Raw genomic sequence first — 219,281 nt, forward strand, 5'->3', positions numbered from 1 at the left:
TACCCATGCAGTACCCACAATGTAATTAACACAACCGTCACCAGGCTTTGACCAGGAGTTCTTTGGCATCTTTGCAATTATACAGCTCTAGTCTGTTCACTGTTCACATGCATGCGTGGTCAAGTCTATGTGGGCGGTAATGATAGACATTCTCAAGGTTTTTGTTCTTTGGATGCAAATGGTGGACTTAAAAAATATAGGCGACAACATATCATCCGAAAGCCCTTTTCTGTCCGGATGAGTGTGAAACTAACGCACGAAATATCGTAGCAAAAACACGCATTCACTGGAAACTGTTTCATTTGTGCATTTGTACTCCAAATCAGATAAGGAAGAGATCAGAAACGTTTTTGTCAAACTTTACAATAAACAGATCGTCAAAGCTCTACAAAGCATTAAGATGCAGTTAAAAAAAGCTGGAATTCTGGAAAATAGCATCATGCATGCGCACTTCGCCTCCATTTTCCAGCAAGTCTTTCGTGGGCAAAGATCAATATCAATTAATCGTGATTTTGATTTTCAAACACTGTTAACGACTTGTCAGAATTGACGTCACTATAACATTAATTACGTCCTCAGATATGACGTGATATGAGAAAACAACGAAACTGCAAACTTTTTAAATTATTTTTATACCATTAAAAAAATTCATTCTCGTCAAATGTGGCATAATAAATGCTTAAAAATAGACGGAAAACGTCTCGAACTTTCCTCTTAAGGGTTTTTTTTGTCAGAGAGTTGTATGGTATCACATTGTGCCTACATCCTTGGTTATATTTTATTAAAGTTAAAGTATGCAACATATAATTGCTCATGACGCAGTCTTGTCAACAACTCATGTAGTTATAAATTTACACTCGCGATGAAAACCTCCAATTACTGACCTTCAAACTCAATGCAATTTCACATTTGTTAATCAGGTATTGGCACTTGGCACTTATGTCTATTTTTAATACTCATGCTTACGAAAAAATTCCCATCTACGAATAATCTACCTCCGTCGGTCCTTTCCCCCTTTGAACTAACAGAAAAACTCGTGGTAAAAATGACCTAAAATCCTCGCAAAATCAAGCTTTAGAACGAATATAAGATGATTTTCAGTTCACTCAAACTCAAAGATTTCTCATGTTACTTTGCTCCTGCAATTACGTATTCGACTTGACGACGATTACATCCACAATATTGTTTACACAGGAAACCTGACCGCCTAAAAGAAGGCCAACAACAAGTCTGAGGCTGTGCAAAGTGTGCTTTTTAGCTGCTATATTCATTATACCTCCTAGGATACATGCAAGGCTAGCAGATAATGCCTGTTTTCATTAAGTCGTAAGTGTCGTGAACATGTCAAGGTGGCTGATGTGATAGAATATTTCTTTTTGTGTGCAGTAAGCAATGACCGATTTGAATAAAGAAATAAAGACAAATTTACAACTGGACTATTTCGCATCGGTGAAAATGACTCGTTCACCACGACAATTACGAATAAATGGAAACCAGGTTTAACATGAAGAATATCTTCTGACGAATATACGCAAAGTTTTTATTACAATGCATCATTGTTCTCGCACAAAAAAAATGTGTCGAGTTAGTCGATAACGCGCAATCCTGATTGCCGATTACGTTCAAAGTACTTGTTTGACCAAGATATTTGCTAATTTGTTTTGCTAATCTTACGTTTCAAAGTTCAAGTTGATTGCGTCACAAGGTTGTGTGTGCGTCAGATTTTATTCATGTTGAGCTTCGTTTTGATTGTTCTGTTTACAAATCTAATGCAATATGCATATCATGAATTTGCAAAATCCAAAAGTCTGAAACCGCAAGATATTGCGGTGAAATAGTCTTGCAATCGGTAAAGAAGAAATTGAGGTAAAGGAACATTTGGTAGCTATTAGCATGGATAGTTAAAAGACATGATTTTCAGTTATTATTATCCATGCTACTAGCTAGGAAAGTGGGTTTCAAATTTTTCAGGAATCACGAATCTCGTTCCCAGGTTACGAGATCGAATGAGCAACACTGCTTTTTTTCAGCCAGCTTGTTCAAGAACAGACAGGAATGATAAAAATATCACTACAATTACAAAAAAATGAGTCATTTCAGTTTGTTTTCAGTAAACACTAGTCGGAATATATCCGATTTACATGGCAACGAAGAAAACACTTTGCTATATCTTTAGCACTTTTCCTGACCTTTTTCATTAATTGTTATTCCACGGTTTAAAATTACTTTTAAACTTAAAGAGCTTAATTTAGTTTTTTATACGGTCCACTGCAAGCTAACGCACGCACCTGTACTGTTTGCATTTTCTTTTCGTGTCAAAGAAACGGCTTGTATCTACTGAGTTCGGGCAATTTGACATGCATTTTCGTGTTATCATATGAAAATAGAAATTGACCTGGCACTGCAAACAACGCGAATATCCCCGTATTAAATATTGCGAGTCAACTTAAATAAACGTAAGTACGTGAATTTACTGCATTAGGCCAGTGAATTAGGGGTGCAGTCGGTCTGAAATTGTCAATTCAAGCGTGTCAATTTAATGTAGTTTGGTCAGGCATATAATATGCGATTAAGGTCACGAGAATGAAATGCGAGGTCGTGTGATCAAGCCCCAACATGGTCATGCTAAATACTCGAGAAGGTTTAACAACTAAACCTTATGACTGCCCTTGGTTGAAAAGCTACAAGTTCGATCTAAAACCATATTCGCTTGGGTGTAAAATACTAAATGCAGTTTGCACAACTAGGCCATTAAATCATTATGCAAAATTACGAAATACAAGTGTTGCACAATTTGCACTGAATTTGTGATGGAGTTACCGAATTCTTAAGCATTCTTTTAATTCCCACACCGTAAACAAGATTCAGCCAACCTGTTCTCATCCAGTGTGAATCGATTGCGACAGAGAGGTTATAGATGTGAAGAGCCTCAAATCGAGGGTCGAGGAAATGGTACTGCTTAGTTCATCAACCTTTCGTTACAGTTTTGTCTTAGAGCCACAAATGTCAGAAATATCTCTGGTCAAACACGCGTTGTACTATATCCTCACAACCTCAAGACAGGAAACTATATGCCTTGGGTGGATCTTAAGGTTTTTGATCCCAACATTTTTCAAACCCTCGTCGAAGTATTTCATATAAATCAAAATGTCATTAACTTAAACATATGAATGCTTGACAATTGACTAGACGGTCTCATAGAACAAATTACTCAAAATTGCTCTATCTAAGGAGAGGCCGTGAGATTATTTTGCCATACAATGAGAAATACCCAATTTCTTAGGACTCTTTCAAAGCATAATTAGAAAGTACTTCTTACGAATACTTAAAAAACACATTCCTTAAAAAAAACCCAGAAATGCCAGAGATCTTACTGTGAAAATGGCCTGTATTATCATATCAACTTTCATTTCTAAAACGTCTATCATCCTCCTTTCTTTACTTGAAAATAGTAAGGTGTTTTTGAACTGGATTATTCCAAGAGATTTCAGTAAAATGAAAAGCATATGGTAATCTACTAGACCTCCTGCCCGCTTCTTATAAATAGTTCTTTTTCAATTTGAAACTTTATCCATATGGGCGAGATATATAATTAGCAGGAAGAGGATGGGTTGCTGGCTGGAATGACCACCTTGCTTTGCGGTGACCGACAGGAAGTGAAAACAGGTTCCACCCTGTACAAAAAATCATCCGCCACTACCCTCGAGCAGCCTCGAAACACGACGGTTGGCGTTGACGTGTACGCGCTGGAACGGTTGGAATTTGTCGACAATTCATCACCATGTGGTCATGAGTATACACGGTGTACAATTGCGTCTTTTTACCAGAAGGCAAGACAGATCCGATGAGGACAGACGTGTCTTGCATTAAGACAAAAACCACACGACGACACAATCGCTGAAACGGCGGCTCTTGATTTTCACAAACAGAAGGTATCCTGCACGAGGAAATTGAATGTTTATCATCACGAGATCTGAATTATATTAAACGATTTTGGCATGTTTGCGAACAGAGTTGGGCACGAATAGCAATCGGATTTTTGACCATAAATAAAATTTCATCACACGGCGCTTTTACGTATAAACAAACACTAAGTTTTGTACGAGCGTGTTCGTTACAACATGACAAAGGGGAGCACAATGGAAGTGGACTTCGAGAGCGCTTGCCCCGATCATTCACGTCAAAGACGCAATGAATTGAACATGAACGAAACTTGTGTGAATACCAGACTTGGGAGCTTCAAAGACGCTAACGACAGTTGTAGTATTGAGCGCGAAAAGGAAGATGAGGATTTTTACATAATTTGTGAGGGGCACTCGATACCGAAGGAACAAGACACAACAAACTATGCCGAAATCCGTACAAAAATACCTTGTTTACCTGTCGATACAACTACAAAACCGTCTTCTAGCGAAGCCAGACGAACGCGGGAGTCAGACAACCCTATTTTACGCCTTGATAAACCTGATACTTCGAGCGTTGTAGATTGTGAGAAAGATTACGGTCAGAGAAGGAAGATTGTCACGAAAGACGATTTTGCTCTGTACGAAAATACGCACCCGGCAAAACACGTACGGCAACACGGACGACAAAAAAACGATGAAAAACGCTGTTGCACTTGCTCGGACTCAGAGATTGGGTATCATAATACAGACTCTGAAATCGTTTATCAAAATACTTCGGATAGCTTTAACAGCTCACACGTTTATGAGAATTTCGAGAGAAAGACTGGTTGGTGTGCTCAAAGGATGAATAGCGAGCGGTCCACAGCATCGAACGAAACCTCAGAAACTGAGTCACTCTATGAAGATTTAGACGACGTATACGAAGCCATGTCTCCGCCAAAATGTGCCTCAAAGCCCATAGACATTGTTTACACCTCCATTGCGTTCGAACAACGTGTAAAAGCATCGCCAACTTCTGTTGGGTCTTACAGTAATTCCAGCTCGTTGGGAAGCTTGGATAGACCAGTTCTTCATAGAAGCGTCTCGTATAGTTACGGTGGAGCGCCCCTTGGCGTGGGGAAGCCGCCAGAGTTACCCCCGCAGAGGATTAGAGGGAGTAGAAGCTATACTGGCAACTCCAGGAGGCCCAGGCCCCAGAGCTTACACATGGAGTGCCAACATCCAACAACCGATTTCGGGCTGGGCTTATACACCGGGACATTGGTCGGCTGTTGTATCGTGACGAAAACGAGCCCGAAGTCTGTGCAAAAAGTCATCGGGGACTACTTAGCCCGCGAGAAAAAGGACCAATCGAAACCGGTCAGTTTTCAGGTAACCAGCGAATCACTACGTCTGGGGCTCAACTGTGCACCGTGGAGAATATTAGCTGAAAACAGCGTAGACGACATCGGATGCATAACAACCTACAGTTCTAGCAATAAAACAGCTCTAGGATACACCATCAGTAAACCTGGTGAGGACACGAAACTCTTTGTAATTCATTGCTCTGATGCTGATCAAATCAAAGACGCCATTGTGAGGAACTTCAAACGACCACCCGCTACAAATTTGGTAAGTGGTACATCATTAATTATATATTTCGCAATATACGCGTAGACGCTTATTTCGTCTGCATTCGTTTTCAAACCGGATCTCAACACGTATCGTGAATGTCGTTTTTAACACAAAAAAACACGCCGTTTCTGACGTGGCTGTCGTCTCTGTACTTGAGCAGTGTTCAGTTGAAATCTGAAACGGGCTCGAAAAATAGACTTCCTTTGCAAAACTCTAAATCAATGACATGTTTCAACTGTACTACAATGTGCCCTGAATATATTACGATATTTTTACTGAATATTATGGCGATATGTTATCAGCAATCACCGCACGGGTAATTCGCACATATTAACCTAAGCTTTTTTAACGGGCTCTATAAAAAAGCTTCACATAGCTATATACTGTGATAGTTATACTATACGACTGTTGAAATTAATGCGAGTTTTTCGTTACTTCGTGTTTATGAAAACGGATATGTTTAGACTAATAAGGTTTGGGGGGATAAAACTGCAGCGTAGTCCAAACACCGAATAAGAAAATAAATAATGAATCAAACGAAATTGAAGAAGGGTCCTGTGTATGCATGTTTACATATATTGACATTTCATCACATGGATGGCTGACTGTTTTTCGTGAAATGTCACTGAAGAAAATAAATTTAATCTAAACTTGAACGTAATGGTATTTTGAAAACCAGCAACCAACAATTGTATCTATACTAGTTTCGCGGGGTTAGACAAAATGTCTGTAGATAGTACACACTTTGGAAAAGAACTGTCAAATGCATAGGAAAGATATACTAATAGAAATCTTACGTATTCCAATGGTCGCAGTACATAATGGCGACTATAAAATTAACCTTGCTCGGGCAGTCCTATTTGTTTACGATTTAAAAGATTAGCTTTTTCGTCACTTAACTTGTTAATCAAGAAGAAAGTAAACATGTTTTAAAATGCTATCACAAAATTGGCCATCAAATCGTCGTTCACTAATGGGTTTGGATGGAAGAAACAGCAATTAGTTTTGTTTGAAAGAAATTTTTGTCAACATGCAAGATTAGGTATACAAGTGTTTGGTCTATATGCGATAAAACGGATTGATAGACAGTCGATTAAGAATTGGCAAATACACAAACCACACACGATCACAACAACTATAAATTCTGTAAAATATTACTTACTACGGTCTATGGCACTGAAAACGTTTGTCAACGATTTTTACAGGAACATAATCATCTATAACCAGTACCTATTCAGTACCGTAGCACTGCACCATAAAATCATAGTGCAAGCAATGCTGTAATAGAGCCCGATATAATAGAACAGCACCATTCTACCATACCAACAGAATACTATAGTATTATGATGGTACTTTGATATTTATCATTTATGTATGTATAATACCACCACAATGCCATGGTACGATACTGTAAAAGTGCAATAGGTATAATGGTACCGTATTAACATAGTACTATTATGTATTAACATAGTACTATATACTGATCTGCCATAAAACAGTAGCAGAGCAGAACTCTCGGTGTATATATCATCGCAAAAACGTCCTACCCCATATGATAGTAATACGCTACCATATACCACCATTGTGTCAGTGACGCAAAGTTAAACACAAAGAGTAATCATAGGCTAGCCTCGTTTCATTCACTAATTTTGTTGACTAATCTTAATAATATCCTGCTTGGCAAGGAAATGACAGCCATATATAGCGAGGGCTTTACGGAAAAGATTAGCTGAAATGATTAGCCATTCAGACGTTTCAAAGAAGATAGTCTTATAATCATGTACGTTTATAGCATACCGCACTAGGCTATAGCAGTATTCTATAGAAAATGACCTAGCTTATAATCCCTATTTTAGAAACTAGAAACTTGTGTTAGGGAAGTCGTTATCGTTCATAGAGGTATATATAGTAAGTTTTCTGTGATAAAAATACCGTCTTATGTATTAGTACGAAATAGGCCAACGTGAGATATCGTTTAGTGAAAAAACGTTTTCATCGAATTCTACTTTTGTATTATGATGCACCTTGGCACAGTCCCGAGGATAATACGTGTCAAATTGGTTTACGTAACATAATATGTTTCGGATTAGGCTCGGTTTGACCAGGAAATTTGGTCAAACATGCCTATATTATAAAAAATAAACCATCTCCGCACGTCTGAGTCATACAAGATTGCGAAACTCTCATTTCCATCCCATTTTCATTTTTCAACGGAAACGCAGTTTTTCGATTTGTTATTTTTTGACAACGTTTCCTCATTCCCTTGTTATTTCAACGACACGTATTTGTCGTCATTTTCCCCAAGCGAAGTTCAAACATTTACTCATTTGCTGTCCGGTGACATTAAAATAACATAAGTATGGATGGTCGTATAAGCCACTGACCTTTTGAACGAACCTGCTACCAAAACCAAGGTCAGCCACCAAACGCACTCTAGAGAATTAAACATGATAAGATGTATCATTTTCATTCCATAATTAATCGATACTATATAATCGCATGCACAGATGACTAACCAGGTTGATTTCTTTTTATAAGGTTCATAGGATTGGTAAAGTTAGGTATATACAAAGTTAATGAACCTGTAGTTAATACTATTCATGCAGTGTCAGTATATATACAGGACAATACGGTGTGGTACATATGCTATTTTCACATTTCCAGTTGACATGCACGATGTAAGGGCCGCCGTGCGAAGTATTTTAGGGCGAATAACGATGGATTTAGTGATTTTAAGAGGAGAAAAATGCCTTCACTCAGGGATATGTCATCTGCATTTTTGTGCAATGTCTGACCTAAAATGGTGGTCTTAAACTGCCTCAAAACACATAACACCGAAAACTAGCAAGTTTTTGACATTTTGCCAGAGCATTTTGTTGTTGATTGTTGTTGTTTAAAAGCAGGGACTAGCTGTAAGCAAATTATAACCAGAACCACGTGAGAATATTGGCAACTTTAATAATACCACATCCGGCGGTAATGCTCCATGGACGCAAAAAGGCGCATTGTTTATGAAAAAATAAAGTTGAGTTTACATGCGTTGTTTTTGTACCATCATGCAAGTAATCTTTTAATACACAACGTATTATGACTTTTACGATTAGCCTCGCCAAGATTTTTAATAGCAAAGCGTGTTTCGGTCGAGTACAACTTCAAATACGATGCGATTTCGGAAATTGATAATAGATTTACTATGTTTCCGAATCACCTAAGGCCACATTGAGTTCTTCTGGCCCTCCGTCACATTGCGTACAATCTGTGCAGTTTCACAAACGCAAGCCTTATTCTTGTATATTAGTAAGATATCAAGTTTAGCCATAATCTTTATAGTAAATGCAGCTATAGGAAAAGCATGCCATTGCAAAAGTAAATTATGCGTGCAATTCTTTTTCCTCGGAGTCACATATAAAAATTATGGGTAAAAGAAGTGTTGAAAAGCTGTGTCATTAAATAATTTCCTTGCAAATTTAGTAATAATTACTGGCTTATTTTGCCGTGAGAAAATGAAGGGTGTCTCTGTGGTTTGCGGTTTTTGGATTTTTGGGAAAGACGTTTCGTAATCTTATTAAAAACAATGAAACCATTCAACGGGGGTATAAATTTAATCTTCTTTTTTTAAAATGATCAATTTCATTCTCTCAAACAAACCTATTGAGCTTTTATATGTATATTTCAGTACTAGAATCGACAAAAACTAATTTGTGCAGGCAATTTGTGCCTGCTCTTTCATTCCATCCATATCTAGAGTTCCTCGAATTAAGGCGACCTTTCAGGGGGCATGTTGAAATAAATTGAATTTACGAGTTGTCATGAAATAGTCGCTAAATATAAATCCTTTAATGCACCCTTTCCCGAGGCAAGAATTATAAGTCAACTATGATTAAGATTATGTGTGATTTTGACGATACCCTGTATGAATACATCGCTTCCTTTCGGCGGAAACCTGCCAAGTTTGTCTGAGGTATCTTTCGAATTCGTCACGATATCATAATTGAATAGCACCTTTAATTTGCTATGGAATATTAGCTCGACGGTTGATATTGGTACATAATATAGGTTCATAACACAGGTTCATAACATAGGTACATATATAACATAGGTACATAACATAGGTACATAACATATATACATCAATACAACTTTATCACGTCAATTGCACGTATTTAACCTAATCAGGACTGCTTTCCTGCTTAAAATCTGGTTTGTCTTGCATGGGCAATGAATTAAGGGGGGGAAAATGACCGGTCTTGTGGATTAAACGATGAGAATTTGTTATGCACCCTTTTTTTTACGTTTTCATGCAATAAAATCTTTTGCACTTGAATGAACTTCGGATTATAATCCACTTCCTTGCAAATATACATGGAATTAATCGGGTTTAGTTATCCATTGCATGCAATCGTACTTTTAGACACCATTCGAACTAACTTAAATAATTCCTACAAGTTTAATGCCTGAATTAACGGGTGAATCGTGCAGGTTGTGTAAGCGACTGCTTGTTTTAAGGTTTGAAGATTTCGAGCCAGAGGAGACTGCACTTCATTGCGCACGTCTTTACTGCTCACCTCGGATGCCCAACTTCTCGAAACCGGATGTTTTATAGAAGATAGCTAGTCCGTTGACTATTTTCTTTAGTAATAGCAGGTCACGTATAGCATGCGCAAATATGAGAGGTCAAACACTCAAATCGATCAACCCAACAGAATGAAAATAAGATTAAAATGAGCCCAGACATGCACATTCGAAATCAATTTACTTTTTTATAAAAATAGTTGCACATTCGAAAAAGTATTTTACACCTTCACCTGCGAAGTGATTATAGGAGATTAAGATAACTTCATTTCTACAAGAAAGCAATCTTAAATTGCTCGATTTACGACTGAAGAAAATCGCGTGTTCTACGATGGTTGTTACGAAAAACCTAACCATTAATCCTTTCAAGTATAGTATGAGGCATCCGGCATTGTGGATGATATTCCTGTAATCAAATTACAATAAATATAGCAGTGCGTCACTCCAGCTAATATCGACCTTGACTTCGTTTGTTTGACAAAATAGGGAGTTTCTACCGCTAAGCATCTGTAAACGTTTAAAATCGAATTGAAAATGAAAAAAAAGAAGAATTCCTGCCGGGATATAGCCCTGAATATCCGTCTACCCACCACACCACTCAAACTCGATAAACTCGTCTATGGAATTATCGGCGTTTAGATTAGCTAGCTGTTCATTGCAGTTAACCTTGACTGGCATTACATAATTTTGATTATAATATGATTAATAAATCCGTTTACCCGTCTTCTTCATTATTACGCAACAAAACCTCGCGTATAATTCCTGCAGATACACATTTGGTGTTTACAATACCTTTTTTAAACGTTAATCCTTTGAATATACACTCAAAATAAAAGCCATGTAAAAAATATAGGTTCTTAAATTCCTACCAGATGTTGATGATTTTCTCTGCCTTTAAAACCGAACAATATTTTGCTGTGAAAAATAGAACTACGTTTTTATAATCAATTGTACCTTGCTTTGAACAAATAATTTGAGTTGCTATCTTTTGATTAGTCAACTTTAAAATTTGGCTATATTAGAAAAGATTTTGATAATTGCATGCATGCAAAATAAACCAAATATTGATCGAAGATTTAAGTTGTCCTTGAGATTTAAATCCTCTTTAAACATAGCAAGCGAGCAAGTCCGCTTCTGAGAGGAGAGCCAAGCCTTTGCATTATCGTGATTTGATCAATAGTCATTAATAATGTATTTATAAAAGGTGTTTGGTAGTTTTTCACGAGACTGTGCTAGCTACGTAGCACCAAATTGCAATATGTAACTGCTTTTGAGCCGAAATCAAGTTATAGTTGTCTTCAGGCGATTCAAAATATTTCAAAAGCAGCCGAATTCTTGTACGTTAAACGCATCTCAATTTCACTCATCTAATTTCATTTTCAGCTTTCGAAATGGTCCTCCATGGGGGTGCTTGCTACGCCAAGGTCGAGCAAGGCAAGGTCACTTCCGCGCATGTGCACACCGAGGAGCAGGCGGAACAACGAAGTCGCGAACTTCGACGAACTTGTCTACCTCGGGTCACACAAGGTGAAAAAATCCTTCCTGGTCGTGAACGACAACATTAGCTCGGTTCTAGATCATAGGGACTCCAAGGAGTATACAGTGGCAAAGATTGAACTCTATAAAGATGCTATTCACCTCAAGAACAGTGGGCAGGACAGAATACTCGATATACATCAACTCGAATGGATCCTTTCAATGGGGCTCTTCGACGAGGATCGGCGCTACTTCGGCTACATCTCGTCCAAGGCGTTTCAGGGAAGCAAGACGAGGACATCGTGTCACGTGTTTCGCTGTAACCGCGTCGGATTGGCTAGCCAGATCTTGGAAACTATCAGACAGGCTTGCCAAGCGACCTACCTAGCCCGCACGTCAGATTACCCGCCAGAATGTCGTTCCAGGACCAACTCGGGGGGCTCAACCAGTTCAGAGGGATCCGTCAGTTCCAATTCAGAGACAGTCAGTCTTGGCTCGACGGTAAGTTTATAGAAATTACAGATTATAAAAAAGACAAACATAGGAAGTACGATTGAGATAAGCACGAACCGAAACGCTACCTTTTAATTGCACTGTCGAATTTGTACACCATTGACCTTCAACCGTTTGACCTTCCCGATAACTTTTTAACATTACACTATTCAATATTTTAGAGTTCCAGCCCAACGGACGTGGACTGGAATCGAGCCCGCTCACCACGGCTGCGTAAAAAAGCGAGCCGCTTTCTTCCGAAACGACTGAGTAGGAACCGCATGACCACCATTCAGTCTTTTACGGAAGAAGACACGGGAATTGACACTCTCGGTGAAGAGACCACGGACACTTGTTCACCGGAAGAAAAACCCGAAACAAAAAGCGTGCCGAAAGAAGTTACCCAACCAGCGGAGAAAATTAACCAGCCTCAGGAAAAAGTTACCCAGACGCAGGAGAAAGTTACCCAGCTACAGGAGAAAGTTACCCAGCAGCCGGAGAAAGTTACCCAGCCACAGGAGGAAGTTACCAAACCACCGGGGAAAGTCCCCGAAGAGAGGCTTCCTCAACCACCGGTCGAAAAGCCCTGTATCGAGAAACGCACACCAGAAGAAAAATCCCGGTCGGAAAACAGCAAAGAAAGTTCAGAAAAACGGTTCAGCATATTGTACCTTATTTCTACGATAGTTAGTCCGCCTCTAAAACCAAAACACGTCAAGGAGTGCCTTAAACAGTTCCAGAAAAGTGTGGACAAGGCGATGAAAAAGTCCACGAATAACGGCCAACACTACAGGAAGGCACAACTGGTGTTTAGTCCCAATGGCGTGATGATAGTGGATAATCAAACCCAGGCCGCTCAAGCGTTTTATGAACGCGCGACCATTTCCGGTGTTCAAAGCCATCCCGACGGCAAGTGCGCCTTCGCTTTCACAACGGTGGTCAGTGGTAACACAAAACACAAGTGTCATCTGTTTCTACAGGATACGGATCCAATCGACGCGATAGTTAGGGAAATACAAACATACGTTAGATAAACTGCATTGATTATTTTAACATTCGTGCTAGAAATCTACAAACGCGCAAATATGAATCAAATGAAATCACAAAGTAACTTATGCAGGGGAATAATTTATTAATCTAATAGAGAGGACGGATTTTTTCCAGTAGTAATAATTTAATCTTTCACACTTTTTATACAGAAGTAATATAATTTCATTACATTATTTTATATTTTTTTGGCGACAAAGTGAAAATCAATTTGGGTGTAAAAAAGGTTGTTGATTTTTCACGCATAGACATTGGGAAATGGACAAGATACGAACACAAACTATAAATATGTTCTTTTGTATATAATGTATTTCTAAATTAATTCAGTTACATGTAATATATCGACGATGGTAAAATTAGATTTTCTAGAGCTTATTTAAAAACAATAATTGTCAAAAGATTTTGTAATGTAATGCCGTAGGGAATTCCATTAAATCTAAATTATGTGAACAATCAACTACGTTTTGAATGAACAAATATCAGTATTTTCAATTACATCGTCCTAAATTGAGTTAGCTTGTTTTTCCAATATTATATTTGATCGCGAGGATCTCAACGGGGGCAACCCCCTCCCCTCTCCCCCTTCGCCCCTGAGGATGGCAACGTGAACATTGAACAATCAAGGCAAAAGCGAACAACTTTACATGAACGATTAGGAAACGTTTTGCTTTCAGTAAAAACACAGCTGTGTCAGATACCACTTCTCCCGACTTGGAATGGCAGACGTTGAAATCAGGCCACAAAACGACGTCTTTCAACGCCTGACTTTCATTTCTTTTTCCACTGTTGTAAATTTCATTGTGTTAACTGCCGTCGTTCACGGTTTCTGTTGTAACGTTCACTCTGATGTTGGAAAGGGAAGGAAAGGGAAGGGAAGGGGAGGGAAGGGAGGACTGAAAAAGTGCAGCTTGACATTCGAGCCGTCACGTCTTGTTGCACAAGGCATTTAGGATAACATTAGACACAGCATTCTCCACTGCTCCTGCACAAACTCCATCGGTGAACAGTTTAGCGAAATGCGTGCCATCATGGACGGCATCCAAACGCGGGTTGGATATCTGAAAGGCGTCCAAAACCTGGATACCCGCGTCTTTCATAGCTCGATCCAAGAGAGCATTTAAGTAGCCAATCGTCGAAGGAGCTGGAGTCATCGTCCAATCATGAACAGCCTGATCTTCGCGCCATTTTAGACTCATCGAATTCACCCACAAAAATCTCCTTGGCCTTTTAAGTTTTGAGTTTGAACCTATTATCTCACGTTTTGACCCTGCAAGACCTCTTGTGCGATTGAAATGCTCAATTCCTTGTAAAAATGCAGCAATTTTTTCCGACATGAATTTCGTAAACGTCATCTCACGCAGAAGCCAGTGGCCGAAATTCATAAGGTAAAGATCACCTTCAAGTGTGGAATTTGGAAATGGGTAGGAGAAATGCGAACGTAAAGTTGCCGGATTGATGTAAATCTCGTTTGGCTGCTTGATGAACTTCGAAAAGGTAGCCGGCCACCGGGTCCCACGTGCGTCGAACACCCATTCCATCTTGGGCACGTGATCAAAAGCCGTTTTCACGTGGTTTTTGTAGCAATTCGGGCATGTGCCGTAGAGTCGGGTCGCCCAATGATAGGCCCTGAAGCGAGAATGTGAATCGCCTGTGAACACGATTTTTTCCCAACCGTTTTTCGCCAGACACATTTTCATCTCGTCGTCTTGATAATGGTGAAGTTGACAATTGTAAGGTAACCAAAAGTAACCATGGTTTTCGTCAAAGTCGAATTTAGTTTTAAGCTGCCAAAAACTGCATCTAGGCGTATAAAAAAAGTTCAAAAATAAATCTCAACATTGAAAAGTTCTACTGTACTTTTGATCTTCATGATCCGCACGGATTTCCATTAGTTCTACAGACCATGATTCATTAATCCTCGAGGACATTCACTACCACTACCACCACCCTTCGTTCACCTTTTGCGCCGGCTTGTGATTGGTTAATGTGATAAACCTATCGCATTTGATTGGTTCATCTTTGCTCAAAGGTAGCGGTGGTGATAGTGAAAAACTTAAAACTGAATCTCGGTAATGTTGAACGATTGCTTACCTCTCGATACCCCACAGGGCTCCACATTTCACCCATCTACCCTGCGCTGTACCGCTCTCGGTCTGTGTACAATATCGCGTAATATTTCCAGGGGGAGTTCGCCCTTGAACAACTAGAAAAAATGGCGATCCCGTTACGTTCACCATTCTTGCCTTCACATGACGAGAGTATTCAAGTTGCTCTGCGTTAATGTAAGTTAGATAAATATCGACCTTATATAAACCTCCGATGCTTGGAAGAAATACGGCTCTGTAAACATCGTCTTTAATATGCTCTACCTTCAGTGAAATAATTTCAAGGTCGCTCTTTGCTCTTCCCCAAAATGTACTTCGGCCCACTTTGAAATTGTTCGAGGATTTTGGTGAAAGGTGTAAAACTACAGGTTTCCAAGCGAATGCAGGGTTTACTGTTTCCACGATACTGTACGAAGCAACCAAATCTTCTTCCGTTATTGCTGTGTCGTTGGCTTGAGGTTTCGATGATTTAAAAAAATTGCTTCTTCTAGTAAGTACGCGGACTTGTTCAAATTTCCATATCAAGATCAGAAGGAGAACGAGCAAAGCGACAATGCATTGCAGAGATTTAATCCAGTTGCTTTTCGGAAGCTTAAAACTCCGACATAATTGAGGCATCTCAGAGAGGATAACATGTCATATGCGAACTGCTGAGGTTAGCCACTTTGATTATATTTTTTGACTCGACATGAGGATTGTTTCATGGACGAATCTTATCATTACAAACGATTTTGATAGCTGGATGTAAATATGGCTTACGAGATATGCCTTAGTGCGTGAAGTTTTCATTACGACTAAACAAAAGAGGGTATACGTAAAAAATGTTAATCTCATTTCTTTTCTAAACGACTACAATTACACTTGCTTATTCCATAAAACACTGGATACAGCAACTATACAGGGTGTATCAAAAAAAGGTAATCCAACTTCAACACGCTATTGTACGTGAACTACACAGTCTATGAACGAATTTTTTTCACTTTTGGAAATATCAGGCTTTTAACTATCGGATGACATGTTTTTAATACGAAATGGTGAAAAAGTGAGCACATACGAGGCTGATAAAAAATGTTAGTCGCAATCGCATATTTTCACCTTTGAGCCTAATTAAAGCAGTGCATGACAAAAGAAAAAAGCAATTAATCACGAACATGTCACAGTTTGCACTGGTTTTATGCCGCATTGCTTGGAATGTTCTCCTGATGTGATTTATTCCTACTTAATATGCATATGCGGGTAGTTTATTCAAAAGCAAAATTCTTCAATTAATCCCAAAGAGAGTTAATTTTCAATGGTTTTAGTCCCAATTGTCAGAGGTGAAAATATGCGATTTTGACTAACACTTTTTATCAGCCTCCTATTTGCTCATTTTTTCACCATTTGGTATCAAAAACATGTCATTCGATAGTTAAAAGCCTAACCTTTCGAAATGTGAAAAAAATTCGTTAATAGAATGAGTGGTTCACGTACAACAGCGCACCAAAGTTGGATTACCTTTTTTTTATACACCCTGTATGTCTATACCTATCTGTATCCAGTGTAATAGAAGATCAGTGGTGAAACTAACGTCGCTACGGACGATCCTGGTAATGGTTGACCAGTCAAGCATTTGTCTGGTTAAACATTTACTATTAGCTGCGTGTAAACTCACTTTAGATGAGTTTGCCGTCTGGCGGATGAAAACGAGTAATGACTCTGCATTTTTGCCCATTCGCTGAACATCAAAGCATGAAATAACCGGTCTCTTTACGCGTGTGGAATCGATCACATACGCCAGGGTAACAACGATGACTCAACTCAAGACAATGCAGGAGGGTTTTTAAACAGCTGTGTCTGAAGTCAGGAGATGTAATGTAATGAGTGTAATGAATCGTAACGGACATTATAAACATTTCTTTTCCATGTACATTAATAAAAGACACATTGTGTACGTAAATTGTTAAACTCTAGGACTATCTATGGTGCTAAGATCAATCTAACGTTTTACTATCCCCATTGCAGGGAAATTGTATAAAAAACTGACTGATTCGAGCGTATAAAATCTGATCACTAACCTTGTTTATGTTTGAATTCAATTTACCTCCGAGGGAACAATTACTGTTCAACAACGATAGCACATTGTAACACATGATCAAAATAAGCTTTGTTGTTAAGCAAGTCAATTGAGCAGGTTGCGCGAAAAACCCAAACAAAAACCCCGGAACGGGTGGCTTCATGCATGCACTTCTAGTCGTTTGAAGTAAAAAGAACACACGCGAATAATTGCTTGTCAAAAGAGGATTTCAAGGAGCCTTTGTTGTAAATGAAAAGTATAGTTTAAGAATTGGGACAATTTATGCAGTGTCAGTGTGTCACTCTTTTCTCATATATATATATATATATACCTATATATATATACATATCTAGTTTTTTGTAGGTTATGCATCAGGGAACGTGTATAGTGCGACTGGTCAGCAGCATAATGCGGCTGCACCGCTGCATATAAATACTTGGCTATAACTGAAAGCTAGAATAACCATTTTCAACTAGGTTAAGAATCGACTGCTTCCTGGTGTAGATCATATTAACTGTGTGTAGATATAAAACTATCTTGAACTAACCAAAGATTTTGCATGTGGTAATGTGATTTAATTTAGACGCAGAATAATAATGTTAAAACACAGATGTTCTTACATCCAGACACTGGAAGCATTTTTAAAAGCCGTTAGTTTGAAAATATATACATTAGGAGAATGATTTTAGTTCAATATACAGCTAGCCTGGTTTACTATAGTATATTCATGATCGGGTATATCAGAATGAAAAAATTCTAGAAGATTTCAATGTTTACTTGATATACAAAAGAAAAAAACGTAATACCAGTTTAAATTTCAAAATCCATGTCACTGTGCGTTCTCAGAATCTGTTCATATCCTGCACGCAATAGATACTGGAACGTGGAGTTCTCGGGCAGTCCAACCGCTTTGAGATCCTCGGAATTTAAAAAACTTTCGAGGGACGGCAAGTATGAGGCTAAATCAAACCCTAAAATCAGGCAGATGTTGGTCATTCACAGGACAATTCGTACAATTTTCTCGTAAACACGTTGCGAAGCCAAATATATGGGCGCTTTCCTTTACTAGTATATACGGTAAAAACGGCCAGGCCGGTCCTGTTGTATTTCTGAACAGACTGATTACTGCTATTTTAGAGTGTTTCAACAACTCTGCATTCAAGTATATCGTTATTCACATTTGCCTAGCACGGAAAATGCAGTTTCCCCGCTATATTCTTACGGAAATACTGTATTTCAATTCAAAATATGACCGGTTTACCATTTTAGGCGCTTCAAGGAAAGCGCCCTATATGGCTAAATACTGCATGCATTTCTACGGGTTAAAATACTCATAATAGTATATGCTTCAATTATAATAATTTGTGAAGCATTATGGCAACATAAATACGTTTTTTGAACGAGGAAAGGGCGGTTTATAGTCAAAATGAGCTCTAGCATGGCTGAATATTTCACCGAGGAAAGTCATTTGCCTGATGATTTGGCCAAACGAATTTTGGAGATATTTTAATTTAATGGATCATCTCCTGTTTATATATAGACTGACAGATTATCTTTTCTTCACCATAATCCGTTCAGACGAACGATCAGTCTTGTTAATTAAGGCTGATTTTCATGACACAATTCGTCGTAATTTGTTGTTATTCGGTTTTAATATGTCGGATTTCGCACAACGAATTACAACTTGTGAATTATGTCGCATGAAACGCACCTTTAGGTATAAAATAGACCATACAACGGCAAGACCAAACCATTGCTTACATGCAATGTTATATAGTTAGATTAGTGAGAAGCCCGACCTCTACAGTAGCTACATTTCTATAACGAATTAACAAGCATCCATACACATACCTTCGTGCAAAGCTACTTCGACCGTTTTAAAGAATACCGTATTCCTTGCGGCCAATATGGGATCGTCCGCTTCCATATTTGCCCAGCTAAAAACATTCAACGAAAGCACGAGGTTTGAAAATACCGCTTGTAATCTTGGGAAGGACATAAGGAATAAATATATCAGCTAATGCCGTAGAGGAAACAAAGAAAACAAAAGGACAAAACAAATAAAACAAAGGGTTAATATGCATGACGCAGTGCATGCAGTCTATGATAAATAAGCATAAGCATGCACAAACATAAACACAATTAAATTCACGTCAGTGCACGTCAGTGTGAATTTATACTTTTGCAATGTCTCAGGTTATCATTTAGAAAAATGATAAAACTCAAATCTTTTTGGATCAGCCCTGGACCACTTTCCTTTGTAAACGATGAATTGGAAAAACAGATATAAAGACGAAAAAGGGGAATTTTAAAATAACAAGAAAAGGTTCTTTTTGTTTTCTGAATTTTTTCTTATAAGAAAACCTGTTTCCTTTAAAGCGGTCCTATAAGAAGTATAAGGACAAACTAGATGTATCTAAGCGCCATCTTTGTAAAAATTTCATTTTATGGAATAGAACTATCGTATACTATACTTCATAAGTCACTCACTCGTCTACGAGAATGGCCTGGCACCAAATTCTCAACCGCAGTGTTTCGTATTCATCGCGTTGATCTTCGTCCTGAAAAATTGAAGTAAAATCGCGGTTGTTGTATGCATGTCGGTTGAATTGCTAGAACATGCTGACCGGTCCATTTTTTGGACTGAGATCAGGTAAAATTGACGAATCGCATATACCGTATATGCAATGTGCAAAACATCCAAAGCTTTTTTGAAATCAGATTCATCACGATTTCTGTTCACGTCGCTTATATAAAGCTAGAAAAAGGAAGGGATTCTCAGTTGAGAATGAACGTTTAACAATACGAGTTTCTTGAACACTTTAAGTGGCTGTTTACATGAACCCGGTTACCCGAGATTCAAAGAAGCGTGAGATGATTTTAAGGTATTGAAATGAGCAGATAACATAATCCTGGCAGTCGTATAATCACCACAACAATAGCATGTCCTTATTTGGTGTCATAAAGACTTATTTCAATACCTCAAAGTCCTCTCACACTTCGATGAATCTCGGGTAACCGGGCTCATGTAAACAGCCCCTAAAGCTACAAATCATATAAAGATGAACTGTACCGACCTCTATTAGTTGATCTGGTGTGAGAGGTGGCATGTCCACCGGGTCTACAGAAACACTCTAAAAATGAGGAGATGAAGTATTAGGCCTATATTTGACCAGGGTAATAAAAAATTATACCTGTATATATGCATGGGAACTCGACCAGGTTATAAAAAAATTATGATGGTCAAATATACCGGAATATGGTATACTCGACCTTGGTAATAAAATTAGTGAAAGTCGAATATACTGGTACAGTATATGCTATACTCAACATCTTTGAATTTAAGATTAAAATTGGCTTCAAGCAATGCAGTAACTAAATTCTAAACAAATGAACACACCTGTAGTATCTCAGAAGGAATGGTTTCTTGATGTGTAATCAGAGTTTCTTGATTTGTTATATCTGTACGAGGAAGCAAAATAAATAAATCATCATCAAGTTTGCATGATTGGTCCCTCGCGAGCCAGCGAAACCTCGTGCAATATCTGGCTAATGAAAAAGGTCTATTCATCTCACCTAGATCAAAATTTAGACTATATATACAGCTGGAATCGACAGTTGTGTAAAGATACTGCATGTATACATTACCATCTAAAATTTGTACAACATTTTCATCTTCACTTTCATCTGAGGCAAGCAACGCCAACTTGGCGAGACTAAGTAAGGTCTATGAGAACATGAAAAGGCAGAATTATAGTCAAAATTCGTTTCAAAAATATGATTCATAGCCTCGATGTAATGTTACCTTTTTCCGTCCCAAATACATCTCTTCTTTTTCAGATAAGTCTTTCAGTGTATCGAAAGCCTAAGTCATAACAATGCAAGAAAGCTATAGACTACTCAAGGTTTCGGAACGACATCAAAGGCTAGTGTACATTGTGGAATTTAAGTGATAGCTCTCGAAAGATTTGTTTATGTTCGGACACCATCTTGTTCCACTTCATTTCACGTTTCAAGCAAACGTCACAACAAAACCTTTAAAATACCTGGTAGAATGAATGTCTCTCGATGTCGTGAAGCCACTTCAGGTGGTCGTGAGATGACAAAAACTTCGAGAGATTCTCATGTTGTGTTGTTGGCTGACTCATGAGTTTGCTTCGCTTGCCTGCAACATTCGTTGGAAAGACTTTCTAGTCAAAAGACGCCTTCCTTCACATAGCAAAAAGCAGTCCTTGGTACATAGTCAAAGCAGTCCTTGGTGCATTTTATTTGAGTCCAATAACTGACAAGGTCCAAGTATCAAGAACTTTATGTTTAAATATATTGGTATTTCACATATATGTTTAGCTGCACGGAAAAGTGCATGCAAGGCATCTAAATCCAAAATCGTAGATTTCAAAATACATAAAAGGAAATGAAAACATACCTCTGTCCATATACCATTTGAAAGCAAAATCTGAGAAATTCTACAAACCAAACCAATTGCAGAGAACAATGCCGTTAACCATATCTTATAAGCTCTCTATTATAAGCAGCGAAATCCCGCATAACAATATATACACATGCAACAGATATTGCTGTTTCTTTCAACCATTTTTACCTCAGTGCTGAACAGATTCATGTAGTGCTGTAGTTTATCTTGGTCTTGGAGTTCTTCACAAATTTCGATCAAAATGTCAAAATCTCGATATTTCTCGGCAAGTGAAAGCGCCTCTTCGAGGTAGCCACGAGAAACTGAAGAATATGAAGCTGGTTAGCTGATGTTTACAACGTTACCCATTGTTGTTGTTTTGTTGTCGTTTTGCTGTCGTTTTGCTGTCGTTTTGTTGTCGTTTTGCTGTCGTTTTGTTGCCGTTTTGTTGTCGTTTTGCTGTCGTTTTGTTGTCGTTTGAAAAGTGTATTTATGAATCTCTTCAAAACATATCGTCTCTTACCTAACGGGGAGATAACTCGACGGCGATCAAGCTCGTATTTTTGAGTGGTTTCCTCAAATTTGGATTGATCGTCAAGATTTCTAGAACCGAGGTGAAACAATTAAGGATTATCCTCCGCTATACATCAAAATCTTCAATCCAGTTAGCAGGTGGTATCACAGCATGCTAACGAGAGACACTGTGGATGCAAACCAGCGAGTCGACAGAGGTTTTTCACGAGCACAAGATGTACCTTAGAGAGTTCAATTGTGTCACATAACCGTCAAGTAAGATATCCGAGAGATGGACAAGTTGTTGAACTAACACGGCTTTTGTCTGAATCAAAACAAAACGAAAAATAAACTCGACTTTCAACTTCTCCATGTAGCATCACATAACTGTACAGCAATGCATGTTATCATACCTATAGATGTATCTATCATTTAGCCTAAGTATTCCTTACCGTACCAAACGGTACCGTACCGTATTTGAATGGATATTTAACTTCCGTTTTCCCTGTATATCTACAACTATACCTACATAACTATACATTCATTCATCTAACTGTACATTTTTGTTCCTAAATGCACATCACTATACATCTATACACACAACCATACATCAACCTAACAATACATCACTGTACCTTCTGGTCCTCAGCTAAGGGAAACGCTCTGTCGCGAGTGATGTCAAGCTGAAAGAGAGATTCGAGATGTTTTGGAATTTGGACTCTAATAAACAGACTAAAAACCTCTTAATGGGTGTCGAACGATCCACCGCGAACCTGTTCAAGAAGAAGAGTCCTAGTTCCATCAGGACCGGTTGATGCTGTCAAGAAAACAAAATGAATGGGTTTCGTTAGGAAACCATCGTTCACGAGGCGGTAGGCATATTAAGATAATCAGGCTGGTAAAGAAGGTGCTTGAATCTCAGAAATTGTAATACCTGTCCAAGGTAAGAATTCGACGAATATTTCATCATCGCGAGATGAAGTGTAGTGTTGTTCGTTTGCTTGACGATACTGCCAGGCTTCTTGAAGAGTATTCTAAAGTAGAAAGGTGCAGAAATTGGGATTGATGGCATTGGTAACTTACTGTCGTTTATCTGTTGCAGAAAAAATATTTGTGCGCATCATAACACAAGTACCAAACACAAGGACAAAATACTAGAGAAATTTGTCAAACAAAACCGCACTCGTTTGGCGAGGCTTCATTACCACATTTACTATCGCTACAATAAAATCAATCTTTAGCAAATATTGATAAATACATTCGTTCCTGTGTTTTTGAATCAACCAATTGCTGTTCGTTTCAGTGATTGTTGACCAATTAGAAACAAGCATACAGATGACTTTATAGGTAAGGATTTGATGCATGCAAACATTTCAACTTACTTCCAATATACTATTTACAGCCATAATGATCTCCTGATAATCTTGCTTTGTTGGTTGTTGGGATAACTTATACTTCTCAAATTCCAGTAGCCCAGAAATAACGTCTGAAATTCGGCTAACCTAGAAAAAGATGTACGCATCAAATTTGAAGTAAAATATTTATACAATATCATCTTCACACAATAATAAAACTAAAAAAACGATGGTGTGCGTGGTGTTGATGTGGATAAAGAAGATTTCCAATCATAAAAAAGGTTTCTGTTTTTTTATATTTTTATAAAAAGAATTGAAGACGAAAATACGATCACAGATCTCTCAAAGTTCATATAATAAGATCAAGTCAAAATTGATTAGGCTACCTCACGGTAAAACAAATCTTGTTGTGTAAGACCTTTAGGAGCCGAGTCTTGATCTCTGCGTTTCATAACCAGCTCGATTGCACCGTCCATTAACTCCTGATGTCTACAAATATGAAAATAACTTCATAACTGCGGACATATAGCAATATTAGATAAAAGGCCACTCAGATTCTGTTATATAAACAAATATAGAGTTCCATTGCATCGTTTGTGCGAACAGCAACCTCCCTTGCGGAACGCCATTGCATATTTGAACTTACTTGTTGTGCTGCCTTCTCAGAGCTATTGCAAACTTGAGCTTCTCAGCATGACCACACAATGAATGCCTTGTATTAACGATCCTTCCAAACTGTTGAAACGTGGACAGCTGGAACAAAAAGAAGACGAAATAGATGACACATGATGATCTCTTCAAGACAATTTGGATAAAGTGCCCTGTTTTCCAATTTTCAATCGAGATAAGCGAAAGCATGCTGGGAATAAGCCGTTAAACGAGACATAATGATACCTAAATCCACACAAATGTAAAGAAATCTATGCGGAAACCTTTTGAGACAGAAAAACCTCCTTCAAGAATTGTACAAAGTAATCGTGAGCTTTAAGTTTGTCCTCTAGTTGATGGATAATGATAAGAGAAGCCGATGATGAACCAGAATCTACAGCGAACAAAAGATTTCACTAGAAAAGAGATTCCTAACCATGGTGTTTCCACAGGCTTGGGTTGGGGACAGGTTTTCGATTACAATTTGAAGGTATAGTATATTCATTAGGCATTGGGTCTTGTTTTTTGGTAAACAGACAGAGTTGAAATCCAGTTAGTTGCTCACCGGCTGGAACAGCCTCAGCCCATCTGGGATCAGAGGCCGGGTAATCATCGATAATTTCTTGACTAACATTCACAACAGCATTGTCAAAACTTGATACCCCTTCGAACAGTGAGATATCTTCAAATTGTTCCTCACACATTGTTTGTGCCTGGTCCTAAAGGGAAACACAACAGGACGAATTGTATTTTGTATTGTGAGCCTTGTGAACTGAACGTGTTCCTCTTCCAGTGAATGTTCATGTTTCCATTCCTTTGCACTGTGTACTTCACTGTCCTGCGTGTGTCCTGTCCTGTCCTTTGTACTGCTCTGTGTATTGTACTCTACTATCCTGCATATGCACTATCTGTCCTTTCCACTGTGCTATTTATTGTGCTCTTCACTGTCCTGCATGTGTACCGTCATGTTCTTTGTACTGCACTGTGTATTGTACTCTACAATCCTACACGTGTACTGTGCTGTCCTCTGTACTATCTGAACTATCTGTACTGATCTCGAGATCATATTCAAGACTCTGTTCTATTAAGCGTTTCCAATGTCTACACTCAAGTAAGAATACTGTATTCCATCACCCAGTAAAGTACAATAATGTCCTTCACTTTTCTCTAATCGACTATAAAGGTTTTTTCTCGAACCATCCATCAGTCGTCGTGCAAGGCCGTTAGGCTATATAAGTACAAATACTGAATAAACATTTATTTTATACCTTATTTCCTTGACAAAACTGTAAAAATGCTGTCCTCAACGTCCCCATGTTATCGCCTGCGCCAACGTTATCTTCTTGCGCTGGTATTTCAGAGGCGAGCTAAATAACAAGTACTCTGGTGTTATTCCATTAAAAACAATGGAATCTGTTTGATTGATTACTGATCTTTCCTCCCACCGGCGGATTCGTACCTGATGTGGCGAGGCCAGGTGTTCGGTCTCACTATGAAAGAAATGTTGGAAACTTTATCATGATTCATGAGCTACAGTAAATGAGCACCGAGTAACCCACTGGATCACCCAACGTAAGTATTAATAGCCTATTCCTGACTCCTTTAACTCAATGTGGAATAACCGTCATGCTCTAAACAAAGATAAGAGAAATCATCTATTCTTAGGCCATGCAAAACAAACCTCTCAGATTCATTTTCTGTCGTAGCTGTGATGTTGATAATGCCGTGTCTTCTCACGAAAAACAACGCTAAGTTTTCCGAGAAACCTGGGTGCAAAGTACTTACATTGTTGCAAAAATACTCACAAATGAATGAGATTACTTTGATGATACAAATAACATGTACTCAAGGGAATGATTATGAAAATTTGACGACGAAAGAAATCATTGTCTATGACTAACCAGATCCCCATAATCCTTCATCTTCGGCAAGAAATTCAACCTTATTCAAAACTTCATCGGTATTTTTGACTTGAAATATGAAATATATAAAAATATAACCGTCTTCTGTTTCCTTAATAATACATTCAATGCATAGTCGAGTACTCACTTGAAAAAGGAACAATGATATTCTCGCTGTACAAAAACGCATGTTTACTTGAAGCAGGAATAAGCAATTGAAAATCCACCAGTTTTTGATGCAATTCCTCCTATAAGAGTACAATACAAACCAAAATTGTCGCTTAGTTTTCTTTGTGGATTTCGACTTTACCAGGGTGAAGGTAAGACGTGCAGCGGCAAAAGGGTGCTTTTTGTGCTGAGAATACAGTCAACTTAAACCCTTGCCGTGTTTGATCAGCTGCTTTTTATACCTTGTATTCCTCGGCAAATCTGAGTTGAACAAAGGAAACAAATCGACCAAATGTATCACTTTCATCGTCGACATCGAGAGTTCCTTTTCAAAGAGAAACACGGATATAGTATTATTATAATGTTCAAGAATGTACAAATATATAATATTTTATTTTCAACAAGAACAAAATCCATGTAGCGCCATAGCAAAATGAGTAGAAATACAAAGCTTCGTTAAAAAGAATAACAAATTTCGACTAAGAAATGATTAACTTTGCAGCGCTTCATACAACATTCTGCAAGCAAACTTTGCAGTCATTACATGGTCGAAGCTTATAACAATTATTTCATCTAATAATTTTATGTGTAAATAAATTTACCTAGAAAATAATACATTCGCGCCTCGTCAAGTTCTGGATTTTGAACAAGCATCGCTGATAAGACTGAAATTCCAGAACTGAAAGAACATCCAAAAAACCCAATCAAATTTAGGTCACTCAGTTTCTACATTGGAATTTTCTAAGAACAGCCACGAGTCACGAGTGGGGTATTTCAAATAATTTCTTCAACAGACTAAGGTACCTGGATTCTTGAGCGTCAATACAAAATGACTTCACTTTATCTAAGCCAATCTGTGGCAAAATAAATGAAAGAATTATACAAGAAACGAGGTACGAATTAACACGACACAGCAAAGTGTTTAACTTTGTTTGAAAACCTGAAATCGTTGAGACGTTTGTTGCTCAAAAAGAGCGCAGATATTCCACTCCACTTCGGTCTGAAAGCAAACAAGGTATACAATATTACTAAGACATTACAGTATTTAAACCATTGCACTGAATTGCACCACACTTAATTGTTATGCGTGCCGAAGTTACATATGGATTCACCTTTTCGCTAATTCCTCTGCCTCCATGATTTTCAGCAGTCCACTTGCGAAGAGAGTTTTCAGAGAGAGCATAAAAGTTTCTGAGAAATTAAAACGATATATTTAAATAGCCATGCTCCAGACAACCAATTGGTTCTGGCAGAAAGAAATTCAATGATCCCACCTTAAGGAACCTTGGCAATCCTTTTCCACAATTATTTTACGTAAAAGCTAAAAAACCAAACATAAAAAGATTAAATACATTTCGTAAATACAGGTAGTAAGACGAATGATGGCAAAATTACGGTTGACCCACCGAAGAGCTGGATTCATTCGCGCCAAAAATGAAAGACGACATTCGGCGACCAAAACCGGAAAGCACTCCGCCAGGTTGACGAAAACGATGAAATGAAATGGTTTTCTAGCGGAGATTAATTAATACAGACTCCGTGTTAAAGTTTTAAAAAAGAACAATGCAAAAAATGAATGAAATTCTACATAGCGAGCATGAATCGAGACACATATAACAAATATTTCAACAAATCAATTATATAGATTCAAGTCATTCAACCAAACCAAAATATGTGAAAATAATATTGCATATATGCATATAATATTGCATAATAATCAATATTGCATAAATCAGGCTCTTATTCAAAATCTTCAAAGCAAACACAGAATATGTAATCATTTGATTATGTACATATATACAGTACCTTCTGTATTTGTAACAATAAGATATCATTTGTTGTAGTAGACAGTAAATAACCATGAGGCTAAAAATATAAAACAACTGTAAGCCATTTTGTAAACTAATGCAGATTCCATCTGTACACTAGAGTTGTATACCCTCCAGCTGCATAATTTCATGAGAGTGGACAAAAAAAATTAGCATGAAATTACTTGAAACTCAATCAATGAATGAAATTCTTGTCCAACCAGCTCTGTTTCGGTTTCAATCGGACTGCTCTCGTACATCATACTCGGCCAATAACAAACCAGACCTTCAGGCGAGACCGCAAGCACTCCATACTGCCTGGAGTCGATGTTTGGAGCCCCAACCAGACACACAAGTTTAGCACTATTGTAGAGTTCCGTTGGTGGGAGAACAAACTCTTTGCAAAATGTTGCCTTAAAAAACAAAGTACTAACGTTTCCTTGTGTTTTTAGGCAGTTGCTGGATTAGTTTATTGAGATTATTGTTAATAATATAGCAGTGAAACTGCAATTCTGTTTTAGGCAGATGTAAATAATCATATGAATGCAATGTAACATGCTTCTCCAGGAAGGATTTACAATTGAAACATGTTCAATGCTTGCTAGAGTCAAATTAATGAGATAAATTGATAACAAAACCTTTGATTTTTCTGTGGATTTGTATCTCCAAACTAACAACCTTCTTTCGAAAACCAGCCATGCCCAGCCAGAAGGATCTAAATGCACACTGACAGGAGAGGATCCTACGTAATAGTAAAATAAATGATTAAATATTTTGTTATTTTGGCCTAATAGCAACAAACTAAACATTTCAAATGAAACCATACTTTCATGAGCTGCAGCAACTTCATTCACTTGAACCGGCAAAGGTAGTCCGTAGGTTTCAACAAGATGTAAAGGTGTCTCTTCTATAACTCTTGCCGGAATTGAAGGTTTCTGTGAGTGGGTACCTGACCTATAGCATAAAAAAGTCAAAGGGAATGAGACTGACACTAATCACTGAATCAACAGGTATACCAAGAGAGTTGTGTATAGGGGAGCAATGGCAATCGAATGCCATCCTGCAATTTTAAAGGATGGAGGTGATAGAGGTAGGCATCATAATCAAATTGAAACCAAATTCATATCATAATATGATTCGAATAGCCAAAGCCATGATCTTGATAATTTAAATTCATTGGAAGAAAATGCTTTTACGATGCTTTCGTTTTTATCATTTAAATATTCAATCAAATTTGATGTCATACTTTTAGAACTAGGGTAACTTTACATTACTATTTAAATAGTCTGGCTGATTGTTAAGTTTCTCAGCTATGTTGAGAGATCATTATATACATACAGTACTGTCACATTATTAAATACAGTTTTGTTACATATAACACACTATAAACTACCACGGTATCTCACCTGTTTGAACGAGGAAATAATCTACTTGACTGCCCGGGAGAACTAAGACTTCTCCTTGACGTGTTTCTTGGTGTAAAAGGCGACAAAGTAGAGCGAGAAAGCTCGGAGGTATTAAACATTTTGCTAACTTTCACCCACCATAGCAAGGAACTCTGACAACGTGCAGATTATGCTAAAGTCGAGATATTTTGAATTTCTAATTTCCGGTTGTTGGAATATTACAAGTCAGTGTTCAACTGGAGCACAGAGGTTGACCAACTGGTTGACCCAGATAGTTAGGCCTCAATTTCCGCGAAAATATAATATTCCGAAATTCTGAACTTCAAAGGGTGAGACAGACATAGTAGACATTTTTATGTCACTTATTTCTTTGGGGTGAGACCATAGAAAATACTAAGTTTATACAATATACTGTATGATAAATTTCATGTTTATCTTTTTACCCATTCGTTCATTTCGTCTGACCATTCATTTATTAAGATACATATTATATACACATGCATGACGATTGAACTGTGTTATCCTGATATGAATATATACTAAAAGTAGAACATGGAAATCTCTTTTATATGAGAAGGACATTGCTTTCCAATACCATCAAATATCCGTTTCAAAACCATTCACGAAGGTTATTACTCGGCTGAAAATGTGGTTACAAGAACGACTTTGAACTATACTCCGTTTTGTCCAAAACATCATGCACAAACCAGTTCCGTCTTTTTTTTTCCGTCTCTGTGTTGATTTCGTAGCATCTAAAAAAATACAACTCTTTTAGTTGTTTTTCATTTGCCACATTTTACAATCACAAATGCTTAGAAATCATTCGCATACATTTTCAGTTAATAAAAATATTAATTGAGGGAAAACCTGGCAATAATTGCGGGTACTGTTGCACTTACCAGCTCCTTTTGTCGCTGTTCAGCCTTTCGGTCGTGTTTGTTCGGCATTTTGGTGACAGATTTGATGTAAAATTTTGCACGAAACCTTGCAATAACCATCTTAGCTCTGGCTTGAAGGATCTCGTTAACCTAACGAGATAAAATTCACGCAGAATTTTACGACAATTGTAGCATAATCGTTATATGAAGCATACATGTCGCCAATGAATCCAGATAAAAGGCCATTCACAGTTATGAATATAAGCCGTAAAAGATGCTGTCATTGAAAACTATAGGTTTTCTATATTGACTTTGTGTCAATTCATCCATGCAATTTTTTTTAAGGTTCTCCACGACCACAGGCACAGACTTGGGATGTAGTTGTCGACGACTATTCGTGATCGACAACTAAATAAGTCCGATAAAGGATTCCACACACTGGCGCTCAAGTACTGATTTAGCAACCGAAATAGCGCGGAGATTAAAAGTAGTCGACAACTGAAACAAAAGTTTTCACACACTAGAAAAAACGCCAAAAAATGAGGCTTTCGACAACTATTAGTTGTCGAAACTAAGCAGTTTCCCTTTTCGAAAAGGGAAACTGCTTAGCTGTTAACAACTAATAATTTAAAGTTTAGTTGCCGACAACTTGCGCGACAGACTACGTTTTTTAGTTGTGAATCCTTACCTGCAATGAGAGCAGTTTGATTTCGGCATTCTTGCGAACCGCTTCGATGTCACCAACAGCCAGACCAATCTAAAGTAAATATTTGCTGATTAATTTGATTTGGCGATATATCATATCGAGAATCATATGAATAAACTGCTAACTTTGGTATAGCGGCTTAAAAACGCTGCAAGTTTATGAAAACAGGGAGCCGGTTGTACGAAAGCTTGACAGCGCTCTCCGGCATTGGAATGATTGGATGATGATTTTTTCAGCAATTAATTAAATTACAGAATTTGAGCTAACATTTATGAAAGAGAACCTACAATTTAAGATAACTAAGGTTAAAAGCAAGTTATACTAAATAACAGGCAATTTTGGAGCGAATGAAAACCCACCATTCGGTGGAGAGCGCTATATCAGTAGGTTTCGTACAACCGACCCCAGGGGCCAGTTGTATAAAAACAGCTCCTTAATTCTGCCACTAGCCACAGTAAAAACTCGAACAGTCAGCCCCCTTCCCGGTATAAAATGTCCTTCACTGATTGACAAATATTTAAACGAACTTACAAGGAGATTGTTGACAACAAGAGACATGGTAATGCAGAATATAACAAAGACAATAATAGCGATGTCTTGCATATCCTGGGTTAAAGAACAACTTTTCTGACGAAGACCCGAATAATCAAGTTCACCCATCACCATGGCGATTACTTTCAAAACCGCATCAAAAAAATCCGAGAACTCCTCGGTTTCCTGTTTTACAAATAAAAGAATTCACCATCAAATAAATTCCTGAAGAATTTAGTAGCAACCTATGAACACGTGCATGTGTGCCTATCCTTCATTACTTTAGGCGAGGTAAAGGCGGTGTTACACTATATGCAACTTTCCTTGCAACAAGCAATGCAATTCTACTCCTGAGGCATCTGAAGTTGTCAAATACGAACATTTCTTGCGATCTGCAATCGTTTTCTCAGCATTTCGAACACACAAATTAACATCCCTTGACTATAAACCGAAATTGTGCAAATGTTTTTCATTGATTAAAACTGTTCATGCAATTTTAAATCTCAATTCTTTGACCACTTTGATATCTCTGTACCCAGTACACATATAGAGGAGCCTTGTGTAACACTGTAGTATACTTTACCTTCGTAGTAAAAACCATGTAGAACGTGACAGAAAAGCACACAAATAGCAACACAAACGCAGACACGACCTGTAAGTTAAAATCTCCATTTATAAAGAGGACAACGTCAAGGAGCAGTCAGTTGTTTCAGTATCTTCGTAGATCATAATTGCAGAACCAGGTCAGTACCTTCACCAGTGTCTCAAGTACTTCCAAAAACATTGTTATGTAAATGCCGCATCGTGTAAGTCTTAAGATAAAAACACATATATTTCATTCTAGGATTTTTGTCTTGGTCACCCTATTTTGATGTCCCATAGCCGCTTTCCTCCCCAATAAAAATCTTACAAATTGCGATCGACTTACAACTAAACTGAAGACAAATAGATACATACCCTCTTGTCCATAAGAACACCAGGAAATAATAGGCAAAAATACCAACGATGCCAAACTTTAGTCGGCAGAACGGGATAGGTTTACCTCCAGGCCATTCGACGAAATTCAAGAACAATAAAGACACAGCCAAATCCAAGTAATTTGTGAGTTCCAGAAAGTACTCCCAACGCTGTGAAATGTTAATTTACTTATTTAGTATTGTTAACGATAGATGTCACTTGCTTGCGATGTGTAATAATAACAGTTGATGGAATAACAAGTTGGCTGCAAGAATAGGATGAAAAATATAATTCTGCCTAAAAACTGCCAGCTAAGGGGCTGTTTACATTTCAGAGATTCAACAACACACGAGATGACTTTGAGGTTTCGAAATGAATATATAACATAAACCTGGCTTTCGTGTAGTTATATCAAAACAATAGCAAGTGCTTTTTGTGTCTTAAAGACTTGTTTTAATACCTCAAAATCATCTTATGAGAACGTATACGCTTCCCTGAATCTCGGGTAACCGGGCTCATGTAAACAGCCCCCAAAGAGATAGTTCAGTTAGCCATCCGTTTGGGAGCTGGATGATAGTTTGTTTAGAGTGTAAACGTCAACCATTAAGTAGAAAATATTACCTCCTGCTTAAGTTGCTTCAGTTCCTTTCCAAGATAACACAGAAAGTACACGAAGACAAAATATCGAAGGAATGTCATTCTGTTTTCATCAAACGTATATCCCTCATATCCCTCAAAAAAAGTATAACTCGAATTCAAAAAGAACAATTTGTGCGAGCGAACCTAAGGCCCATTTCAGACGTCGAACTTTTCATGTGCCGAAACTAATGTTAATCAACTAAAGTCTTTGTTTAAGTTCATTTGCATTCGATTCGGCACATGAAAAGTTCGACGTTTGAAACGGACCGGCCTAAGCCCAATTTGACGTTGGAGTTAAGCAAAGCGAACAGCAACGCAAGAAGCCCCTGGGATCTGTGCTTAACCATAATTTTGTGTATGCGACAAGTAAAACGAATTGTATTATTTTACGATTCTTACCAGACCTATGATGCCATTATATTTCTTAAGGCCCGTTTACACGATTTTTGCTGCGATTAATTTTATGTGCGATTTCCTTCTTTTGATAGATGTGAATGAGTAATTAGTTACGGATGTTTCAAAAGAGCTCTTACACGCCAGAGCATGCGTAAGGTTTGTTTATTGGGTTTGTTTCATTTTTGTAATGACATATATATTACCTACAAAATGCTTTGCTCTACAGAAATAGGGCCTATAGGTTGACAGGACTATATTTAGCGTGGACATGCATGCAAATAAAATCTCAATCCATATCTGTTATATCTATTTACCTTTGCTTGAAATACTTGGAGACAGAAATCTTCATCGTTTTTATAAAAGGACGAGTTTTTGTCGACTTGATCATATTCATCCTTAATTGCATCATAACATTCTTCGATTACGGTTTTCGTCCAAAGAAGAAATATTGTCAGAGACACCAAGGCTAGTGCCAAAAAAAACATTTGGGCGTAGTAAATGTAACGGACGCCACTCTTCCTAAACAGAAAATGCATGGTTATCATTGGTTATCATTACACTTGCGATTTTCTTCTTTTGATAGATGTGAACGAGTAATAAGTTACGAATGCTCTGATGTGTACGAGCTCTTATTTGAACATCTGTAACTACTTCACTCGTTCACATCTATCAAAAGACGAAAATCGCAAATAAAATCGTAGATAAAATTGCAAGTGTAAACGGATCTTTAGGTTATCCTTGGCCTATTTTCCGGCGCAAGAAATGCAATAGAAATTGGGAAAGAATAACTTGTTGCTAAAATGTTGCTAAATAAATCCCGAAAAACTCGATAAACAGCAAATTTGGAATAAGCAGCGACTTATTCAGGTCTATAGTTTTCAACTTATTTCTGTTCTAAAACATATCAGTTGCACAATGCAGGCAGACATACCAGTTTGTTTCGATAAGTTGCTTGGTCAAAGGATGAGTTAACAATTCATAGCGTCTTGCCACTTTCATTGTCTGCAATGGCAAAAAAAGTGTCAGAAATATGTAAACTCTATCTATATGCATGAAAATTTATCAAAAAATAGAAAATTAATATTCTATCTATACAAATGGCTATTTTAATTAAAATTGTCGAATGTACAATTTGTGCAGCGCTTAATGAATTGTAGGGATAATCGTAGTTTCAATAAACTTTAGCATATCAGTGGCCTTGTGGGGCCATTTCAGCCAAAACTCGCAATGCAAATGATTCAAACTGTTATTCAAAGCCAAGACTACTGAGATATGTTTATAGCTTATTTAAAACTATGATTAACCCCCCCCCCCAGGATAACCTAACTTAAATGAAATCCCTATTCAAATCTCAATTTAATGAATGACACCCATTCTGGCTTACCAACGGACCGTAATAGTCTTCGTGCAATTCTGGATGAGAATCCAGCAGCTCGAAATTATACGTCACCTAATCAAGAGAAAGATCGGACAGGTTTGGGTCCATTTTTCTGGCAGTAAAACACGATTATACCATTGACATAAAAATGTACATTACTTTGTAGTCCTTGTCAACTTCCCTGCCGCTGTATTCGATGCATCTGTCAAGAATAACCTGGAAAAATGAATTCCAATGTCCACGATTATTATCATAGGGCATGTCCTGGTGCATTGCCAACAATTGTGCAGTGAGATCTTGTGTATTGCCCAAGAATTGTGCAAATCGACAGGAAAGGAAAGGGAGAAATTTGCCCTGGGCTGAAGGCTAGATAGATAGTTTGGACAACAGGATGAATGGGTGAATGTGCACCAAAAAAATTTGCAGAGGAGTTGCTTTTTTGGAGCACTCCGGTAGCGCCATGATGTCAATCTTATTTTTAATCGGGGGGGGGAGGGGTTGTGGGAAACCCCACCAAAACCCCCCTCAGCTACGGGGCTGATGCACACCTTGGCTACGTCCGGAGATATTTCCAAACAACTTTCCATCGTGGTTGTCGAAACTAAGGCCTCCCTCCATCTGGAAAAAAATACGTATTACACATCTAAAGAGACTGCAAAGATGAATAAATAAAGTCGAATAGGTGGAGTTAGCGTCAAATATATTACGCCATACCCTGTCATACTTTTTGATATTCATGCACGACAAATTGAATCTGAATCAAGTAACACGAAATTTCAGTGGAAATCTATGGCAATACTTAATGGCTGTTCAAAAAGGCTGATACTATAGTCCCTTGTAGTGAGGAAGTAATCTCCTTTTTTTTCCAATTTTGGACAAACAATTTTGAAAATCAATTACCTTAGACAAAAGAAACCGCCTATTCCTCAGGGACCGCGGAGCGTTTTTCGTATTGCTGGGGCTCGGAACCCCGCTCCTGCCAGGAGAGTCCGGGGAAATTTTGAAATATAGGTCTCTGAAATCGCCGCAAATGCCTCTCAATTTAAGGATTAATGGAAAATAATAGATAGTATGTAAAGTTTCCAGCACGTTTGGCGCTCATAACAAACATTAAACAATATAACCTTGCTTTGGTTATGATGTCAAATATTTTGATATGGATAACCACGCTGTTCTAATGGTCAAATGCTTGTCCTATGCAAAGTTTCCAGCATGTTTGGCGCTCATATACAAACATTAAACAATATAACCATGCTTTGGTTATGATGTCAAATTTTTTGAAATGGATAACCACGCTGTTTTAATGGTCAAATGCTTGTCCTATGTAAACTTTCCAGCATGTTTGGCGCTCATATATACAAACATTAAACAATATAACCATGCATGCTTTGGTTATGATGTCAAATATTTTGAAATGGATAACCACGCTGTTTTAATGGTCAAATGCTTGCCCTATGTAAAGTTTCCAGCATTTTGGCGCTTGTATTGCTTGTAAATTTGAGCGAACTAAAAAATATTCGAAATTAAAGACTAATTACGGAAAAATTATTGGTGGGGCTAAAGCCCAGCGAGCCACCCTGCTCCGCGGTCCCTGATTCCTGCATGGGAATGACTTAGCCGAGCATGAAGACCATACTCAAGTAGAACATGCATGATTTTGTTCTGTAATCATTCTTCGGGTGAAACAAAATAGCAACAAAATAAAGTAGTGGCATGGTCATACTTGTCGCTTTTGGCGATGACCATGCACACATCGTGAAAACGATTGTTAAGAGCAATATCCATACAGTTGAGGCCGTCACATGTTAAAATAGAAGGATCGGCGCCAATTTCCAACAGTTTCTCCACTGCAAAATGCTGATTGGATTTCGCAGCCACACTGAGCGCTGTCATCTGACAAAAAGAGGGGAGGGAATACAGTTGATCGAGCAGAACTCATCAAAAACTATTCTTGTACGTTTGCATGGTGACATGAGATAAGTAAATTAGCTTGTAGGTACACCACGTAAGTATTTAATACTGCAAAGCTTTCGGTCCGTTAACCCGGGCCTTCATCAGTGCAATTACAAAAATACATTATTGCATCTAATAAAGCTTTGCAGTATTAAATACCTACGTGGTGTACCTACAAGCTAATTTACTCATCAGAAACTGTTCATGCAGGGAAGACGATTTTAAAGCTATTATGCCGTTGGAAACTTGATTCTGGCTCACTCTGTTTTTATCCCATTCGTTTATTTTCGCGCCAAACTGAACCAAGAGCGAAGTGCAGCAAGGACAACCTTTTGCTGCGACGTACAAAAGTGGAGTCCATCTTCGATCGTCTCTGTATGGAAACAACCGATATTACCACACAGTATTAATAAACTCAGAGAAATACTAATAAGAAAGTCCAATGAATCTCGCCCTTTCAAAAAATCAGACCTTCAACTCCAAGTGCGTGAAGTATGACGGCTAACTGCATGCATATTCAGTCTCGTTAACTTGGGGAATCTGAGTTTGTAAGAATACCTTAGAGAAAACAGATGACTCACAACAGAAAATCTACACGCTTTGTAGACAGTTTACGGATCAAATTGAGCATATTTTACGACTCTCGGAGTTATCTCTCTTACGTGACCTAGAGTTAAAGGTTACAGTTTTAAAAGGGCAAAGTGGCATGCACTGGTGATGAAAACGTGCCCGATTTCGTACCTAGCGTTAGGGTCTGCGCCACTCTCCAACAAAAACTTTACTATATCCAAGTCATTACCAGATAAACACGCCAAGTGCAGCGGCGTACGCCACATAAAATCAGTCACGTGAACACTGCATTTGTCCGATTGGACAAGAAGCTTAACGCATTCTGTCTGACCATTCCTACAGAAGAAAAGTTCAAATTTAGTCAAGGCATTTCAGCAGGCGGCAAATTTCTTGGGGGCACCCTATCCATATTGAAGAAGTTTGAAGTAAACATATTCGATTTGCAGAACAGTCAGTAAAAGAAGCGACATGCAGTGTCTAATAGGTGGGAAATTATCTGGTTAGAAAAGACAAAACTAATACTAAAAAATAATTTCATTTTCAGGCTTACTCTGCAGCGATATGAATGGGACATTTGCCACGGTCATCAATTGCTCTCATGTTAGGGTTGAAAGACAACAATATTTTAAGAACCTAAGCAGAATATGAAAATTACAACCGATTCTGTTCTTAAAACAAAGTACAGTCATCACACATGCAATGCAGATTATGCAATGCGAGAATGAATCACCCAGTTCGAAACAGTGGACAAAGAAGAGCAAGTGCGTTTTGTTCAGTTAAGCTTTCACCTCTTCGTTGCCTGTTCTTGCAGCCAAATGTAACGTCGTGTTTTCAAATTTATCCTTCAAGTTCAGCAATTGACATCCACAGTTCTACCAGGAAAAGATAAATCTCTGTTTAGTGACTTTGCGAAGACTCTCTATGTTCAGGCTCCGTTTTTTGGACTGGAAACATATGGGGATTTATACTAGCTACTAGGATTAATCTCTAGAGAGGAAGGAGGGTTATTAGATCTAACAGGCCGTTGAACCTATAGGTTTGGTCAGAATGACCGATCCTATGCTAGGATGATTCTATCAAGTACTTGTGATCGATTGAAAGAAACCTCCCGAAAAAGTCATGACCAGAAATCCCAGCTTTATATGTCATATATGTTCCTCCAGTTTCATAACGAGATCAACTTACTTCCACGATAACCTTCACCGTCTCAACATCGCCGTTTTTCACGGCGACATGAAGGCACGTGTCCAACATTCGATTTCGCATCGTTGGCGTGGCACCTTTCTCCAGCAGAAACTTGACCACCGCGTGTTGCCTGTTAAAGCTAGCGTGCAATAGTGCGCTACCACAGACATTATAGGCATCTATATCAGCACCCTATAGGAAAGAGAAAATACTGATTCAGGTGGGCTGCGCTCATGTTTTTGCCAATCAGTAGTGCTCCGAAGGGTCGTCAAAATGAAATCCATTCTACAACATCTTCCGCTTTGATTCCTTTAGTTTCTTAAATATCTTTTTTAATTGCTCGAGAGTATGAAACTAAAGAATAAGAAACACACCTTTTCGAGAAGTAAAGCGCAGGTTGAAATACTTCCTCTGATGGCGGCCCTAGAGGTGAGAGAGATATTAATATTCTTGGTTATTCAAATCTGATCTTTCCTTCACCTTTGTTATACGCAGGTAAGAAATCATCAACAGAAATTGGACGGTAGCCTTGTATGCCAGAAAGACTGAACAAAAATACTGACACGTAAGAATGCATATCACTTCAGAAAACAAGACAATACGCAACACATAACCAACACTTGAAGCAGAGTAGTTTATATTTGTTCAGAGTATATCTTTGGCTATAGTCTATATGCGTTTTTAACTGCGCATGCGTTTTTGGTGGCTGTTGCTCTTTGACTGAACGACTGGAAAGTGAAAGGAAGGAAACTTTACCTGTGAAGGAAGACACGATCCTCGCTGTCCTTAATGCTTATATTCGCGCCGTTCTCCAACAAAATATTTACAGCATTTGTACTGTCTCTGCAGCACGCAATGTGCAATGGAGTATCCCCATGTGTCTAAATAAATGGTAACAAGTCTCTGCATGTAAAGCAGCAGTGGCGTAGCCAGCCTTACGATTTTGTCCCGCTATGTAAATTTTGCGTAAGTTTCGTCATTTCTTTAGAAATTCATGGTTTTCAAACAGCAAAATATTAGCATAGCGGGACAAATCATCAGGCTGGCTACGCTAATGTAAGTAAAGCACCAAACTTGGCTGATTTGACCCCCACCCCACCCTGTAAACGGCCCTGCATGGTGAATTTAACCCCCACCCCACCCCTGCGTGGTGAACACCCTGTGGTATATTAAAGCAGAAGGTATAGGGCCATGTCTGTATTCTGAATTTTCCTGTCAGACGTCAACTTTACACTACTATACTGATCAAATTCAGTCCAGGCTTCATTGACACTACATTATGCACATACCGATTTACGATCAATATCAGCCTTGTGATCAATGCACAGTCGAATAACCTACGCATAAAAACAAAGATGTGGTCAATTTGTGTTCAGTGACGACATATAGCTAGTGCACAAATGAAATGACTAGCCATGCATATTAATTTAGTTTTATTTCATTACTTTTAGCCAAAATTAAAACTGGCGCTGTCAAAATTATACTCATGTCAAACCTATGGCTATGTTCAAACGTTTCAAATGATTTTTCGAATCACAGAGCCAGCTGTGTCAACAGTCAATTACACATCGGAAATATCTCAACAGTGATATAAATTGCTTCCTCAATTTCATAACGATACACATTTACATCTAAACAGCCTGTATACTAGTTATAAGTTCAAAATAAAACGCAGTCATCATGTATTTGCACAACTGTGTGTACTGATATGAAATTTCAATTACCGTACAATCATGCAATGAATGACTAGTCGATCAAATGGCTAATGCTGTTTACAAGTATTTTAAAAAGAGTAGTCCACTATAGCAACGATGACCGAAATCAGAACGTGTGTTAAAAGTTTTGAAAGCTGGTTGAAACTAACATTTCGACTTATTGTTGGCGACCATTGGGCAGAAATATCAGAGCAGGTACTCAACGGAGACCTGACGTATCGTTGGTGCAGAGAAATGATAAAAAACTCGCTCTTCAATTGGGAACATTCTGCCGAGCCGTTTTTGAGTGGCTCTGTCACAAACATCAAGAACGAAATCTGGGCCCTTCGCTACGCAAGCTTCGAGAAATCAGAGCATGCTTTTAGTGGTTTCTCTGTTTGGGAAACAACTTTCACAATGGCTTGCGATTTGATCAAAAGTCTTTCCAAAGTTGAGGACAAGCTGTGTGCTTTAAAGATAGCCATCGTAGCGGGTACATTTTGTAACGATGAAGAGTGGAATAACTCGGACTTGAAAGAGAATATTTTTCAAATTTTCTTCTCACTCAAAGACGAAAGTGGAGGCACAGAAACGTCGGAAGATGTGAACGAAGCATTCTATATTTTTGTTGATTTTCTCAACGAGTTTAAAGTGAATTCAGATGACGAGAAGGCAAGGATGGACGAACGGATCGTAGGACGAAGAATGGAATGGAAAAAGCCAGAATCTTGGTGTTTTGGTGACTTCGGAAAGAAGGATGGACAAATGGAATATCCTTCAGGTGTATTGGTGAACAAACAAGGTGAAAATACCAAGGATGAATAACCAAGTCCTAAACTCATCTCTCTAGAGCTGCAGCACTTGAAGTTATTCTGTACCTATTCACTATATATTACAATATTCTCAAACCAAACCAACATGTCACAATAGACAGTTCTGTCATTCAAAACTACATGAGAATCATCTCTCTACATGAGAATCAGCAAGACCGCCCTTAAAGTGATGAACTGAGGCCAGATACTCAAGTTTGTTGCATATATATATATATATATATATATATATATATAATTATATATATATATATATATATTGGTTTTTATCCAATAAGGGCTTCTTGCTTCGAGTTAAATGAGCAGGTTCACATTTTCCTAATGCCGTTGTTTTACATTTTAGGTGATTTCTTGGTTCTAGAACAGGACTCAAAAGGCAAAGACACGATACAACGACTTCAACTTTTCAACAAGAAAGCCGGCCTCTACCAGAAAACTCTAATACGACGAGACGGTGATGACGTGGCAAGCATGATAGGCATGGCACTAGACAACACCGGTAATGTCGTTGTGACTTTGAAAGATGCCGAAGGAATTGGCCGCGTGAACGTGTACGACATGCAAGGGGAGTTGGTACTAGCTGTCAGGGTCCTGAACCTGAGCCTAAGATTCCCGTCATTTTTCACGTACGTCGCTGTCGACAGCGAAGGGAGGATACTCGTTGTAGAATTCCATGAAATGGCTGTTCACATTTACGACAAAAATGGCGAGTTTGTTTCGAAATTTGGCGAAGGAGGTCGAGCAGCACAACCTGGAGTTTTTGAGAATATTTCATGCTTGAGTGTTGCGAAAAACAACGAAATCTTCATATGCGATCCGGTTAGAAGCGTACAGGTACAACATATTGATACCTTGATCTAACGCCAGGCGACTTTACCCGCTAGTTTACGTATCTAGGGAACAGATGCCGGTGTATGAAAGCCGGATAGTGCTATCCACCGGATTATGATTTTTTTAATCGTTTTAAAATCGCCCGTTGTTGGTCAACTTTGATCAAATCTTTGTATTCCTAAATTGAGGATCCTCTTTAATAATCGTTGGTTCCAAAGCTGAAATTTTATTGCTCTTAAAGCATTTCTAGAACGATTAAAAAATCACTACCCGGCTTTAATACAACCGGCTCCAGTCGTTTAATAAATAAACTTTCTCAAAACCTTTCAGTTTTCAATACTACGGCTAGTTTTTCTACTCTAGGTTTTCAGCAGCGAAGGAAAATTTCTGAGGTATTTTAAGTCAAGCGGAAACATCCCTACTCACGTGGTGGTCGGCGAGACCGAAGTTTACTGCCTAAATCGGGATGCGCATGCGCTCGAGGTGTATTCCTTAGACGGTGCTGCGATGCTTCGCAAGGCCGGGGGTTTCGGTTGGGATCTGGGACGGCTGTGGACGCCTTTGGATATAGCAAGGACATCCGAGGGTTCAATTGCTGTGGCAGAGAAGGAATCACACAGAATTCAAGTACTTAAAATATAAATGATTTGTAAAGAAGCTTTTATGAAAAAAAAGAGTTGCCCCTTCAAAGTTAGTATGCTGCAGCTAACACGAAGTATTATATATACTATAGATATTTCATACTGACAATACCTTTTCATGGTCGTATTTTACGGCAAGATGTAGGCAATTGAATCCATCTTTTCGTGGTTTGTTTAATACATCTGCTATACTTGAGCAACAACCGCTATCGTAATCTAGTCAATTTCAATATTTAAACAAACTGTTATTACAGAAACTAAACTCTTCCTCATTGGAAAGAAGATGAAATGCCCTTCTGAGGCTGGCGGCCCATAAAATGATAGGTACTTTTAAGTTTTAACAATGAGTTGGTGATAGGATTAACCAAACCGCGTGTATTTTGAAATTAAGAACGATATAACTGTGCAAAATGTGATTAGGAGTTTTATGCAACCGGCTTCTGATATTCAAGTTCCGGGGTTTTCAGTGAAGTTTACTAAGTAACTTACTGAACTTACTTTTACAAGTTCCCATCCCTGGTGAAAAGATTTCAGTTCTTTGTACTACCGGTAATATTACCCTTCCCTCTGTCGTTCTGTCGCTAATCGAACTTATTCTGTGTCATACTAGCCTTTAAAGCTTTAAAACGTTCAGTTACCTTTGTACTCGCAAAAAATTTCGAGGACATCATCAACGCCATTCTCAGCAGCCTCGTGAAATGCCGTATTCCCCTCGTTATCTTCGCTGAACGGATTTGCACCATTTACTAGCTGTGTATTTAAAACGAAAAAAGGGCGTTTTAACTCAGGAACTTTCGTGATTTGTGCGGGAATTTGATGGGAGAAAAACCAATTGAACTTTGGAAAAATCTAGTTTCAATTACATCAACAAAACAAGGTCTTACCAGTGTGTTAACAACCGCCGCTCTTTCACCGTCGTTTCCTGGGGTAGCAGCCATATGCAATGCTGTCACCATGTCATGATCAGCGTGATTCACATTTGCTTTGCCTTGCTTGATAAGAATCTATCGGACAGAACAACGTATATTTGAACATGCCAGGGTTTGTCGAATTAAAATAGGGACCTCAGGCTCTTCTAGCTATCATTAGGTCAGCTTCTACCCTTGGCCTTGAAAGGGTACCTGCAGAAAGGTTAGCGGTCAGGTGGAGAGCATCGTTAACAATATGAATATTATACCTTGACCTAGCATCAAATATGGTTTAACAATTGCCTGAAACAGATAAAACACTTCTCGACGTTTCGACCCGAGGGCCTTCGTCAGGAGAGTTAGTATGGGAGTTAGTATTATACCTTGACCATTTCATTGAGCTTCCGTCTTGCAGCATTATGCAATGCTGTTTGCCCGAACGAATTTCCAATGTTAGCATCGGCGCCGTTTTCCAGGAGGATTTTCAAACACTCGCATCTGTTGTATTTGGCTGCGATATGCACTGGAGTGACCATTATTCCTTCTTCCAAGGTTGCCATCTTGTTCACATCTGAAAGTAAAAATGAGGAATGTAATCTTGAAGTACTGAATATACTTCACCAAATTCGTTTCGTAGGCTAAAATGCGGTTTAGTTGGATTGTCGATAAAACTGTTGAGCCTTTTGGCACACGAAATACTCATCTAGACAAGTATCTTTCAAACTTGATTGTTCGACCGTCTATCCAATATTTCCATAATCTCACACATAGACATGGATATTTCTTTGTTAAAGTTAAACTTCATCTTGATTTGATCAGAACTGCCGCTAACAAGTAATTTCCACCGAAATGAAATAGACAAGACACATATTTTTCTTTAATCTATATATTCAAAACATTCTTGGTTGGTAAACTCACCAACTCCAGCGTTCACGAGATCTTTGACCAGCACCACGTTATTCTTCTGGATGGTGTAAAACAACGCTGTACAACCATTTGTGTCGGGCTGGTTGACATCTTTGTGTCCGACATTAATGTACCATCTCACAGCATCCACGTCACCGATAATGCACGCCTAATGTAATAGAAAACACGATCAAGAAACATTTTGAACAAGTCTGTAAGCTCCGGCAATTGGTCAAAGGGAATATTGGGACTATATAAAGGAATATTGGGAATATAGGGGTATGTTGTGACTATACGTCACAATATATATGATAGTCTGTTTGTCTGAATATATAAAGACGAAATAATGAACTCTTACTTGCCTTTAAAAGTATAAGCAGATTATATCACAATATAGCATAGCATTTATATAACTATGTCTATGATAGATACGCATCTGCGTGGTAAATTAAATAAGATGCACGAAGTTTGCAATCGTTTATTTTCGAAATTTGACAGTTGGATGACATATGCTGGATTGATTTTCATTACACGAAATAGTAATTACACAGTATAGTTGCCGATGTACAATAACAGGATTTATCAATAATTTATTATAACAATTTGCCGTATCACATACATATATATTATTACATATATGTAAAAATCTGTACTTTATATGTGCAAAATTAATATTGCAAAATAAAAGTATATGCATGCATGGTCCAAAATTAATTGCAGGAAATGAGAAATGATATTAAATTTATATTTACATGCAAAGTTATAGCACACACGAGGGGATAATATGGCGCAGTTATATACGATCTCAAACGGTTATCTGCGTCAGAAAAACCGATTTTTATAGAGGAACTTGAACGTGCATATATAGTTCTCTAGCCTGTAGTATTTCTGCTTGGTCGTTTAGTTTTACACTAGAACTGAAATAAATCCCCCCCATGAAGAGTAAAAAATAGTGCCCGCCAGCACTAACCCAAGTTTTAACAAGACTTGGCTCAAACAGAATTGGTCAATATTTTACCACCGAAGGAAAGCACACGGAGGTATTTGGAACCATTTTGTGCAAATCATTTAAGAATTTGTTCAAAACGACACAAGCCTTAGGCTTAGTATATGTGCAGGACAGGGTTTTGAAAAGCCTTCCACACCAATATAGGCTTTCAAATAAATACATGCTACTGTGCGCTGAGAACTTCAACCATGCATTTTTCATTAAATGATGAATAAATGAAGTGTACATTAAGCTTCTATTTGATTCGAGTATACTGCATGTATACACGACGTATCACGTTTGTTACGAATATAAAATCGGTTATGGTGTCATGAAATCACTTTCGCTAATTTTATCAGAAATCAAGAGGAAAGAATAGGTGAACAACGATTCGTAAAACTTTCAAACGTACCTGATACAAGTTAAAACAAGAACTCGACCATTTATTACAAGTTTCATGCAACGGATGCAACTCGCCATTCTCGTCGCCTTTCCTCTTGTAAACACGCGAAGCAGTTTTACGAACAAATTGGACAAAAGAACCCATGTTTTAGCCTCGATCATTCCATAATAATGAAAAAAATTCTTGCAAGACACGAAGACTATTACTAGATGTTCAATAATTCATTTCTGTTCGGTAATGAAACGGCAGCGTGATTAATTAACATGGACAACAAAGCCTTTTTAATAAACTGTTTGACTGCATTTTAATTGCAAAATCATTTCACACACAATTTTTTAGTGTCATTATGTTTGTGTGAATTTTGCAGGTTTGGGGTAAATTGACGAGTGTTTTTGTAATGACATCAAAGTAGAGTCGTTCTTTGCAAATTGGAAAATTTTCAATTGCGTCGAGAACTGTAGTCAAGATTATTTTGGTGATCTCTACCACCCCCCCTCGGTTCATTTATTTGTTCGCCCCGTGGGCGAGATCGCGCGCTGTTTTTCCGATTGTCAAAGCCCAAATTGCATATCTATTTTTGAATGAAGCCCAAATAAGGCTCAGCCAGGCATCTCTAGTAATAAACGCTCAAAATGTGAAAACAAAGCCTTTACTGGTTGATTACATAGATAGTGATCTATAACCTTATCTATGCAGTGCCTATAGAGGTCAGTTAAAGCACTACATTTGTGTCAATATTGATGATTATTTAATAAATTATTGATTCAGTGGACTCTGAACAGTCCGCATCGACTTGATTTCTCCGTTATCGCATCTTGACTTCATCCACACTCAGGGGAGGGACCCCCCTGCCAGGCCAAGGGCGATATGGAGGACCAGAGTGCAAGGGGCCTTCACAGCGTAGATCTTGAACATGGGAGGGGAAGGTGCTTTAACATCCTTCTATACTTCACCCTCTTCGCAAATCCGGGCCAACTAAACCCACTCTGTGCGAGAGTTGACTGCCACTGCATGGTTGGCACAATCACTCGATTCGAAAAACACCCAGAGCTACCTTAATAACATCCTTCGCAGAGTGCCACTTGCTCCTTCCGATAACCACGACAAGGGCAAAGCCGTTGTAAAGTTCGTTGCTTGGCAACGCAGGAAAACAACATGACGTTTTCCTGAAGATAGCATACAGAATTCTTGCCGTTAAACGACGGTGCGTGAAGCACGCTTTCAGATTCAAACGTTTCACATTTCCGTAACCTATGCAAAGATAAGCAATATACACAATAAAACTATCATAAATACATCTGTTAAAAGGTTTCCCAAAGCGACCAGGCTGATATTGTTGCCTTTCCGGATCCCATACCAAAATATTCTTTGAAAATCATCACTAACTTCTGAACATAACTCAAAAGATTAAACAGAGAATACTTACTTTTTTAAAAAAGCCTTTTGGTTTATCACTTCCCAATAAGCTGGTTCGCAAACACGCCCTAAAAATCGACAGGGAAAAGTATATATTTAAGAATAAACAAGTAAGAGAAAATTAAGAAAGACACTTTCATCTCCGGATTCTTTGATCTGAAACATACCATGTTTGACACAAGCCTCTTTGCAAGAATCACCACGTTGCCCCAAAACAATTTTCAACCTGTCCAATGGAGGCCACAGTTTTCCATCACAAAAATCCTGTAAGGTACAGAAATTGTTAACGTCGGTTCATAGAAGGATTTGCTGAATGCTCAGTTTAGAAACATCAGGGGCCAGTTGTACAAAAGACTAGTTAACTTTGTATTTCGGAGTTAACTAGGATTTAACTATGCAAAATGTGGTTAAAGAGTTTTACAGCCAGCTTCTGGAATAAAAAACATAACGTATCTTAACTACCTGGTTTGCAATCAAGGCATCAACTCGTTCAAGCATTCCTTTACACGTATACTCCAATGGTAGAAATGGCGGAACCTAGGTGAAATATATTGCCGTTACTGCAGTAACGAGTCTGTGTGGTAATTAGGTCTTGCGTTATGTGGTTTGCTTCAATCGTTAAATTCGTACCTTCTTCTTTAAAATAACTTTCAATGTTTCATTGATCTCAGTCAGGTTCTTGATATCGACAGTGTAAACATATGGCTTACCAACGAACTCTTCCAGATAAGGACTCTGAGATGTCAACTATAAAAAATGAGACAGAGCTAGGAAACAGGCCAGGAAACGATGTACTGTTAGCCAAATTAGCTCAGCTATCTTTCTCACCGATCTAGAAGTAGGTTTTCCTCTGAAAAACTTGGAGTTCGTACGATTCTTGGGAACTTTAAACTACGAAACAAAATTATTCACAGCGAACAATGAATAGATGTTTAAAGGAAAGAAGAAACATTTGGTGTAGGAATTTAAGTGGGTAGGTAGGTAGGTTGGTGAGTGCTGAAGAGGGCATTCAGCGTATCCTCATCTTGGGGAAATTTTGAATTGATAGAGAACTATATACAGCAGTAAACTTAGTCTTGCACGTTTTTTTTATACCTTTGGATTTAAGAAGACAGCACCGTTGGCAATGGCCTCCAATGGAGCAGGTCCTTCGTAGGGGAATCCCAAACCGACAAATATCTAGAATATTCAAACAAAAAATTGATCAATTTCCGGCTGAGATGAAGACACAATCTCCCTCGATGTGGATCACGAATTCCATTATATTTTTTCAATTTAAATTCACCTTCGACTGCTGTAACAAGTGCATCAAAGCATCGCGTCCAACAATCCCATGGTTCTTCACATAACCCGGCATCTTGACGCGTTCTGTTTCCTTCTAGTGAAAAATATAAATACATTTATTTCAGGCAATGTAATCTCACTGGTTATACGTTGTAGTTCAGTACGCATAAAAGACTGATTCAAGAACTATATACATTACGGACAATATTTTGCAAAGATTGTGTTTTTGAAGTTTGAAAATAAATCTCAATAAAACCAGAAGAATTTCTGGAAACATATATATTTAGTCGACTTAATCCTTCATAAAGATCTAGGAAGATTTCATTTGCATGTATAGATCTGCGATAAGCTTTTTGCCTTGACAACAGACCCTACATCTTCAATATTGTAAAAAACTTACCCCGGCGCTGTTAACTCGAATTGTTGTAGCATGAACACTGACATATTGCTTCAAAAGTTGAAGATACTTTGAATGACCCTGTGGAGAAAGTTTTATTACCTATAATTGCCACTAGCTGTATGAAAATAGGGATCCTAGATCATGACTGCACATGATGGTCTTAAAACGAATTCTTTAACCTATACGTACCCGCCAGTATTCCAAAACTCTGCCATACACAAGACATTGGTCACGTTTCTTAGCGAGGATGCGTTTACTCTCAGTCGCGTTCACTTTCACGCCAGACACAAAGCCCAAGAAAGTATTGTCAGGACTATGAGCTGGAGTAAAATTGAATGAAACAATCAAATCATGGCAACAGAATCAATGAAAACAGACGAGCAGAAGATGGTGTTCTTGTATATCAAATCAGGCATAGGTATAACTTACGGAACATTGTCATAAATTGCCTCAAATCAAGATCCAGTTTTCCCCAATAAGATCCACCACCTGGAATATGCTTTCGATAACCACGATGGTTGAACTCTGCATCAGTACCGAACGAATCAACGACCCGCAAACGACATCTGGAATATAAAATTATACCAGTTTTAATTAAGGCGAAATTTATGCCTCCTTTATACTAAAGTGCATCAGGTTTAGCACATTGCACTGTTGCCGAGGTATTTTCTTCCAAAAAAAGTTTTCTGGAGATCTTGTAAATTCAACATTTTAAACATATATACGCTCTTTTGGTACTTGCTATGAAATAAAAATGGCAACGAAAGTTGTGATGTCAAGCGACAAATTTTGGTGCATATTATCTAAGTGTATATATCACTTTATATGAATGAAGTAATATTTACTTGTATTTTGAAAAAAGTGGTCGAGTCAAGTTCTTAATCAGGCCAACACCAACGATATCGGTAAATATGATGTCAAATTTCGAGGCAGCGCGAGCATTCTCTTCTGGTATACAATCTTCGCTATCTGGTTGACCAAGTAAACTAAAGAGAAGCAAGATATATTTATTCGTGAATCGTTTTTCATGTTTTGACTTTTCAAACAAGTTTGAGGATGCATACCGTGGTAGGTTTTTCGTAGCGGCAGACACAGTCAGATCATGTCCCAGTAGATAAATGCTTGCAATGAGATCAGTCCATTGAACCAGTTCACCGAGCGGGCCCCCGGATGTGGCAGCGTAGAAGAAGGTCGGGACGTCAGCAAACGAACCAAGAAAAACTAATATCTAAACGAAATACATCAAAGAATCACTTAGCCTGAGTTGTCTAATTTACATTGTTCTCGTCATCAATAAATTGTCAGACCAAAGTAACCCATTTGAATATTTACCAAACACATAATGCATCATGTCCATGCAGTTTGGCTGAACAAAAGCCACGCATGTAGTGAGTAAGATACCTTTTTCTTCATCCGTTTCGTTTGTTTATGTCGTTTCGTAATAGCCTGAACAGCCGCCGTCCATTCCCTCCACCAACTTGACAATCGATTTCTCGTCCATTTATAGTAGGAATATTTGAGGATTTTAAAAAGTCCCTTTATATCTTTCCGCAGCTTGGCCTAAGATTTTGATTAAGAAATATATTCTTTAATGGTGTCTGTCTATGAAGTAATGGACAAGTTCCTGGCGAATTTCAGCACTCCTAACTTGTAGCTAAAGTTGAAAGGAGTTAGATCAAAATTGCAGAGTCTAACCATGGTCGTTTTAAGCACTGTTTTTCATTATATCTTGCAATAAACACAAACAATACGAACACACAGTTGGAAAATCTAACCTTGACGGGCTTCGATTGGTTGCGAGAGGTGATATTTCTTCCTGGAAGTAACGGGCACCAGCGCTCTACCTAAAAAAAGGTGATAATGATAACTTTACTCAATGATGCTTGACAGAGGCGTAGCCAGCCTGACGATTTAGTCATGCTATGGTATAATTTTATGTTATTATCATTATTCATTTCTTTAGAAATTCATTGTTTTCACAGTCAACGAACACCAAAATATTAGCACAGCATGGGCTGGCTACGCCCCTGACGCTAGTGCTTGATCGGTTAGAATAATTTTACTGCTAGAATGAAATATTCAGGTCAAAAGCGGTCATAAGAACGATGCACCTATTGTTCCCTACCTCACTTAGGTAACTAAGAACAGAGCAGTCATCTGATTTATCCACACCAAACCTCTTATAACAATGTTGATCCCCGTGGTCCCAGAGTTCCTGCACAAAAAATATAAAATTATCACAAGATGGCCTGTAGCGGACTTATATAAAAACTTGCCATAAACTTTATTTTTATACCATTAGCATTTCATATGATCAAAGTCCCATTTCCACAAATCAAAGATAACTTCCTATGGCCGTGGAGCATGACAGGTTTTTAAATTTTGAAGCAGTTTAATCTCATTTAAACATACCACGACGTGTTCTTGACAGAATGGGTAGGCACGGCTTGGTTCTGGTAATGGACATTGTAGAGTTTCTAGAGGGAGTTCCTCCGAACTTGTGACCTCATCAGAATTTGTCTTGACTTCATTAGCGGTTCTCTCTATAGTCTGGTTACCTGACAGGAATGAGAAAATTGTTAATCAGGGTTAAATGGAGAAAAAAATTCTAAGAACGGCGAAAATGTAGAAAATCCTTTCATGTTTCAGTATGGAGCATTTTCGTTAAGATCTCGTCATAAGTCTTTGACATAATCCAGTCAATCATGGATTTCTGTGATCTTAGGATTCGGATGATTTCACAGAAATACTATATATTTACATTCATTTTCAGGAATATTTTTTTCGCAAACTATATCTTTGTTTAGAATTTCGGATAATTATGAACGTACTGAAATCATAAATCGGTCCATAAAGATTCTGATCAACGTCTTCTGTTGTAATCGCTATTGGTTCAGGGTAACCTAAAAGATGAACACGTTTGTAGAAATTATAATTTAATAGATAGACATTACGTTAATCAATTTATCACCCAACGAGTTTTGATTTGAGGTAGATATTTTAAAGGGACTTTTCACATGATCCAATGTCGTTTAATCTAATTCTCTTCTGATAGATGTTTGAATCCTGTGCACTTTTGTAATGTGTTGTGTTTCTATTCCACACTTAGGATTGATAGTGATTTCTAAAGTATATTTTACTATGAAAACTCTATGGAGATACGAAGATACAGGTCAGGCACAGCGCCCACTGTTCTTATAACTCACCATAATTTAGGCATGCTTTTGTAGCAAGTCAACTAAGGTAAATTCAGCAACTGCAATGGAAGTAAAGACAAGGCCTACCTAACTCAGTGATATGCGAAAAAATGAATATGAGGGATCCAAACCAGACAACAAGAATCAGTTGATATATAAGACGTAAAGATACCATCACCCAAAATACGTCTTACATCCTCCGTCATTGTCGTATGATAGCGTGCAGTTGCTTGTTGGTAAAAATGCCATCTGAAACAAAATAAATCATTTTGAAATAGGACCGCCATCAAACAGTTTGACAAATTTTGGGGCGAGTAACTTTTGAGGTCAATGTACGAGATTGTCTCATTCACGGGTCAGGGTGCAATGTGACATTATTTCAGACGCCCAGGGGGGAGTAGGCGAGAAGGAAATGGGGGGGGTGAATGTCTGACTTTTAGCCTTTTACTAAGGGCTTTCAAAACAAAGATCTTACATTCCCAAATGTAACGACGTGATTTACAGTCCAATTGTACTTATTCAATAAGTATGTAATATTGGAATTCACTGCATGGTATGGTTTACCTTTGAAAATAACGATGCTGCTTTATCACGTAAAATTACAGTCGAACTCAAAATTACTCAATTTTCAAAAGAATTCGTGAGTTTTGCAAGCATAATTCCACGCATCTCAATTTTATCACAACTCCGGACGAGTCGGATGCGCTTACAAATTTACAATTGTGTGCTCTGCATAAACAAGACTAAGAAATACATAGTCCAATCTTGATCTTTGTTGACCAGTTATTACGCTGTAACAGTAGGGATGTTTATACGAGATCATGTGAAAGTATAATTTCATATTCGTACAAACATCGTTTCGATCAATTAATCAGTATATGAGCCACGATAGTCACGCAGATGTACGTACTGAATGACCGCCAATTTATCGGAACTTCACTCTTCATTTCATTGAATTGAGAAAGCTTTATACGAATGACAAGTTGTGTAAAAGCGCCCTTGAGAATAAGAATAAGCAGAAACTGACAATTCTTCGCAGAATATCTAGCTTAAATAAACCGCGAATTGATATTTGCCTCAGGAACAGTTAAACCTATTATGGTAGAGTCTCAGTTCGGACAGTTCCGTCAACCAGGCTATTTTATCACTGCCACTGATGAAGGTTCGCATTGGACGGAAGTTTTGAGGAAATTTACTGTGTATAAACCTCGACTGACAAAATTGGGAATTGTTATCGAAGTGCAAAACTATCGACTTTACAACTACAGGAAATGTATTAAAATAAACTAGTTTGTTACATTATTTACGGCGAGAGCACGGTTAAAATCTCCTGCTATATTTCAACATCAGTGATCCTAAAATCATTATACTGGAAGATGATTGTTCGTCGTCAACAAGTTACATAACATGGCGAGACCAACTGAAGTTATGATATTCGAATGCAGGTATATCTACGTTGTGATAGCTTTGTAGAACAAAGACGACTCACCGTGAACTGTTATCGCTGCGAGGATATTAATCGCATTGGCAAGAATTAGACCAAGGATATTATTTATTTATCGACGTTCTTGAGCTGCTACAGTACTCGTAAGTTTGTAGTCGACGCCGTGAGTCGAAGGGAACTACGAACGATTAAACTAGATGACTAAATTTGAAGTGAATCGTATAAAGCTTGTACGGATATTGTCTACGTATGTAAATTAGTTCTTTGTGAATTGTGAAAGTAATTTGCATATATATTGAGGAAACCAGAAACGACTGATATAGTTTCTCAACTCGTGAGGAGTCGCTGAAGAACGGAAAAGCCAGAATGCGGAAATGAAATTATTTGCTTTCGGGGAAAACATTACCAAATTGTCATAACTATGTTTGGATATAAATGAGATACTTTTCAAAATAATAGAAATTTTCGATTGAGAAAACAAATCTTTTTGACCCCATCCTATAGTGTATTTTTTCCACTTATTTGATTGTTAGATTTTTCAAATTTTCGAATATATATTTTATAACCATTTGCATTGGTGAAATTAATCTTTTGTAGTGGGTTCAGGCCATTGCCACTAAACGTTTTAATCATTACGCCAGCGCGGTAAATTAATAATCGCGGGAAAACGCAAAATGTAATTATCTCAAAATGCGTCAACACGTCGACAAATATATATCAGGCACGTCATTCGAGACCAACCACAATATCAACACTAAACATTGTTCTCAACACAATATCAACACAAAAGCAACAGAAATATCATTCAGGTAATGATATATTTCAGGGAAACATTATATTATAATTGCGCCATATTTTGTTTGTACCAAATGGCTCAGTTCCGTCGCTCTCTCAGACTCAAATATCATTTTTAAAACATCAAAAATTAAACTTGATGACCTTGGCTTGAATCTGAGATTTCAAAGGGGGAAACAACGGGGTTTCTCGGCTTTTTTTTATAAAAAGACAAACATGCTTCCAATTCTCGTGCGAGTGATAAGTTTAATTGATAAATAATGTAGCTACTTTGCGTTCGGTTTATGATTTGTACACATTAAAAAACATTTTCCAAAGTGTTTGAAGGCCAATTTCCATAGTTTCTCTACTATAGGAACTATATAGAAAAACCATTAACTTCATTCCCAATTGCTGGGAAGTGAAACAAAACAACGATTTTTTTAGGTTAAACCAATAACATTGGCGAATTTTCCCCGTAATTTCATTAACCTTTGACTCTAGACTTGTTTTCTGCATGGCTGTCTGGCAATAGTTATTACTGTACGACAATTTAAGCGCCAAGAAGGAGGGAGTTTAAACGAAAAATCGAAATTAAATACAAAATGCTCGCATTACAAAAAACTGTATTTGAGTAGGATGGTTTAGTTTAAACGTTTTACTTATTCTGCTATGAATACGTTGCTTAAAAAACTCTTAAATGAAAGTGGAATAATGGGGTATGTCCATCTTCACCGCACTTTACGCGATGTAAATATTCATGAAACTTAATAGCCAGTCTATTTTTATTCGTTTTCGATGGCATAAAAGCATAGAATATAATGGGAAGGCAAGAGAGAGCAAACAAATTCACCATACTTTAGAATATACTGCATAAAATTGAGGTACATAATGTTTAAAAGCCTTGGAATGCAAAGTAATTCTCAATACAATACGCTAAGGAATTTCGGGCAATGTTATACAAGACATATATTTGCAAATACACTGAGCCGCGAGCCTCGTTTTATTTTGGTAATATTCTCCTTTGTTAACATGTCCAGAAAGATAAAATTATATCCGGTACAGGTTAGGTACGGCTATGTTAATTTTCGTTGTACACTTGTACATGATTACACGCACAACTCTATTCCCAGGAAGTCAGATTGAGAATTTTAGCAGAGATCACCCATACCCCATACATATATAGCTGCGAAGGGAAGGCGCTGAATTATTGTGAAACCGTGTGCGAATAAAGATGGTGCCTTCGAATGACACAATTCCTAAAGCAACTTTCGCATTTATTTTAATACTCACCGGAATGTTCCAGTAATCCACTTCAATAAATCTCTTTCAACGATTGACGCATAATTATACCATGCTACACATCTGTATATCAAGTTAGACAAGAAGTGTGTTGTAAATACACCCACAAACCTAGATTACTAAAACCTTCGAACAATAAACAGGACCATTTTACCACCTGGCTTTTGTGATGTTGAAAGTAAGCTTTAAAATATCAAATGACAGATATATTTCAACTCGATGTTTCAGTATATTTCAACTCAATGTTTCAGTTGGACCGTACTCCATTCCTATCGCATTTATCGAACAGCTAAGGTTTTCCACCGGCACATACAGCGTTACACTGCAAGCTAAAATACCATTGTCCTAATTTGGATAATACATTTTGCATGGAATTAGCGAACTTGCAGATTATGTACTTAGACATGGTTGCATCGGCATTGGGAACCGTATTACCAACAATATCGAAATAAAGTATATTCAAGGGCATGAAATATGTCACAAAACCTTTGCTTTTCTATAAGACTATAACGGTTACAATATTAGGTAAACAGAAATCACTTCATTTCATATATAAAGATATGCCATTCGTTGGAATTTCAATCATTCTTCATACCTTCTCATATTTTGAGGACTGTGGACCGTTTGGATACCGAAGCTTTGAGAAAAAGAATCACTTTGCCTGAATCACGCTTCAAACGTTTTCCCACTACGCCATTTATACACCTGACATGTATATACGAAAACAAAGTTTTAACACTCTGACGCGCAAGTTATGTTAATGATGTTTTAATTGGAAACGCAGAATAAGTAATTAAATCGCGTCAAATTCCGCAATGGCGTCTCTGGGAAATATTATACCGCACTTAGATATTCCGATATTCCCATTTAGATATTTGACACATGTTATTGAAATTCGCGAACTACAACTGATTTTACGGATTACATTTTATCCTGGAAAATTCGTTGGCAATAAGTTAGACTCTTTGAAAATTATATGTAAAGTGACAGTACGAAACATGTTAAAAAAACGCGACTATTCAGACAATCGGTATTTTTACTTAATGAGATAATCTTGAAAGGTCGACAAAACTTCGTTTGGCATTAAAACCTATTATAAACTGGCTGAAAACGCAATCAATTAAAAAGGTTTATAAGATAACTATGGTCTAGGTTTAGCATTAACTTGACTTTTTGAGTGGGAAATGATTATTAACGTTTGTCTAACATTGGAAACAACAATTGGTACAATTTTAAATTTTGTTTTTAGCCGAGAAATGGTACGTCCTTTGAAGAAAATCCTGGGAGTCTTTTATTGTTTGTCGGCTCAACTATTTTCTCGCGGTTCAATTTTTAACGTTGTCGTTGATTATATTCAGTGAGGTAAACAGGTGAACAGCACTAAGTCACTTGTTAAATTGATTTAGAGTGTTATACACAATGATTCGACAGTTCATATGATGCAAATAAAATGATTCTTCTCAGTGTACGGACATTAAACATTCTCTTGCATATCAGCAAAACGATTTTAATCAGGCTAAGGGTTAGTTCTGCCCTTGATTAGAAACGTGAAATAGGTTTTCAATGTCATCTTTGGACAGTGTCCACTTCACCAACCACCCCCCTCATCCCCTAAAGTTTGGTCCCCTGCACCAATGGTCAACTTTAGTTACAGTGTATGCATGTCTGAGCATTTAGCTCATATTAAGTTGTTTGCTGTTAGAAAATCTTTAATTATTTTCTTTGCCTCATCACCTTGATAGTCTTTGACAACCATTTGTTTCCCATCCTCTGCTCCACGAATCATGGCCGATAGAACTAAACAACACAAATGTTTTCAACCAGTCAGGCAGTGGTTATGCAACAAATTTCAGCAAATATTTTTCCTTCTTTTGAACACACAAGTCAAGACATAGTTTAATTAATCTCCAGAGAAAAATGCACATCACTGGTACTGACTAACCTTTTCCTGAATCAGGTCTGAACAGGCACAAAATCTTTTTTTCTTGTTCAAGTGCTCTGCCAATTTCATACCCGACACCCAGAGATGGTTGCGTCACTTCGGCAATCATAGCTGGCAGTAAATGAAACATATATTATTTTCAAATATGGAGCTTCCCCCATTTCAGATTTAAGTGAAATTATATAGAATTGAATGGCAATAACATTAATAACATATAAAATATATTTTACCATCACTTTCGTCCAACCATGCCATGTCTCTGTCATGAATGAATTTATCATTTTTGTTTCTTTCTCCTGTGAAAAATTTTTCCAAATTTTAGAGAAATACTTTTACCTTTGGAGATGTATGGATCAGCCTCGATAATGGTGGGTACTAGCTTGCATTTATTGGTAATGATGAAATGCATGTTGTTAGACAGAGTACAAGCTAAAACACCTTGTACATCAGTGTTTTATTCTGTCAAAAGACTGACAATTTTACTCATCAATGGAGTTCAACTGATTCATGGTTAACCCAAAAGTTATATACCCTGATCAACCTCTGGATCTTGCTGCTCACTCTCGGACATAACCTGACCATGCACCTTGATATAATCAATCAATTCATGATAAATCTCGGCGTCATTACGCCCCGCACGAATACTCGCTGCAAAGTAAATCTTTGGCACACCCTTTTGCCCACAAGCCACTGGGAAAAATCGTACTGCAACCTTTGAGAGACTGCTCAGATTAGGAGAACACTTTGAAAATGTTGCTAATGTTGCCATGTTTCCTCTTCAAAGTGGAAGTTGAAGAAATGTTGTAGTAGCATTAGTGGAAACATGCTACATTATCATTACAGAATTCCAGCAAATACTAATTTGTTTATCCGTGATATTTGAAATATGCACCAATGAGTATGGTATCACAGTACTGACCTGAATCCACCAGGCTTTCATACCCAATATGTTCAGTCAAAACTTTGCCAAAAGTTTGCATGTAACTGATCAATTCACGATATAATTCCACATCATCTCTGCCTCCTCGAATACTCGCTGCAAAGTAAAATTTTGACTTTTCCATGTTGCAAATTTGACTTCGGTAATATACAACCAAGACCAAGATTTAATTCTAACCCCCCCCGGTATTCGAATCCATCTGCCCATACTTTATTGACATAATATATAAAGTCATCAAGAACACCAGCTATATTACTAAAGCTTATTATATTTAGCTAAATTTAAGCTAAATCCATCGCAGGCCTGCATCCATCGTAAACTAAATACTTCGGAAATTTTGCTTTAATGACTTTGGTAGCTATTGCAGTACGGGGGGAGGAGAACAAAACATTTGGCGACCACGTGCTGCAAAATTAGAATCTACAGCGTATACAACGGCAATACGTCATTTTACCCCGCAGTATTGTGGTTCGAGTATCTAACTATACAAGTTATCAGAAATTTAAAAATTTATCATCTTAATTAATATTACTTTTACACTGAGTATAAAAGAAAATCATTTAGAGTCTGTGACCTGTTAAAATCAAAGGTGACTCATCCTGTTCACCTATCAAAGTTTATACTAGTTTCTCTCCATACAATTTTTACTCTTTTGAAAAGTTTTTAACCACTTACAAAAAAGTACCACACACACACACACCACTAAACACAGTCCCACAGACACACACAAACACAGTTTTAAACTGGATTGGTTATCGGCGTCTACCAACATTATGGTCAAACGAATTTATGAACAATATAAACACTATGTACAGATTGCTAAGCCGAAGCTAACTGCTGTTTAACGAATGTTTAAGATTAATAATGTGACAGTTTAATTTCATGGCTGGTCCAAGTTTTAACTTCATCCATTGGATAAGGAAGTCTTGATTCAATAATGTCAGGGCTTTACCATCGATTTCCTAAGAAATTGTGAACAAAAATCAATAGGCTGGCAGGTAAGTAAAAAATATCATGACTAGTACTGTAGACTGTGTATCGCGCAATTTGATTGGTCAATAACCGAGGAAAAGGGATTGGCCGACACTTACTTGGTCAACAAACACGTGAGCATATTCGGAACAATCCGTTGCTCGTACGAACTTCGCCACATCTTCGGCGGTCCATTTCGTGAGTTCTTTATCGCAGATATCCTTAACATTGATGCAGTCTTCGAGTCTCAATTCAATTGCCCCCAAATTTATTTCTCTTGGGACAAACACACAACGAGCAACAGAACTTTCGGTCTTCGAAGCAGAGTTTGGTAGGCAAACGGCCATTTTGGAGTTGGTTTCCGGTCTAACTGACGAAGAACTCATTTCGGGTCGAACTGAAGCGTACGGGGCCATAGCCAGTGGTTTATATGTTGTCTTTTTAACCGGAGGCTTGTCTAGAGTACCCTTCGTAGGCTCTATTCGTGCTCTCTCCGAGGGAAGGCTGTTTAGCAAAGAGGTTCTGGGTCGGGGTACAGTTGTTGTTGTTGTGGGTGCTTCGTGCCTTGCAAGTTGGTTTTGCACGGGCGGAGTGGAGAGGGCAGTGGTAGCAACCGCTGACGACACGCCGGATGCACTTGTGCTTTTGGCGGGAAAATTCGAGGTAGTGAAAGTGGAGGCAGTGGAGTTGGAGGTTGACGACAAACTGGTCTCGCCGGTTTCTGGATGTGCCGCAGTACTACCCACCTTGCCGAGACGTTGGAGTTGACAGGGTTTGGAAACACGCGATAGTGGAGCTGAGCTTGCTGAGAGATCTCTCGTTGTATTCACTAAAAATTGGAAACGACAGGAATTGAGAAATAATATGACAGAGCGTAAAATGTGATTGTCAGTAGGCCTTAAGAACATTGACACATAAACATAATATACAGCATTTTCTCTTGCTGAAAAATGCAACTGATTTTGAATACCATTGAAATTTTAACGTCGTTTAATCCAATATACACTCACACAAAGGGCGATGCATTTTGGATGCATGGGGTAGTGTCGCAGCTCCTCGGAAGAATGATTTTCATTGGCTGAACGTTACAATACATTTCTGTTTCAACCAATAGCGTAGATTCGTTCTTTAGAAAGCATAGAAAAGCATTATCCAATTGGATGAAAGCTTCCGAGAGCTGCGACATGTCCCTTTTACATCTCCAGGCTTACCTGTCGTTGTGGAGTCGGTTGCCTGTGGTGGCGACGTTGAACTGTTGTTGCTGTTCTTTCTAAGATGATCTCGAGCAATTACTTGTTTTGTTTTCGTGTCTACCAAATTCATGAACAAGAGTATATTACACTCATAGGAATACATGTCGGCCAATTTAACTAGAAATATAGCGCACTGTACTAAATCAGATAATTCAGATTATGTTCTTACCAATTAGGGCAATTTTTGCGTTACTGCACCAAATAGTTTCTTCAAATAGGATCGGTTCATCAGCCGTCATCAGGGCCGCCTGAAAGATGAGGAAATACTGTTAGTTTATCACCAAAGTCTTACTATAAATGTCCTAGGGTAAAATATTATCAAAAAAACTTTATCAGACGAATTATTACGGTGCATTTCACAGGGTATATAAAAACATATTTATGCCCGCGGTCATTAGCGATGGCATTGGCGTGGAATTCGAAATATGGTAGGCCAAGCATTTGAATTGAGTAGACAGAAATAAAAAATGTAATTAATGGGATAGAGGGTGATGAAATCAAGAAGGCTACAGCCAGGGAGAATGAACCTACAAGGACGGATGCACTTGAAGACAAACGTGATTAAAACTGCTTTATAATCCTCTTTTTAACCGGCTGTTTAAACAAAGACCGGTTCAAATCAAGCGAAAATGTTATTCAGCATTATAAAACACTGTTTAAGAGGCTAGTATGGATGGAGTTAGATCGAAATTGAGGTTTTGTTTAAAACTTTTATGGAAATCGTCCAGCAGTCGTCGACACGCATTGTTGAACAAACAAAGCTGTACAATGTCTCGTCTGAGCGGGCATTCGGAAAGCATGCTAGTCAGCTAAATAAATGCTTATATACAGTGCATGGATCATCCGGCAACTGACCTGCGCGAGAGCCTGAACAGTCTTCCGTTTTTGAGCCATCTTACCGACGGTCGTATAGACTGGTGTCCTGGGCACCACCACAGCTTGCGACGGATAATAGTACGAGCCGGTGTTTTTGTCGGCAGAGAAAGGAACAGTTGATATACAAGGGATGTCTGTCTCGCTGTTCTCGCACGAGTCATCGTCATCTTCGTCTCTCTCGATCTTGATTCGTCTGTCTGCCATAGTTGGAGGCTCATAATGACAGACTTGTGTTTCCATATTCCAAACCAACGAATCCTGCATGGAATTTCAAAAGAAACGAAGACGGTTTTGAGCTTGACTATCATCAGCTGACTAATTTTTATCACGAAATCTTCTTTTTAACACAATAGAATGTTGTAATGATATCTATCAGGGAAAAAACTTTGAAAGGAAGAATTTAGTCCCGAGGGTAATAATTCTCAGCAAAAAGTCAGTGGGGGGACAAAGCCGATTCCAGATCCCGTTATGTTGCAAACTACGTGTGTTGGGGATCCCTCTCCCCTTCCCCCGGATAGACTTGCCCCTTCCCCCGGATAGATTTGCTCCTCCCCCGGGATAAAAGTCCTTGCCGTCAGCTCCTTATTAAACGCGAAAGCGTATTGTGGAATAATTTGCTTTCATCTTGGAAAACAGATTGTCTTTATGTCTCAAAGGTTATCCGCTGCTAAATCTGTGAAAACTCCAACCAGATTTAGCTTAGAACTAATAAACGCCACGCTCATTGTGGTTCTGTTACGTGTTATTCAAAAGCAACCGTATTTAACTAGGCTAATCCTCATGTCTTCACCGTTTCTCGTTTTCGACACATATGCACGGGCTGTACACACACACGAGAGCTATCAGCTGAGCTAACGACCTCGCGAGGCAGTTAGCTCAGCCCGAAAATAATCCGTACAAGAGAGAAACTTACCTCTCGAGGCGAATTCCTTACGAAAACTATCCGCACACGAGAGAGTATTGCGAGAGAGAGTTAACAGCCTCACGAAATGTATATCTTTAGCTCAGCAGTCTCAGCAAATAGTTCTCGTGTGTGGCAGGCTGACGAAAAGCATTGGTACATTGGTGGTCTGCGCATGCGACTTTCTTTCATTTCTGTTTTCAGTTCACACACAAAAAATTGAAAACGATTTTAATCGACGGAAAAAAAGTGACAGGAATCCGAATGCAGTGGAGGTGTTTTCCTGGCGACCGTGTGAAAACGACGCTGGTAAAATAAAGAAACGACAGGCCTAAAAATCCCCACGAGCAGTGTAAATCTAGTCGATGACGATCAATTTCGGAAAATATCGAAGATCTTAAGGCAACGTTCAGAGCGCTAGGGGCTCCCAGTCTCAAATTCCCGTTTAATTCAGAATTTTACGCACTGAAGTGGATGAAAATTTGACCGAGCTTCGAGTTTACATCAATAAACTGCACGAATTCGAGTTAAATCATGAATTCCCCAGGTTTCGAGTAAACGGAGAGAAAAAAAAGTATGGTCGAAATCGAAACAATTTTTTACCCTTAGACTTCGTAACTGGCAAGTTGAATCAATATGCCCATCGCTAAAGGCGAAGCAGTTTGTGGACATGCGAAGTCGTGTCGCTCTCTCATTATGATAAAGCTATATTTTGGAACTCTACTCGAAATTATAGTCTGTTATATTCCGAGCAGTTCATGTTATGAATTACGGCTGTGTGGCACTCGAACGATATGCGTGCTCTACCCGACGGTAACCCAAACAAGTCAAGTGGCAACTACAAACGTGTCACGACAATCCCGCGTTTCTCGACGCGGGGGCTAATAAAGTCAGCTGTCGAATGGCTGGCTTTCACATGAAATCAATTTAACCCCATTGCCTTAATTTAACACAAATGCTATTTTACGCAACAATCCTTAGCTTTCCTTCGAGTCTAGTACGTTGGGTTTAGAGCGAACTATGCTGAAATAATCTCTGCTATTAAGTGTCGAGAATAGCCGAGAAACTATCAGATATTAAAATATATATTATATTTTGTTTTTCCCCCTAATTAATCGGGTAACACAACATTGTTGCTTCCTTAAACAAGCAAATTATTTTCACCGATACAGTACATAAATCTAATTTTCGCTAAATTTCTACCCTAAACAAGTGTATTTGACTTTACTCTTTACCTATTCACGAGAAATCGTAATCTGGCTTCATTAAATTCAAACGACTATTAAATTACACGCGGACTTCTGTTTCAGACACGGAATTTCTTAATTTCACAACGAATAAACTTCGTTAAAATTACATCGTAAACAAGCTACGCACAAAACAGCAAAGTGTATGGTAGTTCTGGAGCGAAACGAACCATGTTTTGACAAGCAATTTTTACCGCAACACAAACAACGAGAGTTCACACAATGAATATGCGAACGAATAAACATTGTAAGCTCGCTTGATTAATGCATCATTAGGAGGGACTTTGTCTTCAAATTTCCTGTCTGAACGTGCTTGGTTTACGAAACTCACCTTTGAACAACACCGTGAATGTTTAGCGGCCACAACACGACTTCTTCTAGAGCTTTGGAGCGGCAAACGTCGAAATTTGTTCAAATCAACGGGTCTGTTCTTTAACGAGACACACTGATTAAACTAGAATCATAAATTAAACAAATTTGCATATGCACTAAGTCGGTTCGTTTGTAGACAAATGCCAAACTCCCATGTGTCTACTCTCGTCAACGTGTAGACGAACTTCGAAATTCGTAGAACAGGCCTTTTCCTAGCTTTTCTGGAACATTAAAAGCTCGAATTATGCAAACGAAGGTATTAATTTGCGATAGTTTCGCTTCGCCACAAGCCAAAATAATTATTCATATTCGTGGCGAGATATAATTAGTGATTGGAACGGTTGCCTCGGCGACGCGGCTTATAATGATGTCGCAGCCAATCAGGGGCCGTATGTAATTAGGCAGATAAGACCTTATTAAGAATAATTGTAAACAGCAAGACATCCGGTTTTGCCAAAAATGGAATGCGTCCCCACGCAAAAATATCGTTCTTTGCCACAAGCGCGCGGCTAACGAGAATATTTCGAGAGATAAATGTAATTAAGCGGTATTAAAGTGTCCGAGATTAGTAAACAAAAAAGACCTGATTCCTATTTCCGGTATTTTTCGGCGTACGAGGAATGCAGGAATGATGGCCAGGTAGTTATGATAACATCATGAAACACAAAAGGCTTTTTTTCCATTAAACGTTTAAGTTCTTAGTTGAAAGTTGAATGAAAGTTATAGGTTAATGACATATTTAATAATGTGTCTAATGCAATCGTAGGAATTCACAGATCAACAGGGTGCTTAAAAAACGTAACCTTGGAATTTTTCACGGAGTAATCCGTTTTGTTCTCAAAATACAAGAGAGTTTAGTTCCTTTGGAATTTGAACAGCTTCTAATTGCATTAAAGGAGCTATCGAATAACTGCATTAGCAATTTGACATGCATTTATGCCCTTGAATACAATTAGAAGCTATTTGAAAATTGAAATTCCAAGAAGACAAAAAATCTTTTGTGCTTTGGAAATAAAGTGGTTTGTTGGGAAATTCCGAGGATTCGTTTTGTTATTACGTACTAAATCATTAGAGATTAATCATATGAGTAAAGTAATGGAGACATGTGAACTCATTTCCTTTAGGCGATTAGAAAGAAATCCGACAAAAAGTATTTCAATTACTGTATTAAATGCCATCCAAAGAGCTCCCATACATTGCAAAGAATTCCGATAAGCACTGAACTCGAAAATTAGGTTATTTTTCGAAAGAGGTTATCAACACCGTTTAAGACTCTAATGTAAGGGAAGCGTAAAATAATCATAAAAAGGCATAAAATAATCGAGGGGGGTTAGTAAGGGTTCTTGTGAAACCCCACTGCCCTTCCCCGACTAGGAATTTGATCTTTCAAAGCCGTGTAGTTATAATCACGGGCGCTTTCCTTTATACGGTAAAAACGACCAGACCGTTCCTGTTTAATTTCAGCACAGACAGATTACTGGTATTTTAGAGTGTTTTAAGAAATCTGCATTCAAGTATATCGTTATTCATATCTGCCTAGCATGGGAAATGCAGTTTCACCGCTATATATTCTTAACGGAATACTCTATTTCATTTCAAAATACGACCGGTCTGACCATTTTCGCCGCCTAAAGGAGAGCGCCCATAGGTACCTCGCTGTGACGATAGGTTCTGCCGCTTATGCAGTTAAGATTTCATCCCTGCTCATTGTTCAAGAAGGATAAAAGGATTCAGGCCTGAAAAACTAAAGATATGCACTTATTAGAAATCGGTTTGCCATTCTGACCAGTCACGCGTCATCACTAGACCATCAAAACCACCCACCTTTCAAACTCATTGCTTTTAAATGTGTTCAACTAACTTCAATACCTTTCAAAATACCAGCATAAAATCTGTCGTTGAGCATTGAATTACGCTTAGCAATATTAGACACTGGGTATTGGTGATAGAGGAATCTTTGATGGGGTTTATGATTGACTGATAAATCTAGAACGCCGACTGTAATGGTGGGCTTAAAAAATTACAAATACAAATCCTCGCCTTTTAAAGACTTGCCTGACATTACTTTTCCAAAGGTAATACAAGATTTTTGATACTGTTCGAAAAATTCTAAAAAAATCTTTGTAATTCATTCCGCTTTAGATAATTCACAGTGTTAGTCCTTTCAAATTAGTTCACAAAACATAATAGGCTAGGCATAATGTGGTTTATGTAAATAAATTGCTATAAAGTACTGGATTCCTTATAGGATCTCGTTTGAATTAGGCCTATCTATTGTAGCTTTGAAGCTACTCGCACAAAAAACTCACAAGATGTTTCCATGCTGAAATTATGGAGGTTTTACAAAAGTTCCATAAATTAGCTGATATCACTTTCAGGCGGTGTTCTCGCTGTCTGACCCAGTCTATTTACCTCCGCCGGTTTGACTTAGTCCACCCTCCTAACCTGTTGCGTAGAAATTGACAAGACAACAGAATTTGACTAAACATGAGGCTTATCAAGAATCACTGAAATCATTTTGAAACGAAGATCGAGTCATTTTGAAACGAAAATGAAGTCGAAAGACCATTTGCAATTTTTTGTGAGGGATAACTTGGATCAAACAGTAAGAACACAATTAGTTGACGTGATGTGTGATATACTCGTTCTCCGTGCCCACGTGTTCATCACGTGGTACTCCCTTCATTCCTTTTATGGTTCTTAGAACTGTTAGTCTCAACTCGAGTCACGTTTATTTGCTCTCCGTCTGGAGGTGTGTTTGCGCTGCCCTCGTGTCTTGAAACATGGGACGGCAGGGCGACCCCTGTGTTCTGTTGTTTATATCCCCCACCCGAGGAGGGCGAGGGGCCAGCTCCGAAGGCCACTGGGCTAACACGGTTGGAGGGTGGAGTGGGGGCACTTGCTTGGTAGCTGAAGCCATAGGCAGCGTATGCGGCCGCTGACCCGGCTGCAGCGCCTGCCATTGCAGCTGCAGCCGCTGCCAACGCCCCAGACGCACCACGGGCTCGCCCACGTCCGCGACCACGCCCAGACGTACGACCTGATAAAGTGAATAAGGGACACATAGAATGCAAAGTCTAATATTTAGCCGGTCATATTGGAAAGGGTTCTATGTCAAATATGAATCTACAAATGTGTGCAACAGGGTGAACAAATCTATATGTGTCAATCTTGTCTTGCATTTAACATTAATTCGCACTCATTGGAGCTAACCCTTACTTTGTCGGCACAATGGGAATGTAAAGGAACTTACCTCGACCCCTCCCTCGGCCACGTGCCCGACCGCGGGTTTTCGATCCCGAGTGGGAACTGGGACTATCACGACTTGTTTCTGCATCACTTTTGGAAGGCGTAATTTGGATACTTGAGGTAAGATCAATCGTGAGACCATCTCCAGATGCAACAGAAACTAAGAATACATTGGAAGATAATTATGACTTCGTTTTGCTCACTATTCACGGTACATAATGCACACCTTTCCAACACAATTTGTTTACAAGATGCTGGCTACAATGACCACAAATAGTTCTATAATCTCCTATGGTAACATCAGTATCATCACATACATATTCAACCAACTTACCATCATCCAAACTCTGAATGCTGACGTCATCAGCGACGGAAACATCCACGTCAGCGGTTTCCATTTTCATGTTGATAATCTCACCATTGGTGGAACCAATCTCGGAGGGACCTCGACTGTCGCTCGTTTCAGACAACGGAGGGGGTTCTGCCTGAACTTTCTTTTTACGACCGCGTTTCTTTGCCTGCCCCCCGTCGACGTCGCTACCTGTCGTATTTTTCTCCCCCTAAAAACCGTCGAAAAGGTTGGTCTAGTCAGGTTGTTACGATATGCGGATAAAGGGACACGTAGTAGTAGTTTGATGGACAATTATAGATATATAGGTAGGTATGGATATATAGGTGGGTATAGTTCACCTTCTTTACAGACAAAATGAAAAGCAAGTTGTTCATGGGTGCCGAAAACAGTATTGAACAATGCCGCTACAGTATGTCATGGTATACTTATTGCCACAGCATTTTCTAGTTTTTATCAAATGGGACAAACTTGAGCGTTTCTAACCTGCGGTGGAAGATCAGGCTGTTTCCTTTTTCTTTCCCTGCGTTTCTTCTGGTCGTCCGCTTTCTTCTCAGCTTGTTTTTGAATGAACTTACACTCCATCTCTTCGTCATCGAGAAGCAATGAAACCACTTCTTTTGGCTTCAGAGCATCCGGTTTGAACTGTCCACCAGATATGACCATCTTTTGAATCTAAATACATCAGAACAGGAGCTATTTATATTGCATTTTTCCATCCTCTGCCATAATCAACCTTCGTAGCATCGTCCACTCTTGACATATCAACCAACCTACCTCGCTTTCCCGTGTGCTCTCATATAGCCTACCTTCGTACCCCCTCCCCACTTAACATATCAACCAACCTACCTCGCTTTCCCCTCTAGTTCTTCCATATAACCCAATAAGTACCCACCTCAGCACTTGACATAACAACCAAACTATCTCGCTTTCTCTCTGTCTCCCATTTAGCCTACCTTTGTACCCCTCTCCCCAATCGACATATCAACTAACCTACTCCACTTTCCCCAGTTGTCCCACATAACCTACTTCGTACCATCTTCCCCACCCGACATATCAACCAACCAACATACCTCGCTTTTCTCTTGCGCTCTCTGTAAAATTCTTTCCTCAATTGTGCCCCTGGCAATCAATCTATACACGGTAACTTGTCTGGTCTGCCCCAGGCGATGCGCACGATCCATGGCCTGTTGATCTACGGTGGGATTCCAATCGCTGTCATAAAATATCACGGTATCTGCCGCGGTGAGATTGATACCCAATCCACCGGCTCGAGTACTCAGGAGAAAAGCGAAGATATCGGATCTGAAAGAATTTGGAAATTGTAAATAGTTTGTTTGTTGGTTTGCGGGTCGTTTGTATGTTCTGTTTGTAGGTTCAAATGTTTACTGTGCGATTTTTTAATCAGTAGTTTTTTTTACAGCAAACGAACATGTATGGAAACATAAAGTATGGTCAGTTTTATGGTTAATCCTTTGTTTATTAGAGTGAAATGAAATGAAATTGTTCACTCAACTGTTTGCTGATTTCTTAGCATGAAATGAAAAGGTTCACACAACTGTTTGTTAATTTCTTAGCATGAAATAAAATGGTTCGCTTAACCGTTTGCTGATTTCTTATGACAATAACATGCAAATTTTCTCAGCTTACTTGGTCTGAAAGTTTGCAACCATATCGCGTCTTTCGGAGATCTTTGATGAGCCATCCAGTCTCATGTATTTGTGTTTACGGAATGCCATGTACTCCTCCAACAAGTCGATCATTTTTGTCATTTGAGAATATATCAGCACACGATGCCCTTGGAACTTCAATCTTGTCAATAATCGATCTAGTTCCTTCATCTTTCCACTGTCCGTAATGAGAATTTCACGATCTGAAAAGAACCCATCTCTTTAGCTGATGCATGTACATATAGTGTTTAAAGAATGTCTGACTTTTATGATCTAAGATTTAATCCAAACCCTAACCTCATCTTGAGGTTTAAGTTCGCGTATTTAGGATTTTCTAAACACGGAATTATTACCAACATAATATAGAGAAACGGATTTATAAGCAATCTTTATTGCAGTTGATGGATTGAGGCACAGTGGCACGGCATCACTCTGTAGGTAAAGCTAGAGCATTTACAACTATAGTACCTGGGATTTGTATGTGAGACCATCCACCCTTAGGATCCATGCCAACAAAACCGCCCAAGGGTTGTGGAAAAAACTCGTGTTTTCTCTGTTCCAGGTACTCGTGATCCAAAGCACCGTACAACAGAAGATTGTTGTTGAAATGTGATGTAGATCTCTTCATTTCGCTCGCTTTGTACGCCCCGCTTCGATCACATGTGTAGAAACCTGCCGGTTGAGCCACAACCTGAAAATCAAGATGTCAGTGAATACGGGAAATTCTTGTGTGATGACCTCTAAAGGCCATGTTACACGCTGCAGTTTTCTACTTTTGAGAGATGTAAATTTCGCCATCACGAAAAAATATTTATTACATTCCATGTACGTTTCTTATTACACTTACTTTTTGAATACTCTGTACTAAATTACATCTCTTCAGGGTAGGATTGCATTGCAAGTTGCAAGAAAAATTGCACCGTGTAAAAACAGGGCCTTAAGTTTCCCCCTTAAATGTCCGTACCTTTGGAATGTAAGCCAATAGAAACTTAGGCGGAGACGTGGGCTGCAATAATCTAACAATCGTCGTGCTTTTCCCCGATGAGGAATCGTCTTTTTTAATTTCGATTTTATCCGGCTGCGATTTGTCAAGTTCTGGTGGGACGATGGTATCATTCGTAGCTTGTTCTGGCTTGGGTGCTTCTATTTCCACATCACCATCGCCTTTGCCGTGGTGTTTGTGATGGTGATGATGGCGTTGGTGCGTGTGGTGGTGGGGATGTGACCGATGGTGACCTCCACCAGGGGGATGGTGCTTAGTGGGGGACTTCACCTTCGGCGGTGGATGCAAGTTGGACGCTTCTTCAACAGGCAAATGAAGGTGTTTGGTGGGTGAATGTGCTTTTTTCGTGGGTGATGTCGGATGTTTGGTTGGCGAATGCGGATCCTTCGAGGGTGAATGGGCGAGTTTAGTGGGTGAACTAGGGTCCTTAACGCGACGTGGGCTGTTCTTCTTAACCACGTGATGTCGCTTGTGATCATCGTCGGATACCACGGGAACGATCTTATGGGTCATGTGACAGTTTGTGGTCATGGTAGGACCCGTGAATACCAGCTTCTTTGTGATTGGTCCAAAACGAATTTCTGGGTACGAGAGGCGAAATGATGGCCAAAGTAGAAGATCCTGACAACTAAGATACCTGAGCACAAAGCAAAATAGTTAAATTACGAGGAATTTTTGCAATCAAAACCGATGTTTTCTTTGCCCAACAACATGGCAAATTTAGCGCATGCAGTGTTATTATTTTGATTGCAAAATTGCTGTAAGAATATTATAGTTGTGGCTACCTAGTGCTTTGAGTTCTAACATTCCATAATCTTCGATGATAAATTCGATATGCATCTTCCAATAACAGCAATAAAAACATAAATCTAAACAAGATAACATTGATTAATGTTGATGAAAATTATACCCATGTTATCACCTTAATTCGGGGAGGACGTTTTTCTAAGGTATCGAATATTGGATGAAAAAAGAAACATTTTGAAGAGAGCACATCTTGGGTTTGTAGAGCAGGTTAAATAGGTTTTTATTGATCGTGTAGATCGATATTTTACAAACCTAAATGCAACATCTTTGGTCATGATAGAGCACGCTTCTGACGGCGCCAAGTTAATAAAACGAAGAAATGAGAAACACGAAAAACTGTCGCCTGTAAAAGAGAAAGATCACACGAGTTTTGTATGTGATAAGATATTTATACAGCGAGTCACTTCTTGCTCTTGTATACTTGAAACTTGTCAAAAAAAATCGCAGGGATGATAAACATGGGATGATTGAAGCACAAATAAGCTTACGTTCTGATATGTTCCTCGGGAACAATGAATTATGAATGTACTTTTCAGATCCAATATTCATCATATTGAATAAGATCCTAAACAGAATGGTAAAATAAATTACATCCTTATAAACGGGCAGATACACGCAAAGCAATGGCTTTTTTATAACTTCAGATGATCCACAACCCAAATGCGATTCTCAGGCCCAGAATGTCAAATTCAATGAACAACTTACTTTGATTTCCCCGGAGAGTTGAAGCAAAGCAAGCCTAAAACAGACGTATTTTGAAAGGTCAGTCGTCTTGTAATGGCTAGTTTCAAATTAACCATTTTACAGTAGCTTCCTGCTTCTTAAGATCGCCGTGAATGAATGTACGACATTGTTGTAAAACAACTAATTCTTTACCTTCTCGAAATATAAGTTTTGGCAGCGAAAATGGTTTCACAGATAAGTTAAGAGGAGACGTGACTTCGTGTCGTTCAAACAACTCAGGATGGTTGCAGACCTGCCAAAAAAACCAACAAAATCCTGAATATCTACAAGGGCGCTGTTAAACTATGCAACTTTTCTTGCAACTTGCAATGCAATTTTACTCCTGAGGCATCTAAAGTTGTCAAATACGAACATTTCTCACGATCTGCTAACATTTCCTTAGCATTTCGAACACTCTTTACAAATTAACATCCCTCAAAGTGTCCCTATTTCTACCTTCTTATAGAAGTAAAAGTGAAAATCACAAGTATAGTTCGTGATATACTTTGTATTTCACGATTATAACTATATTTATCAAACTTTAAGATCGGATCGATAAGCGTATGATACAATGTTATGCTTCTGTCTGGAAGGGATCTTTTGGTAATGCAAGAGCTGTGGAACTTGTAGAATCTCTTAATTTAATCATCCTCACCTTTCTAAATTGCATGACAATATTCATCAGGTTGTTGGTAGCAGACGAGGACGCCGAAGTTGAGGTGGAAGTTTGTACGAGGTCCTCTATGGAGATCTTATTTCGTATGGCGCGATACAACCACTTTTGACGGGACGTCAACTCGCATATCACCTTGATCTCAATCTGTAAAAGAGTTCATAGACGATGTTTAGGTTTCACGGTGTCAAAACTTTGAAACATCTGTATGGAAACATAGAAATGGAGAGAGAGAGAGTAACTTTCGACGGGCGATATGTCTATACTATGGCCTATATTCATTAACCAATGGCTTTGTGTCGTAAGACTGGAAAATATTTCACCTTATCGGATAGCTCGTTTTCAACATCCCGTTTGATTCGTCTTAACATGAAAGGCTTCAGTATCATGTGAAGTCTGGACAGTTGATCTGACAAAAAATGCATAACTTGTCAGAACGATTGCTTGTGAGGGTAATGATATAGAGCATCAATGAGCTTGGGGCTGGAGCTATCCTCTCCCTAATCAAAACTCCTTCAGCAAATGTAAATGAAAGAACGACGTATCATCGAACACGGCTATACTTCACCCAGCCACCCCAGTATACTGTTGTAGTTCATTCAATCCCATAGTTTCCCTTGATGTTCCTCCCCGTAACTTAAACATATAAAACATACTTTGATCCATGGTCGATCCTTTCTCAGCCGAACTTTCGATGTCCTTGGAGAACCATTCGTTGAACTCGTCGTGGGAATCGAATAAGGTTGGCATGATGAAATGCAGTAACGCCCAAAGCTGGAAGAGAAGCGCAGGTACGAATAGTCAACCCCATGGGAGTAAGTTTTGAAGGGGGGAAAGGACAAGAAACTGAAAAAAATGCACATCATGAAGCAAAAATTAAAACAAACCTCTGCCATACTGTTCTGTATTGGAGTACCCGTGAGAAGAAGTCGATTTCGACAAGTAAAACCAAGCAAAATTTTCCATCGCACGCTAAAAAAAATCATTAAACAATATTGCTTTGAATAAGAGCCAAAAACCCAAATCTAAACAATCTAAATTGCCTATTGTGCCGTAGCTACCCATTCAACATTCCTATACTGTACAGGTACCAATTTCATTTTGGTGTGATTCAGGCGGATGTGATTGTAGAAGATAACAAGATTGTTCCTTGAGAAACATGTAAACATTTCGCACTTCTTACCTGGAACTGCTTTTGATTGCTTGAGCCTCGTCCAAGACCAAATTCTGCCACTTGACTCGTTGAAAATAACGCACATCTTGAACAACCTGGAAACGAATATGAAACCAACAAATGAAATGCTGCCAACTTTGAACTGTCATTACCTTAAGGCCGGTTTACACGAGCAATTTTTCCGTGGCAATTTTTCTGTGACAAATGTATTTGATCGTGTAGATGAGATAACAAATAATTGTCGATCGCTGTTTGCGATGCATATGTTGTGGCCGCTATCTTTGCCTTATTTCGAGTTCATAGCAGAGGCCTGGAAAGTCGAAATCATGTGGCTTGACATGCGGCGACCGAATGGACCGACGCCACATTTTCTGTGACGAGTAATCTACACGAGCAATTTTTCGTATGTGACAACTTTTATTTGTCATATAAAAGCTAACACTCCAGCTTTTCAGCAAATGTATTTGCCACACAAAAATTGTCCAATTTCGCTTGTCTACACGAGCAAAAAAATCGTCACATATATTTTGTAATTGACAAATAAAAGTTGCTCGTGTAAACCGGCCTTTAAAATTGATAATCTTGAAATGATAACACGACTTGTTTAAACACTCTTCTTATATACGCACCAATTGATAGCTTGTAATTAAAACGTGAAATGGAGCATTTTCTCTGTCGTGTATATCGCTCTGTTTCTGAAAACACAAAGTAAACAACGAATATTTTAGGCATCAACAAATAAGCCACTTAACGGACAATGAATGGACAAAATTGAGTCTACACAGTTCTTGACAACAACAATTACCCTGTTCCAGTATTTCCTTAAGGATTTTCTGTCACTTTGGTTTCCCCAGTATGGCAAAACCTAAATACAGAAACGTCAAAAGGGGGAAAAGTAAAAAAAAAAATAACTCAACACACAGACAATATAGTGAAGTAAACTCCAATTGCATCATCTTGCAGACAAAAGATTTGAGCTATCAAAACACACAAGGTGAAAAAATCAATGGATATAGAAATGAATTGATTTACTACAATTACTTTGCAATGAAGACAAAATTGTTTTTATATAGCCAAAGAGTTAGCATGCATGATGATGTTATTTAGAGTTTGTTTTCTTCTGTTGATAAAACTTACGTACCTTAAAGGCAGGTACGAATCTTGTCACTTCCTGTTGCCAGTTATGTAAGGTCGAGGCAGGCGCAACGACGAGAAACGGACCCCAGATATTGTGCGCCTACGATTCCGCAAGAGAGAAAAAAAAAGTTATAACGAATTCTGATATGAACCGTAAATACGAGTTTAAGCACACGATAACTGTATGATTTATATACCTCAGCAAGATACGAGAGAAAGGCGATAGACTGAACCGTCTTTCCTAAGCCCATTTCGTCTGCTAAGATCCCGTTGATTCCCTTGAAGAAAATTCAAAACAATTTGCTACCATTTTGAGTCAAAAATATCTGGTAGAGTGGGTATATTCAATGCCAAAATAGTTACAGAAAGTCAAGATAAAAAGATTGAAACAAATTTGGCAATGTTTTGGATTTAAAATACATTTTATATTGTAAAATATATTTCGTAATTTTCTGTTTCGAAAATCCTATAAAATTGCAGCAGAAAATTTCTTATGTCAACACCATTACCTGTTCGTACAAATTCACCAACCAATTCATGCCCTACAAGTATGAAATTTCATCAGCATTTTGTAAAGGTAAATTTAGCAAACAAAGCAGTCTTCAGCATCACGAACGCATGCACACAGCCTACCTTGAGTTGATAAGACTTCAGTTTACCATCAAATATGTCAGGCTGTGGAACATCCTGACCCTTGATCGATGGATTGGCAAGACTGAAAGCTTGGTCGACTAAAAAACAAATAAGAAAGTCTGCAAAACACTGTAAAAATGAAGAGATATACAGGCACCTAAATTGAGCCGATGGTGTTTCCAGTTCCTGGACGGCTGGTTTCACGTATTCATATCGACTGGGAAAATGCATTTCGTATAACTCTGAGGTCAAGTACGAACCAGGAATGTCTTGGAAACAAGCTTAAAATCTCTGGACTAATGGTGTTTACTTTATTTATGTAAAATTATGCGGAATAAAACGAAATACGTACAGTTTTGTTGATTCATTGGTTTCTTTGCTCCATCATCAAACGCCTTTGTCTATTATGATGGGGGAAAAATCAATCATGATTTAGCTGGAGGTCGCCGATGATGATATGAACAAACCTGTTACTTACCCAGTTCTCGTGAGCATTGAACGCCTGCTGAGCGTTCTGCAGCGCCTGGTTCTTCATCTGCTCGCTATCTGTGGAATAGAGAAAGACTTTTACACTTGTTCAACTTCAGTAACACGCGTTTACCATTGTCAACACGCTTATAAGATTGTTAACACGCGTTAATGACTGTCAACACGCGTTTAACATTGTCAACACGCGTTCTAAATCGTTATGTACTAATACCAACACTAAATAGTAACTATGTCATTTTAACTAGTCATTTAAGCCATGGAGCGGTAAAGGTAATGTGATCAATAATAGTGTAAATCATTGAACAAAACACGAGAAACTAGCAGCGATTCCAATGCTTTAATGGCACAACAAAGTAAACAAACTAACAAACTCTGCATGTAATTTAGGTTTTCTTTAATGAACTACCTCGGGCTGGAAACCTTTGTTTTGCGCAAATGCCAACCTTACCATAGTCATCGTTGTGTTCAAGATCAATCACGACACCACCGCCCATATTCTTGACCTTAGATCCAGGAAGATTAAACTCGAGTTTTTTAAGAATTCCATCAACCTGAGCCTGGGCAGCATCGGATGACCCAGGACCTTGGAGCGGAAAATATTGACCAGTTAGAGTGCCTGCAAACATTCTTCACATACACCAAGACTATACTGTAGCTTTACACAGTATAAAAAGTAGATCTTGAAACGCAAGACTATGAGATGAAACAAAACAAAAAGCTGTTCGTTTCAATCTTTTTGCATTACAAGCCACGCATGAATCGCCTGCGTGAGTTTATTAGAGGGTAAGTGCTGAGAAACCCAGTCAAAATAGAAAGGTATAAAGAGGTCGATAATGTACACGCAGCCCGGGGGGAAGGGTGTCTGTACAGTACACAACGCCGATAATCACGTAGAATACCTTTCAGTTTTCTGCTCATAAAGTGAGCGTATAGCTCAGTTTGCGTGATCAAGAAATTCAACTTTCTTTGCTGTCTTTTGGCCTAAACAAACATTGCAAGAAAACACGAGATGAAATGATGAAAAGACCGGAAATCTAGAATATCCTATCTGGAATCTGGAATCACCGAAAATCTGGAATGATTTTTGTTGTTCCAAGTCTAAATGTTCTTGTTCATGCTATTTTATCTGTCTATTGGACGCAATCACATGCATGCAATACTTCATGTTACCTCGTTCATTTCAAAATCAATTTTCCGTTGTTCGATGGCTTCTTTCTCAGCCTTTTTTCTGTGTTCTTTCTCGACCTTCTCATATTTCTTCCAATAAACCAACATCTACGGGTGAAGTAATAAAAACTGAAGCCATGCTGAACAGACCACAAGGCAGCCTCATCTTACATGGTACATGGTACTTTCAAAAACACATTACCTCCTTGGCAAGACGTCTCGCTCTAGGGACGGTTTGAGCTCCAACCTTTTGCGATCTCAACGCTTCTCTTTTCATCTCCTTCTGACACAACTGAGCCAACTAAAATGGCAGAATTACTGCATGAGCTGCCGAAAGTTTCACTGATGAAACAATTTTCACTAAAATACATCCCAAACGTTTACCTTTTTGGCATTTTGTAAGCTTGTGTTTCTTGCCGTATTCTTTTGCCTTTGTGTCTAAAATAGACGCGAAAAATATTTCCAGCAAAAATACTTCAAAGTGTATTCACCTTGCAGAATTCCCGCCCCAATAAAATTCCCGTAGTGATCACAGCCTGACAGCATAGACCAGCCCTTACCCTCGGTATTTCCTTGCGGGCTATGTACGCCCAAATCTTCCGTCGTCTGACGTCGGCATCTTTCGTCCTGGATTGACGCTTTTTCGCGGGCTTTTCATCAACACTTTTTTTCGCACCGTCCTACAAAACACAGCCTCGTTTAAAACTCGAGTAAGAAATGCATATTAACGCCCTCAAATCAACGTTACTTTACTCTGTCCACAGTATTGGTAGACTATCTTTACTCATTAGTAGCAAAACACTTCATATTAACCACTTAACAAAGCGTAACTGTGATGTACTTAAAACTCTTCTACACTTGCAATTTATGTTGCGGTTTTATTTGCGAATTTCTTTTTTTGATAGATGTGAACGAATACTTAGTTACGAATTCTCTGATGTATAAGAGATCTTATTTGAACATCAGTAACTAATTCACTCGTTCACATCTATCAAAAGCAGAAAATCGTGTAAACGGGCCTTTATACATGCAACTAAAGCTTTGTAAAAGAACTCCCAACCTCATCCGTCGCCTTTTTCTTTTTCTTTCCTTTCAACTTCTCCTTTTTCAGTTTGGCCTTTTCTTGAAGACAAATAAAAGGAATATACATTGTTTGGGCTTTGGAGAGAGTTATTTCACAGAAACATCTTCATTTAGGGTTTTTGTTTGAGATGTGCTGCAATGGGTAAAGAAAACTAAGAAAACAAGTTTCATTTGAATACCTGCTGCATCAGGTTTCTCTTTCAGTTTTTTGGTAACACGAGGTCTCTGGGTCTCGTGGAACCTGTCTTGACCAGACAACAAGCCAATGCTGTAGTGCTTGTATCGATCAAGCTGAAAAGTGAATTGGAGTAAAAAACAATGCTTGTTATTCTGACCTTAAAAGCACCTCATCATATTTTAATTTTTATACTGAAACATTTCTGGGACAATATGTAGACTATACTGGAAGTCTGGCACAACATACCTTACGTACATTGTTTATCAACCCCTTTGAGTTGTACTATGTCTACAGGCAAATAATTTTACTCATCTGTTCTATATGCCCATGAGTCTATCTGCCTGAATACGGCATCTCACAATCCAACAGATTTTTTATGAAGAAACAGTTATTTACAGTTTATTATCTCTCTTTATTCTTTTCCAAGTTCCCAGAGTTTACTTATCTCCATTACTCTGTATCAAAACTACTATATCCCCACAGCATTGTTCCATTCTATTACTAGATATACTGTCACAATACTAGTAATTAGTATGTAGTTGTCCTTACATTCTTGTCCAGCATATACTTTCTTCTGCAAAGTTTCTGCTCTTTATGAAGTCTAAGCATTTGCTTAAAATCGTCTTCAGTGATTGGATGTTCATCATCGTCAGAGCTTTCTGAACTATCACTTAACAGAATCTCCTAATGATAAAAAAGTAAAACATTTCAACAGCATGCAAAAATGCAAAAGCAAAGCCAAAAGATCCACTACCACCAACCACACAAGTGCAACATAACACATACAACTTCCTAAATAGAATTACACACCTTCAGCCACTGTCTGTTCTTTTTGATTTTGGAAAAATTGTAAAGGTTTGACTTATCCCACGAACATTCTGAAAGAATCAATGAAAAGCATTGAATCATTTCACAGTGCTGGAGAGTTTAGATTCGACTGGTCTATTATCACAAAAGAGCACATTAACTGACAGTTTAAGATGCGCAAGGAAAGACTAATAAAATAAAGGAGGATATGACGAACAGCCTTTCCGCAGACACAGGCGAATTTACGTCTGCGCCGAGTCTATATCTTGGAAGAATTCCAAGTTAATGAGTTGACCGCTATATTGAATTGTTTTATCAATAAATGTGATACCTTCGTGTCCTTCTTCATTTCCCATTTGTCTTTGTTGATATTGTGGACTCATATCCAGATCATAATCCTTGTCAAAGTCACTTAATCCACTTTCCTCTGTTTCACTACATAATGTTACATCACATAATATATTTCATGCATAAATTACTGAGAGGTATGTACATAACAGTATGTGTCAAAATTTGCCAGGTGAGCCGACTAGAAGTGATTCAATTATTGGTGCAGCCACAGGGCAAACTGCAAATAAGTTTTATTCGAACACACAAAAACCCACAACCACAAGTCATACATGTTTATGAAGGCAAAAAGTTAAAAGAAAATCTCACCTCAAATCCTCAGTGAAGACTTTCCCAGCTTCCCTAAGCAGAACATCCAACTGCAGGGCTTTGTTAAGTCGTTGGATATGCAGCGGTGCTGCTGGAGTGAACTCTTGGCCCATTGAAGACAATTCCATTTTCTAGTTTTTATATTTGACAACCTACAGTTGTGTTTACCAAGTAAATATAATAAATCAATTGCACAAGAACCTTTTTCATAATGACAAATAATCACATGCACTTTTAACTTTCGAAATGGGTGTATAACAAGAAACAAACTGGATGGTATTTGGTACAGAAGGGTAAAGTCACTTATGTACACCATATCTGGGTGCATAGACTGTACCAACACACATTCCATTAGCTCTTTCATACTTTCATTCTAGGTTAGAAAGTCAGTCTGACTTTGATTGCATATGAACATTGAACAGGGCTATACAGCATAATCTAACTGGCTGAAATGATACTCTTTGGCTCATTGTACAAGAATACCAACTACTTGATCGAGTCACTTATAGACTTTTAGTGTAATTCAAACGAAAATTCATCAAGACCTTTTCTTCCAATATTTACAGCTTAAACACATCTGCAAGCAGACGGATAATCTGCGTGCTTTTCCATAACAATATGCAAAAACCTTGCCTGTTTTGAAACAAACTTAAAGTAATATTAAAAACCTCACGAAGAAATCGTTTTGAACTCCCATGCTAAGCTATTATAAAATAAATACAGGATTTACGCTACAAACTAGCCATAACTAGGACCTTGTTAGCGTTCACAATTCACTGAGAAAAGATCAGATCACCGTGGCGTCGAGGAAAGATAACGAAATCAACTTTCACTTTTCTCAACAGCAAAGCGTGTTCACCCGATCTCGAGACAAAATTTCGCCTTGGTGTGAGAATGTTGGCCAAAAAGCGTTCGACGAGATGCTAAGACCGGCGAAGGAGGCGATGTTGAATGTAGTTTATACATACCTAAAAGATTTCGGCCAACGCCAAAGCCATAGTTCCTTAAAAGGCGCTCGTGTGCGGCAATATGAGCTGCACACAACTGGCTGTAATAATATGGCGGAACAATGTTTGAGTGAAAAGATGCTTTTCATGACCGAGTTGGCCGTCATCTTCCTTCGCAGGGGGTCCCCGAACGCCATTTGCAACGGACGCACTGAGCATGCGTGCGCGCCCGAAGCTTATCTGTTTCCACGCAATTCGCGAGCATTTTCATCGCAGAAAATTTCTAAGGAACATAATGAAGAAAAAAGTACGAGTTCTATTGAGTGGTGGTGGTGCCCCATCACGCATGGCGCGCATATCATCGGGCCGTAATTACAGATAAAATGTTTAATAACTGATTTAAACTGAAAACAAACAAACTGTCTTTCAAAATATATATTAATATGTACATTCTGTTCAACTAATCTCGAAAATACGAAGCCTATTAGACATCTGTTCTCGTTCTTCTAACAACTCTCTGTTTTCTACGTGACAAGCAAATAATCACCAGTATTTTACACCTCGTACTTCGTTTTCTTTCATTCTTACGCAGTTTGGTCCGATGCTAAATTCACAGTGCCATTTGTCCTCTCTCTTTTTATCTTTTCTAGATTTCGCATTTTCTGCAATGGAAAAGGGCAAATTCGATTCATTCAGGAAGATGCGTGACAGGGCGCTTATATCTAGGGAGGTGCAACGCTAGCACTTTTGTTGATCGACGTGTGATGGGGGATTGGTGCCTAAAAGTAGTTTTGCTTGATCAGCGGTGTTGCTCATCTATTTCTAATGTTAAAACATCACTTGTTTCCCGATTGAACCAAAGTACTGGCATTGCACCGCCCTATATATAAGCGCCCTGATGCGTGCATGACATGTGCGTAACCCATGCCATTTACCAGGGTCACCAGAAGTAAGCTGTAATGTCAGCAACTGTTCTCAACCTTTACAAATGCTTTTCGTTTCTGACACATTTGAAAAAGCTTTAGAAAGCGACTGAGCTAAGCGATAAAATCATCCAGAAACTAAAAAAAAAGGTTGATTTTCATACGTATGCCTGTTCCCGAATCTCAGCTTCGCAATCATTTCTGTTCGGCAGCTCGGTGCATTCTGAGACGTAACATTTTCGCCGTAAAAAGCCAGTAAACATCTTCGCTCTGGCGTCGAGTATCTGGGTCACCTGAAAAGAAACACGTCAAGAGTGTTTTCTAGATCTTCGGCTTTAAAGGTTGGTTCAATTTCAGAAAACCATCCAAAAAGGTTATTTCCAAAGCAAGAATCCCTATGAGGTTGGTTATGGTTATATACACTACCTGCAATGACAGAAGTTTTATTTCTGCATTCTTTTGAACTGCCTCAATATCACCAACCGCTAAACCAATCTGAATTCAAACAGAGTTGAAGTAAGTAAGTTCTTTGAAAGAATTTGAAACAGTCCAAATAATCATAGAAACAATATGATGTTTGGATCAAGTCATCAAGTCTCCCCCCCCCCTCAAAATCATCAAGATAATTACGGAAATCGATTAATTGAAACAATAACAGAAAGTTATTTTCCTTACGAGCAAATTATTGACGACTAGTGCCATCGTTAAGCAGAATACGATGAAGATGCCAATCGCGATGTACTCCATATCCGAAGGTAGTTCACTTGCGTGTTGTCGCAGACCTGAGTAATCTAGTTCACCCATCACCATTGACAACACTTTGAGAAACGAATTTTCAGGAGTATTAAATTCTTCGTCTTTCTGAAAATTAAGATGATCGAAATGTTAAAGGTGCTCGCAGACGTACCAGACGGTGGAAGACGGTGAACGCTGGGTGTTGGGTTGTGGGGGAATGTCGGCCAAATGTAGGATTGTGGAGGTCATTTGATACGCACAGAGCCTTTTGATATGTAGTTTTTGAATTGCTAAAGATATCATAACATATATTAGGCTTACAGACTCCGTGAATACGATAAAGAATGACATCGTGAAGCAAATGAATAGCAAAGCGAATCCAGAAACGACCTATACAACAATTAATAGGAAGATTAGCACAAAAAGGCAGCCGATCTTAAGACTCGTCCTGAAAACTAACAAAGCGGAATACCTGAAGGAGCGTTGACAAGACTTCCAAGAACATGGTAATGTATATTCCAAAACGAGATAACCTTTAAAAGGGATCGATATGAAGATAGAGAATTTGAGTAATAGACTGCTGTAATTCATGGACGGCAAGGTGACGGGACGTCTCTAGCGCAGATTGAAGGCCGGAATATACTGTACGTTTGTAGATCAGTAGATGTAGGTTTCTTTGGAAATTCTTGCAGTTAAAACCTACCCTCTAGTCCAAAGGAACATCAAGAAATAGTACGCAAAGAGTCCGACTGTTCCGAATTTCAGCCGTTCAAATGGAATCGGATCGCAGCTTGGTATATCAAGGAACAACAAGAACAATATGGATACCGCCAAGTCCAAGTAGTTAGTAATTTCACGAAAATATTCAAAACGCTAAGAAAAAAGGAATACATTTTCCATCTACACTATATTTCAGGGTACAGAAATGGCCAGGTAAAGATGAGACATATACTCTCATTAATTAAAACCGTGAAGTTTAATTTCATTTAAAGAATACGATGTGTGCATGTTTATTTCATTTTTGTCATTTTGCATGTGTTGTGCTCTTTAAATAATTGTTGGAAGATAGAGAGTAAAAGAAGCAATAAAATTAGTCTCTGAATCCTAGTTTTTGTCGTCACAGCCTCATCTAAAGCTCGTGAAAATGTGTAGCGAAAAATTCACTACTCAGCATCCCTTATATAATAATAATGAATATGGATCCTTCAAAATTCACCTCTAAACGAAGCTGATTTAGTTCTTTGAGCAAGCAGAACACAAAGTAGAAGGAGAATACCGAACGGGAAGCGAACATAAAAATTGGATGATAGTCGTCGATCTATATTTCAAAAAGAAAACTATTCAATATGGTAATCTTAATTAGGAGTTAGGCCTGATTATTCTTTGTGAGTGACCTGAAAAATTAACTGAATTAACGAAATTAACTAAAACACAAGCGGTGGTCAAGGTTTTAAGGCCGGCTAATAGAATATCAGTTCTCAAGCCGGGCTAGATCGTGAACACAAGAAGAAACACTGTAAAAACTTGTAAAGCAGACATGTTTTTTTTATATGTTCCATACCTTTTCAGCACAAAAACTTCCATTAGTAAAATACGCTTGAGGAAGATCTGATGGCGTAAACGAAGTGTCGTTCGCCTGAGCTTTTATCTTTTCGTAGCATTCCCCAATCAGCTTTCGCACCCAAAACATGAATAGAGTCAAAAACACCAGAGCCAAGGCAAGCAGAAACATTTCAGTGTAGTAAATATATCGTACACCATTCTTCCTGAAAGACCAAAACGTATGTTATATTAAGGCGTATATTAAGGCCCTGTCCCACGGTGCAATTTCCCTTGCAACTTGCAATGCAATTCTTCTTGAGTGATGTAAATTTGGGAACTACCGAACTTTTGTCTTTATTACAATCCATGGCTTTTCTTACACTTACATTTTAAAGCCTCTTCACTAATTTACATCTCTTACAACTAGAATTGCATTACAAAAGTTGCAAGAAAAATTGCACCGTGTAACAGGGCCTTTAGTCTTGGTGATGGTAGATTTCTTGGCGAGAGATTTGCGGAGATTCATCCCGGCACCGCTTACAAAATTTCTTTACCGCAAATTTAACCGGGAAGTTTGTGAAATTCCTCTTTAAAATGATCCAAACGATATCTGAACTTCAATGTATGAACACTTACCAGTTTACGTGGAGTAATTTCTTGGTCAAAGGATGTATTAGAAGTTCGTTTCGTCTCGACTTTTTCATCACCTGTACAACGATTTATAAGAATTGCAGTCGTGAACAGAATGACAAGAAGGAAGGCTAAAATTGATATAATACGTTTCCATACAATAGGACATACCAATGGGCCGTAGTAAGTTAGTTTTTCATCTGGATCAGGGTCAAGCAAATCAAAGCGATAAGTGACCTAAAATAAGAGTACAAAAAAGCTTCTCAAATATATATGCAAGTGAACAAGGACTGCACGTATAGCTGTGTTTGAAGTTTTAGCAAACAACCTGTTGACAATGCAAAGCTGCATGCTCATATTATTTATGTTTCGGATTGCAATTTGAAAAGCATCTGACAAATATACTGTGAATGCCATGTACTTTATAATCCTTGTCAATTTCTCTTCCACTGGTCTCGATACACCTGTCGAGGATTACCTGAAATGGATGAAGACTTTTAACACACTAAAAAATCATTTCACTCTGTGTTTAATCTCGAGTAAGCGCAGTCATGTCACCAGTCCTTAAAAGTACCACAGTTTTGAACTTCGGTCAAGGCGAGAAACCGGAGATCAGATAAAGGTCGTTAAATTAACGTTGTGATTACAAACCTTTGCGACTTCCGGAGAAACGTCAAGGCAATTTTCAACCGTTGCGCACGAAACTAGTGCTTCTTTCCATCTGCAAACAGAAAACATTTACTCCAGTTTCTCGTAGAAAGATTTCCTGCAATTTGTAAGTTAAACGTTCATGCTGTAATCTCGTACTGGTCAATGCAAGTTGCGAACATATACAAGCTTCCATCTGAAACCTGATCTCTGATTTCGTATACTGAAAAAAAGATGCAACTTTTCGAAATGGGCCAGGCAGAAGTATACCATGAAGATATGCAGGCCAGCCTTAGGCTGGCAATTGTTGTTTGAATACGGCCAAAGAAACGTGGTAAGATATAACATAGCAAACTTACTTATCGCTTGTCGCAATGACCATGCAAACATCATGGAAGCGATTATTTAGAGCAATGTCCATACAGCTGAGTCCGTCGCCATTAAGGATTGTCACGTCAGCTCCATGATCCAACAGGGCCTTCACAGCATTAACCTTATTCCTGCTAGCAGCTAAGCTCAACGGTGTCATCTAGGACGATAATCGTGGACCTATGTCTTATAATAGTATGTACAACCAAAGAGTTTCTAGTTATGAGGCAGATGAAGGCCCTATATTATCAGTTCCAGGTAACATATAAAAATATCTGACATGATGAATCTTTGTTTGTTACCCTGTTTTTGTCCCATTCATTCAACTTTGCTCCATTCTCGACAAGTATTTTGGTACAACATGGGCAGCCTGCCGCAGCCACGTAAAGCAAAGGAGTCCAACGTCTATCGTCCCTGAAATGATCAAATTTTAAAATTTTTCCTCAGGAAATCGTGGACGGAGGGCGAGAAGACAGGGGAAGGCAAGAGGGAGGCTGAAAAGTGTCACCCTGCACTTCACGAAATTTTCCTCCCTCCCTCAACAGTCTGCTCCGGGGGCCGAAACTTGAAGAACGCACCTTGCATTGACATCGGCCCCATTTTCTAACAGAAGCTGTATTAATTTCTTATCGCGAGAATAAACGCTTGCCAAATGTAGTGGTGTGCGCCACATAAAGTCCGTGTAGTTTACGCAGTCCTTGTCTGCTTCTATCAGAATCCGCGCACAATCCAGGTTGTTGTTTCTGTAAAATTTATTGTTCAGGTAATTTGTATTAAAATTTTGGACTGTGTTGTTAGTGAATCTTGCCAAACGCCCAGGCAACAATGAAAACAACAACAACAACAGTAACAAAAAACTAGAACGACAGCGACAATAACAAAAACAAGAACGACAATAACAAAAACAAAAACAACAACAACAACAACAACAAAAACTAGAATTACAACAACAGCAACGTCAACAACAAAAATAACAAAAACGAGAACGACAGCAGCAGCAACGTAAACAACAACAATAACAAGAACGAGAACGACAGCAGCAGCAACGTAAACAACAACAACAGACTTACTCTGCAGCGATATGCAGCGGGCATTTTCCTCTGTCATCAATCGCCACAACATCTGGTTTGTAAGACAACAGAATGTTCATTACCTAGGAACATGAATAACACACTGTCAGGGCCACACTGCTCTTTTGGTTGCATGGGTTGGATGAGAGGAAACGATGAAAACGAAAGTGTCGGAGTTACATTCTCAGACATCATTTGGATTCATACGTTTTCTTCATTTTTACCAACCTCGACGTTGCCATTTGCCGCGGCGATGTGTAGCGCGGTTCTTTCGTTTTTGTCCCTCAGTTCCATGAGAGAATCACTGCATTTCTAAAGAAATTAATTACAACGTTTCAACGACGCCATCATAATGTCCTTAGCATTAGCATCAGGTACGTACGGCTCATGACAAGCGTGATGTAAAATTCAAAGTCTATAAAGAATATATCCTAATAAATAACGGAACTCTTCTTTGAAATGTACGAAGCTACACTGGATGAACAAATTTTAGTAGGAGCTCTTCTAATTCAGAATTAGCTGAGAAAAATTGCTGTATCTGCTCTCAACCCCCCCCTGTTACTCCTGGTTCGCTTTGGTGATACCAACCACGGCGGAACGTATGATTTACCTCCATGATTACTTTCACGGTGCGAATATCGCCTTTCCCTACCGCTACATGTAGACAGGTATCCATCATCTGATTCCTCTCCGTCACAGATGCCCCGGCGTCGAGCAGGTACTTAACCGCCTCGTGCTGCATGCAACGGCTCGCCGCCAACAAAGCTGAACCGCAGTAATGAGAAGCATCGATATTCCGACCCTGAAACAGAGACAATGTGTTCAGCCTGGTTGCTAATCTATTAGAAACGAATAATGATAGTTTGGCTTGGGGGTATGTTGGTGAGAAAACTGTGCTCCTCTTGTCCACCGCACTTCAACGAAGTATTTCAAACTATGTTTTCAATCAATTGTGAAACCATATTATTTTAAGCTTTATACCTTGTTTATAAGGTACTCCAGACATTCAACATGCCCCTTCGATGCAGCCCTATAGAATGTGAAACGAAGACCAATTTTAAAATGTGAAAACTAACTATTAAACCAAGTGCGGCTATATTCATTAGTCCTCATCTAAACACCACCCAGTTTCAGGTCACTAAGTCAGTCCCAAGCAACCAACCCGATTGCCCTAAAAAACACGGACTTATTGTGTACTGGACACTGGAAGAAACGCATACAATAAATTGAAAAGAATTGCGAGTAATAAGAACAACGGGAATTATTTAGGGGCTGTTTACATGAGCCCGGTTACCCGAAATTCAACGAAGCGTGAGAGGACTTTGAGGTATTGAAATAAGTCTTTCTGACACCAAACAAGCACATGCTATTGTTGTGATGATTATACGACTGCCAGGATCATGTTATCTGCTCATTTCAATTCCTCAAAATCATCTCATGCTTCGTTGAATCTCGGGTAACCGGGCTCATCTAAACAGCCCCTTAAGGAATATCAAGAAATGGTTTTCTTAGAACTTACGTATTTAAACTTCTATCATACATAAGAATCCATTTTTATAGGTATCAAATTTTATTAATTAAATAGTTGTCACAATTTCAAACGAACAATATCTTAAACTACTTATTAAAGTAATCCTACTAATAAACCCATGATATACAACGTTATAATGAATATAAAGAAATTATAAAGTTACAATGAATATATAATGTCGTCTGCAATCCGAGTCAAGTTATGCTTATAGTGGGCATCATTTTCGTACACTGGTATCCAGGATGAGCCGCGGACAGCACCTAAAGAAGTGGTATATTTGTTCTTTTTCATCGCATTATTTTTACATATTATTATTGGTTGAAAGCCTACACATAAATTTTCGTATTTTGGTGCGGACAAAATAAATCTTTTATTTGCGTGTGCGTTAAGCCCTAAAGGCAGATTTCCACTTACAGCGAAATCGTTCGCTGGCGAAATATTTGCATATTTTCTTTTGAATTGAGAACACTCAAGTCGCACTAATCTGTTTATACTGTTTAAATTCAAAAGGAAATATGCTAATATTTTAATATGCTAATATATACTATCAATATAAACACGCCGTCTGCTATATTACTTGTTTAAAATAGCGCAGATACGCATGTCCTACGTGGCTGTAATATGCTCTCTATACCAAAAGTCAGAAGCACAAAATACGGTCTAAAATCATTTAAATATTATGCAGCTAAGCAGTGGAACGCACTTCCAGAACAGATAAGAGAATTGGCTGGGTCTAAGCAATTTGATTCGGCAGTCAAGACAATAGATTTTTGACTTGTTTTGGAGGGAGGGGATATTTTATAATTAGTACTAATTTTACCATATACAGCATATTATTATATAGAACCTTGTATTTCATAACATATAGAATATTTTAACCTAGATAGTATATATCATTAATTATTTATTAGTGGACATCCTGTAAAGTAGCCTTGAGGCTAAGTGTTGAAACCACTTTGAATAAAGTTATTATTATTATTATTTATATTATTATTATTATTATTATTATTATTATTATTATTATTATTTTATTAGATGTCAAGGCACAGAATACAATAATCAAGCAAGATTAACCAATACTTTATTCACTGATAAAATTACATGTAAATTAATTAAGGTAAAAGTGAGGTAAAGCTAATATTGTAAACCAACATTTTTGGTTAGTTATGGTTTGGTCAGTTATCATATTGAAAATACTTTAACTACAATAGAGAAATAATTATTGTCCTTTGCATTTCATAATGATCTCAACTACAAGTTCGTTTCATATAAGACTGCATGCGTAATTTTCAATCTTATATGTTTCGTTTGGTTCTTTTAAAATCCACACCAAGACGGTTTGGGGCCACCGCTATGTCCTGAGCACTGACATTGCCAAGCCTTATCCGAAAATGGACAGGTGGAAGGCGTCAATACACATGTTCCAGTTGCATAACCAAGACAAAAACAACGCTGTTGACAACTCAGCCAAAGTTTTCCTGTGAAAAACCGGCTCCACTCAGTACAGCGGCTCCATGTTGCCCAACAATCGCCAATGCCTGCCTCCGACTGCGGAAGCCACATTACCAATACCATCGTCATCATCACTGCTAGAGATAGTTTCACGCCAAACGACATCTGGAAAAAAAGGGTCTTTCATCAAATGCTATGGCCGAATCGAAAGTAACTTAATTCAAGGGACTGAACTAAATTTGGGGTAACCATCACGTATATCTCTATATCCTGACTCGATTTGCACTTGTGTCTCGTGATCTCCTGACTCGATTACAGAAGATTCACTTAACTGTGGGGTTCAAAGACTAACTAAATTAGACTAATTGGCTGTCATGACCATTGACCATATATATATATAACAAGTTTTTCGACTAGATTCGTCAATAGGTAATTGATTTAAGAATACAAAAATTAAATAGATTTTGTCGCTAAGTAGCTCCCAGCTATACGGAAGTAAAATTAAATATATCGGTATGCTTAGTTCACGAAAATATTTTTTGTGTTTCTTTGAGCATTTAAACTAACTACGCCCTGTCGGCAGAGACAACCGTCACAACACTAAAGATTATAAACTTACCTTAGAAGTTTCAATGCAGTTTCCTTTTCGATTTAAACTGACGAAAGAAGGTTATCTGCCCAGAGACAAAACTAGAATGTCGTAGCCAACCGGATTACCGCCTTTTATGACGAATTTGCTAATTTGCATATGACAATATACCACATTGGCACATTTACTCTTAATTTCACACACTATATCGCCGATGATTGGTTAGTTAGGAAAGGATAGGCGTACTAGGGTAACAGGGACTCCTGGGAATATTATTTGGATGACATACTGAAATTAGATTTCCGTTTTCAAATGTATTTTTATGATATGTTTGAGGTTAGGTTAAGTATTAGGATTAGAGTTTAGTTTTGCGTTAGCTTCAGGTAGTAATATTGTCTGCGTTTTACAAGCGATTCGTATGTTGAAGAAAACGAAATGAAGTATTAGGTAATCACTAATCACGCGCTCGTGATCAACGATCAGCACTCGTGACAATCGCATGATTTACAAAAAAGGGTCTCCTCCTGTTCGTTTCCGCGATTTAGTGCTTATTTTATGACGTAGCGATAGGTCAAAGTGCAAAAGGTCAAGAGATTTGCCAAATTTGGCAGAAAATACTTCAACACAAATTTTTCGTGTTCGTTTTTCTCTACTTTTTTACTTGCGTCTGTCCTTATAGGTTATCATCAATTTCAAAAATGCACCTCAAATAACCATATTTCTGAGCTTCACGCCATTCTTAACGGAATTACGTCTGTGGAATTACTCAGTTTTGTTTTTTACTAATGAAGGCCCTCAGGTCGAAACGTCAAGGTTCTAAGTTGCTTGAAGACGCTGCCACGCTGCTCCCTGCATGTTATATTGTCCTTAAAGCCTGGTTCACACCAGTGAACTCAAATAAGACTGGAACATATATATATATATATATATATATATATATAATTATATATATATTATATATATATATATATATATATATATATATATATATATATATATGTAAGGTGTGTTTGTTCTTCTACACAAGCATGACCAACCGGGCAAGCAGAAAATTCTACTTGACCGCGGTGGGAATCGAACCCGCGAAGGTCGCGGGTTCGATTCCCACCGCGGTCAAGTAGAATTTTCTGCTTGCCCGGTTGGTCATGCTTGTGTAGAAGAACAAACACACCTTACATATATATATCCACAAGTGAACACATGACTCAATTAAAGCAAAAAGTACAAATATATATATAATATAAATTATATATATATATATATATATATATATATATATATATATTTTATAAATCTCGCGCGGACCGCTCGCGTATCATTGAAAGGAAACGATTGCAGGAAACGCCAAATATGAATTCGGACCGCAAGAAAAGAAAAAGTTCTGTTACGTACCCTCACTGTTCTTCCTCAACGACATAACTTCTTTCACAAGAACTTCCAGCTGCTTTTGCAACTGAAGTAACTTCTTTGTTTGGAGACAACCATCACACGGTATAAGGATTGGCTATTACCATGCCAAGAAACTAGGGCAATCGCGAACAACAACGACCACATAGTTTGATGCAATATTGTTAACAAGCACTTCGAACCATGCTCTTCGGCGCTGGTGACAAACAGAACTAAAAATCTCAATTGTTCTCATGCAACTCGATATACCACGTCAAAAACGATGTGCAGAAGTCAGTCCGTTTTCGAAGTTCCGCTGACGCATTACTCGTCAATTAATTTTGTCCGACTACCAGCGAAAAACATGAAAAGCTAAGAGATTCGACCAGTGACAACTAGGTATCTAGCAGTTGCGTGGCCAACCTGATGATTTAGTTTTGCGATATGCAAAAAGTTATTACCATTATTATCTTATTTATCTTTCTTTAGAAATAGCAGAACATCAAAATGTTCGACATAGCAGAACTAAATGGCCAGGCTGGCTACGCTACTGAACTTGCAATACAATCCTCAGTGATGAAACCAACGTACTCCGTACCTGTGAATTGGCAGCATGTTTGAAGAATCTGTAGAGCAGATGTCCGCGCCGTTTTCCAGTAAGATTTTACACGTGTTCAAATGACCTCGGGCACATGCAATGTGCAGCGGAGTGTCGCCATTGCCCTATTTGAAAAAGAAAATTATAAAAAGTGTAAGTTGCTAAAGTTGGGACAATGTTAACGATTATCATTGCAGGGCTGATTACCCTCGAATGAACTTTGAGCGATTTTCCTCTTTCAATAGATGTGAACGAGTGAATTAGTTACTGAAGTTCAAATAAGAGCTCTGTTAAAGTATGTGCTCATATATCCAATTAAACAAAAATAGACTAGTGATGATTAACGTAATAAAGACTAACCATATAGACTAACCAAAAATAAGACCCCAGTAATCGAAAATAGATTCAGATATAAATACATATATATAAATAAGTATAGAGAAAACTATGTAACCAAAAAGGGATATTCAGACTGAACAGTCACATACCATACCATAAAAGTATATTCATTCTCTTATCAAAACTGTATTCCATTTATAGTAAAATAACTGTGTAAAGATAGATTAATCCAAATTGCTGTAACCATATAAATACGAGTGATTCTGTAACAAATACATTAGATGAAAAAGCTTCCAAACGTTGTATGTTGTGCTTCTGACTCAAGATAGAGAGATGGCAACATTACGAAACTTAACAAGCTCTTATATTCAGAACATTCGTAACTAATTACTCGTTCACATCTAACGAAAGGAGAAAATCGCACATTAAATCGAAGCAAAAATCGCAAGTGTAAACGAGCCTTAAGACCTGCAAGTGAAAGCTTTATTTCACTTATCGAAAAGACGAACCTGCTAGCTTACTATGATCATATTATCATGAAAAGTGTGAAGAATTAAGAGATAGTGAAATAAAGATTCCAATTTACCGATTTTTGATTCACGTTAGCCTTGTTATCAATGAACATTTGCACCACCTAAATGGGAAAAGATTGTCAGATTGTGAACCGACTTGTTGGATTATCAACGGTTGCCAGAAAACACAACAAGATCTAGACAAGAATTACTACGAAAAAAATAAAAAAATCGCTGTTTACATCGACTCGAATATGTTCTGCGTCAAAATCAAAGCTTGCACTTTGCATGCTCTAGGTTTGTTTACAATTAGAATAAACATCTATTGTTACTAATGCCAATGGGATTCGTCAGAAATACGTTTACAATTGTAGTCTACCTTTTCGTGACCATTTTTCACAGCAAGATGTAGACAATTGCAGCCATCGTTTCGCGGTTTATTCAAGACGTCCGCCACGCCAAGATACGAGCCCTTGTGGAAACCTGAATGCAAGGAGAGTTGGATTAAAGGGTTGAAACGCACTATTGAAACTATAAGGTCTTGCATGTTCGTCACATCGAGTAACTGTATTAAAGCTGTGACCTAATAAACTGAAGCTATAAAGAAGAACTGGATTGTATCGAAATGTTTCCGATTTAGAGAGGTGCTTTTATAAGAGGTGTCAACACCTAAGCAAATGGAAAAAGTGAAGAGAAGCTATTGGTTTTAGACAGCAAGATCTTGCATTATTCTGAGAGATATATACCCATGTTATAGATACACTATAGATTGATAAAGCTATCAGCGGTTCCCAAGCAAATATTTGACTCAAGCAGCGAATTTTATGAAGTGAATTCGATTGAATAGCTTTCGTATGATCTACCTCCATATTCAAATAATATTTCCAAGACATCATCAACGCCATTTTCGGCAGCCTCGTGAAATACGCTGCTTCCCTCGTTGTCTTGACAAAACGGATTCGCACCGCAATCAAGCTAAATGAAGAGTAATTAACGATAATTACTCGGCTATATATGGATATTTTCCTGGAGTTCACACTGTTATATTGCTCTGTACACATGCATGCTCTGTCGGGACGAATCTTATTGAGTCTATAATGTCTAATGTAGAAAAACCTGTGAATTTGATTGCATTTTTAGGGGCTTAATATTCCAACAACAAATATTTGGTTTGCACTGTTTCTAGCCTCAGACTGCATGAGTGAGACAGTCACGAAGTGAGAAATAGATCTATAAGGCTATACGAGATTCAGAATGGCTTTAGAAACTATAACTATCTTCTATTATGAGTTAATTCACAATAGAGATTGCTTCGTTTTAGACTCACGTTTTGACCGCAAAATGCGATCAAACATATAATTTTCCTTCCAAGTTATAGCTTGATATGTATAGATTTAATTTACTTCATACCAGTGTTTTCACAACCGTCGGTCTCTCGCAGTCATTTCCCGGGGTAGCAGTCAGATGTAACGACGTTACCATGTCATGATCAGCACTGTTCACGTTTGCCTTGCCATCCACGATTAGAATCTATATCATACACGAGAGATTTCTACTCACAATGACCTGTGTTAAAGGGAAAGGTTTGTGCTACAACCAAAAATCGTTAGCTGCATGGAATTCTAGCTTGTCTGAAAAAGATCATTGACGAATTGCACTCGCAATCTTTTCAATTGAAGATGCGCCCTTTCTCTCTCTTATACTTCTGCTGAAAAGAGCTTAACATCATGCAAATGTGGTATAACAACTGCCTGAAATAGACGAAACACTTCTCGACGTTTCGACCTGAGGGCCTTCGTCTGGAGAGTTAGTATGATACTAACAGTATGATTATCATACTAACTCTCCTGACGAAGGCCCTCAGGTCGAAACGTCGAGAAGTGTTTTGTCTATTTTAGGCAGTTGTTATACCACATTGGATGCTAAATTGTTTGAAGACGCTGCCACGCTGCCCCCTGGTTATATTGGAACTTTTATGCTGAGAAGTTTGCAGTGTAGTACCACTGTTCCCTTTAGTTCCGGATCGAGTTCCTGCCATGTTATGATTGGTTAAATTTGGCTGTGAATTTGATCGAGCAACGTACGCCTGTCCTCTGCCTTACCTTGACCATTTCATTGAGTTTCCGTCTTGCGGCGGTATGCAACGGCGTTTGTCCAAAGGAATCTCCGATGTTGGCATCAGCGCCGTTTTCCAAGAGGATTTTCAAACACTCGCATCTGTTGTATTTGGCTGCGATGTGCACTGGAGTGACCATTATTCCTTCTTCTAAACTTGCCACCAAGTTCACGTCTGAAAAAAGAATGTCATATTTTCATGTTGGAAGTAGTATATATAGTTGCTTTTTTAGCTAAATGGTTTAAATTGTGCCTATAAATGATTTGATAAAGGCTTTCTGGAAAAATCAAATCTGTGACTTTACACTTTATTCAGCTACAATTGAGAGCTAGTTTTTCTATCGAGTTATTCCCAAGAAAAAGCGATATCATTTTAACATTCCCGAGATATTTGTGTTCTTTTCTGCGCACCAATAACCACATTCGATGGGAATCAACTGCCTGACTGTTTTTTGTGATATTTAACTATAGCTAAGCTCATACCCGCTCCAGCTTTTATGAGATCCTTCACCAGCACCACGTGGTTTTTCTGAATGCTGTAAAACAAAGCTGTGCTACCATTTTTGTCCGGTTCGTTGACATCTTTGAGCCTAACGCTGATGTAATAATTCACCGCACCAATGTCTCCAACGATGCACGCCTTGAACAAGTATAATCAATTTTTCTTTATTAAAACCAAAAATTGAACAGATTGTCGCATCGGGAGTGAACAATGTTGTGCTGCACCCTCATGCATGAACGACGATATTGTTTTAATAATGGTTGGACCATCAAAGTTGTTCGACATGATGACATGATGGTAAACACGTTGCAACGGCATTTGTGGCTGCAACAACCATTGGTAACAATCCTATTCACATGCAGGATTCATGCAACACACATTATTGATTATTCACTTTTGTTTTAAACAACTATCTTGCTAACTTTTTTTTCATGGCAAACGATTTTGTTCATTTGCAAATGCGAGAAAATTATTAATTGTTTTGGAGTCGTGAGGTAGGAGCTCTGTAAAGGACGGCGCGCACTAGAGCTATGTGCTTACCAAAAAGTCATTCGTGGCCATTGGTGTAAGCCAATTGCTCTTGTGTGCGGGCGACTTTTCCAGTGACTTTCGTCGTTCGTGCCAAAAGTCGCCGGAAAAGTCGCCCGCACACGAGAGCAACTGGCTTACGCCGATGGCCACGAATGACTTTTTGCTAAGCACATAACTCTAGTGTGCGCCGGCCTTAATGCTTTTTTATCAATCTAATTTCAAATATACGAATGTTCGCAAATGTTTCATGCTTGTCATCTTGAAGATAAATCATTCCCAAATTGAAAATTCTAAAGCGAGACATAACAGCTGAGAGTTATGAATCAAAGAGACAGGTTTAAATATGGATGATTACCAAGTGCACTGCTCATGTATAAAATTACGAAAGATAATGAATAACCATGCATTTGAAATATCAATTCTTCAACTCATAAACCATGTATTTGTCATGAACTTTGCTGCGCTAAATTAATCATCTATATGCATGCAAATGCAATTATCTATATCCATCTGATGAAGCATGTATTTTGACTTTATATGAATTCATAAACATTTAATTGATTTTTCACCAGATAACACATTTGTCATCATTGTACATTCATGTCAACAACTGCATGTCACCGGATTTTCGTCTGTCGAGCCAGGCAGTGGAATTGAGTAAATTGCGATCCGAACATGGTTCCCTATATGCGATAGTTGTCAATTTTAAGTACGTTTTAGCAAGTACGCGTTTTACATCTTTTTGAAGCAGGCAGCAGCGTTCCGTGCAGTCCGGCAGGCGTTTTTCACATGCACGCGCATGCTAAAGTGGAAATCTATAGTTTGTATAGTATACCTGCGAAAAACACAAGCGAATATAAAATGGATCGCCAGTACATTACAGATACAGTTGAATTTTAAGAAATTAGGAGCGTTGAAAATGTAATAAATTTTCCGTGCGTGTACACGTGGATGAGGGGGAGGGGGGGAGCATGCAACTGAAGGCAGCCTATTGCAATGCCAACAGCTCAGTGACTTCAGCAGTCAGGCACTATTACTGAGGTCTGTTTTAAATGCCATGTTTCTCATTCGCTGATAGCGAACACATCGAACACAATATAGGTAATGATTTGAGTTGTCTCATAACCTCCCCTATATATCTGCACCTAACAACATTTATCTAACGTTTTATCCTTTCCACACAGGTGGGGCATTTTAATTGTAATTCTTAAGAATAGAAGATAAAGTGTTGTTATTAAAAACAAATCCTGCATTGCAACAGATAACGCATTGTTTTGCCGCGGGGTCACTGCAACGATCGATAAATTACAGGAAAACTGTGCGTATTCTTCGGTTATACGTATTCCTATAAAGTTACAGGCTTCTGGTAAAAATCAGTCGCTGTAATTTCACAGTATTGGTTGTAGCGTGCGGTACTCAATCCACTGTAGAAGAACAGAAAATGTTTGATTGTGCACAGCACTGTGGACTGTGCACATATGAGTATTAAGGCTAGTTTCCATTCAGGAAAATTCTCCTTTGGATCGGACACGGCACAGGAAAGTTTCCTTTTTATACATGCCGCCTGGGAACTAACCGACAAAGGAAATTTTCCTGTCCGTTCCGATCCAAAGGAGATTTTTCATAAGTGGAAACTAGCCTTTATCCACTGTCCGAGGTAGATTCGCAACAAACTTTCATCAATTTTCTTGGCCTTAAACCGAGACTTTTCGGTTCGCTGGCATAGCAGCTGTTTCATGTGTAATTACGATTGCTAATCCTCATAACTTTTTTATGACATGCATGCGGTAAAATACAGAATTAAACACGTCATTTGCAACACGCTGGCAAAAACTAATCAAAATCAAATAATTTTTATTCATCGACTGTCCGTCTGATATCAATTTCATTCTGTGGCTTACAGTAAACAGAAATCAGATTTGAAAAAAAAAACTGTCACCGCGAGTCCTTATACAAACCGCTATATCTGAAAAATGGTTTCGTTTCGACGATTTCATTTTCATTCTAATCAAGCAGGTCTCGATATGCGGAGTGGGGGAGGGAGTAGGCAAGGCTGGGTGGTGGAGGTAGATACGGCATATCCCTCTCTAAACCTTCAAGGATGGAAAATTTTTCTGATAATTTACAGCGATGTCCACACTTCTCGTTTTTTAAACGTTCATAATTACTAAAATTTGTTATTTCCTCGAGACCGATTTATGCAAAATAGCTAGAGCGGCGTCAGTGAAAACCCGTTCGGTTCTTAAATTGAAATCTGTCAAAATATGGTTTTGGAAAAGCAAGCTTTCTGTATGCTTAAACATCTATCCGAAGAAAGTCTTCTCAAATCCCAACACTTTCTTGACACGCGACTTCGGAATTAAATGAAGTCTACAATGTGTATTGTGGGCAATTCTGCTCAAGATCGCTACCCACTAAGATTTGCCCACTGGAAATTAAGATTTTTGCACATCGATTTTACTCCGTAGGAACCAATTACCACATACTGCATGCGAGTAAATATGATCACTTTAAAAACACGGGGGTTTTTTTTTCGCCTTGCTGCCCGATGATCAATAAAACCGCAAATTTAGTGGGGGGTTTGCTATATGAATACGGAATACGAGAACAACAGCGAACTGCGAAAATTTTTGTTTCGAAATATTCAACTGATCAGCAGAAACTACAGGCAGCTATATTCGCCCAGCCTGAACTGTTGAGTATGCCTTATACTACCGAGAGAAGAGAATATTCGATCTGTACATGGTAAATCTAGAGCCATTTATTTCAGGGAAAGCCGTACGCAAATACCTGGGCTGCGAGCCTGCGACGGCGGTTCATAGGTTAATGAGAAAACAATGGACGCTAAAATACCATTAATACGAACGGTTTAGATAGATCGTGCAGATCCGCTTTGAGAGAGGTTCGTTTTAGCCAAAAAACCTAAGCAATTTCCTTCATCGAAAACACAGAAATCATTGTCTGAAAGATGCATATATTTTGCGCTCTTTCAGAAAATATGTCTATCAAAAGTCGCGTAGCTGATGTCGGTTTCTTGTCAAACTTATTTCGGTTTCAATCTCCGGCTATCTTTTGAGGATATTTGAACTAGGTGTTCCAGCACAAATTGACAGAGTAAATTTAGTTTATGTCTGCCTGCGTGAAAGATTAAAAACTTTACTGTAGCGACAGCGTATAGACTTTAAGTAGAAAAACAAAATAAAAATGATTGATTTAAAAAGTTTACAATGCGTGTTCAGTATGAGACGCCAACATTAAATTAGTGACTTCTGATAGGCGCAAAGTGAACTCATGATACAATCTTAAATTCAATGATGAATACTTTTGCAAACAACGTCGGAGAGAGAGCCGACGAATGCATGCACAAATTGACAAATACGAGTAACTGAATCCGCTCAAAATTTTCAGTAAACAAACAATGGGCGCTAGTAAGTGCATAAACCTTCAGCATACAATTCATCGTGATATTCGGCACACAATTTTAGAAATTAGAAAATATCTACATTGCGAGCAAGTAAAAGTAACAATCTACCTGGTACAAGTTGTAACACGAGGATGAATATTTTACGATTTCCTGGTCTTCAAGTTGATGAGATTCCTCGGCCTCATATTTTCGCGATCTGTAAACACGGGAAGCCGTTTTTCTTACTAATTCAAAAACCTTGCTCATTTTGTCGCAATGCTTTGCCCATAAACGGAAGGCTATAATGAGGCCATCGTGTCGTACAGAACTTTTATCATCTGCATTCCGCTGACTCAACGTTGAATTATTAAAAATGCGGGGTATTAATCACATGCCGTGTCAATTTTTTTAATAAACCATTTGTTTGCTCACTTAATGGGGCACAATCTTTGACAGGCTACGACCTGCAAAAATTCTGCCTTAATAAGGTAGATTTGCATTTTACCCGAAAAACACAGTGTTATTTTCTGCATGGTCACCTAAGCTGGCTGAGCAAGATCTGATCACTTTGAGACAAAGAAATAAGGCCGTGTGTTGCAGAACATTAGTAAAGTTAAAAAGCAGGCTGTACGACTGATATATCAGTAGAATAACTAAAAACCGAGCTATTTTCGTGTGAGATAGAGTTAAAGAAAGAAATAAAGAAAAATATATTTTGAATTTTGAATTTTGAAAATGAACCACACTACACATTAATTGCGTTTTACTTACAAACCTACTAGCTCAGAAGTATGCTTGCTCCATTGGTAAAGGTTTTTTGCTAAAAACTCCTTCATCAGCAATGATTTTGATAGCTCTTTATCTACGCACCTTATCATAGATCTTTATCTGACTGACGGAATCAATGATTTCAATTTTCAATGAGTCACGAAAATCGTTCTTTTGTCTCAACTGACTATTTTAATCTACTCAATCAACAAAAAATTTAACTTATCCTTAAATAACTTCCCTTTTCAGACAAAGCGCGTTTATGACCCTTACATTAAATGGTTTTTCTAAACAGTTTTTATAAAACAAGACGCCTGTTCTGGCGTTAACTCCGGCGCACGTGCCAGTTTTCAATATAGAGCTTCTGAACATAAACAATACAGTTCATATTCGCATTTAGATGCCTTGCGAACCTAAATGTTCGATCGCGAAATTCAGAAGCACATCGTACTTTAAAAAGTATAAAAGTTAAATCGTTCAAGAATGTAAATAAATGGTATAATACATTCGCTTTGTCTTACACTTTGCCTTTGGAATTCGCGCTTATATAGTTATATTAAATCTTCAATCCTGTGCAAACTACGACGAGTCAAAGCGCCCATACACGACCACATCATCTTGTTAAACGGCGAAATAGCAGCGATATTACTAAAATAGGACCAGAATCTACACGTATTAAATATATTCTTACCCCAATTCAGTCTAAACTTAATCGAAAAGCATGAAAAGAACGGTTTATTTGTTCCTCTTGGAGGAATTGCCGTATCATGCGAGCGAAATCGAATCGCGCATCGGAAAATTAGCCAAAGCTGTACACCACAACTCTTGGGAGATAAGACTGGGACATAGATAAATCCAATCACATACACATTTAAATACTAGAATGTTTCGCGCCATTACACACTTGCGACGACGAAAAATAATAAAAAAAAAAATAAAAAAAAAAAAACAAAAACAAAACAAAACCGAGGCGAATTTTCAACTCCGTCGCTGACGCCGGAGTAAAAATGCAAGAATGCTTACCCAGAAACGTACGTACGCTAGCGTACCTATTCGTTTAGTTTCGATTTCATCCTCCAGTAATATAAAGGAGATCAGTGTCTATAGTATTGCCTGTTCGCAGGTTGTACGTTGTTGTTTTCAAATTTTGAAATTTGAATGTTTTGTTGATAGTAAAAACTATTGAATTCTTTTCAAATATATTTTACATGTAATCATGACGGCTGGGATGGTTAGAGTTCCTACGATTGTGCCGCTGCGGCCTCCATCAAGCAGCAGGAAAAATATGATCGATACAAGAACTCCGATCGAAATACATTCAGGTAGGTGAAAATCCTGAAATTTTTTAGCGAGAATTTCAGAGCTGTCTGTTTTGTTTATAACTACGAGATAACGGTTCAACTATTGCGATAAAATGGTGATGGTTAATGGATAAAAACTGTAAAAGCTTTAACCGTCTACTTGTAATCCAACGATGTATAGTAATCGATTGATGCAAGTTCAGTGTCCGGAAACTAGGCTACACACTGTTTTAGATGTTTATAATGTTTGCAAATGCTTTTAAAGATCGTCGTTAATGTACAGCTATTCGCGATACGAGAGTTGAATGTTTGTGGGTTAAGTAGTATTGTACTTGTTAATTTGTGCTTCATATAATGATCAATGCATTTGTTTACATTACCATGACAACTGCTGAAATTATTTATAGATTTAGTCTTTCTCAGTAGTCAGTATATGAACATATATCATAAGCATATCAATATATCAGAAGCATATAAACCAAAACAGCCAAGTAAAATTTAGCCCAGGGTTAGTGCTAACCTAGCTTTGAACAACCGGCCCCTATTGTTATTAGGGACAGTTCGATCTTTTAAACTAAGTTCTTACTTAATAATATATAGAAACTCCTGGTTCGTTGATCTACTATACCGTCAATGGAACGAAGCCAGATCCATTTCAAAAGATTGGGGAAAAGTATACATATAAATATTACAAGCCGTTTGTTCTTGGGCCAGGGAAGAGAACGGTCAAAGCTATGGCAACATCAAGGTTTGATTGAAAAATGTAGCTTGTAACAGCTAGTGATGTCTTCTCTGACTATCAGCTATGATCACAAGAAAATGGCATTAATTGAATAGAAAATTGCACATGACTTTTGACAATTGCACATGAAAATTGCACAGGACTTAATAGGCTTGTTTCTGTGTTTGTTTGTTTCAACATCTGATGGGTCCCAACCCATAGACATTTGTAGAAATCTCAACTCTAGCTGGTTTGTTAATCTTCGAAACCAAACTGAAATTTTTTAGTGATGGAACAAGGGAGAGTCCTATTGTGACAAAGATGTTTCTGGTGGAAGAGGCAATTCAAGATCAACATGATGAAGCAGAAATGTCCGAAGAATTCCACCAAGGCAAACAGGTTGTATTAGATATTTTCCTAGCTTCAACTCCCAGATTGCGAGATCCCTGCAGATGAACTTATCAGTTGCTGGATGGACATATTCAGAATAGTTGGAACTGTGAATTGTAACTGTGGTTGTCTGTCTAGGAAAAAATAACTGTCAACCTTTTCTTGCAGCGAACTGGCAATCTATCAAATTCTTTGAAAAATCTTTCCCTGAGCAAACAATCTCAAAATGGCTGGACAAATTACGACGAGGAAAGACGATCAACAAACAGTGGACAGAGGAAGTTAAAAAGCGACAGGTAAATAAATGATTATAATAAATAGCTTTATCTGCAAAACAGCTTTATCTGGACTCTGTGCGCGCAAATTAAAATGAGGTGCGCAAATTAAAATGAGGTGCGCAAATTAAAATGATGTGCGCAAACGCGCGTCGAAACCTGGAGAAAATCCCTAACAATCGAAAAATGATGTGGTAATGTCATGTTTAAATGCTTTTAGATTCGGCCAACGCGAAGACGTTCGTTCTCCCGAGGTATAAAGCCATTGTAATGCTAAGCGTTTCTCTATCTTTCAATGTTCTACAAAACTGTGTAAATTCGAATTATTTACTCGAGTTTATTTCTATATTTGCTTCTATTTTTTTAGTATTTGAGTTTACTGTTGGACCGCTCTCACGGAGGTTCGTTCCAGAATACCCGCGATAGGACGCCACCCGACGCTGAATTTAGCAAGTGAGTTAAAGGGATTTCTGGTTTTTAACTGAGCAAACCCAGGACGACCTATACCTGTAGCCCTGAATCAATAGTGGGGGGTTAATAGTCAAGATAGATCTTTTCGATCGATTCATTAGTAATTCTCGCTTACTTCTAGATGTATTTACTGTTTTGCTCCACGACCCTCGGATCCGTACTCGACATATTGTAACGACTGTGGCTCGTTACTTCCTCAACCATCGTCCTCACGACTGCCTCCCCCACACTCTGAAAAGGTAAATTTAAGGAAAATACGACTAAATATGACTAAAAAATTCATCCTCATTCTGAAAACGCACTAGAAGATTTGTCATAGCGAGGTTGCCAGTGCATGCACTTGGGACAATATTTAAAACAAATTTTTTTTATTAAATTCATAAAAAGCAATCACACAAGAGATTTTTTTGCAAGTTAGTTTTGTTAGGTTTGCACTGTTTTACGACATGCAGGAAGAAACCGGACCTTTTTAATTGAAGTTTTCGTATGAAACACAAATTAAACTGGACTAATTAAGCCTTCATATTTTATATCGATAGTGTGTGATTAAATTTAGCTTGCGTTGTGCAAAATCTGTCATTCCATGGTGCCTCTTAATGCTCCAACGTGTGTGGTCTGCGAGGCCGCAATGTCGCCACAACGGATACCAAAAGGGTCGCCCAGGTCACCTGTAAGTATTGATTTCGTAGTTCTTTAGACTGTAGTCTGTATAATTAGCGTCGAATGAACAACTTTAACCAGTGGAATTATTGCACTATCCCCCCTATGATCACCACAGCATTCATAATATAAACCAATATAAAAAGAAGGAAACAAATATTCTTCATATGAAAAGCGAAACGTTATTGTGAAGTCAGTTCCGTCCTTCAAGTCTATCGTGATAGATTTTTGCCGGCAAACTGAAAACAAATTATTCTTCTTTTCCGTCTTAGGATAAGCTAGTTTGTGAAGTCTGTGATACGGTGAATCCTGTCGACATGACAAGATGTATTGCATGCGACAGTCAACTGCCACTAAAATCTAAGGTAAAATGTATTTTTATATTTCTCCTATTGCCTCTTGGAACCTTACAAATAGGAGAAAACCTATTCCTCTTTTGCCTGCCCATTTGTAAAGCGAAAGAAATAGGCGCTATCTTCTCCCCCTGACATGCAGAACAGATTTCGGGGTGTTTATTTCAATCATACTAAAAGCAATGTTTGCAAAATTTAATTTCTAGCAACAACCGTCTAGAGTTTCAGCTCCACCGCTGCCCAAAGAGAACGAGGCTCTGATCACGTGTTCAAATTGTTTTCGTGTTAACAGTGGCGAGGCTCGCTTCTGTGATTGGTGCGGATCAAAGGTTCAACTTTTAATGTGTTTGTTGGCGAAGCCTGAGATTCATAGCTTGATATCGACTAGCACCCTTCTCTCCTCTCCCGTCCCCCCAATTTGTAAGAAATTAAGTCCCCCCAATTTGTAAGAATTTAAGTATGGAATTACGATATATATCTTTATTATTAAAAGATAACACTGGGCAAAGGACAGGATATAGTAAGGATATACTGCGAATATAAGGCTCACACGCATTTGTTTTTTAGCCCGTTCCATATACCAGTTATCTGACATGTTCAAGATGTAATGGTAATAATCAACCTTACTCCAAGTTCTGTGCTTCGTGTGCCTGCCACATTGACCCCCCACCTCGTGCAAGGTATATTGAACTAGTTTCACCGAAGTTTAACATCGTCAGTTTGTTGCATTCCTAATCTTGTTGCCCTTTACTGCAGCAAATTAGACTCGGTGCTTGGTACTTGGGTTGAAAAAGGCAGAGTTCAAGAGGTGAGCTTTTCACGAGAGTTAAGAGTATTTCGGGTTTTTAAGTAGACCCAGGACGACCTACACCTGTAGCCCTGAATCAATAGTCAAGATAGATCTTACAGATCGATTCATTAGTAATTCCCGCACTAATTCTTTCACGAGAGTTAAGAATATAGACCGCGTTTCATACATGTCAATCAGATTAAAGCTTTCCTTTGAACTATGTTTCCTGATTGACCTTTGCAAGAGAAAGGTTGCTTCAAAGCAGATAACTTTCAGCGATAATGTTCCCTGTTTTACCCTTGGGAAAGCCTTATTTGTTAAACAGAAAAGCTAACCACCGCATTCTCATTCTAAACTGTTGTTGACATGCACCTAGAAACTAAGTTCAAGCAAGCTGACAACATGGATTCCAGTGGACGTCCCGCGATTGTCTTGCGAGACTGCGAATCAAGCTACTCAGACCGGCGGTTTGTTCTATCCTTCAAGTACTTCACTTAACAAGCAACAAAAGATGGAGGCTGATGAGAGGGCCAGGGTAGAACACCTGCGTGACAGGAAGCCATTGTTGGGCGCCGTGAGCCCTGGAAGAGGTAGGGGGCCATCTGAATGAGAGTTAGGACGCTAGACATTGAAGCAGAATTTCTACACCTAAAGTCTCTCTTCCAGTACACACCTTTAAAAGGTGCAGGGTAGGATCACTAGGATGCCCTCTCCTCTAGGATTCACCACCCAAATTCGATGTTGAGCTTCTCGAATGAACCCAGATCAGTTCTTTCTGAGATGGCCGAATTTATTCTACCCAAAGCAATCGCATCGTAATTACTTCATGTAACTTTGTTTTGCGATCAATCCAGGCTATTGGCGGCAACAGATGGATCATATATGTTCTCATTTGAGAGCGCATGCTCAGAATAACCCTGAGTTCCGAGCTATGATTGGAGAACCAAGAATTGGCAAGGTAGCTAACATGCAACTATCGCTTAATTTGCTATTCTGCAATAATTTTAAACTAAATACGCGTTGTATATTTTCTAGCTTGTTGCTACAACGGTTCATGAGGATTTTGATGGAGAGGAACTTACGTTAACGGTCACTTTTACTCGACGCGAAGCTGTAAGCTTGTATACATTTTGAAGTCTGAGGAAGCATAGAATAGATTCGAGATTGCATCGCTTCCTTTTTAATTTAGGACAACGTTCAAAGCAAATTGAAGCTTACAAGCAAAGGTACGTTATATATAACTTGCTTCCACTGATAATAATACACTGATGATTAATTCTGATTTCGTTTCCGTGACAAGACCCTTCAAGGGAGTAAAAAAGCTCATTACGTTAAATACCAGAATCTATAGAGCTCACTGGGCACTGGCGCGTTGACGCGACTCCGACTTAGTGGCGGGTCTGTGATACTCGGAAAACAGAGCTCGGACAGGTCAATTTTTCTGATGCAATCATCTTGGTGATGATGTTGTTTTGTTTGCTGAGTGTAAATATAGCATACAGCTGATTCAATTAGTTTAATTTATCTAAATCTTGAACTTTGAGCGCGCTGTCGCTTATTCGCTTCATATACGTCAGAAAGAGCTGGCTTAAAGGCCAATGTCTAATTTCTCACTTCCAGTCTCAAAACGTGCATTTTTAAATGCATTTCCTTCAAGTGTCTACCGAACGAGGCTCGAGTTGGAAGTTACGAACTGAGTAGTGTTAGACCGAATAGATTGCTCTTCGGCTCACTCCTGTTATAATATAAAGCTCACTAAAGAAATCGAAGTACTCACAACCAGTTCACCACACAATTACAGATGATTTAATTATTTTTTCCCATTTGCTAAACACTAACACAGATAATACTGATAATCAGAATGAGTCAGAAACAACAGAATTACCGTTATAAGTACACTATGCGTTTCTTAGGCTACTACTACTATTTAATGTTAACGTTCGTTACGTAATAATCAACTATATATTTTTGAATTAAAAGTTTTTGACTTTTTGAATTACACGACAACATGAATCCTTGCCTTCGTTTCCTAACCTCTGGCGGGATTTTCTCTCTCTTTTTTGTTGTTGTCTTTATCGACTCGCCAGTTTTCTTTCGTTAACCAAGCCTTTGCGTGACGCTCAAAAAAGCCTTCACCTTTCTTTTTACGATTGGCCAAGTCATCTCGCATTTTTGGCAGTTCGTCTCCGGTGGCTGTCGCGACCCACCTCTCCACCGGGCTGTTCGGGTAGTTCTTCTCGGCTTTGTCTCTGTTGCTCTGTGAACTTCTAAAAGGATATCCAGGTCTGGTGCCACCACCGTTATTGCCACCGCCACCACCACCACCTCCTCCGCCACATGCAATCGAGTGCTGTATCAATACACACAACACTAGCGCAAGGAGGATGTTAATCACAAATGATCTGACCATTTTAACTTCTGCCGTCGGTCGATTCTTTTCGTCTTGAACGTCAAAATCACCGTATCGCTCTAACCCGTGCTTGCAAATGGTTGACGATAAGCGTCTCTTTTTATACCATCTGTTCGCTGTTCGCTTCAGAACTCATGCTGTTATAGGTACAAATATGGAATAAGCATTCAGCAATACTAGAAACACGTTTCATCTCTCAAGTTCCTGTCTCAGATTTTACATAGAACCTCATCCCCCATTTCATCAAGAACCCATGCTGTAGATCCAAATATGGAATCGACTGTCGAATGTTTCAGCATTCGCCCAATTCATATAGCTGAAACGCCCCTAGTGCATGGCCTAAAACTTCCTGTCTTAGATTTCACAAAGACTAAAAAAAACATCGAATCTCATCCTTTTGCTGGATTATTTATCAATAAATCCCATGCATGCATGCATCCCGTGCATTCGAAGCTGGTATCAAGTGTTTTAGCATTCACTTCGTTTCACTAATACTGAAAAGGCTCTTATCGCTGAATTTTCTGTCTTAGATTTCACAAAGACTGAAAAAAAACATCGAATTTCATCCTTTTGCTGGATATCAATAAATCCCATGCATGCATGCCATCCATTAAAAGCTGGTATCAAGTGTTTCAGCAGTAATTCACTTCGTTTTAGCGATAATGAAACGGCCCTTATCGCTGAATTTTCTGTCTTAGATTTCACAAAGATTAAAAAAACATCGAGAATCTCATCCGTTTGCTGGATATCAATAAATCCCATGCATGCATGTCGTGCATTCAAAGTTCGTATCAAGTGTTTCAGCAATACTGAAACGGCTCTTATCGCTGAATTTTCTGTCTTAGATTTCACAAAGATTGAAAAAACATCGAATCTCATCTTTTTGCTGGATATCAATAAATCCCATGCATGCATACTGTGCATTCAAAGCTGGTATCAAGTGCTTCAGCATTCACTTCATTTCAGAAATACTGAAACGACTCTTATCGCTGAATTTCCTGTCTTAGATTTCACAAAGACTGGAAAAAAAACATCGAATCTCATCCGTTTGCTGCATGGATATTAATAAATCCCATGCATGCATACTGTGCATTCAAAACTGGTATCAAGTGTTTCAACATTCACTTCGTTTCAGCAATACTGAAACGGCCCTTATCGCTGAATTTCTTGTCGCTGAATTTCCTGTCTTGGGAATTGAATAGGATTTGAAGATCATTATATGCACCGCGCGCGCGATGTGGGAGAAATTATGCGTCACTCTTCAGCTACCTTTGCGGAGCCAGAAATTTCAACTAATTTCCGCATTAATTCGTGTTTCAGCATTAATTCACTTCGTTTCAGCAATACTGAAACGGCTCTTATCGCTGAATTTTCCGTCTTAGATTTCACGAAGACGGAAAAAAACATCGAATCTCATCCATTTGCTGGATATTAATAAATCTCATTAATGCATGCTGTGCATTAAAAGCTGGTATCAAGTGTTTCAGCAGTAATTCACTTCGTTTCAGAAATTCTGAAACGGCTCTTATGAGTCTTATCGCTGAATTTCCTGTCTTGGAAATTGAATAGGATTTGGAGATCATTATGTTCACCGCGCGCGCGATGTGGAAGAAATTATTCGTCACTCTTTAGCTAAATTTAGCTACCTTTGCAGAGCCAGAAATTTCAACTAATTTCCGGTGACCCGAGAACAGAGAAGAACACAACCGTACGGACGTCGCAAAACAAATCACAACTTTCTAATACAAAGTGGAGCCTTACAGTAATTACTAACTTAAAATACAAGTTACTCAGAAACACCTTTCCTGCATGACGTTCGACGCATGGATGTATTCATTCTTTCGACTGGGACTGCGGAAGTCCATTTAATTTGACCTCGTTTTTCACAGGTTTAAGAAGTCAATAATAAACTGTATATTACATTTATATAAAGAGCAAGGCATTGTAATGCATTAGTTTTATCTGACAGTAGGTGTTTATCACAAACCCCACGAAGTAACCGTGAAGTTGTCTCAGCTTGCTCGTAGCTCAGCCGTCCGATGCATGCGCCCATCTTCTCTCTTTCCCGTAGATCTCGCTAGATCCGCAGTTCCGCATTCCAAAATCAGGAAGGATTAGAAACCAGCAATTTTGGAAATTTTCATTTTGGTCAAATTGCACTGCGATAAAACAGGAAGAAACTGGAGCTTTCCAATTGAAATTTTCATATGAAACACGATTTTTTTTTCAATCACATCACAGCATTCCCACGTACGTGGCTGGATTAACCTTCTCATGCAGTATGTTTGACATACAGCCAAACGTTTGGGTCAAGTATTTCAGCTATTAATAAAACCCGGAAAACATTGCACATCAAGAAATTATGGCATATTTATCAATAGTTATATTCCTGTTGCTATCTCAAATTTATCTTCCTGTTTGTCATTCGCACACAGGATTGACAGGAAGAATTTACAGGCGTAATAACAGAACTCGTATTTTAAAAGGCTGATAAAGTTTACAGGTCGAATTCTGAAACAGAAACGCGGAGTCATATAACCACATAACATAGAAATAGTTTGATTGGCTCGATAGTTTTGTGGAGCCAATCAAATTTCGTGTAACATCAGACTATCCGCGTTTGACGTCATTATAAGAAAGATCTATTGTATTAAGTTAGTCGTTCATTGTGCATGTGTCTTGGCTTTTCCGCAGTTTTCGCTTTGTTGAAAATGTGTGCAATTTCGTATTATTTGTAGACTCTTGTGTAGCATAATCGTCGAAACAAAACCGAACATTTCAGAATGACCCCCACTCAAATGTATGATTAAAATAAGCTTCAATTGTATTCAATTTGCGTTGAAACCACCAATATATATATATTTGCGTTCTGATTACCCTGCATGATCTCGTTTAGAAAGTGCGGTAATATCGCTTTAGTAATTAAGGATTATTTAGTGATTAAACAAATCTCTTGAGCGAGATCGCGATATCCAAAAAACAGATCTAACCGAGCTCTATAGATTTTGATATCTTACGAAATAGGCAACATTTTCTTGAAGGGCACGGATACGAGTCCACGAGACTACATGCATCAGGTTATTCTATTTGATAGATTCGTCTACAACACGAATTGGAAAGAAACTTGATGTCGAGGGAAGCTCGAACAGTTTCGGTTGGTATTTGAACTTATTTTAGTTTCACTGATTGGTTGCTGTCGCTTGCCGTTATACTCCGCAACTGGACTATTCTGTACTGCAAAAAGGTCGCTGTTAGAATATATTTCAAAACATTCTCTACGCTACAGTGGAACTGTATAAGTGTAACCTTGTTTAACCCCGTACGTTATAGCTAAGAGAAATTGTTCGATCTTGTCCGAATATAGGCAGCTCGGACGCTCAAGGCAAAAAGACGAAAACTCCAAAACGAAATGTGAAAAAGAAAGTCACTACAACAAAGTCAAAAGAAAGTGTATTATCGGTAATTTAGCCACCCCCCGGTGTTGCGTTCTTCACCGGCATTAAACGCATACAGATTACGATGAATACCGGGGAGGGGGCTAACTCAGAAATGCAAACTCAGACTGTCAGAAAATGAGAGCATGGCTAATGGAAGCTAATGTTGCAGTTGAATACATAAATAATGTTTTATGTAACTCGTGAGATTACTAGAGCGTCAGGAATGACCGTTATTATATTTGCTTATCCAAATCGCATTGCAATCCGTTTGCACTTTCTCTCCTTGCAGAACGAAACAAGATCGTTGTTTAAAGAGCTCAGCAAATCCGGGGAGGGAAGTCCTGAGGAGATTGAACGACTGATAAGCGAGGTAGGTTATGTCTTACCAAGTTTATATTGCGCGAATTCTTCTTTTGATAGATGAAAACGAGTGAAAGGTTATAAATCTATTACAGGCACAGCCTTCATTTGAGCGATTTGAGTATCTGTAACTCATACACTTGTTCTCATCTATCAAAAGTCGCCTCTCAAATCGAAGCAAAAATGCATGAACACCATTCTCACTGTATACTTTGAGTGACAAGAAACTTCCACTAACCTTCAGATGAACAACATCCGACCAATGCCATAGCCTGTTTAACGTCACGTGATCTTCATCTTATCTTCGCAGGGTGCCGACGTGAACGCGGAAAACGGCGACGGCGTCGCGGTTCTCACGATGGCGGTCTTACATAATCACATCGATTGTATTCCGTTATTGGTCAACGAAGGTGCTGAAGTGAATCATCAATCGGCGAGGTGCGATATGATATATATCTGGAATGAATTGATCGATGATCAGCAAAATACCGTTTTATATATTGTATTTTATAAAAATTGAAATGTCCAAAATGGTGATTATTCAGGGACCGCGGAGCGTTTTTCGTATTGCTGAGGCTCGGAACCGCGCACCTGTCAGAGAAAATTTTGAAATTTACATAGGCCTCTGAAATGGCCGCAAATGCCTCTCAATTTAAGGATTATTGGGAAATAGTAGATACTTTATAAATTTTCCAGCATGTTTGGTGCTCATATACAAGCATTAAACAATGTAACCATGCTTTGGTTATGATGTCAAATATTTTGACATGGATAACCACGCTGTTTTAATGGTCAAATGCTTGTCCTATGTAAAGTTGCAAGCATGTTTCATGCTCATATACAAGCATTAAACAATGTAACCATGCTTTGGTTATGATGTCAAAAATTTTGACATGGATAACCACGCTGTTTTAATGGTCAAACGCTTGTCCTATGTAAAGTTTCCAGCATGTTTGGCGCTCATATACAAACATTAAACAATATAACCATGCTTTGGTTATGATGTCAAATATTTTGACATGGATAACCACGCTGTTTTAATGGTCAAATGCTTGTCCTATGTAAAGTTTCTATAGTAATGTTAACAAGCATAAACTAAAGGACACGCCCTCATGGAATTTAGATTAGTCTAAATATAGCGATGATAGCGAAAGGAGCGAATAATATATATATCTAGAACACGATGTATAAAAGAACATTATAGTTTCCAGCATGTTTGGCGTTCATAACAAACATTAAACAATATAACCATGCTTTGGTTATGATGTCAAATTTTTTGAAATAGATAACCACGCTGTTTTAATGATCAAATGCTTGTCCTATGTAAAGTTTCCAGCATGTTTGGCGCTCATATACAAACATTAAACAATATAACCATGCTTTGGTTATGATGTCAAATTTTTTGAAATGGATAACCACGCTGTTTTAATGATCAAATGCTTGTCCTATGTAAAGTTTCCAGCATGTTTGGCGCTCATATACAAACATTAAACAATATAACCATGCTTTGGTTATGATGTCAAATTTTTTGAAATGGATAACCACGCTGTTTTAATGGTCAAATGCTTGTCCTATGTAAAGTTTCCAGCATGTTTGGCGCTCATATACAAACATTAAACAATGTAACCATGCATGCTTTGGTTATGATGTCAAATATTTTGACATGGATAGCCACGCTGTTTTAATGGTCAAGTGCTTGTCGTTTCTGTCTCTGTTTTTTTTTATTTTGGCCAAACATATGTACTGAACATAACTAATTTCAATCCATTTGTAAACATGACGGATTTATTACGACAGATATCGTTGGAAATTAGAATACTCATTTCTTTGAATTGGTTATTAAAATATACGTTGAAGAAGTACAAGTTACAATAGCATTTAAGATAAGATACACTGCATATACTTGTAAGCAAAAAATGCAAATTGCTAAAAATATGGCTTGTAAATTTGAGCGAACTAAAAAATATTCGAAATTAAAGACTAATTACGGAAAAATTATTGGTGGGGCTAAAGCCCAGCGAGCCACCCTGCTCCGCGGTCCCTGTTATTATATTCAAAATGTATTTGCTAATTCATTTTCTTTTTTATTTTAGCAAAGGCAACACAGCCCTGCACGAGGCGGTCCTGCAAGGGTCAAATGCCCGGCAATGTATCGATGTTCTCCTGGGGTAAGAATATCGTAGACTATCCGAGAATTTTCGTACCATGCATCATTAATTACAACTGAAACCTTCAGTTTAAAATAGAAAATTTATTAACATTCTTTTAGCATGCCGGAAAGAACGCAAAGTTCCAACTTCGCACTACTCTGAGACAAAGCCATATGTTTTAGGATCCGAAATTCGAGCGACTGGCATTAGCTATACCAAAAAAAGCCATTAAAGCACGTTCAAAATGTTTATTTTTCAAATTGACAGCTCAACTCTTACGAATTCAAGGATTTCATGACTTTAAAGGGCAAGGTCCTAATTATTTACTCAATTCAAGGACTTTTAGGACTTTCGGGGGGACTTTTTAGGCGAATCCTGATTCTATTCTTGTCGCAGGATTTCCCATTTGGCAATTTGCATTTCATTTTTTTTTCCAGATGTGGCGCGGACACGAAGATAACAAACAAGGCGGGTGAATCTGCGTATGACTTGGCTGTCAAGTCTGGGAACGAGAGCATTATCGAGAAGTTTACGACAAACCTTGGGCACGAATTACTTCAGAAATTAACAAAAACCTAATGATTTGACATGCAATCATAACTAGATTTTACGTAAATAACTGGGAGATGTAACATGGTCGTTATAAATAATAAACAATAAATTTTGCTCCTCAATGAACGTGTTTCAATAATTAATCGAATACGGTTTACCAAAACTTAAAAAGCAATTATATCCCAGCAGGAGAGTCGACCATATGTGGCGGCAAAATATTCAACGTCAATGTTGTGTTGTTTGTACCTTTTTGAACTGATATGTTTTATAGCTCATGCTGGCCATGCATAGTTTGAAAAAGTATGGTTCCCAACTACGACCCAGGGCCTCCCGTAGGGGAAGGAGAAGGCCCTGGATAAGGCTGCCCACGTTTGCCCAAGTGATTTTTTGGAGTATTCGGATTCGAGGTTTTTATTGTCCATGTATATCTCACGTTGTGCGACCAGGCCTTAACTCGCGTCCGCCATATTTAATTTTAAAGAAGAAATTCGGTTGAATTTGATCCTGTTTTGATGTACTGTTTTTAGTTTTCATATCAGCTAAAGGTTGTTCTTTTCAGTCTTGCTAAAAGGAGCCGATGTTTGGTTCAAATAAGAGATAATAACTTTCTGTGATGGCCTTATGGGAGATTGATTACATTTACCAGAACTCTTTGCGGAGATGTGAATTACGACGAATTATATGTTAAATGAAAACCCGCCTTAAAAATATTTGGTATATCAGTACTAGACTTCAATGAAAACCGGCTTACTTTTCATAATATCAACCACACGCCACGTGCTCCAAATATCATTTTGCTATTGCCATTGGTCCGGACACGTGTGGCTCAATGGTCAATATTCGCATTACATAACAAACCGCAGTCCACAGTTTATTAAATTCTCAGGGATGAATTCAGAAAACACTTCAACTGATGTTCAATATTCTCACTTCTATATCTAAGCATAAGCATTACTTTGAATTTGATATTGCTAGCGTGTGGTTTTCAAGTATATATAACGCACCTTCTATATATATTTAGTTCCAATACAAACAAGTCGTCTCATCCTAAGTGTGGTTTGGCGCCATTCTTCGGCAAATATTCCTCCTGGAACTGCCACCCACTTATAGTATAGTGTTGTACGGTTTATTATTACCGTTTCACCGCTCAATATCGCATCATTGATACGTTGTTTGGCTTTCTTTTGCCTTCTAAGATGCCGTACTTTCATCCTCCCACAAAAAATGGCGACGGCCAAGGGGAGTCACATTTTCCTGTTCCAAGGCTGCCAGATTAGATGAATAAATTAGCCAAACACTTAGCCATTGTTTTGAGCTTTTGTTTTCTTGATGGCGGCATTTTAGCGAAGTTAATTTTCATCCACTCAGCTCAGCACGCCCGCAAAATTCACATGAAAACTACTCAATTAGTTTTGTTTGTTTGGTTATAAGATAATAACCCGGCATCAATTAATCACGATGTTTATTCAATTTTCTAAAGAACGTACTAAAAAGGAGCTTGTCTTTGTCTTCGAAATTTTAGCGAACACAATAGCTTGCCATATTGATTTCATAAAAATAGTGCCGAATTTGAATTTCAAAAGCCAGGTTAGTTAGCACTTAGCATATTGTCCTGAAGTCGTTTCAAAGTTTAAATTTTTGTGGTACTCATCCTATGAACTTAACAGTAGTTGATAGGGCATCTCATTTGACTATTTTTCAGCACATAAGAGGCACCCTTGGTATTAGTTGCTGGGTTAGGGTCAGGATAGGATTAAACTGAGGATTATATTCATGTATTCTCGTATTTCCGACGAAAACAAAAAGCTCGAAGTCCTTCAATGTTTTAACATTTTTATGTTCCAAACATTCGATATCTTATTTTCAAATGTGCATAATTTAATTTTAACTAGTCAGTTACCACCAAAGAAAGTTTTGACCACAACAAACTCGCTACGACAAGGCAATGAATTTATTTTCTGTAAACAGGCTAGCGAGAGATATATTAGCAGCGTAGTTTGGTATAAATAATTTCTACAATTTTTACCAGAAAAATAGCGATGTAATATGGCACACGAACAACAAGTTCTACAAACGAAACTCCCCCGGCATAAAAACGTTAACTGCCCCATGTTTCTTGCGAAGTCCTGTCACTCCTGTGTTACTCTACTATACGCTACATCGTGCGTAACATGACGTATTGCTAGGTTTGTTGAAATTTGCAAAGTGCGTTGTTGAAGCACTAAAAAGAACATGTTAGAATGATAAGGACTACAAAAAAACTTATACACCAGTTGTGTAAATAGTGCTGTGGCAACTACTGAGCAATTTAATTTCAGTAATAAGTGTTCTTAAAAAATCAAATGTGTTTCAAATTATATGCGACAGCAAAAAAATTTTAGCAAATGTTTTAGGATAGTTTTCTGCCGAATCACAAATCATTTTCTCAACTAAATCATGACGGAATTAAATTGTGTCTTATCTAAATATTGATGTAACCATGAATGCTGATGTCACCATAATGCTGACATCAGCAAGACTGCTACAAATAATGCTGACATCAGCCCCAATCCTGGGGCACAGATTACCTATATTTGGGTATATTGATGGGCTCCATATCTCAATAATGACCACATGTGCTTTGTAAGTTTGTAGCAGAGTACTTGGGAAAAAGACTTGGGAGAGTAATTCTAGGAATTCCCTTGTTGTACGCATGACATACTGCTCGCTATATCTCCTTGTTGTAATTAGAAAGGATGCAAGATGCTAATGTACTGCTCGCCAACAGATTCAAACCATCATCAACAGCTAATACAAATCAACACTAACGAATAATGTTTCTTTTGATTTTCACCAGGGTTTCAAAACATGCCATTCCTGTCTTTAGTGGGGTGAAAATCTGCAACAAAAAGGACAGATGTTCGGTTTAGGGATGGAAACACATACATTCGTTTTTTTTTATGTTTGGATATAAATATAATATAGCAACTCACAAAATTGGGAGGAAATGTTCATGTTTCACTTTTTAAACCTTGTTCTCCTTTCACTTGGTTTAATGTTTCTTCTATTAAGTTTTTCCTGGAAAAATTCCAAGAAAAACACATTAATCACATCATTTTGCAAACTACTTTTAAACATGATGTATGCAAGTTATCTCATGCAAGTAATTGAATATATAAACATATAGTTCTTATAATCACAAGATAATGTCTGATTGGCATCTCAATAATAGTAATGGACAGTTACCTCTTGATTTTAAATGCATAATATCATGGTAACTTATTAAGATTTTAAGGAACTGTATACTTTTATAGAAATGCATATTGACTTATTCATGTGAACTAATACAGGATTGAAAGAGTTGATAATAAATTATGACATGTATGAATGTATGATGTATGAATGTATGATGTATGAATGTATGATGTATGAATGTATGATGCATGCATAATTGATGTTAAGACATCCTTACAACAAGTATACAAATTTTTTTGTGTTTCACACAAACAATCAAAGAAACACTTGTTTCTAGGCTTTTCAAACACATACTTTGACGAAAGACCTCCGCCAGGAGGGAGTCCTTCGATCGTCTCATTTGCCAGGGTCTGCATGACATGTGTTAGGTCAAGTTCATCTGGATCACATTTTGAGGAAATGTCTGTTCAAAACAAAGTGATATTATAGGAAAAATTACATCATGTAAAATAACCAATAAGTCACAAAATGCACTAAATATGCTTTTCAAACATCTTGCCACCCCATGATGATTAACTAGTTTCAAAAGTTTTGTGTAGTTCACATTTACCTTTTACACGCTCTTCTAAGTGTTTGTTTAATTGCTTTTCCTACAACCACACAATTTGCACATAAATAATTATGGACTTTGACCATGTCATGGTGAGGAATATCAGGGAAGAAATTAAAGTATTTCAAAACTCACCTTTTCAATGGCTGTCGGACAAGGCGTTGGTGCACTGGGAAACGCAACAAGTATGACACTCATGTTATCGCGACTGCCCTGAAATAATAAAAAATTCACATTGAACTGTCTTGCATGATGAAGTAAGATGTTCTAATGCAACACAGTGTAGATCAGTCATTGGCAGGTAATTACATGGAACCTAAACCCAAAAACATTTTCTTCCAAACCACCTGCTTCTAAAATTGTAGAGTAGGGCAAAAATTGCACCTGGTATTATTATACAAAACAGTAATCTCAGCACACTCACTGCATTTTTTATGTTTTTAGTATGTATTTAAATAACTACTTTAGTTCCTTGCAAAGTTTGCTCATGCATTTTGTTGATCAGAAGTGCATTCCACACCCGCATTTGAGCTAGCTGACTTCTCAGCAAACCTGATCTTGTCAAGTAGTTGTCAAAATGCAAGCATTTTGAGTTAAAACTGATTTGACAATAGAAGAAATTGAAAACCCAAACAAAGCTATATCAAAGACAAAACTGCCTTTAGTCTGAATTCATCAAACTGCATGTATAATGCCTAAGTTAATTGTGGGGAATTTACAGTAAGAACGCGTTTTTATTAACCAAGAAATCCCCAACAGAATTTGATAAAGCCATTTCCCTATGAATGGAATATAAAAGATGCTTTTTGACAACAAGGTCAACATAGGAAATTACAAATGCCTATAAATAGCATGGAACAGGTGAAACTGCAAGTGCTTAATATGCAAGCAATGCAGCATATTTATACAAATTTAATGAATTGCTTTACTTCCTTCGTATGATAAGGATAGAACTTTTAAGAAAACACCGAGAAATAAGTGGAACACAATTACAGCGAACCCCGAGACATTTCATGCGGGTCACATGAGCTGAACAAATTGACATAATAACCCACTTCGAGGAAACGCGTGCTGGTTTCTGCGAAATCGTACACCGCGAATCCGAAATTGACATATTTTATAGAAATGGACAGAATTTTTGCGGCAAATCGTCTCGCTGTGTCGGAGCAAAAAGCCATACACGATTAGATCATTCGGATTATTAAATCACTTCCTATTATCTTGCAAAAGATACAAGCTTTACATATTTTTCAAGCAAGGCAATTGGCGCTTTCTAATACTAAAATATCAAAACTTGCCGCCAAAATATCGCATGAAATCGATGACTTTTTAAATAACACATTTTGAAATTCGTGAAATGGATCTCCAGATCGTAATATTCAAAGCGTAAACTAGCCACATATCGAGCGGACTACGGTGAAGTTTGATTTTACAATGCAAATATACTTACTTTAGCGAGGCACGTATCCATGAGTTCGTTGCAAACAAAAACTAGATCATCGGAAATCATCATTTTCGCTCGGATAAAACCAATAACTTCGTCGTTGGTCATAACATCCCAGACTCCATCACAAGCCAACAGCAAGAACTCGTCGCCGTTTTCGCGTCTTAAGCAAGAAACCTCCGGCTCGGGGGAAACAAGCTGTTCCGTGGCGGATAAATTCGACTCCATTTTGTATTCAAAATCGCCAAGTGCTCGCGAAACGGCGAGCGAGCCATTTATTCGTTGAATCATAACACTTCCTCCCGCCTTTTCGATTCGGCTCTTCTCCTCGGGATTTACAGGCTTGTGATCGGCAGTTGCAAACGCCTGCTTTCCATCTCGGCAGTAAATTGCTCGCGAGTCGCCACAATTGCCAAAGTACACATGCGATTGTGAGACGAGAACGACAACAGCGGTCGAACCACTTTTCTCCCCTTCGTCTATAATGTTTCGTATGTTCTTGTCCAACTCGATAAACGACGTCCGCACAGCCTCTCTGGCGAGTTCCGTGTGGTCGTCGGACGGCTGTTTGCCGTTCGCTTGTGATTTTTCGGCCGCCTTTCTAAAAATCTCGCTCCCAACGATAGCATCGAGAAGATGCTCTGAACAGTATTTGCTGACATAAGCTCCAGCATGCCCATCAAAAACTCCGAAAAACGACCATGAGTCAAACCCGTTCGGCAGTCCTATTCTTGCAGTGTCGGCGTCCTCCATCTCAACACGCCAACCCTGCATTGCCGAGGTAGCATATCGCAATCCATTACCTCTGCCAGAGTTTGTACGTTTTTCTATCTTCGGTTTGTCAAGGAATGCACCCATTCAAGTCATCAATCGGTACTCAATATTAGCAAAATGTTTCGGGTCAAAACTCGTATCTATAGCGCCAAAAACGTCGCTAAAACATGAACCGATAGGCAAACTTTCATAGGATATACAGTAAACTGTCGAGTCATGAACTTTGGTGAGGTTAACCTGCTTTAAAATCGTGATTCGGTTGGGTAATAACTCAAAAGGAAGCCATTTTACTTCTCTCAAAGTACGCAATAATCTCACTGAGCGGTTTATCAAGCTTGGTAACCTCGCCCACCCGTTACCAGGAACAGGTACGCGCAACTTATGACGTAATTTTACATTAAACAATTAAATTCCACTGTTAAATTCACTGCTATCAGTGATTATCAGTTGTTTAAATCAATTCAATTCATTTCATCGATATATGTGACATTAACGGCTTATTTTTGCAAGTCACGACGATTGCTCTATTCGTCGAAGCATTCTGCTTGTTCCGTTTTAATCAGCTACTAATATTAATTTAAGGCTTTACGAGTTTTTGCAAGTACCAAGAAATGATAAATTTCAATCAAGCCCCAGCAAATTAATCTCTGCTTACTATAACATCCATATTACGCAACGGTTAATAATAAACAGGAGTGACAGGATAATGCAACTTCTTTGCTGGGCGGAACTTTTTCTCACAAGGAAAAGTTTTTGATTTTCCTGTGTTTGTAAGCTCCCACACAGAACTAGTTGGAAAGACAAGGTCAAGGAACAATACCTGTGGTAATGTAACTTCAATTTAGAGCAACTTTAAATACAAATATTTGCATAAACCATTTCAGTTTTTCACTGAGCAACTATACTTTAAAAGTCAATATTAAAAAGTATTTCAGGAAGACGTGATATTTTCAGTTGCAGAAAAAATGACGACATCCCTCATTATATTCGGTCGATTTTCAATCAGTCTCACAAACTTCACTAGGTGACCGGGGGTCGATGCGAGTGCTCGTGCGATTTCACGGCAGGGGGGTTCGTCCGCATCGTGTACGTCATTGCGCTTCCGGTTCGACTCCAGTCCTCTTTAAACACTTGCACGGTTAAATCAGTGACATGACCAGCAAGTTTATTGGTCACATGGGCAAGCACCAACTGTGAAGAAATAGAATGATGTACAGAGCGCTATTGGCGCAGTCGATTTCCCTAATAGTATCATATTGAAGTTTGTCTACACTTGCAACTTTCTACTTCTGATCGATAGGAACGAGCTGAGATATCATCAAAGTTGAGACTAAGGGAACTAAGGGGCCAATAGATCGCATCATTCTCAGCTAAATCACTTTATCGCATTCATCAAAAGAAGAGCTTTTATACTGCGGAACTGACCTGTTCATCGGCGTCTCTTCTAACACGAACATGTAACGAACCAACCTATAAATGCTTATACCGATAATTACTGGTTCTCTAGTAGCTAATATGAGTAGTAAAAACTTATAATCAATATTTTCCGATGGCTGCAAAGCAAGCCTGTAAAAAATGCGATATTTTACCAGCGTTCCAAACGACAGTGTCCAAAAATGCTCGTTCCTAAACTCCAAAACCCCATCGAGTGTTAAAGCCTACAAAGAGATAAAAATTGAATATCCTGTCAGTTCTTTTATCATTCAAATGATTTTGCAACTTCTCTCGTTGCAATTTCTTCTCAATTTCGCACGAGAACGTGTTGAAAGGAGAACCACTTTCTCTAAACAAGCCTTACAGCTGTAGAGATTCATGTAGAGAATCATGCATTTGTGGACAAAAATTCGACGACTAGCGAAGAACAAAACTCGCTTAAGAGAACCCCGCACTCATTAAACTGACGTGACAGTTTTCTGGAAAACTTTAATTTTGTTTAATAATACCTAATAAAGTTGTTTTCTCGACTGATATAAATTAAATTCGCAGGAAATTGTGTTCAGAATCGACATGCCGCCATCTTTTTCATTATGGTAAGTTATATTGCATTCCCGGTGCTAAAAAAGCGAGTCACTAATGAATATTATAAATATTTTAATGACAGACTCTTCAAGGGAGAGATATAAGATGAAGTTGACACGAAAACAACGTCTCGAAATATTGGACCTTTGTTGATAGTGCTAAGATATGTTTGCTGAAAGATATAACGGTTCTGCTCGACTTTTTTTAACTAGAAACGAAGGTTGACTTTTTTCAAGTGAAAAGACACGCTCAATCTGGTAAGTTTGATCACGGCGCAGTAAAATACGTTTAATATAACATGTATAAAGTAAAATATATTTCTATACACGAGAGATGTTGAATTAATTATGATTACATGCACTACTTCATGCAACATACAGTACCTCTCTCATGCATTTATCAACTTGATTCATTACGACTTGAGGACATGTCTAAAAGATAGAGGCATATGTCATATTGCTTTATTGGGTTCGTATACACGACAAAAAACGCTCAAGTTGTTCCCGGTTGATGAGAACAGGTCTCAACAATGTTGTGCTGCACCCCATGAACAACGTTGTGAACATTGTTCTACCTTGTTACGCTTAACAATATTGCAACATGTTGTTGACATTGTTCATGGGGTGCAGCACAACATTGTTGAGACCTGTTCTCATCAATCGGGAACAACTTGAGCGTTTTTTGTCGTGTACCAAGCAATCCAAAGCCCCTGATTCGCTTAGTTCATACTTCATACTCGATGGGGGTTCCGTCGCACATGGACGGGAAGGAATAAGCGTGGGGGTTGGGGACCCCCTGTACCCAACCGCCCCTCCTATAAATATTGAATATATTCTATTTTCCAACCTGTAGTAATACATGACCACTGTATATCGCGAGAGGAAGCATCGTCGCCCACGTCAACAAAGCGATGGCAATAGCTGCTAATGTATCGGCCAAATAATAATTTCTGTTAAGAAATAATGAAAAAAACCCACAAATTTTATGTAACTGTCATTCATACAGAAGATACAATATGCATCATTTCATTTTGACTTTGTGATTGAATTCAATAGCACTAGCCTGAATCATAACCCCTCCCCACAAAAAAAACAACAAACAATGATAACTGTAGGATTTCACATACAGACTATTTCAAATACAGTATTTGAAAAATTGTAGTCGCTTTTTTTACGTTTTTAGTCCTTGCACAAAACAAAGAACTTACTTGTAATCGATACAGAAAGTTGTAACAACAACAGCAATGGCACCGACTAGAGCAACCAAAGCAAACGGATTGACCCTTGCAATCAGGAAATTTCCCAAAGGTGGGAAAACTCCACAAATGCTGAAAGAGACCCACAATAATTCTGGTGTTTGTGAATAAAATGACAGAAAACAATGGAATTGAACAACCAGCCCTATTAGTTCTTATTCTGTTTGCAATAATTTAAGATTGATACTTTGTCACTTCTATAATGAATTGCTTTAACTATGGCTATATGGCAGGTGGTTGGTGAAAAGTAGAGAAACACTTTTCAAGCTGTAGCAGATCCAAATATCAGTGGATTAGGCACAGTGGAAAAACAAGTGATCACTAACCTGTGACCTACATCCATCAGGGCATCTTGAAGCCAATTTGATGTTGAGGCTGTTCAAATAATTGTATCATAAATAAAATAATTATATTATGTATAAAGCATTTTTTAAATCTAGAAGTGACTGCAAAATTTCCCATGTTGTGCCTATATATGCTTCAGTATTATTACATTTAACAAACCTTTGAGAACTTGGTTGAATGGTTTATTGGTCGTTCCATATGTTACGACTAAGTGAACCATCAAGCCTACACATGTCACCACCATTAACTGATCACTACAAAGCCAAAACAGGTTTTTCAAGCTGGTTATCAAACAAATGAAGAGGGTATACTGAGAGAGGGATTAGGAAAATGCCACACTATCACCGATTGTTGCTCCTTTAATCCAATAGGAAGCCCAAGTAAGTGCTGCCAACAGCTAAAGAGTCAGTTTATAGTCACTGCTATACTACTTACGTGTTGACCTCTGGTGGTATTAATATTCTCTCCATACTAAAAGATTATTGAAAACAGATTAAGGTTAAACAGATTAAGATTAAACAGATTGAACTAAACAATTGAAAAGCCATATTATCACACCAACTATTCAAGGAATAACTACATACCTTTCCTTAATAACAAATAAAGCTCCAAAAATTGCCAACATGGTTGAGGCAAAGACAGCTAAAACCTCAACCCTTGCAAACCTTTAAGAATAATTATGCTACAGTTAGAAACATTGCACTTTACATACAGTACATAATCTATAAAATAGTATCTTACCCAAAAGTAAAATTTGAGCTGGGATTTTGCAAGGAAATCCATACAGAAAGAAAGCAAGTCAGCAAACTACAGAAAAAATGAAAAATATAATATCTTACTTTACAAGTAGAGAAGGGTACATATTAATTTTCATTTTATGTTTGGCAAAACAAAATGAAGTACCTGAGGAAATCAAACACTGTCAGATAGGTAAAAGCTGTCAATGCTAAAGATATACAGTTATACAAACATTTTCAATCATTAGATTAACAAAATTTATCACATAGCTTAAAACAATGTAAGAAACCTTGCATTTAATATATAGTTGCAGGCAGTTTTGGGGAGGAGAACATTTATATGTTTGTATACTCTTGCATGTATATATAATAGCTCAGGAATAAACCGTACCCATGCTATTGGAAATTCTACAATATGAAAACAAGAAGATTGTACATAGAAGATTTAAACACCCCAGGTAAATGATTCTCCAACTCTGCAATAAAAATGTTACAAAACAGTAAAACATCAGGTGTTTTCATCTGAAAGTTCATTTCATACTGGTCAGTCATCACACCTGTTTTTCGGAGAGTACAGACTTGAGGAACTCATTGATAAGTTTCTTGACTTTAGATGATTTTCTATTGAAGGGTTGGATCACACTCTAAGTAATAAAAAAGGGTATCTGCTGTAATGATTCTAATATTTAGAGAGGGTTGTTTACATAAAAAAATATAGAATCAATTGTCCAAAGTACAGTTAAGGTGTTTTCTTCACACTTTAACATCAAATAAACTGAAACTGTATGTCTAGTATCAACAAGGTAACCATGTTCTATTGTGTTTACCATCATTTATATATCATGATAAGTTCAGAATTAATGAATAATGAACAATGTACATTGTACAATGTACACTGACAATTTGAAAGGATATAGGAATTAAACACCCTACATGGCCTACAATATGTCTTGCACCTAATTTCACACAATCTAGAAATGCTATATTCTTACCAACAAGTTATGTTGATGCTCACTTTGAGAGGAAACGGCACCACCTAAATTGCAAAATTTACTAAATGACCCCTTTGTTTTATATACCATAAAAATTCTGTTTATATTTATAAAAAATGACCGTCGTTTTTAATCGCTCACATACATAAATTATCGCTTACTCTATAAAACCCATGCAACACCTCTCAAGACACATCATCAATGAAATTTAATCAGATTTTTTGAAAACATACCTCTTGTATCAACTTGTACTCGTTGTCTGAACATTTGAACTCCTTCACTGTTCTCCGGCATTTCAACGACAAACGAATCCTTTTCACCACTGATCCTTCCCTTTGAACCCTTTAATTCGTTAATGCTGATGGCGGTCGCCTTTTCCATCATTAAATTCACATCAAATTCGCCCAAAGAAGGGCTCAAATATCGTCGATAGTTGCCCATGGCTGGTGTTGTGTAATCCGCCATTTTGTGGAAATATTTTTGTTTTTTACTTTTGTGAGCATGCGTATTTTGTAATTCTACGTGTCTATAGAAGATATAGGGGGGTTGTCCATTGTTCGTAGATTCTGCACTCCCCCCCCTCTTTGATTAAAACCCAGCTTACTCAAGCTCAAATCTAACTAATTAAGGTACCTTTTTCTGTTGTCCACTTATTTCTGGCAGACAAATGAGATGATTACCAGAGTTTAAGGTGTATTTATTGAGGATTGAAGTATTGAAGCATGCACTTTACTGGGTTGGCAAATATTTGTGACAAATAGGTGCTAGTTATATCAACTAAATTGAAATTACTTTGCCAAACAGGTTCTGTAGTAGTATTTAGCCAAATTATCATGCCCTGGTTCATCAGGACAAACAACAGAGTTCAACTCAGTACCTAGATACACCTGTTTCTGTGTTTCAGCTTTCACTCCTGATTTTTTTATTTATAAGATATGACAGTTACCCACTGACCCACTCCATCATTCTAATTATAATATGTGTTTCCCAGAAATATAGTCAGCTATTGTTGATCAATAGGAAAATGACTGTGTTTTCATTAGCAATCATTCTGGTACAGCTACAGGGAGAGAGCATTACCTAAGGCCTAACTTCTCTTTTCCAGCTAAAAAAATAGACTGAATAGTGTACCTTTGCACTCCTTGCATCACCTGTACTGGCCATCTCAGTTCATTAACGAAAAATAATTGGTACTCAGGTGCGAGGACAACCCAGAACCTAATATTTAAGTACAACCTAGCTGCTATGTAAAGTCATTTTATCAATGCTCTCCAAAGAAGCGAGAAGGTTTTTGACGAGATTCGTGATTGCTGTGGAACTTGGGTGTTTTGTCGGCGCGTACAGAGTTTGGCATAAGATGAACACAAGCCAAGGTAAAGGACAATTAAGATGACTAAAGAGGATTACTAAACTTCTATCAATCAGGAAATGATTATTTTAAAAATTCAACATATTCGCTGTGTGTTTTCATTGCTTTGATCGTTTGACATGAAAACGGCAACAATTTCATTTTGACGAATACTTTGTCTTCTAGATTATCGGAAATCAATGCACAAAGATTACCCGTCCGTATTGGAAAGTGAGTGTATTGGAAAAATTTTTAACCCAAAGACTGAGCATACGCAAATCCAAGGACATCAGCGTTTTACAGAATTATTTCCACATGCTTTTTCAGTGTTCTACCAAAGTGCGGAGAAATTTGCTGGGAATATGGATGTTCGAAAAGACGATTACAAATCATGGGGTGTCTCAACTGAATAAAAGGTCTTCAAATGAACTCACAGAGTGTGTAAAAACTGAAAAGGAAAGGAAAATGAATGAATACAACTAAGGAGATAATTGCCTGGAGATTTTTTTTGGTCACAACTACAATTTCTGTGAATAACAATGGAACAAGTGTTTATTACAGGGAAGAATTTTCTGGGAAACAAAATTGAAATTAACAACGCTTGCAAATGACTTTAAACATCTAAAGCAGTCAACAGAATGTTATACATAATTACATATAAAATATAGTGACCTAAAACTGAAAATTTCTTATTATTGAAAGGCAGGTTCTAAATTTGGGGAAACTTATCAAGTTGAGACATAATACTATGATATAATCTTCTATGTTTTATCTGATTTTTAGGCATAAACTATAAATACCACTATGTCTATGAACAATAATTGAATATGTTTATCATCTGCAGTAATGTGGAATGTTTCCAGAGTCTTTTTTCTTTTTGTCTTGAAGTTTTTGAAAGAAGCTTTGGATGTCTTCTTTTGTGACAGTCTAAAAAACAAGAAACAAGACTTGTAAATATATTACAACAGAAGATACTGCTGACAACAAATTTGAGCTGGTTATATGCAGAAAGTTTTAATTGGCTTATGCGTAATGGTACAGGTTGAGGCTTGAAATAGCTTACACTACCAATAGTTGCATTCAGGAAATTTATAAATATATATCTGTGGTAAGAGCGAGTGCCAAATTGGTTGGAGAGGATGCGATGAAGAATACCAGCCCTGGCATCCCTACATGTTCCATGTAATAACTGATCTCTGAGGCTGAATGTCATAGGTTTGTCTCCTGAAGTTTCATACATACCTTCCCCTCCTTAGCAAAGTCTGCCAAGTAACTTGTCAGCTGTGTCTTCATATCATTGTAACCTAAACACAGGGAGAAAACAAAAATAATAGCAAAAATGAGGCCAATAGCTCTTTGCACATTGGGCACACTTCCCTTCAGCAAAAAGCTGGATTCATGGATCTACAAAAATCTTACCATGAAGAATCTCAATTTGCTGTACCCTGCCAAGACTGTTTAATGCATTCAAACTGGAATCATATGAAGTGGATTGCTGATCTCTTCGAGACTGACCACGATCCTCATACGCTATTATCGTATCTGAGTCATCCATTAGAAACTCAACACCTTGCTCTTTGTACATATCCTGAAAAATTGTTGCTACAATTTTTGAGATGCATAACATGCACTGTACATTAAAGTCTTAATAATTCCACTTTCAATTAAATATTGATATGTAAATACTTGATACTCGTCATATCATACCTTGCATGACTGGCAATCGCACAACTTTGACCTCCACCCATTTTTCCAGTAAGTGCATTCAGCTTTCTTTTGTAAATTTTCAAGAAGCTTCTGATAGACACAACTGTCAGAGTCGTTGCTTTTCTCAGCACTCTCCTTGCTGTCATTTTCATCTTGGCATATTTTTTTGGATGATGTTTCACCGAGAATGTCAGCCTGCTTTCCATTAGCATTTTCGCTCAATTTTCTCTTTGGCGCTTTTTCGGGTGATGTCTAGATGTTTTAGTGTGAAAATTTGAGGATTTCAAGGTTTTACTGTTATATTTAAGGGAATTTAGCGAACGTAACATAGCTATGAATATCTGTTCAAAATTTCCTGAAACACTTCACAGTACTAACTATAATCATACTGCTATTTGCAATAAAACGCGCCGCATGCAGAATTTTTACCCTATGTAACTGTGAGTAGAGGTTAAAGTAACGTTGACTGCTAATAAACAACGGTAAAAATTCGGCTCGCGGTGCGTTTGATTGCAAATAGCAGTAAATAGTAAATACCGGTACCTTTTTTCCAGGACTGGCTTTAACAATATTGGCTGTGGAGGACATGCTATCTGCAGTCTTTTCTGTCACATCTTTGATACCCTCAATATCCACATTTTCATTGGTATCACTTTTCTTAATGGTGCAAATCTGTTGGTTTGGTACCGAATGTGGTAGATACGCTTGCAGAAAGCTGCTTTTCTTCATACATTGGTCACATATCATCTCACTGAAGTCACCATCGAATGGTGGTAGACTACCAAGATGCTATTGTGGTAAAACACCATTTAAAAACCAATTTTATAGATCTGTTTCTTCTTTGTAAATCATTAAAGAAAGCACCATACCCTTGAGTGGTACCAATCTTCACATGAGATACACTGTATCATTTCATCTTCAATCTAAAGTCATAATGAGAAAAATTTCAAAATGTTTTTGTCCATGGTAATGTAGATAAGATTCCTCATTTTGACATTCAAAACAATTCATTTTGTAGGTGTAGGTTAGGAATATTTGAAAAGGGTTGTGGAACTATTTCAGGAAGATAGAAGATGGGTATAGTGCCATATGTACCTCATCATCAGGGTCTGGGTAAGGTCGATGACATGAACAATAAAGACCTTTGAAGTTCTGATTGTATCTATTTTGTACATTTACAGCATCCTTGTTCTAAAAAAGAGAATTATAATTTTGATTCAACTGTCAAGGTATTAAACAGAATTACAAAGTGTTTTACTGTATAAGGCAATACCTTCTGCAATTTGCATTCAAAGTTGGAAAATTTCTCGTTGCCACAGTCACAACGAAAATTCCTGGATAAAGAAACTTTAAAATGAGCAAACATCTGCAATTTCAAACAACTTTTTTCTGAGTGGACACTATCTTGTTCAGATATAATACTAAACTACCAAAATTTTATATTACCTTTTGGTATAAAGCTCCACCAGTTCATGACCATCATGACAGGAAAGGCTGCAGGCCAGGCAGACGCCTGCTGAATCATTTTCAGGTGTAGCTGGTGTGCAGGTTAGGCACGCATAGAGTGCTTGTCGTCTTACATAACCCTATATTGGTATATTCACATTTAATGTCACTAAGAGAGAGGTCTATTCACCATGATTTATATTTGCTATGAACTCACGAGAAGTAACCCAGCCCCCCCCCCGAACATATGTAATCTTTCAATGTTTCCAGGGGGGTTAATCACTCTGATGAGCATACTAGTTACAAACAGACTTCTGCATGACAGACGTCTATGCCTAAAGCATGAACATCATGAAAAAAGACGTCCATGAGTTCTGATCGATTCAAACGACCGAAATCGTACGTATACCTTGTCATAAGTACAATTTTGATCATCGCTGTCGCCAAATACTGCATTAGCTTCTTCTTCTAACTCGTTGTCTTCCGCCAACACATCGACCATAGACACCTCGTCATTTTCAAACTGACCCGAGGACATTATCTGTCTGGATTTTTACACGAAAAATGACCGAAATTTCTGAAATGTTTTGTTATTGAAGAAGTATTCAAAATGGCGCCAGCGCGCCAAAAATAGTGCATCCACTTTCAAATTGACATTTCCATCAAGTAAGGCTGGAATTTCCATAAATTGAACAAAAATTGGTCCAGAAAATCACGATTTATTGTAATTGATCCTGAATATTTTCTCTGAAAAAAATATATAAAGAACGCGAGAATTAATTAAACAAAAAGTTTAATTAATTAGGTTTTACCCCAAGCAAACAAAAGGAGTCGATTGGCTGATTCTATTGTTACATTGTTCTATTGTATTGTTCTCCATAGTCCATAACTTATGAATAAATGAAAACTTCGTCGCTTTTCTTACCAAACTAAAATTCTCATTCCCCTTACTTCCGTGCACGATGGTTGAGTTTAAAGATAATTTCGGTAAATTCGACCATGGTCGAATACGCCGTTTTCCGGTACACTTGACCATGGTCGAATACGCCATTTTCTACACGAGTAGAACTTGATCAAACTTTATTACAATGTTTACAAAAAGGAGTTTTTCCAACACAATCCGCTTATTACATCTATACATCACTTCCTGCCCTATTGAATCTAATTCCAGTGCCATTACCAAACGGTCCTAAACTGGCAGTCTGCACTTTCGTTCCAATTACTACAGTTTCAGCTTGTAAATCACATTTCGGCTCTGGCGGTTTCGGAAAGCTTGAAGCCAAAAGAACTGTTGCCAACGCTGTCGCCATTTTATTTGAAGCTGATTCGGTCTCCATGGATTTTTCGTATCTGTCTAAAGCTTTCAAGCAAGCCTTCCTTTCGCTTTTCAACAGGGCAATCTGCTTCTCCAGCAGCCCTACGCGAGCTTCTTTGAAACAAAACTCGTTTTCCTTTCGCTTATTTTCCAGTTCAATGTCTGCTTTCTTGCATTCACTAAAACATTTGCTTTCGAGTACGTCCATAAATTCGCGAAACGATTCGCCCAGCTTATCCAACTTTTCCTCAAGTTCAACAGATTCCTCTACGCCAAGAAGAAGTTGCTCTTTGCACTGCACCAAATTGACTACGACAGCGAGCAGTTCGTCGCTAAGAATGGTGGACACATTTGATCCAAAAGCATTATCAAAATCTTTGCCGTTTTCACTCACCCGACTGTTGCAACCCGCATGCAACGATCCTTTTTCTTTCTCCTTTGCCAGAGACTCAGCAGAAAGACTTTCTTCTCTTCCGAAGAGAACCACATCGATTCGAATGCCAATTTCATCTGCCTCTTTCCGTTTCTTCGCCAACGTGTTCTTAAGCAGGCTTAAGCGGTACTCTTCGTACGCAAGCTTTTCCTTCATATACTTGTTCATTTCTTCGGTAGATTTCATAGGCACGGGCTCGCTTGAGGGGACACTACAAATCAAAGATAATGAGGAAGTAGATGAGATGGGACGGTTGTTCAAAAGCCGGTTAGCTTCACCCTGGGTTAACTCAAATTTTCACATCAATTTTTTTAATCGAAGAGAGCTGTGGAAGAGCTGTGGGGTGCATTAATTTTCAACTTTTCATTGGTGACATATTATGCTCCCAGAGGGGACTGGTGCGGTGCAGTAATTAAGTTCCTAGGGGAGAGTAGTGGGTGCAGTAATCAATTAAAATTTGTATTGGTATCATTTACCTCGTGTTGACATTAAACGGATTTCCCGCGAAACTTTTCAGTCGTTGAAACATCGCGTGGATTAAGTTGATTCCCATGTGAACTCCCAATCTGATCTGGAAATCCGGGAAGTCTTTACGTTGTTTGAGCAAGATGCTGTACTTATCGAGCACACTGTTTATGTACCTCATCTCACGGGCGCCGGCAACACGGTCCTCCAGATCTTGAACGATGTGAGAATAGCCACGGACCAATTCCTTATAATTCTCCAAGGACGTCTCTAGCTTGGTCTGTTCTAACTTGAGCGAGCGATTCTCAGCTTTTAACTTCTCGATATTGTCAATAAAATTTTCTGTCGCGATCGTCATATCATCTGCTTCCGAATTTAAATCATTCGTCTTTTCACCCATTGTTTCCTTCTTCGAGATTTTCTCCTTTCCAAAAAAGCCAATAGAGCGAACAAACAGAGGAAAGTTCTCCGAAACGTTTTTCACCATCACCCGATCTTCATAGCAACCGCATTCGCAATACAACGACTGAAAAAGCATCTCAAAGTTCCTCGAATAGCTTTTCAACTCTGAGATCTCTTTCAAGCAGAGACCATGCTTGGTTATTCTTGCAAAAATATCATTCAACATACACGTTTGCTCCCCACGGACACCGTTTGTTGTAGCGTCGAGTCCCTTCACGTCCTTGACTACGTCCGTGTTTACAACTACTCTTTGCAACTTCTCTACAACTTTCGCCGCTGCATTATCGAAATTACTTCCAGGATTTTCTTGCTTGTTTTTGTCCATATCACTCTTTCGGTTTAACATCAAACTCTTGTAATCAACGCCAAGGTTTTTCAGCACGGCCACAATGTTCTGTTTCTCGCGTTGAGCAATCTCGTTTTCCCTCTTCGCTGAGCGAGAACTCGCTTTGAGTTCCTCCACACGAGCTTTAAACGTCTGCGTCGCGCTCTTCGCTCTCACACCTTCAGCTTTCAATGTTTGTTTTTCTCGCTCGAGTTTCGCCCTTTCCTTCACGAGTTCTTTGTTCTGATTGCTCAACTGAACGACCTCGCCTTTTAAAAGCTTTTTATCGTTCGTTAATTTCGACATCATCCTGGTTTGCCCATCAATTTCTTTCCGAAGTAGTTTAACGTTGACTTCCAAAGCATTGGATTTGTCCGAGAGAGTTAAAACATCCTCGTTTAGTTGTTTTAACAGCTGAAGCACGTTTCTGGTCTTGTGGATTTCCGGCTTCGTCTCACCAGAATTTAAAGCCGTGTACAATGTCATGTTTATTTCCTGTGCTTCGGTGAGGATATCTGCTAAATATGAACCGTGATTTTTTGCCAATTCCATACACTCGTTTTGGTGTTTCATTTTGGCGTATTCAAGCTCATCTTCTTTGTATATAAGCTTGCTTTTCAGATGATCCAATTCGATATACGGTGCTTTTTCTTCGCTCTCATTTTTCCATATCCAAAGCTCATCGCAAATCACCTTCAAAGATAACGCTTGTTCCTTCAGAGAAGCTATTTCACCCTCCTTTTCAATAATATCACCCAACAGACCAGCCTTTTCTTGTTCCAAGAGTTTGTTGTTAGTTTTGAGATCCTGTAAAGACTGCTCCATGGCTTCTGACTTTTCCACTTGGGCGTTAAGTTCGAGTTCAAACCTCGAAACTTCCTTCGCCAGTTTCTACGCCAACGAAAGGTAAAGTTAACATCTATTTTTGAATCATCAGGGAGCTATTTTGGGTAACTTTTATGCGTAGGGAATTCCTCAACTATGAAGGTATTATACGTTTATTAGTACTAGAGAAAATTACAATAATCGATCATGCATTAAAACTAAGTATAATTGCTTAAATTACCTCATGCTCAATAAACAGATTCTCTTTGATCATTCGTTGTTCATGATCCAGAAGAAAATCCTGGGTGATGAAATCTTGATATGTTTCATCCTGCGAGATAGCCGAATCGGTTCCCTTCATCAATTCGACGCTCAACTGATCTCTTCCAACGTTTTTCTGGTTCGGCTCCGCACACTCGAAGCTGGAGGAACATGTTGTACTGGACGGCGAATCTGGGACGCTGGCTGTCGACTGAACTTCGATGTCCGTTGTCGAGAGCTCATTGGTATCTGTACCTTTAACTAATTAGTTAATAAACGGATTGACGAGATGATGAAGCTAATGTTCGCACACGTTTTAATAATCCATATTTTCAGTTCAACCAAGAGTACAACGGATATTCATAAAGACAAACAAGCCGATCAGCTTCAAGCTAGCTTCTTCATGAATGAAGTGAATGGATCTATCTAACTGTACCTTTACGTTTGCGGATTCTTCGCCGTCTTCTTCGCCTTTTCCTGTTGCCATCCACAACTGATGAAGAGCTTGCAGCGTCTTCGGAATTTGATCCGTCACCTTTCTCCACAGGATCAGAAGAAACGCTGGTTTCCGAAGCTGGAACGGAAGGAACCGAGGCATTCTCTTCTATCGGCTCACGGTCGTCCTGAACTTCATCACAAATTGACAACAAGGCTTTGATCACTTTTTCTGCTTTTAAACACTCTTCGTCTTGATTTCCTGCGACTTCTGTATCTGAAAGATGCTAACAAAAGTCAGTCCCAGACTAGAAGCTAGTTTAGAAATATTTGACAATAACTCTCTTGGCACTCTTCATCGGCATGTTGAAAAGTTTTTGACCTGTATGTTGGTAGAGTCATAGCCTTTCATCTTCATAACAATTCGTGTAAAGCAAGACATGCATGAATAATGAATTGTTTTAATTTCTATCTCATATTTAAATAACTAGTGTACTTTCTGTTACGTCCATTAGCAATCTTGAATACCATTAATTACTCTTGCCGAAATTGCATCCAATTCTTTATATATTTCTTTTTTATTTATTCTTTTATAATTATATAAACAGTTTTAAACGAAAGCAATTTGAGCTCACCTCTTTCTACTTCCGTGTTCGTCAAAGACTTTTCCTGGAGAATTTCCGATGGTTTCTCGTCGGGACAACCTGTCATCGAATACGATTCATTTTCAGTCGGAACGTTCTTCCGATTGCTTTGGGATATTTCCAAGTTTCTTGAAATGCTTAACAATGAAGTGTTATCCGCCATTATATTGAGGTCTATAAACTATAGATTCTATAGAATCGATTTGAATTCTTTTAAAAATCTCAATACAATGCTGCGTGAAAATGTTTTAACTTTAAAGTCCGTTTATTCAGTTTCCAAGACAACACCGTTATAATTGATGTCGCAATTAGTGAGCTGGTAATGGCTGGTAATTGCTGGCAGTAAAGGATTGCGTCAGCAACCGTTGCTATTCGTCAGTGAGCATTTGAGAGAATATATATAACACGATAAACCAGCGAGGTTTGAGATATATTTTCCTCTGTTACTAATACTATAACAAAATAATAGAAAACTGCCGGTTTGCGTCTATTGCGAGCCAAAAATTATTTGAATCTAATGCGTGCGCACGCGCGCGGTTCATTTTGGAGCCTGAGTCGAGGTAGGGAAAATCCAATATGGCGGACGCACGAACTATTAAATATCACACATTTTTACTGATTTTAGCCCAAAATCACTGCCTATCCGATCAACATTGACAATGAAACGAGGGTACAACGAAATATATCAACCTTCTGTGCGCCCTCGCGTTCCTGTAGGACACAGAAACGCTTCTTTTCCGCGAAGTCAGTTTCGATATGATCGAAGCGAAAGTGTCAACAAAGCAATAATACGTAACAATTCGCAATTATCATTTGGCACGGATCAAATTAATCCCGAAAGTCAGTCATTTGAGGCCCGCGGAGGCCAGTATCGGCCACATTTAGGCGGTCGGAACCACCATCAAGGCTTTCTGCCTTCAGCAATGAGCCGTTTTGCGTTTGGCGCCCGGCAAATCAGGCCAATTGCTTCGTATCCAATGTTTTTCCAATCTGGTTTTCGAAGTGCATTTAATCATTACCCAAGATCCACTCCTCAGGGAATTCCGAGTAATACGCTGCAATTCCAGGAAGCGCAACGACATTGGAATGCAAGATTCACGCAAAGTCAAAATGGTATGCGTACAAACAACTCCTCGCTCAGGACGAGAGAGAGAGGCCAGTCAGGCCACAGAGACGAGAGAGGGAAGGCCTTTTCGCATAGAAACAAATTCTCCATGCGTCGCGAATGGCAAGCCTTAATACCCGAGGCTGGGCAATGCCGTCCGGATGAGTTCAGTTTTTCCATCGTGACCTATAATATCCTTTCCGATTCTCTCTTGTACGAAAACATGTTTCTTTACGAGGAATGTTATCATGAAGATTTAGGTTGGGAATTCCGCAAGGAAAAATTGCTGTCAGAGCTGCTTGGTTATGATGCAGAAGTAAGTTGTTTGCGGGTTTTTTGAGGTTGTATTTGCAAGGTGTGCGAGGTAACGGTGTGGAAAAATCAAAAGTTCAACTTTGGGACTGAGATGATCAGGGTCAATTTAGAACTTGAAAACTCCCCATGGGAATACGTGACAGTGGCAAAACTGTGTCAATTGTTGTGTCGCACGAGCTGAGCCTAAAATAACTGCCGGTAATAAGCCCAAGTTGTAGGACGCCGGCTGTTGATCAAACCAAATTTTTGGCCTAGTTTTGTTTGATTTTAGTTAAGTCGATTGCTCAGCTATTATAATTTAATTGGAAGCGGACTGTTCATCCTGACTGACATAAAATAAAACTTGTAGAATTATCCCCCAAACATCTCAATTTGGACAGATTCTGTAATACCTTCAGTGTTTATGCATCTAATTAAATGGACATTTATTGTTCATAATCGCTATAGTAAGGGGGAAAATATTCCATACAATGTTTTATTTACTATAACAATTCTGGCAATGCATCCTTAAGAAATTTTCCTCTGTTTTCAAACGATTTTACTTATTTTTAATACGCCTTGGGAAGAACTCAAAATTCCTGGTAAATCCTGGTAAATTCTTCGAAATAGAGACTCGATCGATCTCCGCTTTCGCTTTCCACTTCAATTGTGTAACTGGGCAAATTCTCAGCATTCCCTAAACGCCATGCACACGGGATCAAGAGACCATAGATTTCAAACAATCTCAGATATATGAATATTCTTTTCAATGTTGACAGATTTTGTGTTTACAAGAAGTCGACGCTTGTCATTACGAAAATTGGTTTCGGCCTAAACTGCACGAAGCAGGTATTTAATTTGTTGAACGTATTAAAACAATAATTACTTATTCCGTGCTCACGATGGTCTTGTATCGTCTTTTGAGTCTGCATGCAATTTAGTTGAAGAACATTTAACTTTTGCTAGTGTTAAGACTTGAAATTAATTATAGCGTCCATGTCTGGCGTGTTTATCATCTTATTGACTTGCGTTATATACATTTTGCCAGGTTATACGGGATTGTTCGTCCAGAGGACCGGGGGAAAGCCTGATGGATGTGCGATATTCTTTCGAAACGCGAAGTTCTCTTTGGTAAAGTATAAACTGGTCGAATACAACACACCTAAAGTGTCCGTTTTGGATAAAGACAACGTGGGCATTGTTTTACTCTTGAAAGCCAACACTTCCAGAACGGAGAATTCGTTCCTTTGCATCGCAAACACGCATTTACTTTTCAACAAAAAACGAGGCGACATAAAACTCGCACAGCTTGCGTATCTTTTTGCCGAGATAAACGAGCTTGCCGTATTGTCGAAAAACGGGAAAGCAAAAACGAGCTGCCCGATCATACTATGTGGGGATATGAACAGTATGCCCTACAGTCCGCTTTATCATTTCCTGATCTCGGGACAACTGGAGTACTCTGCCAGAAGCCCGGCGGTCATATCTGGACAGCTCGGGTCATCCGAGGCCAGGAGTGGGCCGAGCTCGAAGCGCATACGAACGCCATTGCTCCCGTGGGAGTTTGGCGTAACCGCGGGCTGCCAATGGCGGGAAAAACAAAGAGAGAAATCCGAGGACAGGTGCGCATGTGCCAGAGACAGGGAGACGTCGGTAAGCGAATCGGAGGTTTTTGACTTGCGAACAAACACTCATTCATCTCGCCATAAAACGGCCGAATCAAACAGCCTCGATTTCAACGATTTCAACCCCCAGACTAATAATTCAGAGAGGCAGCACCACGACACTCCAGTGTCTACCACATCCTCCGGAGACAAAGGCTGTGAGAGTGAGAAATTAAAATACAACAAAAACGGGAGCCTTTCGATTCCCTGGCAGTTCACAAGTGTTTACATGCATCGGTTTCCTGACGGGACGCCCGAGGTTACAACATGTCATTCGAAAGCTTGCTGTAATGTTGATTATATATTCTACACGGCTACAGGGGGGAGAGGAGCGCAAACTACGGAACACAAGAAACACGTGCAAAAGGGAGAACTCACTTTGCTGGGAAGACTGAGGCTCATGAAGAAATCGGACTTTGATACGATGAGATTGCTGCCAAATCGTATTTTTCCATCCGATCATTTGTCACTCATGGCGCGGTTTAAGCTGACTTGAGTCCGGTGTTGTAAAAATAAAGAAAAAATATATCTTCTTTTTCTGCCCTCAGCAATGTCTGTAATTATTTTTTCAAAATATCTAGGTCACCGATCATCTATTGTCGGTTATAAAGGCGCTGCTACACGGTGCAATTTTTCTTTTTCTTCACGGTGCAATTCTACTTTTGAAAGATGTAAATTTGGTAACTACGAAGTTTGCCAAGAAAAATTGCACCGTGTGTGTAAGTAACTAAGGCTTATATCACCGACGACCGGTCTCTAACCCTGCCTTTAAAATGATAGAATATAGAGCATGAAACCTGACTTGTTGCCAAAAAATAGATACAGTAGTATCAAAGACAAATCTTTAATTACTGGGATCAACTTGATCAATGACCATAAACCTTCGAAGTTGTAGGGAAATAAAATTGAATTGAAGTGCTAAAATTATTACATTATCAATTATACACTATTCATTATATATATCTATATATATTCACGGCTATATTTATACACATTTATAACAAGGGTTCGGAAAGTGCCACACAATTCAGGGCACCTATCACAAAATTCGATACATCAGGTTGCAACAAATGTTTGAAATCTTCTGTACAAGAAAACTCAGAAGAACAGAATCGCGAGAAAAAGGTGTTGGACTAAGCCATAAACACGAGGCCCTGAAACACGAAGGCCTGAAACACGAAGGCCTGAAACATGAAGGCGTGAAACACGAAGCCCTCAAACACGGTTTTTGAGGACTCAATTATCGGTTATTCGAACCCTGTTATTGCCAATTGTAATAGCTACATTTATTAACATCATGTTACCTACTTACTAAACCTATTTACAACTGATTTCTATGTCAATTTAAAAATCTTCTATCTTCAGTTCTTGATTTCTCTCCGTTTTGCTGGGGTATTATATTGTGTTGCCCATATAGGCACAAAACTGTTGTCGCCCAAACATCGTCTGGTAGCATTACAAATAAAAGCATTAGCTCGTCACTGAGTGTTGCCTTCTGAACAGAGTGGTGATGGAAAAGTTATTCCGCCGACCACGGTGTAGTTCAAAACCTATAGGAACAGATATGAACACAAATGACAAACCAGCACTGAAGTAGCTGCATGAGTAATGTTATAGCTAATAATATTTTTGAAATTTTGCATGGTGAATTTGTAGAAAACACTGCGTGTATTAGCTTGGAACGGGGCAGAATATACATATGCCTACTTAATATAAGCAATCTTATATTAAATGTTGAAAGTATACATTTGGATTTCCATCTACCGTGCACGTCCATTAGTTCCATGCACATAGTTTCGCTAAAGTACCTACCATCTCTATCGTAAGTCGATAAACTAACTCTTTCCATCCGATTTCGTATTTTGTAACGATCTAAATCATCAAGTTTCAGTTTAAAAAATAATAAACTTCGAAGTCGAAACAAACTTTACAAAACAACTTCAATATTGGATGTAGTATATACGATAATTAACTTACTTTTCTCTGGTGTGACTGAGCCCGGTTCTGCGTTACTATTGAAAAAATATCATCCATTTTTTTAACAAAAATATTTGGAATAACAAAGCCGGAAAAGAATTAACTTAGTTTAGAAGATTGAAATAACCTTTCATCCGTATTTAAAAAACCCAAACCCAAACCCAACCACCTACATGACAACTATATTTAGACCTTCCACCTTATTCTTTTGACTCTCTACCCTCTGACCCTCTACTCTTCCCACCCCTATTCTTCATTCATTTCCTTCCACCTTTCCTAACTTTTACCCCCAACCTTTTGACTCTCCACCAACTAATCTTATACCCTTCCCACCCTATATACCTATACTTTCGATCTTACAGACAGCCTCGCCTTTATGATTGTCCCCAATCCTACCTGGTTTGAGGAACGGGCGATAAAGTCATGGGTCCAAACGCACACGACTGAACCATTGCGTCCATCATAATTGCCTAAAATTAACGAGATACAAAGAGCGTCTAAAAGCAGATCTTCAGAGCGTCAAAAGCGCCACAAAAACGTGACAAACATAGCTATAAACTCTGAAAGCGTGTACATTGAACTGGCTGAGGCCAGTTCAAGTCACCAGAAATGGTTAATTTCAAATACCAAAATTTGGATTACGAACCTATAGTCCGAACCTATCATGTTTAAATAAAAGGTTACATAATCAAAATTTGAGAAAATCTTTCCAAAGTGCAGATATAGAGGAATCAAGATCACCGGAATCGGACATTAAAATTTCTAGGAATTAAGGAATATTACCCAAGGTTCTCACCTGTTTTGAAAATATCTGCAATTGAGTGATAGCAGTACTATCGCCTTCGTCGGAGTCAAATTCCAACCAGAAGGTGTCGAAGCAATCTGGATCATTCTCAGAGTCAGGGCACTGGGTGTAGTCCCAGGAAAATTCTTCATACGAGAGACCAAGTAAAATAACCTTAAAAGCAGTTTGAAAATCCTAGTTCACGAAAAGCTAGTATTCAGAGCTTCCGAGAGTGGGCAAAGGAACTTGCATGGGAGAGATTCTCAACTTTCTCAACCCCGAACAGATAAGGTAAGGAGAGAGCATATTGGTGGCAGTCAATTCGTACACGTGTGAAAATACCCCATTCAGTAGTCATATCGAGGTCAGTGATATATATGAAAAACTTACGTTCTTCTTTAGATTAATAACGTGAATTGCATCACGATTAATTGCCACACGAACGGGTATGTCAGGATGATCTAGTAACGACGTTAACCCAGAAACTTGTTTTGCGATTTGACCCGTGAAAAACACACTCCTATAGACAACAAAGTAAAGTTTGTCAATACATTTCCACACCCCCCCCAGGAGTGGGGGATTTTTTGCTCCATTTCACCCACTGCCAGAGGTGCAAGACATTTTCTTTACCTACCCATAGTAAGGAAGATCCCAGCATTTCTCGAGGAAAAGCTTGCCGCCGTTACCCGGGTTTACATAGTTCGAAGTCGCTTCTGTAAGTTCCTTGTAATGTGTGATGAGATTCTGTTCTATGCTCGTTTTTGTTGAGCGACCCAAAATTGTCTGCCAGCCAGGTTTATATAACCAGTAAGGAACAAGATCTGAAAGTTTGTCTCTGTAAAATATGAACACAATAAACTCGTTATTTATCCGCTCCCAAAGGTACTAAAGTCCGATACATGAGCTACCGGAAATATCCTAACAACAACTTCTGGTTCTGATTCTAACTAAAGGTTACTGTCTATATTTTGGTCGGCTTATCTTTCCAAAAACGGCTGAAATATAAGAATTTCTCTACAATTTTTCGAGATGAACTCAAAATGAGTACGGGATCTTATCAGCCTGAACGGGTCGATTTTAAGCAAAGTATTTTCAAGGTCACGTTTGAAGACAGTTTAGTAAACATCGACGATCAAAAAATGGATAGATTTCAAAATTCAAAACACAATGATATTTTAATCTGATGCGTTGACAGATCAACGCTATCATCAGTCAAGGAATTTTAACGCACGTTTATAATTTCAAGGTCCTTCAAGGTCCTTCAATGCTTGATCCATATATGTATGTTGTTCGTCGGTTTCTCTAATAATTTAGGGGCTGTTTACTTGCAGAGCCCGGTTACCCGAGATTCAACGAAGCGTGAGATGATTTTGAGGTATTGAAATGAGCAGATAACATGATCCTGGCAGTCGTATAATCACCACAACAATAGCATGTGCCTGTTTGGTGTCATAAAGACTTATTTCAATACCTCAAAGTCCTCTCACGCTTCGTTGAATCTCGGGTAACCGGGCTCATGTAAACAGCCCCTTAATCTTTTATGTAAGCTGTCCGCCACACATAATGGTGTTAATAGCATTGTTAATAGCATGGTGTTAAGAGGATTTCAGTTGACAAAAGCTAATTCACAAATGACTGTGTTAAATAGACACAGATTAATCCCCTTTTTTCAAGACCTTGTGCTTACAAGATGGTTGCGATAAGGTTGCGTCTGACATGATTACTGACTTATAGGCTTGCCTATTACCTGAAGTAACCAACTCTGTGAATTTGGGGGCTGTATTTTCCGTATTCAGTTATCGCCAAAACTGCTCCGAACATTTCCCCTTCTTTTCTTGTAAGTGGATAAAATCCATTGAGAACGTTGTGTTTGGCCTATAAAATATCGCCAATAGACCTTTCTTATAATGATGTCAAACGCGGAAAGTCTGATGTTACACGAGATTTGATTGGCTCCACAAAACTATCGAGCCAATCAAACTTCGTGTAACATCAGACTGTAACATCCACGTTTGAGTCGCTATGAAAAAGGTCTATTAATATGAGTGACGCATGAATGTGTTGGAGCAGATGTAAGGTAAGCTTTTTATCGCCGCCGTTCTAGGAAGTTCTGGATGAAAACGCGGTTCAGTCGTTCAAATGTAAATTAATCGTAATCAGGAAGTTTAGTTGACACGATCAATCATCAATCAACGACTGACGTAATAAACTCGTCTCTAAGCAGGAAGAGAGAATTGGCTATGTACTTGTGAACCGTGCGCTAGTGCTCTGTGTGACTTGTCGGAGACTATATACAGTTTGCCGAGGCAGTATTCTCGACACCTCGAGTGAATCGTACCTCTTCAAAAAGGCGTTTGATTATCTTTTCATCAGTAATCTATGAATAAATAAGGAAGTTATCGTAAGTACCACGATTATTCTGATATTTTAAACTTTATGCTCTTTTGTAGCCTGCTCGCTGACTGTCTGCGAGCAGGCTAGCTCGTTTGAAGAGAAAGTAATTTCAACGGGCAGCAATGTCATTATGGAAATTGTGTCCAAACGCTAAAATAATCTGAAAATGAGTAAAACACTCTTAACTGGGGAAGAACTTCATGCATATATGTTTGAAATACCTTCCACCATGCCCTTCAAATATTTGAATATTATTTTTAATCGGTCAATTGCCTAATTATTCGAAAAACTCTCAAAATGACAAGGTGAGCGATACATTAATTGACATTTAACATGCATATGTCGGCAATTCGCGCGCACAACATTTAATTCAGATAAACGAAAATGATATGATCATTTCAATTACCTTTCGTTCTTCTTGTAAGGAGAAGAAACTGTTGCGTTGAAAACTCAATATAGGTTCATCTGTATTGAATAGCAGCATGTATTAAGATTCATATTGTTTTTGTGACAAACATCAGTGTTGTAGCTAGATTTGTATGCGAAAACTATGACAAATACACAGCGATGCATTGGTTTGCAAGAATTTCCCTCACACGAGGACTATACGTAAGATGTTAGCTCAGCAAGTTACTCTCGTGTGCGGATGGTTTTTCGTGAGGAATTCCGAATTCGCCTCGAGAGGCAAGTTTCTCTCGTGTGCGGATGGTTTTCGGGTTGAGCTAACTGCCTCGCTCTCGTGTGAGGCGGGCTTTAAACATCATTGTGGTCGGGACTCACCTTTTGCAATCATTTCATCCGAAGCAGTTGTGAATCTTTTCAAAAGATCAGGCCATTTCATGCGCATTCTAAGCGGTTGGTGATGGTCTTTAAGTTGCAATTCTAAAACATATAACAGACATCATGCAGACTCGGACAAAATTATACAAACTTTAGAGGATTATAATTCAATTTGTTTATTCGTGCAAAGACATCATAATAATACTTATATATAAATATTGACAAAAGGCAGGTTTTTTGGGTGTAAAGTCAAAGAAAGATTACACGTCTATTGCGTGTACTGACGTTTTTTTGATTTTGAATATAACACGAGAAGTTTTTAAGAATTTCTAAAAACATTGTTTTACTTCTAGCAAATTCTTGCAAATTTATAGCACACGTTGCAAAATTTTTAAAGAGGTGCTAAATTTATCCTATTTAAGCATAAAGAAGTCACAATTGAGATCTAACGACGATAACAAAGATGACATTGACCCGGTTGTTTGTTTTGGCCAATTCTAGCTCTCATATACAAATACAAAACTGACATAATCGCCGCCGACACATAATGACTCTTGAGATTGATTGAGGTTATGTCTCATGTCCAATAAATAGCTAAAATTACAGACAGCAAACATAATCACCTCTCACACGCCCGATCCCCTATATCATGTCATATATAGAGAACCTTTATATGCATTGTGTCAAGAGTATCTGTAACAGATATTGCCGCGACTTACGCAGTAAAGGCGAAACAAGCCAGATGCAAAATACATCTTTTGCCTGGGAAGACATCGCAAGATTTTCCACCATCATTTTACAGATCAAACCAGCAGTTGTATCTTTGCCATATTCGAGGTTCAACAAACGACCAACTTTTTCCACAAGGAAAACAGCGACGCCGATGGCTGTTGTGAAGCGCATGAAATGAGAATGAATATTGAATAAAAAGTCGATTTCGAGTTGAATATAACAATAACAGCCCGTTAAAACAAAGCCCTCATATCCATGTTTAAACGACATTCTTTAACATGTATATCCACAGTCCAATGTACATATAGAAAAGGTTCTGATAGGTACAGCTACATGCAGTCAAACACAACTAAACTGAAGAAAAAACTACTGTTTCTGTGGACCTGAATTGGGAAGACGTGATATAGTTGGCATGTTGTGAACAGGGCTTCAAATGCATGCAACGAAAGACATGCGTCAATATTCAATAAACCAAAACGGTCTCTTTCTCCTAGGAATCTGAAATAAGGAACTTCCCTCACGGTAATATACAGTTCTTAACATACATTTTGCTTGTTGATTTCCATTTGACTGAGCCGAGAACGATTTTTGCAAAGCTTTCGGTATTTTCAGATGATGAGGTCTGTGTGGTTTTGATTTCAACGAAGATTTCTCTTTTTTCTTTTTGTCTTTTTGTTCCTCAGAAAAGCTCTGTTCGTTCGTCGCGGCGTCTTCTTCCAGCCGTGGTTCAAGGCACGGTGTCTCTTCACAACACCCTGGTTCTGGGGTGTCAGTTGTGTCGAGCGCGCTGACTTCGAGGATTGTAGTTTCTGAATTTTGAAAGAAGCGAAATTCAATTGGTCGCATAGATGAGTTTTGTAGAAATATAATCGAGCGAGAATTGTACACATTTTTAAACCAACCGGGGGATCTGAAACTATACTGGGATCACGGGAAAAAGCCAGAGTACTTATAAGCTGATATTTTAATTCCTGTTAAATTTAATAATTTACCGTCAAGCAATATAAACGACTTTGCTTAATTTTATCTACCAGAGAAACTACGCTTCCAACATCTTTCAAACAAGCTTTAAAACGTTTATATGATGATGCATTGGGGGAACAGTCTAATTTTGACCAAGAATTGCGATTTAACATATCAGCAATGCTGCTCTAAAAAATCAGATTAATCGCATCTAAACGATTGTAATTAGCTCCCAGACGATTACTGGGTGATCCAGTAGCTTTTAGATCAGCGGAAGCAGTATTAAGACATATATATTTGTACGTTGTATATCAATTGGATATATAACGATACAAAATGACCAATTAGCACAAATTAGCCAGGCCAGCCTTCGCGTACACGCGATCACGCAAACCTCAAAAGACCAATAAATCCGTAAAGTGAATTTGTCTTTCAACAGCGGCCGACTTCCGGCTCCAATAAAAAACAATTGTGAACACTTTAGAACGAGTATTATTTCACTTAGGTGTTAAGAACGCCCACCTATTTGTTTATTGCAACAAGCCACATGTGAGGTCGGTATATGCACCTACACAAACGCCATTCACAGCAAAAGCGAAAGAGAGACAATTGATGGTGTGAATACTTTCCTTTGTTGTACATGTCAAGAAGAGGTTATTCCTTATGAAAAACCCAGTTTCGTTTCCTGAACCGATCAAGCAATAAATTTGAGCTAAAATGAGACAATATCTGTCTTTTGTCTTCCGACACAGAGTCATTATCGCTATTTGAATGTCAATAGGAGTTACTTTTCGTTCGTTTATTGCATTAACCACAAAAGCCTTATATGGTATTCACAGACAAACATTCACAGCATGCACAAACGCGAAAGACAAGTACCGCATAAGTACCAGACAAGTGTTTGCATGTCAACACGATTCCTCAAGTCTATGATATAGCTCATAAAATAATAAAATTGCTTTGAATTTGAATGAAACTAGTTTGCCATGCGGGATGGAAATTGAGTTTATAGAAAACTAGAAGTGAATTTGTCCAAACATACGCTATATGTACGCCGATGAAGAGTACTATAAATACATGAAAGCTCATATATATATTTATATACCATATAAAAAGTCCCGGTAGCCAGACTATCGATTTTAGATTATGTACTATGAACCAACCACGCATTTAATCCTAGGTACGAGGTTGACCTTCTACTAAAATTTGAAAGAAATTGTTAGAAGTTGAAACATAATTGTAGCCTGTAGGTAGAGCGCAACAAATGACTCGCATGGCTATGGAATATACTATTAACTATTGCGAACGCTAAATAAAAAAGATTAACGCAAAATCAACGCATATTATTAGCCAGCTTAAGATTGCCTTATTTTGCTTTTTAAAACTGTAAGAGCTATAAGTATAGCACTTCGCGGGCGCAGCAAGATCTTATTTGCAACTTCCTCTACTCCGTAGCAGGGTCCAATCAGATTGTGTAAATTAAATTAGTCTGTCGACCAATATTACATGCGGCGTTAAGTCTCCCATGCAATAGAAGGAATAAACACGTCTCACGGTAAACTCGTCAACAAAGTCAGAGGGACTCAGAGCTGAACATATCAGAACAATTCAAAAGACAAGAACGTATTGCATACGGTAAGGTATGTTTAAAGACTCTTTGATTTAGCTAATCCATGCACTTTCGGTAAAATGGGGAAATCTCATCTGTACATTCTGATCTGTACAACAACGTGTAACATACCAATATACTTTCCTATATAGACTTGCTAGCCAGTAGCCTATAGATATAAGACAGTGGTGTCAAATGTTGTTAGAATATTGAAAATCGAGTAGAGTAGTGTATCAATAACATTCCATTATATTTATATTGCGATAGACGTGAAGCTTATTTCGCACTTCTGAATTTCGAAGTATTGATGTGCATGCAATACAAGTGTATTAGTGTAATTGCGACATGTCATCATGAAACGCTTAAGCGAGATTAATTGGGATAAAGGTTATCAAAAAATAGCAACAAAGAATAAAGGAGAAATCCATACTTGTAGTTTTTAAATTCTATCGAAAATTGTGAATGCTTTGACAATATCAATTCAAAAAAACGTGGGTGGAGCGAATGTGGCATGTGGATAGAACTAATGCTTGACATAGTCCATGCACCGCGGAACAGTGAATTTATATGTAGCATTTCTCCCAACGAGGCAAATTTCTGAGCCCGTGTCAATTTGCACAGTGGCCGACTAATGAATGGCTTTATTACGATTTACGACAAAATTATGAACACAAAGATCTGGCATTACCTTCAGATCATATATTAAACCGTTGCGAACTCTTTAAATGAATGTTTCAATATGTCAAAGCGTAAAAGTACACACAAACGGCATTTAAAACATCCTCAATAAAAAGGCCGGAAGAAAGACAACTGCTTGTTTGCGTGAAGTACATAGTGTCCTCCCTATGTCAACAGGTTTCTGTAAACGCAGATATGGTTCAATCACTTCAATGATTAATTGTATGGAAGACAGATATTAGATTTGGAGGAAAATATATAGGATGACAATTGAATGAACTAAAACTTTACAATTTCGTCAGAAATATAATACGTCGGAAATATAACTCACGATATAGAGTCAGAGAAGTAACTTGCACCCAACCAGCACACGTGCAATGTTCCCAGCCAATGAGATTATGGATTCTCAATGTACTCAACCAATAGAATTACGGTTAACGTACATGTATACCCCTAAGCCAATCATCAAAGAGGGACAAGAAAGGTTTTAAATAACCTCAGTTAAAACATGCATCATATGCTTTCGGAAGCTGGTTGTTTGAAACAGTTTACTATTCTGAAGGTATGCTTGTTTCAGATTTTACATGCTCTTCGGCAAAATGCAAGGCGAAACTTGTCTTACTTACATGTACGAAAACTTGTACAATAATACAATAATATATTGTCAACTATGTATTGTAGACACTAGACAGTAAGTAGACGGATTAATAACACTGTCATTGGACCTAGCCTTGGTTGCCTGAGAAAAGGTAAGCCTGTAGGATGATATATTATCCATTATATGGCAAGTATAATTCTTTACAAAGAGTCTGAACAGACACCGGGGCTTGCTAAGAATATGAATAGGGGGGAATCCATGATCAAAATCCACCCCCATACAAAACCGCAAATAGCCTTAGTGTAGAATCATGGAGATTAGAGTCGTGGATTTAAAGGGATTGCATTTAGTGTAAAATTGTTGCACTTCGTGTAAAATATGAAACAGAACACAACCGTCTGGGCGGCAAATATGGTACTTTTTAAAATTCTGTCAGAAATTGCTAATATTTCGGCGATATTATTTGTGAAAACAATCGTTCAATCCAGCGAGCACGTGCATGGACACGGCGCTAGGGCGAACACGTAAATAAATATCAGCTAGTGTTATACAGTCAGCATATATCTATTCTTTACTGCACTTAACCCGTTAGTTTACGTTTAAAAACCCAGCCTTAAGTGAGTCAACATCGAATTGCCTTTGTTGATAGTCTTTAAAAGACTAATTTTAAACTTCCAAGCTAACCACAGCGATGGCTCTTGCTGTTTTTGCGTGGGTGTATCTTGGCGCCAAAACATATAAGGTGACCTTTTCTTTATCGCGATTCGCGACATCTACGTTTATATAATTAAACGCTGAATATTGTCCTTTATTTGTACGATACAAACTTCAATGGATCGAGAACCAAGGAACTACCGGACAACGAAAAGAGGTTTCCCGCCAAAAATATGATAATAATGACCCGCAAATGTCAATCAATGCAAATAAACTATGCACGTAATTATGCTAAATAGCAAGTGCATGGCTGTGATGATACACATGCAACTATTTTATATACAAGTTACAACATGCATGCAGTAGTAAAGTCTTAGCCAATCATATGAGAGTGTCGATATGCAAATTAGTAATTACGCCTATATATGCTGACTTTTTCTATATACGTCATATTCTTTTGAACCCCGTTGCATGCAATAAGCAGAACGCAGAAGCGAGAGAGCAGTTTGGTATTTAAAGGTTGTTGAGAAAACATTTATTTTCAAACGCTTATTAGGATCGAAATTTATAAAACGTTTGACGTAGCCATCGTCTTTACAGTCCGTGAGGGCGTCGTACTTTCCATTCGATATATACGTAGTGTCTTTCCCGTTGACGGCGTAGGCTAAGAATGCCTGGTTGTTAAAATCTTGTTGGTTCGAGCCCATTTTTGCCAGGCATTCTTTCTGCGTTGAGATTTCTTTTGTTAGTGATGATATGAAACTTTTCAGGATGTTTGAATGATGAAATTTGAGTAGGTGAAGACAGATATTATTTTTTTACAATAGCGCGCGAATTCTAGCAATTCTATTGGCTGCCGCAAATGAATAAGGCTATCGATTGGATATACGCATCATGATCATCGTGGCCTGATATTTACTTATGCAAATCAGGTTCTAGTAATTTCATTGAAGAACGACAGGAATGCATTAAATTACATGTTTTACTCAATGCAATGTTACTAAGTTTGCTGTGATAAAAAAGTTCTATGGTATCAAATATAATAGTCTACACCATGTTGACACTACGCTCTACACATCTATTATAACGGGTTCTAATTCTGAACCTATTCTTGTGAATTACTACATGACTGAAACAGATTTGTAAATAAAGAATGGCCGCTGCTTAGAGACGCACCCCCGAATAGCCCACAGGATAACTGTGCGGAACACATTGATAAGTTTCTATCATGCTACGTTTACGTTTGGTTCACACAAACCAATTTTGTCGAATCCAATTCACTTGTGAAGGATGTTCTGTAGTATATTGACTTGTAGTATAAAGCCAGCAAATCATCTAAATCAAATTCGTCACTGCTTTGACATTGCGCAGACTACATTCTATACGTCAGAAGTCGGAATAGGTTACCTTACTTGTATTAAAATTCGCGCAGTACTAGAATTCGCGCAGCGCTGAGTGCGCGATTTTTAGTACTGCGCGAAATATAATCCGCGCGAAAAGGTAATTATGGTGTAATATGAGACACTCATTGTCAATAATGCAAATCGGTTCATTTATTAACGCATAAACACATTTCACTTATGTTTTAAGTTGTCCTGGTAACATTAAAAGTCAAAAATATCTTCATCTTCATCCTGGACAATTTCAGTCGGGATATTGTCAGGTTCCACGTAGTATTCCTTCATGAATGCCTGCATTTTGCTGTAGATCCTCTGACTTGCATGGTTTTTCAAGACTGTAACGGTAATGGGAATCTCCAAGCCTCCCTGTGGTAATGGAGATCGACGGAATTTAATGTCACACACATTTGCTTCTATATTGCCCCCATATTCAATGAAGAACTTGCAAAATCGGGAGATCTCTCGAGGCAAATGTCCAACCAGTGATAATGGTTCAATCTTGCCTCTGATTTTGGTGAAAAGACCAATAGCATATGGGTCGAATAGGTTCCTTGATTCTGGCTTTACTGTTAACTGCTGGTTGATCCTTGGAGCCCAAATTTTTCTGTATTCATGAAAACCTCGTGATGCGCAAGCCAGGGAAAACGATGTCTCCTTGGTGCTGTGTTTCACTGAATCAGAGTCGTCTGTTTCTGAATCGTAGGTTTCTTGAAGTGAGTCGAGTGCATAAGTGCAGTTAGATGCATACTTTTCTTTCCCATCGCACGCTTCACATAAAGCAACACTCGAACCACTTTTCCATCCAGGATAGTCTTCAGATGCAGGGATTGAACACTGGATTCCTCGGTTACAAACAAATGATTTGCACTTTAAACATGTGTATTTTGTGAACTCATTGCAGCCTACACAAATGCCCTCCATTTTTCCAACACAACAGAACAGTCAATGAGCAGTCGCATTTGCTTTAGGTGTTACATGTCATTTGATGTGTTATTATTATTTTACTGAATGATTTTACTTCCTTATTAGTAACTAATTGGCTAAAATGTCAAACATTTCCGTTCAAGTATTGGTAACAGAGAATAGCTTGTGCGGGAAATCAACGCACATGGCTCTGTTAAAATATTTCAAAAAAGTTTCCCAGGACGATATTTCTGTTGCATCATCGAACAGCAAACTAAATGCTGCCGAAGAAACTGCAGTAAGAGAGCAAATATCTGTTGACGCTCCAGAGCCAAAGAAAAAGAGGGTCAAATATGGGGCATATGATGCTTTTCAACGAGCAGAAATTGCAAAATGGGGAATTGCGCACGGAATAAGGCCGGCAGCAAGAAAGTATTCTGTACCAGAGTCTACTGTTCGTGGACTTGTGAAATCTTACAAAGATCGAAAAGAAAGCACCGAACTCGACCAATTGCCAAGGAAGCATCGTGGAGCAAAAACTTTGTTACCCACAAACATTGATGAGAAAGTTATCAGTATGATCAAAAGCATGAGAGCGGCCGGTTGTGTTGTCAATTACAACATTGCTATTTCCATAGCGAAGGGGATAGTAATGGCTAATGATCGGTCTTTGTTAAAAGAAAACGGAGGAATCCTGGAATTCCACAATACATGGTGCCAGTCAATTTTCAGAAGATTGGGTTTCAGTAAACGCCGAGCAACAACTGCAAAACAACCCGTATCTCCTGGCTTCTTGAAAGAAATTCGCTTCACATTTTGTCGTTCTGTCAAGGAGGTGGTTAGTGCTTATGACGTCCCGGACGATCTCATCATAAACATTGACCAGACCCCTCTCCCGTTTGTGCTCATCAGCAAGTATACAATGGACAAAACCAACGAGAAGTTTGTGCCCATCAGTGATAGCGCCGATTATCGCCAAATTACTGGGACATTCTCAGTCACCGCGTCGGGAAAGTTTCTGCCCATTCAACTAATCTACCAGGGGAAAACAGATCGGTGTCACCCTAAATTCAAGTTTCCAAAAGAATTCCACGTTACACACACGGAAAATCATTGGTCTAACGAAACGAAAGCACTTGAATTGGTCAATCGTATTCTCATCCCCTATGTTAAGCAAGTTAGAGAAGAGCTTGGTTTTCGCGCAACAAAACAATGGGTTTTAGTAGCGGATGTTTTTAAAGCACATTGGACGGATGCCGTGAAGAAGATCATTTCCGACAACAACGGCAAGATGATACCTGTTCCCAATAATATGACATCATACCTGCAGCCCTTAGATTTAACGGTCAATCGCTCTTGCAAAGCATTCCTTCGAAACCAAGCGCAAACATGGTACTCAGAGCAAGTCCAAGCCCAAATAGAGAGAGATATCCTACCTGATAAAGTGTCGGTTGATTTGAGAATTAGCGTGCTCAAACCACTTCACGCAAAATGGGTAGTGCAGTTCTATGACTACATGCAATCGAACAAGGACATTGTCGTCAAAGGTTGGCAACGATCAGGTGTGAGCGCCGCATTGGATGAGCCACAACGAAAAGAGGATCCATTTGAACTCTAGCTAAAAGTTTGTTTGACTTGGTTTAAACTATAATGTTAAGCAATACCATTTATGAACCAATATAATATACAGGAAATCAGGAATACTAATAAAGATTGTTGGTTTTGTTATTGTATTTGGCCGTGGGAACCATAGTAATACAAATACATTATTTTTTTAGTTCTTATCGGTATTTTGACTCATGCTTTATTGTTATCATACATTTTGCTTGCATTATATAATTCTGAAGCCACCTAATCAAACGTAATCGCTTTTTGATTAAGTTCTGACATTTATTGAGATATTTGTTGATGAAAAGTGCTCATTATAAATGCGTTAATTGTTAATATAGTTCTATTAAACAAAGCAACAAGAACGAAGACGGAAAATTACTTGCGCGAATTTAAAGCTGCGCGAATAAGTCTCATCAAGGTGCGCGAAATTAAATCGCGCGAATTTAAAGCTGAGCGAAAATGAGTACCGCGCGAATTTTAATACAAGTAAGGTATGACAAATTTGGATCGTGCGAAAATCCGGTTTGTCAATACTGGCAAACTCGCGAGAGAGAACCGCGATTTTAGCGAACAAAATATGTTATAACAAAGAGTCTTGAATTAAGCTTAGTTAATCTATCTTATTTTTGTTTCACCATCCATGCTAATGAATCTCATTCGTCTCGAAACGTTAGCTGTCAATATCAGTGCTCCTCGGGAAGAATGGCGTCACTTTTTGTCGCTTAGATTGCGTTCAAAAACAGCGTTAAGTGGACACAGAAGAGACACTGAATTACCGTGCATGTGAACAAAATCTCAGGCCTTTTAATTCGTCATTCTTGATTTTTAATCATAGCAGCGTTGCTTAGCATTGGGCTGCGATCCCTTTGCTAATGGAATCATAGCGCTTAACGTCGCAACTGGGGTGGGTCCCTTTGCCAGCGCTGGTCAAGGCACGTGACCGGGCCCTCGTCTCCGTAGACGCCTGGCATTCAAAGACGGTATAGTAGAAATGCAGTAATTTACATGTTTTACTCAATGCAATATTGCAACTCGAACAAATAGATTTAAAAAAGGTAAAGATGACTGTGATATCAAATAGTCATTACTGCATGGCCACATTATTCATTAAGATGAAAGTCCTTGTAGAAATTAAGTTAGAAACCCTTTAGGTTAAGAGCAAGTCTTTAAAGTTTGAGAATATTGTTCAAGATGACCTCCTTCAAGTGAAGTTTATTAAAGCAGAATATAAGTGCAATGCTATTTTTGCATGAATATATCTGTGTTCTACCTGTGTTCATGAATATATCTGTGTTCTAATGAATATTCTACCCGAAGGACTGACACAGGAGTTGAACGCAAGTTCCAGAACTTAGAATGGGTAAAATGGGTACCCGTACCTATTTCATCCGTGCTTGGCCTTTGTTTTGGTAGCCTGGACACTAATAACATTGGGTACCAATTTTAGCCGTGCCGTGCCGATAAATTGAGTGTAGTGTAAACGGGGCTTGAGATGTCCTATTGCAGTTACACGATGTATTAAATTCTAGCCCTTCATAAGGTCGTCATGTAAGGGGAATTCCCTTCCGAACGTGTACACACCTGACACCAACGGAAACAAATCCTAGCTTAATAAGCCCATCATCTATTGACACGCTATGACTCTGAACCTGTTAATTGACTATTACGAATTACAAGACAATGCGTTATGAAACCGTCGCCACGAAGCGACATTTTTTTTAGTTTCAACTATGCAGCAAATCCGCTTCGCGCGAAAAATATCGCTGGTGGAAAATCGGCATAAGCCAGGCACAACCGGGGTTGGCTATTTAGGGAACGCTCTCTTCGGCGAAGTTTCGAGACGCAGGTTTTATTAGAAAGAGGACGTACATTGCATGGTATACGATAAATACTTTATAAAGAAATTCCTGGAACTCATAACATTTAAAATTACCACCATCAAACAAGTTAGGACGATGACACGAGATGGGTTTTCACCCAGTGGCGTAGCCGATTTTGTCCCGCTATGTAAATTTCGAGTTACTATAATTATTCATGTCTTTAGAAATTCATTGTGTTCAACAGTCAGTGAACACTAAAATATTAGCATAGCGGGACAAATCGACAGGCTGGCTACGCTATACTGTTTTCACCACAGATCTCAAGGACTCAATCCGACACAAATAGAGGCTATATGGTTTCCCATTGTCCTGGCAATAGAAGAATTTGAACGTACAGCTCTCTACGGCTGTTCCTGGTGGTAATCAAACTGAAAAATTCAAAGGATTTTCGTTTGATGACATATTGAGTGATCGAGTAGTGTACCAGGATAAAATAGTGAACGTCTGTATTTACCATTTCGTCGAATATATCCTTAATCAGGCTCTCAATGATTACCGGTCAAAGGTAATCACTTGCTGCATGAAGTATTTAACAAGCTGCCGTAATATTAAAACTTTAAATTAACAACCGTCTTGGTAGGGTGAAGCACTGTATTATTTCATCAACCGATAACAACGCGCTTTTAGCCGTTTAAACGATTACGATTCCATATAAGGCCATATATTTGAATAAATAAGGCCATATATTATTTATATTTGAAGACCAGAACCTAGCCAATGAAATTATTCCATGTGTCGAAAAATTTTAGTACCAGTGGCGGCGCTAGGGGGGTGGGGCAAGGAGGACCATTCCTCCCCACAAATTTGTTTTCTGTCCCCAGTTTGCTCCCCCAGATGTTACGTATAAGTAGTTTATAGTTTCATGTGATGTTCGCTTCAGCTTGCCCCCCAAACATTTTTTAACCCTTTTAAATTGCCTCCCCCCGATTCATATTAACCTGTCCACGCCATGTTTTTAGAGTACAAGACAATATTTTAGTACATTGACTACAGGACTATATCTCTTGTTCTAATACCCGGTTCTTTTCAATGACAGTAGACATGGCAATGGCGAATACTACGAACTTGGCCGAGTTTGTCACCGAGTTGGAAAATGGATACAGATGCACACAGTGTAGTTTCCTTCTGCGAACTCCGTTTCAAACCGCATGTGGCCATCGATTTTGTAAACATTGCATCGACTTTATAATGTCGTAAGTTTCACTTTCACAGCTATTTATAAGTTATTGTATTTGTTTTTATTGGGTTGGTACAGATTTTGCGAGTAATACTCGCAATTCTCGTACCTCGGACAACAACTTCCTATATATGCAGTATGGCTCGTGTGTAGTATGTACACCACCTTAAGTATTTGAAATGACTTCATGTGAAACAATACCGAATTAGCGCAGTATATATTAAACGGTGTTATAATTCATCACATTGTAACTTTTTAACAGTTAACATTGTTCTAGTTAGACTATAGTTCAGGGCCCGGTTGTATCAAGGCCGTTTAGCTTGAACGGCGGATAAGTCAAAATTAAATAACACTCTTACATCTCTCTTGAATGAGTCAACTTGAATTTTATGCACTGAATATATAGTTGTAAACAGTATCTTTGTATTAAGGTTAAAGACATTTAGTTTGCTTCTTGAATAAAACGATAGACTTGCTTTCTATTTTGAACTTAACCGGCCCTAGAACCACATGCGAATTTTCGACCACTCACTGTCTCGCCCTATTATTTTGACTGAATATCATTTCAAATCTGAATGCATATCATACAGAAAATCCATTTGATTTTGTCATCAAACAAAAATGGTTGTATGTCTCATTATAGAGGTCCTAAACTGTGTCCCAAAGATAAGAAAATTCTACGTGAACACGAAATCTTCCGTGATAGAAACTGTGAACGCCAAATCGTACAACGGTTATGCTTTTGCTCCTGCGAAGAGCGCGGATTCACGTGGTCTGGCCCTTTTGAGTTACTTGAGGTAGACATCTACAGTTTTGTATACAAGCATTTATTATTATCATTTCTTGATAGAGTATAGAAGTGCGTATACAAGTCTTTATATACATATCATGCAATACCGAAGTTTAGTATACCTGCAAACTTGAAAAAGAAACTTCGAGACATTTAGACTGTAATTGCCTTCGCCTTGTGAGCAAGGCCAAGGTCTGTTTCATGCAAACAATGTGTTTCTCATGTATTGAAAGCAGTTAAAACAGTAGGTGTATGATATCAGTCGAGATATCTATTTTTGTTCATGTACGAATAACACCAGCTTTAAATTGAGATTGGCCTTGCATGAAGTTATTAACTCTCAGTTTTTACTGTATAGAGTTACATGCTTATTTATGAGAGTATACTTATTTACGACGACGAGACTAGCCCGACCGCTCTTATTTATATCACCAAACATTTCATAGTCATAGAAATATTGTTTACAAAACATATTTTTATATGTATCATGCTAGGCCCATGAGGCAATTTGCCCGTACATGATAATATCCTGTCCAAAAGAATGTGGAAGGAAGCTTCCTCGTAGGAAAATACACGAACATTTTTCCAGAGACTGTCCATTAGCTATTGGAAGCTGTCCAATGGATCAATGTGATTTTCAAGTATGAAACAAGCATTTATTACTTTTATATATCATTTTTGTGCATATTAACTGTGAATTAGTCATAAACCGACGATTGTTGCATGGTTGTATATTCGAGATATAGATACGCCTAGTTTACCCGAAATCAAAATATTCGCCCCCAAGAATATAAAGAATTCTCAACGAGTATCTTCCATGGAAATGTTTAGATTATGAATTCAAAAGTATATGGACTAGCTTTTTCGAAGTGCGTTTCATTTTCAATTTAGTGTATTTATATACATATTTCTATTATGGAAGGGCCGTAGCAGAGCAGAGCTCAGAAAGCATCTGGAAGAAAGTAACGTGGAACATATCTACATGTTGCAAGATACAATACATGCGTTGCGTTCCAAAAATGCCATGTTGCAGGCGAAATTATCGTATTCACAACGGAGACTGTAAAAATATAAGGTACGGCGATTGTTTCCTGTACGGCGTTGTGCTGTTGTTAGTCGTAAGTCAAATGATTAACGAGCATCGAAAAATCATAGATTTTTACACTGTAAGTTAGGAATACGACGCAAACCGTCGTATATGCGAAACTCGATATGTTTTCAAGCAGTTGTTCAAAGGTCTTTCTCTAGTTGACGGCGAAAATGTGTTCGAAAATTTACACATGTACGTTTTAAAAAGTCAACTGAATTACGTTTAAATTGCATATTCATCAAATTCACAAGTATATATATCTGCATGTCTAGATGCACGAGAATGTCATGTTATTCTTTGACTTCGAATAATTTCAGTTATTTATTCCATGCGGTTGCGACATAGAATGCAAAGTGTTGCAACATGTATAATAAGCCCTCGTATTTTACAGAAAAATTGTGTATAAATTGTACCTTTTACCACTTATGTTGATCAAAGTTGAAATCCCATATTTTATATACGAAGTTCAAATTCGATGTATTTCGTCTGTACTCTGTAGACTGTAGGAATTACTGGCGTCGGTGGCTAAATGCATAGCGCTTTCAGTATATGCTTTCCAAAATAAGCGAAATGAGTGCCAACTTCGCTCATTGAATCATTTCCTCAATCGGAAAGTAATTGAACAGGCAACAACATTTTTCAAATCACAGCTTTCACGTATAACAACAAATACCCTTATGAGACTTAAGGATGTATATTACTTTGCAAATATGACACGTCATGTATTTAGACGGCTTATTAATACTACACCAAAAACCACGTTAACCTGTCCATGTTGCGATAGATCAATTTCAAATTCCTGAACATAGTTCTATTAAAGAACATAGTAATATATCATTATATTTATATTTATACGCTCATGTCTTACCCAAAGAAGCCGTGTTTTTATTATCTATCAGCATCCCCAAAACCGCGCATTTGAGACATATAGCCACAATTTAGAAATATTTCGATAAATTGCTGTATGATTATCGGAGTCATGGGTGGTTTAATACTGTTGAAAGTTGAAACAATGCACTTTCGCAAGGCAACGCAATTAACACTGGTATTGTTTCCGTTTGGAATCTTGCACTGCATAGTAAATTCGACGTTTTTAACTGCAAATATGTACTCAAATACTTCTAACAAAACCTTAAAAATATGCACAGGAATTAGCTGTTGACAATTTTAACCATGAACACAGAAACGTGATAACACTGAAAACTGTGCCGTGGCAAATATATTTTCTGATATATGAATAGAATAAACATATTAGTATTAAGAGATTTAATTGTTTATCTCCTCCATATGTCATTCTCCTTTATGCCCAATTCATCTTATCCTAGTTAGCCTAGCTGTCTAGTGTCATTCTTAAACTACTCCAGTGTCAATTCATGAGTTATGCCTGGGTGACTTTAGAAGTTATGCAATTTAGCAGACATGATGAGAAAAGCAAAAAGCTTTTACTACACATATACTGTCACAGACAGAGTTATATACTAGAGTTGCAGTGCATGTTTAACAAGCCCATAAACTGTTTAATGCATTAAATGAAATTAAACCCAACATTATAAATGTTGTATACAACTGTAGATATTATATTACAATATTTAAAATCAATAGAAAATCATGGTGTCAATTTAATATTGTGCCAGTTTATATTGATGAACCATTTCAGGGTCATGATAATTGTACAATTATTCTATTTTCACCATGTATAACTATATTTAAAAAAATCCTTGGATAATTAATGTGCATTTTAGTAAGTTGTAATTTTCAATTGACAGACATTGGATTCCTGGGGCCAGTTGTATCAAGCCTGTTTAGCTTAAACGGTGGTTAAGTTCAAAATAGAAAGCAAGTCTATCGTTTTATTCAACAAGCGAACTAAATCTTTTTAACCTTAATACAAAGATACTGTTTACAATGTACTACATATTCAGTGCATAATATTCAAGTTGACTCATTCAAGAGAGATGTAAGATGGTTATTTAATTTTGACTTATCCACCGTTTAAGCTAAACGGGCTTGATACAACCGGCCCCTGGAGGAATACCTTGTCAATATAATTGTTTGATGTTAAAATTTTTTATCTTTCTAATTGTCTGTGCTGATATTAGTTCTTAGCTTGGAATAAACCCTCTTTAATATAATTTTGGTCGTAAATACAGTGTAATGGATTTCAATTATTGTGACTGGCTTACACTGATTAGCAACTCTGAAGCATTATTTAGTAATCTACCTTTTTCTATACAGATGTGGATGATTTAAAATGCTAGTATATAAATTATTTATATATTATTATAACTTTGAAAATTTATACTAAAACAATCATTCACCATAGGCTCAGTGATTATGGTGAATATCCACCGACATGATCACTTTGTCTTTGCAAATAATTGTTATTATCATTTTTGTTAAATTTGTAACTTAAACTTAATTGGCAATGTAATTGTTTGATGTATGTAATTTTGTTCATATCTTCTGTACTGTTAGTTTTCCTGCTTAAAAGAGACTTATCATTTTTGTTAAATTTGATTTGCAACTTGGCAATGTTATTGTAGTTGTTTGATGTAGGTAATTTTTATATATTTTTTACATCTCTGTGTACTATGAGTACTCATGCTTGAGGGGACTTTGTCAAATTTGATTTGATGTAGGTAATTTCTATAACTGTTAGTATACTCCTGCTTGATAGAGACTTGTCAATTTTTGTAAATTAGATTTGTGACTTAACAACATTTTTTCAATATATTTTTGCATCTTGTGTACTATTATTAGAAATATTGTCATTTTGTTATTGACTTTGCCTGTGATTTGTGATATGTCTGTCAATCTGTAGCCTGCTACCAGATTGAATCTTAATTTGCCAGAAGTTTGAAAAAGGTTAAAATTCAAAATGGAGAAATCCCCGATCCCAAACTTCTGGCAAATTAAAATTCAGTTTTGTAGCAGGGTGTGAGAGGCCAAAACCACTTGGTCAAAACTGTCAACATGCACTTTGAAGACACTTTGTTACATGTTTTCAACAGTCAATAGCATGTCATTTTAGTTAGACAGGGTACACTATTACCCCACTATCTATTAGTGAACCCAAGGTTCTGGAATCAAGGAATAGATTTCCTGGGAGTGCAAGAGGGGTGTAAATTGGGTGTATTATCAAATTTGTTAGATGGAAATCAGTGTCCAAATTATAAGAATTTTTGTGTAGTTCGTAAGTTTAAACTTTTTACCGAGGTAATCTAGGTAGTACCTTATGGTCTCATTTTCATATTCTTTTAAACAAAGATACATTTTAATATCTCGTCCAGCGCTTTTACCCTAACCAATGCCCTGGCAACTGGTCTGAACCTCACATAAAAAACTGATCTGGACCCATTGCCCTGACAGTATTTAAATCCCACTGTGATCAAGAGCTCTAATTTTTTAGCGTGCCTTGTATGTTACTAAAAGTAGCACCATCACAATACCTTTTCATGTTTTTGTGCTTAATGTAAAGTGTTTGGAATAATATAAAACACATTCTAGGTGACAGTTTTCAATCATTAGCACTAAATAAATGCATTTCCAAAAGCATGCATGACTGATTCATAAAAGTCTAAATTCCAGAAATACATCAGTCATAGAAAACTTAGAATATATAATGTTGGGTAAGTAATGTTATCATGTGGGATGAAAATCCATATTGCATTCTTGTCATGAATGTGTCAAACTATGTATATGAATATGCATTTGACAGTTCAGCTGGTAAGACTGATATTTTGTTACTCGTGACAGACAGATATGTGTAACAAAAACAAAACAGACCATTAAAACCAATCAGTTGTTTGAAACATGCCAGTTCACCTGGATGTTTCAACTACTGCTGGTTCTGTTGAAATGGACAATTCACACACTTATTCCTTGCTAAGGAATAATTCTGTTTTTTGTATAAATCAGGCCAATATTTATATTGAAAGCGAACGTATACAACTCTTCAGATTGAGCTATTAGATCATGTATTGTTTTAATTTGCTTCAAATATTAAAGACCACAATAACTTGATTTTATATGATCCTCAATTAAGCTCTCGTTCTTAGCCACAAGCAACAACAAAATGATTGAACATAATATATTTCCCGATTCACGAGCATTGAATTTTCAAATATTAAAAAAATATGTTGGAGCATTAATGGATAAATTACTACATTCTAAGCCCTAAAACATGATCATACGTTGGAAAATAAAGCACATTTCGTTTCTTCTTACCTGTCTCGTCCATTACGTGATGTTTCTTGCTTCAGGGCTTTGAAACACTCAAACTACAGGTAAAATATGAATTTAAAAGCAAGTTGATCTTTAGATCTCTGCTTGCATGTTCCTGTTGCTTGATGCAAGCCAACGTTCGCACTATTTATGTAATACTTCGGCGACTTCCGTTCCATTGACGTAATTTATCGGATTGATTTCGGTCACTCCCGAATAAACGACGTTGGCTTTAGATTACTAACATTACTTGCTCAAGATAACATTGACCTGGACCAGATTACATACAGGCGTTACATACAAACACAGTTTGATCTTAAAACGTTCAGTAGAGTACCATTGAGAGAGTAAAGTCACCATTGAGTTCATGTTCATTGTTCTGTGTGCTCTACCAGGAAAACTGCGGTCGTGTACTCAGTATTAAAATAGTTCCTTTGAACCTAACATTTTTGGTTTTCGAAAAACAAGATTTAATACCGAAATTAAGTTCCTTTTTAGGCATCTTACACAAAAAGACAAATTTTCGTGTTGTGAAAACTTACACCCATGGCTTCACACGCCCGTAAATGGCCGTAAATGTAAAAAATACTGATACGCCCACGAATCGTCACGTTCCTGTTTCATACTAAAAGTAACCTCAGTTTTGTCAGTTTGATGATGAAATAAGTCAAAACTGGCAAAACGCAGGGAAGAGTTGTGTGAACAGTGTCATCGAAGACGAAGAGATCTAGAAGGACATTATTAGGCTTAGGCTAATGTTATTGAAGTTCTTCGGCAATTCTTGAGCAATATTTTAATATCAACATTGTGTATACTTCAAAGAGTGAAACATGGTAGCAGCACTTCCTCTTTTTAAACTGGCTTCATTAGCTATTAAACAATCGGCAAAACCTGTAGCAAATGTTATCAAAAGGGGGGCAAAAGAAAGTGAAATATTTAAGAAATATCTTTGTTATTATCCCGGTCAAGGTAAACGATTTGTATTGAATAAGAATAAGATCATTAGTGATTTATCGTCGTTGCATGCACGGCTGAATTTAAGTCATATATGTGGGCAGGAATTCATTTTTGTGGCCTTGTCAAACGCGTAATGCGTAGGATGGTTCCTCCCTTAAGTACCACTTTAATAGTATAAACGCCAGCAATTTGCTATCATTATAAAATTTTCAAGTACAGTATTTATTCTGTTATCATTGCAATGTTATTTTAAAAACAAATAGCTGAGTCAATGGAAGTACAAAAATTTTTAAAATGCAAACAATATGAACTATGACCATGCAGGTATTTTGTATACCTGTCATACAAAATACCAATTAGGGGTTATAGGCATACACCTTGTATGCAGAGGCACTGGGGGCAGTTCAGGGCAGCAGGGGCAGAATTGTAGAAAAGGGCACATTCATTTTACCTCAGCAAGACTCAAGAGCACAAAAAGGAAACTTTTGTAGGCACAAGTACATGCTGGCTTGCAGATTGTAACTCCAGGTTGTATCTATAGTGGTTTTAGAAGGATGAAATGTAATTTGAAATGACAGGCACAATGGCAGATAGCTGTAGGATTCTGTATCTGCTGGTGTTATCAGCACTCATGGTAAAATGCAATGATTTGAAATTATTGTGGGTAATTAACAAGGAACATTGGTAGAAGGTTTAGCACCCCACTTCACCCTCTCCTTTTAAAATACTACAATCAAGCTACAATCTATAATAAACTTGTTTGTGGGTTCCCTCCATTTTGACAATGGTACTTATATTCCCTACATGCAACACATTGTGGGAGAACATAAAGAAACTGAAAATTACAAACTAATGCACATTTCTCTGTAGCATACCATCGCCTGGAATTTCACATAAGAATGAGACTCATGGGCCACAAAGGAAAAATACAAGTGGAGCCTTTAAAGGAAAATGCAGCTGTTGATTTGGGAGCAGAAATGCTTGGTGAGGTAGTTGTGTTTGGTATCGGAGTTGCTCTTTTATATGCCGAGTACAGAAGACAGAAGCGAGGTGAAAGCCGCGAAGAAGATAAACATCAAGAAAACTTTCAAAATTTGCAAAAAAAAGTGGAAGAACTTGGACTTTGTGTTGAAAAACAGACTGAACAGATAGCAACGCTAAATGAAGCTATTAGAAACATTGAGGATAATTTTAGCAAAGTCAAAGAAAAGAAATGAACTGATAATTAGATATTGTATTTGTATATGAATTAAGAATAAGGATAAGGAGACATATTTAGGAGTTACTACAAAACAAAATTCATGCATTTCAGATTTTGAATTGGGCATTTAGATTGTTATTGAAAACCTACCCCAGAGATTTATTCCTAAAGACCTTCTCTGAATTTCAGGATGTTCACTCCTCTGCAATTCAAACAAATTCAAGATTTTACCCTATTTAGATGTCAAGTAAAGTATTTGAATTTTGCAGAGCATTTTTAAACTTTACTTCCTCTGCACCAAAAACACAACTTTCTGTTAACTTATTAAGTACCTATTAAACTGAAAAATACAACTAAACTATTTAGTAATTTACTTTGGAAAGATCGTCAACAGTGGAGTGGTATGTAGAGTGATGACCAAACGGTTCCTCTATTACCTGCTACCTTTTTACCAGCTGAAAATATTTAAATCACATTCGTTATTTCTTATTACTTTCAAATTTCACTCAATTTAGTTGGTATAAAAAATTAACATAATTTATTCAATGAAAATCAACATAATTTGCGATGAACTTTTTAAACAGCGATTATAAGCTCATGTTACACAAGTGGTTTCTTTTTTAACTATATTAGTCGTGCGCGTCTAAGCAAAATTTTGAGAAACTACTCGAGATTTGAGTATAGAAATACACTGTTTTTCTCGAACAATTGGGGTGCTTCCAAAGACAGTTCAGTCGGTAACTCTTCCGTCGAATGATAGCCATCAGCGCGGTGAACACTAAAACAATCAAATGAACGTGCGAAACGGAGGCAATCATACCAAGAACGCAATATTATTTGACGAAAATCGCAGAGATACGGGGAGATACATGACTCGTCATGATTACCCTGCAACGAGAAGAAACGAGGCGCGCGTTCCTACTTCACAATCATCTCAAACTAAAACCCACAGATATTGTTATGAGAAAACGTCATATCTGGTGGCTGTGATTGTTGTCGGGGTTTTATCGTCAGCTATCAGCTTTTATGTTTTGTATCAAGTGCTGAACAACGCGAATACCGAATGTCAGTGCACGAACAACAAGAACTATATCAAGGGTAATCTCTGCTTTCACCCTTTATCAAGCTTAAAAGTGCTTTTACCGTTAACTTGTTTTAAGATAAGTTGATTAAGGGTTTCATAGAGCTCGAGTAGAGATATATTTAAACAGAAATATATTTAGAAGTTATTGTATCATAACTATCATTTCACCCACAAATTGTTCCCACTGATCTTAAATACACTGGATATCGGTACTTTACTTACCTAAAAACAAAAGCAGAATCAATAAACTTCTGGGGGGCTCCCGTTCCAATCCCTTGTTCAATACCTTTCAGTTCCAAAACATCTATATATCTTGCTTACCTTGCCTTATTATTGAGAAACTAATTGGGCCAATTTTTCCCAGTCGTGGTCTTTAAACATTGGTGACTATAAATAAGTAGTCAAGATTTGAAATGCTACTAAAGTATAGTTGATTTTTTGTCATTTCAATTGCATACCAAGACGAAAACCCTGGGTTTGAATCAGTGGGTTGAATTCCATAGTATATTCTATAGCAAGAAAGTATATTCTTATGATATAATCGATTGAAAACATACATTTTACAATATTTTCGGTTCTGTTCAAGATAGATGGCTGAAAAGACTGTCATAAGTCGCAGAGACTGAAAGAAAACGCCTTACGTTATCCTTTAACAAGACTTAGCCCATTTTACTTCAGACAAAAAGCGGTGATATGAAATGATAATATTATTTTTCTATAGGTCATGCAATTCGTCAAAACTTTACAGAAGTTATAAACGACTTGAAGGCAAAGTTAGAAAAGAGCATCAAAGATTTGAGAAATCAAATGGTGGGTTTATCAAATGTTCATTTCAAGCCACTCATTTGCTTATTAACTCGTACGTTTTTTTAATGAATTTCAGGATAATGATTCAAGAACTGTCAATGGTGGACAGCCAAATTCGGTAGGTATTGTTACGTGATAAATTTGACTACTAAACACGTTGAAATGAGCTTTCAAATGACGACCAATCACACACACCTGCAGCGTACAATATCGTGTCTATAGTGAAAAAAAGGCAGAGCCAGAGATCCACACGTTCTAGAAAACTTGGTACAGAGTACATATAATCGTTAAGCGATTTCTCTATGGTAACATTTTGGGCTAAGCCTAAATTTATTTATTTCTCAATTGAAAATTTAAAATAATGAGTTCATATATTATTATTAGGGTGACGGATTTGATGCGGTGTATAAAAAGACAGAACAAAGTTTGGAGAGACATTATAACGTAAGTCGTGATTGCTGCCTTAATCTTAATCTTAATCCTAATCTTAATCTAAGGGCGCTTTCAATATAACCAGGAAGCATGTGGTATAACAACTGCCTAAAATAAACTAAACACTTCTCGACGTTTCGACCTAAGGGCCTCGTCAGGAGAGTTAGTATGAGAAAAAGGGCGGCGCTTTCCTTTACACGGTAAATGTTTCGGAGGTCAGAGTTTTGAGCTGAAATTTACCCCGCCATAATTTTTGCGCCAAGACGTCGCGCTGTACCAAACTAAAACTATAACCACACAACACTGGACGAAGCAAGTATACTGGACTTTTGCGTATTATAGCTCTATGCATTGCAGATGTGGTTAAATTACATTGCCGATTTACAAGAATGGTATGCCTAAGATAAAAATTTCTTGACAACAGACATACAGCATAAATCGTCAGGCTGTTAACCTGTTATCATCATATATGTAAAGTGTAAACATCAAATGAAGGTCATTTGTGGTTCGTTTCATTATTTTGTGGCCAAAAACAACCGAATAAAAGTTCATTTACAAGCCTAATATACAGATTTTTCTTTGTAGCAAACAGAAACAAATATTTCACGCCAAATACAGGAGACAAATGCAACGGTAGTGTAAACATGATTGAGGAGTGACATTACAATATTTGGTTGAACTTGACTGCTCTAAGTGATTTTCAGGCTGAAATCTTTACCGTGGTTTTAATAAAACGAGTATATTAGTTCCTATCGTTCCGTACGGAACATAGGTCGTCCACCAGAGAACGCCATCCCCTCCTGTCCTGGGCCTTCCGCTCGAGCTGTCCCCTGAAAGCCAGCGGCCTTCGCTTCGGCTTCCGTTGCGAACGAGTATTCACTCAATTTTTTAGGTGAAAGTATGCTCAGAGTTATCGAGTCCCTCTTATTTAGATTTCATTTAGACCACTGACTTGAATTTGTACTTTACTTAACACATTCATCGTTAATTCGAATGTCTGTCTGTTTTTCCAGATTGAAAGAATCAGAGTGGAGGAAGGGAAGCCAAAGTGCCTTCTTAGACAAGCGAGAAAAAGCCAAAATAACACAGCCATAACTGTGAATGTACCGAGACGTTTCGAGGTATGAAGGGGGGGGGGGGGATACTCGGGCAGGTTCGAGTTTGTAAATGAGCGAGGGTGCTTCCACTTGTGCTGGCTCTTATTGTCAGCGGCTGTCTTGTGTAATTTTAAGATCAAACGGTTAAAAAAGCAGAGCTTTATATTTTCCGGCTGTGAACCCCCGTGGCCCAGCATAATGCCGTTTTTGGACGAAGCTTGTCAAAAATAAAGAGTTCGATAAAAGTATAGATTGCCAAGATTGTCAAGACTTCTGTTTCCGTCTTTCTAAATTTAGAATTAACACGTCAATTAACAGCTATTTCCCGGGTAGCACTGTGTGAACAAAACGCAATCTTTTGGCTCTTAAAAGATATAATACATACATTGTGTTGAGGTAGACTTTTCACGCTTTAGGAACGCGTGACAGTTGCGGTGACTTGCTCAACAACGCTTGAACATACAGCCGATGTTCGCTACTTGATCCCAGCAAGTGAGGACGATGACGTGTACACATGTTACTGTGGCAACAAGAATACCAAACCGACGGATTGCCTAGCTTACTATTGGCAATGTAAACTGTAGTAACTTATTAACTCGTAGCTTCATTGAGCTTATTAGTGTTGCACGAATCACGAATAGAAGAAAAAAAGACAGGCTAAACTGCATAGGTATACAACTTCTTTACTTGAGACAAATGACACAGCTTCATCTCATCCTTTAGGATACGTTTTTGTTTTGCCGGCTTGAACTCTGTGAGCTGATTGACAAAGTAATGAATATATTTACAATCATGAATATATATTTTTTGAACACTGCATATCTACGTACGTATTTCTACAACGTGGTTATCGTGGACACATTCCAATCGAACGAACGTTTAGTGTATTGACATTTCAGCCAGAAATCGCCGTGGTGTATAGTGAGTAAATAACATTGCGCATTGCATATTTATTTATTCACATTTTTAGTCTTAACTTAATCTATTTCAGTTTAATATATAATGCATTACGGCGATATAACTTCTTTATTTGGGCTTTCTTCTGTAATGTTATGGTAAAGGGATTATTCTCAATTAATTCCCAAAAGGTTTTCTTCCATTGCCTTAGTTTGGTTCAAGGATGAATTCTTAGTGATATTGTAACACATATTCTCATCCAACATGGCCGCCGGCTGAACGCATCTCCACTTGTAGCCATTCGTGCCCTGACCGCGGATAAATCTGGCATAGATAACGGTTTCTTTGAACTTTTTTTCACACCATTCATCTCGCAGATGCTGTACTCGATATTCTGAAGTATAAATCAAAAATAAAAACCAATTTCTACTGAAGTAAACACAGATATACTGTAGTAAAGGTTAAAACGAGGAAGGTTTAAGTCTTCGATTCTGACGAGAAGGGAATATTTGCAACCATGACACAAACATGCGATTTACAACCAAACTGAGAATAAAGTTTCTACTGATACGCAAGTTACTACGGTATGTATACGTGGTCTTTTGAAAGGGAGAAAGGCAAAGAGGTTATATCATTTTTGATGGACGATGGTTATAAGTTCACCACTTAACATATAGTTGCGTTTTCCTTCTTCTCATTTTTTGCTATACAGTATACAGTTGTTAAAGTTACTGGAGGTGATCTCTACATATTCGCTACCGTTTCGTAATCCACGTTTATAATATAAGAATATCATAATGACATGCAAGATGAACTTAACAAGTGTGCACGTGTGCCACATGAATACCTGGAATCTCTGCTTCGGATCCGTTCCGTATAGTCACGTTACCAAACAAATGTTTGGTTCTGAAATCTCTCCATTGGAGAAGATTTCCGTTAACATTGATGACCCCAGATGCCATTCCTTGAATAACATTGACTGTCAAAAATTGCCTCCAGAGATTCAACCCTGCGAGGCTTCCTTTAAACGCTTGATGACTTTGAAAACCCCCGCCATGAGAATCCATTTCCTGACCAAGAACTACGGTACCGTTGGCAGGTATAATGTAATCCTTGGTTCCGTTATCACTCGTCCCCAGTTTTTTCCCATCTTGATATATCTCGTGCAAACCATCCGTGCTTCTCCACTGCAGGCAATAGAAATGCCACGAATCAGGGGTCAACACCTTCTCTCTTAAAAGGATAAATGATTTTTTAACATACACGATTTAATATAGTAAATATATTCAATTTAAGACTTAATTAATTTATTTATTAAATTCGTTCTACTAACTACTATAGTATGGTATATAATGCAGTAATCAATATTATATTATAGGATTTATTTCACAAACCTCTTATCCACCACACGCGAAGAATCATAATTGAGAAAAAAGACCAAATCTGATTCCTTTTTATCGTAATGCACCCAGATTTCGTCTGAATTACTCTTAGTGGAGTAGGCAAATATGCTAGACACCTCATTTGTAGCCGGGAATTTCGCCCAAAAACAAAGGGAAAAGACCGAGATTTGGTAGGTAAAGACGTTTTCTATCTTGACGTAGTTTTCTTTTGAAGCCTCAAGAAAAGTCATCTGAAACATAGACTCTGTTCCTGAGGAAAAAGTCAGTAAGTTTAGGATAATAAAATACGGCTGGCCATTGAAAGATTGGGAAGTTCTCGTATGATTACGCTTCGCGATTTTAAATTACAAAATGGTTTCCAGCATCGACGGTCCTGGCGTTAGCAAATTGCAATGCAAAAACAATCTGGACAGCAGCGACATCCCACAGCGAATTTTGAGTCATTTATACGAGTATTTGCGAGCAATCAAGTAGGAACTTTAAATAATATCGTATAATGCGCTAGTGTTTGGGATTAATTTAAGCCGCGGTGTCTATATATTTTCTATCGTAAAATGGCTCTGATGTGCCCCGGGTGTGCGAATGTGCCCTGAAATATTAGATATGGTTGGTGGTTACAGGCCCTTACAACCATTTTCCCTTAAAAGTTCAGAGGCCTTTTCGACCGGAGTGCAATCAACTGCATTGAACTATAAACTGAGGAACTCGCCCACACACTGAACTGAGCGCAATTTGCTAACGCGACACGACCTAGCTATCATAATATTCCTACCTATGATAACCTATCATAATATTCTTGTAGATTACTTAACGATTTTAATTACTTAACTAATTTTGACTGCTCTAGCGTCCATAGATTCCAAATTTTGATTCCAGAATTTGATTTATAAGCTTCTGAAAATTGAAAATTCGCGTCGCGTTGCCGCATCGCGTCCGGTCTGTGTCGATTTTTAACAAATTTTGAGAGTTGGAAAACGACAGCTCTCAGTCATACTATAAACAAGTTACACTTACGAGAATTGTGTAGATCATCCGGCGTTTCTTGGAATTCTATAGAATTATCTTTTTCAACCTTCGATTTTATTCCATACCACGCAAAGACATTACCGTTTTCAAACAATGGTCCTTTGTTTGCCATCAATGATAAAGCATGTCCATCAATTTCATAGTTCCAGATATTGAGTCTACTTTGAGAGCTGTTCTCGTATCCATCTGAAAAACATACACAGTAAAACAGCTAATCACACTGATAAATTTTAATCTTAATAGCACTGGCTCCTTGGTCAAAGTTCACTTAGTTACAGCTTGATCCAGTCCTATCATAGCTATATATAGGTATCTCAAAATCATTCACTTTTGAAGTTGTTCTAAAGCAGGCTGGACAAACGCTTTAGTCCTTGAGATTAGTTAAATCTGTTCCAATACTCATTTTCGCCCCAGGCCTCCGACTTCCAAGTAAAAGGATCAATAGAAAACTAATCCAGTGCTCATTGATGTAGCATGTATTGTACCTGTCATGTGATAACCTGTTTTATCCTCCATAGGATTCTTTGTACACAATAATTGGACACGAAAGTGGTGAATTTCGAAACAGAAAGTCAGCCTTGTGACTTCCAAGTTGTGCTATTTGTTGAGTATGTTCGGTTTTTCTGTTCTTAATTTAGGATTTTAATAACTAATTTCGACCAAAAACCTGTCCATTAAATATCAATTTTGGTTGTCAAAACAACCGCGCGGCCGCCATCTTAAATTTCTATTGCGATAAAGAATTTCATAGCGAAGTTTAAAATAAGAATGAATCTTACTTAATTGGAAGTAAAGTTGTCTTCCTGCAGGAATGATAATATTTGTAGCTACATCATGCATAATGGAGACCAATGAACCATCTAGATATATCTTCCAGTGTCCTGTATCACTTGACCATGTGGTAGCAATATGGTGCCAGTACGCTGGAGATTCGTTCCAAAACCATGGAATCCTTGCTTCTCTAGAGGTTGTAAACATTTATAGCTACGTATAAAAACGTCTACAGTAAAAGCTGGATTGCTTTTTCGTCAGTTTTTAAATTACCTTGTAATGAATCACTACGAGTAGCTATACGACTGAGTAAATCAATGTTAGAATTTACATTAGGAAAACGGCAACCTTTCGTTAGGGCAATCGGCTTCCTTTCAGTATGCATAAGTAAAGCAAGTTTGCTCATTGGAACTAAAATCTAAAAAAATCTCATGAAGTGATATAATTTCTCGTAGCGACTTGCCTTTTTTCACCTCCATCTATTTCCAACGCGAGACTTTCAGCCGTAAGATAAAATGAGAGCAAGCTGGTCCCTGAATCATTTTTGTAGTCAAGAAATTTCTGAAGTTCTGCGTTCAGTTTCAGCGACGCGTTCTTCTCATATTTTACCCACGCTGTGATTGTGAAACCATCGAGTCGTTCTTCATATGTTATGTTATGGACGGACCGATTGTTTTGTGATGGTTTTGTGACAATGTCATACCTCGGGTCTAAAAAAAGTTAACCAAGACCAGTTATAATTTTTCAAAGCATCTTTCGCGCTTACGATGTAAAGGTCTGATATATTTTTTAAGTAAATTTGGTGCTCAAGAACTTAATTGCCGGTTAAATATAATTGGGAAAAGTGAATTAATTTCAATGGTAATTTTATGCATTTTATGCATTCACAACCCCCCGCAGACAAACACCTGCGCGCGCATGACCTACGTTTGTATTTTAAAGCTCTCTCGCACCCAAACTTATTGAGGGAAAAAGGTCACTATACTCATTTTCATGTCAAACTCATTCACTGGTAAATCTCGAATAAGAGCTTTGTTTTCAGTAATTGTGTGCGAGTAAGCTTTTTTAATACATGCATGCAGACGTTACTCCCAATTCCGAACTGAACTGAACTGAACTGAAACTTTTATTTAATCACGGTAGACTAATCAGGATTTACAAAAATGAAGTAAAATACAAGAAAAGCGAACACACATACATATACATATACAAGTTATAATACAAGTAAGATACCTGTTTTCCATTAGTGCCGTGAATTTAATTAAGATAAAAAGGAATTATCGAATAAAACTGTTGCATTCAGATCTGAATTTACGCAAAGAATTAACATGTCGTAGTTCATTAGGTAGAGAATTCCATAGCACCGCACCACTATAGCTGAAGCTATTTTTCAAATAATTTGTACGTGGTTGCGGTACTGCTAATTTGCGATTGGTGTCTCTCAACGTGAAATTTGTTATTCTACTGCGATCAATAAACATTTTAGAGAGATAATCTGGTGCAAGACCATTTAGCGATTTATATACCATAGTAGCTTTGGCAATTTTGCGCTGAGATGCGAGACTTTTCCAGCCAAGTTTTTCGAACAGATATTCCGCGTTTGTATCATGGCTGGAAAACGTCAGAACTCTGGCGGCTCGATTTTGTAATTTTTGTAGTTTATCTGCGAGAGTGCTACCGCAAGTATCCCACACCTCAGAGCAATAGTCGAAGTAGGGTTGAACTAAACAGTTGTATATTAGTCGCAGTGTGGAGTGAGGAACAAAAGGCCTTATACGTTTTAGAGCACCTATACCTGAGGCAACTTTTTTGCACAGTTTTCTAATATGAATCTTCCAAGACATATTTTCATCAATATATGTACCAAGAGATTTTGTGAAAGTGACTTGTCTAATTGGAACATTATCAATCACCAATGAAGGAGATGATTGAAATGTACCGATTCTTTGATAGGATCCGATTAACATGAATTCGGTTTTAGATTGATTTAAAGTAAGTCTGTTCGCTGAGAGCCATTCACTGACACTAGCAAGATCTTCGTTAAAACAATGATTAATTAATGTCATCAATATTATTACTTGCATAAGTCAAGCTGGTATCATCAGCAAACATCCGAGCCCGAGAATGTGAAAGGCAGTTTGGTAGATCATTGATTTAAATTAGAAACAAAATTGGCCCTAATATAGTGCCCTGCGGTACTCCGCAACGAAGCAAACGACTAGTCGAAAGATGACCATTAAGAAAACACTTTTGTTCCCGCCCATTAAGGTAAGATCTAAACCAATTACCAGCAATTCCATTAATGCCGTATGCATTCAGTTTACCTAGCAGAATTTCATGATCTACAGTATCAAAAGCTTTCTTGAGGTCAAGGAACATAACAGCATTGACATTTCCATGGTCAATGTTGTAGGCCCATTCATTAGTGGCTTCAAGAAGAGCAGTAACAGTTGAATGTAGACCACGAAAACCTGACTGGCAATTAGTTAGCAATTTATTTTGAGATAGATAAAGTTGCAATTGATCATATATAATCCTTTCGAAAACCTTGGCAATGACAGGTACAATCGAAATCGGTCTATAGTTATCGACACAGTTCCGTTTCCTTGTTTGTGTATGGGAACGACTTTAGCACATTTCACTCATTCGGAAATATACCTGTAGTAAATGGAACGATTAAAAATAAGAGTAAGCGACTCCGCGATTAAATCTGGGCATTCTCGAAGTAATCTAGAAGATATTTTATCCAAGCCTGTTGCTTTTGATCTACTCAACCTGGATAAGAGCGTGAAAACCAATGACTGATTAGTTTCTTTAAGATGGAAAGAGACATTATCATTTTGGGACGGTAAAAAATCGATATATGACCGGTTCGTTTCACTAGAGCATATTTTATCGGCAAGTTTAGGTCCAATATTAGAAAAATGTTCATTAAAAGCATCAGCAATTTCATTAGAATCGTTAATAATGTCTCCATTCAGATCAATTTCATTAATATGAGAACGTTTTTGATTCCTAGATGTAAGTTCATTGATGATATTCCAGGTCTTTTTTGGATTGTATTTATTTTCACAAAATGCCTTTTTGAAGTAGCTTTCTTTAGCTTTAAAGATTTCTTGATTTACAGCATTACGCATTTTTTTAAACAAGCACCAATCGAAAGGATTGTTGGAACGAACTGCTTTAATCTTTTGAATATCTCTTTCATGCATTTTGGCTTTTAAATAAGGCGTAATCCAAGGTGATTTGAAAGCTTTGACACGTTTTGTGCGTAACGGAGCATGTTTTTCTACAACAGAGTTGAATGTAGTTTTCCAAGCGTGCCACATATCATTAGGATTTTCAAACTCATTAATATAGGTCCAGTCTAGGAGACTGATATCGTTACGAAATTTAATAGAGTCGAAATTTCTAAAGTTTCTGTAGCAAATAGTGGAGTGGCCTCTGCTAGATGAGCCTACAGATAGTTTTCGAAAGGCGTAAATGAGACTGTGATCGCTTATACTCACGTGAGAGACACCAGAGCAAACAACTTTATCAGGAGCGTTTGTAAAAATGTGATCAATTAGTGTAGAAGAATGACTTGTAATCCGAGTCGGTTCATTTATCAATTGAGAAAGATTGTATAATTCAGCAGTATCCATGAGCAATCTTGAACTATGATCCAAGACACTAGAGCTCAAATCACAGTTCAAGTCACCCAATAGATAATACTCGATATTTTCGGCGTCAATTATCTCTAATAGAGATTCAAACAAATGAAATTTAGCCAGAGTCGAATTTGGTGGTCTGTACCAGGTTGCTACGAGAAAAGGCTTGGATTTAGGTTTGTTGATTAAAATGCACAAATTTTCCAATTGATCAAATGACAAGTCGTGGCGAACTGAAAAATTAATACAGCTGCGAATATAAAAACAAACACCTCCCCCATATCTACCGTTTGTGTTTCTATCCCGACGAACAATTTCATAGCCATTTATGTGCACTTCATTATCACTAACCATAGAATCAAGCCTTGTCTCATTAATGGCCAATACATCAATCATGTTATCAGTTAGATAGACTCTCAACTCATCGATATGCTTAACTAAGCTAGTAATATTAAGTGATGCAAGTTTAAAGCCACTCATTTTAGGTAAATGCAGGTTTAGACTTTTAGAACTAGTAGTTTGCGAAGATTGCGTATTAATTACTGAAGCATCAGCTCTAAACGACACGGTATCATGTCAATTACTATCTAAATTATTTGAAAATTCAATAAAATTATTTTGTAAAGATAAGCTACCTAATTTGTTTAAATGCACCCCTCTTTTGTTCAGATGACTATGGTTGATATTAGCGTTTCGTAAGAAAGGAATGCATGCGGTGTGAGCATCGCAAAGGAAGAGACCGAGAAAAAGAAGTACAGCGATGTCTTTTCATGAAGCTCTAGTAAAGATAAACGCAATCACGAGGGAATGGTAAACTCAAGTAAAGAGGTGAAAAGGTAAAGGTTATTAAACATTCTTCACAAAACTTACTTTTTCGAAGTGGTTTACACGAGCTTGGCTGTTCCATGACGACCATGCTGTTACAATTGTCCTTAAGAGAACTCCAGGTAAAGACATTTCCAAGTGCTTCTTTATTCAAACAACTTTGGTTTTTTAATTTCATTTCGGCCAGCCATCGGCAGCTGCAAATCTGCTCCACCATTTACATTTACTGCGCTTAGTTTGCCAGAGAATGAACTCTCTGAATTCCCGTCTGAACTTCCCAATTTCTGACCTACGACAAAAGCACCTCCAGATTTCAATGGTACATTCGAGCCAAGTCCATCTCCGCTGTAGACCAATGTACTGTCAAGGAAAATAGTGTAGTTTCCAAGCCGAGACCACGATACTCCCAGATGATGCCAATAGCCGTCATTGATTGGCGGGACAAAAAAATACCTGCAATGAAAGAGCATGCACCGAGCTACGTTTTTGCGCTGGATTTTCTACAGAAATAAGTTAAAGATAGATAGGCGTACAAGGTTAGGGCAGGGGGAGGGATGGACATTCCCACCGAATTAGTCTAAAATGGTAATTGCCTAATAAGTCAGACAATTTTTCCTTGAGCGTTGGGCAATTTTCCTGCAGATGACTGCTTGATCCCCTGTCCTGCTTTTAGCATACAAATTTCTGTATTCAACAAAACAAATGCACTTCATACTTTTTCAATTGTTGAACTTTGAGGTACATCTTTTCCCTTTCAACTGAGAATGCAAATTCTTCGGTACCGCCCACGACGTAGGATAAAACTGTCATTTTGTCAGCGTTCAATGTGTTGATCCAAAACATGAATGTCATATCAGACATCTCTGGCACATTGTTGTCCAGCAAAGTAAAGTTTTGAACGCTTTCAAAACTCAGATCAAAGTCTGTACGAAATAAATCTAAGAAGAACAATTATAACATAGACTATCCATAAAAATGCTGGGCTGATCAAAGCCCCGTTTACACTACTCTCGATTTATTGGCACGGCACGGCTAAAATGGGTACCCGTGCCCATTTCATCTGTGCCCGGCCTTTGTTTTGGTAGCCTGACAACTAGTAAAATTGGGCACGGGTACCCATTTTAGCCGTGCCGTGTCGATAAATTGACTGTAGTGTAAACGGGGCTAAAGAAAATCAAGGAAGAACACGAGTTTGATTGAGACTAACGACCAGGGGAAGGATTACTTGAATATTCTTAAAACATGCAGGTGAACTTGTTTAGCAGCCGTATTTGCCATTTTCCGGCGAATATGACCATGGTCGTATTTGCCATTTTCCGGCGAATATGACCATGGTCGTATTTGCCATTTTCCGGCGAATATGACCATGGTCGTATTTGCCATTTTGCAGCGAATATGACCTTGGTCGTATTTGCCATTTTCCGGCGAATATGACCATGGTCGTATTTGCCATTTTCCGGCGAATATGACCATGGTCGTATTTGCCATTTTCCGACGAATATGACCATGGTCGTATTTGCCATTTTCCGGCGAATATGACCATGGTCGTATTTGCCATTTTCCGGCGAATATGACCATGGTCATATTTGCCATTTTCCGGCGAATATGACCATGGTCGTATTTGCCATTTTCCGACGAATATGACCATGGTCGTATTTGCCATTTTCCGGCGAATATGACCATGGTCGTATTTGCCATTTTCCGGCGAATATGACCATGGTCGTATTTGCCATTTTCCGGCGAATATGACCATGGTCGTATTTGCCATTTTCCGGCGAATATGACCATGGTCGTATTTCCATTTTCCGGCGAATATGACCATGGTCGTATTTGCCATTTTCCGGCGAATATGAACATGGTCCTATTTGCCATTCTCCGGCGAATATGACCATGGTCGTATTTGCCATTTTCCGACGAATATGACCATGGTCGTATTTGCCATTTTCCGGCGAATATGACCATGGTCGTATTTGCCATTTTCTGGCGAATATGACCATGGTCGTATTTGCCATTTTCCGGCGAAAATGACCATGGTCGTATTTGCCATTTTCCGGCGAATATGCATGACCATGGTCGTATTTGCCATTTTCCGGCGAATATGACCATGGTCGTATTTGCCATTTTCCGGCGAATATGACCTTGGTTGCGTATATATGTATATATATAAATTATATATATTATATTTAAAATTGTTTTTTATTGAGCTTTCGACTCGGTACTATTATTTACATGTGTATATAGCTTTATATATTGAAGTTTAAGTTTCAATAAAAAACAATTTTAAATCCGGAGAACATTCATTGACAAACAAATATGCCTGGATTACAAATTTTTAAACATATATATATATATATTTCTGACCTGTTGCATCTGTCCAAATACAACCAGTTTTTAAAGCAAACAATATACATACCTTCTTCGTTGGCACAGCTGCTATCATCATATCCCTGTAAAGAAATATCTTGATGAAAATATTGAAAACGAAAAAGGAGTCACGTCCAAGGCTTAGGCACCCGGAACGAAGGGTTTACGGTCACAGTCGGGAATTAAAACGCCGGCCAATATTTTGACTCCAGGATCAGACTCCGATGGGTTTTTAAACCGGATTGACATCGCAGTTTTAAATTGAAATTTGTCGGTAGAAATATACTACAATCATAACAAGCCCGCATGAATATCCTGTTTGTTCAAACTGGCCCAAATGAAAAGAACGCGAAAACGAGTTCATGGGCCACTCTGGAAAATTTACATCAACATTGACATAAAATTGTTCAGATCACGCAGATGTTGCAATATAGTTGTTCAGATAAGGCAGATGTTGAACTAAACTGATTCGCATATAAATTACTTTGCATCACTGTACTGAAATGTTATTTTGACGGTAAAATTTACGGCCAGGTTTTAGCATCGCGTTTCATGTTATCGTTCAACTGAACGGGTCGGCTTTATACAGTAAAACTGTCCCTAAACAGCGCGCAATGTTATATAACTTTTTTTTCTGTGAAAAAATAATACGACTAATAATTTAAGACAAGTTTTTTCCTCTCCACTTGTTTGAAGAGTTTATTGACGTCGCGTTGCTTTCCTCGGGAATTTTCTACGGAATAGCTTTCATGCATGTAACATGTAAATATAGAAATAGAGTGCATTATTAGTGCAATAAAACGCCACTCATAACATCATTCTCTTGCAATTCATTTTCTATTTAGCATGACCGCATCATGTGTCTTCTCTGAACGTCGTAAATCATTCGTAACGTATTTATAATAATTATAATCATTTGAAATTGTCTTTACCTTCAATGGTGCAGTCAAATAAACATAATCGTAAGATGAATTGCTTTCCAACTCCGCTGTCGTATTGCCGATCACATCGTGTAGCATTTCACAGCGACATGCCTGATCATGTTGTAATCTTTCCCCGTAATTCACAGATCTGCAACACTGCTCTTTCACACACGACAATATGCACTGAATTTTGTTTGGAGCGTTCGTCCTCTTCAGAATTATGCTGTTGAGTCGGGTGCCTGTCATTCAAAGGGATTAAAAATAATGAATGTATATATCTATACAATCGAGTGCTGAAACTAAGGGCTGTATTAAAAAAAAGTCACTCATAATCATAATATACTAATTGAGCGTGGCGTACAAATTCTGTTATTACTGTGCAATTTGAGGTTAAACACTGAAAATCAAGCTCTTCTATGGGAAATACTGCCATGGAATTTTATAAGAACAGCGAGTGAGCCTTTAGAATACAGGCGTAAGCCTGATTCAAATGAAATAAGCAAAAGCATATTAGCATAAGGATTAAGGAAAGACAATTGAAAAGTCAAAACAAATAAACGCAATGAAGCAAGCGGCACAAGCGTCGACATAAGCACAAGCATAAGAACAAAACTCGAAGCATAAGCGAAACTGCGTGGAGAAAAAAGATTTGAAAAGAAAATTCGTTTGGCTTTGTCTTTTTGAGCCTAGAAGAAAAGATTTCTCCTTGTGCTTATTTCACTCGTACAAGAGCCTGTTTACATAGAACGAGTTATCCCTGTCAGGCGAGGCAAAAACTGCATATAATGAAAGACTAATCAGGTTAAGCCTTTGATGTGAAACAGCCCCTAAACCAAGCTGTAGTTCTTTCCCCGCGCAGGCCGCAGGGACGAGGTAATTTAACTTTTATCGACATAGCTACAGGAGGAAAAGCGTAGAAACTGCAAGGCAATACTTAAACATATCAGTGACATATAAGTGATCCCTTCGTTTTTTTTCGATAGACAAAGGATTTTATGCATCAATGACCACCAACAATAGCCATCGCCGATGAATTACGATATATGAAAACCAGGCAGGCATGGTTCACACTTGCTCCTAAGAATCGGGGATCCATTGTATTACTGATTTTCCGACAGACAAAGGATTTTGCGAACTAGTGATCCCAGACAAAGGGAACCAGGGAATTGTGAACCAGGCTGAATATACCGTCCGTCGTAATGTGTAAGGTACACGGCAGTTTGCCGTTGCTTGAAATTACCTTCATGGTTGGCATCGAAACAGAAATCCAAAGATTCGCTTTGAGGCAGAAGTGCAAACAGAAGTGAAATTACAAGAACTTGACTTATGCCAAAACCACGCGTTTTGGGTCGAGGAATACAGTTCCACCACAACATCGATCTTTTCAATACACTTTAATTTTAACGTTGATGGGGTTTTATGAGGCGAGAAGTCTTCTAATAGTTAAGACCTCCAAACCCTACGACATCCTGCCAACGCTTAATTTATAGCTAACGTTTGGCGACTGACGGTATGTTATTTTATGTTTAAGTTGCGCGTCAGACCTAATTGAGCACTCAGACACCTGCGTTTAAATGCATCCATGAAGACTACCTAGGATACGAAATGAAAACAGTCATATACATAGCACCTGCTTGTATTCTGCAAAACCGCGAACACGTCCTGATGATGGGTTCGTTTATCGAGTTAAAGAAGTTTCCATTATTACAATTATCGGTGGCAAATATTAATGTGGTTGCTTGGGTAGACAATTAATGCGTGAAACATGACAGACGAAACGTTCTCACAAATTGAACTTCGTCAGAATATATACTACTTTAGTCTCTGACATCCAAGGAGATCTTTACAAAATATACTTGCCAGGCATTTTTTTTATAATTAAACCACATCTAAAAGCATTAATTAACGGTCGAGCTTAACACTACGAGAGCTTCTTAAGTTAAAAGCCATATGATATGCATGAATATTTTAGACGTATATCATTAATAATTAGTTGCTTTATTACGTGTATCAATTACGTTTTCACGCCAGACTGAAAAAGATGAAAACGACCGCACGGTGTTTAAAAGGCAACTTCTGGTGTCATGGATTCGTTTTGGATGTTTTAAAATCGACTTGAACGAGACAAGCCCTGAATAAATGCAGATGACATCGTAAAGGTCCTTAATTTTCGACTTTGAACACATGCATGCATTATTGATGCCGTTAACCTTTCCATCAGAAACTGCTACTGCCTGTATTAAAATCTTAAAACAGAACTGATGACAGCCAACTTTTACTGCATGCTTACATAACTCAACACGCCAAATTAAAAAAAGAATGGTTAACAAAAATGTGAACGGGTTAACACTTAATAGACATAGTCATAGGTACCGGTTAATTTTGTGTAAAATTTGAATATATTATAAACTATACTCAAATGAATAGTGTTATGTTTACAAAATATTCAATGACATGACAAAGTGAAATGACTGTGTACAAAATAAATATCCGATAAAGACCCTAATTATGCACTCATAATGCGCTATAGTCTATAGATTAAATTTATATCATTCTATAGGCGATAACTAAACTTTACAAAGTTTCAGTGCAAATAAACTTTACAGAGTTTTGCAACTAAACTTTGCAAGTACGCGAATTTCAGTATGATATTTCTTGCAATGGTAATAATATATTTCCTTCATGTTGTTGTCCAGATCTATACATAGTGCATTTGGTCAAATAGTGCCAAAAAAGACTAGAGGAATCACGTGCTTCGCTTATTAATGTCCGCTGACCGGTAGGACCGTCAGCGGACATATTGCTACAGTGATTGCTATCGTGCAGAGATTTTGTGTGACTTTACCACTCTTCTCCACCGAAATTCGCCGAAGCTACCCGACCGGGCGGCACCATAATGGCATGGCCACGAGACTTGATCTTTAATTTTTCGTTCTGTTGTCTTCGGCGCCGTTCGCTCTTCGAAACTCTTGTGATTGAGTTGGAAGTGGTTGCTTTTGTATAGTGGCACACGTACTGTAGCAAACTCAAACGCCTTAGCAGAGTTTGTTTATGAACTACACTCAAGCGCTTATCGTGAAAGTAAAGTAAGTGCCTTTTAAAGAGGTCCTGAATTAACTCATCCTCGTCCCCAGGGGCTAGCTCCGTTGCTCTCCATACCTATGTGTGGAGCGCAACGGAGCTAGGCCCTGGGGACGAGGATGGAATTAACTCATTGACTTCCCGGTTTCAGACCCCTATATTTTCACGCGGTTCGTGCATATTTCCAGCCTATAATTACAATACTAAATACGGTGCATAATTACAATACGAAAAGCTCACGCCATCCAGCTGATCTGGGTATAAAAATCAACCAATCAGAAGCCAGACCTTCGACAAAACTGAATTATCATTTCCTTTATTGCATATGACTTCGACACTCGAAAATATCAAGTAACTTTATTATATTTAGGCGGAAACATGCCTATTTTTCCCAACTGTAAATTAGAATTTAAATTTTTAGCCCTTTATACTATTAGTTAGAAGAATAAGGACAAATAACACCAGGCGTATGATAACTCAGTTTTGTCGAGACGCCTTATGACGTCATGATCTCAGATCAGCTGGATATACTATTATCAATACTTTATGTATATTTACATATTTCTGCAACGTTCAAATTTAAATAACTATAAACCTTTTAAATTCTTTCAGCTGTAGTTTGTTATAGACACAATATGAATAAAATTATTAAATATTTTAGTGCCACCTACAGGCTAGAGATCTACATTTTGTAAAACCTGGAGAGAATACGTATAAGCAAGTAAACTGACTTTCATTTAACCAATCTCGTGTCGTCTACTACACTATACAATTCATAATGTACGAAGGTTTCACATGGCTGACGATTGAGATACATTATGATTACAGTGTATATATAATATATATATTTATGTATGTATATATGCTGAACGTTTACCGGCTATAAAGCCTATATACTATTAATAATGTATGTATATTTACATATTTCTACAACGTTAAAATAACTATTAAACTTTTTCTATTCTTTCGTTTATTACAGACGCAATAAAATCAATAAATATTCAGTTAGTGCCAGTGACAATGTGCATTAATCATATATTAAAGCGTCGGCAATACTCAATAGGAATAAAGAAATTGACATCTTGCGTTGCATGTTTACTAATTTAGTCATATATGCATACCTCGCTTTAGTTTAGTCTATTTTAGTTACTAATGCATTAGGTAAAGGGATTATTCTCAATTAATTCCCAAAAGGTTTTCTTCCATTGCCTCAGTTTGGTACAAGGATGAATTCTTAGTGATATTGTAACACATATTCTCATCCAACATGGCCGCCGGCTGAACGCATCTCCACTTGTAGCCATTCGTGTCCTGACCGCGGATAAATCTGGCATAGATAACCGTTTCATAACTTTCATTGGACTTTTTTTCACACCATTCATCTCGCAGATTCTGCACTCGATATTCTGAAGTATAAATATGAAATGAAACAAATTTCTATTGAATTATGCAAATATATGCATGGATTTGTGGTCGGAGATAGTCTTTTAAACGAGAGAAAGGCAAAAAAGTGAGGTTTGTGATGGTTGAATTCACCTCTTCGTGTTTTTCATCACCATTTCCCGGGTAATCGTTTTGTCGACATACCCTGGGAACGAGGTTGTTTTTCATGTCATTTTTAATTCATAGATAATAATATAATGACGTTTGCAAGAGTGACGACGCAAATTATGTGTATCATCTCAATAAATACCTGGAATCTCTGCTTCGGATCCGTTCCGCATAGTCACGTTACCAGACAAATATTTGGTTCTGAAATCTCTCCATTGGAGAAGATTTCCGTTAACATTGATGACCCCAGATGTCATTCCTTGAATAACATTGACTGTCAAAAATTGCCTCCAGAGATTCAACCCTGCGAGGCTTCCTTTAAACGCTTGATTGCTATCAAAACCCTTGCCATGAGAATCCATTTCCTGTCCAAGAACTACGGTACCGTTGGCAGGTATAATGTAACCCTTAGTTCCGTTATCACTCGTCCCCAGTTTTTTCCCATCTTGATAAATCTCGTTCAAACCATCCGTGCTTCTCCATTGCAGGCAATAGAAATGCCACGAATCAGGGGCTAAGACCTTCTCTCTTAAAAGGACATATATTTTATATTTTTAACTTTACATTTATACTTATATAAAAATGTCGTTTTGTTTACGAAAAACTAGAGAGTGCTATAAATACCATATAAATAGAGCAGATAAAAATGCCAAAAATTGCCCACTACAATCTGTTTCATCCCGCGCGCAGGAATCTTCAGGTGGTATACAAATAACAAAATGATCAACCACCTTGAATATTCCTACAAGGATGAAACAGACTGTAGTGGATGATTTTTGGTAATACAGGCAATAGAAATGCTACGAATCATGCAGGGTTAAGACCTTCTATCTTAAAAAACCTTTTCTCTTAAAAGAAATAATTATTGAGACAAATGCAAAGATTGTCTGATCTACAAAACCATTTTGTCAACAGGCTTATTATTCTGACCAACCTTTTTTTTAACTAACTGCTTCCATAACCACACAACATAAGAAGTTCAATATGAATTTTTTTGTTGCACTTACCTCTTATTTACTATTTGTGTTTCATTACCGAGACGAAAGACCAAATCTGATTTATTTTTACTGTAATGCACCGTGATTTCATCTGAATTACTCTTAGTGGAGTAGGCAAATATTCCAGACAACTCATTTGTAGCCGAGAATTTTGCCCAAAAACAAAGGGAAAAGACCGAGATTTCGTAGGTGAAGACGTTTTCTATCTTGACGTAGTTTTCGTCTGAAGCGTTGGGAAAAGTCATCTGAAACATAGACTCTGTTCCTGGGGAAAAGTCAATAAGAATAGGATAATAAGAGACGCGTACGGCTGGCAATTGAAAGATTGGGAGATTCTCGTATAACCCTAGAGAACTTTACATTACAAAATGCTTCCAGTATCGACGCTCCTGCCGTTAGGAGTTAGTAAACTGCAATGCAAAAACGATCTTGACAGGAACGACATCGCGCATTTTTTTCCGTACACAGTCGGGCACATCATTAATGGTCGGGCACATCCTTCCACCAAACGCTCACATGCACTCTTATTAACGACAAGTGCACAGTAAATAAACCAGACTCTCAAATAACCTTAATAACTAACGAAAATGTATCGTTTCTGGTTCAATTTTAGGAGTTTGCAAATATCGCAAAATATTTAAAAAGTAAAAAAACTGGAAATAAAATGGCACTATGCAGTATTCAAACCCAGACATCCCACATTGGAACAAACCCCTTGACCTCTACACTGCTATGCATCGATAAAAAGCCCACTAGTTTTACATTATATAACGTTGTAACGAAAATCAAAGATGTTTAAGCGGTAAATACCGCAGCCACGTTTTTGAGAGTTGGAAAACGACGGCTCTATAGCTAAGGTCAGTCATACTATAAACAAGTTACACTTACGAGAATTGTGTAGATCATCCGGCGTTTCTTGGAATTCTATAGAATTATTTTTTTCAACCTTCGACTTTATTCCATACCACGCAAAGATATTACCGTTTTCAAACAATGGTCCTTTGTTTGCCATCAATGATAAAGCATGTCCATCAATTTCATAGTTCCAGATATTGAGTCTACTTTGAGAGCTGTTCTCGTATCCACCTGAAAAATATATAACAGTAAAACAGCTAATCACACTGATATATTTTAATCATATAAATAATAAATGCATTGGTTGCCTGGCCGAAGTTCACTTAGTTACAGCTTGATTCAGTCCTAGCATAGCTATAGGTACAGTATCTTAAAATATTCACTTTTGAAGTTGTTCTAAGGCAGGCTGGACAAACGTTTTAGTACTTGAAATTAATTTTTTATCCTCTCTATATATATGGTTCTTTGTACACAATAATTGGAAACGAAAGTAGTGAATTTCGATACAAAAAGCCAGCCATGTGCATGACTTTAAATTTTAATACAAACTTCAACCAGAAACTTGTGCATTAAATATCAATTTTGGTTGTCAAAACAAGCGCACGGCCGCCATCTTAAATTTCTGCAGAGGGACAGAAAACGATATCAGTGACATATCGTTTTCACGTCACAAGTATACGATGAAGAATTTCATAGCGGAGCTCAAGATAAAAATAAATAGTCAAAAAAAATGGAAGTAAAGTTGTCTTCCTGCAGGAATGGTAATATTTGTAGCTACATCATGCAAAATGGAGACCAATGAACCATCCAGATATATCTTCCAGTGTCCTGTATCACTCGACCATGTGGTAGCAATATGGTGCCAGTATGCTGGAGATTCATTCCAAAACCATGGAATCCTTGCTTCTCTAGAGGTTGTAAACATTTATAGCTACGTATAAAAACGTCTACAGTAAAAGCTGGATTGCTTTTTCGTCAGTTTTTAAATTACCTTGTAATGAATCACTACGAGTAGCTATACGACTGAGTAAATCAATGTTAGAATTTACATTAGGAAAACGGCAACCTTTCGTTAGGGCAATCGGCTTCCTTTCAGTATGCATAAGTAAAGCAAGTTTGCTCATTGGAACTAAAATCTAAAAAAATCTCATGAAGTGATATAATTTCTCGTAGCGACTTGCCTTTTTTCACCGCCATCTATTTCCAACGCGAGACTTTCAGCCGTAAGATAAAATGAGAGCAAGCTGGTCCCTGAATCATTTTTGTAGTCAAGAAATTTCTGAAGTTCTGCGTTCAGTTTCAGCGACGCGTTCTTCTCATATTTTACCCACGCTGTGATTGTGAAACCATGGAGTTCTTCTTCATATGTTATGTTATGGACGGACCGATTGTTTTGTGATGGTTTTATGACAATGTCATACTTTGAGTCTAAAAAAAGGTTACGATTATGTTATGAATTCCCTACGTTGATGCGGTGTGAACATCGCAAAGGAAGAGACCGAGAAAATGAAGTACAGCAATGTCTTTTCATGAAGCTCCAGTAGAATTAAGGCTAAACGCAATCACGAGGGAATGGTAAACTCAAGTAAACAGGTGTAAAGGTTAAACGTTCTTCATGAAAACTTACTTTTTCGAAGTGGTTTACACGAGCTTGGTTGTTCCATGACGACCATGCTGTTACAATTGTCCTTAAGAGAACTCCAGGTAAAGACATTTCCAAGTGCTTCTTTATTCAAACAACTTTGGTTTTTTAATTTCCTTTCGGCAGCATCGGCAGACATAAATCTACTCCATACATTTAACTGGCTTAGTTTGCCTGAGAATGAACTCTCTGAATTCCCGTCTGCCGAACTTCCCTGTTCCTGACCTACGACAAAAGCACCTCCAGATTTCAATGTTACATTCGAGCCAAGGTCATCTCCGCTGTAGACCAATGTACCGTCAAGGAAAATAGTGTAGTTTCCAAACTGAGACCACGATGCTCCCACGTGATGCCAATAGCCGTCATTGATTGGCGGGACAAAGAAATACCTGCAATGAAAGGGCACCGTGCTACGTTTTTGCGCTGGGATTTTCTACAGAAATAAGTTAAGAAAGAAAGATAGGCGTACAAGGTTAGGACAGGGGGAGGGATGGACCATTCCCACCGAATTAGTCTAAAATGGTAATTGCCTGATAAGTCGGGCAATTTTTCCTCGAAAGTCGGGTAATTTTCCTGAAATCATCTGTTTGATCCCCTGTCCTGCTTTTAGCATTCAAGTTTCTGTATTCAACAAAACAAATGCACTTCGTACTTTTCCACTCGTTGAACTTTGAGGTACATCTTTTCCCTTTCAACTGAGAATGCAAATTCTTCGGTACCGTTCACAGCATAGGATAAAACTGTCATTTTGTCAGCGTTCAATGTGTTGATCCAAAACATGAATGTCATATCAGACATCTCTGGCACATCGTTGTCCAGCAAAGTAAACTTTTGAACGCTTTCAAAACTCAGATCAAAGTCTGTATACGAATCAAAATTAAAGGAGAACAATTATATCATAGACTATCCGTAAAAATGCTGAGTTGAGGTGGCGTTGCCAGCCTGATGATTTAGTCATGTTATGCAAATTTCAAGGCCGGCGCACACTAGAACTATGTGCTTAAAAAGTCATTCTTGGCCATTGGCACGAATGCCCAAAGTCGCCGGGAAAGTCGCTCGCACACAAGAGCAACTGGCTAAAGCCTATTTTCCACTAGGTGGAATTTTACCCGCGGAGCGGAATTTTTAATTGTCTGCGCGCTTTCACGCAGAACTAATGTGAGAAAAACAAAGAAAAATTCCGCTCCGCGAGCAAAATTCCGCCTAGTGGAAAACTGGCTTAACGCAAATGGCGCGAATGACTTTTTGCTAAGCACACAACTCTAGAGTGCGTCTGCCTTCAAGTTATTACACCATTATTCATTTCTTTAGAAATTCATTGTTTTCACAGTCAATAAACCCCAAAATATTAGCAAAACATGACTAAATTGTCGGGCTGGCTACGCCACTGGTGAGCTGATAAAGAAAATCAAGGAAGAACACGCGTTTCATTGAGACTCACAACCAGGGCGAGGATTACTTGAATCTTCTTTAATCAGGTGAACTTGTTTGGCCGTATTAATTTTACACAACATAAATCGTATCACTCAAAATATTTGTTTTAAGGCCCGCACAATGTCAATCGTATCACTCACAATATTTGTTTTAAGACCCACGCACTGGACGAGACTCGGTAACCCAACACGAATTTTCCATTTTCAGAAGCAAATAAACGCGATTCTGAAAGAACACTTTGAGAGATATGGTTACCAGACCAGTCAAAATGTGCTATCATTCAGTAGTTACCAAGCCATATCACAACATTGTCAAAATTAATAAATTTTCAAAACTGAAAATCGCGTCCAGTGTCTGTGGGTTTTCCACTTACGCGTTTTTCATACGCACGTACACGCACGTAAAAGTCTAAATGCTTGTTTGTACATGTTACCTTTGAAAAAACTTAGTGAATAAATCGAAGGAACTTAGTTTTCTGCATATCTTAGTTTGCATTAGTTGACCTAGATGTTAAATAATATAAATTTAAAAACATTTAAAATTTTCCGTACGTGTACGTGCGTATAAAAAACACGTAAATGGAAAGCAGCCTTAAGTCAACAATGGACTGAAACTACGCGCGTTGAGACAATGATCCATACAGCAGTGTAACTATCATGCTTAAATTTCGAACCCGAAAAATTATAACGAATACAACAAAAATATGGTTAGTTGAGCATTTATAACCATAATTAATAGTATATGCTGTGACATACTTGCAGACAAAGCATATTTCTGATTGGTCAACTGGGCATAAATTGGCGAATCAGAAGCTTACATACCTTCTTCGTTGGCACAGCTGCTATTATATCCCTGCAAAAAAACATCTTAATGAAAAAACTGAAAAGGAAAAATGAGTAACGTCCAAGGCTTGGGCACCCGGAACGAAGGTTTAACTGGATGAACATCGCAGTTTCAAATTGAAATTTATCGGTAGAAATATACTACAATAAAAAAGACTGAACATCCTGATTGTTCAAACTGGCCTAAATAAAAATAGCGCGAAAATGAGTTCATGGGCTACGTATACTCTGGAAAATTTACATGGAGGTGACGTCTATACTAAGTAGGTATATGCCTCGACATAGAATTGTTTAGATCACGCAGATGTTGCAAAACAGTTGTTCAGATCAGGCAGATGTTAAACTAAATTCGCGTCTAAGTTACTTTGCATCACCGTAGTGAAATTCTTACGGGAAATGTTATTCTGATGTTAAATATGTTTTGCAATGTTTTTGAAGGCTCTTTTTTCTGTGCAAAAATCATACGATTAATAATTTAGTTAGATTTAATTAGAGGAGTTTTATTTTCCTCCATTTGTTTGAAGAGTTTATTGACGTCGCGTTGCTGTCCTCGAGTATTTTCTACGGAATAGAGTGCACGATTCGTGCAATAAAACGCCAATTAACATCATTCTCTTGCAATCAATTTGCTATTTAGCATGACCGCATCATCTACTCTGAACCTCTTAAATGATCATTCGTAAAGTATTCATAATAATCATAATCATTTGAAATTGTCTTTACCTTCAATGGTGCAGTTAAATAAACATAGTCGTAAGATGAATTCTTTTCCAACTCTGTCTCTGCTGTCTTATTGCCGATCACGTCGTGTAGCATTTCACAGCGACATTCCTGTTCACGTTGCAATCTTTTCCAGTAATTCACAGATCTGCAACACTGCTCTTTCACACACGACAGTATGCACTGAATTTTGCTTGGAGCGTTTGTTCTCTTCAGAATTGTGCGGTTGAGTCGGAAGCCTGTTAATTCAAAGTGATTAGAAATAATGAATATATGTAGCAATTGAAACTTTTATCGACATGGCTGCAGGAAGAAAAACGTAGGAAGCAGGGAAATAATCAAACAACAACAATTGTAAGTTACATATAAGTGAAAAACCCTCCTTCATCCTGGTTTTCATTTGTCGTAATTCATCGGCGATGGTCTACGATCTATTGTCGGTGATCAATTAAGTATATAATTTTCTTCGATAAACAAAGAATTTTATGCATCAATGACCACCAACAATAGCCATCGCCGATCAATTACGACATATGAAAACAAGGCTTAAACCTGGTTCACACTTCACACTTGCTCCTAAGAATCGGGGATCCATTGTATTATTTTCCGACAGACAAAGGATTTGGCGCACAAGTGATCGCAGACAAAGGGAACCAGGAAAGTGTAGACCAGGCTGAATATACCGTCGGTCGTAATGTATAAGGTACACGGCAGTTTGCCGTTACTTGAAATTACCTTCTTTGTTGGCATCGAAACAGAAATCCAAAGATTCGCTTTGAGGCAGAAATACGAACAGAAGTGAAATTACAAGAATTTGACTCTTGCCAAAACCACGCGTTTTGGGTCGAGGAATACAGTTCCACCACAACATCGATCTTTTCAATAGACTATAGTTTCAATGTTGATTGGGTTTTATGAGGCGAGAAGTCTTCTAATGGTTAAGACTTCCAAACCCTACGAATGCCTGCAAACGTTTTATAGCTAACGTTAGGCAACTTAAGTTGCGCGTCAGATCTAACTAAGCTCTCAGACATGCACCTGCGTTTAAATGCATCCATGAAGACTACCAAGGATACCAAACCAAAACAGTCATATACAAAGCACCTGCTTGCTTTCTGCAAAACCGCGAACACGTCCTGGTGATGGATAATTCGTTTATCGAGTTAAAGGAGTTTCTAATATTACAATTACTGGTGGCAAATATTATGTGGTTGCTTGCATGGGTAGACAATTAGTGTGTGAAACATGACAAATTGAACTTCGTCAGAATATATACTACTTTAGTTTCTGACATTCAGGGAGATCTTTACAAAATATATTTGCCAGGCAAGGTGTTTATAATTAAACCACATCTGAGAGCATTAACGGTAGAGCTTCACACTACGAGGTTCCCTTAAGTTAAAAGCCATATGACAAGCATGAATTTTTTAGGAATATATGATTAATAATTAGTTGCTTTGTTACGTGTATCAATTACGTTTTCAGGCCAGAACTGAAAAAGACAAAGGCGACCAAACGGTATTTAAAAGGCGAATCCTGGTGTCCTGGATTCGTTTTGGATGTTTTAAAATCGACTTGAACGAGACGAACCCTGAATGAATGCAGATGACATCGTCAAGGTCCTTAATTTTCAACTTTGAACACATGGATTATTATTTATTAATGCCATTAACCTTTCCATCAGACACTGTCACTGTCTATATTTAATCTTAATTTCTATATTTAAAACAGAAATGACAGCCAGTAGACATAGGTCTGCGTGTAAAATTTGAATATATTATTAACTATACGAAATGCATAGTGTTATAAAGTATTAAGTTACAAACTGAAGACTGAATTATGCGCTCATAATGCAGCTATATAGTCTATAGATTATATTTATATCTATACGCGATACTAAAGAAATTTTACGATGTTTTGCAACTAAACTCAGCACAAAGTTTTCCAACTAAACTTTGCAATTACGTGAATTTCAGTATGATATTTCTGGCTATGGTAATAATATATTTCCTTCATGTTGTTGTCCAGGGGTCGGTTGTTCGAAAGCGAGTAAAATTTAACCCTGCACTGGTTAGCGTTACCGGCTTTTGAACAACCGGCCCGTAATCTATATATAGCGCATGATGACGATCAACTAGTGCCAAAAAAAGACTAAGAAAAGCACGTGTGACGCCGAGCAAGGAAAAAACGAAGACATTGTCGTTTAAATAATTAAGAAAAATTAAACTACATGTGCTTACTCGATTTTTTAAAATTGCTATAACGTTATCAATATCACCTAGGATACGATATCAGTTTATAACCGATCAGAGTGATGAATAATTTCTGAGGAAACTGGGCTCTTATAATTAGGGTTCGTATCATCCTCGTTCCAGATTTTTGCGTACTGCTTGTGCCACAGTCTAGTCCCTAGGCCTCATTGCGCTGGTTTTGAAAATCCGTGACGTCACCGAATGAAACACGGGCGAGAGGCCTAGCGCAAAATGTTTTCTAATCTTAACGGGCCCATAACCGCTCATTTAATGTTGTCTTTTAGTAAGAATTGTTATTACAAAGTAAATGTTTGCAATTTACAACAAGAACCGTTATAAAGGAAGCAAGAATATTTGAAATTGGCGGATTGTTTTACATGCAGGGAAATCTACATTAATTAGGGGTTCACTGACGTGTCTGCTTTGACCATCAGTCCAATAAGAATACAGAAATATTTTAAATGACAAATTGACTGTATCCCTTAGTGAAAGTAAATTCAAATTTAAAAAAGTACTCAATTGCAAGTGTCTCTTTCGTTTACGGAAAATATTTGACCCGTGGCTAGATAATTACACTTACAGGCTAAAGAAACACATATCTTGTAAAACCTGAATTGAATACGTATAAGCAAGTGAAACTGACTTTATTTAACCAATCTCGTGTCGTCTACTACATAATTATACAATTCATGTCGCACGAAGGTTTCGCATGCTGACGAATTGAGATACATTAGAATTGAGATACTGATACATAAAGTTTACCGGCTATATACGATTAATACTATATGTATATTAGGATATTTCTACAACGTTTATTAACATATTTCTACAAAATACTATAAACCTATTCTTTCGGCTGTAGTTTATTATAGACGCAATAAATACGATAAATATTTTAGTGCCAATGACAATGTTCATTAATTAATCATATATTAAATAATATTCAATAGGAATTATTCTCAATTAATTCCCAAAAGGTTTTCTTCCTTTGCCTCAGTTTGGTACAAGGATGAATTCTTAGTGATATTGTAACACATATTCTCATCCAACATGGCCGCCGGCTGAACGAATCTCCACTTGTAGCCATTCGTTCCCTGACCGCGGATAAATCTGGCATAGATAACCGTTTCATTGAACTTTTTTTCACACCATTCATCTCGCAGATGCTGTACTCGATATTCTGAAGTATAAATTAGAAATAAAAACCAATTCCTACTGAAGTAAACACAGATATAGTAAAGGTTAAAACGAGGAAGGTTCAAGTCTTCAATTCTGACGAGAAGGGACTATTTGCAACCATGACACAAACATGCGATTTACAACCAAACTGAGAATAAAATTTCTACTGATACGCAAGTTATACGGTATGTATACGTGGTCTTTTGAAAGGGAGAAAGGCGGGCAAAGAGGTTATATTATTTTTGATGGACGATGGTTATAAGTTCACCACTTAACATATAGTTGCGTTTTTCTTCTTCTCATTTTTTGCTATACAGTTGTTAAAGTTACTGGAGGTGCATGATCTCTACATATTTGCTACCGTTTCGTAATCCACGTTTATAATATAAGAATATAATAATGACATGCAAGATGAACTTAACAAGTGTGCACGTGTGTCACATGAATACCTGGAATCTCTGCTTCGGATCCGTTCCGTATAGTCACGCTACCAAACAAATGTTTGGTTCTGATATTTCTCCATTGGAGAAGATTTCCGTTAACATTGATGACCCCAGATGCCATTCCTTGAATAACATTGACTGTCAAAAATTGCCTCCAGAGATTCAACCCTGCGAGGCTTCCTTTAAACGCTTGTTGGCCTTGAAAACCCCCGCCATGAGAATCCATTTCCTGTCCAAGAACTACGGTACCGTTGGCAGGTATAATGTGACCATTGGTTCCGTTATCACTCGTCCCCAGTTTTTCCCCATCTTGATAAATCTCGTGCAAACCATCGCTGTTTCTCCACTGCAGGCAATAGAAATGCCACGAATCAGGGGTCAACACCTTCTCTCTTAAAAGGATAAATTATTTTTTAACATACACGATGCGATATAATAAATATATTCAATTTAAGACTTAATTAACTTATTTATTAAATTCGTTCTACTAACTACTTATAGTACGGTATGGTATATAATGCAGTAATCAATATTATATTATAGGATTTATTTCACAAACCTCTTATTTACTACCGCATTCGTGAGATCTTTATAATTGAGAAGAAAGACCAAATCTGATTTCGTTTTATGGTAATACACCAAGATTTCGTCTGGATCATTGTTAGTGGAGTAGGCAAATATTCCAGACACCTCATTTGTAGCCGGGAATTTCGCCCAAAAACAAAGGGAAAAGACCGAGATTTGGTAGGTAAAGACGTTTTCTATCTTGACGTAGTTTTTATCTGAAGCCTCAAGAAAAGTCATCTGAAACTCAGACTCTGTTCCTGGGAAAAAATGAATAAGCATAGGATAATAGGATACAGCTAGCCATTGAAACTTTCGCAAGTTTTCGTATAGTCAGCTTTAGCAATGCAATATCTCCAACATTGAAATTTAATTGTTTTTTCGAGTGTTTGTGACCATGCAATCACGTATAAAAATAACACCGTAGAAATGCATTCACTTGTCGGGATTATTAAAATAGCGGGGTTTTTCGCTCGTGTATAAATGGCCCTAATGCGGGGTGTGCGGTTATAGGCGACATTTGGCTTAATTCCAGTCAATTCGGAGAAAAATATCACATATATGCCGATGGAAGCCTAAGAAAAAACTAGTGTGTTTATCTGAAACCAAACTGTGTGGGCAAAAATGACTCAATGCTGTCCGCTGTTGCAGTTCATATCAGTTTACGTAATTCTAGATGTGGTTGCAGGGCCTTTCAAATATGTTTAATGCATGCATCGAATGCACCATCCAGCGAGTATCCCATTATGCGTTCAGAGGCATTTCGACCGGAGTGTGACTAACTGCATGGAGCTATAAGCGGTTGAGACTTAGAAAACGTTTGCTTTAAAACCTATGAACAAACCATATAATAGGTTACGTATAATAGGTTACACTTACGAGAATTGTGTATATCATACGGCGTTTCTTGAAATTCTATAGAATTATCGTCTTCAACCTTCGACTTTATTCCATACCACGCAAAGACATTACCGTTTTCAAACAATGGTCCTTTGTTTGCCATCAATGATAAAGCATGTCCATCAATTTCATAGTTCCAGATATTGAGTCTACTTTGAGAGCTGTCTTCGTATCCATCTGAAAAATATATAACAGCTAATGATCACACTGATCTATTTTACTCATAATAACACTGGATTCCCAGGCTGGAGATCGCATCTTACTTAATTGGAGGTAACGTTTTCTTCCTGCAGGAATGGTGATATTTGTAGCTACATCATGCATAATGGAGACCAATGAACCATCCAGATATATCTTCCAGTGTCCTGTATCACTCGACCATGTGGTAGCAATATGGTGCCAGTATGCTGGAGATTCATTCCAAAACCATGGAATCCTTGCTTCTCTAGAGGTTGATGATATTGGGTTATGGGGAATAAGGTTATGGGGAATAAGTGAACTCAATATTAAATAACACTCTTAAATCTCCCTTAAAGCAGTCAACTTGAATATTATGCACTGAATATGTAGTTGTAAACAGTATCTTTGTTTTAAGGTTAAAAACATTTAGTTTGTTAGAAGTGTGTGCTGTGCATCTTTTTATTTCCTGAATAAAAATATCTACAGTACAAGCAGGATTGCTTTTTTGTGTTTTTAAAACCTTGCCTTTTTTCAGCTCCATTTATTTCCAAGGTGAGACTTTCAGCCGTAAGATAAAATGAGAGCAAGCTGGTCCCTGAAGCGTTTTTGTAGTCAACAAATTTCTGAAGTTCTGCGTTCAGTTTCAGCGACGCGTTCTTCTCGTATTTTACCCACGCTGTGATTGTGAAACCATCGAGTTCTTCATCATATGTTATGTTATGGACGGACCGTTTGTTTTGTGATGGTTTTATGACAATGTCATACCTCGGGTCTAAAAAACCATGAATTCCTTACGTTGATGCATGCGGTGTGAACATCGCAAAGGAAGAGACCGAGAAAAAGAAGTACAGCAATGTCTTTTCATGAAGCGTTAGTAGAATTAAGGCTAAACGCAATCACGGGGGAATGGTGAATCCAAGTAAATAGGTGTTAAGGTTATTAAACGCTCTTCATGAAAACTTACTTTTTCGAAGCGGCTTACACGAGCTTGGCTGTTCCATGACGACCATGCTGTTACAATTGTCCTTAAGAGAACTCCAAGTAAAGACATTTCCAAGTGCTTCTTTATTGAAACAACTTTGGTTTTTTAATTTCATTTCGGCAGCATCGGCAGACATAAATCTACTCCATACATTTAACTGGCTCAGTTTGCCAGAGAATGAACTCTCTGAATTCCCGTCTGAGCTTCCCAGTTTCTGACCTACGACAAAAGCACCTCCAGATTTCAATGGTAAATTCGAGCCAAGTTCATCGCCGCTGTAGACCAATGTACCGTCAAGGAAAATAGTGTAGTTTCCAAGCCGAGACATTGATGCTCCCACGTGATGCCAATAGCCGTCATTGATTGGCGGGACAAAGAAATACCTGAAATTATAGATCAGTGTCTCTGGGATTTCCATCCACAAGGAATCGATGAAACAATTAAAGTCAGTTCTCTCCCCTTATCTGTGCCACTGACATGCATTGCATTTGTAAGTATTGAAAAAACTCTCCACGAGGGAGGGTACTGTGTATTCTTAGAAATTTGCAGATAATGGTTGAACTGTTGTAAATCATGTCTCATTTGCATTTAATGGGTAGACAATTTAGTTATCAGTTGTTAATAAGCTTACGTTCGATCTTTCCTGCTTTTATCACACTTTTTAACAAAACAAAATACAATTATTAATTGAGTGAAAATTAATTTAGGATTTGAGAAGTTTATTTTTTATGTCTATCAAAACTCTGTGAAATCGTGGAAGGATTTTTAGTAACAAGTGGTTTAGCGATCGAAGGTTTCATGAAAAAAAGTAAAACAAATGCACTTCATACTTTTCCAATTGTTGAACTTTGAGGTACATCTTTTCCCTTTCAACCGAGAATGCAAATTCTTCGGTACCGCCCACAGCATAGGATAAAACTGTCATTTTGTCAGCGTTCAATGTGTTGATCCAAAACATGAGTGTCATATCAGACATCTCTGGCACGTTGTTGTCCAGCAAAGTAAACTTTTGAACGCTTTCAAAACTCAGATCAAAGTCACCTGGGACTATAGGCAAAAAAAATCATCATAAAAATGAAATGGGGCTGCAAAGCCGAAGGTTGAGTTACACGGAGAGGCACATATAGCATTTGGACATTCGGAAAAGCCAACGTCAAATAGATTGCAGGTGGTCATGGGAATTATACACTGCCTCGTCGTGTATACCTAGACTGTCTCGTTTCTACTTATATATATCTAAACATAATCTGAATAATGTCCATACATATGATCATCTTCCAATAAGCTCAGTATAATAAACATTATATGGGTTTTCAAAATCCTCTATTCTGATTGGTTGACGAGCGGTCCGTAAAAACCCATATCCGGACCGTGGTATTCCGTATCTGGACCAATATCCCGGATGTCTCGTGCAGTTCAGCCATATAATAGAGAGATTATTGACCTCGTTTGTTCGTTCTGTACTGTGAAATATAAGACCGAGGTTTTTTGCATACTAAAAAGCCTCGGTCTGATATTTCACAGTACAGACCTCACCTTCGGTCAGGCAATAATAAGTTAATATATACCTTTGATATTGACACAGCTGCTTTTGTGTCTCTGTCAAAAAAAGATGGCAATCTTAATGCGAAACGAAATACATTTGAAACATAAGACTTATGACTTAAACATAAACATAAGACTAATGCGAGTGGGACTTGGGACAAGAACAAGCGACTTTAAAGGCTAAAGCCTACACATACACCGCATTTGTAACTCTAAATGTAATCCAATGTGTTTATTAAATAACACCATGGAAACGCCACACAAGCAGCTGTCCATGAAGTTTTGCACAGAAATAGTTCGAACCACACAAAATACATTAACTAACTAACCGTATACTATTTCTGTGACTTTTTCTCTGGAGGCCGGATTAGATTTAGATCCATAAAAAACGTATTTTAATGATAGCTACTATAAGTAAATTTTACTGCGAAAACTGGGATCGAATTTTCAACACTTTAATTAAACTAGGAGAATAAAGTTTTAAGCGGAGAATGTATGATATTGCTCAAAAGTTTCGCAGGAAAGGGCTGCGACTTTTAGCCGAAGTTCAAGAATCAGTAATGGTATTGTAAAGAGCAAAGTAAATAAGAGCAATAATGTACTATTTCATAAAAAAGTATTAAAATTAACATCACAAATTAAACTGTAGTTCCTTTTCATGGAACCTGTAGTGTGCTTTATTTGAAGCACATTTTCTATACTCTAGCCAGTGGCGTAGCCAGCGCGACAATTTAGTCATGCTATGCTAGTATTTTGGTGTTCGTTGACTGTGAAAACAATGAATTTCTAAAGAAATGAATAATGATAATAATATAAAATTTGCATAGCTTGACTAAATCGTCAGGCTGGCTACCCCCACTCTATAGCTCTGTAGCTAAAATATTAAAAAATTTAGAAACAGTGTCAATGGAGAAAAAATACGTTTCAGAATAAACTTTAATGCCTTAATTGTTAAAACAACTGTCAATTTCACACCACAGTTATGCGAGGTAAGTCAAAATGCAAAAACATCTAAATGTTCATGTAAAAAACCTTTCATTTTCTTACCTTTCCGACTATGTAAAGATGGTCGAATTCAGGATTACGTATTCTTTCATTAGCGTTAGATGTTTTTGGAAGTGTGGAATTGTTGAGTTCACACAGACCTTTACCAATTCCAGATGTTTTGTAATTTACCGATTCACACGATCCATCATCAACGCAATGCAGGGCACATTCTAACTCGTTGTTCGTCAGTTGCTTCGTGTCTATGACATGATTACCCAAGTGCTCTTGTTGAATTTTGCGAAAGAAAGCGTGGCTAATATTTTGGCATTCACTTGGCTGCGGTATTTTTACGATTAAAAAAAGCGCGAAGAAGACCAGGATGACAGCCATTGTGAATGACGATATGCTTTTTAGAAAATACGTTCACCGTTTGCTGAGACCCGTTCACACAAAGCACCAGGTGTTGAATGTTGCGTTTATTTAAGGTGTCGCCCAAAAACGTGCAAAGCTAAAGACCATATATAAGGTCAAGATCATACATGCAGACAGGCTGTCTTGTTTAAACTGGTCAAAAGAGAGTCTATGTTCACAATTGAATGATTGAACCTAGGGTAAATAAAACTATACAAACAGAATTTTGACAAGGTATTCATGCAGCACTGATAATAAACCGCTCGTCAGTGTTGTCACTGTTCTGAAAATATAGTCTCGAAAATACACAGTTATAAGACTTCTCGTCATTTTGAGCTATCCATGAGCGTTCACCACGAGGGTAAAAATACATGACTAACTTCAGTTTTTTACGACTGGCATGCACTTAGCCTTGGGTCCGAAGGTCGAGAAGATTTTGAAGGCTGGTTTCCACCTGGAGGAAATTTTCGATCCGAATTTCCGCCAACATTATAGTCTCTACACAGCCGAGACCCTCGCTATTTTGCTATAGTTTTGTCTGAATGGAGTAGAATGAAGTCAAAGGCGGTCCTCTACTACGGTCCGTGCGATCGCACCCCAACATTTTAGAGAGCTCTATACCATAGTCTCTTTACTGAAACTGAATTGTGTGATGTAAATTCGCGTGAGCTGTCAGCTGAGAGAGCTGAAAGAGCGCACTGTTGGCAATGTAAATTCATTTCAGCTTAGCGAGCGATAAAGGTGCACTGTTGACTCAACTGAGGCTAAGGGTGCGTGGTGAACTTCATCAGAATACATACTACTTCAGTTTCTGACATTTAGAGAGATCTTTACAAAATATATTTGCCAGGCAAGGTGTTTATAATCAAACCACATCTGAGAGCATTAACGGTAGAGCTTAACACTACGAGGTTCCCTTAAGTTAAAAGCCATATGATATGCATGAATATTTTAGAAATATATGATTAATAATGAGTTGCTTTGTTACGTGCATCAATTACGTTTTCAGGCCAGAACTGAAAAAGATGAAAGCGACGGCACGGTGTTTAAAAGGCAACTTCTGGTGTCATGAATTCGTTGTGGATGTTTTAAAATCGACTTGAACGAGGCAAACCGAGAATTAATGCATCGTCAAGGTGCTTAATTTTCGCCTTTGAACACATGCATTATTAATGCCATTAACCTTTCCATCAGAAACTGTCATTGCCTATATACTTAAAACAGAAATGACAGCCAAAGACATAGGTTTGCGTGTAAAATTTGAATATATTATAAACTATACGAAATGCATAGTGTTATGTTTACAAAATATTCAGTTACAAACTGAAATGACTGTGGACAATAGACTGAATTATGCGTTCATAATGCAGCTATGTAGTCTATAGATTGATTTTATATCTATACGCGATACTAAAGAAATTTTACAATGTTTTGCAACTAAACTCAGTACAATGTTTTCCAACTAAACTTAGCAATCACGCGAATTTCAGTATGATATTTCTGGCTATGGTAATAATATATTTCCTTCATGTTGTTGTCCATGGGCCGGTTGTTCGAAAGCGGGTTAAATTTAGTAATTTACTGAACCCTGCATGGGTTAGCGTTAGCTGGGTTCTGAACAACCGGCCTGTGATCTATATATAGCGCATATGGTTATGATGAACTAGTGCCAAAAAAGACGGGGGGAAGTCGTGCGAAGCTGAGCAACACAAAAAACGAAGACATTGTCGTTTAAATAATTGAGAAAAATTAAACTACATGTGCTTACTCGATTTTCGATTTCAGTTTAAAATTGCTATAATTTAATTAATATCACCTAGGATACGATATCAGTTTATAACCGATCAGAGTGATGAATAATTTTTGAGGAAGCTGGGCTCTTATAATTCAACATATCCTCACACGTAGAATTAGGGATTATCCTTAAATGTCAAATTTGCTAAGATTAAGGATATGTCTTAAATTAATGACGCAAATGAGCGCGCGTATATATAGCTTCCTGGGCACACGCACATGGCTACGATTTTGTCAATATGGCGGATGTTCCAGCTTCGAACTTCGGTAAGTCATTAAATTTTCATGACTTTACACAGCTATTGAATATTCAATTTCTAAAGTTTATTATGAAAAAATGCAACGTGAATAAGTAGTGTTTATTCTAATGATTATATGTATGCTCATTTGTTGTATATTACCTGAAAATATAAAGTAAATATGAACATTGAACATCTATGCTAGTCATGTTGAAATTTGAAGGACAAATAAGGTTCTAAATACAGCTCAATAAAAAGCTGGCTTATGATGTATATAAGATCGTAATTTTGCAGTTGTATTGTGTCGTTTTTTTTACAGCTTTGCGGTCCAGTGTAGTCTTATAGTTGAGCTTAATTAAACCAGGGTAATGCCATGAAACTCTGTGCCGATCGAAAATATGCCAGTAATAATAACTATAGATAGTATTGTAATTTGTCAAACTAATACCAATTTTCTTCAAATTCTGGTATAGAGGGGTACATTGCTGAGTTGACAAGACATTTTTAAGTGTTTAAAAACAGCAGATACGAGAACATATTGTCAAAATTGTCTGGCATTAATCAGACAGGGTATAAAATAACAAAGAAGGGCATATTTTTTACTTTCACATGACATGCACTCTCACAACTCTCGGCGCATTGACATTGTAGTCAACTAGTCTGCAAGGAAACACAGTTAACTCTCGGCACATTGTACTCAACTAGTTTGGAAGGAAACACAGTTATTTCTTGTCAGATTGGGTGGATTGTTCACAATATAGTCTATATGTAACTGAATTTATGTTTGGTGGAAAATTTTCATGCAAGATACAGTAGCATCATTTATGTTCTCACTAAGTCATAAGCTTTGTGTGTATAGTTATAAACATATCAGTTGAATATCTTTGTGTTGATACATACTTGGAGTAACATGATACAAGCATTGATATTAGCCTGAGTGCATTGCACCAACATAGAACAAAATTATCACAAAAGATTACAGCAACATAGAAGGAACTAGATTATTCCAAAATATCACATACTTGAACAGATTTCACCATGTATTAAATATATAAAGTTTAAAGGTGATCTCCAGTTCGTTCTGTGCATCGGTTCTGCTCATAACAAAGGGGAACTCACCGATATAAACATTGCCCAAATATCGCATCTTTCGAACTTTTTCTGAATTGAAACTCTGGTTTATATTCATTTACGAGCATAACAAACCAGAACAGTGTAAGATATTCAGTTAGTATATCATATTTTACAAATATAGCAGTTCGAAATGTAAACAAAGCGTTTGTTTACATTACGGACTGGAGATCACCATTAAAAGCATAGTGATCTTTGGCATGATGTTTTCTTCTAGTTTGATAAAAAAGCTATCCAATGGTTGAAAGAAAGTGTCATTATATAAATTTAAATTGAACATTGAAATAACCTTTTTATATGATCCCAGCTAGGGGTGCAACCACCAGAACTTGGTTCCGGCCAGACCTCAGATGTTTTAAGGTTCCGGCCAGAACCGTTGAAAAAGGCACAGCCAGAACTGTTTTATTTCTATACATTGTTATAGTCATAAAAAAGAAACAAAACTTTATAGCATCTCTAAACTTCTAATTGTCCAATGCTAGGTTTATTAACATGTTAAGGTGTGTGACATATACTCCAAATAAGTAACTTAGGTCTAGCGAAACTTTGGAATGTTATCTTTTCAACTACTGAAAGTGTTTGGAAAATTTTTAAAAGAATCTATGGAAGGGAAACATTCAAAATTGCAAAAATCACGTTTTATCAATTTGAAATATTTCCCTTCCACAGAATTTTTTTAAAATTTTATAAGCACTTCCTTTCAGTAGTTGTAAAAGATCTATGAAATAAAAAATGGATGTCACCAAACTTTTTTGGGAGTTACAGCGACCTAAAGCCAAAATATCCGCCATGTTGTAACGTCATGATTGCCATAGCAACACGAGTTAAGAAACATATTAGAAAATTTTTGAACACGTTAAATTTTGCTTTATCAATATCGCAGACCTTTACTCTTCCAGTAGTTACTTGTTGACCAAATTGAAAGACGTCAAAAACTTTTTTTAAGAGTCTATCTTATCCAGCCGCATCTTTGGCCTCATTTGAACTACTCCTAATCTATTTATCTCAATATGCTGCTGAAGGACAGCCAGAAAAATTTTGACTATAGAAAAACAAACGTGTCTTCGTCAACATATACCAGGTGGCGCAAAAAAAGTTGACTTGTTTGATAAATTATAACATACTCGTTTCTCCATGATTTAATGCTTCAGGGAAACATGTAATAAAACAGAAAATAAAACGACCTTGCCACTCTTTAATATGCCATTTTTACCTAATTTTTACATTTTTCAAAAGTGCATATTTAAATTGAACCTGCGATATCTCGGTCAAAGCTGCATGAAAAACCTTATGCTATATATCAAAATTTAAGTTAGACATTGGTGAATATAAAAAAACATGATTTCATTGTAGTAGCTTTTTTAATTTTAGAGTTATATTGAGTCAACAGGATTACTTTTTTTGCGCTACACGGTATATGAACACATTTGTAAAGTTGTGAGTTCCAATTTTTAGAAGAGTCGATGATTTTTGACACAAAAATCGCCGACCCTTCTAAAAACTGAAACTTACTACTTTACAGAGAAGCACTACACATCAAAAAACGCGAACCCATACTAAACTAGAAAATACATGCATGCATACATTCTTACAAAGTGAGACATATATAAGCTACAATATAAGCATCTATCTATCTATCTATCTATCTATCTATCTATTTATCTATCTATCTAACTATCTATCTATCTATCACAAACCTCTTCGCAAAACGTTCTCATATTCAGTCAAATTTACGTATTAAATATTACTTGCGAAACAAATTACGCGAGCAAGTTTCATCTAATGGGGATGCACGCATTTAGTAACTTGCCGTGCATGCGCATGAAAAAAGTGGGTACACTAAATCATCAGACTAAATACAGTTAATCTATAGCTTTTAATCTATTGTTGCTTTCTCATTGCATCTCAGATTTTCCATATTTAATCTTATTGTCTTACTGTAATCACACAAAATCACAGATTTAAGAGAAAAAATCTACTGTGAAAGTTAGGTCGCTATTTTTCGTATTTGTTGAGTGAAGCTAAAAATAAAGCAAAAATGTTATAGCATAAGTTGACTGCAATGTTTTTTTAAATTGTAACCTTTGTTTTTCAGAATTTTCTGCTGTGGTGACAGAGAAATCAAATGAGGTATATTCAGTATTTAGGTCATTTTCTGACTAGCTTAATTGCTCAATCAGTTTTCTGTAACGTTTCACCAACAACAAGCACATTTTTTGGTTTAGTTACTCGTAGTGTTATGTTTGATTGGCTTGAGCTGACTAGTTTTCCAACGACATACATTTTGGACTTGTGTTTTCTGTTGAAAGCTAGCCTAGCCGGCACCAACAAAACCGGTTCATGCACACCTGTCCATAAAAAAATTAATGTATTTATTATTTATTTGTAAAAATTTTGGAATCAGTTTAAACGCTTGCATTGTAGACAAGAAAGCCATTCGTATTTTGGGTTTTGGCACAAACTGCATAAATTAGCGTCACATCATAGGGTGCTACATTTTTTCAGTATACCACGAAATCACATCAAACGTGGTATAATTGTTTTCATATACCACGGTGATGTCATTACTCCAAAATTGAGCAGCTACCGAGCGGATATGACAATTTTACCAACAGCTCCTAGCCAATCAAAACTCCTGAATTACTTTCAACAAATGTATGTATATACCATGTCTGATCTCTTGGTAATTGCTCGTTTGCAATTGACATCTTGGTTGATTTTCGTTGCAACTAAAATTTTATATTCTTTATTCTTTGTCGTTTTGTGCCAGATATCGATAATACAGTAACATGTTTTCAAAGCAAACGAAATATATTAAAATAACTCAACTATTTCCATGTAAATGGCTTGATAAACCAAAATGGCGCCTGTTGACACGTACTGTAACTCATGTGCAAGCAAAGAATTGAGGCAATAACAGAAAAGGAACCTGGGCAGTACCAAACAGTTTAAGATCACTATCTTTAGCTCCGCCTGTTCAACGTAGTTGTCAACAACTAACTTCCTGTTAGTTTACGGCGAAGGATTACATTCGCATAATTTAATATTTTTGGCCATATTTTAGTCAAAAAAGAAAGTCAGAGGGAAAATGTGTGATTTGTGTGGCATGTATTCTCCTATTGCTTCCAAACGCTGTAAGGATACAGCATGTACACACGAATTTGCTGCAAAAATGAAAGATGAAAAATATTGGGATGACATTAGGAACAAGAAGATGACAAATGCAACAGATCAGAGAAAATTGCTTGAATACAGGGTAAGTACATATACGTATAAAACATTTATATACTAAGCCGTATTAAAATAGAGTTTACAAACATGTCTGTTAGAGTTAAAGCAAATATGTTTTATACCTCAACCGCAAGTCTCGTATCTAGTGTAAGTTTCATTTTATGAGGGGTTTTGAAAGATATTTTTTGCCTATTGTCAACTGTTAACGTAATTTATGCCAGGATTATAGTCAGAACTATGATGCAGCTTTATTATCATAATGGTAGACTAATAAATTCAATATTAAATAGTCAATAAGTTTTGAATATGCAAAATAAATTACTTTAAAAGTTTGGGCATTCTATTGTAGTTTAAAACATATAGTAATTTAATTGTAGGAAGTACACCGATTGTTTATCAATTGGAAATAGCCGTTTTCCAATTAAGTAGCCTGTAGGGTAACTTTAAGTGCCTATGACACGAACTTTCACCCCAAATGTTTATGGTTGCATTGTAAAGGTCACTTAAAATTACTTAATAAGTTATTTTGCAGAATTTCAGTAACTTGCTTTTTTCTCAAGATATTTGACTTCGTTATTAGGTATTGAACAAATATCATCGGTGTGACATCACAGTTAACTACCAGTTATTAAATCAATACCTACACTAAGGAAATTTTAAAACTTTTGGACACGTATTCGTCAAGAAAACTACTCTTTTCTGAAAATCATTATGCGATGTGACGTCACATCGGTGATATTTGGATATGAAACAAAATTGAATATCTTGAGAAGGGAGCAAGTTACCAAAATTCCATAAAAGAACTTATTAAGTCATTTTAAGTGATCTTTACAATGCAGTCATAAACATTTAGTGTGAAATTTCATGACATAGGCTCTTTAGGAATATTAAAATTATTTGCAAATAATGAGTAATTATGGGAAGCAGTAATGTAACTTTTTTGAAACGAACATTTTTGAAACTATATAATATTTTGTTTGTGGAAACATGCACCATCGTGGTAAATTTATTACTGCAAAGCTTTTGATCCGTAATAGTGTATTTTTAGTGTAACTGCATTGGTGATTACTGAAAATTCTGCACGCTGATTGGTTGCCGTTCAGGAGCCAGTTGTTCGTACGGCGTTTAGCTTAAACGGTGGTTAAGTTCAAAATAGAAAGCCAGTTTATAGATTCATTGAATAACAAAACTAAAAGTTTTTAATCTTAATAGAACAATATAATAGTTACAACAACATGTTTATTTTATATTTTGACATAGGTAATTGGAACCAAATTGTAGTTCTTATATAGTTATAGGTTAATTTGTAACAATTGTCTGAATTAAACCAGCGTTAGGACGTTAAGGTTAGGACGTTATGTATATGTGGGCAAAAGGGGAACAAAATAAGTGATTTGTTGATTAGTTAATTGCGAATTAAGGGGTGTAGAAATAGAAATAAAAATAACCAGATGGGGTTGATGGAATGTTGTTGGACAACCGCCAACAATGTGGTGTGTTTGAAATGAAATTTTTGTAAAAGGGTTTTGTTTGTGTATGATGGAGTTCCTGAAGAACCTATGTCGTTATGTGTTTAGTAATAGGTTGTGTAGTGTTGTTGGTGCTGTTCAAATCAAAGTTATGTGAGGAAGTAGGTAAAAAGGTAAGACAGAAGACAAGACAGTCAAGCGTGCGAATCAGTATCCCCGTACGCGGCGTTTCATCCTTTTGCGGACTCGTCAGCGGGGAGCAGGGTTGGCTTTGTGTAAAAGAAACATGAAGATAAGAAGTGAGTAAAAGTGGTGTGTATTTATAGGAGAATCATAAAGAATCAAACCTGCGTGAAAGTGTATTCGTAAAAGGTAAAATAATAAAATTACACTGTGTGTCTTACCAAAGTTGTTGTTGAACTTGGATAAACCAACGCGATGAGCCATCTTAAGGTTGTTGTGAAAGCGAGTAGAATATTACAGGAATCGGCTTAAAAATGCTTAACAGCAGAGCTTGTATTCGTTCAAGAAGCTTGATCCAAAAGGGGTCAGGGATTACACATTTGTGCATAAAATGCGTTAGTATGTTACGTCACTGGGATCAGGTGTCAAAGTCTGTGTTGAAGATAGTGGGGGTTTACGTGTCAATAAACAAGGGGGACTGTTTTCTGGTTCATTGTATGAGATTGATTCAATTGTTACAACTAGAACTAAACAATATGTCGAGCTTGTTGGCGCTCTTTCCGTTCCCTATAGGGGTATCACAATGTTCATTTTGTATTTTGACATAGGTAATTGGAACCATATTGTAGTTCTTATATAGTTATAGGTTAATTTGTAACAATTATCTGAATTAAACCAGCTAGAGAAAAAGGTAAGGTCGTTATATGTGTGGGCAAAAGGGGAACATAATAAGTAATTTGTTGAATAGTTAATTGCGAATAAAGATGCGTTAGTATGTTAGGTCACTGGGGTCAGGTGTCAAAGTCATTGTTGGGGATAGTGGAGGTTTACGTGTCAATAAACAAGGGGGACTGTTTTCTGGTTCATTGTATGAGATTGATTCAATTGTTACAACTAGAACTAAACAATATGTCGAGCTTGTTGGCGCTCTCTCCGTTCCCTATAGGGGTATCACAATGTTTATTTTGTATTTTGACATAGGTAATTGGAACCATATTGTAATAGATAATCCCTAATTCTACGTGTGAGGATATGTTGTATAATTAGAGTTCGTATCATCCTCGTTCCCAGGTTGTTCGGGTACTGCGTGTGCCACAGTCTAGTCCCTAGGCCTCATTGCGCTGGTCTTAAAAATCCGCGACGTCACCGAATGAAACACGCGCGAGAGGCCTAGCACACAATGTTAACGGGCCCGTAACCGCCCATTTAATGTTGTCTTTTCTTAAGAATTGTTATGACAAAATAAATGTTTGCAATTTACAACAAGAACCGCTATAGGAAGCAAGAATAATTGAAATTGACGGCTTGCTTTTGAGGGGATTCTACATTAATCAGGAGTTCACTGACGTGTCAGCTTTGATGACATATTGACTGTATCCCTTAGTGAAAGTTAATTCAAATTTAAAAAGTACTCAATTGCAAGTGTCTCTTTCGTTTACGGAAAATGTTTGACCCGTGGCTAGATAATTACACTTACAGGCTAAAGAAATCTATATCTTGTAAAACCTGGATTGAATACGTATAAGCAAGTGAAACTGACTTTATTCAACCAACCTCGTGTCGTCTACTACATTATTATACAATTCATGTCGCACGAAGGTTTCGCATGCTGACGAATTGAGATACATTAGAATTGAGATACTGATACATAAAGTTTACCGCCTATATACGATTAATACTATATGTATATTTGCATATTTCTACAACGCTTATAAACATATTTCTACAAAATACTATAAACCTATTCTTTCGGCTGTAGTTTATTATAGACGCAATAAATACGATAAATATTTTAGTGCCAATGACAATGTTCATTAATTAATCATATATTAAATAATATTCAATAGGGATTATTCTCAATTAATTCCCAAAAGGTTTTCTTCCATTGCCTCAGTTTGGTACAAGGATGAATTCTTAGTGATATTGTAACACATGTTCTCATCCAACATGGCCGCCGGCTGAACGCATCTCCACTTGTAGCCATTCGTTCCCTGACCGCGGATAAATCTGGCATAGATAACCGTTTCATTGAACTTTTTTTCACACCATTCATCTCGCAGATTCTGTACTCGATATTCTGAAGTATAGATTAAAAATAAAAACCAATTTCTACTGAAGTAAACACAGATATAATAAAGGTTAAAACGAGGAAGGTTTAAGTCTTCGATTCTGACGAGAAGGGAATATTTGCAACCATGACACAAACATGCGATTTACAACCAAACTGAGAATAAAATTTCTACTGATACGCAAGTTACTACGGTATATATACGTGGTCTTTTGAAAGGGAGAAAGGCTGGCAAAGAGGTTATATTATTTTTGATGGACGATGGTTATAAGTTCACCACTTAACATATAGTTGCGTTTTTCTTCTTCTCATTTTTTGCTAAACAGTTGTTAAAGTTACTGGAGGTGCATGATCTCTACATATTTGCTACCGTTTCGTAATCCACGTTTATAATATAAAAATATAATAATGACATGCAAGTGTGCACGTGTGTCACATGAATACCTGGAATCTCTGCTTCGGATCCGTTCCGTATAGTCACGCTACCAAACAAATGTTTGGTTCTAAAATCTCTCCATTGGAGAAGATTTCCGTTAACATTGGTGACCCCAGATGTCATTCCTTGAATAACATTGACTGTCAAAAATTGCCTCCAGAGATTCAATCCTGCGAGGCTTCCTTTAAACGCTTGTTTGCTATCAAAACCCCCGCCATGAGAATCCATTTCCTGTCCAAGAACTAAGGTACCGTTGGCAGGTATAATGTGACCTATCGATCCGTTATCACTCGTCCCCAGTTTTTTCCCATCTTGATAAATCTCGTGCAAACCATCCTTGCTTCTCCACTGCAGGCAATAGAAATGCCAAGTATCAGGGGTCAGCACCTCCTCTCTTTTAAAAGGATAAATGATTTTTTAACATATATGATGCAATATAATAAATATATTCAATTCAAGACATAATTTAATTATTCTATTCATAATTCGTTCTACTAACTACTTATAGTATATAGTATATAACAGATGCAGTAATCAATATTATATTAGATAGATAAATAGATGGTTAATTAATGCAAACATTGCAGATAATCGGTTGAATTACGTTCATATTTATAAGAAAAAAATGTGGCTAAAAATTACTTTACATTAAAACTAAGAATGTTCTGATAAGTCTACATTGAATAATTTAATGCATCATGAATGATAAAGGTATTTTTACAACGATTAGTTTGAAATATAACATTATCTATGGCTGGATCTAAAGGTCATAGTTAACAGTTTCTTTAATATGACCATTAGATCCAGCCATAGATTTAATATATTATAGGATTTATTTCACAAACCTCTTATTTACCACCAAATTCGATAATTGAAAGACCAAATCTGATTCACTTGTATGGTAATGCACCGTGATTTCGTCTGCATTATCGTTAGTGGAGTAGGCAAATATGCCAGACGCCAGATTTGTAGCCGGGAATTTCGCCCAAAAACAAAGGGAAAAGACCGATATTTCGTAGGTAAAAGCGTTTTCTATTTTGGCGTAGTTTTCGTCTGAAGCCTGATGAAAAGTCATCTGAAACACAGACTCTGTTCCTTGGAAAAAATCAATAAGCATAGGATAATAACATACAGCAGTCAACTAGCCATTGAAAGATTGGGGAGTTTTCGTATCACCAGCTTTAGCAATGCAAAAACGCCGACAGTGAATTCAAATTGTTTTTACGAGTGTTTGCGACCATGCAATCACGGCTTAATTCCAGTCAATTCGGAGAAAAATATCACATATATGCCGATGGAAGCGTAAGAAAAAACTAGTGTGTTTATCTGAAGCCAAAATCTGTGGACAAAAATGACTCAATTTCGTCCACCGTTGCAGTTCATATCAGTTTACATCGAATGCACCATCCAGCGAGTATCCCATAATGCGTTCAGAGGCATTTCGACCGGAGTGTGACCAACTGCATGGAGCTATAAGCGGTTGAGACTTTGAACGTTTTCTCTAAAACCTATGAGCAAACCACTTAGTCTAATATAATAGGTTACACTTACGAGAATTGTGTAGATCATCCGGCGTTTCTTGGAATTCTATAGAATTATCTTCTTCAACCTTCGACTTTATTCCATACCACGCAAAGACATTACCGTTTTCAAACAATGGTCCTTTGTTTGCCATCAATGATAAAGCATGTCCATCAATTTCATAGTTCCAGATATTGAGTCTACTTTGAGAGCTGTTCTCGTATCCATCTGAAAAATATATAACATGCAGCTAATGATCATACTGATCTATTTTACTCATAATAACAACTGGATTCCCAGGCTGAAGATCCCATCTTACTTAATTGGAGGTAAAGTTGTCTTCCTGCAGGAATGGTGATATTTGTAGCTGCATCATGCATAATGGAGACCAATGAACCATCCAGATATATCTTCCAGTGTCCTGTATCACTCGACCATGTGGTAGCAATATGGTGCCAGTATGCTGGAGATTCATTCCAAAACCATGGAATCCTTGCTTCTCTAGAGGTTGATAATATTGCGTTATGGGGAATAAGTGAAGTCAATATTAAATAACACTCTTAAATCTCCCTTGAAGCAGTCAACTTGAATATTATGCACTGAATATGTAGTTGTAAACAGTATCTTTGTTTTAAGGTTAAAAACATTTAGTTTGTTAGAAGTGTGTGCTGTGCATCTTTGTATTTTCTGAATAAAAATGTCTACAGTAGAAGCAGGAATGCTTTTTTGTGTCTTTAAAACCTTGCCTTTTTTCAGCTCCATCTATTTCCAAGGTGAGACTCTCAGCCGTAAGATAAAATGAGAGCAAGCTGGTTCCTGAAGCGTTTTTGTAGTCAACAAATTTCTGAAGTTCTGCGTTCAGCGTCAGCGACGCGTTCTTCTCGTATTTTACCCACGCTGTAATTGTGAAACCATCGAGTTCTTCTTCATATGTTATGTTATGGACGAACCGATTGTTTTGTGATGGTTTTATCCCAATGTCATACTTTGAGTCTAAAAAGGACCGCAATGTGTTATTTTTAAATTCCTGGGTTTCTGACACGTCATATATCATATATTATATATACCGTAGACACAATAGCAAACAATAGCAACCAGTCGGGCATAAGGCGAATATATGAATATTCCCCCCCCCCAACACGGGTGGACCCAGCATTAGTGCACTAACTATTTCATTACAAAACAAAGTGGTTATTTTTAGCAGTTTTCTTGTGTCATGCAAATTAGTGCATTAGTGCTGGATCCACCCCTGACCCCGAAATTAAGCTTCTAGCGACAGATCTGACTTCTAGTGGTGGTCAACCAGAAATCGAAAATCGGAAATCGAAATGATTTATCATAACTATCGAAACATTTCAGGTTGATCACCACTGAAATGGTTGATTGGATTCCTAATAAAACAGTAATAAGGCCATGCAGGTGTGCTTCGAAGATAAATTGTAGTGTTTAACTACTTTCAAAATTTAGTAGAGTAAGAATAATTCCACTATAGGTCTGTCAGAACAGTACGTTTGAACTTACTTTTTCGAAGCGGCTTACATGAGCTTGGCTGTTCCATGACGACCATGCTGTTACAATTGTCCTTAAGAGAACTCCAGGTAAAGACATTTCCAAGTGCTTCTTTATTCAAACAACTTTGGTTTTTTAGTTTCATTTCGGCAGCATCGGGAGACATAAATCTACTCCATACATTTAACTGGCTCAGTTTGCCGGAGAATCTCTCTGAATTCCCGTCTGAACTTCCCAGTTTCTGACCTACGACAAAAGCACCTCCAGATTTCAATGATACATTCGAGCCAAGGTCATCTCCGCTGTAGACCAATGTACTGTCAAGGAAAATAGTGTAGTTTCCAAGCCGAGACCACGATACTCCCAGGTGATGCCAATAGCCGTCACTGATTGGCAGGACAAAGAAATACCTGAAATTATAGATCAGTGTCTCAGAGAGGTACTATGTATTCTTTGAAATTTGCGGAATATGGTTGATTATGATTGACAGTTGTAAATCATGTCTCACAACTATTCAGTTCCAGAGTTCACCACACAAGTTAATATTTTCGACAAAACAAATGCAATTTTTAATTGAAAATTACTTGAGGTTATTTTATTATGATAGCAGATTCGGGACAATTTTTATGTTCATCAAAACCTCGTGAAATCCTGGAATCATTTTCAGTGATGATCTCAGGTGCATTTATATAAGAAATAAATCATACTTTTCCAATTGTTGAACTTTAAGGTACATCTTTTCCCTTTCAACTGAGAATGCAAATTCTTCGGTACCGTTCACAACGTAGGATAAAACTGTCATTTTGTCAGCCTTCAATGTGTTGATCCAAAACATGAGTGTCATATCAGACATCTCTGGCACGTTGTTGTCCAGCAAAGTAAACTTTTGAACGCTTTCAAAACTCAGATCAAAGTCACCTGGAACTATAGGCAAAAAAAATCATTATGGAATTAATAGGACTGTATTTGGACACTGGCCCCAAACCAGAGACGCCAAGCCTCGGAAACGCCAACGTGAAAGAGATTGCAGGTGTTCATGGGAATGATACACTGCCTCATCCTCTGTAGCTAGACTCACTGAAGTCAACTTGGACTATAGGACTGGGTTCGTCCAAATGAAAACTGCTTGTCTCATTTCTACTTAAATATCTAGATATAGCCTGTATAATGTCAATATGATCATTTTCCAATAAGCTTACCATAATAAAAAATAAATACCTTTGATATTGGCACAGCTGCTTTCATAACTCTGTTAAAAAAAGATGGCCATGCATCTTAATAAAAAACGAAATACATTCGAAACAGGCGACTGTAATGGGACTGCGATTCGAAACAAGGACAAACGACTAAGGAGTATAAAATCACCGCATTTTTAACTCTAAACTAAATTTGTAATTCATTGGGGAGAGTATGATTCCAGACTCCAATAAAGGGTCATTTATACGAGCGATAAAAGTCGCGAACAGTTTGTTTATACGGGACTACGCTTTTAGGGTTGCTTTCCATTGTCGCGTTTTGTTTCCACAGTGGAGAGGAGCCCATGTTGTTAAAATTATACGCAATTGGTCGTGAACAAATGAAGCGTTTATACGACAGTTCGAGACTTATTTAAACCGAGTCTTATTTAAATGGCTTTACTGTGTTTATTTTCCCGAAATAACAGCATGACAACGCCACACAAGCATCTGGCGATGAAGTATCGCACAGAAGTGGTTCAAGATTAACTAACAAACTGTACTATTTCCGTGTGACTTTTTTTTGCCCCATGCAGTTACCAAAAATTTTCTGCCCTGCAGAATTATACATCCATAAAAGAACGTAACTATTTTTACTGATAAAGCTACTATCAGTGAATTTTAATACGAAAACTGCGCATCGAATTTTGGGTCGAACACTTTAAATTAGATAAACTATAGCCCCCTGGGGCCAGTTGTATCAAGCCCGTTTACCTTAAACGGTGGTTAAGTTCAAAATAGAAAGCCGCAAGTCTATCGTTTTATTCAACAAGCAAACTAAATGTTTTTAACCTTAATACAAAGATACTGTTTATAACTACATATTCAGTGCACGATATTCAAGTTGACTCATTCAAGAGGGATGTAAGAGTGTTATTTAATTTTGACTTATCCGCCGTTTAAGCTAAACAGGCTTGATACAACCGGACCCTGGAGAATAAAGTTAAACAGCGAATGTATGATATTGCCACATATACGGACATAGTGTCAACTGCAACTTTTAGCTATCGTAAGACGTAAGCATGGTTCGGGTCAGTTCCCCACTCTGCCCCAATAGTCCTGTCTCTCATCACACAAGCTTGAATTACACTCACTTGAATTACACTCAAACTTAAACTCAGCAAATGCTATATCAGAATCAGAAATGATATTGTAAAGAGCAAAGTAAATGAGAGCAGCAATATACTATTTCATAAAGTATATATTACAGAGTATATATTAAAATTAACATCACAAATTAAACTGTAGTTCCTTTTCATTGGACTTGTAGTCATTAGGGTGCCATGGCAACGAAAGTGGCTTTATTTGAGGTGAAACTTTTATACTCTTTACGCAATATTTCTCAGAAGTCAATAAAATTCGCTGGTCAGTAAGTTAAATAATACTCGATTATAATTTCTCGCCAAAATTGTAATGGGGAGCTTAAAGTTATGCACAATGTCATTGAAATGAACAGTAGTCAGAAACACCTAAGCAAAACAGTGTCAGTGGAGAAAAAATACGTCTCAGAATAAGCTTTAATGCCTTGTTGAAACAACTGGCCTGTTAAAATTGTGACGAAGTATGCAATTTCATACCTGCGAATGCGAGGTAAATCTAAATGAAAATGTCAAAAACATGTAATTTTCTTACCTTTTCGTCTATGTAAAGATGGTCAAACTCTGGGTTACGTATTCTTTCATTAGCGTTAGATGTTTTTGGAAGTGTGGAATTGTTGAGTTCACACAGACCTTTACCAATTCCAGATGTTTTGTAATTTACCGATTCACACGATCCATCATCAACGCAATGCATGGCACATTCTAACTCGTCGTTCGTTTGCTTCGTGTCGATGACATGATTACCCAAGTGCTCTTGTTGAATTTTGCGAAAGAAAGCCTGGCTAGTATTTTGGCATTCACTTGGCTGTGGTGTTTTTACGATTAAAAAAAGCGCGAAGAAGACCAGGATGACAGCCATTGTGAATGACGATATGCTTTTTAGAAAATACGTTCACCGTTTGCTGAGACCCGTTCACACAAAGCACCAGGTGTTGAATGTTGCGTTTATTTAAGGTGTCGCCCAAAAACGTGCAAAGCTAAAGACTATATAAGGTCAAGATCATACACGCAGACAGGGTTGTCTTGTGCAAACAAGTCAATTAAGCCGGGTTTCCATTTAGTTGTGATTGTCGTGAACTATACCTTTTCACCGATGAAAAATAGTCTGGATGTAGATTTTTCTTAATTTTTTTGTATGCAAATCAGTGATTGTTGACTGCGTACACATAGAAATATTCTTTCACATCAGCCACCTTGACAAGTCACGACACTCACGAATAACAACGGCATTAGCGGCGCTGATCTGAGAGAATCTTCATTCATAATTTATTGAAGGGTAAATAAAACTTTATGAACAGAATTGTGACAGGTATTATTATAATTATTATTAATGCAGTATATTGATGATAAACCGCTCGTGTTGAAAATATAATCTGAAAATATAGTCTCGAAAATACTCAGTTATAAGACTTCTCGTCATTTTAATCTATCCATGAGCGTTCACCACGAGGGTAAAAATATATGACTAACTTCAGTTTTTGACGACTGGTAAGCACTTAGCCTTGGGTCTAAAGGTCGAGCGCGACCGCACCCCCAACATTATAGAGAGCTCTATACTATAGTCTCTTTACTGAAACTGAATAGTGTGATGTAAATTCGCGTGAGCTGTCAGCCGGAGAGAGCTGAAAGAGCGCACTGTTGGCAATGTAAATTCATTTCAGCTTAGCGAGCGATAAAGGTGCACTGTTGACTCAACTGAGGCTAAGGGTGCGTGGTGAACTTCATCAGAATATATACTACTTCAGTTTCTGACATTCAGGGAGATCTTTACAAAATATATTTGCCAGGCATTTTTTTTATAATTAAACCACATCTCAGAGCATTAACGGCCGAACTTAGCACTACGAGACCCCCTTAGGTTAAAAGCCATATGATATGCATGAATATTTTAGAAATATATATATGATTAATAATAAGTTGCTTTATTACGTGCATCAATTACGTTTTCACGCGAGATCTGAAAAAGATGAAAGTGACGGCACGGTGTTTAAAGGCAACTTCTGGTGTCGTTTTGGATGTTTTAAAATCGACTCAAACGATGGAGGCGAACCCTGAATGAATGCAGATGACATCGTCAAGGTCCTTAATTTTCGACTTTGAACACATGCATTATTGATGCCGTTAAACTTTCCATCAGAAACTGTCTATATTTAATCTTAAGCAGAAGTGACAGGCAACTTAGTCTTTTAAGCCTGATTGCCATATGACGCCGACGTCGGCAAAGTATTATTGTTGGTGATTATTGATGAGTGAAATCTTTTGTCTTTCTGAAATTATTTTCTCTTTGCATGGATGATTACAGACAGTGAGTCAGCGACGACAGGTCGACGTCATATGGAAACCAGGCTTAATAGTATAAATGCGAGAAGACTATGCCCATGCATGTAGTGACGCAAATTTCCGGCAGCAAATAGCTGCAAAGACGTACTCCGGTATTGTGAAACAAATTTATTGAGTGCATATAAACCTATTTTACATAAACCTACTCAACTGGTAATGTGACATAGAAAAAGTAATGAAGATTGAAAAACGTTTGGTTTAATTTGCTCAAAGCCTCAAACAACGGTCCATACAACGTTGTCTCATACAACT

At 37.8% G+C, this 219,281-nt stretch overlaps 23 protein-coding genes across 29 annotated transcripts; 6 read left to right on the forward strand and 17 right to left on the reverse strand.

Annotated features, from left to right (window-relative positions):
• The first annotated feature begins 3,734 nt into the window (after window positions 1–3,734).
• LOC114522083 lies at window positions 3,735–13,569 on the forward strand. Its single transcript, XM_028542703.1, has 3 exons — window positions 3,735–5,516; window positions 11,475–12,068; window positions 12,242–13,569. Exons 1-3 carry the CDS (start codon window positions 4,122–4,124, stop codon window positions 13,091–13,093), a joined length of 2,841 nt encoding a protein of 946 aa, XP_028398504.1. The 5' UTR covers window positions 3,735–4,121; the 3' UTR covers window positions 13,094–13,569.
• On the reverse strand, window positions 7,465–29,680 carry LOC114522082 (nuclear pore complex protein Nup133-like). Of its 3 annotated transcripts, XR_003686865.1 has the most exons (40): window positions 29,475–29,680; window positions 28,895–29,022; window positions 28,707–28,810; window positions 28,254–28,481; window positions 28,067–28,126; window positions 27,667–27,771; window positions 27,535–27,581; window positions 27,373–27,451; window positions 27,201–27,260; window positions 27,065–27,114; window positions 26,863–26,939; window positions 26,503–26,585; window positions 26,241–26,340; window positions 26,093–26,161; window positions 25,873–25,957; window positions 25,651–25,681; window positions 25,460–25,558; window positions 24,757–24,910; window positions 24,476–24,585; window positions 24,190–24,296; window positions 23,930–24,032; window positions 23,571–23,690; window positions 23,123–23,222; window positions 22,962–23,005; window positions 22,824–22,871; window positions 22,431–22,513; window positions 22,199–22,278; window positions 21,865–21,998; window positions 21,691–21,730; window positions 21,311–21,429; window positions 21,070–21,129; window positions 20,913–20,991; window positions 20,665–20,726; window positions 20,342–20,398; window positions 19,942–20,022; window positions 19,755–19,825; window positions 19,116–19,201; window positions 18,071–18,235; window positions 15,476–16,005; window positions 15,219–15,309 (listed from the first exon to the last, which is right to left on the reverse strand). XR_003686865.1 is itself a non-coding variant. In XM_028542702.1 (39 exons), the coding sequence occupies exons 1-38, from the start codon at window positions 29,591–29,593 to the stop codon at window positions 18,075–18,077; spliced, it is 3,423 nt and encodes a 1,140-aa protein (XP_028398503.1). In that variant the 5' UTR covers window positions 29,594–29,680; the 3' UTR covers window positions 7,465–7,952; window positions 18,071–18,074. The 3 variants fall into 3 exon arrangements, 2 of the variants coding, with proteins under 2 accessions (XP_028398503.1, XP_028398502.1); XM_028542702.1 differs by lacking the exons at window positions 15,219–15,309; window positions 15,476–16,005 and adding an exon at window positions 7,465–7,952; XM_028542701.1 differs by having other exon boundaries at window positions 15,240–16,005.
• A 258-nt stretch (window positions 29,681–29,938) lies between these two features.
• LOC114522054 (serine/threonine-protein phosphatase 6 regulatory ankyrin repeat subunit B-like) lies at window positions 29,939–46,402 on the reverse strand. Its single transcript, XM_028542666.1, has 28 exons — window positions 45,878–46,402; window positions 44,490–44,646; window positions 43,955–44,142; window positions 43,548–43,667; window positions 43,302–43,413; window positions 42,776–42,879; window positions 39,957–40,004; window positions 39,424–39,548; window positions 39,042–39,090; window positions 38,668–38,859; window positions 38,271–38,354; window positions 38,033–38,115; window positions 37,654–37,818; window positions 37,174–37,285; window positions 36,683–36,852; window positions 35,508–35,577; window positions 35,119–35,175; window positions 34,966–35,031; window positions 34,513–34,583; window positions 33,896–34,100; window positions 33,168–33,278; window positions 32,547–32,716; window positions 32,341–32,401; window positions 32,173–32,241; window positions 31,590–31,775; window positions 31,041–31,109; window positions 30,374–30,502; window positions 29,939–30,226 (listed from the first exon to the last, which is right to left on the reverse strand). The coding sequence occupies exons 1-28, from the start codon at window positions 46,010–46,012 to the stop codon at window positions 30,170–30,172; spliced, it is 3,165 nt and encodes a 1,054-aa protein (XP_028398467.1). The 5' UTR covers window positions 46,013–46,402; the 3' UTR covers window positions 29,939–30,169.
• A 136-nt stretch (window positions 46,403–46,538) lies between these two features.
• Window positions 46,539–56,589, reverse strand: LOC114522055 (alpha-1,6-mannosylglycoprotein 6-beta-N-acetylglucosaminyltransferase A-like). Of its 2 annotated transcripts, none has more exons than XM_028542668.1 (20): window positions 56,281–56,589; window positions 52,253–52,414; window positions 51,800–51,871; window positions 51,381–51,526; window positions 51,094–51,183; window positions 50,744–50,812; window positions 50,370–50,528; window positions 50,033–50,196; window positions 49,814–49,954; window positions 49,398–49,534; window positions 49,158–49,288; window positions 48,969–49,046; window positions 48,570–48,662; window positions 48,380–48,463; window positions 48,113–48,175; window positions 47,915–48,031; window positions 47,747–47,821; window positions 47,452–47,548; window positions 47,295–47,352; window positions 46,539–47,119 (listed from the first exon to the last, which is right to left on the reverse strand). In XM_028542668.1, the coding sequence occupies exons 2-20, from the start codon at window positions 52,338–52,340 to the stop codon at window positions 46,924–46,926; spliced, it is 2,058 nt and encodes a 685-aa protein (XP_028398469.1). In that variant the 5' UTR covers window positions 52,341–52,414; window positions 56,281–56,589; the 3' UTR covers window positions 46,539–46,923. The 2 variants fall into 2 exon arrangements, with proteins under 2 accessions (XP_028398469.1, XP_028398468.1); XM_028542667.1 differs by lacking the exon at window positions 56,281–56,589 and adding an exon at window positions 53,655–53,845.
• Window positions 56,590–56,634: 45 nt separating this feature from the next.
• Window positions 56,635–58,748, reverse strand: LOC114522057 (2'-deoxynucleoside 5'-phosphate N-hydrolase 1-like). The gene is made up of 4 exons (XM_028542670.1): window positions 58,547–58,748; window positions 57,858–57,923; window positions 57,628–57,738; window positions 56,635–57,482 (listed from the first exon to the last, which is right to left on the reverse strand). Exons 1-4 carry the CDS (start codon window positions 58,689–58,691, stop codon window positions 57,364–57,366), a joined length of 441 nt encoding a protein of 146 aa, XP_028398471.1. The 5' UTR covers window positions 58,692–58,748; the 3' UTR covers window positions 56,635–57,363.
• Window positions 58,749–58,826: 78 nt separating this feature from the next.
• LOC114522056 (putative GPI-anchored protein pfl2) lies at window positions 58,827–64,268 on the reverse strand. Its single transcript, XM_028542669.1, has 6 exons — window positions 64,148–64,268; window positions 61,648–61,926; window positions 60,962–61,040; window positions 60,751–60,849; window positions 59,659–60,368; window positions 58,827–59,529 (listed from the first exon to the last, which is right to left on the reverse strand). The coding sequence occupies exons 2-6, from the start codon at window positions 61,906–61,908 to the stop codon at window positions 59,398–59,400; spliced, it is 1,281 nt and encodes a 426-aa protein (XP_028398470.1). The 5' UTR covers window positions 61,909–61,926; window positions 64,148–64,268; the 3' UTR covers window positions 58,827–59,397.
• Window positions 64,269–66,265: 1,997 nt separating this feature from the next.
• On the reverse strand, window positions 66,266–81,120 carry LOC114522224 (chromatin-remodeling ATPase INO80-like). 2 transcript variants are annotated; one of them, XM_028542862.1, is made up of 39 exons: window positions 80,956–81,120; window positions 79,988–80,139; window positions 79,662–79,765; window positions 79,334–79,401; window positions 79,073–79,207; window positions 78,525–78,636; window positions 78,323–78,384; window positions 77,823–77,942; window positions 77,647–77,700; window positions 77,465–77,563; window positions 77,266–77,370; window positions 76,995–77,076; window positions 76,544–76,678; window positions 76,085–76,152; window positions 75,959–76,007; window positions 75,607–75,704; window positions 75,483–75,515; window positions 75,171–75,251; window positions 74,978–75,073; window positions 74,642–74,701; window positions 74,466–74,531; window positions 73,846–73,931; window positions 73,550–73,634; window positions 73,319–73,436; window positions 72,986–73,071; window positions 72,645–72,809; window positions 72,143–72,242; window positions 71,972–72,005; window positions 71,755–71,831; window positions 71,519–71,609; window positions 71,245–71,328; window positions 70,421–71,096; window positions 69,925–70,147; window positions 69,437–69,659; window positions 68,860–69,091; window positions 68,273–68,461; window positions 67,772–67,997; window positions 67,442–67,597; window positions 66,266–67,228 (listed from the first exon to the last, which is right to left on the reverse strand). In XM_028542862.1, exons 2-39 carry the CDS (start codon window positions 80,113–80,115, stop codon window positions 66,855–66,857), a joined length of 4,980 nt encoding a protein of 1,659 aa, XP_028398663.1. In that variant the 5' UTR covers window positions 80,116–80,139; window positions 80,956–81,120; the 3' UTR covers window positions 66,266–66,854. The 2 variants fall into 2 exon arrangements, with proteins under 2 accessions (XP_028398663.1, XP_028398664.1); XM_028542863.1 differs by lacking the exon at window positions 80,956–81,120 and adding an exon at window positions 80,743–80,763.
• Window positions 81,121–81,396: 276 nt separating this feature from the next.
• LOC114522145 (transient receptor potential cation channel subfamily A member 1-like) lies at window positions 81,397–100,113 on the reverse strand. The gene is made up of 28 exons (XM_028542774.1): window positions 99,939–100,113; window positions 95,857–96,013; window positions 95,361–95,548; window positions 94,669–94,788; window positions 94,122–94,233; window positions 93,638–93,741; window positions 93,333–93,380; window positions 92,408–92,532; window positions 87,833–87,881; window positions 87,462–87,653; window positions 87,080–87,163; window positions 86,852–86,934; window positions 86,360–86,524; window positions 86,084–86,195; window positions 85,772–85,941; window positions 85,416–85,485; window positions 85,186–85,242; window positions 84,936–85,001; window positions 84,771–84,841; window positions 84,154–84,358; window positions 83,809–83,910; window positions 83,296–83,465; window positions 83,065–83,125; window positions 82,914–82,982; window positions 82,533–82,718; window positions 82,284–82,352; window positions 82,022–82,150; window positions 81,397–81,596 (listed from the first exon to the last, which is right to left on the reverse strand). The coding sequence occupies exons 1-28, from the start codon at window positions 100,074–100,076 to the stop codon at window positions 81,519–81,521; spliced, it is 3,180 nt and encodes a 1,059-aa protein (XP_028398575.1). The 5' UTR covers window positions 100,077–100,113; the 3' UTR covers window positions 81,397–81,518.
• Window positions 100,114–101,713: 1,600 nt separating this feature from the next.
• On the forward strand, window positions 101,714–114,551 carry LOC114522146 (double zinc ribbon and ankyrin repeat-containing protein 1-like). Its single transcript, XM_028542775.1, has 22 exons — window positions 101,714–101,899; window positions 102,479–102,626; window positions 102,887–102,998; window positions 103,158–103,285; window positions 103,485–103,518; window positions 103,632–103,717; window positions 103,857–103,974; window positions 104,292–104,405; window positions 104,668–104,760; window positions 104,955–105,077; window positions 105,316–105,428; window positions 105,505–105,556; window positions 105,915–106,128; window positions 106,393–106,496; window positions 106,574–106,651; window positions 106,728–106,764; window positions 111,043–111,102; window positions 111,313–111,407; window positions 111,675–111,755; window positions 112,056–112,183; window positions 113,839–113,913; window positions 114,333–114,551. The coding sequence occupies exons 1-22, from the start codon at window positions 101,794–101,796 to the stop codon at window positions 114,472–114,474; spliced, it is 2,241 nt and encodes a 746-aa protein (XP_028398576.1). The 5' UTR covers window positions 101,714–101,793; the 3' UTR covers window positions 114,475–114,551.
• Window positions 114,552–116,285: 1,734 nt separating this feature from the next.
• On the reverse strand, window positions 116,286–120,857 carry LOC114522192 (protein phosphatase 1A-like). Its single transcript, XM_028542824.1, has 6 exons — window positions 119,682–120,857; window positions 118,367–118,444; window positions 118,232–118,271; window positions 117,976–118,084; window positions 117,420–117,504; window positions 116,286–117,325 (listed from the first exon to the last, which is right to left on the reverse strand). Exons 1-5 carry the CDS (start codon window positions 120,531–120,533, stop codon window positions 117,438–117,440), a joined length of 1,146 nt encoding a protein of 381 aa, XP_028398625.1. The 5' UTR covers window positions 120,534–120,857; the 3' UTR covers window positions 116,286–117,325; window positions 117,420–117,437.
• A 411-nt stretch (window positions 120,858–121,268) lies between these two features.
• LOC114522190 (zinc transporter 6-like) lies at window positions 121,269–126,267 on the reverse strand. Its single transcript, XM_028542823.1, has 16 exons — window positions 126,031–126,267; window positions 125,798–125,841; window positions 125,363–125,449; window positions 125,197–125,281; window positions 124,972–125,014; window positions 124,810–124,875; window positions 124,653–124,733; window positions 124,504–124,539; window positions 124,228–124,322; window positions 124,050–124,098; window positions 123,676–123,795; window positions 123,315–123,417; window positions 122,852–122,899; window positions 122,039–122,107; window positions 121,875–121,919; window positions 121,269–121,640 (listed from the first exon to the last, which is right to left on the reverse strand). The coding sequence occupies exons 1-16, from the start codon at window positions 126,260–126,262 to the stop codon at window positions 121,470–121,472; spliced, it is 1,374 nt and encodes a 457-aa protein (XP_028398624.1). The 5' UTR covers window positions 126,263–126,267; the 3' UTR covers window positions 121,269–121,469.
• Window positions 126,268–127,645: 1,378 nt separating this feature from the next.
• Window positions 127,646–130,899, reverse strand: LOC114522209 (putative E3 ubiquitin-protein ligase UBR7). Its single transcript, XM_028542842.1, has 10 exons — window positions 130,708–130,899; window positions 130,299–130,438; window positions 130,126–130,186; window positions 129,948–130,043; window positions 129,722–129,775; window positions 129,396–129,641; window positions 128,853–129,104; window positions 128,565–128,733; window positions 128,388–128,449; window positions 127,646–128,072 (listed from the first exon to the last, which is right to left on the reverse strand). The coding sequence occupies exons 1-10, from the start codon at window positions 130,834–130,836 to the stop codon at window positions 127,980–127,982; spliced, it is 1,302 nt and encodes a 433-aa protein (XP_028398643.1). The 5' UTR covers window positions 130,837–130,899; the 3' UTR covers window positions 127,646–127,979.
• A 5,136-nt stretch (window positions 130,900–136,035) lies between these two features.
• On the forward strand, window positions 136,036–139,142 carry LOC114522153 (protein angel homolog 2-like). Its single transcript, XM_028542782.1, has 3 exons — window positions 136,036–136,884; window positions 137,642–137,711; window positions 137,911–139,142. The coding sequence occupies exons 1-3, from the start codon at window positions 136,123–136,125 to the stop codon at window positions 139,020–139,022; spliced, it is 1,944 nt and encodes a 647-aa protein (XP_028398583.1). The 5' UTR covers window positions 136,036–136,122; the 3' UTR covers window positions 139,023–139,142.
• A 23-nt stretch (window positions 139,143–139,165) lies between these two features.
• Window positions 139,166–163,022, reverse strand: LOC114522154 (putative FERM domain-containing protein FRMD8P1). Its single transcript, XM_028542783.1, has 14 exons — window positions 162,774–163,022; window positions 145,739–146,002; window positions 145,181–145,348; window positions 144,462–144,563; window positions 144,088–144,146; window positions 143,626–143,664; window positions 143,035–143,162; window positions 141,922–142,122; window positions 141,678–141,807; window positions 141,300–141,461; window positions 140,900–140,973; window positions 140,504–140,538; window positions 140,339–140,398; window positions 139,166–140,076 (listed from the first exon to the last, which is right to left on the reverse strand). Exons 1-14 carry the CDS (start codon window positions 162,784–162,786, stop codon window positions 139,997–139,999), a joined length of 1,515 nt encoding a protein of 504 aa, XP_028398584.1. The 5' UTR covers window positions 162,787–163,022; the 3' UTR covers window positions 139,166–139,996.
• On the forward strand, window positions 156,557–159,300 carry LOC114522156 (TNF receptor-associated factor 4-like). The gene is made up of 4 exons (XM_028542785.1): window positions 156,557–156,682; window positions 157,310–157,463; window positions 157,951–158,097; window positions 158,379–159,300. Exons 1-4 carry the CDS (start codon window positions 156,678–156,680, stop codon window positions 158,520–158,522), a joined length of 450 nt encoding a protein of 149 aa, XP_028398586.1. The 5' UTR covers window positions 156,557–156,677; the 3' UTR covers window positions 158,523–159,300.
• A 176-nt stretch (window positions 163,023–163,198) lies between the features above and the next one.
• Window positions 163,199–165,221, forward strand: LOC114522155 (optic atrophy 3 protein homolog). Its single transcript, XM_028542784.1, has 2 exons — window positions 163,199–163,739; window positions 164,598–165,221. Exons 1-2 carry the CDS (start codon window positions 163,601–163,603, stop codon window positions 164,942–164,944), a joined length of 486 nt encoding a protein of 161 aa, XP_028398585.1. The 5' UTR covers window positions 163,199–163,600; the 3' UTR covers window positions 164,945–165,221.
• Window positions 165,222–165,549: 328 nt separating this feature from the next.
• LOC114522250 lies at window positions 165,550–168,960 on the forward strand. Its single transcript, XM_028542897.1, has 7 exons — window positions 165,550–166,026; window positions 166,734–166,822; window positions 166,896–166,937; window positions 167,204–167,263; window positions 167,837–167,884; window positions 168,265–168,372; window positions 168,765–168,960. The coding sequence occupies exons 1-7, from the start codon at window positions 165,720–165,722 to the stop codon at window positions 168,930–168,932; spliced, it is 822 nt and encodes a 273-aa protein (XP_028398698.1). The 5' UTR covers window positions 165,550–165,719; the 3' UTR covers window positions 168,933–168,960.
• A 416-nt stretch (window positions 168,961–169,376) lies between these two features.
• On the reverse strand, window positions 169,377–177,096 carry LOC114522248 (sushi, von Willebrand factor type A, EGF and pentraxin domain-containing protein 1-like). The gene is made up of 6 exons (XM_028542893.1): window positions 176,966–177,096; window positions 172,454–173,155; window positions 171,663–171,860; window positions 170,640–170,898; window positions 170,093–170,478; window positions 169,377–169,639 (listed from the first exon to the last, which is right to left on the reverse strand). The coding sequence occupies exons 2-6, from the start codon at window positions 172,650–172,652 to the stop codon at window positions 169,419–169,421; spliced, it is 1,263 nt and encodes a 420-aa protein (XP_028398694.1). The 5' UTR covers window positions 172,653–173,155; window positions 176,966–177,096; the 3' UTR covers window positions 169,377–169,418.
• LOC114522371 (sushi, von Willebrand factor type A, EGF and pentraxin domain-containing protein 1-like) lies at window positions 177,067–181,739 on the reverse strand. Its single transcript, XM_028543041.1, has 5 exons — window positions 181,448–181,739; window positions 180,217–180,446; window positions 179,334–179,367; window positions 177,636–177,858; window positions 177,067–177,373 (listed from the first exon to the last, which is right to left on the reverse strand). The coding sequence occupies exons 1-5, from the start codon at window positions 181,581–181,583 to the stop codon at window positions 177,067–177,069; spliced, it is 930 nt and encodes a 309-aa protein (XP_028398842.1). The 5' UTR covers window positions 181,584–181,739.
• Window positions 181,740–184,312: 2,573 nt separating this feature from the next.
• On the reverse strand, window positions 184,313–213,351 carry LOC114522249 (neuronal pentraxin-1-like). 3 transcript variants are annotated; one of them, XM_028542894.1, is made up of 5 exons: window positions 213,165–213,351; window positions 212,876–213,073; window positions 185,847–186,102; window positions 184,982–185,367; window positions 184,313–184,694 (listed from the first exon to the last, which is right to left on the reverse strand). In XM_028542894.1, the coding sequence occupies exons 1-5, from the start codon at window positions 213,223–213,225 to the stop codon at window positions 184,465–184,467; spliced, it is 1,131 nt and encodes a 376-aa protein (XP_028398695.1). In that variant the 5' UTR covers window positions 213,226–213,351; the 3' UTR covers window positions 184,313–184,464. The 3 variants fall into 3 exon arrangements, with proteins under 3 accessions (XP_028398695.1, XP_028398697.1, XP_028398696.1); XM_028542895.1 differs by lacking the exons at window positions 184,313–184,694; window positions 184,982–185,367; window positions 185,847–186,102 and adding exons at window positions 208,481–210,897; window positions 211,333–211,718; window positions 212,170–212,419; XM_028542896.1 differs by lacking the exons at window positions 212,876–213,073; window positions 213,165–213,351 and adding an exon at window positions 186,726–186,916.
• On the reverse strand, window positions 187,438–192,694 carry LOC114522247 (sushi, von Willebrand factor type A, EGF and pentraxin domain-containing protein 1-like). Its single transcript, XM_028542891.1, has 6 exons — window positions 192,066–192,694; window positions 191,334–191,569; window positions 190,590–190,620; window positions 188,987–189,194; window positions 188,320–188,723; window positions 187,438–188,120 (listed from the first exon to the last, which is right to left on the reverse strand). Exons 1-6 carry the CDS (start codon window positions 192,199–192,201, stop codon window positions 187,840–187,842), a joined length of 1,296 nt encoding a protein of 431 aa, XP_028398692.1. The 5' UTR covers window positions 192,202–192,694; the 3' UTR covers window positions 187,438–187,839.
• Window positions 194,211–205,076, reverse strand: LOC114522246. The gene is made up of 10 exons (XM_028542890.1): window positions 200,423–205,076; window positions 199,399–199,429; window positions 198,661–198,877; window positions 197,813–198,213; window positions 197,374–197,620; window positions 196,932–197,113; window positions 196,648–196,845; window positions 195,764–196,028; window positions 195,211–195,596; window positions 194,211–194,762 (listed from the first exon to the last, which is right to left on the reverse strand). Exons 1-10 carry the CDS (start codon window positions 200,750–200,752, stop codon window positions 194,542–194,544), a joined length of 2,478 nt encoding a protein of 825 aa, XP_028398691.1. The 5' UTR covers window positions 200,753–205,076; the 3' UTR covers window positions 194,211–194,541.
• A 149-nt stretch (window positions 213,352–213,500) lies between the features above and the next one.
• On the reverse strand, window positions 213,501–217,667 carry LOC114522372 (sushi, von Willebrand factor type A, EGF and pentraxin domain-containing protein 1-like). The gene is made up of 5 exons (XM_028543043.1): window positions 217,222–217,667; window positions 215,573–215,603; window positions 215,062–215,278; window positions 214,367–214,764; window positions 213,501–213,838 (listed from the first exon to the last, which is right to left on the reverse strand). The coding sequence occupies exons 1-5, from the start codon at window positions 217,546–217,548 to the stop codon at window positions 213,501–213,503; spliced, it is 1,311 nt and encodes a 436-aa protein (XP_028398844.1). The 5' UTR covers window positions 217,549–217,667.
• Between the last annotated feature and the right edge of the window lie 1,614 nt (window positions 217,668–219,281).

The sequence above is a fragment of the Dendronephthya gigantea genome, unplaced genomic scaffold (genome assembly GCF_004324835.1).
Source record: "Dendronephthya gigantea isolate DGI-Jeju-01 unplaced genomic scaffold, DenGig_1.0 000022F, whole genome shotgun sequence".
Classification (NCBI taxonomy): Eukaryota; Metazoa; Cnidaria; class Anthozoa; order Malacalcyonacea; family Nephtheidae; genus Dendronephthya; species Dendronephthya gigantea.

Coding starts and splice junctions, on each gene's coding strand:
- LOC114522146 (XM_028542775.1), top strand. CDS start 101,794: ATGACGGCTGGGATGGTTAGAGTTCCTACGATTGTGCCGCTGCGGCCT. Junction 102,627..102,886: donor AAAGCTATGGCAACATCAAG/GTTTGATTGAAA, acceptor GAAATTTTTTAG/TGATGGAACAAGGGAGAGTC. Junction 104,761..104,954: donor AACTGCCACTAAAATCTAAG/GTAAAATGTATT, acceptor TTTAATTTCTAG/CAACAACCGTCTAGAGTTTC.
- LOC114522153 (XM_028542782.1), top strand. CDS start 136,123: ATGAAACGAGGGTACAACGAAATATATCAACCTTCTGTGCGCCCTCGC. Junction 136,885..137,641: donor TGCTTGGTTATGATGCAGAA/GTAAGTTGTTTG, acceptor CAATGTTGACAG/ATTTTGTGTTTACAAGAAGT. Junction 137,712..137,910: donor GCCTAAACTGCACGAAGCAG/GTATTTAATTTG, acceptor ACATTTTGCCAG/GTTATACGGGATTGTTCGTC.
- LOC114522250 (XM_028542897.1), top strand. CDS start 165,720: ATGAACGTGCGAAACGGAGGCAATCATACCAAGAACGCAATATTATTT. Junction 166,938..167,203: donor ATGGTGGACAGCCAAATTCG/GTAGGTATTGTT, acceptor TATTATTATTAG/GGTGACGGATTTGATGCGGT. Junction 167,264..167,836: donor GTTTGGAGAGACATTATAAC/GTAAGTCGTGAT, acceptor TTTTCTTTGTAG/CAAACAGAAACAAATATTTC.
- LOC114522056 (XM_028542669.1), bottom strand. CDS start 61,908: ATGGAAACACAAGTCTGTCATTATGAGCCTCCAACTATGGCAGACAGA. Junction 61,041..61,647: donor CTGTTCAGGCTCTCGCGCAG/GTCAGTTGCCGG, acceptor CTCATCTTTCAG/GCGGCCCTGATGACGGCTGA. Junction 60,369..60,750: donor AACCGACTCCACAACGACAG/GTAAGCCTGGAG, acceptor TCCAATTTTTAG/TGAATACAACGAGAGATCTC.
- LOC114522190 (XM_028542823.1), bottom strand. CDS start 126,262: ATGGCGGATTACACAACACCAGCCATGGGCAACTATCGACGATATTTG. Junction 125,842..126,030: donor AGTACAAGTTGATACAAGAG/GTATGTTTTCAA, acceptor TTTGCAATTTAG/GTGGTGCCGTTTCCTCTCAA. Junction 124,323..124,503: donor ATACCACCAGAGGTCAACAC/GTAAGTAGTATA, acceptor TTGGCTTTGTAG/TGATCAGTTAATGGTGGTGA.
- LOC114522155 (XM_028542784.1), top strand. CDS start 163,601: ATGGTAGCAGCACTTCCTCTTTTTAAACTGGCTTCATTAGCTATTAAA. Junction 163,740..164,597: donor TTGTTATTATCCCGGTCAAG/GTAAACGATTTG, acceptor ATTTCTCTGTAG/CATACCATCGCCTGGAATTT.
- LOC114522057 (XM_028542670.1), bottom strand. CDS start 58,691: ATGGAAAAGTCAAAATTTTACTTTGCAGCGAGTATTCGAGGAGGCAGA. Junction 57,739..57,857: donor ATGGTTGGACGAAAGTGATG/GTAAAATATATT, acceptor ATTTACTGCCAG/CTATGATTGCCGAAGTGACG. Junction 57,483..57,627: donor CAGACCTGATTCAGGAAAAG/GTTAGTCAGTAC, acceptor TGTGTTGTTTAG/TTCTATCGGCCATGATTCGT.
- LOC114522209 (XM_028542842.1), bottom strand. CDS start 130,836: ATGTCCTCGGGTCAGTTTGAAAATGACGAGGTGTCTATGGTCGATGTG. Junction 130,439..130,707: donor AAAATTGTACTTATGACAAG/GTATACGTACGA, acceptor ATACCAATATAG/GGTTATGTAAGACGACAAGC. Junction 128,073..128,387: donor ACTTTGCTAAGGAGGGGAAG/GTATGTATGAAA, acceptor CTTGTTTTTTAG/ACTGTCACAAAAGAAGACAT.
- LOC114522154 (XM_028542783.1), bottom strand. Junction 140,974..141,299: donor TGCAGATATTTTCAAAACAG/GTGAGAACCTTG, acceptor CGTTAATTTTAG/GCAATTATGATGGACGCAAT. Junction 140,077..140,338: donor ATCGACTTACGATAGAGATG/GTAGGTACTTTA, acceptor CTGTTCCTATAG/GTTTTGAACTACACCGTGGT.
- LOC114522156 (XM_028542785.1), top strand. Junction 157,464..157,950: donor GCCCTTTTGAGTTACTTGAG/GTAGACATCTAC, acceptor GTATCATGCTAG/GCCCATGAGGCAATTTGCCC. Junction 158,098..158,378: donor TGGATCAATGTGATTTTCAA/GTATGAAACAAG, acceptor CTATTATGGAAG/GGCCGTAGCAGAGCAGAGCT.
- LOC114522054 (XM_028542666.1), bottom strand. CDS start 46,012: ATGGGTTCTTTTGTCCAATTTGTTCGTAAAACTGCTTCGCGTGTTTAC. Junction 35,032..35,118: donor AAGTTGACAAGGACTACAAA/GTAATGTACATT, acceptor TCTCTTGATTAG/GTGACGTATAATTTCGAGCT. Junction 32,402..32,546: donor GTGTTCTTATGGACAAGAGG/GTATGTATCTAT, acceptor TTTTATCTTAAG/ACTTACACGATGCGGCATTT.
- LOC114522083 (XM_028542703.1), top strand. CDS start 4,122: ATGACAAAGGGGAGCACAATGGAAGTGGACTTCGAGAGCGCTTGCCCC. Junction 5,517..11,474: donor GACCACCCGCTACAAATTTG/GTAAGTGGTACA, acceptor TTTCATTTTCAG/CTTTCGAAATGGTCCTCCAT. Junction 12,069..12,241: donor CAGTCAGTCTTGGCTCGACG/GTAAGTTTATAG, acceptor TCAATATTTTAG/AGTTCCAGCCCAACGGACGT.
- LOC114522247 (XM_028542891.1), bottom strand. CDS start 192,201: ATGTTGTGGTGGAACTGTATTCCTCGACCCAAAACGCGTGGTTTTGGC. Junction 189,195..190,589: donor CAGCTGTGCCAACGAAGAAG/GTATGTAAGCTT, acceptor ATTCGTATACAG/ACTTTGATCTGAGTTTTGAA. Junction 188,724..188,986: donor AAAGTTCAACGAGTGGAAAA/GTACGAAGTGCA, acceptor CTTTCATTGCAG/GTATTTCTTTGTCCCGCCAA.
- LOC114522145 (XM_028542774.1), bottom strand. CDS start 100,076: ATGAGCAAGGTTTTTGAATTAGTAAGAAAAACGGCTTCCCGTGTTTAC. Junction 96,014..99,938: donor CGTGTTACAACTTGTACCAG/GTAGATTGTTAC, acceptor TACTTGTTCAAG/GCGTGCATCGTTGGAGACAT. Junction 87,164..87,461: donor CCGTGAAAGTAATCATGGAG/GTAAATCATACG, acceptor TAATTTCTTTAG/AAATGCAGTGATTCTCTCAT.
- LOC114522248 (XM_028542893.1), bottom strand. CDS start 172,652: ATGTTTACAACCTCTAGAGAAGCAAGGATTCCATGGTTTTGGAACGAA. Junction 171,861..172,453: donor ACAACTTTACTTCCAATTAA/GTAAGATTCATT, acceptor TATGTTTTTCAG/ATGGATACGAGAACAGCTCT. Junction 170,479..170,639: donor TCGCGTGTGGTGGATAAGAG/GTTTGTGAAATA, acceptor TATCCTTTTAAG/AGAGAAGGTGTTGACCCCTG.
- LOC114522372 (XM_028543043.1), bottom strand. CDS start 217,548: ATGGCTGTCATCCTGGTCTTCTTCGCGCTTTTTTTAATCGTAAAAACA. Junction 215,604..217,221: donor ATCTTTACATAGACGAAAAG/GTAAGAAAATTA, acceptor TTTTTTTAACAG/AGTTATGAAAGCAGCTGTGC. Junction 215,279..215,572: donor CAGCTGTGCCAATATCAAAG/GTATTTATTTTT, acceptor TTTTGCCTATAG/TTCCAGGTGACTTTGATCTG.
- LOC114522249 (XM_028542894.1), bottom strand. CDS start 213,225: ATGCATGATGCAGCTACAAATATCACCATTCCTGCAGGAAGACAACTT. Junction 213,074..213,164: donor ACAACTTTACCTCCAATTAA/GTAAGATGGGAT, acceptor TATATTTTTCAG/ATGGATACGAGAACAGCTCT. Junction 184,695..184,981: donor ATCCGAAGCAGAGATTCCAG/GTATTTATTGAG, acceptor TTTATACTTCAG/AATATCGAGTGCAGAATCTG.
- LOC114522082 (XM_028542702.1), bottom strand. CDS start 29,593: ATGTTTAATACCTCCGAGCTTTCTCGCTCTACTTTGTCGCCTTTTACA. Junction 25,682..25,872: donor ACAGAAAATGAATCTGAGAG/GTTTGTTTTGCA, acceptor TTTCTTTCATAG/TGAGACCGAACACCTGGCCT. Junction 23,691..23,929: donor AAGATTTGTTTTACCGTGAG/GTAGCCTAATCA, acceptor ATCTTTTTCTAG/GTTAGCCGAATTTCAGACGT.
- LOC114522055 (XM_028542668.1), bottom strand. CDS start 52,340: ATGGTATCTTTACGTCTTATATATCAACTGATTCTTGTTGTCTGGTTT. Junction 50,197..50,369: donor CGAAACGGATGAAGAAAAAG/GTATCTTACTCA, acceptor TATTTCGTTTAG/ATATTAGTTTTTCTTGGTTC. Junction 47,822..47,914: donor AAGTTATTTTAAAGAAGAAG/GTACGAATTTAA, acceptor TATTTCACCTAG/GTTCCGCCATTTCTACCATT.
- LOC114522371 (XM_028543041.1), bottom strand. CDS start 181,583: ATGTTGTGGTGGAACTGTATTCCTCGACCCAAAACGCGTGGTTTTGGC. Junction 177,859..179,333: donor CAGCTGTGCCAACGAAGAAG/GTATGTATATTG, acceptor TGTTCTTCTTAG/ATTTATTTCGTACAGACTTT. Junction 177,374..177,635: donor AAAGTTCAACAATTGAAAAA/GTATGAAGTGCA, acceptor CTTTCATTGCAG/GTATTTTTTTGTCCCGCCAA.
- LOC114522246 (XM_028542890.1), bottom strand. CDS start 200,752: ATGGCTGTCATCCTGGTCTTCTTCGCGCTTTTTTTAATCGTAAAAATA. Junction 198,878..199,398: donor CAGCTGTGTCAATATCAAAG/GTATATATTAAC, acceptor TTTTGCCTATAG/TCCCAGGTGACTTTGATCTG. Junction 196,029..196,647: donor GTATGATATACACAATTCTC/GTAAGTGTAACC, acceptor ATTTTTTCCCAG/GAACAGAGTCTGAGTTTCAG.
- LOC114522192 (XM_028542824.1), bottom strand. CDS start 120,533: ATGGGTGCATTCCTTGACAAACCGAAGATAGAAAAACGTACAAACTCT. Junction 118,445..119,681: donor TGGATACGTGCCTCGCTAAA/GTAAGTATATTT, acceptor TTATTATTTCAG/GGCAGTCGCGATAACATGAG. Junction 118,272..118,366: donor GTCCGACAGCCATTGAAAAG/GTGAGTTTTGAA, acceptor GTGTGGTTGTAG/GAAAAGCAATTAAACAAACA.
- LOC114522224 (XM_028542862.1), bottom strand. CDS start 80,115: ATGGAATTGTCTTCAATGGGCCAAGAGTTCACTCCAGCAGCACCGCTG. Junction 77,564..77,646: donor GCTTACAAAATGCCAAAAAG/GTAAACGTTTGG, acceptor CTGCCATTTTAG/TTGGCTCAGTTGTGTCAGAA. Junction 76,153..76,543: donor TGAACACAACGATGACTATG/GTAAGGTTGGCA, acceptor TCTATTCCACAG/ATAGCGAGCAGATGAAGAAC.